A 243,793-nucleotide genomic window follows, 5' to 3' on the forward strand; every position below is an offset into this window, starting at 1 on the left:
AAATATTTAGTCTACGATGTATAGTTAAGCTGGTGCTTCATGCCTTGAGCCAGCACCTGTCCAAGATAAATAGTTACTAGTAACTGTATTAGGTTGAAGGCTATTGTCAAATTTGAATATTTAGTTTGTTAGAATATAAGTAAGAGGGAGGGAAATACAGGTGCAGTGTATCAATTGTAATCCTTTTAGTCCCCAGGATGACATGCAGAAACACATCCAAAAGGATCATGGAGTGGGAAGGTAGTCTTGCTGTTAGGTTCATGTTCAGTTCCTGCAATTTTCCACATATTAAAGAGTGAATTACTGCCATTTTTGGGTTTGTCGTAGGACCCCGATTTGCATATTCAAAGTACCTATTGGCTGAAACAGGCGGACACTCCAGCCACCTAGCCATGGGCCTCTTTCAAGATGGCGGGGGCCAGAGCACTGACGTGAACACGGCGGTAAGTTCTGCACAGCTATTTTAACTCAGTTACTGCCCTATTCACGCTGGATGGCCCAAATTGAAATCTACCCAGTTGTGTGATAATCTACAATGGATTACCAGAAAACCTCTCGCACACTCCACAACCATCTCATACACCAACTCTACAGCAGACGCCGCAACCTCGAAACTAAGATAGAGTCCATACTCTCAACCTGTACTCAGGACACAGCAGACCAGCTACGAGATACCGCCAAACAGACGAGGCAACGAAACTACGCTGCCTACATGAAAACCAAGAGCAGGAAGCTTGAGAAACTCGGCATCACCACCAACATCGACCAAGCTTCCCCTGGTACCACGGTTGCAACCACAGGGAAGTCTATCGTCAATTTGTCCGACCACACCCTTCAACCAGACGAAATCAAAGTTCTCAGCCGAGGGCTCAATTTCTGCCCCACTACCAAAATGGACCTCGTTAGTCTCACGGCGGACACAGAGGAATTCATCAGGAGAATGAGGCTCTGGGAATTCTACCACAAACCCCAAGATTTCAACAGCGAACCCAATGAGACAATCAATGATCCGGAACAGCAGACAGAGGGATCCGCGGTACAGCACCCGAAGAGGAAAGAGTCAAACTGGACTCCTCCGGAGGGTCGCTGCCCTCAGCTTGACATGTATGCCCAAGCTGTCAGGAAATGCGTCAATGCCAGATTCATCAGGCGCACTCAGAAGACAGTCCAGAATGTCACCCGAGCACAACGCAACGCCATTCACGCTCTCAAGACCAACCGCAACATCGTCATCAAACCAGCAGACAAAGGAGGAGCCATCGTCATACAGAACAGAACGGACTATTGCAAAGAAGCATACCGACAACTGGACAACCAGGAACACTACAGACGGTTACCCGCAGATCCGACCAAAGAACACACCCACCAGCTCAACAAACTGATCAAGACCTTCGATCCAGACCTTCAAAGCATCCTACGCACTCTCATCCCACGTACTCCCCGCGTGGGAGACTTCTACTGCCTCCCAAAGATACACAAAGCCAACACACCCGGGCGTCCTATCGTATCAGGCAACGGAACCCTGTGTGAGAACCTCTCTGGATACATCGCGGGCATCCTGAAACCCATCGTACAGAGAACCCCCAGCTTCTGTCGCGACACTACAGACTTCCTACAAAAACTCAGTACCCACGGACCAGTTGAACCAGGAACACTTCTCACCACGATGGACGTCTCGGCACTCTACACCAGTATCCCCCACGATGACGGCATCGCTGCAACAGCATCAATACTCAACACCAACAACAGCCAATCTCCAGACGCCATCCTACAACTCATCCGCTTCATCCTGGATCACAATATCTTCACCTTCGATAACCAGTTCTTTACCCAAACACACGGAACAGCCATGGGGACCAAATTTGCACCCCAATACGCCAACATTTTCATGCACAAGTTCGAGCAGGACTTCTTCACTGCACAGGACCTCCAACCAACACTATACACCAGATACATCGACGACATTTTCTTCCTATGGACCCACGGCGAAGAATCACTAAAGAGACTACACGATAACATCAACAAGTTCCATCCCACCATCAAGCTCACCATGGACTACTCCTCAGAATCAGTTTATTTCTTGGACACACGAATCTCCATCAAAGACGGGCACCTCAGCACCTCACTCTACCGCAAGCCCATGGACAATCTCACGATGCTCCACTTTTCCAGCTTCCACCCTAACCACGTCAAAGAGGCCATCCCCTATGGACAGGCCCTGCGAATACACAGGGTCTGCTCAGACGAGGAGGAACGGGATGGACACCTACAGACTCTGAAAGACGCCCTGGTAAGAACGGGATATGACGCTCGACTCATCGATCGACAGTTCTGACGGGCCACAACGAAAAATCGCATAGACCTCCTCAGGAGACTAACACGGGACGCAACCAACAGAGTACCCTTCGTCGTCCAGTACTTCCCCGGAGCAGAGAAACTACGCCATGTTCTCCGCAGCCTTCAACATGTCATCAATGACGACGAACACCTCGCTTTGGCCTTCCCCACACCTCCACTACTCGCCTTCAAACAGCCACCCAACCTCAAACAGACTATCGTTCGCAGCAAATTACACAGCTTTCAGGAGAACAGCGTCCACGACACCACACAACCCTGCCACGGTAACCGTTGCAAGACATGCCAGATCATCGACACAGATACCACCATCACACGAGAGGACACCACCCACCAGGTGCATGGTTCATACTCCTGTGACTCGGCCAACGTTGTCTACCTCATACGCTGCAGAAAAGGATGTCCCGGAGCATGGTACATTGGCGAGACCATGCAGACACTGCGACAACGGATGAACGGACACCGCGCAACAATCGCCAGACAGGAGGGTTCCCTCCCAGTCGGGGAACACTTCAGCAGTCAAGGACATTCAGCCACCGATCTTCGAGTAAGCGTTCTCCAAGGCGGCCTTCGAGACACACGACAACGCAAAATCGTCGAGCAGAAATTGATAGCCAAGTTCCGCACCCATGAGGACGGCCTCAACCGGGATCTTGGGTTCATGTCATGCTACACGTTACCCCACCAGCGAACAAAAGCTATCTGTTTTTAATATAATGGGTCATTTGCTGGCTTTCTCTGCCTTCCGGATGTTTCTGCCTCTCTCTCTCTGTTTTTTTTCCTGTTTGTTTTTTTGTTGAATGTGTATTCAGGGGTTCTGTAGGTGACACCTCTCTGTCTGAACACGGTGATTGCCTTGGCAACGGGCAGTTGCAGGGGCAGTCTGTAAACACCGTGTATTGTTCTATATGTATAAATGCGTAGGCTTCAAGGAGCTCTTGACATTTACCTGAGGAAGGAGGAAGCCTCCGAAAGCTTGTAGATTTCAAATAAAAATTGTTGGACTATAACTTGGTGTTGTAAAATTGTTTACAATTACCAGAAAACAACATTGTTTGTATATACTGCAATATACTGTATGTATTTACTGTATATTATAGTAGACCTCCATGGTGTTGCTTAGAGGTCATCCGGGATTTCTTTGATTTCTATTATTATAGCTCCGGAAGCCTCACTTCTCCCATTTAACCATCTCCTGTTTTCCAATGAAGCACAAAGGTCATTCTATTTCTTTGTTTGTGTATTTCTTTTCCTTTGCATTCCAATTATTCTCTTCCTTTTTAAATGCTGTTCATCTGTAATATCCTCTCGTCTGAAAAAAGGGTCCACTCCTGCCATGTCCAAATCATCTGTTCTCTCCACAAATGCTACCCAACCTGTTGCATGTTTCCAGCATTTTCTGATCTTGCTGCTTGACCGAGCCTATGCACATGTGTTCGTCGATTTGCTTGCTTGGCCCTCAGGCAACGTGTATTCAAGGAGCAATAGTCACTTGGGTGGATTACAGGTTGGAATACTATTGAATCGCCCCTCACCCCTTAAGTGTTGATTTCTAAAACTGGAAAATAGCCAAAAGGAAAGAAAGGACTGCTGCTAAGTTTGTGTCCTTGCATCAGCATCTCAAATGCTCAGACTTGTTTTAAATAGTTCTGAAAACTTTGTTTACATTTCAAATAGTTTAGGACAGATGCCAGAAAATCAGTTTATTTTTCATCTGATTTATTTTAAACCAACTCAAAAGGAGTTGGAGTTAAGCTGTGAGATTTACAAGCTTATACAACACAACCACACTGCATTAACTGTTGAATAGCTCATTCTGTTCCCATAAACACTATTTGTAACATAATATAAAAACAAACTGCTAGGAATGCTCAGCAGGTCAGGCATCTGTGGGAAAGAAAGAGTTAATGTTTCAGGTCGATGACCTTTCAAAATGTCATTGACCTGAAACATTAACTCAGTTTCCTTCTCCACAGATGCTTGACCTGCTGAGTAGTTCAGCATTTTCTGTTTTTATTTCAGATTTTCAGCAGCTGCGGTATTGTGCTTTTGATTTAGTACAAAATGGATGTACTGGGAGTGCACTCAACAAATAATTATTTCTAAAGTGACGACACTGCTGACATCCTTTTAATACCCTGTCCAAAATGTCCTCTTGCACTGGTGCCCTCTGTCATTCCACTTCATGTATCCACAGTAGACTTAAAAGAAAAACCAGGAACTCCAAAACAACAGCATTTAAAACAAATAAATCACTTCCATTTCTGTTATTTTAAAACCATTATTACTGACAAGCAGAGCAGGTGTTTTAGCCAGAAATACTGAAGTGGCAAAAAAGCATTTGAACAAAAAAAATTGCAGATGGTACATTTGAAACTACTCTACAGGTTCCTTAGGTTAAATAGCATAGTGGTTATGTTACTGGACTAATAATCCAGACTAATAATCCGGAGTCATGAGTTCAGATCCCGCACGGCAACCGGGGAATTGAAATTCAATTAATCAAATAAAATTTGGAATAAAAAAGCCTTGTGTCTGTAATGGTGGCCATGAAACTACCAGATTGTCGTAAAAACCCATCTGGTTCACAAATGTCCTTTAGGGAAGAAAACCTGCCATCCTTACCCGGTCTGGTCTGTCTGTGACTCCAGACCCACAGCAATGTGGTTGATTCTTAATTGCCCTCTGAAATGACCTAGCAAGCCACTCAGTTGTAAAATCTCACTAAAAAAAGTCATAATAAGAATAAAACCGGATGAACCACGAGGCACCAGACACGACAAAGGCAAACCAAGCCCAGTCGACCCTGCAAAGTCCTCCTCACTAACATCTGGGGACTTGTGCCAAAATTGGGAGAGCTGTCCCACAGACTAGTTAACCAACAGCCTGACATAGTCATACTCACAGAATCATACCTTTCAGCCAACGAACAGACTCTTCCATCACCATCCATGGGTATGTCCTGTCCCACCGGCAGGACAGACCCACCAGAGGTGGCGGTTCAGCGATATACAGTCAGGAGGGAGTGGCCCTGGGAGTCCTCAACATTGACTCCCGAACCCATGAAATCTCATGGCATCAGGTCAAACCTCCTGCTGATTACCACCTACCACCCTCCCTCAGCTGATGAATCAGTCCTCCTCCATGTTGAGCAACACTTGGAGGAAGCATTGAGGGTAGCAATGGCACAGAATGTACTCTGGGTGGGGAACTTCAATGTCCATCACTAAGAGTGGCTTGGTAGCACCACTATTGACCGAGCTGGCCGAGTCCTGAAGGATATAGTTACCGGACTGGGCCTGCGGCAGATGGTGAGCGAACCAACATGAGGGAAAAACCTACTTGACCTCGTCCTCACCAATCTACCTGTCGCATCTGTCCATGACAGTATTGGTAGGAGTAACCACCGCACAGTCCTCGTGGAGACGAAGTCCCGTCCTTACACAGAGGACACCATCCAACGTGTTGTGTGGCACTACCACCATGCTAAATGGGATGGATTCAGAACAGATCTAGCAGCTCAAAACTGGGCATCCATGAGTCGCTGTGGGCCATCAGCAGCAGCAGAATTGTATTACACCACAATCTGTAACCTCATGGCCTGGCATATTCCTCACTCTACCATTACCAACAAGCCAGGGGATCAACTCTGGTTCAATGTGGAGTGTAGAAGGGCATGCCAGGAGCAGCACAGGTGTACCTAAAAATGAGGTGTCATCCTGGTGAAGCTACAACACAGGACTTACATGCATGCTAAACAGCGGAAGCAACATGCTATAGACAGAGCTAAGCGATTCGACAACCAATGGATCAGATCAAAGCGCTGCTGTCATAGAGTCATAGAGTTATACAGCACGGAGAGAGGCCCTTCGGCCCATCGTGTCCGCGCCGGCCATCAGCCCTGTCTACTCTAATCCCATATTCCAGCATTTGGTCCGTAGCCTTGTATGCTATGGCATTTCAAGTGCTCATCCAAATGCTTCTTGAATGTTGTGAGGGTTCCTGCCTCCACAACCCTTTCAGGCAGTGAGTTCCAGATGTCCTGCCACATCCAGTCGTGAATGGTGGTGGACAATTAAACAACTAATGGGAGGAGGCGGCTCCGTGAACATCCCCATCCAGAGTCCAGTACGTGAGTGCAAAAGACAAGGCTGAAGCATTTGCAACTATCTTCAGCCCGAAGTGCCGAGTGGATGATCCATCTCAGCCTCCTCCCGACATCCCCACCTTCACAGAAGCCAGTCTTCAGCCAATTTGATTCACTCCAGGTGATATTAAGAAACGGCTGAGTGCACTGGATACAGCAAAGGCTATGGGCCCTGACAACATCCCGGCTGTAGTGCTGAAGTCTTGTGCTCCAGAACAAGCAGCGTCTCTAGCCAAACTTTTCCAGTACAGCTACAACACTGGCATCTATCCGACAATGTGGAAAATTGCCCAGGGTATGTCCTGTCCACAAAAAGCAGGACAAATCCATTCCGGCCAATTACCCCCCCATCAGTCTACTCTCAATCATCAGCAATGTGATGGAAGGTGTCGTCGACAGTGCTACCAAGCGGCACTTACTCACCAATAACCTGCTCACCGATGCTCAGTTTGGTTTCCGCCAGGACCACTCGGCTCCAGACCTCCAGCCTAGGTCCAAACATGGACAAAAGGGCTGAATTCCAGAGGTGAGGTGAGAGTGACTGCCCTTGACATCAAGGCAGCATTTGACCGAGTGTAGCACCAAGGAGCCCTAGTAAAATTGAAGTCCATGGGAATCGGGGAAAACTCTCCAGTTGCTGGAGTCATACCTAGCACAGAGGAAGATAGTAGGGGTTGTTGGAGGCCAGTCATCTCAGCCCCAGGACATTGCTGCAGGAGTTCCTCAGGGCAGTGTCCTAGGCCCAACCATCTTCAACTGCTTCATCAATGACCTTCCCTCCATCATAAGGTCAGAAATGGGGATGTTCGCTGATGATTGCACAATGTTCAGTTCCATTCGCAACCCCTCAGATAATGAAGCAGTCCATGCCCGCATGCAGCAAGACCTGGACAACATCCAGGTTTGGGCTGATAAGTGGCAAGTAACATTTGTGCCAGACAAGTGCCAGGCAATGATAATCTCCAACAAGAGAGAGTCTAACCGCTCCCCTTGACATTCAAGGGCATTACCATCGCCAAATCCCCCACCATCAACATCCTGGGGGTCACCATTGACCAGAAACTTAACTGGACCAGCCACATAAATACTGTGGCTACAAGAGCAGGTCAGAGGCAGGGTATTCTGCAACAAGTGACTCACCTCCTGATTCCCCAAAGCCTTTCCACCATCTACAAGGCATAAGTCAGGAGTGTGATGGAATGCTTTCCACATGCCTGGACGAGTACAGCTCCAACAACACTCAAGAAGCTCGACACCATCCAGGACAAAGCAGCCCGCTTGATTGGCACCCCATCCAGCACCCTAAACATTAACTCCCTTCACCACCGGCGCACTGTGGCTGCAGGGTGTACTATCTACTGGATGCACTGCAGCAACTCGCCAAGGCTTCTTCGATAGCACCTCCCAAACCCGCGACCTCTACCACCTAGAAAGGACAAAGGCAGCAGGCACATGGGAACAACACCACCTGCATGTTTCCCTCTAAGTCACACACCATCCCGACTTGGAAATATATCGCCGTTCCTTCATCGTCGCTGGGTGAAAATCCTGGAACTCCCTACCAGCAGCACTGTGGGAGAACCTTCACTACACAGACTGCAGTGGTTCAAGAAGGCGGCTCACCAACATCTTCTCAAGGGCAATTAGGGATGGGCAATAAATGGTGGCCTTGCCAGCCATGCCCACAAACCATGAACGGATAAAAAAAAAAGTCTTTCAGATGCAGGAACTGTGGCTTCACAATGGTGTAAAAAACCAACAAGCTTTTTCTTGGAGATTATGTATCCTCCTATGAGGGCATGTGCACTCTCTCTTCTCCACTTACACTCCCTGGTGGTCAGGGGTGGGTGGTAAACTATCTCCCAGGCCACTAATATTGCTGTTGATCAGCTGCCATGTGGTGTAAAAGCAGCTTCCCAGGAACAGAAGTAGGCCATTCAGCCCCTCGAGCCTGTTCCACCATTCAACTAGATCATGGCTGATCTGTACCGTAACTCCATATCCCTTGATACCTTCACCTAACAAAAATCTATCAATCTCAGTCTTGAAAGCTCATGATCCTTTAATCTCAGACCTCAGAGAATGAAAGTCTCCTCTTTCTCCTGAGTGTAAGGGTCTGTGTGGCATGAGATTGGAACAGATTTAACCCAACATTTAGCAGGTGCATATTCGCACTACAACACTATGTATAATTCAGTACAAATTGCTAGTCTCAGAGGGGCCATAATAATGGGGGAAAACGGGAGGAACTTTAACTCCACCTGGGAACGGCAGTGGGTGGCCAGGTCCATTTTAATGGCTGGGCCTCATTAACATTCCACCGCCATCTCCCCTCCTCCCCCCCCAAAATGGGCGTCCACACGCAGCTCAGCAGCTCGTGGCCTGTGACAATCAGGTGGCCCAAAGCCCACCCGATCAGTCAGGTAAGTTTGGGAGGGCTTTCCGTGGCAGAAGGGGGAAAAGTCTGGGGTAGTAGCAGCCCTAACTTTCTTTGTGGACCCCAGGGAACACTCCTAGCCACATAGAAATAAGTTTTAAGCTTACCAGACAGGGTCTCTGCTGTGTGTCCGCCTGGTGTTACTGAGCGGAGTCTGCAGCAGATGCTTTGCTCAGTAGGCAGATAAAATTGCACCTGTGGTTCAGTTGCTCCACTGTTGGCAGCCATGCTTTCAGCTACCTAGGCCCGAAGCTGTGGAAATCCCTCCCTAAATCTCTCGGTCTCGCTACTTTTTTTTAAAGACACTCCTTAAAACCTACCTTTATGACCAAGCTTTTGGTCACTTGTCCTAATATCTCCTGTTGTGGCTTGATGTTAAATTTTGTTTGATAACGTTCCTGTGAAGCACCTTGGGACGTTGTAATACATTAAAGGCGCTTGTAACAGGCTGTTCCCGACCCAGGAGTCAATTATACACGTAGACCAGATCTCCATTCAAGTGTGGTTTATTCCCTCACGTTGAGTCTGTACATTATACAATGCAACAGATATTCATAGGAAGGACATTCTGTTCTACCACTTAGCTATTTCTGTTCCTTCTGCTTCACCGTGCAGATTTGTCACCCACATTCAGTCCTTACATTATATAATGCACGAGACAGGGACAGGTGGTGCTTTCCAGCTTACTACTTAGCCCTCAGTTTCTCTGGGCTCTGCATTGGGCCACGTGGCAATGTAGAAGCTATGTAGACTCCTAAGGACCCAAAACGGCGTCCAGAATGTGCGCGCACACTTTTGGTGACCATTTTGGTCAAGGCGTTTGTGCATGCGCAGACAACGAATGCCGGCAGCATGAAAAGTAGGAAGAATATGCGGTAGATCAGTGTGAAACACCCATTTAAAGGGACAGATGCAATTTTGGAACTCAATGCTCCAGCCACCATACTGTCTTCACCTCGCACAGCTGAACAGGTCTTAAACAGCCTGGGGGACCCCCCCACAACGCTTTTTAAAGGGATCATGCAGGAGTTACAGGTTAGTTGCTGGATTATTGCTTCTGGCTGCTGATGCATTTATACCTGTTTTTGGACATTTGCTATACTTGAATACTAGGACTAGGAGAAATAGCCTAAAAATTAGAGCCAGGTCTGGCAGAAGTGAAGTTAGGAAACGCTTCCACATGCACAGGGTGGTAGAAATTTGGAATGCTGTTCCACAAACGGCAGTTTATGCTAGCTCAATTGTTAATTTTAAATCTGAGATTGATAGATTTTTATTAATCAAAGTTATTAAGGGATATGGGGCTAAGGTGGGTATATGAAGTTAGGTCACAGATCAACCATGATCTCAATGAATGGTGGAACAGGCTCGAGGGGCTAAATGGCCTACTCCTGTTGCAATAATAAAGTTTCAATACTCTACAGAGAGTGGGCTGGCTAGCTGACAGGCAACAGCAAGGGCAGTGGCAGAGTGGCAGGGGTGGGACAGAAATGCTGTCATCCTGAGAGAGGACAGCAGGTTCATGTTCCATGGAGCCACTGCCACTTGCTGCCTCCTGCTATGTGCCACATTCTCCTGCAAGAAAGTGAGACGTGTGTCAGTGAGTGTCCTGCAAGGTGTTTTGGTGATGTGGCTGTCATCGTTAACTAGCTGCCAGTGTGTGTGACCTGTGGGTGTTTAGCTTCCAACATTGGTAATAAGTGAGGGAAGAGAAGAAGCATCTGATTGGAAGAGTGGAGTACTGATTGAAAGGGTTTGTTGGTAGGTGGGTGATGGGGTTTGGAGCAGTGGATGCAGCTAGTGGTGCACTTGGTAGGAGATGCACCTGACCTCACTCATCTTGATCACTCGTGTCAAAACATTGAACTTCTCCCTGCACTGCATCCATAATCATAGTGTTATGCGCCTAACATTGACTTTGTCCCCTACTGCCTTGGGAGCAAATGTCTGGAGGGCCTCTTGCCCCGCCCCCGCGGATATAGGATGCTCCTCCTTCTGTCCACCTCTTACACCAAGGCCTCAAGTGCAGAGAATCTTGCTGCATGGTCTCTCGCAGGCCTGCAGATTGGTGGGGTCTGGTGTGCAGATTGGAGGATGTGGGATTTAGTAGTGTACAACCTTTATTCAATGTTTTAAAATAACTCAGTTTGTGAACATAGGGACAGGACCTGCATCTGTTCAGTGGCCGTGTGGACCCGTTTCTTATATTTTGCAAATTTCAGAGTCCCACAAACGTTGAGCTGCCCAGTTGTTGCTCATTAAAAATTCCAGGAGGTCCCATCATCACCATGCTGCATTATATTGCAGCACAGATTCACTTCCCAATTGACTTCCATCACTTCACCTCCGCTTTAAGAGGTACAGGCTGTCAAAGTGGCGCTAGCCACTCGTGATATCTGGGCCCCCTGTTGGTGAACAGCTGCTCAACAGCTCAGGTAACACTGGCTGGACACAGCAATCAGGGAAATCATCAGGCAGCACAAATGTTACGTGCTGCCTGCATCTCAGCGACTGGGCACGGGTTAATTGCACACTGCGACCTCCGTGCCGGATTTCAGGGGTTATCCTATCTCTTCAAACTCTGAGTCCCTTCCTCTCCCCAACTGAAACATTCCCCAGCCTTTAACAACTCCCAGCCTGTGAGTATAAAAGGCAATTAAAAAAAGCAACAAACTCGAGTGGTACCCCTATCTTGGATACAAGTCTCACTCTATTAAATATCCCCCTTGCCAGCGATGTCCAGCGTAAAGTACAACCTTCAAGAGGGCGTCCGCATTCCCATAAATGATTGCGCTCCGCGGTCATCACTGGGGTTTCAGTCAACTGAGACTGGGAAATCATTTCCGTCAACTCTCCACTGTGTACTCTGGGGTTAGAAGTGCAAAAGATTATCTCCTATTCTCTCACGAGGGCTAGATTTCTTTTTTTCCCCCACTGCTTAATCACTGTTGCTATTATATTTTTGGACTTTGCCTCCTTGCATTCTTCCCTCAGTTAATCTGACATAAATATCTGTAGATGTGGAGCTCTGTACTGTCCACACCAGCATTCAATCCTATAACATGGCGAACAAGTTCTGGTGGTGGCCATGGAGCCCATTCCTTGGGTTTTTCCAGAGATTGGAACTGGTTTCTTCTTAACCGCTCCAGCCGTTGCTCCTAGGTCACTCTTTGCGAGAAGAAGACCGGCTGTGGCGCTTTTTCCAATTGCAAGCGTTTAGCTTCATCCTCCACCTTAAAGCAACCATCCCTCATTTCACTTGATTCCTGCAGGTTGGTCCCACTGGCCCTCCTGCAGGTTTTACCTTTTGTTCCTCTTTCCCCCAGAGGAATCCTTCTTTCCCTGGTCCTTTTTTGACCAATGGGGTGCTGATTCTCCTTTGCACCCTTCAAATTGTAGTTTTAGTGGAGGCCCAATCTCCAGGAGACTCCAGCCTGATTACAGGTTTATCAGTCGTCCCATTGGCTAGCTCCATGTCATCCTCATTTGGTGCCTTATTAGTGTTTTTACACTGTTGAAGTACCACCCTATCTGTTTCTTTTCTGAGGTCCATTTGGGTTTCCGCTTTGATTCCTTCATGCTGCACTGATTGTAGGACTTCCGGTTTGTCATCTTAAACAGCCCCAACTAATTCTGTTTCCACCTTCCTTACAACTTCAGTTGAGATGGTTTCTTCCGGTTTGTCATCTTAAACAGCCCCAACTAATTCTGTTTCCACCTTCCTTACAACGTCAGTTGAGATGGTTTCTTCCGGTTTGTCATCTTAAACAGCCCCAACTAATTCTGTTTCCACCTTCCTTACAACTTCAGTTGAGATGGTTTCTTCACATAGTCCCTCAATACTTGGGTCGTGCTCTGTAATTTCCAGATCCCCTATGTCTTTAGGCAAAGACTTACTCTCTTCTACTGTCACCTCCATTGGACTGACTTCAATGGCCTCTTCACGTCCCATCTCCATTTTTTTCCTTTTCAGTTGAATGCATGGTCTCAGACTCAGGTTTTGTCCTCTTTGATAGTCCTCTGCAAGGAAGTGAATTGCTCCTGGAGGGTCTCGTTATTCCGAGAACTTTCAAGACCTGCCACCTTGTTCCTGCACTCTTCAATGTCAATTCCCTTGACCATCGTCACAGTGTCGGAAAGATCCCTATGTATTTTCACACAACTTTCCACCGGTTCATCAATGGATTGCTTCTTCTTCACATCCGCCAAATGAGCCTGCAGAGAGATCTCCATGCGGCGCTCGGTGTCCTCGGTGTTCTGCAGCTCATCCTCCAGCTGGGTCCTCATCTCAGTCCTGTGCTGCTTGTTGAGAAGCTCATGCTTCTTGAGCAGCTCGCGGACCTGTCCAACCATCACCTGCCTCTTCTCTCCATTCGTCAATTGAGCCCACACAGAGAGAACACCTGCGATCCCAGCTTCAGCCTCTTCTCCCAGGTTTTCATATTGGGTTTGGCCTCTTCCTTTTCTCTTAGAGACAATAAACCACTCCTGATACCATATGTAACAGGCTGTTACCTACCCAGGAGTCAATTACACATATAGACTAGATCTCCAATCAAGTGTGGTTTATTCCCCCACATTGAGTCTTTATATTATACAATGCACCAGCTATTCATAGATAGTACATTCCGTTCTACCACTTAGCTTTCTCTGTTCCGTCTGCTTCACCGTGCAGATTAGTCACCGTCATTCAGTCCTTACATCATACAATGCACTAGATAGGGACAGGTAGTGCTTACAACTTAGCCGTCACCATTTCTGTCTGTCCCCAGAGGGAGTCCCTTCCACTCTCCGAGCGAATCATTTCCCCAGCCTTTTATACTCACAGGCTGGGAGTTGTTAAAGGCAATTAAGGCTGACAGTCATTAAAGGTCACTAACCTCTTAAAATGGTACCCTTATCTCAGATACAACTCTCTCACTCTGTTACAGCGCTATATAAATACAAGTTGCTATTATAATGACATCATAGAACCTGATTTACATTTATTCATGAGACATCCACCTGAGCCTCAACAGCCTAAGAAAATAGCGATGTTTTAATGGCTGCAGGGTAGGAAAAGAGTGGTAAGTCTACCACCTGGAATTGAACTCTCGTTCTTTCCAGTTTCTGTCAGGCAGAGGGAGTTAAAATTCCCCCTAAAAATTCAGAAAATGCAGCAGGAAGTGCTCTGCGAGCACATTGCAGAGCACAAGGTTGTAATCTGCATCTGGCCATGAAATATCTCAGCTGTGAGTGCTGAATTCTGACAGTTGACATCCCTCGCCATAAAAATAGAGAAAAATCTAAACTTAAAACTTTATCATCTTAGAAGTTCACCTGTGATAATTAGCCTCCCTCAGGTGACTGTGTAAGCTGGAGGGATTCTATGATACTTTTTGGAGGTTTGTTGGAAGGATTGGCCTCAAAGGATCAACTGACCCTTTCTCATTTCTTATATTATGTTCCCTTGCCCTTCACTGTCTGGCATCTTCACCGTTGAATTGACTGAGGACAAAAAATGTGAGAAAACATGTGAGATAGTATATATTTGTCCCTATTTTCTGATTTACAATTAAATGTTCTTTGTTATCTTTTTACAACTTTTTTACCATGTTTGCAATATACTTTTTCTTTAATAACAAGCGAAGGAAATCTGACTATGGAGGTGTCAGCAGTGATGCTGCGGTAAATTTACCTTAAAGTTAAAAACAATTGAGTGATTCCCAGGGCTGTTAACTTCCCCAGTGGCTGGGCAAGGTCTGCATAGCACAGGTGGAGCGAAATTACGTCACTGACCTGTGCATGTTAAATATAAGGGTTTCAACTGCTCAACCCACCAGCAACCAAATAGCTGCCCTTATATTGCCCTTATATTGCACTAATTTTTACTGGCTAGTGACACTAGGTACCAACATGCAGGGTCTCGCGCAACTGGCTGCAACCTGAACATAAACTTGCCAGGATTCATTAGGACTGGTTTACCTGGTAAAAATATATCTTTCCAACTACCAGACTTGGTGGGGTATAAACGCGTCATGGATGGTAGCACTAAATGGACTTAATGGAAAAGAAAATTCGGCAAGTGTAAAACGGGCTGCCCAAGTGCTGTTGCCCATTTTGCACCATTGTACCACCCAAGGCGCATGTATACCGCAGTGAATTCTAGCAAATTTTTTATTCAGTTGCAGCTGGATGCGCAAGATGTGCCCTTTGGGAGCTGGTGCCACATGTGTAGGTTTTGTGCAATATAAAAGCAGCTAAAATATTTCTTCAGAGATACTACTTTGGATTCAAGTTAGTTGAGTTGCTATTGCTGCTGGAGGTGTTAAGCCAAGACCACGTGTTTTGTTGATGCTTACTTCTTCCCGTAACACAAGTACCATGTTGTTTACTATGTTGAGTTGCCACCAATTTCGTGGGCTGTAGTTGATGGAAACTTGGTAATATAAGTGTAAGAAAAGCTTGAACAGAAACGCAAGAGAGCATTAGCCTCAGGTTTATTTTTCTGCCTGGAACAAGTCAGCGGTAGTATATAAGTGTTGCTACAGACGGTTAACTCATCCGTTTGGCTTTTCTGCTGTAATAATGGAACTGGTTCTAGAATCAGAGGAAACTCAACAGCTACATGCACGTACTCCATTTGTACAAATTTTACAATAATCAGTCATAAGCCAATTGTCAGACAAAATCATTCTGTGTACTGCAGGCACTCCAGGAGTGCTGACCATCCAGATGCAAGGAAGCTGACAACTTTGCAACTCATAAGCATTTTATAAATCAGATTAAGCTGCTTAGATAATGAATATCTACATTACAGCCTGGAAAGTACCCAACTTTGCAGAATTGGATTCATTGATCTGTAGCCAAGATCCTGTTCAAATTGCAATGTATCTAATTGCGATTAACATAAGAACATAAGAAATAGGACCAGGAGTAGGCCAGACGTCCCTTCGAACCTGCTCCGCCATTCAATAATGATCTTTGACCTTAACTCTACTTTCTCGCCCGATTCCCATATCCCTTGATTCTCTTAGAGTCCAAAAATCTATCGATCTCAGCCTTGAATATGCTCAACGACTGAGCATCCACAACACTCTGGGGCAGAGAATTCCAAAGATTCACCATCCTCTGAGTGAAGAAATTCCTCCTCATCTCAGTCCTAACTGGCCGACCCCTTATCCTGAGACTAAATCCCCTAGTTCTAAACACTCCAGCCAGGGGAAACAGCCTCTCAGCATCTACCTTGTCAAGCCCTCGAAGAATTTTATACGTTTCAATGAGATCACTTCTCATCCTTCTAAACTCCAGAGAGGTCACACACACCATTTTTTCACCAATGTGCGTGGTACATTATACGCTCTTGTGTTTTTCTTCCTTAAACTGTTGCAAATATTTAGACACATTTTTTCTCCCATCTCAGCAGCGCTCGCTTCCTCCTTCCGCAGTTTGAGGAGGCTGCCAATGCAGCAGATACCTGTCCTGTCCCAGTTCCCTCCTGGAACTGTCTCTATGACCTTAAGTAACTCCCTTTGGAGAGTTCGGCTTTGATTTAACCTTTCTCATTTCACTACATATGGCAGACTGTTTCAGTACCTCACCACATTTACATCCAGTGTACACTGCCCATAAATTTCTATTAATCTACAGTATGATCAAAGTTTAAAGCACAGAAATACACTTTTTATTGAGGTTTTTAAGTAAATTACAACTTCTCCTTAAATGCTCTCAGTTTTTAGAAAGATTATTCATTTTTTTGTGTAAACTAATAAATTTGGAATATATATAAATCCTCATTAAATCCGAATATCTCCTTGAATTAGACTGCATTGTGATAACCAGTCCTGTTTCTATTCAGTTTGCTTTGTCCTGAACTATTTGTCATTGTTTTCCAACATATATAGTAAACCTCAGCAACCATGCAGAGGAGCCACATAGGACTGAGGTGAACATTGTTAACTCATTGTAGACATAAGGTTGGTAATTTTGACTTTGGATGATAGATTAAAACGAGCGATATCGATTCAGCTGCAAAAATTTGTGCCAGTGGTGAAGCAAGCAATATAAATGTGTTGAAAACACAAATGGATGTTTCTGGAGAGAAGAGGTTGATGATGACGTGTAGATGTATAAGACGTGAAGATAGAGTTGATCTATGAAAAATGGCCTTTTCCTCTTTCTAAAAATTCTTATGTTCTTACATCACTGCAACAAAAATGACTCATTGCTGTTTCCCTAAATATTCCAGAATCCCCCTCTAACTTTATCCTAAATAGAATGTTCCTCCACTAGAGATGTGCTACGCAGAGGTCTACCCTGGCATTTGAAGAAATATTCTAAATTGTTCTTTGTTTTTGTTCTCTGAGCCAGAATAAACAAAGCATTTACTGGGCTTACTGTCTCTCTCCAAAGTTTAACCGCAATACTGGACTGAAACTCAGCCTGAAAACTGAATATTTGTAACTGCCAGAGGCTCAGAAGAATGTCCCTGTGGAATATGAAAAATACTTCAGGATTGTGGGCTAATCCCTTGTCTTCCTCACTCACTCATTTTCCAAAGATTTAACAGATGGGAGATTCTGACTGTCATAAATCTGGTGCACACATTGGATGCTGGCGGGGGAAGGGTGAACTTCCAAGCTCAGGAATTTTATTAACTTCCCTGCCTCTTGTTCCCTTTCTAACTCTGCTCCATTCGTGTCCATCTTTAAACGCGAAATAGTTGACACTCAAGAAATTCATGTTAAATTTCCTCTCGTGCAAACCTGACCTTTTTTATTTTTAATTGCTTTTACTGCTTGTTTTTGATTATTGAGATTTGATTTGGTTCATGTTCTTTCAAATACTGAGCTCCAGATGTGGCTGCAGGCACAAGCTGCTTTTGTTATACTCCCTTAGATTTGATCTGATCCTCTGTGCCTCTGCCATTCCAATTTAACTGGCACAGTACAAACATGCCTCTCTTCTGTTGAACAGCAAATGAGGAGCAATGTACTCAAAGAACATTACCAGCTCCACAAACAGTATTGCAGGGCCTAGCTCAAAGACCAAGACTGATTGCTTCCATAGTTTTCACTTGACCAACTTTCAACAAGTGGGACAGCAGTGTGGAATCTTTGGGGAAAGAAGGCACTGAGCCATAGATTGTATTCTTCCTTCACACTGTCCAAATTCATGTTTTTAACACTGCCACCAAAGGTCAAGCGCTTTCCACAGGGAAAGGTGGGAAGAATCAGAGGCAGAGTCATCCCAAGCAAGCCCAATGCAGCTTCAGAGCAGCACTGGTGGAAGTATGGGAGTGGGTCACCCCCCAGCCCTCTATTCTGTAAATAGTGAGTGGCATGGGGATGGGGAGACAAGAAAGGGGAAGCAGAGAAAAGCCTCCTAAAATACAGCCTCAGGCTGAAAAAAATGGAAGCCATTGGTGTGTACTCCATTCTTTATTTCTGCCTTATTTTTAGTTATTTATTCTTTTCAAGAGAAAGGGGCGGGGAGAGCAGTATTCACTGGCACATGAGAACAATTTATTAGTGCCATTTTTGAACTGGCAGGAGGTATGCAAGAGTTGGCAAACTTGATTTGTCCTCACATTTTCTCTCCTATGAGGAAATGTCAAATCTCTGCTCTGAGCACCTTTCCCCCGCCTGTCCTGATGCCTAAAGCCAAGAGCTCGGCATGTTGGCAGTCGCCACATGAACTGCTTCAAAAGGTTTATTCTCTTTGGAATGTTCCATGGGGCTGCTTTGATACATTTAATGAGGAAAGTTTAATAGTAGGAGGTGCAGCGGAGACTCTTGTGCCTGATGTAATTTAATAGGCCTGTAAAAGAGATGATGTCAATGTTCAAATTTATTGTTTTAACAGTTTGGTGAAACTTTATGACTTTATGTTAAAATATGTGCGTGAGAAGGAAAAACAAAGGGCATGATTTTAGTCTGGAAAAACGGGTGGGTTGGGGGCAGGTGGACAGCAACAATTGCAAAAATCTAAAACCCGCCTCCAACCCATTTCGGGTTTCCACGGGAACGGGACAAGGGGCGGACGACCAACCCGTTCTTAGGAGGCAGGTCGGGCATTAAAAGCTTTTTAGGAGACTGCAGGCATCCATTTTCAAAGCTGACCCCTCCCCCCTCGGAGACTGATCCCCCCAATGACTGACAGCCCCTCCCGGTGACCCACCCGTGACCCCTGCCCCCCCCCCAATCTAACACTTACCCGATCATGTCCTCTTCCTGGCTCCTCTCCCATCCGACTGAGAGCCAGCCTGTCAAACAGGCCGGCCTGTCTGGCGGGAAATAGGCATATTTCCTGTAAATAATTTGTGAGTGGAAGTTGTCTACCTGCACAGTGTTTTTTTTATTATTTTCTGTTAGCTGATTGTTCTTGGTTACAAATTCCTGGGGAGTGGAATATTATAATTCGTAGAATGCATTGAAAATTTTAGCCCCTGTGGGCCGGGATTCCCAGGCCTTCTACTTCACGCCATGTGAGAGGAGGCGAGAAGGCCCGAAACTGCTTCTAAGTGCCTTTATAGCACAGCTTGTGGGCCCGGAGGAGTAGGAGTGCTTCCCTCAGGCCCAACAAGCCTACCTGTAGTGACCCTCCCCCCCCACATTGATCTCCATCTCCCCCCCCCCCCCCACGATCTCCGACCTCCCCGACAATCTCCAACCCCCTCACACGATTTCCAACCCCCCCACGATCTCCGTCCCCACCCCAATCTCCGCCCCTCCACGATCTACAATCCCACTCCGACCCTGCGATGATCCCCTCCCCCTCCCCTGATGACTGACCCCTCCCCAATGACTGAAAGAACCCCAATGACTGACAGCCCCTCCCGGTGACCCACCCATGACCCCTTCCTCCCCCCCCCACTAAATCTAACACTTACCCAATCATGTCCTCTTCCTGGCTCTTCTCCCATCCGACTGAGAGCCAGCCTGTCAATCAGGCCGGCCTGTCCGGCGGGAAATAAGCAAAAAAGAAAAAAAAACGACATCCTTACGTCAAAATCATAAGGACATCCAGGAAACACGTACTTCTGGGTTTCCGATCAGGAACTCCAGCCCTCCCACCACCCCCCCCCCCCCCCCCCCCCGGGCTAAATCATGCCCATAGTTTCAGGCACAAGTGTAGGTGAACTTTGTGGTGACCTCACCCTCAAAGTTTAAAAAAAACAATGCTGGACTCATTTTTTCACCACCATTGTGGCTCTTACTAGCTGGTTTTGATTTGTATGTAAGAATTTCTATTTTGAAAGCAATTTTCTAGAACCAAAAAGCATTTCACAAAATTGAGTACACCAGAGCCTGCTAGAGAAAAAATCTAATAACATTGATTTAATTTTACTTGGAGCATATTTCCTGTAAATAATTTGTGAGTGGAAGTTGTCTACCTGCACAGTAGTTTTTTTTATTATTTCCTGTTAGCTGATTGTTCTTGGTTACAAATTCCTGGGGAGTGGAATATTATTATTCATAGAATGCACTGTTGCTGTGGCTGTAGGTTAGGTTACACGTACTCAGGTTGCACGCCTCATTACATTAGATGTCTCTGGGAGACTTATCTTTGATCTTTTTTCTCATAATGCAGTATTATTTGTTCATGTCCTTGGGAGCCATACAGCAACATTTAGAGAGGTATCAGATGGTTTTTGAGAGGGAGTAGTAAACGATGCACATTAGATCAGAGGTTACAATGTATCTGAGGGTATTACATGTACTAAGCAGATTCCTCATGCAATTTCTCTGCTACATTTGTCATTTGAGGATTTTCCTACCATACCTCTGCTTGTAGTTGAGTCAGATCCCACAATATTGCCACTAATATAAAATAATTTTGACTGTACTGCCTCCGCTGAGGTCTAGCTAACAGTGAGTTAACATTGAGACAGATACAGTTAAACTGCTGGAGCCGATACATACTGAACTCTCGAACCATTTTATTCATCCTTTGTTTGTACCTTTGCAATCTTTTTTGATTGTCAGTTTTGATTAATTCTGAAGGATATTTTTTCATCTTGTTCAACATCCCAAAAAGAGACATATAGCCAGGTTGGTAACTCCATGTTCTTCAGTTTGCCTAATTTGCTGGGCCACTATACCGGTTGGGGCTAATAGAAACTCTTTTCTCACATAAAATATTTAACCACTGACTCATGGTCAAGTTACTGAAGAGAACTACAAGAGAGTTGGCACGTTTTATTGTTTTGGGACAAATGGTGTAAAGTTAGATTAAGGACAGTTTTTTATGTTTATCTGCTGATGTATACTTGCTTTTATATATTACTTAATAAATCTGATTCATAGTTTTTAGCCTAAGCTACACAGTCTGACAGAGTGATGTTTTCTATCAATTTTGAGAGACAGTAGGTAGGCTGTATTATTTCCAGTATATACCCCAATGGATCATTGTTTGTCCTGTGGCAACACTATCCAGATATTTCAGGCATGAGGTCAAGCTTCAGTATCCGACGCTTGCCAGTTGAAGTTGACTTTTGCATTGAGCACAAGTAAAAAGAATTGGGAACAAGCCCGGTTGTAACAGTTGCCTTCAGATTCCATTGACTAATGTTCATCAAAACTTCAGTCCTACTTTTATTCCGTTCCATATTATTTGATGCAGACCAGGATTCACTGAAACCCATATGGATGGACTTGCCCAGCGTTGCCATGAGTCTTCTCAGGTCTGACTTGGGAACACCACCTATCTGTTTCGATTGGCTTTTTACCAACCAGCTACAAATATTTTATGAGCAACTGTAACTCAATTATTAAAATTTGAACATGTAATATTCAATAAAATGTTGCTCAGAGGGAAGCTGTCATAGATGATTGCACATCTTAATGTACTGGACTTATTTTAGCTAAAAGCAGATTAATAATGCTTTGGCTCTGAAATCTTATCAGCAGTATTCTCATATTTAATTTCGGACTTGGAAAAAAATGTTTCTTTGTTTTTGATATTTTTGTCCCAGGGAATTTTTCAAAATTTAGGTTTCAAAAATTCTTAGATTTGTCTCACTTCTTACTCAACTCACAGTGCCACAAGGAAATTGAGAAATAACAAACTGCTGCATAAATGACAACTAGGAGTTTATTCATCTGTTTCTATTTCCAACATTTGTTGCAAGCGATGTGGACTACTGGCCAGTATTTTAGTCCTTAAAATAATAATTTCTGTCTTGTTTCCCTGAACATGTGATTTAAATATTGTGCCCCTAACTAGGCATAGATTGTGGGCGAACTCTTAGCATCTGTAATCGAGATAAAATTAGTAAGCATTTAGAAATGCATGGATTAATCTAGGACACCCAGCACAGATTTTTTTTTAAAAGACAGAGGGAGTAGTTGTGACAGAGATCTTTATATTTTTAAGGGAAAATTGGATAAACATTAGAAGGAGAGAAAGATACAAGGCTGTGGGTAGAGAATGGGACACTGGGATTAATTTTTGATTTCTATAGCAAAGAGTTGGGCCAGGCACGATGGGCCAAATGTCTGTAAACGTCTATGGTTCCAGATTTGAAGGTGCACCATTTGCACAATTTACTGCTATTTTGAAGAGTATTGAGTTGGCGTGAGCTTCCATCCTCATAACCTAATATGTTCTCTGACTGCCGTAATGCAAAAGTTCGTTTTATGTTAATTTCCCAGGAGCTTATATAAAAACACTGGGCAGAGTACGTGACAGTGAAAGTTATACCAGTTGACTTATGGGAAATAACAGTTAGTACTAATATAAATGTTTAATTTTCTAATGCAGTGATGCAGTGGTTTACTTTTGTGCAGCAGAGGGACTGAGTTGCTTATTGATCAATTTCCTGAATTGGGGCATCAGGCTGGTAATTTGCCTTCATATAAAACCCACGTTCAGTCACCATCCATTTCAGAAGATAATCTGTGTTCTGGGAAGCGCTTTCCAGGATATTTAAATGACCCAGTAATGCATTTGAGTGCAAGGATGCCAAGATGTTTGTTCCCCAAACAAATCTGTTTCTTCAATCAGTGATATAAAAATTGGCTTTGTTTCTGATGACAGTTCAGATATCTGAAAGAACACTGTCATTTGTTTATTATTTTAAAATAAACTTTAAAACAATTGTTTTTTGCTTATAACTTGTCATTATGCATTATGTTCATAGCATGCTATTGTCATACATTATATTCATGTAAGGACTTGCACAACACCAGGTTATAGTCCAACAGTTTTATTTTAAATCACAAGCTTTTGGAGTTTAGGTGAGTGAAGGGTTCTAAAAACGCATAGCATATATGGTCAGAGAACAATGCCTGGTGATTACAGATAATCTTTCCAACTGCCCCCTATCACATTTCGGCTGGGAGACGATCACAGCAATGATCGATCACACAGACGATCACACCTACGTGGGACAGTTTACATTGTACTGTGTGATGGTGAGTGACCCTGAGGATCCTAGAGACTGATTCTGGGAATCAGTAACAGTGTTATGTCACCATACTTTGTGAATTCAGTGAGCATCATATAGCTGGATTCACGTCTGTGCTATCCAGATGTAATCAAATTCCTGACAGTGTTCTTTATATTTGCAAATGGTTTGCAGAATTTGATCAGTCTATTTCTTGTGAGCCTAGTTGCTTCTGTCAGTGTTGCATCATCAGACTAATGTTGATCCTACTTGATTTTTTCCTTCCTTCAGCCTGGGTTTCCCATAGCCTTGAGTGGGAGACTGGGAACTCGGTGTGAAGAGGAATGAGCCCATGTTCCACCAAGAGTGCCATGTGCCAGTTCTCTCAAAACTTACACCTATTATACACATTTGTCATTTTGTTGCAATCAATGAATTTTACAGTGACTGTGCACAGAATGGCAATTAATGATTATTCTGTTTCTTTAAAGAAATAAAATTGCCTTGAAGGTTGGATGGTTACATACCCGATGTCTCAATAGCAGCATGTGGGTTGTGGAGACTGAAGGATAAGAAATACCCCAAAAAATAACTAAAATGCAGTAAACAAATATATAGTTAGCATTTGGATTAAGGATAGTTATTGAACAGCCAGTACTTGTGATATTGCTTGATATTATGAACAGCTTATTTAAAGTGACACTTTGGTTAAGTCAGTTGGAGTTTTGTGTACTGCGTGCAGAGTGATACTCACCAAAAGATGAGGATCTCATCTCAGGCACACTATTGGTGCTCATAATTTTAATGTAGACCTTTCAATACTAATCCATGTGTGCTTGAGGTGGAAGATCTGGAGATCGTGATCTCACAGGCCAGGTATCTGCCCAATATGGGAAAGATGGAAAGTTGATAAGTACAGGTTAGCGTGATGCTGCACTAACTGGGAGAACTAGTTCCAAAATGGCAGCCCAGGCAAAGTTAGAGGGAGAGCAGGAAAGGAAAATAAAATAATCTATTTTTAATGTAATAATTTTTTAAACACACAATGTTTGAGCGGGCATAGTCATCAAATAATTCAAGTTTTACTGATTTTAAATCTAGCATAAAGCTTATTTTAATATATTCTGGAGCATCGTTCACTCTGAGAAAAGTGAAAGGCCTCAAATTGAAACATTTACGAAATACAGGAAGAATGAGTTACATTGAGGATTTTTGCGTGTGTGTATATTTTTACCACACATTCACATAAAGTACATTATGGGCAGAGAATTAGGAAACTGTATGTTCTTTCAGATATCAGCGCCGTCTCTGCAGAAAGTCAGCTTGACTTGACCTGCAAACAGAGTTTTATTTCACTTCCAGCCAAGGGGCTGCAACATAAAACTCGGAGGCATCAGAGAACCAGAAGTACTGTAATTCATAAACGGCTTAGAAATCAGTACTGCTTAAAAAAGTGGTTGGTTGGAAGCAATTGGAGGCAGGTGAGCAGGAAACCTAAAAGAGAACAACCTAAATCAATATTTTCTTACTGATCTGTTTTAGGATTTTTTTGAATGAAAAGTATAAGTTGTATTTGCTGCAAACTGCTTGAGTTTTAATCTTTGCATCAAAAAAGACTGCATTTTAAAGCTGGAAACAGGACCTTCCTCATGTTTTTTTGTGGGACAGGTCAATAGAGAAGATTGTGTTGCAGCTGTATATCTTGGAAGTTGAGATTTCTTATATGTCACCTGCAAAGTTTCACTTTCAATTCCTATAGAACATAGATTATCTTAGTGCCATTCCAGGGTCAAACAGTAATTGTGTAGTCCTTTTGCTTCTACAGATATGCTATAGAATGATAAGTCACTATTGATTCTGGACCCTGGTGGTGCAGTATGTTAGTGCTCTGATACACTGTGCGTTAAGATAAATCGAGACCTGCCTTGTGAAAATGTGTTTGGCAAACGTGTTTTGTTATTTATTTGCAAACCCATGATGTTGTGACATAAACTACGAGGACTGATGCTGTGCTGTCTGACTGCTTGTCTAACATCCAAGTCGTAGATGTGCCAGAACATTCTCTGGCTCAGTGTTGGCAAAGGCAGAAATAATCCTTTTTGGCCCCTGGCAGAAACTTCACAGTTTAGCCTCAGATTCCACCCCCATCTTGTCTGCTCGCCGTGGCTGAACCTAAAAATGTGCACGCTCAGAATCCTCTTTAAGCTCAGTTTCAAACCTCGCATCTGGCCCAACACCGAGACTGCCCACTTCCCCTTCTGCAACTTCACCAACCTGAGACCCTGCCTTACTTCCACCAACATCAAAGTTCTCATCCATGCCATTATCACCTTCACGCTCAAATCCTCTATCTCTCTCCTCGCCAGCCTCCCAAGCTCCATCCTGGACCAGCTATTAAACCGAGGAGAAGAAGGGAATCCTCCCAGTGTTTTGGCCAACACAACCATCAACCAACACCACCAATAGCAGACTATCTGCACATCGCTGTTTGTGGGACCTTGCTGTGTGCAAATTGTTTGCTGCGTTTGTCTACAAAGCAACAGTTACTACACTTCAAAGGTAATTCATTGGCTGTGAATCGCCTTGGGACATCCTATGGTCATGAAAGACACTATATAAATGCAGTCCTTTGTTATACAGGCAGCTATAAAACAAGAACAGAGGGTGAAGATGAAGAAAAAAAAGAACTACATTTATATTGCAGCTCATCTCCTGCTGAAACCCTCAGCCATGCCTTTGTTACCTCTAGCCTCAACTATTCCAATGCTCTCGTGGCAGGCCTCCCATCTTGCACCCTCTGTAAACTTGAGCTCATCCAAAACTCTGCTGCCCGTATCCTAACTTGCACCAAGTCCCAGTCACCCATCACCCCTGTGCTCGCTGAACTACATTGGCTCCCGGTCCAGCAACGCATCAATCTTAAAATTGTTTTCAAATCCCTTGATAACCTCGCCCTTATCTCTGTAACCTCCTCCAGCTCTACAACCCTCCAAGATCTCTGCGCTCCTCCAATTCTAGCCTTTTGTGCATCCCTGATTTTCTTCACTCCACCATTGGTAGCCGTGCCATCAGCTGCCTAGGCCCTAAGCTCTGGAAATCCCTCCCTAAACCTCTCCGTCTCTCGACTTCTCTCTCCTCCTTTAAGACCTACCTCTTTGACCAAGCTTTTGGTCACCTGTCCTAATATCTCTTTATGTGGCTCGGTGTCAAATATTGTTTGATAATGCACCTGCGAAGCGTCTTGGGACGTTTTGCTACCTGAAAGGCGCTACATAAATGCAAGTTGTTGTTGTTATCTTATCCCAAAGTGATTCATACCCAATCAATTACTTTTGAAGTGCAATCACTGTTGTTATGTAGACAAACATGGCAGCCAATTTTGTGCACAGCAATGTTCCACAAATAGCAAATGAGATGAATGACTAGTTGATCTGGTTTGTTTTGGTGGTATTGGTTGAGGGATAAACATTGACCAGGACACAGGAGAGCTCCTTGCTCTTCTTCGAATAGTGTTATGGCCACCTGAACAATAGACAAGACCTCAGTTTAACATCTCAAATAAAAGATGGTGGGGTAAAAATTTGTCTTTGAGCCCAGAGTCAGCGCTGCATGAGCAGTGCTTGCCCGAACCAAAGAGACCCAAGGATCGATGGAAGTTGGCCCTCGTGCCTCATCAACATATTCGGGGCAAGCTGCTGGTGCTGGTTGCAGCTCCACAGGCAGCTCACCTGAGGGAAGGCATCAATGTCAGGCTGCCTGCCTCACCAGCAGCAGCTCTGGGAGTGGGGTTTGAGCAGGCTACAGTAGGATGGGAGGAGGGGTGATTATGATGCCTGTAGAGTCTGGGGAGCACTCCTGCTTCTCCTGGCTCCACAGGAAAGATTTTAATTTTTTCTGAAACTTACCTCTCAATGGCCACTGAAGAATCCTGACTAATTTCAGCAAGGGGTCCTTAAACAGGCATTAGGCCCCTAATTAACATTACAGAACCCAGTTCTCAGGTCCATCCACGACACCTAAAAATGATCCCCATGAATTTAGCAGTGGAACCAATGCTTTCAGAGCCCCTGCCCCCAATGCACCCGCTCCGTCACCCGAAAATTGGCTCCAATGTGTCAGCAGAGACAGCTCAAGTGCAGAGGCTATTTGTCCCTGTCAGGCAGGCCCATGGAGCCAACTGCACGTATCCAGCTGACATTCCTATTGGCTCTGGAGCTAAATGGGACCTAGGTCTGCCAACCTGCACACAGGAAGATCCCAAAAGCAGCGAATGAATGACCAGATAAGTAGTACATGAATGCTAAATGTACATTGATATGAAAGTTGTTTTTCCACTATTTCACTTTAAGTTGGTTAACATCTCTAATGTAAAATAGTGGACAAAATAAACTTGGGCAGATTCAACTCAGCTCCTAATGACACAGGGTTACTACACAACACTACCCACAAATTGACACTAAATTAACAACCACATTCAGAGAAGCTACAAGGAGGACTATTATAGAAAGTGGTAAATATCATGCTCATGAATCGGAACTGCTTTTCCAAGGTTGGGGGTTTCGGCACATTTTTGAGCAGTCTGCTCTAGATCTTTCTATGCTGCACCTGAGTTGAAAGTGCTTGATACTAACATTGGATACAAAATAGGAAAACAAATCATTTTCCCATGACTGACATCATTTACCAAGATGAACACACACACACTATAAACAATCTTAATTATGAGGGAGCTGTAATAATATTTTCAAGCTTGACATAGGCCAGTGACTTTCAATGTTCCAATATCTTATAGGACATGAACAATAGCAAACCTCTCAGTATAACGAGGAAAACTGCTTGGTATCTGAGCACTGCTTGATAACAAGATTTGTGTCTATTTCTAATTGGCTCCATATAGAAACTTGAATAATTTATTGCAGTTCTTATCCTATTACCAACCCATTTCTATTCAGCAATCTTCCGAACTCTCCAGTACAAAAAGCTTTAACAGCCTTATAAGTGCCAACATCAGATTTTGAAGCTGAGATTCAGTGGATGAAACAATATTTAACCGTTGTCTTTCAGATTGTTTGATACTCACAACCTCCAATCAGATCAATTGGAAGGTTGGATTGGAGGCTGTCAGAACGAATCAGTGAGGTGTCATTTTATCCCATTGTTGGTTGTGCAAAAACTTGAAGCAGAGATGTTGGAAGATAAAGCTGATGATTTCTGAGAATCAGAGTTACAGCTGTTTTATTCAGTATTTGATCACAAATAAGTTATATTTAACAAACAAGCTGCTAAAATGTAGTTTTTAAAAACACTTTTCGTGTGAAAATTCATTTTCTTCCATACCGGTTGCAGCCACTTTATTGACCGGTGCGAATGAATTATTGGGCTTTTATGATCATTACTAGCACTGCACTTAGAAAATACCCAGGGTTTGCAAATAAAATGAGGAGTGGAGATGAGTTTTACTTCATTTAAAAAAAACTCTTTGATTCCCATGTTTAGAATTTTACTGTAATATATCACTGTGATGGCCTGTTTGTAGTATCTGGTTATGTTCTGTAACGTTGAAAGTTGTTTTCAGTTGTTTACTCACTCATAGCCTGGTTATCAAGGTTTACTCCCCACACTGTTCCTGAATACCACATTTTTTTGAGTTTTAGCTTTTTGTGCAATAATAGTTGAGGAATGCTTATACTTTCGTATGATATTCCTCTGTCAGCTATTTTAATGGAGACATTACCCCATTTATTTTAAACAGCTAATGCCTCTGTTAAAATAGCAGACAGAGGAATGCCATCAATGCATTTAGCATTTGTCTGCTAATGCAGTATCTCAAAAACAGTAATTTCTAGCCTCATATTCTGTTTTCAACACCTTAAAACATATGTTTGAAATGCACATCAGCATGGAAAAAGGGATATTTAATACTTTAATGCAACCTATCATCATAATTCAGTTCTAAGGTTTTGTTTTGATGATGTTGAGTCCTTCTTAGACCTTCTGAAGCTACTTAAAAATAAAAATTGTTTAAAATAGTCAAACCAGGACACTGTCAATTCAAATAACCCCCTGCCTGGCCCTGGGCTGCCATGGGGTCTGGATTGGTACAATAGGTAGCCAGCTTTTTCTTGTCAGTATAGAATGCACTTCCAGCTAGGATTATTGTAGGTGTTATAAAAGATTTCAGTTTACAAATTGGCTTGATGTATCTTTGGTTAGATTGCTGATGATAGGAGCTGAATTCTGTAAAGTTGTATTGATGTCTGCACAACTATTTGATTTACATATTTAAAATATCTACACTTCAGGGTTGAATTATTTTTGTCTGGAAAGGAAAAATTACAATAGGCTCCAAGATGTTGGAAAATGGACCAAAGAAAGTAAAAAAAAACAATTTTTTGGTGGGGGTGGGGGGGGGGAGTGCAGGGGGAAGGTTCCAGACACCCCCTAGAAAATAAATCTCTTGCCTTTAATACTCACATCCCCTTTCATTAATTGCTAAATTCACCATTGCTGCAAACTGTGCTTTTATGTACTTGAGGATTTTCCCCCTGCCGCAAAAGTGACTGAATGTCCGGCTTAAGTTACGACAAGCCCTTGTCCTGTTGCACTTTCAGCCTAATTCTTTTTCACAGGCCCTAAGGTCTATATTCAGGACTACGTTTGAACTGTCAGCTTTTTGGGGGCAATGCCAATCTTTTTGAAGCCGCTGAGAGTTTTTGCTAGTTTTCTCGGTTGTGTGGATGCAACTTTCATTTGCAATTTAGTATTATGACTCCTGTTACTGCATTTTCACATAATCATCTGCAGAATATTTCCTGAAAGACACAGATCAATGATATCACAATCATTAACTCTCCTGAATGGATGCCATCTCACATTACAGGTGCTAGTGGCACTGTGTTCAGTGGTTAGCAGTGTGGATGATGACTGAGTGCCCTCCACAGTTTCATGGTGCTTTTGTGCAATTGCCGCTGGGGTCCCGAAGAGTGAGCCTTCCGCAGCTGGCTGTGAGCCAAAATGTAAATGAGCTGGGACTTGCTAAGACCAGTGGCCATGAAGATATACTTTTTACGAGAGTGAGGCCCAGCAGATTTACATTTGGCTTGAAGCCATCTGCACAAGGCCCACTCTTTGGGTCTTCTGCAATACTAACTCAAAAGCACCATGAATCTGTGGAGGGCACCTGTGGTCGTCATCCACACTGCTATCTGCTGCCAGTACAAAGTCAAACCCAAAACAGAGGTAAACATTCAAAATGCTACCATTTTTTGGGAGCTTTTAATCTCAGGGTTCAATTAAGGCCCAGAAGTCACTCAAGCTTTTTCACTTTATAATGTCATCTGAACTCCTGAACTGGATTACAGCCTTCTAATGGTTCCCAGGTGTATATTATTCAATGTACAAACATACGAACCCCTTGATTAGATTCCAGCCCCATAAGTGCTTCGGGGTGTCCATTATTCTCCATTTAATAATGTGCAGCTACTGCTCTGTCTCCCTACTCCAAGTGGAAAACAGCTCCAAATAAATTCTAGACACGCTCCAGAATCTTCCATGTGACTGTAAATAACAAGAGCAGAATTACACAACAAAACTTGATGCTACCCAGCTGAAAGACAATATACTGCACATTAAAGTGCATAAACTGGCTGAGTAAAGCAAGAAGTAAGAGGAGGAATGTGTGGCTGACTTCATGAATAATAGGCCTTGTGCAGTAGTACCAGTCAGCCTTCCGGAACATTGTGCTAATTCAGATGCAAAGACCCATTTAATAAAAATTACAAGAATTTTTTAAAAATGCATGGCAGGCAAACAATAAAATGCAATTGATTGAATGCAAGTGTATGTTGGAGCAAAGTTCTTTTTCTTAATTCGTTTGCGGGATATGGGGATCGCTGGATTTACTGCCCATACATAGTTAGAACTGAATGGCTTGTAAGGACACTTTAGAGGACAGTTAAGAGTCAACCATTTGATGTGGGACTGGAGTCACATATGGGCCAGTGTGGGTAAGGATGGCATGTTTTCAACCCTAAAGGACATTAGTGAACCTGTTGGGTTTTCATGGCAATCCAACAGCTTCATGGTCACTTTTACTGATACCAGCTTTTTATTTCCAGATTTTTTTAAACTGAATTCAAATTCTCAAACTGCCATAGTGGCATTTGAACTACCAAAATTGAAAAAAGAAGATTGACTGCAGTTTAATTTATTTATGAAGAATTTGGACATATTCTGTTGCCTTTCAAACTTCATCAAGGTGTGTTTCTAGAACTAATACAGGATTCCTTCCTTACTCCATTTGTCAGACAGCCAATATGGTCAATGGCTATTCTGAATAGAAGTAGTGGAGCATCTATGATTCGGTGATTGTCATTTTATCATTAGAATTGAAATGCTTATACAAAAAGGACAATGATACAAAGTTATTGGGCTTTAAGAGATTATACTATGAGTGAATGTAGATGAAGTTAGGGCTGAATTGAAGTCCTAGAGATGAAAGGACAGTGTCCTCAATTACCCTTTTACCTGATTTTGCTGCTCAGGGCACATCCATATCTGATATTATGGTTGGGGGACCTGATCGCATGCCTCCAACATCATTGTTCTGTCTCCAACTCTGAGGAGCAAATGACCTGGGGGTAAATACCCCTAAATATTTTTTCCATTCTCACTTTGTGTGGAAGTGTTCAGCCTCTGCTTGCTCTCTCCACTCAGCAGCATGTTTGAGACGAGCAGCATGTCATGTGACGGAATGGCCACTCCCTGATGCTGTGTGTCAGGGCACTTAACATAATGGGCCAGATTTTGCTGAAAAAATAACGGCGCCTGAACAACGCACGCTGTTATTAATGCACAAATCAACCAGCAACTTGTAGTGAGGAAGAGATACCCTGTGAATTGCGAATTGCCACAAGTTGCTGGCTGATTTGCGCTGCTCCGCCATTAGCTTCACGAAAACGACATCTTGCCCTTAACCTCCTCATGATTTTCATGAAGTGCTGCATTTGCACATTAATTGCCCATTAAACTCATCACAGAGAGTTAAGTCTAGTAATTAACAGCGTAAGTCCCCTTTCAATGATGTGATAATTGTTAATGACTGTCATTCAACCTCTCTTGCCCAGAACGTAAACAATTATAAGTGTGGAGTCTCATTCCTTCAGGTTGTGAATTGTTTTAGGAGATTTTAAAATTGTCAAATTTTATATTTTAAATTTTTTTTCTTACTTTTCCTTTCTGTCTCTTTTTTTCCCTCTCTCTCTTAATCCAATCTTTCTTTCCCTTTCTTTATTTCTCTTTCTCTACCTGATTTGACATTGAATTCACCCACTGTAATTCACCCTCCTTCTCAGTCATTCCTCTGTTTATTCTCAATCCTTAATTGTCATTAGTTAAGGAGATACACTGTTGATTCCATCGTTTACCAAGGTCGCAGATGCCCTGTTTCCCTCACTGCCCCGTTATCAGCTTGCACTTCCAGCAACTTTGTGGGCAAAAAATGTTAAAACCTAAATGTGCACAAACAAATGCAACTAATGGGGCGCGCCACGCTAGCAAAATCTGGGCCGATGTACAATTGTGCCACCATAATTTTTTTTGTGCAGTAACGTATGTTCCTCACAGACTCCAAGAAGTTAAAATTTACATTGCAGAGCCACGAGGCAAACCCCTTTTAGAAACTCTTTCAAAAATCACTGGTGTTGTATCGATCACCGAGGGCTACGGCTATCACCATTGATTTTTTTGTATGCTAACTAATGCTTATTGTGATGGCCACAGTTAAGGCTGTTCTGAGTTCTTCACATTCCTTACTTTACTCCTGACCTTTCTCAGTCAGATGTTGCTGGGGAATTAAATGTATTTTTGGCTTTGGCCCTGATGAGCTAAACAACAACAACAACTTGCATTTATATAAAGCTTAAAACGTCCCAAGGCGCTTCACAGGAGGGTTATCAAACAAAATTTGTCACTGAGCCGTATAAGGAGGTATTAGGACAGGTGACTAAAAGCTTGGTCGAAGAAGTAGGTTTAAAGGAGCGTCTTAGAGGAGAGAGAGGTAGAGAGGAGGAGAGGTTTAGGGAGGGAAATCCAGAGCTTAAGGCCTAAGCAGCTGAAGGCACAGCCTTCAGTGATGGAGTGATTAAAATCGGGGATGCGCAAGAGGCAAGAATTGGAGGAGCGCAGAGATCTAGAAGGGTAGTAGGGCTGGAGGAGATTGCAGAGATAGGAAGGGGCGAGGCCATGGAGGAATTTGAAAACAAGGATGAGAATTTTAAAATCGAGACGTTTCCGGACTGGGAGCCAATGTAAGTCAGTGAGCACAGGGGTGATGGATGAATGGGACTTGGTGCGAGTTAGGATATGGGTAGCAGAGCTTTGGATGAGCTCAAATTCATGGAGGGTGGAAGATGGGGGCTAGCCAGGAGAGCATAGGAATAGTCGAGTCGAGAGGTAACAAAGGCATGGATGAGAGTTTGAGCAGCAGATGAGCTGAGCCAGGGGCGGAAACGGGCGATGTTATGGAGATGGAAGTAGACGGCCTTGGTGGTGGAGCAGATATGTGGCCGGAAAATCAATACACTCTATGAAATAAGATTGTACCAATCTTCATATAAATGGGACTAGAGGAACATTTTAGGCGTAGCAAACATTTGTGGAACTACTTTATTCAATATATATATATATATATATATAAATTTTAAAATGTGCAATCTTCTCCCTGTTTCGGATGTATCCAGTGCCATCTAGTGGTCATTGCTGGAAATCCAGCCCGGCCTCTGACTTTCTCAACACTGAGTCATTCTCCACTGAGGCACCACAAGCAAGTACTGTTGGTTAGATTTGTTGCCTGGATTATGTCAGACAACGCACAGAATTACTTTCTGACAACAGCCTACTACCATCAAAAAGAAGTCTTAAACTTTTCATAATTTATGCTGGTCACAAATTGCACATGGCGATCTGTGGAGCCAGGGGCTGACGTCTGCAGAGCCTCCACCTCCACCCCCCCCCCCCCCCCCACCCTGTGTTGGATCCCACTTTCATCTCTGACTTCTGTGGCACGCATATGTCTTGTCCCTCACCCAGATGGAAGTAGGTGGTCTTGGTGATGGTGGTCGGAAGCTCCTCTCAAGGCCAAATAGTACGCCAAGGTTGCGAACGGTCTGGTTCTGCCTCAGACAGTGGCCGGGGAGAGGGATGAAGTCAGTGGCTAGGGAACGGATTTGTGGTGGGGACCGAAGACAATAGAGTCAGTCTTCCCGATATTTAGTTGGAGGAAATTTATGCTCATCCAATACTGGATATCGGACAAGCAGTGTGGCAAATCAGAGAGAGTGGAGGGATCGAGGGAGATGGTAGTGAGGTAGCAAGGAATCTTCAGGAGCGAAGAAGAGACATTGTTGGGAAAAGAAGCCAAAAAGAAACAAGAAGGAAAAGAATGCACTTTAATTTCAAACCAATGTAATGCTCTTTCTGCCTTGCAGGGAGGTAGTATTTTGAATCTGAATGAACTAAGCCCACTTTTGCGGCATGTCCCCAGCTACCTCTCACCATCCCCCGACACCACACGAAACTGCAATAGACATGATAGGATTATTGAAGTGTTTGTCATTTCAGCTGAAATGGATCAAATTGGATTAGAATGCAGCAGATTCACTCCTTGTTAATTTTTTTAAAATGGCACCTCATACATTGCATTCCCGATTTTAAAAAAAACAGAATTCTGCTCTATGAAATTAAAACAGTAAATGCTGAAAATAGTGCTTCAATTTAGTATCTGGAAGAAAACCAACATGTTAATGTCTCAGATGAGATTCCGATGAAATGTTGCATTTAAACGAATGCTGACCAAGCGACTGTGCATTTCCAGTATTTTATGTTTTTATTTCCGATTGCAGGCATTCAGCGTTTTTCTTTTTATCTGTATCATCCTTGAGTTATTTCAGATTGGCTAACCATTACATTCCTGATGTAGCACTTCATAGGAAGCAAGCTGATAAACCTTGCCTAACCCCACAGACAGAATCAGATAAATGTCCTTTTTGGTATCCGTAACAAAATAACATGTAACTACATAAAAATGTAAGATTATGAAGAGCATTTTAGCTTTGGGAGGGTGGTGGCCTGTGTGTGTATCTCTGTAATTCTGAGTTGATATCAGTCCACAGTACTACACAGAACACAATTCAGCAGTAAGTGACACTTCATGGACAGGTATCAGTCGCAGAACCTAAAAGGATGTTGGACAGAGAGCTGTCATAAAAGAATGTCAAATAAAAAGCATGACCCTTTGGTGATATCATATCATCACCATCTGGTTACTAGTAAATGTTCCACAAACATTGTGACCTTTAAGCTCTCAGCTGTAGAATTTGAATAAAACCATTGTCTGAAAGTTTAGGAGCTTCAATTAGTATTTATTAACAAACAGGGAGACTGTAGATAAATTGTTTGCAAAAATATTTCCATAACTATTTTTAAATTTTGTACACAATTGCTTCTCCTCAGCACCCCCCTCCCCCCCCATTCACTTCTGGAAATATTACAGGTGGTGCCTAGCTTCTGTAGTCGAGGGCAGCCAGTGAACAAACAGTCCTTCAAAGACAGAATTAGCAGAGACACTTCAGTTGAACTGACATTTCATAAGAACATAAGAAATAGGATCAGGAGTAGACCATCTGGCCCCTCGAGCCTCCTCCACCATTCAATAAGATCATGGCTGATCTTCAACCTCAACTCCACTTTCCTGCCTGATCCCCATATCCCTTGATTCCCCTAGAGTTCAAAAATCTATCCATCTCAGCCTTGAATATACTCATGATGTGGAGATGCCGGTGATGGACTGGGGTTGACAATTGTAAACAATTTTACAACACCAAGTTATAGTCCAGCAATTTTATTTTAAATTCACAAGCTTTCGGAGACTTCCTCCTTCCTCAGGTAAATGTTTCAGGAGCTCCTTGAAGCCAACGCATTTATACATATAGAACAATACATGGTGTTTACAGACTGCCCCTGCAACTGCCCGTTGCCAAGGCAATCACCGTGTTCAGACAGAGAGGTGACACCTCTCTGTCTGAACACGGTGATTGCCTTGGCAACGGGCAGTTGCAGGGGCAGTCTGTAAACACCATGTATTGTTCTATATGTATAAATGCGTAGGCTTCAAGGAGCTCCTGAAACATTTACCTGAGGAAGGAGGAGGTCTCCGAAAGCTTGTGAATTTAAAATAAAATTGCTGGACTATAACTTGGTGTTGTAAAATTGTTTACAATTGAATATACTCAACGACTCAGCATCCACAGACCTCTTGGGGTAGAGAATTTCAAAGATTCACAACCCTCTGAGTGAAGAAATTCCTCCTCATCTCAGTCTTAAATGGCCGACCCCTTATCCTGTGACTATGCCCTTTAGTTCTGGACTCTCCAGCCAGGGGAAACAACCTCTCAGCATCTACCCTGTCAAGCCCCCTCAGAATCTTATATGTTTTAATGAGATCACCTCTCATTCTTCTAAGCTCCAGAGGATATAGGCCCATTCTACTCAACAATTTCTCGGAAGGTGGCCTTTTACCCCCTCATGCTTTTTATTTCTGTCAGGAAAATGCACAACGTCGCACTGGTATAGTAAGGGTAGCTCTTTTCAGGTAAGGATGAAGGAAGATGGCAGTCAGAGGTGAATTGCATCTGACACATGTTGTAGCCTGATCTGAGAGAACTCAAAGTAGTCGTCAGGTACAAAATTGAAACTACTTCTGTTCTTGCTTCTGTTCTCGAATAAGTATCCACCCTCACACTAAAAGCTGAAAGTTCACAATGAGAGAAATAAAAATGTGGAACAAATAATATCATGGGAATAATGGATTTATCTGAGTAAGTTATATATTGTAATCTAATTGTAATAATTCAGATAGTTTAATTTAAATATAATAATGGTTATCTGGAAGTGAGTTACATGGATTCAGATTGTTTATATCAGTTTACACCTATCCATATCATGCAAAATTATCCTATTCAGTAACATTTCCTGTAGCACTTTCCTGCCACACATATTTCAGTCACACCTGATTGAGTCCTCCAAGAATGACCACCTCTCCAAGACATGTGGCACAGTGGTTACTTCTGAGACACCCCACTTGGGACTCCACAATAGGTGATGTTCTTCTCCACAGACCCACCCACTTTGAAGGTACTGAAGTCAGATCATAGACCCACTGTTGCTTGCTTCCACTGCATTGCCAGCTCTCACGCCTGTCACCCAACAAGATTTTGACCCTCATCCTCCCTCCACCGAACAAGAATTCAGCCCTGAACCCTCCCCTCCACTCCCCTCCCCGACCAGTGGGCAAGATTTCAACCTTCACCCTGTCCCGATAGAATCATAGAAAGGTTACAGCATGGAAGGAGGCCATTCGGCCCATCGAGTCTCTGCCGGCTCTATGCAAGAGCATTTCAGCAAGTCCTACTCCCCCGCCCTATCCCTGTAGCCCCGCAAGCTTTTTCCTTTCAAGTACTTATCCAGTTCCCTTTTGAAAGCCATGACTGAATCTGACTCCACCACCCCCCTTGGCAGTGCATTCCAGATCATAACCACTCGCTGCGTAAAAAAGCTTTTCCTCATGTCACCTTTGGTTCTTTTGCCAATCATCTTAAATCTAGGTCCTCTGGTTCTTGACCCTTCCGCCATGATTTTAAATACCTCTATCAAATCTCTTCTCATCCTTCTCTGTTCCAAGGAGAACAACCCCAGCTTTCCCATTTTATCCAGGTAACTAAAGTCGCTCATCCCTGGAATCATTCTAGTAAATCTCTTCTGCACCCCTTCTAAGGCCTTCACATCTTTCCTAAAATGCGATACCCAGAACTGGACACAATACTCCAGTTGTGGTCAAACCAGTGTTTTATAAAGGTTCATCATGACTGCCTTGCTTTTGTACTCTATGCCTCTATTTATAAAGCCCAGAATCCCGTATGCTTTTTTAATCGCTTTCTCAACCTGCCCTGTCACTTTCAACGATTTGTGCACATATACCCCCAGATCTCTCTGTTCCTGTACCCCTTTTAGAATTGTGCCCTCTAGTTTATATTGCCTCTCCTCGTTCTTCCTACCGCTATCACTTCGCATTTTTCTGCGTTAAATTTCATCTGCCATGTGTCCGCCCACATCACCAGCCTGTCTATATCCTCTTGAAGTCTATCACTGTCCTCCTCACTGTTCACTGCACTTCCAAGTTTTGTATCATCTGCAAATTTGGAAATTGTGCCCTGTACATCCAAGTCCTAGTCATTAATATATATCAAGAAAAGCAGTGGTCCTAGTACCGGCCCCTGGGGAACACCAATGTGCACCTCCCTCCAGTCCGAAAAACAACCGTTCAGCACTACTCTCTGCTTCCTGTTACTGAGCCAATTTTGTATCCATGCTGCTACTGCCCCCTTTATTCCATGGGCTTCAATCTTAATGACAAGCCTATTATGCGGCACATTATCAAATGCCTTTCGAAAGTCCAGAGACACCACATCAACCACATTGCCCTCTGTTACCTCATCAAAAAACTCTATCAAGTTAGTTGAACACAATTTGCCTTTAACAAATCCGTGCTGGCTTTCCCTAATCAATCCACACTTGTCCAAGTGACTGCTAATTCTGTCCCGGATTATCGTTTCTATAAGTTTCCCCACCACCAAGGTTAAACTGACTGGCCTGTAGTTGCTGGGTTTATCCATACACCCTTTTTTGAACAAGGGTGTAACATTTGCAATTCTCCAGTCCTCTGGCACCACCCCCCATATCTAAGGATGTTTGGAAGATTATGGCCAGTACCTCCGCAATTTCCACTCTTACTTCCATCAGCAACCTAGGATGCATCCCATCCGGACCGGGTGACTTATCTACTTTAAGTACAGCTAGCCTTTCTAGTACCTTCTCTTTATCAATTATTAGCCCATCTAGTATCTCAACTATATCTTCCTTTACTGAGACTGTGGAAGCATCTTCTTCCTTGGTGAAGACAGATGCAAAGTACTTACTTAGTACCTCGGCCATGCCCTCTGCCTCCATGAGTAGATCTCCTTTTTGGTCCCTGATCGGCCCCACCCCTCCTCTTACTACCTGTTTACTGTTTACATGCATATTGAAGACTTTTGGATTCCTTTTCATGTTTGCCACCAGTCTATTCTCATACTCTCTCTTTTCCCCTCTTATTTCCTTTTTCACCTCCCCTCTGAACTTTCTATATTCAGCCTGGTTCTCATTTGTATTATCAACCTGACATCTGTCATTTGCCCCTTTTTTCTGCTTCATCTTACTTTCTATCTCTTTTGTCATCCAGGGAGCTCTGGCGTTAATTGCCCTAGCTTTCTCCCTCCTGGGAATTTACCTAGACAGTACCTGAACCATCACCTCCTTAAATTACAGTTTCTCCTGCCAATCTTTGATTCGAATTTACCTGGGCCAGATCAGTTCTCACCCCACTGAAATTAGGCCTCCTCCAATTGAGTATTTTTACTTGAGAGTGGGCCATGTCCTTTTCCATAGCTATTCTAAACTTTATGATACTATGATCGCTGATCCCTAAATGTTCCCCACTGACACTTGCTTCACTTGGCCCACCTCATTCCCCAGAACCAAATCCAACAATACCTCCTTCCTCGTTGGGCCAGAAACGTACTGGTCAAGAAAGTTCTCCTGAACACACTTCAAAAATTCCTCCCCCTCTTTGCCCCTTATTATTACTATCCCAGTCTATATTGGTATATTTGAAATCCCCCGTTATCACTACTGTATGGTTGTCGCACCTCTCTGTAATTTCCCTGCAAATTTGCTGTAGCAAGATTTCAGCTCCATCACCCATCCACCCCACGAACAAGATTTTGACCCTTCTCCTCACCCACTGGCTGCATTTCCCATTCCAACCCACTACTGGTTTTCAATACCTTCCCGTCAACCCCTCACAGGCTACATTTCCCCTTTTACAGTAATCCTCCCAACTCCATTTCTCATCCACAGTAACCCCCCTTACGTTTTGGAAAGCCCAGCATTAGTAAACTGCAGTATTTCCAACTTCGGAACGCAAGTCCTTTCTTCTTCATGTGTGATTTATTGTTTTATTTTCAGCCAATTAACAAAGTACGGTGCCAGCATATGTCACAGGAATTGTGACACCTAACGTGTCTCAGACAGGAAATACAGGCAGACGTACTGATTTTATACTTACAGATTGATTTGTTTGCCTACATAACTGTCACTTGAAAAGAAATTCACTAGTTGTGGAGCGCTTTGGGATATCCTGAAGATTGAAATGAAAGTCCTTTCTTCTTTCCTCTTTCTTCCTTACATAGAATCATAGAACTTACAGCACAGAAGGAGACAATTTGAGTCATTGTGCCAAGGTTTGTACCGGAGTGGTGACCTTCCAAAGGGATCTCCTGCTCATTCACCATAACTTTGGCGGAAGGGCTGCAGGAACCCTGGAAACTGGAAAAACTCAGTAGCCACTTGAGTTAAATTATTCCATGTTCTGATAATCTTCTGTGTAATTGATGCTTTTCCTTAATGCATGCATATAATATTTTTGAGTTAATGTGGGTTGCCATTTCTGTACAGGTGGGTGGGTTAGTGAGCTGACAAAGTTCCTTGATGTCATCTGACGCTGGCTGTTGCTATGGTGCTTCAGTGGTAGGTGGGCCTAGCAGGTGACCCCTGGGCTTGGTCTCCACTGAAGCCGGCTGCCTCAGGGCAAACCAATCTGGGAGAGGGGTCCTCAAACAGGCTTGGGTTACAGACGCATATTTTTTGTCCCGGCCCTGACCCCCAATGACCCCTGCTCCTGGGCCCGAAAATCGGGCGCTATGCAGACCAATTACTAGACTAGAGAGTCACCTAGAGAGTCACCTAGTCTAGACTGTTTCATTGTTTAAAGATAGTTTGACTAACATAACCTTTTTTCTTATATATGTTCCTTAGGGTGAAAATACTGATACAAGACTGATGTCTTCACTCAATTTCAACCACTATGCCACAATAAAGAGCATGGCAGAGGGCCTGCTGGATGCCGCCTTACTCATGTCTAACGCAACACAGCTGTTCACAGTTATTGAACAAGGGCCGAGATTTAATTACTATATTGCTCTTATTGTCCTGATTAGTCTCTCTCTCACACTTCAGGTTGTCATTTTTGTACTGCTTATTTTTATTGGTAAGTAAATCGATTTCTTCGATTTATTTTCATATATCAACAGTGGATAACTTCATTAGGGAACTGGCTGAGTTTACCAAGCCTGACTTTGCGAGGGTACTGCATTATTATTAGCAGAGATAGAGTTATTAACTTCAGAATGGTTCAGCAATTATGTAATTTAGGATTATAGGCCTAGAAATTGGTCTGGGCCTGTTTTCGGGCAAAGCACAGTATGCTCGCCGGAAGCAGATAGCTCGAGACTCACCCGAAATTGGGCTTTGGGCCTCATTATAATAATTGCGGTGAGTTGCTGGCACCTCCAGAGGCCTGGACTGTCAAGCAACAGCCGTAGGAGCTGGCTGACTTTCCCCCTCCCTAACTGACAAACTCCATTTGGATGCTGGTTTGCGCACGCAGTTTGCCGGATACATGCGAAACGGCTCAGGACTCTCAACATTAACCATGGGCAGGCGGCAGACCCAATCCACCCGCCAACCGCCCATTTTGTGCCAAATGTTAAAATCAGCCCCTTGGTCTTCACCATTTACTGGAATTAATTCCAGATCAATAAAAGTATAGAATAAAAAGAACATCACTCCAGAGATCCTTTATTAATGCGCCCCACAAGCTTTTATCTGTATGATACCCTGCACAGTGGACCCTTTCTATGTTGATATCTTTGGAAGCCAGAAGTCTGTTTATAATGAGGACAAGTGAAGCATTTCATGCAGCTTAATCGGTGATAGAACCATAAAAATGTATGTTACATTAGGGAATGTGTTAACATTACGAGACATCTTAGAGAGGACATTTTTATCCGGTTTGTCTGTTACTGAACAAATATGTTGCAGTGAAGGTTTGGCATATCAGAAAGGGTGTTTTATATTATGATTCTTGAGGGAGTGTTGCACTATCGGAGGGTCAGTACTGAGGGAATGCTGCACTGTCGTAGGGGCCATCTTTCGAATGAGATGTTAAACCGAATCTGCCCTCTCGGGTGGACATAAAGCGTCACACAACGCTATTCGAAGAAGAGCAGGGGAATTCTCCCCTGTGTCCTGGGCCCAATATTTATCCCTCAGTCAACATCACCAAAACAGATCATCTGGTCATTGCTGTTTGTGGGACCTTGCTGTGCGCAAATTGGCTGCTATGTTTCGTACATCACAACAGGAGCTACACTTCAGAAGTATTTCATTGGCTATAAAATGCTTTGGGACTTCCTGAAGTCGTGAAAGGCACTATATAAAGGGAAGGTCATACTTGACCCACCTTATTGAATTCCATGAAGAAGTAACAGAAAGGGTAGACAAGGGTAATTCATTGGATGTGATATATTTGGATTTTCAAAAGGTCAGAGCAAGTGGAGTCAGGAGACAAGTAGCAGAATGGATAGCAAGATGGCTACAAAACAGAAAACAGAGAGCAGGAGTTAAGGGTAGCTACTCAGACTGGCAAAAGGTAAGAAGTGGCGTTCTACAAGGATCGGTGCTGGGACCACTGTTATTGACCATTTATATAAACGATTTGGACTCGGGAATCAGAAGTACAATTTCAAAATTTGTGGACAACGTCAAATTGTGAGGTATAGTTAATACTGAGGAGGACGGCGACAAGATACAGGAAGACATTAATAAACTTGCAGAATGGGCGAGTAATTGACAAATGAATTTCAATATAGATATTTTGGTAGGAATAATAAGGAGGCCACATACTGCTTAGAAAATAAGAATCTAACTGGGGTAGAGGAACAGAGGGATCTGGGGGTACAGATACACAAATCACTAAAAGTAGCAACACAGGTTAATAAGGCCATCAAAAAAGCAAACAAAGCACTGGGGTTCATTTGTAGAGGGATAGAATTGAAAAGCAGGGAAGTTATGTTAAACTTGAATAGAACCTTGGTTAGACCACACCTGGAGTACTGTGAACAGTTCTGGTTTCCATATTATAAAAAGGATATGGAGGCACTGGCAAAGGTACAAAAAAAATTTACTAGGATGATAGCAGAACTGAGAGCTTATACCTATCAGGAAGGATTGAACAGACTGAGGTTCTGTTCTCTAGAAAAGGGAAGACTGAGGGGTGACTGATAGAGGTCTTTAAGATTATGAAAGGGTTTGATAGGGTAGACGAAGAGAAAATGTTTTCACTTGCAGGGAAGATCAGAACTGGGGACCATGAATATAAAATAGTCACTAATAAATCCAATGGGGAATACAGGAGAAACTTCTTTACCCAAAGAGTGGTTAGAATGTGGAACTCGCTACCACAAGGAGTGGTTGAGGTGAATAGCATAGATGCATTTAAGGGGAAACTAGATAAACACATGAGGGAGAAAGTAAAAGAAGGATATGTTGATAGGGTTAGATAAAATAGAGAGGGAGGAGGCTTGTGTGGAGCATAAACATCGAAGTGGACCTGTTGGGCCAAATGGCCAGTTTCTGTGCTGTACATTCTATGCAATTCTATGTAATTCTCACTCAATAAGGCCACTCTATGTCGTATGTGCTACATTATATGTTATGGTATGTAATAGGTGGTCATGCAAGAGTTCGTGTTTTTAACCAAAAATGTGTTTAATGTTTTAATGTTGCTGATTTTTGTACAGCGAAAACCAACGTGAATGAAGTTGACAACCAGAAAAAGTTGAACCTGTTGAACAAAATTGCCACTCTCCTAGTCGGGGCCGCTCTCCTCATGAACGTGTTCATCACTGCACTTGGGGCACAGAAGAGAAATCCTGCAGGAATCACAGCTCCCCCATCATACAAGCAAAACTGAGGTGCAGCATTTTAGAATCTCCAAGATGACAACTACATTCCTACAGCAGTATTCCAGACTTTGTGTTTGTTGTTTTGTTATTTGTTTTTTAATAATACCTTTTTGTATTTTTAATTGTAAGTGTCCCACATGGGACTGGCTTATTAAACTAAGATTAATAGTCACTTTGAAAGGAAGCAGGTCATTGCCTTGTTAAGCAAATACTCATGTTTCCTGGCTTACAACTACAGTGACACTGTATTAATATTTATTCATACCAAAGCTTTCATTGTAATAGGCAGAGGGATACTGGAGGCTCATCACTCAGTTGCTTTGTTTACACTAGTCTTTTGACACCCGGGTGGACCTGTGTTTTTTTTCCACTCAGCTTGCTTACTGTTAACATCTTCATTTACGTTGGTTTTGGGCTATACACTAATTGGGCAAAACTGCAACGCATACCAGCGTTTACAGAGCAATATGGATATAGATGCATTGTTAAAGGACAATATGGATGTTCCACCTCCTACCCAGATGTGCCTAAAATTGATCTGCATGATGAGAAACTAGCATGCTAATATTCATTCAGATTTCACTCTTGAGCCTGGTGTATATCGCACAATATATGTGTATTTATTTGTAGCTAAAATTCTGCCATTTGCTCATTTGTTTTATACCTGTCAACAACTCCACTTGAATCACGGACAAAGGAATTACAGACGAACATATTAAAGCCTGAATTTAACTCGGGACGGAATGTTGTGCGGGCAGAGGAAGAGGCGGGCAGCAAACTGTCCCCACCTTGGCAGTGTGAGTCCCGGGAGAGTTGAACTCCCAGGCCTCATCTGCATAGGCCCAGTCAGGTTCCTGCCCGAAATTAGCTGGAAGTGGCAGCTGGCTGGCAGGCGGAAGTCAAATGTCGCACGGCCGGGGACCATGCCACTCATAAGTCGCCAGGCGGGGTTCGGAAGGCAGGGCAGAGAAGGCCTAAACTCTCCTCCTGTCCCACGAGCAATCAAAAAAAGTTTTTAAAAAAACCTTACCTTTTTGGGCCATTTCTGGCCCCGACTCCTCTTTCCGCTAGGTTGGTCTGGCAGGAAAGCCACAATGGCTTCCAGGCAAAGACCTCTGGTTAAAATAGCAGTCGGGCCCCAATGTTGTCATCTGGATATGTAAAGAAGGATCCCGCCGGTTTCCAGCAGATGTCAATCCACCCTGCTTAAAAGAGCAGGTTTAAATTAGAACCTGCAGGAAGAGAGCGGGTCATTGGCGGGAATGTCCCATGGGTGACGTTAATTGCCCGTTCGCCCAGTTTCCGCCAGACTGGCAAGGCTAAAATCACCCCTGATGCATTTTGATGCTATTATCTTAGTGTAATTTCAAGGCCCAAGTGTTTAACACTTTGGATAGACACATATAGAATAGTGGGTAACTGAGTGATTACAAGGCAGAAATGTGATTGGTTCAAATTCAAAGCAAAGCTTTGCAGGTTCAAAATTATTATCTGAACTCCAAGATTTGACTATGACCTACAAATCACTTTGGCATGCCATTGTTTTCATGTAATATGTATGTCCATTTTTTGAAGTAGTTCTGTTCTTTTAAGTCTGTTCCTCCAGCTGACATGGACTGCCCCTATATTCCATGACATTGATATGTAACCACCTTCGTATTGAATTGTACGTGATCTCGATCTCTGCAAATCTATCTCAAAATAGTTTGCAGCTGATTTGGAGGAGAGGTGAATATTCTGTGGCCAATATATATTCTATTTTGTTTTGTTGTAGTGGTTACATAGCGAAGAATTACATAGGTACCTGCATTTAAAGAGTGCTTCACAGAACCTGTAAAAATAAGATAAGTAGAGGAAGCAGATGCCTGAGTGAATAGCAGTTATTTCACAACAATAACCTTCATTCCAATGTAATACTTGCTTCATTTTCACCCATTTATGTGAAATATAATTAATATACCTTGAGATAAATGGCGATTATAACAGCGACCCGACTGAGAGATTCAAATGCAAAGCACAGCTCCCTCACATTCACAACCACTATCTGAATACCACCCACAAGAAACAACAATACATTACACTCATTGGCTACCAATTTATACTCTCCTTATAATTGGATTGACGACAAGAGATGAGCTTAGGAAACTATGAAGTTATGAAGCTGGGTGGAGTATGTGGTCCAGGAGATTAATGCACAAGCCTCCCATGATTACAGTCTCTCTTCCCCACACACACACACACTCCGAAGCACTCATACAAAGCCTACATTGATTGGATGCAGACATTATAGCTGCACTAGGGTTTGGACACGTGATGACGATGTTTGCATACTATGCCAGTAACTAAATAAGACTGGAACTTCACACCTCCAATGGATGGTGAGGAATCATATTCTTCCATTTTTTTTGTGGGTGCAATGTGGTACAGGTTGGGAACACTACAAGTTCCCAATCTCTGGTACCCCTCCTCTTCTTGCAGCAATTTTTCTTTTCCTCACCCCCAGCTGTGGGGTTTCCAACCTTTGGGAGGTGGGGCCTGGATAGATTTGCAGAGATCGAGATCACGTACAATTCAATACGAAGGTGGTTACATATCAATGTCATGGAATATAGGGGCAGTCCATGTCAGCTGGAGGAACAGACTTAAAAGAACAGAACTACTTCAAAAAATGGACATACATATTACATGAAAACAATGGCATGCCAAAGTGATTTGTAGGTCATAGTCAAATCTGAACTTGGAGCATGCTGACAATTGATGTCTAAAGTGCAAAAGTGTTCGATTCCCCAGCACCAGCATTTCTCACAAAAAATCGGCCAGAATGTAAATCTTTTTTAAAAAGTTAAGAAAAGTGGTTTCATAACAATGAGCAAACTGGTATTTGTTGGTAATGCACGTGGCAGCAGTGAAGGATAGTTTGGTATTTGAAAGTGGGATTAGTTATTTTGGTGATGGAGGATCGGATACTTGAGAGAGTGTTTGGTGAAACAGTATTTGTTTATTGAGAATCTTGCATGATGTAATCTTCCAAACATCAGACCTGCATCGCTGGGACGCACAAATCCACGATATACTCTTGATGTTGCACACCAACATTGTGTCAAAAGACCATTTCATAGGGAAGGGAAAGTCTTGTAACTTATTGTAACTTAAATTGCACAAAATGGTATTCTCGTACAGTAATATCTGACATGATTTCTAAATTCACCGATTAGTATTAATATATTAACTTTTAAGTAACTGGAAATGTATCCTAACAGTTTTTATATTCTCAGTGTGGTGCAGCTTTGTTTATACTAGAATTTTTATCTGTAGCTATTAAACAGGTTGCTTATGTATATCTTTTTAAGAGCTGCATATTATTCTGAATACTTAGACAATTTTAATGTGACCTTTACGAATAAAATAATTAAAGATTAATTGTTGTCATCATTCTGTTTCTCCTTGGATGCTCACAAATCAGACTAAATTTATGGCTTCACAGATCAGCATCATCCCTTCATGAACCTGGATAGACTTTCGGACCTAGGATTAGTGACAGTGTAGGCCAGGAATTTGCAGGAAGTGCGATGGAAACCCCGTTTATGCGCCGCACTTCCAATAACAACAGCTTGCATTTATATAGCACCTTTAACATAGTAAAACATCCCAATGCACTTCACAAGAGCGTTATCAAACAAAAGTTGACATCGAGCCACATAAGGGGCTATCAGGACAGGTGACGAAAAGCTTCGTCAAAGAGGTAGGTTTTAAGGAATGTCTTGAAGAAGGAGAGAGAGGCGGTGAGGCTTAGGGAGGGAATTTCAGAGCTTAGAGCCTCGGCAACTGAAGGCAAGGCCACCAACCGTCGAGCGATTAAAATTGGGAATCATAGAATCATAGAAAGGTTACAGCACAGAAGGAGGCCATGCGGCCTATCGAGTCCGTGCCGGCTCTATGCAAGAGCAATCCAGCTAGTCCCACTCTCCCGCCCTATCCCCATAGCCCTGCAAATTTTTTACTTTCAAGTACTTATCTAGTTCCCTTTTGAAGCCACGATTGAATCTGCCCCCACCACCCCCTCGGGCAGTGCATTCCAGTTCCTAACCACTCGCTGCGTAAAAAAGTTTTTCCTTCTGTAACCTTTGGTTCTTTTGCCAATCACCTTAAATCTATGCTCTCTGGTTCTTGACCTTTGCGCCAATGGGAACAGTTTCTCTCTATCCACTCTGACTAGACCCTTCATGATTTTGAATACCTCTTTCAAATCTCCTCTCAACTTTCTCTGTTCCAAGGAGAACAACCCCAGTTTCTCCAGGCTATCCACTTAACTAAAGTTCCTCATCCTTGGAATCATTCTAGTAAGTCTCTTCTGCACCCTTTCCAAGGCCTTCACATCTTTCCTAAAGTGCTGTGCCCAGAACTGGACACAATACTCCAGTTGTGGCCGACCCAGTGTCTTAAAAATGTTCATCATGACTTCCTTACTTTGTACTCTATGCCTCTATTTATAAAGCCAAGGATCCCGTATACATTTTTAACTGCTTTCTCACCTTTAACAATTTGTGCACATATACCCCCAGATCTCTGTTCCTGTACCCCTTTTAGAATTGTGCCCTCTAGTTTATATTGCCTCTCCGTGTTCTTCCTACCGAAATGTATCACTTTGCATTTTTCTGCATTAAATTTCATCTGCCACGTGTCCGCCCATGCCACCAGCCTATCTATATCCTCTTGAAGTCTATCACTATCCTCCTCAGGCCAGAATTGGAGGAGTGCAGAGATCTCGGAGGGTTGTAGGGCTGGAGGAGGTTTCAGAGATAGGGGAGGGTGAGGCCATGGAGGAATTTGAAAACAAGGATGAGAATTTTAAAATCGAGACGTTGCTGGACAGAGCCATGTACGTTGGCGATCACGGGAGTGATGGGTGAACGGGGCTTGTTGCAAGTTAGGCTACAGGCAGCAGAGTTTTGGATGAGCTCAAGTTTATGGGAGGGAAGAAGATGGGAGGCCAGCCAGGAGAGCATTGGAATAGTCAAGCCTAGAGGTAACAAAGGTATGGATGAGGGTTTCAACAGCAAATGAGCTGAGGCGGGGCGGAGACGGGCGATGTTATGGAGATGGAAGTAGGTAGTCTTGGGGATGGAGCAGATATGGGGTGGGAAGCTCATCTCAGAGTCAAATAGGACGCCAACGTTGTGAACGGTCTTGTTCAGCCTCAGACAATGGCCAGGGAGAGGTATGGAGTTGCTGGCAAGGGAACGGAGTTTGTGGCGGGGACCGAAGACAATGGCTTCAGTTTTCCCAAAATTTAGTTGGAGGAAATTTCTGCTCATCCATGACTGGATGTCGGACAAGCTGCGTGACAAATCAAAGCAGTAGAGGGCTGAGAGATGTGGTGGTGAGGTCGAGCTGGGTGTCGTCAACGTACATGTGGAACCTGATGTGTTTTCGGATGATGTCGCCGAGGGGCAGCATGTAGATGAGAAATAGGAGGGGACCAAGGATAGATCCTTGGGGGAGATGGAACAGAAGCTATTGCAGGTGATTCTCTGGCTATGACTGGATTGATAAGAATGGAACCAGGCGAGCGCAGTCCCTCCCAGCTGGATGACAGAGGAGAGGCGTTGGAGGAGGATGGTGTGGTCAATCATGTCAAAGACTGCAGACAGGTTGAGAAGGTTGAGGAGAGATAGTTTACCACGGTCACAGTCACATAGGATGTCATTTGTAACTTTGATAAGGGCAGTTTCAGTGCTGTGGCAGGGGTGGAAACCTGATTGGAGGGGTTCAAACATGGAATTGCGGGAAAGATGGGCACGAATTTGCAGCAAAGGAAGGTTGGAGATGGGGCGGTAGTTTTCAAGGATAGAGGGGTCAAGGGTGCGTTTTTTGAGGAGGGGACTGTGATGACAGCAGATTTGAAGGGGAAGGGGACAGTATCCGAGGAGAGGGAACCGTTAACAATATCAGCCAACACGGGGTCTGGAAGGGAAGTTGGGTGGTCAGCAGTTGGTGGGAATAGAGTCAAGGGAGCAGGAGGTGGGTATCCTGGACAAGGTGAGCTCGGAGAGGCCATGAAGGGAGATAGGAGAGAAACTAGAAAAAGATACAAGTTCAGGGCTAGGGCAGTGGGAACTTTAGGGGAAATTTGGTTTGGTAGGCTTGGGGAAGGGACGGAAGTGGTAATAGAACTTCCGGCAAAGTTACAGTGGCCTAGCTGGAGCAGCTCCAAGGAAATTCCCAACGATTGTGATTTTCATCTCAGTGACAGCAGCCATTTGTGCTGTTCCAGATAGGTTGGCTGGTCGGGAGAGGAAAGTGTGAGCTGTCTGGATACCTGGAATTGTTCCATAGTTACTGTGGCAAGAACAAATCCAATACCTAAGTCCAGTATCTAAAATTGTCATTTGTGCATTATTGGGTCAGTATTCTAGAAAATGGGTTACTCACCTATGTCCTTTTATATATCCCTGCAGCTCACAAATATTGTGCAGTAACTTCATCCTACCTTGACTCACAACAGGAAACAAGCAGTTTTCTCAAAGGAACCCCCTCCCTAAACCTCACCATCTTGCCACCTTTACAAATCTTCTGAAAACCCAACTCTTTGACCAAGCTTTCAATCATGCCTCTTAATTTCTCCCTTCATGGCGCAGGACACTTTTCCATACATCTATTTGGGAAGTGCCTTGGGACATTTATTTATGCTAAAGGCACTATATAAATGCAAGTTGTTGTTAAATCTGTGGCTAATTATAATTATAAGCTGACCATGGAAAATTGGGTGTAAGTTTTAGGTGAACTTTGCACTTGTTTCTAACCATTCAGGAGTAAACTGCACCCGCATTAGAAAATCGACCCACTCAGCTCCATGTAGTTGCCATAGCGAATAAAGTACCCCTGCCAAAGGGGCAGTTTTCAGGCTAGTATCAATTTCAAAACAATGCAGCACAAACACGACCCCAACAGTTTTTCTTCAACTGGGCTATGATACTATTTTCTGAGCAAGGACTTTGTAATGCAGGCAACAACTGTACGTGTCTGGTCTCACCTTGAGTGAAAGTAGAACAGAGACCAACATTGAAGGTACTACATTCAGAATCTACAATGTTCCAGAGTTAGTCACACAGAATTTCAGAGAACAGACTGGCCACTGGGCTTGGTGTAAATGAGAAGATATTCGATTCCAGAGATTCACAATTTCAATTTCCATTCCATCTCATGACATGAGAGATCAGTAGCTCAGATCGCATTGTTCTTGATGACTGTTTTTTCCCCTGGCCTTATCAGTTATTTGTACCAAACGGAGATAAGAGACTCAACAGAATGTGAACAAAGGATTTCAGTCTTCCAGTGAATTCAATTACAGTTGCTGCAACTAAGAGCAACCAATAACAAGGTACTTGATGACAAACTTGTTATCACATCCCAAATTAAATCTGGAAAAGAAGCATATTGTCTTACGCAGTTAAATCTGACCACCCGATTGCCTCTGACCTTCAGACATCAGAATATATTGACATGGTTGGTAGAGTTGGATGGAGCTCAGAAAGGCATCATTGCTGATGTTTTTTAAAATTTGTTCGTGGGATGTGGGCGTCGCTGGCAAGGCTGGCATTTATTGCACATCCCTAATTGCCCTTGAGAAGGTGGTGGTGAGCCGCCTTCTTGAACCGCTGCAGTCTGTGTGGTGAAGGTTCTCCCACAATGCTGTTAGGTAGGGAGTTCCAGGATTTTGACCCAGCGACGATGAAGGAACCTCGATATATTTCCAAGTCAGGATGGTGTGTGACTTGGAGGGGAACGTGCAGGTGGTGTTGTTCCCATGTGCCTGCTGCTCTTGTCCCTCTAGGTTGTAGAGGTCACGGGTTTGTGAGGTGCTGTAGAAGAAGCGTTAGTGATGGTTAGTGTTCAATGTTAACATGTCCTTAAGCCTAACATTCCATAACGGCTATTCCTGATGGTCTAAATGAGTATATAATTAACAAACTAATATTGGAGTTAGATTAGTAATTGGGGCTAAAGCAATTATGCATGTATTCTTATTTGACTTTTGTGCAGGATCTAGTGGGGAAAATAGCCTTCACGTGGCTGTTGGACACATCCTATATTCAGTCTCAAATAGTCTATGATGTAATGATTGAGCCAGATGAGTGATGAGTGTTCCATCACACTCTTGACTTGAGCTGTGTAGTGGCTTTGAGGGGTCAGGAGGTGTGCCACTCATTGCAGAATACACAGCCTCTATCCTGCTTTTGTAGCCACAGTGTTAATATGGCTGGTCCAGTTCAGCTTCTGCTCAATGCTCCCCCAAGATGTTGATGGTGGGAGAACTCAACCCTGGTGTTGCTGTTGAAAGTCAAGGGAAGATGGCATTTATCGTCATTGCTGGATAAATATCTTGAAATTCCCGACCTAATACCAATGTAGGAACATCACAATTCAGTGCTTCAAGGAGAAGGCCCACCACCGACTTCTCAGGGTGACTAGAAATGGGCAATAAATACAGCCATGCCAGCATTGCCCCTATCTTGAGAATACATTTTAAAAAGGCCAAATTCAAAACGCGCAACTCACTGATGGTCTAGCAATTCATCATATGCTTTGTCCTTTTCTTCCGTGAATATGTTTACAGGATTGAGCAATTCAAAAAATTTAGCACTCAGTTTTCAACAACAACAACTTGCATGAATATAATTCTTTTAACTTAGAAATTGTTCCAAGGCGCTTCATAGAGGTGTAAGAAAATAATGGTTACTGAGCCAAAGAAAGAGAGATTGGGATGGGTAAGCAAAAACTTGGTCAAAGATATGGGTCTTAAGGAAGGTCTTAAAGAAGGGGAGGGAAGTAGAAAGGCAGAAGGGCTAGGAAGGGAATTCCAGACCGTGGGGCCTATGTCGCTGAAGGCATGGCTACCAATGATGGGGCAAAGGAAGAAATATTCAAAAGAAATCAGAGTGAGAGGAATGGTGAGTTTGGGGGAGGAGGGTGTGGAGGGCGGTCTGCAGTCAGAGTGCACCTCCCCTTTAAGAGGGACTGGCTGCCTTTAAGTGGCATCAGAGATGCTCGATATTTAGCCCCACAAACAGGCGTGCAGCCAATGAATAGCGCGGGTAGTGCTGGTTGCACGCGTGAGATATGATAATGAGCAGGCAGCACGAATATTACTTGCTGCCTGGGACAAGACCAACAGGCGCATGTAGTTGTGCCCCCTGCCCCCCTGTGTGCCCGTTTTTGGGCACGATTGAATATTTAGGCCACTGTCTTTCAGATGAGATGTTAAACTGAGGTCTGTCTGGCTTCTCAGGTGGATGTAAAAGATCCCATGGCACTATGTGAAGAAGACCATGGGAGTTCTCCTGGTGCACTGGCCAAGATTTATCTTTCAACCAACATCACTAAAATGGATTAGCTGATCATTGGTATTGGATAAAAAAAGACGCTCAGGAACAAAATGAGTTGTCTAGTCTACTGAGGCTTTGGTTGTTATGGTGCACTATTCTATATCTCCTCTACTAAAAACAGCTGCCATAACAGAATCCTAAGATAAGGGCAATTTAGATTAGGTGGAACTGAACATAGTTGGAGTGTTATGTGAAACCACTATTTAGCCAAGGGCAATAAACATAAACAAAAGCATGTTAAATAGAGCTTTTCTCAAAATTAACCAAAAGAGCAAAGACATAACAAATTCCAATAGAAATAATAGCATAGAAGATAAAAATACAACTCTGCAGCCTAGCAGCACAGGTAGTTCTGGTGCCTATACTCTAAATTTAATGGTTACTGATTTGTTTCTCATCTAGGCTGCTCAATAGACTCTAATAAACATTGGTGCGCTTCTCCATCTCTAAGGGGAAAACTAAACTGATTTCTGCCAACATACTTCCAATAGAAGTACACCTCATATAAGGGGAGATGAGGCACCTTTGGTTTGTGAATTTTGGTCACTAGACATTTAAGGGAGGAGGTGGGACAGAGCAGCATACTTTGAGTAAGGTGCAATCAGAATTGTAACACAGCATTTATGCCTTGTTGTATCTTCAATGCAAGAGTTGATACTAGCCTGTGCTTATGTTGTTAAATTTATTTGATGGTTAAAGATAAAATTCAATTAAATGTTACACAATCTCAATGCAGTATAGGCAACAATTACAGGGAAATCTGCAATTTGGACTGCCTGTCTCTACTGACTGAAGGAGGCGATGTGGTGGCAAATAGACTTGGAAAGCAATAAATAGAGAAACAAGTTTAGATTAAACAGCCAAAAAATGAATAATCAAGAATGATTCCAGGGCTGGAATCACACTGATGGCAAATTGTAGCAATGTAGCTTATATAATGTATGACATTATCAGTCCTCAGTATCCAATTTTTAAATAATATATAATATACAATGGAGTTGGTGGAATATCTTTTGGGGCTGGCAGTGATTGCTCTGGTAGATAGCCATCACGGCAGTCCATCTTGTTCCTGTGTGATGTCCACACTCCAGGTTAATTATTATGACATAATCATGGCAAATTAATAAATCCACAATTATTTTCTGATAAGTAATGCTGTTATTATATAGAGCTGGAATGACAACATTTTGGGATAAACAACTGTCGATTGACTCAATTTAAGGATCTTATAAAGAGTCTCTCAACCTGAAAGTAGACATTAGAGAATACTGAAATTTGTCAGCAGCAAAATACTTCAAGGTGCACAAGGGCTCCAGTCCTGCTGGGACCATGGAAGTGTCATTTGTGGAATGCAACCACTCAGGGCTGAAAACTGTGTGTTAAATGTATGATTTCACAGAGTTTTTGCTCAGTTGTCTTGTGAATTGAGGTTTTAGCTGTGGTTGTCCACTTTCCTCAGGAGATTAAAGAAATTAGGGATAGTCCACAAGAAATATTAATTAAACATCATTCACTGGATGGAGGTTTGACAGGCTGGCATCTTCTCATTTCATTCATCATTACAGAAGATGCAGGTGCAGGGAAATACTGCATTACTGGGTATTATTTCATGGATTCTAAAATCTTTCTCAATGATTATAATAACAACAACTTGCATTTATATAGCATTGTTAAGGTGGAAAACATCGCAAGGTGCTTCACAAAGGTGTGAGAAAAATGAACATGAAGCCAAAGGAGTAACCAAAAGATTGGTCAAAGAGGTAAGTTTTAAGGGGGGTAATTTTCCTTTCCATTCCATTTAAGTGCCCCACCCCCACCCCACCAAGGATAACATTTCCAACTCAGCTCCACTTTGGGGGTAGCCAGAATCCTCGCTGCCCCGACCGGTGAACTGCCTGTGAGTGCTGGAACAGCCAGTCTAATGTAAATGAAGCCCTCAAAATAGTTTGGGCCTCTTGGCAGGGATTTCAGGCAGATTACACGATTGCACCGCCCGCCACAGTAACAAAGTCCACCTAAAGTTAAAATCAACCCTGGAAAGTGCATCTTGCCGTTCAGAGCTACCACCCAACGCGTTTGAATGGATAGTCTGGTTTGAGTGAATTGTCTGGAACTTTCTAAAATGCAAATCTGACAAAAGAATTTTTTGAAAAGATTTTATTTTTTTGTGTATTTTGATAATAGTCATTAAGATTGTCAATGCATTTTCATTATTAGGAAAGAAAACAACAGAACCGGTCTCAAATTGAGTAAAACCTGCGAAAAAAGACACCGGGTTGCCCCAGTGTCTAGAACCCCAAAAGCTTACTAAGATGCCATGAGAAGAATTTTTTTTTGACACACCCAATCATACCAATTAAACCAAAATGGCATTGTCTTGATTGACTATGCACTCCAGTCCCTGCGGTACCCATTGGTCAGAACTGGTCTCAAACTAGGGTTGGCAACTCTGGTTGGACATATTCCGGGAGGCTTCATCACATGCCCTCCCACCTCCAACCGCCCACCCCCACACTCCCACCATTGGTCACCCAACACATCCATCCTTGTGGCACATTGAAAAGGAAACGGACTCTTCGTTATCTGATTGGATGATTCTTAACTGTGGGTCAAACAGCTTTTTTTCTATCTTCAATATTTTTATAACTAATAAATGACAACTTTAAAACAGACCTGAATATGACATGATGAAAAGGAGATAGACTGAAAGTGAAGTGGGACATGGGCTTATCATAGTTTAGCCTGAAGGTATATCCAACATTCCATCACTTTTATTGCAGAGGAAAAAACAGAAGTTCCAAAAGTGAAATTTGTAGACATGGGAGAAATTTTTTTTTACACAGAGGCTATCAGAATTGTTGATTCAAACAGAGGCAATGTATGCAAAGGGATAAGGGAACAAAGCAGGCACCTGGAATTAGGACCACTACTCGTGCGGTGGATAAACCATAAGACCATAAGAGATAGGAGCAGAAGTAGGCCATTTGGCCCCTCGAGCCTACTCCGCCATTCAATGAGATCATGGCTGATCTAATTTTTACCTCAACTCCACTTTCCCGCCTTTTCCCCATATCCTTTGACTCCCTTGCTGATCAAAAATTTGTCTAACTCAGCCTTGAATGTATTCAATGACTCAGCCTTCACAGCTTTTTGGAGTAAAGAATTCCAAAGAATCACGACCCTCTCTGAGAAGAAATTCCTCCTCATTTCCGTCGAAACGGCCTACCCCTTATTCTGAGACTATGCCCCCTAGTTTTAGATTCCCCCATGAGGGGTAACATCCTCTCAGCATATACCCTATCGAGTTCCCTCAGAATCTTGTATGTTTCAATAAGGTCTCCTCTCATTGTACTAAACTCCAATGAGTATAGACCCAACCTGTTCAATCTTTCCTCATAAGACAACCCTTCCATACCCGGAATCAACCTAGTGAACCTTCTCTGAACTGCCTCCAATGCAAGTATGTCCTTCCTTAAACTGTGTGCAGTACTCCAGGTGTGGTCTCACCAGCACCCTGTACAGTTGTAGCATGACTTCCCTGCTTTTATACTCCATCCCCCTAGAAATAAAGGCCAATATTCCGTTTGCCTTCGGATTACCTGCTGCACCTATATGTTGCCTTTTTGTGTTTCATGTACGAGGATACCCAGATCCTTCTGTACCGCAGCATTTTGTAGTATTTCTCCATTCAAATAACATTTTACTTTTTTATTTTTCCTCCCAAAGTGGATGACTTCACATTTTCCCACATTATATTCCATCTGCCAAATTTTTGCCCATTCATTTAACCTGTCAATATCCCTTTGCAGACACTTTGTGTCCTCATCGCAACTTGCTTTTCCACCTATCTTTGTATCATCAGCAAATTTGGCCACAAGACACTCTGTTCCTTCATCCAAGTCATTGATATATATTGTAAATAGTTGAGGCCCCAGCACTGATCCCTGCGGCACCCCACAAGTTACAGATTGCCATTTTGAAAATGACCCTTTTATCTTGACTCTTTGTTTTCTATTAGTTAGCCAATCCTCTATCCATGCCAGTATATTACCCCCAACACCATGAGCTCTTATCTCGTGCAGTAATCTTTTATGTGGCACCTTATCGAATGCCTTTTGGAAATCCAAATATACTGCATCCATTGGTTCCCCTTTATCCACCCTGCCCATTACTTCCTCGAAGAACTCTAATAAATTTGTCAGACACGATTTCCCTTTCATAATACCATGTTGACTCTCCTTGATTGTATTATGAGTCTCCAAATGTCCTACTACTACTTCCTTAATAATGGATCCTAGCATTTTCCCAATGACGGATGTTAGGCTAACTGGTCTATAGTTACCTGCTTTCTGTCTTACTCCCTTCTTGAATAGGGGTGTTATGTTTGCAGTTTTCCAATTCGCTGGGACCTTTCCAGAATCTAGTGAATTCTGGAAGATTACAACCAATGCATCCACTATCTCTGTAGCCACTTCCTTTAAGACCCTCAGATGCAAGCCATCAGGTCCAGGGGACTTGTCAGCCTTTAGACCCATTAGTTTACCTAGTACTTTTTCTCTAGTGATAGTGATAGTTTTTAGTTCCTCCCTCCCCTTTGCCCCTTGATTTTCTACTATTATTGGTATGTTATTAGTGTCTTCTACTGTGAAGACAGATACAAAATATCTGTTCAATTCCTCTGCCATTTCCTTGTTATTTCCCCAGTCTCATCCTCTAAGGGACCAATCTTTACTTTAGCTACCCTCTTCCTTTTTATATACTCGTCGAAGCTTTTACTGTCAGTTTTTATATTTCTTGCTAGTTTACTCTCATAATTTATTTTCTCCCTCTTTATTATTCTTTTAGTCATCTTTTGCTGGTTTTTAAAGTTTTCCCAATCTTCGGGCTTACCAGTAATCTTTGCCACGTTGTACGCTTTTTCTTTTAACCTGATACTATCCTTTACTTCCTTAGTTAGCCATGGTTGGTTCACCCTTTTTGTGGAGTCTTTCCTCCTAACAGGGATATATTTTTGTTGTGAGTCATAAAATATCTTCTTAAATGTTTGCTACTGTTTATCCACCATCATACCATCTAATCTGTTTACCCAGTCCACTTTAGCCAATTCCGCAACAAACATGTTGTAATTTCTATGTACTGAAGGGTGATGTGAATGCTGAAGACATCAGATTTATTTTCTGAGAATATCTGGGTAATGCCCTCTAAAAGTTTTGATCTTTGACACTTTGTTGCATTTTCTAGCATTTTGTAATTATTTCAAGCCAAAGATAATTTCTCCTGATTGGGGTACGCTACTGATATTTTAAATATGAAGATAAGATAAAGTTGCAGCGAAGCTGACACAATCACCACGGTGAAGTTAAAATAAAGGGATTAACTGCGAACTCCAAAAGCTGACCCTTAAGACGTATGATGTATTTTGGATTGGGTGGAATGAGACAGAGGAAAAGAACGATGTAAACGCAGCAACCTCTCTCCATTTCACTGAAGCCTTTTTTTGAAGGTTGCCAGAGAAGCGGCCGTGGCTGCGGCGGAACCTTACTTTTTTGTTCCATTTACTTCGGCGTGTCGAGGAGGAAGCCTTTGGGCGGACAGGTTTTCGGTGAGCACTCGCTGGGTGCGTGTGGTGATTTAACTGAAAAGAATCCAAAAATCATTTGAAAGACACCTCCTCCCCTCGCGTGACGAGTGACGCTCGCTCGCGCTCGGGAAGAAGCAACCGCTGGCGCTCGAGCAAAAACAAGAGGGGAAGAGAAAACAGACCAGCGAGAGGATAACAGCCGGCCGTGTACACAGTGCGGATTCGGCGGTGTCCGTTCATACGGGCTTTATAGCAAATCAGAAATACATATTTAATTTTCCTTTGTTAATTTTGTTTTTGTGCGCAATATATTTGGTAGTTTCTCGTTGAGGGATAGGGGAAGGGAAGGAGATGGTTTTATAATTGTTTACTCAACTTCCTCAACGCGCTCCTCCCGCCTTCCATCTGAGTTTACACAAATAATTCCTGGGGGGGTGGGTAGGAGGAAGGAAACAAATGCAGGTAAGAATCATATGCGTTTGACAAATGCAAAAAACGAGGTTACATTTCTTAAAAATCGGAGGCCTCTTTATCATGTGCTGTAAGAACAGATGGATAATTCTGTTTTGAAATATGCCTTCATGTAATTGTAAACAATTTTTTCTGCAGTAATGTTCAAAATTTGTCATTTTAAATATTTTGAGCTGAATGATATTTTATCGATTCTAAAACTTCAGTTGAGTTTAATGTAGAATGAACTCTTTTTCCAGATTGTTTCCATGTTTTTACTCTTTTTTTTAAGTGGACATAAAAGTCTTTACGATGCATCTGTCCTTAATAGCTGACGTGGGAAAGATATTCCATCCACTGGTACCCTTATTGAATGAAATACTCTTCAGTATTGTCATGAGGGTTACTTAATACATCAGTACTAATACTACCATAGGAAAGACTGCTGAAAACCAATATGCCATAATGTGCAAATATGCTTCTATATGTGATGATAATTCATTATCTAAAATTGGTCTTTCCCTTCCTCCAGCAATGATAATCCTATGGTACTTCACTGTAGCTTAAATGCTCTCTCCAGACACACTCCAAGTTTGTAAGGACAGAATAGGAAATTTTCATACAATGATAATTGTTTAAGTGGTCATTGCATAGAAATTTCATGTACATTATTTTACAGAGAATTTAACAGAAATTTCAGTGAGAACACCCCTCTTCATACTTCTGTGTGTAATAGTGCAAGACAACCAACCTCTTGACATGTGTTTAGGCAACAAACCCCCTAAAATGGTCTGGCTGTAATCAACTGCACGAGCAAAGTTCAAGTAGTTTATGCTGTCTGAAACCCAAAATGTGTGACAGCTTTATAATGGATAGAGGGGTGTTATTCCCTTTTAATGTTTAGCAACAAAAAGCTTGATACTTCTTGATTTTAAATCACATGGCACAATGTCGGTCACCCCCCCCCCCTGCAGCTGAGGTCGTATGTTAGCTGTACTGCTGGAGGAAGGGAGAAAATTCAAAGGTAGAGTTATCCTTGCTTTGCCTATATCTCATGGCAGCCACGGGGGTGACCGACACTGTGCCATGTGATATAGGCTAATAGCTAGCTCGGAGCATTGCTAAGAAGGTCCTGCCTTCTTGGCTGTGGGTACTGCATGACTCAGGACTGGGGAAAAGTGAAACATTCATTAAGTGTTTATCAATAAATATTCAGATGCTTTTTTAAAAAAAAGGGAGCAGATGCAATGCATAAACAAACACATTGTACACCTGGAATTGTAATAATTATAGACTTTTTTTGTTGAATTATGGGACATTTATTGATATTCTTGTAACTTTAGAACCTACTTCTTGTACTTTTGTACCAGTACAGATGTGATCGCTTACTTTAATGCTGGGTAGATATTTGGGATAGCCACGTGACAGGACAGATTTGATGCAGGGAACTAGACACATGATAGAACCTGTGATAGAAACGTACACTGCTGTGTTGAGTGTATAATGACAATGGAGCATAGTTTTCAAGTGATAACATATGACTGTCATCCAATAGGGACAATGGTGATGAGTGATTTCTGGATAACTTCCCAAGTGTCTTGCTGTTTGAAGTAGAACCATGCTAGTAGTTCATAGTTTGCCAAGGGAGAATTCTTCCAGTTGTTTGACCAAACGTTCTCTTTCCCACCGCCCCCCCACCCCCCTCTCCACTTCCCGGAAGAGGTGACCTGATCCTACAGGGAATCCTACAGAGAAAGCAGTGGCCTAAGGGCTCACTGCCCATGTTGTGTGCTCTATGGTAGCACAGTACAGAAGCTTTTTGTACACTTGCAGATTCAAATCTCAGAAGATTTACCCAGAAATACCAAATTGCACTGGGGTCTGTAGATTTGAGAAACATACCTTCTTTTACAGGAATGGATAGCTGGACATGGGAATATTTTGAGCAATGTCAGTATCTCTGATAAGGGACCATCAACTGATATGTTTTGACTGTGGCGAACTCAGCTTTACATTGTGTACCTGCCCATTGCAGTACATATTTCTTCATTCTTCTCCTCCTCCATGCCGAATAGCTCGAGACAAACCATTTCTTCCATTGCTTTTACATCCAGAAGATCATGCTCTGGTCGTTTGCGTAACAAAGTCCCTTTTTACGTGGACAGGCTGTTAACCTGACTCACATCTCCCTACCAGAAGAATCGGCTAGATGCGATGGGGAAGTCGCCGCTGCACTCCCATTGGAGGTGAATACTCCTCTGGACATCAGTCCGCTATTCAGAGGTCAGAGCTCTGGTCGCCTGATCACCGTGGCTACAGTTGGTGGAGGGTGGGGGGGAGGCACTCTGCTCCCATCGGATACGAGTAAACCCACTATTCAGAGACCAAATCTCGTGTCACCGTTCGCCAGGACTGTCTGGAGTGGGGCTTGAACCCATAAATCCGACTCAGCCAAGGCTCACTCCTTTTTTTTTCTCCATTGGGAGGACTTAAATGTAGCCAAGGAATTGGCTGACGGGAAAGAAATGTGCTTTAAAACACTCCTGAGTTTTAAAGTACATGGAGACAGCTGCATTTGAGCAGAAGATGTTCACAAGATTTTGTATGCTGGAAAAAAGGTTTCATTATAAATCTATTGAAGTATTTTTTTGTAACTAATTATGTGTACTAGTGAGTTTTCTAACTAAAAATTTTGCTGACTTGCAGTCCCTAACAGTGTTTGTTTATTTCTGCTCTTGAAATTTTCTTTTGATGGTCTTATCTCTACTCCAGTCACAGTAATCAACTGACCATGTCACAGGGTCAGCAAATAACTGGCTAGTAAATAAGGGTTTACTTAAAGGGCTCTATTATAGAAAACATTTTGATATTTTAGAAAATCCTTATTTTCTTCAATTATTTTAATATACCCTTAATCACCTTGAGAACTTTCTTTTCATTACTTTTGAAGAATTAGGGAGGGAAACATGCATGCCAGCTGCCTTTCCTTCCCTTGGCCAGCTTTTATTCAAAATGGCATCCTGATGTTTTTTATTTGTTCTCAGGATGTTGGCAAGGCAGCATTTATTGCCCATCCCTAGTTGCCCTGAGAAGGTGGGTGGAAGCCAGCTTCTTGAACTGCTGCAGTCCTTGTGGTCATAGTGCTGACATGATGTGTCAGGTAGTGAATTCCAGGATTTTTGATCCAGTAATGATAAAGGAACAGCAATATTATGTTCAAGTCTGGATGGTGTATGACTTGGAAGGCAATTTGGAAATGATTGTGTTCCCATTAAATTGCTGCCCTTGTCCTTCTCTGTTGTGGAGGTTGTAGGGTTTAATGAGTTGCTGCAGTGTATCCTGTAGCTATGCATACTGCCGTCACAGTGTGCCATTGGAGGGGGTGTATATTGAATCGACTGTCGGAGCTGCCAGTCATGCAGACTGTTTTGTTCTGCTAGGTATTGAGCTTCTTGAGTATTGCTGCGGTATCCATTACACTCTCGACTTGAGTTTTGTAGATGGTGACACGGCTTTGAGGAGTCAGGAGGTGAGCTACTTGTCAGAGTACTACTTGTCACAGCCTTAGTGTTGATCTCATAGCCACAGTGTTGATAGAGCTCGTCCACAAGCTTCTGGTCACTGGTGACCCCCACAGGCCCCTAAAATGTTGATAGCGGGGAACTTGGCGATGGTGGTGTCATTAAAGGTCAGGGGGAGTTGATTGGGCATTTTTTGTTGTTGGAGATGGTCTTTGCCTAGCATTTATGTGGTGTCAGTGTTATCTGTCATGTGTCAGCCCAAACCTGGCTGTTGTCCAGGTCTTGCTGTTGGCTCCATGATCTGCTTCATTATCAGAAGAGTTGTCCATGGAGTTGAATGCTGTAGAATTGTCAATGAACAGCTTCACTCCTGATCTTTTTGGCAAAAGGAAGGTCATTGAGGAAGCAGCTGAAGATGCTTGGGCCAAAGGAGTTTCACTGAGGAATCCTGTAGTGACATTCTGGGGCTGCGATGAATAGTGTCTGAGAACCACAATCATCTTCCTGTCTGTTTGATGTGACTCCAGCTGCTGGAGGGTTTTCCCGGTGAGCCCCATTGACTTCAATTTTGCTATGGCTCTTTGGTACCATACTCAGTCCAACACTATCTTGATGTCAAGAGTAGTTACTTTTGTCTCTCCTCTGGCATTCAGCATTTGCATCCTTGTCTGAATGAAGACTGAGCCCAGGTCTGGAGCTGAGTGGTTCTGGTGGAATCTGATCTGACGTCAGTGAACAGGTTATTGGTGAGTAGGTGTTGCTTGATGACACGACTGATGACTCTTTCCATCACTTTGCCAATAATTGGTGATAGGTGATAATTGGCCATGGTGAGATTTATTCTGGTTTTTTTCTGGATAGGACATACCTGGGAAATCTTGCCCACTATCGGATGGATGACAGTGTCACAGCCATATTGGAACAGCTTGGCCGGGGGGTGGCTAGCTCTGGAACACAGATGTTCAGCAATACATCTGGAGTTGTTGTCTGGGCCCATAGCCTTTGTGGTATTCAGTGCACTTAGCTGCTTCTTAATTTTACTTAAACTGAACTGAATTGACAGAGCACTGGCATCTATGATGGTAGGGATAGTGAAAGCATTGAAAGAATGTGAGTGTACATTAAATTATCTTTTGACACTTCCCAAGTTGGGAGGATTGGAATATAGGAGGAGCGATCTGAGATAGATAACTGATGATCAGTAATGTTTATTAAATTTGTATCTAAGCACAAATATTTGAATGACTTTTTCCTCCCAGTATTCCCAAGGAAGACATGAGCAATATGCCCTCTCCTAACAAAGATATTCCAAGTAAAATCAATGACATGATATGGAAATCCTAGACAGGCTAATCAGGGTCAAAATAAATCCCCAGGGATAGATGGTATTTATCCCAGAGGGCCAAAAGGGACAAGGAAAGAAATTTGAAGCATTGATAATCATTATGAGGGAGTCAATGGACACTAGGGAGGCTGATGCAGTATCCATATTCCAAAATGGTGACAACCGACACAGGCAACTACAGACCCAATAGTCTAATTCCATTCTATGTAAAATAGTGAAATCGATTATTAGGAGTAAACTTGAGGGTCTTCTATACAATAGTAACTTAGTTAACAAAGAGGAAGATCCTGCCTAACAACCTCCTCGACTTCTATGAGTAGGTGGACTTATGGTAAGCCCTTTGACGTAATGTACCTCAACTTTCCAAAAGGCGTTTGACAAAGTTCCACCCACAGAGCTGTTAATTAAACTCAAAGCTGTGGGGATTCATTGTAAACCCAGGGAATCGATAAACAACTGGTTAAAGAGTAGGAAACAACGAATACTCATTAGAGGAGTTAAGTCTGAGTGAGGGAGGGGGTGGGGGGAGTACTGAGTGGGACACCTCAAGGCTCATCAGAGCTAAACCACGACTGTTTCTATTTTACATAAATGAGCTGGATTCAGAAACTCAATGCAAAGGTTCAAACTGGAGAGGCATGCTTTTAAAGATAGATATTAGGAAATTCTTCTTCACACAAAGAATGATCAACACATAGAATAAACTTCCTGATAGATTAGTGGTGGCAAATACCCTGGAATCATTTGACAAACAGTTGAATGCTACAGTGGGATGATGTTAGGATCTCTCTGGATAGATGAATCAAGATGGGCCGAATGATTGTCCTCAACCATAATTATCTTGTGACTTTCACATAGGGAGAGAGAAGTGAATAGAGCCAGATGGAGAATCACCGATACAAGGACAAAGTGAGTTTTATGTCTTATTATTAAGAATGGTCTTGTAAAAGTGAGTAGCATGTGAAGGTGGGCTTACAAAATTTTTGACCAATCATTTTGCGCCAGAGCTTCAGGATTTTGCCATGTATGCCCACTCCTGGGTTAAGTCAATGTGGAGATGTGAGTACAGGCAGGACTCTGGGAGCATTACATTGTCCCAGTTGACTAGATGCACCATAATAGCTGGCTGAAAAGGATGGGGGGGGGGGGGAAGAAAGTGACTAAATCTAGCAGAATTTAAACTGAAGTACTGGGAATCCTTAAAAGTCATAAGATATTGATACGTAGAAAAAAAATGAAGTGGGGAAGCTAATGTGCAGATATTCTCATGGATAATATTTGTGCAGCAATAACGAATGCCTGTATGGGCTTTGAAACCTTAACTCCAAAGGAAGCAAGTGTTAGAAAAGATAAATAAACTGGAGGAATTACTGCCTAAAAATGGAATTGTTCGCAGCAGGGATAACAGGAAAATAAAGCAGAGTTGAATGAATTAAATAGATCTACAAGAAGCCAAGATTTCTTCTGTCCTGTTAATTGCTCCGAGGCATATCTCTGTATGTGAGGAATGCTATAGAAATGTAAGGTGCTGTTCAATGGGATTTGCTACTCGCTAGGATGAGTTATTAGCCTTTTACATTCAGCACAAAAAGTACATCTTTCTCTAGTGATGTGTCTTGTTATATTATTAAGCCAAGGAGTATAAAGCCAAGTCAATAGTTTATCAGACGTCTGCTCCCAACGTTGGAACTGTTAAGCTATGTAATGTAAGGGCAGAAATTGCTGGTCCTGTATAAACTCCTAATGCGCTCGTGGAAGAACAGCACTAACTGTAATTTCTACATTATAATGAGTGTTTCCTTTTTTATCCTTGTAGAAACCATAAAAAAACTTGTTTCCTTTATGTATGTTTAAATTTTTATTAACTTCTGTCTATCTGATTGCGATGTTCTCAGTTCTGTTGCCAGTATTGGGTATTATGTCTACGAGATTTCTTTGAGGTACTGTTTGTCTCAGCTATAATTTTAAATGGGTCAATAAGCATTCATTAGAATGTATTATTAAACATAAGACTGATAGTGGATTATCTTGGCATTGATAGTTTTTGTTCACATACCTTTTTTGTTTTTCAGGTACACATGGATTTAGTTAACCCTTCTCAAAGCAGTGAGCACAAGTCCAGGTAAATGACCAACAATGGAAATAAATTTGATAGATGATGTAAGGACTGATAAGTGGCTGATCCAAAAGTGGAGCTTTTTAAAATTGATACACTTGGATGCAGTAGCCAAGGCCTGCAATGCAGGGCATTACTAAGGTTTAAAAGATAAGAAAAGAAAGCAAGGATGTCATAGAATGGAATGATGCAGCACAAAAGGAGGCCGTTCGGCCCATCATACCTATGCTGGCACTTTGAAAGAGCTATCCAATTAGTCCCACTCCCTGCAAATTTTTCTCCAAGTATTTATCCATTTCCCTTTTAAAAGTTACTATTGAATCTGCTTCCACCACCTTTCAGGCAGTGCATTCCATATCATCATAACTAGCTGCGTAAACATTTTTTTCCTCATGTCACCTCTGGTTCTTTTGCCAATTTTGCCGAAGCTCTGGAATTCCCTCCCTAAACCTCTCCATCTCTCTCATCCTTTAAGATGCTCCTTAAAACCTACCTCTTTGACCAAGCTTTTGGTCGCCTGTCCTAATATCTCCTTATGTGGCTCGGTGTCAAATTTTGTTTGATAACGCTCTTTTACAACTTTAAAGACGCTATATAAATGCAAGTTGTTGTTGTTGTAGTAGTAGTAATAAGGAGAATAATCCCAGCTTCTCTAGTGCCTCCACATAACTGAAGTCCCACATCCCCATTCCAGTAAATCTCCTCAGTGGCCAAGGCATAGACATCTTTCCTAAAGTATGGTGCCCAGAATTGGCCACAATATTCCAGCTGGGGCCTAATCAATGTTTTATATAGGGCTAGCATAACTTCCTTGCTTTTATACTCTATGCTTCCTATTTATAAAGGCAAGGATCCCATATGCCTTTTTACAGCCTTCTCAACTTGTCCTGCCACCTTCAAAGTCTTGTGTATGTACACCCCCGGACCTCTGTACCTGCACCCCCTTTAAAATTGTACCATTTTGTTTATATTGCCTGTCCTCATTCTTCTTACCAAAATGAATCACTTCACCCATCTGCTGTGTGTCTGCCCATTACATCAACCTGTCTTATCTCCTGAAGTCTGTTACTATTCTCCTCACTGTTTACTACATTTCCAAAGTCCAGGTCATTAATATATATCAAAAAAAGCAGGGGTCTTAATACTGACCCCTGAGGGACACCACTGTATGCTTCCCTCCAGTCTGAAAAACAACCATTCACTGCTACTCTCTACTTTCTGTCACTTAGCCAATTTCGTATCCATGCAGCCATTGCCCCTTTAATCCCATGGGCTTCAATTTTGCTAATGTTTTTTGTGTGGTACTTTATCAAATGCCTTTTTGAAAGTCCATATGCACAACATCAACCGCACCACCCTCACAGCTCTCTCCATTATTTTATCAAAGAATGTAATGATCAAATGATGCCACAGTTAGATTTTTAAAGACCTGTAGAAGATCAAGGAGTTGCGGAATTTTTAGGTCCTGGGAAATAATGAGGTGGATTAGGAAACAGCAAAGTGAATCTTAATTTCAACAGATTGAGGATGCAGGGAGGAGGAAGAGGACACAGGGCGAGATATTTGCAGTTTGGAAAGAAGATATCAAAAAAAGTCAGGAGTACTGCATGTAGCACTAGGCATAACATAGACAGAGACAAGAATGCATTCTATAACAAAGGTTCCAACAGAGGTTGGAGGCTAAAAATAAAAAAATATCATTAATCGGATTACAGGCTATTGTTGTATCCTGTGCAGGAGTGTGAGAGATGTTGCAAGCGCCTCTCCTGAAATGGGCATAGTATTCAAATCTATAACCTTAGACTTGATAGCGATTTAATTTTTGTGCTAAGTGTTTAGCATGAAAGAGGAAATTGAACTTCTTGGAGGCAGCTTCAGCAGTTTGGAGTTATGGGAGAATTATTGCATTATATTATGTGACCATTTGGGAAGAGTTCCCTTGTTTGCTGTAAATGGTATATAGTGGAAATCTGAAATCTTTGCCCCTTGGTGTATAAGTTTTTACTCATTAAGTCAGAGTTGCATTTTTCTTGACATGCCACAATGTCACCAGGAGAGTGAAACAAATTTTGTGCACATATCAATTGTTGCAGTTGATTCATTCTTGAAAACGACAGTGAGGTGATGTCAAAGATTTTCAAGAACTTTGTCAAATTACTGAGGGAGTTTGGAGCCAAGAGCCTGCATTTCATTCCTGCCTTTTGAGTGTGAGAATGTAGAAAGGAAGATGTGGGTGCACTTTATATGGATAATTTAGATGGGAGCCCTCAGCTAGAAGCCTATTTCGGAAATTTGGGTGTGCATTGTTCACAATTTTTCTGATTCTTCATTTAAATGTTCAGAAAATCATGTGCAGTACATACCAGAATTTCTGATTGAGGCTCCTGATCAGTGGCGTGGCTTTGAAAAATTATCCCTACTCTTCAGTAGTAAATAGGAGAAATTGTTAAAACTGTTACATGAATCCTGATATACTCTGGGCTTTTACATGAAATGCTGCTAAGCAGATGTTTAGTCTGAGGGTTAGTGGGGAGGAGAGCACAACCTTCCATACCTTTTTATTTCTGCCATTAGTTACAGGGTTATTGGAAAGAAATTTTAAACAATGACAAATTGATCATGTTAAGTAGCTTACAAATCTGTTCCTTACTATTTTGAGGCTGCCTTGTTAAAATGTACAAGTCAGTGGAGAATTACCCAATCATTTAAATTAAGCAGCATAAATAACAGCAAAGTGGCAATTTAGTGCTAAAAATGCTAATTATTAGATAATTTGAATTAAGAGGGTCAGATTTTAATCATACCATCCCTTAATAATGATTTGCAGCCCTTTGCCTTCAGAACAACCCTGTCCTGAAGTGATGATCTCTCAACAGAAGTTACATAAAATCCAATAATTGATTATTGGATTTATTTTTTGTAGTTTGGTTTGGAATCAGCCAGGCATGAATCTCACAGGTTGTGAAGCTTGTTTAAATTAACAGCTGTTTGGGTATTGCCAGCTCAGCAGAGGACTGTCTGGATATTGTGTACATTTGCATTGTTCTATGGTACTTGATAGCCAAAAGATAAAAACTGAAATCCTGCTAATTGTGTTAGAAAATACCAGTGTTTAATATATGTACATTATCGTGCATTATAGGTTTCAAACTGGGGTCCCTTAAAAGAAAAAAAAAATTTGTATTTATTTCGTGCCTTTCACGACTTCAGGAGGTCCCAAAGTGCTTTAGAGCCAATTAAGTACTTTTGAAGTATAGTCACTGTTGTAATGTAGGAAACGCGGCTGCCAATTTGATCACAGCAAGGTCCCACAAACAGCAATGTGATGATGACCAGATAATCTGTTTTATTATTGTTGGTTGGGGGATAAATGGTCTTCCTGAATGGATGAATTAAGATGTGTCAAATGGCCCTCCTCATCCATTGTTATCTTGTGATTTGAAGATGAGGATAGAAGTGAGTGGTGAGCAGAACTTAGTGCAGGAATGGATTTGGATGGCTGAATTTGAACAAGGTGGACTTTATGGAGGGTGGACAATGAGAAGATGGCAAGGAAGACATGAGAGACATTGAATCTAGAGGACAAAAGCTTAGAAAAGGATTTCTGCAGCAGTGGCGGTGGGGTAGCGGCAGAGGCAGGCATCATTGGAGAGGTGGAAATAAGTGGACTTGGTGACGGAGTTTGAAGCTCAGCTCCAGGTTGAACAGGATGTCATAGTTTTGCACGGTTTGGGTCAGCCTGAGCAGGTGTCTAGAGAGGGGGGATGGAGTTAGTGTCAAGGGAATGGTGTTTATGGCAGGGCTGAAAATGATGACTTTGCCGGATGGTCTTAGTGGGGGATGAATCAGTGACAAAGAAACAAAGTTTATGATGGGAACTGAAAATGGTTTTGGGTTTTGGTCAGATTGGCAAGCAGCCATGAGAAACATGCATTGCCTGAAGGGCATATGGTCAAAAAGTTAAAATCACATTTTCTGCTTGAGATGCAGGTACCCCACAGCAACACTTGCTGCTCAACATGAATACAGCAAGTGATAGATTCACTTATCTGTCCTCACACCAGTAGGTTTCAGAAAGTATCTGTTTGCAGTGGCAGGTGCAACACTTTTACTTTTGCATACATCTTAATAGTTATCTTATCAGAGCTCCCTCTACGGGCATTCCACAGGCTCAAGTACACTTGGAAGACTGGGTTTCCTGATCAACCCTGATCACAGCGGCAACTGCTGCAGGATACATCCTTGGTGGCAGATTTCAAACAGCTGAGCATAGTCTTCCATTTATGATACTGCTTCCAGGTCATACAATTCAAATGCTTCCATCTCCTTCCAGGAAGCAGGAATTCCACGAGTGTATCCTAGCGCTGATTACTGTAGCAATTTTTGTGGGACAAACTTAAGCCTTTTTTTGACACTGTTAAAACCAAGCCTTTTTGCACATTGATCCCTGAGATACATTTGTCCAAGCAGATTGATCAATGCCATAAGATGATCGTCTTAAGACAAATGTAAAGAAGATACTGTAGCTACAAGGTCACCATTGTCTGTTTCTGCTGATTGCCTCCCTTACAGGATGGCGTCCCTCTGCCATGAATCCATGGCATGTGGACTGAGTCACAAGCTTCTTATAAAACAATCATTTTATGTTCCGAGGAGCTTGGTTAGTCTTGCTGCTGTTTAAAGCTTAGGTAAAAGTTTGAATAGACAATACCATTGTTCCAAGGTATATTGATGAATAACATAGTACCATTCTGAAGTGGTCCATGTTCAGTCTTTACGGTAGAGGACACTAAGAATATCCCAACACTGGACAAACAGGGGGCTCTAGGGGGGGAGGAGCTAAATACGATTAAAATCACTAAGGAATTGGTACTCAGTAAATTAATGGGACTCAAGGTGGATAAATCCCCAGGACCTGATGGCTTACATCCTAGGGTCTTGAGGGAAGTGGCAGTGGGGATTGTGGATGCTTTGGTAATAATTTTCCAAAATTCTCTGGTCTCGGCAAAGGTCCCGGCGGATTGGAAAACTGCTAATGTAACACCCTTATTTAAAAAGGGTAGTAGGCAGAAGGCTGGAAATTATAGACCAGTTAGCCTAACATCTGTGGTGGGTAAAATTTTGGAGTCTATTATTAAGGAGACAGTAGTGGAACATTTGGATAAACATAATTTAATAGGACAAAGTCAGCATGGCTTTACGAAGGGGAAGTCATGTCTGACAAATTTGCTTGAGTTCTTTGAGGACATAACGTACAGGGTGGATAAAGGGGAACCAGTGGACGTAGTGTATTTAGACTTCCAGAAGGCATCGACAAGGTGCCACATAAAAGATTATTGCTCAAGATAAAGAATCACTGGATTGGGGGTAATATTCTGGCATGGGTGGAGGATTAGTTATCTAACAGGAAGCAGAAAGTTGGGATAAATGGTTCATTCTTGGACTGGCAACCAGTAGCCAGTGGTGTTCCGCAGGGGTCGGTGCTGGGTCCCCAACTCTTTACAATCTATATTAACGATTTGGAGGAGGGGACAGAGTGTAACATATCAAAGTTTGCAGATGATACAAAGATGGGAGGGAAAGTGGAGAGTGAGGAGGACATAAAAAACCTACAAGGGGATATAGACAGGCTGGGTGAGTGGGCGGAGATTTGGCAGATGCAATACAATATTGGAAAATTTGAGGTGATGCACTTTGGCAGGAAAAATCAGAGAGCAAGTTATTATCTTAATGGCGTGAAACTGGAAAGTACTGCAGTACAAAGGGATCTGGGGGTCCTAGTGCAAGAAAATCAAAAAGTTAGTATGCAGGTGCAGCAGGTGATCAAGAAGGCCAACGGAATGTTGGCTTTTATTGCTAGGGGGATAGAATATAAAAACAGGGAGGTATTGGTGAGACCGCACCTGGAATACTGCATACAGTTTTGGTCTCCATACTTAAGAAAAGACATACTTGCTCTCGAGGCAGTACAAAGAAGGTTCACTCGGTTAATCCCGGGGATGAGGGGGTGGACGTATGAGGAGAGGTTGAGTAGATTGGGTCTGTGGAATTTGCTGCCCCAGGAAGCTACATCATTAAATAAATTAAAAACAGAAATAGACAGTTTCCTAGAAGTAAAGGGAATTAGGGGTTATGGGGAGCGGGCAGGAAATTGGACATGAATTTAAATTTGAAGTTAGGATCAGATCAGCCATGATCTTATTGAATGGTGGAGCAGGCTCGAGGGGCCGATTGGCCTACTCCTGTTCCTATTTCTTATGTTCTTATGTTCTACGTACACACATCCTTTCCAAAATACTAAAAAAAAGTTCGATATCTTGGTCATTCCATCAGCTGCAGCGTAATTGTGGCCTTGGTGGCATTTTTTTGTAGCCAGGAGCCCATTAACATACTATTTGAATATAGATCATCTGATGCACTGGATGCAAATTAGTCTTGTACCAGTGAAGTCTCCGAGCGAACAGAATTCAAATTATTCCAGCATAGGCAAATATTAAATCAAACTACTGATTTCTTACCACAAACAGGAGAAAATTGTCCCAAGGTGATTCGCAGAGGTGTAATCGGACAAAAATAAACTACAGGTCAGAGAAGGAGCTATTAGGAGCAGTGTTCAAAAGCTTGGTCAAAGAGGTGGGTTTTAAGGAAAGTCTTACAGGAGAAGAGTTCGGCGGAGAGACAGAGGGGTTTAGGGAGGGAATTCCAGAGTATTGCACTTAGACGGCAGAAGGTATGGCTGCCAATGATGGGCAACATGAAAAGTGGCTAGAGTCTGAGAAACAGATTTCTGGGGTGAGGGGCTATAAGGCTGGAGGAGGTTGCAGAGATAGGGGTGAGGCCATGAAAGGAATTAAATACGAAGATGAGAATTTTAAATTGGAGGCGTTGGGAGACCGGGAGCCAATGTAGGTCAACGAGCACAAGGTGATGGGTGAGCAGGATACGGCAGCAGAATTTTGGATGACTAGAAGGTTATGGAGGTTGGAGGAGAAGTAGTTGAGTCTGGAGGTGACAAAGGTATGGACGAGAGTTTCAGCAGCATATGGGCTGGGGCTGGGGCAGGGGCGGCCGATGTTAGAGGTGGAAATAGGCAGTATTTGTAATGAGGATATGGGTCAAAGCTCAGCTCAGGGTTCAATAGGTTACAAACAGTCTGTTTGAACCTGACGTACCTCAGAAAGGGGGATAGAATCAGTGGCAAGGGTACAGTGTTTATGACGGGGTCCAAATGCAATACTTTGGTGTTCCCAATGCAACACTTTGGTGTTCCCAATGTTCAACTGGAGGAAATTGTAGCTCATCCTCAAGTGTTCTCAATGTATCCAATTTAGACTTCTGATCCTTGTGTTTAAATTCTTTCATTTCTTTCATGGCCTTGCCCTCCCTTTTTCTATGACTTCTTCCAGCCCTACCACCCCACCTCCGAACTCTGCGTTCCTCCAACTCTGGCATCTTGTGCATTTCCCCTCCCTTTGCCCCACTATTGGTGGTTGTGCCTTCAGCCACCTGAGCCCTATACTTTGGAATTCCCTTCTTAAACCCCTCCAACTCTCCACTTCCCACTGCTCCTTTAAGACCCTCCTTTGACCAAGGGGTCAATTTTAACTCTTTCGGCAGGAAAGAGGGGGCAGTGAGTTGACTGCCCGTTTTACACACAATCGGGCGGGGTATAAAATGGGCAGCTGACTCGCTGCCATCCCTTTCCCGTCTGGCAGTAACAGTTAAAATTGGCCCCATAGCTTTTAGTCACCTCCTAATGTGTCCTTTGGCATAGGGTCCATTTTTGACTGATTATGCCTCTGCGAAGCATCTTGGGATGTTCTTCTATGTTAAAGGTGCTATATAAATGCAAGTTGTTGTAGTACAGTGTTAGGTCTATACTACTAGCAACAATGGGAAAAAGACACATTTACATCAACAGTAGATACAAAAGTATGTTTTGTTTCAGTGCTAAGACCATGAAATTAGTTACGTTACAGTAAATTCTTGTACTGTTACTCCTGTTATACAAAACTCCACCACTCCTGGGGGTCACCATTGACCAGAAACTTAACTGGACCAGCCACATAAATACTGTGGCTACAAAAGCAGGACAGAGGCTGGGTATTCTGCAGCCAGTGACTCACCTCCTGACTCCCCAAAGCCTTTTCACCATCTACAAGGCACAAGTCAGGAGTGTGATGGAATACTCTCCACTTGCCTGGATGAGTGCAGCTCCAACAACACTCAAGAAGCTCGACACCATCCAGGACAAAGCAGCCTGCTTGATTGGCACCCCATCCACCATCCTAAACATTCACTCCCTTCACCTCCGGCGAACCGTGGCTGCAGTGTGTACCATCTACAGGATGCACTGCAGCAACTCGCCAAGGCTTCTTCGACAGCACCTCCCAAACTCGTGATCTCTACCATTTAGAAGGACAAAGGTAGCAGGCACGTGGGAATAATACCACCTGCACGTTCCCCTCCAAGTCACACACCTTCCCGATTTGGAAATATATCGCCTTTCCTTCATCGTCGCTGGGTCAAAATCCTGGAACTCCTTACCTAACAGCACTGTGGGAGAGCCTTCACGCGGACTGCAGCAGTTCAAGAAGGTGGCTTACCACCACCTTCTCAAGGGCAATTAGGGATGGATAATAAATGCTGGCCTTGCCAGCGACGCCCACATCCCATGAACGAATTAAAAAAAAACTTGTGTTTAATTCCACGTTAATGCCCAGTGCCCTGTGCTTACTGACCTTCACTAGCTCCCTGTCCCGCAATGTATCAAATTGAAAATCTTTATCTTGATCTATAAAATCCCTCCATTGCCATGTTTAATCCAATTCCTGCAAACTCCGACATCCCTCCTGAACTCTTTGCTCCTCTGATTGTGGCCATCTGTTAATTCCCCCCCCCCACACTGTTGGTAGTAGAGCCTTTTGCCTCTCCACCTATATCACCTCAAGGAATATTTTCAAACCTGAGGTTTTCAACAGCTGTCCATTCCATTTCCTTATCTCTTTACTCAGTAATATACCCAGTCGTTATTAGTGAAGCATCTTGGGATGTTTTCAACGTTAAAGGTGCTACCTAATTGTTGCTGTTAATGCAGAGCAGCTGAATTGCTAAAAGCGATATTGGCACTGTGGCAATGTGCTTTTTCACTGGCTTCACTTCAAACCTTGGTGCATCTAAATAGCTTTAACATATACAAAGTGTGGTCGAATGGCAGAAGCATTTTTTTTCATTAAGAAAACTTGTTTTAATTTCACAGTGTAATTATTTTCTGCAACTTTAGACTTTTGAGCTTCCATCGTGGTCCTTCTAAACTTGAAACATCACTTGATATAGAAAGGCTATGATTTTCCCAAAAATGTATGACTCAAAATAATGGGAGAATGCAATTAAGACCTCTGTAAGAAGTGTCAATCATTAAACATCTAGAAATGAGCACAAATGTATGTATCATAACATACTTAAATTATACTCTTGTATTTTAAGGTGGCCTTTAATGTCAAATTAATTAATCTTTCAGCTGCTCTTAAAGAGAGAAGAAAAAATTAATCCCTTTTCTAAAAAATCATACTTGATTATTTATACCAAAGCTATTGATTGAAAATATGTTGTCTAGACTGGGGCTTCCAGCAGGTCTAGAACAAAAGTTTTAGCTTACTGATAGATAAGCGGGGGAGAGTAATGCACAGAGGTCTCTGTTTGAGAACTGCTCCCAAGACTTGAACAGTAGCATAAAAGTGCTTTAATTCTCCATGCTAACAGAAACTGAGGCAGTGGTCGGAATGAGCTTGTTATTTTCAGTAGGTCAAATTCTTAAAGGGATAATGGCTCAAGTGGTTTCTCTCGGTGGGTAGCAGAATATTTATTTCTGTATGTTGAGCTACATTCAGAGAATGAGGAAGACAATGGCCATTGTTTTTAGTCCAATTTTCTTTATTCCCTACACTCTGAAGGAAGTTCTTGAAAAGTCTGACCCGAAAGGAGCCTTGTGAATTGCTGTTGGTGATTGGAACAGGAGTGAGTGCTGCTGTTGCTCCACATATACGTGCACTGTGTTCATGGCGAAGTTGCATCGAAGCAGTAATCAATGCAGCTGAAGATCTGGAGGTGCTTCATCCTTCCGATATCATGGAGTTCCGTCAGAAAGTAAAAGAAGATCGTGATCTTCTTGTGCTTGCCCATGATCTGATCCGGAAAATGTCACCAGTAAGTCATAAGTGTTTTGAGATGTGGAGTAAAACATTCACACATTTCAGAGAAATGCCTGTAAGCACAAATTTTATTCACATACTTGGAGTTTGAGCAAAATAATAAACCCAAGAATTTTAGTTTGAAGTTTAGTTTTAATTATGCTTCAAAAGTTGTAAAAAAAAACAACTTTTTTTCTGGTTTCAAAAGACTGAGGAAAAACTGTATCCTATAATTTTATTATATACATTTAAATTTAAATTCTTCCTTTTTGTGTGCATCAAGGGGTGATGGGGAGTGAAATAGTTCTGACAGTTTTGTTACCCAATGTTAGGATTACGCATTTAGGTATAGCACAGCTTTCACACCTCCCAAACAATGTGCCTTTGTCCGAAACTCAGAACAGCACCCCGTAACCACTCCAACCAACCATACAGCCTTTTTTTTGTGCTTGGTGCTGTTAGATCTTCACCATCAGCAGGCAGGTGAGGCTTTGATCCAATTAGTCTGGCTTGGATTTGAACCTAGGCCTGAGATGCCACACAGTTCTCCAATTGGACTTATTAAATTAAGTTTGTTTTCTTACCAGGTTCAAGGTTATGCATGATGTTATAGATGTGCAGAGAAAGAGCAAAAAGTACTTGGTACTTGAAAATGAAATTGCCATGAAACTACAAAGTTATGCATTTATAATCTCCCATAGTTTTGCTAACAGTTTGTCCTATCCTCACCCGATCTTTGTGCCTGACGCATTCAGTTGCTATGACCTCTTTCTATTTCCTGCTTCTCCCAAACTCTCTGTTTTCTTTCACTGATATGTCTTTGGTGATGCCTCTATTTTTCTGATCTCTTCTACTCTCTCTTTCTCGCGCTCCCTCTCACCCGCTTAATCTGAAATAAATATAGAAAATACTGTAAATACTCAGCAGGTCAGACAGCATCTGTGGAGAGAGAAACAGAGTTAGCATTTCAGGTCGATGATCCAGTTCTGATGAAAGGTCATTGACCTGAAACGTTAACTCTTTTTCTCTCTCCACAGTTGCTGAGTATTTCCATCATTTTCTGCTTTTACTTGGCATTCACTACATGTTTAAGTCCCCTTGATTCAGGCACAGATTTGGTGGACAATGCAAGCTATGGAATGCAACAGAATTCAATCCCTAAGCCCCAGAAAGAGGACCAGGATAATGCAGGGAATCTTCTTTTTCTTTCTTTTTATAGATGATATTTTTATCAGTATAGAGTAGGCTTTGTGGATAAACAAGATGGCTGCTCAAAGCGCTTGGAATGCATTTTTTCAGCCATTTGATTGGCTGGCTTTGTAGTCCTTACTGGCTGTTAATTGATTGCTGTGGAAAAAATTTGAATAATTTGGTTGGCTTTGTGTGGGTTGCTGGTTCCTTACTTAAAGGCAGCTTTTCGTGTCTATATTTGAGCAAATCAGGATGGTTTACGTGACAGATTGTGGTCGCTTGAGCCAATCAGAAAAGTGTGAAAGATGATTTTTGTGTGCTATGGACACACTATATAGGAAAATAGATTTTTGTTTTATCACTAACCTTTGTAAAGAAATTTTAAGTCAAAACTAATGGATACCATGTGTGATATTCTGAGCAACTAGATAAAATGTGAAAGGCTGTAAAGAGTCTGATGAAAGCAGATGATTGGCAGATCCTATTTAATACTGAAAAATGTGTGGTAATGCACATTGGTGCTATAACTATCAATTGGCAATGTGAGTGATACTACATCATGTGGATCAGTGGGGGGGCAGGGGGGGACTTGCATGCAGTAGCTAATCAGAAGTTACCTGGATCATCACTATATGGCACTGAAACTAAACCAAGGGCAAATATCTGGTTAGAAATCTGTAGGTAAGTAAAGCAAAGCACCAATGAAAGTTTGGAAACACTGCACGTGTTATGTTAAGTTTTTGACAACTTTAGATCAGAAAAGCTTTAATGGAAAGAATTCATGAAAGGTAAATAAAGGTGGTTTTTGAGCTCTAAGAGGAAATAAAGTGTTCTAAATCTCATCTCTTTAATAAAAAGAGATTGGATGAGATGTTGGGGATGAGAGTGATTGATTAAGATTTCTAAAATAATTAAAGGAAGTATTTTAACCTGTGCAAGCTGCAAGAAAAACATAATATAGAGTGTAGTTTAAGGTCACTGTGAGGAATGCTGCTACTTGGAATAATGGGATGCATGTGAGTCCCTGTGATTTCTCAATATGGTGAGTTTCTGATTTCGACACTATGGGTTGGTTAATCAAGGACAGCCAGTACAGATTTGTTAGAGGCAAGTCATGTTTGATAAACTTAATATGTTTTTTGAGTGGTGACTTATTGATAAAGGGAACACAGTAGATCTAATGTATATGGATTTTCAGAGGATGTTAGATAAGGTGCCTCCCAAGAAGTTTGTTAGTAAAATTCAAGCGTATAGTATAAGAGGAAATGTGGCTGGAAAGTTAATTGACCGACAGAAAACTGAGTAGGGTGTTTGGATTGGAGAAGGGTTGGAAGTGGTGCACCCCACAGGTCAGTGCAGGGTCCAGTTTTGTTCTTTGTATGTATGTGAACGATTTGGACTTGAGAATAGGGAACACAATCTTGAAATTTGTTTATGACACTAAAGTAGGACATTTGGCAAACAAGCGAGGCAGACTGTAAAAGACATGGGCAGGTTTGCATTTTAATGTGGATAAATGTGGGGTAATACATTTTGGAAAGAATAACAAGGAATGAGAGTATATATTCAATGGAACAATGCTGAAGGGTGTCAATGAACAGAGAAACCTAGAGGTTCAAATACATAATTCCTTGAAAGTGCGTGTACAGTAGAGCAAGCCATAACAATGCCAACAGTGTTTTAAGTTTTTTTTAGAAAGAGTACAAGAGTAAAGAAGTAATGATGATCAAATGTACTAAACATTGGTTAGGCCACCATTAGTGTATTGTATACAGTTTTGGTGTTCGATTTATATAAAAATAAGGAGACAGGTTAGGAGAAATTTCTTTATGCAGTTGGTTGTAGGATCCAGGAATGCTTTGACACAGAGTAGTTAAGGCAGAGACCATTTCACGATTAAGCAAATATTGGATAAATATTTGAAGCAGAAGAAAGCGGTTGGGAGAAGGCAGGATAGTGGGATTAATTTTGGATTGCTTTGGCAAAGAACTGACAGACACACTGGACTAAATGGCCTTGTTCTGTGCTGTGAACTTCTGTGGTTCTATGGGTGATGTCTAAGTGAAAGCACACTTCCCCACACAGAGAAAAACTAGAACCAATAGTTCTATTTTGATACATCCTTCTATTTGTACAGTAGAGGTCAGAATAGCTCTGCATCCTAATAGCATTATGCTGCCCTCTTATTCTGGAGAAGGAGAGGGAACAGTTTTGGGTCTCGGCTTGGCTAACATCCTGTAGTCAGGCAGCTCTTGAACAGAGTCCTTGAGGCATGTGGATCAACAAGCCTGCTGCGGATAACGTGAAAAAGAGGTGGGGTAGGCTGTAAATGTCTCCTCGACGTATTGTACAGTGCCACTAACATAGAGTGCCATTATAATGAATTGGTAGCATTCAAAAGGAAAATGAGTTTACTCTTGGCCCAGTAAGGGAGAGGATGACATTAAGTGTATGGGGAAGATGAAATGTTTGAAGAAGGTTCTGACAGAGGACTTAAATGCTGCAGCAACCTGGATAGGCCAACCTTTTCTTGTTCCCACATATTTGGGATTTCTCAGTGATAAATTATTGACTTGTGAAAAATTTGAAATAATGTTAACTAACTTGCTATATATATTGACTGTTATTTGCAAGACAATTTATTCTGTACTTTAATGTATAAAATTAGATGGCCAAGTTCCAGTGATTTTTAAAAGTAAATACTTGAAGATGACTGTTCGAACTTATTTCTTGCTCTTGTTTGCTCCATGCAAAATAAGTTACTACTTATCATTTGCAAGAGTTGTTAATGTGCATTTTGACTTTGTTTCCTGTAGTATTAATTTTTTAAAATTTTCATTACAGCGCACTGGAGATACAAAACCAAATTTCTTCCAGGATTGTCTGATGGAGGTGTTTGATAACCTTAACTGTCACATTCAGAATCCCATGCTCTTGGATGCTATTCTACAACTTATGGATCAGGGAACAATGGTTCTCACCACAAACTACGATAACTTGCTTGAAATTTTTGGTCAACAACAAGGCAAACCTATGGAATCTGTAGATCTAAAGTGCAAGGACAAGGTTTGTAAAATGAAAATGATGGGATCCTCTTTGCAAGCCACAGAACCATCTTTTTAGCTGCATTTTACAGTGGGAGGTCACCTAAAATGTGGCCTAAGATTCTGAAGAGGCTTTTAAAGATAGGTAGAGATGTAACAATGTGGAAGGTTTTAGGAAGAGAATCCCTGAGTACGGGGCCATGATGGCTGAAGCCTGATCCCCGATTGTAAAGTGGAGGAAGGCTGCATAGTAGGCTAGAGTTAGACAAACGATGTGAGCTAGGACTTGGGGCTGAAGGAATTTGCAGAGGCAGGGTGGGACAAGGCTGTGGTGGGATTTGTAAACGAGGACATTGACTTTAAAATTAATGTATGGGAGGAAGGGGAAACTGGCAAGGTCAGGGGTTATGGTTCATTTGCACTTAATAGAAGTTAGGATGTGGATAGTGGAGTCTTGAATGAGTTAAAGTTTATGTCAAGTGGAGTCCAGTAAGTTGGAGGTGGAGAGGGCAGTGGGGGAGATGGGCTAGGAACTGCTGAGAGATGGGGATTCGGGGCTAGAGTGGTGGGAGACATGAGGCTAGGGGCATGGGGATAAAGAAAGGGGAGAGCATAGTGGAGGCACCTGCATGGATGGTCATGATTTTGATGATGAGAAAGTCCATAAGCTCCTTGTGCTTGATCGTTGAAGGGGTGGGAGAAAGGGATTTAAGGAGGTTGTTAGTTGTAGAAAAAAAGAACCTGAGGTTGTTTGTCCCCTCTATGAAGAACCTGGAGTGCAGGATGGTTTTGGCAGAGGAGAACAAAGCACATTAATGCTTGTTGGTTCAAACCAGATCTAGAGATAGATGCTAAGCCAGTTATACTCCAGATATGCTCAGATTGAAGATGTGGCTTGTGTTAGGAGGAATTATAGGGGTGGGAGACAATGGTGGTTTTGCAAAGAACAGGGACATTGACAACAGAGGTAAAGGAGGGATTAAGCACGTTGACAGTTGCCAAGCTGTCGTTATGAGTGGAGGGCCTGAGGCATGGGATTTGGGAGCTTGACCGTGCGATTGTGACTTAAGAGAAGAGTTCTTTCAAAGGCGATGGTGAAAGTACTGGTACTAAAGGAAGGTGGTGGGTGTGGGTGGTGAGGGAAACAAAGAAATTGTCAGACATAGCTGTATCGGTGATTGAAACCACGGGTGCAGAGAGACCACGAGATGTCATTGGGTAGCTGAGGGTATGTGTAGGGAAGTGTACGTGAAGGGTAAGATTTGGAGAGGAGAGGAGGGTGGTGCATTCTGAGAAGACGGGGTTAGGGAGCTGTAATGAAAATTGAAAGGATGCAGAGTTACTCTGTGCAGAGGCTAAGGGATGGGAGGACATTTTGGCGAGGATGTTAGCATGAGATTTGGTTGTGATGGATGGCAATGATTTTAAATGAGACGTGAGAAGGATAAGTTACTTCAAGGAGGAGAAGTCGTTGGGAAAAGCAGGGAGAGATAGGGCAATTGGGATTGCTGTTTGGAGCGAGGCCCCAATGGGTGCTATGGTGGGCGTAGCATAGGATACTGAGGGAGGCACAGGGCGAAGCAATGAGCCCATTCATGAGGATAGCAGCAGGAAAGAATGTAGATTGTGGAGTAATGGGTCGAAGTAAGGATCAGAGAGGGTTTGAAGTTAGAGAAGGAGAGATGAAAGAAGTAGTAACTGGGTAAGGGGAAGAAGAGGAGCAGGGTCCAGGAAAAAACATAGAAGTAGTGGGCTTGGGTCTGGAGCAGCAGCCAAGGTGTGCAACTGGACATACAGTGGGGAAGAAAGAAGAAAGAACTTGTGTTTATATGGCACATTATGTCCTCAGGATGTTCCAAAGAACTTTACAACTTTTGAAGTGGTCACTGTTATGAAGGCAAATTTAGTCACTGATCCTGCATCTTCAACTCATTGCATTAATTTGACATTAATTTGCAGACTCTTTGTGCATTTGTAGGTGGTTCAGTGGGCAAGAGGTCTACAAAAATACAGTGTCCTTCATATACATGGGCTGTTCACAGATCCCTGTGGCTTGGTGTTGGACCCATCAGGATACAAAGATGTAATGCACGATCAAGATTTGATGGTAGGCATTAATTTAACTTTTTTTAAACTAACATTTAATTTTTATGTTTTCCAAAGGAATACAAAGTCAACAATGTAACAAAAATTCAACAAACTACAGCGTTAACAACTAAGATAACGTCAAAAATAAAAGCAAGCAATAGCTGGACTTGGCTCCAAAGATGGGGAAGGAATACTTGGTGATATTATGGCAAATAGCCTCAGTATTATCACTGTGAACAATACAAATGAGAAGGGTATAGTACCATAGTATGACAGTATGATACAGCACAGAAAGAGGCCATTCGGCCCATTGTGCCTGTGCTGGCTCTTTGGTAGAGCTATCCAATTAGTCCCACTCCCCTGCTCTTTCCCCCTAGCCCTGTAATTTTTTTCCCTGCAAGTATTTATCCAATTCCCCTTAGAAAGTTATTAAATCTGCTTCCACCATCCTTTCAGGCAGTGCATTCCAGATCATAACAACTCGGGTAAAAAAAATGTTTCCTGCACCTCTAGTTCTTTTGTCAATCACCTTAAGTATGGGTCCTCTGGTTACCGGCCCTTCTGCCACTGGAAACAGTTTCTCTTTATTTACTCTATCAAAACCGTTCATGATTTTGAACACCTCTATCAAATCTCCTCTTAACCTCCTTTGCTCTGAGGAGAACAGCCCTAGCTTCTCCCGTCTCTCCACATAACTGAAGTCCCTCATCCCTGGTACCATTCTAGTAAATCTCTTCTGCACTCTCTTAAAGTGTGGTGCCCAGAATTGAACATGATACTCCAGCTGAGGCCGAACCGGTGTTCTATAAAGCTTTAGTATAACTTCCCTGCTTTTTGTACTCTGTGCATTTATTAATGAAGCCCAGGATCCCATATGCTTTTTTAGCAGCTTCCTCAACTTGTCCTGCCACCTTCCAAGATTTGTATACGTACATCCTCTTGCCCCTCTGTTCCTGCACCCCCTTTAAAATTGTACCAATTCGTTTATATTGCCTCTCCTCATTCTTCCTACCAAAATGCATCACTTCACGCTTTTCTGCGTTAAATTTCATCTGCCATATCTCTGCCCATTTCACCAGTCTATTTCCTCTTGCAGTCTCTTACTATCTTCTACACTGTTTACCACATTTCCGAGTTTCGAGTCATCTGCAAACTTTGAAATTATACCCTGCACACCCAAGTCTGGGTGATCAACATATATCAAAAAGAGCAGTGGTCCTAGTACCGACACTTGGGGAAAACCACTGTATACTTCCCTCTAGTCTGAAAAACAACCGTTCACACCACTACTGTCTGCTTTCTGTCCCTTGGCTAATTTTGTATCCACGCGACCACTGTCCCTTTAATCCCATGGGCTTTAATTTTACTTACAACTCTATTATGTGGTACTTTATCAAATGCCTTTTGAAAGTCCATATACGCAACATCATACGCACTATCCTCATCAACCCTCTCCGTTACTTTATCAAAGAACTCAATCAAGTTAGTCAAACACTATTCCTTTTAACAAATCTGTCCTGACTTTCATTTATTACCCCATACTTTTCCAAGTGCCAATTAATTTTGTCCCAGATTATTGTCTCTAAAAGTTTCCCCACCATTGCGTTAGGCTGACTGGCTTGTAATTGCCGGTTTTATCCCTCTTCCCCCTTTTTTGAACAGGAGTGTAACATTTGCAATCCTCCAGTCCTCTGGAACCATCCCCATATCTAAGCAGGATTGGAAGATTGTGGCCAGAGCAGTTTCTACCCTTGCTTCCCTCAGTAAGCTAGGATGCATCCTATCTGGACTGGGTGACTTTTCTGCTTTGAGTATTGCCAACCTTTTAAGTACCTCCTCTTCTATTTTTATCCTATCCAATATCGCTACTACCTCCTCCATTACTGCTACAATGGCAGCATCATCATCTCTCATGAAGACCGATGCAAAGTATTCGTTTAGTACCTCAGCCATACCCTCTGCCTCCACAAGAAGATCTCCTTTTTTGTCCCTAATCGGCCCTACCCTTAACTACCATATTTATATGTTTATAAAAGAGTTTTGGGTTCCCTTTTATGTTAGCTGCTAATCTATTCTCATACTCTCTCTTTGCCCCTCATTCCCTTTTTTAGATCTCCTCTGTACTTTCTGTATTTAGCTTGGTTCTCTACTGTATTATGCATTTTACATTTGTCATAAGTCTCCTTTTTCTATTACATTTTAATCTCTATATCTTTAGTCATACAGGGAGCATTAGCTTTGGATGCCTTTCCTTTTCCCCTCATGAGACTGTGTCTATTTTGTACCCAACCAGTTCCTCCTTGAAGTCCTCCCATTGTTCAATTACTGTTTTGCCTACCATTTTTTGATTCCAATCCACTAGGGCAAGATCCCTTTTTAACTTACTGAAATTAACCCTCCTCTAGTTAAGTATTTTTACACTGATTGTTCTTTGTCCTTTTCCATAACTATTCTAAACCTAATGATATTATGATCACAGGTGCCTCATGAGCAAGTAACTTATAAAATATCAATGAGGTCCTCGTTACAGGTTGGATTTTTTAAAACATATTTTCTGCTAGTAGGTTCCTTAAGCAGTCAGAAGTCTCATACCAAAGGAAACCTAGAGTCTTTTTATTCTCTGCCATATTTGGATTAACATAGTCTAGATCTAATAATGAACCTTAATAGTACTAAATTACTTATAGGAAATGTAGGACACCCAATACATCTTCTGTCAATCTGGAGAACAATGACTGCAACTTTATATAGCATCTTTAACATAGTAAAACGTCCCATGGTGCTTCACAGGAGCGATTTTCAAACAAAATTTTGACACCGAGCCAAATAAGGAGATATTAGGACAGGTTACCAAAAGCTTGGTCAAGGAGGTAGATTTTAAGGAACATCTTAAAGGAGGGGAGAGAGGTGGAAAGGAGGGGCGAGAGGTGGAGAGGCGGTGAGATTTAGGGAGGGAATTCCAGAACTTAGGGCCTAGGCAGCTGAAGGCACGACCACCAATGGTGGAGCGATTAAAATCGGGGATGCGCATTGGATTCAAGTCTGTGGTCCCTTGGACTTAAGGGAGCAGAGATGAGGGCCATACCAGGGGGAGCGATCAGGGTGAGAGAGAGTAATGGTTTTAATGGGGACAAGGGCATTGATGGATGGGGACAATTGATAATTTCACATCTTTAGACCACTTTGTACAGGATAAACTGTTGTTCCAGGTTTACTTACATATAAAATGATTCTCACAATTAAAAAAAAAATGGACAAAATACACCAGCCTTTTTGTAGTTTATTGCAATGTACCAATTCCTTTGGAGGAATCAGTTCAGACTGTCTAGGTGCCTCGTCCGCATTCTACAAGTATATCTTTTGGGATAAGATGTTATACGTTGAGTATGTGAGCTTCCAGTCTTTGACCTCATTCCCATTAAGCAGGTGAGCTGCATGCTAAGTGCTAGGCTTCGTGCATTGTTTAGCATGTGGATAGGGCAGGCCTTGGGTCCCATGCTTCATTTTTGCCTAAGATTGAGTTTTATTTGTCCTGGACAGTTAAAGTGTCTTAAGTTTTATCCTTGACTTCACAGTTTTTGTATGGAAAAGAATCCGCTGCTGGTGTGAACAGGGGATTAATGTAACAATAACAAACTGAAAGAGTTCCATTAGTTCATACAGCTACTTATTGCTTCTTTGGGAAATAAGTTTTGTTAAGGTTTTATCATTTTGCAAAGCCTTGCTACTTGAGTATGAAGTGTATTCCTTGTGTTACTTCCTAACAGGATGAAATCTCCAGATAAAGTTAAAGCAGGGGAATCTTGTGGCAGATGTGTCTTTGTCCTATACTTTTAAATTCCGATGCGAACTGTCCTACTGTGGAAAGGCAGGATACATATGAATGAGTATGGTGTATTTTTGGGGCCATGACTCGGATTGTCTTTTAAGTTTTGCTGGCAATTATTGAAGCTATCCAAGGTATCGAGCATGTGCTCAGGAAAGAGACTTTTCCCTGTAAGAGGCTCTTTAAGGATTAATTGACTTATGTAGTGGCTATTTCCTGAGCTAATATATTTTTGGGGCATCTTTACAAAGCAGTCATCTGGAGGTATTACTGTCTTGATCTAGCCACTCATAATGACTATGTTCCAGGCAGGCCTGTAGGTCCTCAAAGCCCAACTTTAAATTTTGTGTACTACTTCAGTATATTTTCTGGTTTGTAAAGGTTGAATAAATGATGAAGAATGACAGATAACTTATCAATGGGTAGAGTTTTCCTTATTCTTTGATTGAAGTTCACCCTTGGCAAATAACCATCTTGCTCTTTTTCTGAGCTAGCGTGCCTTGAAACTGTTAATATTCACCATATTTAGTAATGGTGCTCACTGCTTTTTCTTCAAAAATTTGTTGATCCTCAGATCTCACTCCTGCCTTCTCTGGGCTGTGAATTGAAGGTTGGCCTCAAAATGAGGCTGGAAATCAGCAGGTGAAAAAATTCATGTGGTACCTCTGCCATCAGGGTTTTATGAAGGGACAGCATCTCCAAAGCAGTCTTTTTGTGACATTTTCCTGTGGGGACAGGCTAGTTGCTAGTTTGTGTGTGGAGGTTCAACTAAACTTAAGAGAACGACTATCGGTGGTAAGCCAATTTAGTCTACTTCTTAAATTTTACTCAAGGCTTTTGGTGTAGTTTTGCATTTTTATTGCTATGAAAAATGTGGCTTTGGCAAATGGATTTTTGCTCGTGTGGCCTGAATTGGATTTTTAACATCTAATAGTTCTGTATTGCTAGGGTCAGCATGCAAAAGGGTTAAATGTCATCCAAAGTTTCTCAGAGGGGTGTCATAGCAGCTTAACCTTAGATATGATGGCAACATCACAGCTTACTTGCACAAGTTACTGTAGCTATGAACAATGGTAAGACCCCAGAGATCAGTTATCTTAAATGGCGGCATTGTTTGAGCATCTTAGGTCATCAATAAAGATGTCTTCATTCTATTTTGGTGAAATAGCCAATTTTGGGTTAATAAAATAATTATAGATACATTGTCTACACAGTTCTAAGGACAGACAGTCTTTCTATCTCTTCTCACTTTCTATTCCCCTCCCCCACCCTGTCCCCACTCAGTCTCAGAATGGCCTGTGATTTAGGCAGAAAGAAGCAAGAAACTGTCTGTATTTTAAAATTCTCAGCTGGCTTAGTTTTTGAGAGATGGTGAGCCTATGTTTAAAGAGAAAGCAAGTTGCATCTTTGTTATTTTCAGAACCAAAGGGAGTGAAGGAAACATATGTTCTTGCTGTGGAAACTTTTTATTGTTCATTTATGTATTATATGTAAATAAACCAGGTGATGGTCTGACGCTGTGTTTCATCTCAGCAAAGTACTATTTCAGTCTGTCTTTTGTAAAGAGGAGAATTCATGTGGTGGCACTTGTGAAATTTCAATAGCTTGTTTATAGATTAAGGGTTTTCTGTTATAACTCCTAGATCATGCAGAAAAGGGTGTATTCCAAATCATAACGGTCGTAAGATCCACTTAGGGGAGTGACCAGTGACATTGCACCTGAGAGAATATCTAATGTAAAAACCTGAATGTAGTGACAGTGGCTAATAATGAACCTAACATTTGTTGCTATTGGGTCCCCTTCTGGAAAATGGTAATGAGTTAGACTCCATTTATTATGCTAAGATTCCAATCCTTGCCTAATAGATATTTGTGAAAATGACATTATAATTTCAGTAGATGTTCTTGATCATAATAAAAGGAGAGAAGGCAAGTTTAGAGAGAGTGCTCTTTATTAAAAGTACTTTCCCATTTTATAGCAAAAATTTATATAGTTTTCAAAATCAGATTTGACTAGCATAGAGAATCTTGAGCCAGACTGGAGATATCACTGACAGGAAGTGTGCCCAGGTGCTCCAGAGCAGGTCCATATCAGACAGCTGCTTGGCCTGAGAGCCACAACATCCTGAGAAGCATAGTTGTCTACGTGGAATTCCCAGGGCTCCAGAGTGACTCTCTGGCGGGTCTGAAATAACTTCCCATTAGTGATGTCACCAGAGTGGCGTAGGAGAGAGGGAGACTGGGTTAGAGAGTCACCATGCTGGCAATAGAATTGAAGTTTGAATAAAAAAAAATGCCAAATCTGATTTTTATAATTTTTTTAATAAAATGGGGTGAATAGTTTGAAAAGTACTACCCCAAAAACCTTTCTTTCCCACCAATTTTATAGTTGTGCTAAAACAGTACTTGGTTTTTGGGTATCCTGCAACATTCAGTTGGCTTGTATTTTAAAATATACTTTTGAGGCAATTTTTTCTGAAGTAAAAGTCACTTCTGCTCCTGTCTGGTTAAAAGCAGGAAATGATAACTGATCATGTTGGTACAGTATCAAGAGAACAATATGACAAGAATAATAATGAAAATGGCGTGCAATACTTGTAATTTTTGTGGATGTTTTAAATGCTGACCTTTATTGAACTTTGATACTATGTTCATGCACAGTGTGAAATAATTGTCATTACAGTTTTGTTGTCGTTCTGAGCAATCTGATCATCTAATGACATCCACTGCAGTAATTTATTATTTAGGATATTTATCCTTTAAATACTTAATGGGAACCATCCTCTTGAGGGGGCCCTGTAGCAACAATGAATCTGTTTGGGATTTTTTTTTCCCTAATAGGAGGAGTTTCAGGACCTGTATCGTACCAAGTCCTTTGTGTTTTTGGGCTGTGGGGAAACTCTGCGGGATCAGATCTTCCAAGCACTGTTTCTGTACTCTGTTCAGGACAAAGTGGATCTGGAACACTTCATGTTGGTGCGAAAGGATAGCCACGACCATTTCTTTAAGTTGCAGGCAGAGATGCTACTGCATGGGATTAAAATAGTATCCTATGGAGACCGGTTTGAATGTATGCCTCAGTATTTCCGTGATTTGGTGGCGCAGATTTGCAGGCAGAGAAGCCCAGGTAAGTCATCTGTTACTGGTGTTGAGTTCCCATACTGTGGTAATTTCTGTTCCACATTGAGTACTGCTTTAAGTTGCAAATCTTTTTTGAGACTGAGGATAGATGCATCAATTTTTATAGAACTTTTTTAAAAAAGTGTGCACATGTCTTGGGCAGTGACACGGGAACAAGAATGAGAGGTTGAGAACAAATTCAACAGCATCTCTCATCCCATAATTGGGCAATTGCTTCCAAAGCAGTCTTGATTGCTCAGTGCTATTCTGAATGAGGACCAGAGCTTCTTTCTTTCATGTAAGCCTGAAAATTAGGTCTTGATGATTTAGCAATGGCAAGCATACTGTAAAATCAGTTTTTTTTTCTTAATCTGATTCATAACCGCAAAAGCCCCAGGCCAAGTCTAATTTTGTAGGCTGGGTGAGAGAGTAGGGAAAACACCTCAAGAACACAGATGGTTGGGTCCTAAAGATTTTAAATCTGATTTCTTGAAGGTTCCTTCAAGAGTTGTCAAATGACAACGCTCAAAAAGAGGCAGATTGCAGACTCAAAACTAACTTGCCAAGACTGCTTTTGCTTGTATCACAATTTTGTTTGAAGGGGGGTAGTATTTTGAAGAAAGAATTTTGTTACCCTTCAAGAAAACCCTGATTACCATTTTCGCTGTCCCCAAATCATCCATAGTTTTATGTGTGAACTATATATATATATAATCTGTAATAAACAATAGCTGATGGTTTCGGCTTCTGCATTTATCAGACTGTGGTTTTACACCCATTGAAGTGAATAGGTGGAAAATCGTAGTCTGTCAAGCAAAGACACAAAAACACATTGGCTTAAACATCTAAAGTGTACTTCTGGCTCTGGTGTCATGTCCACATTGGGCAATTGTCTGTTACACAGCTGATTGATTCATATTCAAATTTGTCCCCCTTCAATTAAAATGTCTTTCACCTTATTGGCTCATGTGCAAATGTATTAATTGAGATTCATATTTATTAATTATAATCAGGTTTATGCAAATTTCTTAACAAGGAAGGGCAAACCAAGTGAAGCAATCATTTTGTCCCTTAAGCTACCGAGTGGCCAAATAAGTTTGGTAACATAAATATTTTTAAATTACATTTTTCAGAATAACATGATGATCTCTGTTATGTTTTGAGTGCCTTCATTAATGTTTTTAATTGAAGGCTTCAGCCAGTTTGAAAAGCCCTGGTTTGGAGTTCATATTTTTTCTCTTTCAATTCAGAATCAGCCAGACACAAAGAGATAGAAAACAAATTAACAGCAGCTGTGCTTTCTTTTGTTTATACCTAGAAATCCAAAACCATGATAATTCATGGAAAATGTATTGGTGGAAATGTCAAGTGTTTCTCTGTTCATTATTTCAACTGTTTTTTTCCCAAATTAATTTGAACTGCTGTCTTAAACGTTACTGACATTTCTTCTGTAACTGCCTTGGTTCTTGATTTAGACATTTTTATCACTGAAAGCAAGATTGGCAATTTATGAAGGCATAACTATTGTAAGGCCCCTCCTCAATGAGTCAAGTGGGAAAAAAAGTAAACTATAAATTTTTTCCCCTAGCTCTTCAAATATTTCTGAAAAACGACCATATATATTTTGTTAGAGATTGAAAGAGAAACATTGTATCATTTGACTAGCTTAAATGATACTATTGCATCTTGGGAAATTGTGCACATTGGACATGCTCGGACTTGAGGATTTGCCTTCAGCTAATTGAGTATTTGCTTTGGGCAAAAATACAAAAAAAGTTTTTTGGAATTTTTATTTAGTTTAAAACTTTATTTTGGACATTAGCAATTTTAGTTACTGAGAAAAATGTACTATTTTTTCAAAAGGCATTTTGAGTGATTTTGCTTGGCTCATTGACAAAATGATGGCATAGTGATGGCAAAGTTGACATGTTGAGATAGGGTTTTGCCAGTATAAATGACTACATGCAGTTTTCCCATTATGAAGGTTGTCATGAGCAGTTTCAGTGTTAAATGCTGACAATAAGTGGGACTCAAAATTATAAAACAGGAACTATAGCCTGTGGACAAGAAATGTGTCACATTTGCTAGATTGTAATATATCTACAACAGATCTCCTGTGGCTTTGCTCACAGTGAGTCAGTGATATACTTGAGTGTAATGGCTAAAGTGTTATGCATACAGAAAGTGTGCGCTATGCACAAGACTTTTAATATATTACTGTCAGATCTCCTGTGGTCTTGTTCTGTGAGTTGGAGGATATACTGTTGTAATGTTAAGGATTATGCCCAGCAGGGCCACTGATTTATGGCACTGAATTAGTCAAGTTCTGTTTTTATTACTTGGTAGTCTGGTGCTTTAGGGATTAAGTTCCACTACTCTGACTATTATTCTGTGAAACTCATTAGCTGGTGTCTTTATATAACTCCTTTACCTGTGTATTCAATTTTTATTCCGTATCATTTTAATGCTAAGGATCGACAGCAAGATGGTATGCAAGACGTGCCAGTTGGTGGTGGGTATCTGGTATTTAGCAGTATTAGGCAGTGGGTGAGTTTAGCTACACTGTGGGCAGACCTGGGATTTGGTGGTAATGGGGTGATTTTTTTTAATATATGTATTTTTTTTCTCTGGATGTGGGCAAGGCCGCGTTTATTGCCCATTCCTAGTTGCTCTGAGAAGGTGGTGGTGGGCCATCTTTAAATGGCATAGACAGCACTGCGTGTGGCTGTCAAGGTCACTGTGGCCCTTAAGTTTTATTCCACAGGTTCCTTTCAGGCTACAGTAGGTGACATTAGCAACTTCTCACAGTTTTCAATACACCATTGTATCACTATCATCGAGACTGTCTTCACTAGGAGGAACAGCTACGTTATTTTCCTCATGGACAGAACAAAGCAGGACAAGAGAGCACTAGACTTCATCCGCATGGCAGGCATCCCCAGGGTGCAAGGTGCCATAGACTGCAGCCACATTGCCTTCCCCATAATCAACCTGGTATCTTTATCAATTGAAAGGAATTCCACTTCCTCAATTTACAGCTAGTTTGTGACCACATTATAAATGAGGCCTGAACAAGGTCTTGTGCAAGAACAAAATGGTATGTTTCGTTTTGTAATGGATAGTCTTGTGAATGCAGCCTGGTATCTTATTTGCTTTAGCTTTGTTTCACGACGTTGGTCGTAAACATCATGTGAGGGGACCAAAAGTGGGCACAGTATTCTAAATGGAGCTTAACCAAGGTTTTGTACAAGGACTAAATGGTATGTTTTGTTTTGAAATGAATAATTCTGTGAATTCAGCCCAGTATCCTATTTGCTTTAGCTATAGCTTTACGGCATTGGTCATGAACCTTAAGAGAATTATGAACTGTGATACCAAAATCTTTTTCTTTCACCACAGGCTTCAGTTCTGTTCCTTGTAAGGAGCAAGTATGCTTGGCATTGGTCTTGCCCTCATGCATAACATTGCACTTCTCTAAGTTAAATGCCATTTGCTAAATACTGGCCCATTCCACCAACACATCGAGATCTGCTTGCATTTGTTTAGTCTCCTCCACAGTCCTAACTCCTGTATAAATCTTGGTATCACCCACAAACTTGAATATCATTCCCCTAACCCCTTCATCTTGGCCATTAATATTGATAGTAAAGAGCAAAGACCCTAACACTGATCCCTGCAGGACATCACTGGTAACCTACTGATAACAACTTTCTGTTTCCGGGCATGCAGCCAATTCTTTATCCATTGTAACAGCTTCCCACTAATTCTGCATGATTTTATCTTGTGGAGTAGCCTGTTGTGAGGTACCTTATCAAATGCTTTCTGAAAATCCATGTCGACAATGTCCACTGGGCTACCCTCATCCACTAACCTGGTGACTTCTTCAAATAATTCAATCAAATTAGTAAGACACAACCTTTCCCAGAAGCCATGTAGGGTGGCCATGATGACTCCTTTCTGTCTAGGTGATCATGTAGAATTACATTCTTTTAATCTATGAGAAAGATGGACAGGTATTAATACTTACCTGCCCCACTCCTCAGTAACCGCTCCCCCAACAGAAACTTCTCCGCAGCACAAAATGAGCAGAATTTCAGTGGGATGGAAATCTTGCCCACTTTCCGTAACTGGTTTAAAGTTGGTTAAATACTATAGCCGGATTTTCTGTAACTGGCTGCCCAATTAACGCTGCTACAATGGGCAGCCTGAATTTGAAAATCAAGGCTATAGTATCTAACCAACTTTAAACCACTTACATCTTTAATGCAACTTAATGGGAATGCCAGCTGTTCCCTGAGTGTATGGCTAGACCTAATACTAATGTTGCCTGAGAATCAGTAAAATCTGCATTTTCCAATAAACAAATGTTTTGCTCACAAGTGCTGTCTACGGGGTCGAATGAACATGAGTAGGTTTATAGTTCTGGCTCTGGCCAAACACAACTTAAATATTGGTGGTTGCATACTTAAGAGAACTGAATCATTATGATTAATGAAAGTGTTTCTATGTAGTTACTATTCAAGAAGACGTGTCTCCCAAGTTGGAAGAAGGGCCTAACCTGAAGCGTTGATCCACCTGATCTCTCTACTGACCTGTATGTTTCCAGGATTTTCTGCTTGTGTTTCAGATTTCAAGCATTTGCAATTTTTTTTTGTTTCTTATTTCTACGTTGGAAGATTAGCTTGTTTACTTACATCGAGTTACATCGAAACTACAGCACAGAAACAGGCCATTTGGCCCAACTAGTCTAGAATCAAAGAATCATAGAAATTTACGGAACAGAAGGAGGTCATTCAGCCCATCGTGTCTGCACCGGCCAAGAAAGAACCATCCAGCCTAATCCCACTTTCCAGTGGGTCCATAGTCCTAATTGGTCCATAGCCCTGTAGGTTACGGCACCTTAAGTGCATATCCAAGTACTTTTTAAATGTGATGAGGATTTCTGCCTCCACCATCCTTTTAAGGCAGTGAGTTCCAGACCCCTACCACCCTCTGGATGAAAAAAATTCTCCTCAACTCCCCTCTAATCCTTCTACCAATTACTTTAAATCTATGCTCCCTGGTTACTGACCTCTCTGCTAAGGGAAATAGGTCCTTCCTATCCACTCTGTCTGGGCTGCTCATAATTTTATGCACCTCAATTAAATCTCCCCTCAGCCTCCTCTGTTGCAAAGAAAACATCCCCACCCTATCCAATCTTTCCTCATAGCTAAAATTCTCCAGTCCTGGCAACATCCTCATAAATCTCCTCTGTACCCTCTCTAGTGCAGTCACGTCTTTCCTGTAATGTGGAGACCAGAACTGGTCGCAGTACTCTAGCTGTGGCCTAACTGGTGTTTTGTACAGTTCTAGCATAACCTCCCTGCTCTTTATATTCTATGCCTCGGTTAATAAAGGAAAGCATCCCATATGCCTTCTTAACCTCCTTATCAACCTGTCCTGTTACCTTCAGCGATCTGTGGACATGCATTCCAAGATCCCTCTGTTCCTCTACACCTTTCGGTATCCTCCCATTTATTGTGTATTCCCTTGCCTTGTTTTCCCTCCCCAAATGCATAACCTCACACTTCTCCGGATTGAATTCCATTTGCCACTTTTCTGCCCACCTGACCAATCCATTGATCTCTTCCTGCAGCCTACAGATTTCCCCCATATGGCCAATTTTTGTATCATCTGCAAACTTCTTAGTCATGTACCCTACGTTTAAGTCTAAATCATTGATATAAACTACAAAAAGCAAGGGACATAATGCTGAGCCCTGCGGAACCCCACTGAAACAGCCTTCCAGTCACAAAACACCCGTCGACCGTTACCCTTTGCATCCTGCCACTGAGCCAATTTTGGATCCAACTTGCAACTTTCCCTTAGATCCCATGGGCTTTTACTTTTCTGACCAGTTCTGCCATGTGGGACCTTGTCAAAAGCCTTGCTAAAATCCATGTAGACTACATCAAACATGCTATCCTCATCAACCTTCCTTGTTACCTCCTCAAAAAATTCAATCAAGTTACTCAGACATGACCTTCCCTTAACAAATCCATGTTGACTGTCCTTGATTAATCTGTGCCTTTCTAAATGATGATTAATACTGTCCCTCAGAAATTTTTCCAATAATTTGCTCACCACCAGGTTAGGCTGACTGGCCTGTAATTACTCAGTCTATCCCTTTCTCCTTTTTTAAACAACGGTACAACATTAGCAGTCCTCTGGCACCATGCTTGTAGCCAGAGAGGACTGGAAAATGATGGTCAGAGCCTCCGCTATTTCCTCCCTTGTTTCTCTTAAAAGCCTGGAATACATTTCATCCGGGCCTGGCGATTTATCTACTATCAAAGATGCTAAACTCCTTAATATTTCCTCTCTCACTATGTTTATCCAATCCAATATTTTACGCTCCTCCTCCTTAACAACAATGTCTGCATTGTCCCCCTCTTTTGTGAAGACAGACGCAAAGTATTCATTAATAACCATACCCACGTCTTCTGCGTCCACACACAGGTTACCTTTTTGGACTCTAATAGGCTCTACTGTTTCCTTAGTTATCCTTTTGCTCTTTATGTATTTATAAAACATCTTTGGGTTTTCCTTGATTTTACTTGCCAATACTTTTTCATGCTCTCTCTTTGCTTTTCTAAGCCAGCGTTTATGCTTCACATGAGCCTCCTCCTTCCCTACTTTATCTAACCCTATCAGCATACCTTCTATTCTTTTCTCCCTCATGTGCTTATCTAGCTTCCCCTTAAATGTATCTAGGCTATTTGTGTCAACTACTCCTTGTGGTAGCGCATTCAACATTCTTACCACTCTGTGGATTTATTAGCGACTATTTTATATTTATAACCTCTAGTTTTGATCTCCCTCACAAGTGGAAGCATTTTCTCTACGTCCAGCCTTTCATTATCTTAAAGCCCTCTATCAGGTCATCCCTCAGCCTTCTCTTTTCTAGAGAAAAGAGCCCCAGCCTATTCAGCTAGTCCTGATAAGTATATCCTCTCATTTCTGGTATCATCCTTGTGAATCTTTTTTGCACTCTCTCCAATGCCTCTATATCCCTTCTATAGTATGGAGACCAGAACTGTGTATAGTTCTTCAAGTGTGGTCTAACCAAGGATCTATACAAGTTTAATATAACTTCTCTGCTTTTTTGTTTTGTCCCTCTAAAAATTAACCCCAGTGCTTGATTTGCCTTTTTTTTATGGCCTTATTAACCTGCGTTGCTATTTTTAGTGATTTGTGTATCTGTACCCCGAGATCTCTTTACTCCTCTATCCCGTTTAGACTCTTCTTATTCAAGCAGTATGTGGCCTCCTTAGTCTTCCTACCAAAATGCACCACCTCACGCTTATCTATCTTGAAATTCGTTTGCCAATTACTTGCCCATTCTGCAAGTTTATTAATGTCCTCTTGCATTTTGACGCATTCCTCCTTTGTACACCCCCAATTTGGTGTCGTCCGCAAATTTTGAAATTTTACTTCCAATTCCCGAATCCAAATTGTTAATGTAAATTGTGAACAACAGTGGTCCCAGCACTGATCCCTGTGGAACACCACTTCCCATCTTTTGCCAGTCTGAATATCTACCCTTAACCCCTACTATCGGTTTTCTGTTTTGTAGGCAACTTGCTATCCATTCTGCTACATGTCCCCTGAATCCACATGCTCTGACCTTAGCCATGAGTCTACAATGCGGTACCTTATCAAAGGCCTTTTGAAAATCCAAGTATATTACATCTGCTGCATTACGCTTGTCTTTCTGTTACTTCTTCAAAGAATTCAATAAGGTTGTTAAAGCATGACTTTCCCTTCTGAAATCCGTGCTGACTATTCTTTATTATGCTTTTGTTTCCTGGATATTTTTCTTTTATATCTTTAAGTAAAGATTCCATTATCTTTCCTACCACCGACGTTAGGCTAACTGGTCTATAATTCCCTGGACTTGTCCTTTCTCTCTTTTTAAATATGGGAATAACATTAGCTGTCCACCAGTCCTCTGGCACTATTCCCTTTTACTAGTGAATTTTTATATATATGTAATAGTGCCTCTGCTATCTCCTCCCTAACTTCTTTTAATATTCGTGGATGCAATCCATCCGGACCAGGGTTTTTATCCTCTCTAAGTTTGATTTTTTTTTGATCAATTATCTCCCCCTTTTCTATCTTTAAATGTTTTTATACCTTTTTTGATCTCTTCTTCTAATGGCATGTCCACCTTGTCAATCTCCCTGGTAAATACTGAGACAATTAACTATTCAATATTTCTGCCATTTCGCTGTTATTACCTGTGAGTTAATCTTGTGCATCCCTTAGTGCCTCTATCCCTATCCTGATTTTTCTTTTGTTATTTATGTGTCTGTGGAATACTTTACTATTTCCTTTTTATATTCCTTGATAATTTAATCTCGTAGTTCCTCTTTGCTTTCCTAATTATTTTTTTTGACTTCTTTCCTAATCTCTTTGTATTCCCTTATGGCAGTTACAGGTACAATACATCCATAAAAAAATACAAGTATTATTTTTTAAGTAGTTTATCTTCAAAACTGCAACCTTTGTTTTGTCCTTCCAGAAATTTCTTAATGACAACTTGTGAAAGGAAAATATGCATTTAACTATTCAGTTTATTCTTGCTTTATGATGTCCTGAGGATTGACCAAAGAGAAACTTGTGACATTAAGAATGATCTTTACCAGTACTAGTTCAAGATCCAGAATTGAGTATTTTCTGATTTCCAACATGTGGCAAAACAATTTTCTAAGTGAATGGTCTGATGCACTGTTCTAGTAGTTTAAAAAAACTCATCACAATTTTCTCCTAGTCTTGCAGTTACTTGAGTGTTGTATAGATTGCTTCATATGCATGCATCAAAAACTGGTTTATTTGTTGATTAACATTGGTTTATTTTTTCAGATGGTTCCTCTGCAGACAGTACAAGCCTATTGCTAGGTAAGATAATGTGTGCAATAACCCCCCCCCCCCACCCCAAAAAAAAATTTTGTAATCCTGAGAAGAACCTGAAAGCATTTTTTGTGTTTTGAAATCAATGGGATGTCTTCATAAACTCCATTGTGATTGAAATAAGACTGGATTTACAAGTCGGATGTGCAATGAAAATGGAACTTGGGAAGTACAAGTCTTTTCAGTGAAATATGAAACTTGGGGTGGAGACGATTATAAATGCAAAAATGTTAATTATTCCAAGTAGAATATAATTTGTATTCATTCTTATTGATTGCACACTGATTGCATGCAGTGAAAGTATAAATCCTTTATCAAAACTGTTATTTGCAATGGAGCGGTTGTTCCCTTCCTGTCAACGTAAAAAAGAAATTTTAACTGAGTGCTGATTTACAATAAAACTATTTCGACCGTTATGGTTTTTTAAAAAATTGTAAATCAAGGGAAAAGGCTAAGACCTACAGCAGAGGACACCACCAAGGTTGAAAAATAGATAAACAGGGAAGTAATGATCAAATGATTTTGTTTTTTATGATTTGTGTTTTAAATTACTGAAGATAGTATAAAGGAGGGGGGGGGGTGTATGGTGTTTTCACAATTTTGAGGTCCTGGTGAAGAATGAGCTTAATAGCAGATTATGAGAGATATTATGATTTCAACACAGTAGGAATGTAGGGAGGAGGGATATATGTAGGATTATATTTGTAGATTAGAATAAACTGGAGAGAAAGTTCAGAGGAGCACTGTCTGTGGCAATAGTGATTAAATAAAGACAAGAAATGTCAAGTTGCATGCAGTGCAAGACTTCGGATTGAAGGTGGAGAATGCAAAAGGTTATGATGGGATTGAAAATGGACAGAATTGAAATTCAGGACATTATCTGAAATGTACATTTGCAGGATGACTCATTTTCCGTATAGCTCTGTTAATTATTTATGGACAAAATCAGGAAATTTCTGTATTTCCAGTCTTGAAACGGCTAGTTAAAATGGAAGCTGGCTTCTCTTAACTGATTTAAAATGAAGCCCTAGAAATGAGTTGCCTCTGGGACCAGTGCAGGGTTGATTGATCTGGAAATTAGTTAGGATATGGGGGGCTTTGTTTTAATTGCTAATTAAATTATACATGATCAAGGTAACAGATATTTCAAAGCCAGTTTTCATGTGATTACCTGTTCACCTGCATTCTATGGAATAGTTCTGCCTTTTATGTGTTTAATCGTGGATAATTGACTACCCCGACTTCAGAAGCTATGGGACTGGACAAGTACTGTGGAATTCTTCTATAGTTCTAGTAGGAAATTTAAACTCTGTGGATAAACTGTGATTCACTTTGTTCACCTAACTTATTGCATTAGCCAAGAAACAAACTTGATTGTTTCATTGAAAAATGTTGTTGTTTATTACACTCTGCAAGAAATATGTTTTAAAAGGGGTAATTTCTTCCTTTTATGGCCTGTTTCCAATTTTATTGTGCTTATTTATGTATTCTGCTGATGCACTATCTTGGCTTCTGTGTATTAATTAATCTGTAAATAAATCTGACAAAATCGTTTTAGACTAAGTGCATTGGTCTGTAGGTGTGGGTGTTCTATGTGATTTCCAGTAAACGATATACTACTCTTAGGGTGATAATTATTATTCACTGGTGCGCTAACCCATGCATATTTTGTTTTCTGCAGTGGTTGCATATCTTGTATTTGACTCTGTAATTTGTTACCAATTCCTGCCTTTGACATCCTCCTCTTATTGGTTGTGCTGATCTTTGAAATATGCAAAGCAATTATTAAGGCAGATTTTGCTGATTTGGAGTTAACAAGTAAAAATGGCGTTGGCTCTTGGAGGACATTTGATCAGACCAATATTGTCAATGTTGCAAAACTGACTGAGGGATCGGAAAAAATACTGCATTCAAAAAGTATCCCTCCTGAGGCTTGTGGCGTTTTCATCTCTAGCCAAAATGTATTTTTCTGCCAGGTATGCCACAAAGGTTGTTTGGGAAAATTTGGCCCAGACTTCGTCAGTGGCAGCAAAATCTGCTATTTGACTATCTTGTGAAAACATTTGTACAACTCAGAGGCAGACAGACATGTTATGAAAAGATACCCGTGCAAGATAAAATCCATGTGGTGCCACATAGAGAGAATTTATAAGGACCTGAAAACAAGTTGCATAAAGAAGTAGGAATTAAGAATACTTACCTTGGGAGAGGGGGAAGAAATTGTCCCTCATAACTTATCTTTTCTTACTTTTTAAATACAGGGCATTTACTTGAATCACTGACTTTTGAGCCTTTTGCCCCTCGATTTCTGCCATAGCCTCGGGATTAACAATGAATGTCCTTGTAATGCCTGGGCTCATGTGAAGAGAGAAGAGAAACTTTAGCTTTACTTTCAAACTTCTAAAATTTCAGCTTAGTCGTCAATGACCTAGAACTTATTTGTCTTGTAACGTTTTCTTAGGGGCAATTATGCAATAGTTCCTTACCATTTATGTCTTGATTTGTTGCAGGAACATCTTGTTCAGATTGTGCAAAGAGGAAACAGGAAGAAAATGGTGATGTATCTCAAAAAAGGACCCGAAAAGCAAATGGTACATTTGGAACAGAATTATTTTAAAACTACTTTGTTATTTGTGCCTCACTCCTCCTGTGGACCCAATTTCTGCAGTCCATATGTGAAATTAGACGCAAAGCAAATTAGCACACACTGCTCAAAGCAAATTAGCACACACTGCTCTAAGCAAGTATTCCAAGAGGCATGGAAGAACAGTATTTGTATAACTTTTCTTCTGATTTTTAATTTCTCATTGTTCACTTCCCTTCTTCCCCCCCGCCCCGGACCACTGACCCATGGAGAGGGTTAGGCTGGAATTAATATCGCAGATGCAACTGAAATGGAGAACTCAGCAGTGTTAAGAATAATGGAAATAAATTTCCCTCTTCTTTTTGTGGTAGAGATATTGTTAATGCTACAATATGTTACTTCACTTAAAAAAAAATAGTTGATGCATCACACATCAAATTGGAACGATTTTTTCATTCCAAATGTTGCTTTTTTTGCTCTTTATTACACAGACTTGTAAAGCCAGAACTTATACAAACATGAACTTCAATGTTTTGTTTACTTCTCTAGCATAACCAGTTTGAAAGAGGAAAATAAGAAAATGCCATGACTAATAGGCACTTTAGAAACCCATTTCGATTATTTGCTTGTCCCTGTTAAGTTTGTACATATTTTTCAATTTTCTCAATTTTTTTTGATCAGAAATTCCAAAGTTAACAATCTCGTGAATGAAGAGAAACTTAATTTCCAACAAAACCTAATATCCAAGGGCAGATTTTGGTTTATTTGCCCAAATACCCAGTGATGATTCAGTGGTTAACATGGTGAAGTCAATACTTGAAGCCTCAATATAACATATAATCTGCTGCAACAAATCCATGTTATGTCCCCCAAAGTTATTGGGAACTTGTTGATGGTGAAAGATTTAGTTGCAGTCTCTTTAGTCACAAGGTTGTTACTCAATTATTCTACTGCTCCTTTTAATTTCACTGATTGAACTTACGCTAACAGGTTCAGTCAGTGACATTAAAGACAATTGTGAAATCAAAAATAATTACAGCAGCAGTTAACTCTGCACTGTATGTGTTGGACAAAGCAGACTTTGCTCACAGGGTACACTTGGTTCACTGTACTACTCAGTACACTTATAGTTACTATCTGTGATAGGCTTGTCCTGTATGCAATTGTGTGTAGGATGTGCCTAGGACTTGGTGTTCCGTTACTATTGATCATTTCAGCCTTGGCTTTCTCATGTGCTAAAATGATTTCTGGCTTGGCAAAATGCATTATGTACACATTTGTGCATATCAGATGCAAATAGTGTTATTAGAATAAAATGTATCTGAAGCTTGCCATGTATGGGTTTGTGGATTTTATTGCTCCTAAATGGCAAACAAGTAGGCAGTGCATTTCTAGAACTGATTACTGGCTGGAATATGCAGGGATGGTTGGATCCAGCATCCTTTAGATTATTTACAAAGAAAAGACATTTTCTTCCCTCTTGTCATATTTACTGTTTCATGCAGGGTTATGTTTATATTTCTTAACATCCATAGCAGATTAAACACAGCTAGATAAGGGCTTTCTGCAAACCTGAATGACTGACTGGTTTCACAAACAAATTGACACATCTTTTTACCCTTCAGGCTGGTTGGGAGATAGTTTTATGATACTTGTGGTGCCAGCCATCTGATGGTTTGTCTGAAAAGTCTCTGTGGCTTTGCTTTTACAGGATTCAGTGTAAACCCTTCAGGTTTCCCAGAAATCCATGGTGTAGTTCAATGTGCATAATACTACAGCTTCCCAGAATTCATTAATATGATTTGGGCAACCACTACACTACACTAATCATCAGGAATATAAATTAAGCATAATTTAAAAAAATGTATGCCCTTCCTAGTTGGGGGCATTGAGGCCAGTTGTAGTGCTCTCAATGTTACCTTGACACCAAGGATCGAATCTGGAGCCTTTTTGGTCTGTACTGCCTATTAGCAAACCAGCTGGTGGATTTACCCACTGAGTTCTTGGGGAAGCATGAAAAAGATGTTGTAACTAAAGGAAATGAACAGTAAAATGGATATAACAAATGAAAGGAAACTGAGCTACAAGAACAATAAAATGCAACAATGAGAGCCATAGGCGAGAATGAAAATAAGATATAATAGAAAAGGAAGACTCGACAAAAGTTTCAGAATGGCAGGAATGAAGGAATAAATGTTCAAAATTAAATCTCATTACAGATGCTGATTTTGGAGGACCATAAATTGTCAAGTAAAGCACCTTCACCAAAGTGCCATAACCTATTCCATGACGTTGGATGCACCGAAAAGTGACTGAAAACCTTTATTCACATCAGCACGAGTTGACTTGGTAACTCTTTCAGTATAATAAGAACAGTACTTTGTAGCTGTTGAGCAGTTGTTACAATCATTAAATGCAAATCAGTGGCTCTCCTGCCTTCGTGGACTTAACTATTTATTATAGTGCCTCGGGGAACAAAGTCTGGACATTGCTGCTACTTTTCCAAGTGGGACCTGGTGGGAAAACATCCAGATATAGTGTACATTTGTTTTGATTTTTATGTTTTTACTAAAATGACTATTTTAGATGTATAAATGTTGGATGATGTATTCTTCACTGAAAATCATCTGTTTAATGTACTAAGAAATAATTGAGGGAAAATTAACATTTCTATACTGGATCTGTGGTTACAATCAATAGGTGGGAGTTTGGCTTGCCCTATTTGATTTGTATATTCTGGCTAATTGCAGAATGGTGTGGATATGATGATGATGTTTGACATACTGTCCCGTCCTTGTAAAATGTGCATAAAAATTTGAAAAATACCAGGCCTTTGGTATGGTCTTGCTTCTTTGAATGTAGTACATTCTTTAAATGTCATCAAATATGTATTTTTTTGGGGGGGAGGAAATCACAGGATACTGCCTTTCTTGCTTCACTATAGCCATGTGATCTTACCTATTCTGAACTAATTGAAAGAAAAAGAAAGAAAGACTTGCATTTATGTAGCGCCTTTTAAGACCTCAGGATGTCCCAAAGCACTTTACAACCAATGAAGTACTTTTGAAGTGTATTCACTGTTGTAATGTAGGAAAGGCCTTGTTCTGGATTCTAACCTAAACTCTGTGACACAGGTGTTAGCAGACGTAATTGTGTTGATATGAGACAAATCTATATTAAATTTAAAACAACAGTGTGCTGAGAGTTCGGTAAGTGTGGGAGTTTGGTGAAGTGGGGGAAGGAGGTGCTGCTTTGCCTTGCTTTTCCTGCAGAGCGGTAGTGGACCTGAGAGTAGAAGACTGAGATTGTGGAATAAAATCAGCAGCAGACCTGCACCAAGAGACCACTACTGTGCGACATCACAGGGACTTAACTCCTGGACCTAAGATAAATAAGAAGCAAAAAGTAATCCAAGTGGGACGTCACCAAGGAAGAGGTAAGTGATTGGCTGGTGAGTATTTTCCTGCTGAATTTGTCTAAGGTTAGAGTTTGTGGATTCTCTGGTCTCTGTTGTGTAGTGGGGGACTGCTGTTCAGCAAGGGCCCTTGAGTATACCTTTTTAATTGAAGTGAAATTGGTGGGATTCATTTAATTTGAATTAATTAGTTAAAGGGTAAGTCATGTCAGGACAGCCCAGCCCCGTGTTATGCTCTTCCTGCTCTATGTGGGAAATCAGGGACCCTTCCGGTGTCCCTGACGACCATGTGTGCGGGAAATGTATCCAGCTGCAGCTACTGACAAACCGCATTGCGGCACTGGAGCTGCGGATGGATTCATTATGGAGCATTCACGATGCTGAGAACGTCGTGGATAGCACGTTTAGTGAGATGGTCACACCGCAGGTAAAGGTTGTACAGGCAGGAAGTAATTGGGTGACCACCAGGCAGAGTAAGAAGAGCAGGCAGGCAGTGCAGGGGTCCCCTGTGGCCGTCCCCCTCTCAAACAAATATACCGCTTTGGATATTGTTGAGGGGGATGACTTATCAGGGGTAGGCAGCAGCAGCCAACTTCCTGGCACCAGGGGTAGCTCTGCTGCACAGGCTGGGAGGAAAAAGAGTGGAAGAGCTATAGTGGTAGGGGATTCTATCGTAAGGGGAACAGACAGGCGTTTCTGTGGCCGTAAACGTGACTCCAGGATGGTTTGTTGCCTCCCTGGTGCCAGGGTCATGGATGTCACTGAGCGGCTACAGGGCATTCTCAAGGGGGAGGGTGAGCAGGCAGAGGTCGTGGTCCACATTGGGACCAACGACATAGGTAGGAAGGGAGATGAGGTCCTGCATCAAGAATTTAGGGAGCTAGGTAGCAGATTAAAGGGCAGGACCTCAAAGATTGTAATCTCTGGATTACTCCCAGTGCCACGGGCTAGTGAGTATAGAAATAGAAGGATAGAACAGATGAATGCGTGGCTAAAGAGTTGGTGCAGGAGGGAGGGTTTCAGTTTCCTGGATCACTGGGCTTGCTTCTGGGGAAGGTGGGACTTGTACAAGTCGGACGGGTTGCACCTGAACCAGAGCGGGACAAATATCCTTGCGGGGAGGTTTGCTAGCACTGTTGTGGGGGGGTTTAAACTAACTTGGCAGGGGGATGGGATACAGAGTGGAGCTACAATAGGGGGTGATGTGCAGCCAAATATAGAGAAAAAAACAAGTCAGCTTGGAAGACAGGGCAAATATGTAAGGGCAAGGCTGGATGGCATCTATTTTAATGCAAGGAGTCTTGTGAATAAGGTGGATGAACTGAAGGTGTTGATAAACACATGGGAGTATGATATTGTTGCTGTCACAGAGACATGATTGAGGGAGGGGCAAGACTGGCAGCTCAATATTCCGGGGTACAGAATCTTCAGGCGAGACAGAGGGGGAGGTATAAGAGGAGGGGGGGTCGCAATATTAATTAAAGAATCGATTACTGCCATAAGGAGGGATGATATATTAGCATGTTCCTCTAATGAGGCCATATGGGTGGAGCTTAAAAACAAAAAGGGGGCAAGCACTTTGATGGGAGTGTACTATAGGCCCCCAAACAGTCAGGGGGAGATCGAGGAACAGATATGTAGGCAAATCTCAGAAAATTGTGCAAATAATAGGGTAATAATCGTGGGGGATTTCAACTTCCCCAATATTAACTGGGATACTCAGAGTGTAAAAGGCTTAGAGGGTACAAAATTCTTAACGTGCATCCAGGAGAGCTTTTTGAGCCAGCATGTAGAAAGTCCTACAAGAGAGGGGGCGGTACTGGACCTAATTCTAGGGAATGTGGCCGGCCAAGTGGAAGAAGTGCTAGTAGGTGAGCACTTTGGTGACAGTGACCATAATTCGGTGAGATTTAAGGTGGTCATGGAAAAGGACAGGGAGGGGCCGGAAATAAAGGTTCTAAATTGGGGGAAGGCCGATTTTAATAGGATAAGGCAGGATCTGGCCAAAATGGACTGGGATCAGCTGCTTGTAGGAAAATCCGCATCGGAGCAATGGGAGTCTTTCAGAAGGGAGATTGAGACCATACAATGGCAACATGTTCCCGTAAAGGTCAAGGGTGGTTCCAAGAACTCCAGGGAACCTTGGATGTCAGGGGATATACGAGAATGGATTAGGAAAAAAAGGAGGGCTTTTGGCAGATACAAAAGGCTAAAGACGGAGGAAGCCCTAGAGGAGTACAAAAAGTGCAGGGGGATACTTAAAAAAGAAATTAGGAGATCAAGGAGGGGCCATGAAATAACACTGGCGAGCAAAATAAAGGAAAATCCTAAGATGTTTTATAAGTATATTAAGGGTAAGAGGATGACTAGGGAAAAAATAGGGCCCATTAGGGACAAAAATGGCAATCTGTGTGTGGAGCCGGCAGATGTAGGAGGGGTTCTAAATTAATTTTTTGCATCTGTTTTCACTATGGAGAAGGACGATGTAGACATAGAAATACGGCAGGGGGACTGTGATATACTCGAACATATTAACATCGAGCGGGAGGAGGTATTGGCGGTTTTAGCAGGCCTAAAAATGGATAAATCCCCAGGCCCGGACGAAATGTATCCCAGGCTACTGTGTGAGGCAAAGGAGGAGATTGCGGGGGCTCTGACACATATATTCAGAACCTCTCTGGCCACAGGGGATGTGCCAGAGGACTGGAGAACCGCTAATGTAATACCATTATTCAAGAAGGGGAGTAGGGAAAAACCGGGGAACTACAGGCCAGTGAGCCTAACATCAGTGGTAGGAAAATTATTGGAAACAATTCTGAAGGACAAAATTAGTCTCCACTTGGAGAAGCAAGGATTAATCAGGGATAGTCAACATGGCTTTGTCAAGGGAAGATCATGTCTGACTAATTTGATTGAATTTTTTGAGGGGGTGACTAGGCGTGTGGATGAGGGTAACGCAGTGGATGTGGTATACATGGATTTCAGTAAGGCCTTCGATAAAGTCCCCCACAGGAGACTGGTCAAGAAGGTACGAGCCCATGGAATCCAGGGTGCCTTGGCACTTTGGATACAAAACTGGCTTAGTGGCAGAAGGCAGAGGGTGATGGTCGAAGGTTGTTTTTGTGACTGGAAGCCTGTGGCCAGTGGGGTACCACAGGGATCGGTGCTGGGTCCCTTGCTGTTTGTGGTCTACATTAATGACTTGGATATGAATGTAAAAGGTATGATCAGTAAGTTCGCTGATGATACAAAGATTGGTAGGGTGGTAAATAGCGAGGAGGATAGCCTCAGTCTGCAGGACGATATAGATGGGTTGGTCAGATGGGCGGAACAGTGGCAAATGGAATTTAACCCGGAAAAGTGCGAGGTGATGCACTTTGGAGGGACTAACAAGGCAAGGGAATACACAATGAATGGGAGGACCCTAGGCAAGACAGAGGGTCAGAGGGATCTTGGTGTGCAAGTTCACAGATCCCTGAAGGCGGCGGAACAGGTAGATAAGGTGGTAAAGAAGGCATATGGGATACTTGCCTTTATTAGCCGAGGCATAGAATATAAGAGCAAGGAGGTTATGATGGAGCTGTATAAAACACTGGTTAGGCCACAGCTGGAGTACTGTGTGCAGTTCTGGTCGCCACACTACAGGAAGGATGTGATCGCTTTGGAGAGGGTGCAGAGGAGATTCACCAGGATGTTACCAGGGCTGGAGCGCTTCAGCTATGAAGAGAGACTGGGAAGATTGGGTTTGTTTTCCTTGGAGCAGAGGAGGCTGAGGGGGGACATGATTGAGGTGTACAAAATTATGAGGGGCACAGATAGGATGGATACTAAGGAGCTTTTTCCCTTCGTTGAGGGTTCTATAACAAGGGGACATAGATTCAAGGTAAAAGGCGGGAGGTTTAGAGGGGATTTGAGAAAGAACTTTTTCACCCAGAGGGTGGTTGGAGTCTGGAACTCACTGCCTGAAAGGGTTGTGGAGGCAGGAACCCTCACAACATTCAAGAAGCATTTGGATGAGCACTTGAAATGCCATAGCATACAAGGCTACGGACCAAATGCTGGAATATGGGATTAGAGTAGACAGGGCTGATGGCCGGCGCGGACGCGATGGGCCGAGGGGCCTCTATCCGTGCTGTATGACTCTATGACACTCAAAAGTCGAAGAAGCAAATGGATAGATTTGGAAAAAGGAGCTTTGAACGTAGAGAAGGCGCTATATCAAAAGCATAAAGAAAATCATAACGGTAGTTAATAGTCTCCCCATTTGTTCATCATTCGTATAGATGCAGAGTTTATGGTCTGCTAACGTGTGAAGAAGTTCAATTTTTAATTCATTTCACATATATTGCTTGGTAAGGTGTATACTTAATTTCCAAATGTAAAGCAAGTGTTTGGAATGGTTGGTTCTGTGAAGACAAGAACCCAAGTTTCCATAAAGGTTAACAAAATAGTACTTGTTTTCCTTAGAGAGGAAATAAGTCATGGCAGGTAAAACCTGTTAAAGGAAGTAGTAGTCTATAGAATTTACTTATTCCCCGCAAATCAGGGGTATGGATTCAAAACCAGAAAAATCCGCAACACAGTTTTTGTATTGCTTGTCCATTCAAAACTGACTGTAGATGTCGTCACTTGAGTTTTTCTGCTCCTTTATTTGTTCTCCGGATGTGGGTGATGCTGGCAAGGGCACATTTTTGACCTATCCCAGGGTTGGACTGAGAATGTGGTGGTGGGCCTTCCCTTGAACCACTGCAGTCCTTGCAGCATGGTGCTCCCACAATAATGCCAGGTAGGAAATTCCAGGATTTTGATCTGCTGCCCTTGTTCTTGGTGGTAGAAGTTGTGGAACTGGGAGATGGCTGATGTAGTAAGCTTGATAAGTTGCTGTAGTGCACCTTGTAGATAGATAGCACATACTACAGTCACATTGCGTCAGTGATAAGGGGTTGGATATTGAGTTCTTGTAGTGTTATAGCAAATAACTTACCAATGTTCATCCCTCCACACTACTGCTATTCTGCAGCTGCTCATCGGGCTTGTGGAAATCAATACTGAGTTTGTAAATAACAGCTGGTGAACTTGAAAAGAGATTCAAAATTGTAGGTGGAGTCAAGATTCTTGCCAGGACTCCAGCATCTGCCAAAATATTCTGTAACTGGAAGTTGCAGTGGGGGAAAAATATTGCTACTTTCAAGAAGGAATTGCCCTTGCAGGGTAGTGTAATACTGATTTGAGTCCAGCTACTTTTAATTGGAAGCAATATTTGAATTTGTCAGAGCAATTTAACAAACAATGGCTCTGCTGTGAGGATTGTTGATATTATTTCAGTTGGTAAACTAACTGCTAATCCTAGTTGATGTCAAAGCAGTTATAGATATTTCACCAGTCTCCCATAGATGCCTGTACCTGGGGATAGAATTGTAATGCATCTGGGATGCTTGACTTCTCGAGAAAGTGAAGGAGAAATTAATCTAGACCTGATCGCACTCCAGCTCCATTTCTACTCACTGGGGTGCAAAATTTCATTATCTTGTGTAGTATGTTAGAATTACAATGTTTCAGATGTTGAATGGTCTCAATGAATTTATGGTCACTTGCCCTTCCTTATGAGATGGGTAATTAATCAAGATCCTTGAAGATGATGTAGGGAGAATGAATCTCCAGTATTTGAAATGAGTATAGCAACTGGGAAAGTACATTCACCTTCAAAACACTTCCCCTATCCAATAATATCATGGTAGGTACAGCACAGGGGGAGATCATTTGGCCCATCATGCCTGTGCCGGCTCTTTGAAAGAGTTATCCAATTAGTCCCATTCCCCTGCTCACTCCCCATAGCCCTGTAAATTTTTTCCCTTCAAGTATTTATCCAATTCCCTTTTGAAAGTTTACTATTGAATCTGCTTCCACGACCCTTTCTAGCAGTGCATTCAGATCATTACAACTCGTTGCATAAAAAAATGTTTCCTCATGTCACCTCTGGCTCTTTTGCTGATCACCTTAAATCTACGTCCTCTGGTTGCTGACCCTTCTACCACTGGAAACAGTTTCTCCTAATTTACTCTATCAAAACACTTCATGATTTTGAACACCTCTATCAAATCTCCCCTTAACTTTCTCTGTTCTAAGGAGAACAACCCCAGCTTCTTCACACAACTGAAGTCCCTCATCCCTGGTATCATTCCAGTAAATCTCTTCTGCACCCTCTTTAAGTAATAGCAGCAATACATTCCATCCGGCCACATTGTCACAAGCTTTATGCAATGTAGGGAGAAAGTTGTCTTAATACAGAGACTGAAAGCCAGTACTAGTACAGTGTAAAGGAAAATAATTTAAAAGTTACCCCAGAAGGTTATGGTATTTAGGATAGCTAGCTTTATACCCTGACAAGTGACCATACCTCTCTTCATGCCGTTACAAATGGATTAGATGCAGGGGGGTCAGAGATGAATATTAGTAAATTATTTGCATAAAATTATACTTGCTGAATCACTTGCCCATCTACAAAACCATGAATATCTTGATCAGCAAAGAGTTCAATACTGAAAGCAAAAGAAGCATTATGAGCAGTTCTAAAACATTAAACCAAAATTATAGTGGATCTAACAGCAAACATCCAGTACTGTGTTAACTTACAAGTTTCTTTTTAAGGTTGAATTAGAGTAGTTGTTCAGCAATTCTGATGGAATGACTACATGAATGGAAATCCCTATGTCCGAAATATAAGATCAGCGAAGTTGTGCTTTCTGCAAAATTATTTCCTTAGTTTGACCTGCTTGCTTGGGAAAATACTTCACAGACCATTTAGTAAGCAGAGTGCTTGTGAAATCAAAGTAGATGAAAATAAGCTGCCACCAGAGAAGTATTTAGTTTAAAACCAAGAGTAGATATGAAAACAAAATTAAGTGAAGTACTTGTGTAGAACTTGGTAATTTTCTGTGAATATCCCTATACCAGTAGGAAAGCACACATAGTTGAGGATCTGCAGCTCATCCTTTGCATGTTCCCGCTTGAATGATGTGCAGCTCCTATCGGGGACTTCTCAGCAAACTTGCTTAGCATTTTTAGGTTCATGAAGTGGTGAATTGCTTCAGCTTTTTTGGATAATGTGGTAAAAATAGAAGCCTTGCAGGCCTGAGACTAATGATATCTGCTATATTGCTTTGGTGGAAAGGGATGATTGTGTACTTAATGCGGATGAAACTGTAGAGGTCCTTTACAATTGAGTAGTTTGCTGATAAGTAACGGCCAAAATTTTGGTGTTAATTTCTACCTTTTGATTTACCAGTCCTATCGAACTGGATGCTGGCACACCATCAGTTTGTTGGTGTGAAATGGTGGTTCTGTCAAGAACCTCTGCCATGGATCTTTTCTCAGGCAGTTTTGTGCCCTGCATCAATATAACGACCTTGAATCCTACTGAATTGGGTTCCTTCCAGCCGTGAAAGGAGTTTTGCGTCTGTTTGTACCCAGCTTGGCCTCTTCCCCTCTCAACTGCATTAACGTGCCCAAAGAGATCAAACTTGCAACATCCCTTCTTATAGTTTTCTTGGTCTATCAAACAGGAACTAAGTTTTGCTGGAACATTGTAGGATTTGTTAGGTTCCTTACCACACGTGCCTAAATAATCATTGTTTTTGTTGCACTACAAAATATCTGGAGTGGGAGCAATTTCTTTTGGAACTTGACTAGACTTCAGTTTTCTGAATTAGTGGTTGGCTTATTGCCCCTATAGTAGTGGAAGCATGCTGTTTTGGTTGGTCACAAAGTAAATAAACAGAATATACAAAGTGTTTTGCCTGTTTGGACTTGGCTGTTAACTATTGATCTCTGCAGCCAAGTAGCATTCCAAGCATTATTGAACCTGTGACTGATTTTAATATAGCCCACGAGTATTATCAGGAGCTAGCTCCCTGAAGAACTTGGGTTGTAGGTGATTTTTAAGATGATCAGCCCAATTCTGTGTAAACAACATCTAATACAGTTTTGGGATGGGACATACTTTAAGCTTAATGGGAGGGGAGGAGTTGGGAGGAGAAAGAGAAGTAATGTAGAATGCTGTTTGCCTGATGTAGATTTTGAGACAAACCTGGGCTGATCTAGCCCTTTAATTGCTCCCACTACAAATGCTTCTTGATTTTTTTTCATCCAAGAATGGCTGAGAGGACAAAGATGTACAATCTTGACCATATCAGATGTTGAAGTTTCAGACATCTTAAAGTTTTGTCAGCTAATATTTATCTTTTCTTGTAAATCTGGCCTACTGTGGAAATGCATTGAAAGCATTGGTGTTGACTTTCCTACAGTAATCTTTAAAGCCAATGCTTGTATCAAATGCAGTGTTGTTTGGTGATTCAGACTCGAGAATCAATTAGGGTAAAAACTTTCAAACTCATTGCCACAAGCTGAGCAGTAAGAACTTGAAACAAATCTGTCTGGGGATAGTGGTACAAACTTGTAACTGTTGCTGATGCGAGAAGTGATCTGAGAGGCTTGTGTGGAAGGTGAAAAAGATGATGAGATATGGGAAGTTGTGAGATGACATAATTACATGGGCAGTATAAGAACTTGGACAGTGACACCAACAGCCTTTTTCCGTGAATGATCATCATCTCCAGGTCGAATATTGTGATCTTTCAACCTGTGATTCTGAAGAAGGACCTCCATAGTGTATGCTGCACCACAGGTATCACGGCCATACTTGGCTCTGAGGTATCAATATTATCTTCACTAGCTTCATGCCTGTTTAGAGCTTCCTGGTTCTTCAGTATGTTCTGAAGGTCAGTTTCCACTCATTGCATGATGCAGTGCCATTTTGGCTACTGTTGTCAAACACAGTATTTCTCTTGTAAGTGCTTTTCTAGCAAAATAATGGCATGGAAGGCCTAACAGCAAAATTTACAGTTGTATTTTTTTTGCCATGTGTTGTGATGTGGCATTGCAGTTTTACTTCTGTACTGAACATGTCGCCACAGAATATACATTTACGGGCTTTTGCTGGATTGCCCAAATGGCTGTGCTTGACATGAAGCTGAAGATCTGCCTCCTTTAGAAAATCTCAATTATAGGCTGTGCAGCGGTACATCATCTTTTCGTTACTGTGTTTCACTGCCAAATACACTTGGATGGAGACCTTGGAATCAAACACTTTTTGGCACAATATGCAGTGATATAGCACAAATGTATGCATATCCAGCAAGTGCTACTGTAGGTTCATCCACTGAAAATTGCTTGTCACAGTTCGTGCAGACATAATGAGTAGAAGCTGTAAGGTGTGTAAAAGGGCCTCCTGGGAATCAAAATCCTCTTTACACCGAGGATAGGACTGCTTCCTTAGAAGAATTTCCAGATGTGACTTCAGATGGCTTCGGAAACTTTCAAAAGAGGAGAACTTGAGATCACATTGATTGCATGGGTATTCACCATTTGATAGTGAAGGTACACTTGCTGACAACCTCTGTCCTTTGGGAGAAGATTCTTCTGCATCAGAAGAAATGGGACAGTACTCTGACTTTGATTTTTGGCTACCTTTTGCTAGTGGAATGTTCCATAAATTTTCAGCTCAAAAGTTGAGGTGACTGTCTGCATGCAAATTACACAACAAAAACCCGTGAGAGAGTTTCTCAATTCTGGATGCATCTGGCAATGCTCAATAAATTCCTCTTAACTTTGCAGTGGCGTTTTGCAGATCCTGCAAGTTCCTGTATTAAGACTTTTGCTACGGGTGACATTATGCTCAGCCTTTCCTCAACACCCCCAATAGTTTCTTGGTCCTTTACCATCACTTGCCACTCTCACCTGTAATTAAGTATAGTATCTTAATTACTTGTCAGTTAATGCACTCTTAAGCTGATTCAATATGATGCCATAGTGTAGTCTTAATTCGTTGTTTGCCAGTGTATTGTATTAGATACACCACAGGGCTGGCTTTATCAATTATGGGGAATGGACCTTTCCATTTTGGTTCGAACACATAGGCCTTTTTCCCATAATTCAGGACCATTACTACATCCCCTACCTGGCACTCAAAGTACCACTTGATTTGTTTTTGACTTTTGCCCAGCTACTGGGCAACATAGCGATTAGTTTCGTGCATCTGGTCAATCGTCTAGTTGACCCACTGATTATTGATAGCCCCCATCACCAGTGGTCCTGCACTGGGCAACAGTAGGTGCCCAGGGGTTCGCATGACCTGTCCCGTCATAGCTTGATATGGTGATACCCCTGTGGTGCTGTTCGGAGTTGACCATGTGGCCATTAAGCACGTTGGTAACTTAGCCGTCCATTGGGGGAGGGTAATCGGCACAGAACTTTTGTAACATTGTTTTTAGGGTTCTGTTCTCTTATTCTGCTATCCCAGATGACTGTGGATGGTGAGATATATATATATATGGTTTCTGGGTGATACCCAGAGCCTTTTGGAGTCTGCTAAAGACTTGGCCCGTAAAATGTGATCCCTGATCACTGTCTAATTTAATGGGCACTCCCCACCTGCAGATCACCTCACTCAAAAGAATTTGGGCGGCCGTGAGGACGATATTAGCTTTGCACGAGAATGCCTCCATCCATCAAGTAAACTTGTCAGTGATAACAAGGCAGCTTAGATGGCCTGCTGGAGTTCGGTGCAAGGATCCTATAAAGTCAATTTGTATGTGGGTCTAAGGCCCTTCTGTGGAGGGGGCTGATTGGTAGTGGTTGTTGCAGGCCAATCATCTCAGCCCCAGGGCATTGCTGCAGGAGTTCCTCAGGGCAGTGTCCTAGGCCCAACCATCTTCAGCTGCTTCATCAATGACCTTCCCTCCATCATAAGGTCAGAAATGGGGATGTTCGCTGATGACTGCACAGTTTTCAGTTCCATTCGCAACCCCTCAGATAATGAAGCAGTCCGAGCCTGCATGCAGCAAGACCTGGACAACATCCAGGCTTGGGCTCATAAGTGGCAAGTAACATTCGCGCCAGATAAGTGCCAGGCAATGACCATCTCCAACAAGAGAGAGTCTAACCACCTCCCCTTGACATTCAACGGCATTACCATCGCCGAATCCCCCACCATCAACATCCTGGGGGTCACCATTGACCAGAAACTTAACTGGACCAGCCATATAAATACTGTGGCTACGAGAGCAGGTCAGAGGCTGGGTATTCTGCGGCGAGTGACTCACCTCCTGACTCCCCAAAGCCTTTCCACCATCTACAAGGCACAAGTCAGGAGTGTGATGGAATACTCTCCACTTGCCTGGATGAGTGCAGCTCCAACAACACTCAAGAAGCTCGACACCATCCAAGATAAAGCAGCCCGCTTGATTGGCACCCCATCCACCACCCTAAACATTCACTCCCTTCACCACCGGCGCACTGTGGCTGCAGTGTGCACCATCCACAGGATGCACTGCAGCAACTCGCCAAGGCTTCTTCGACAGCACCTCCCAAACCCGCGACCTCTACCACCTGGAAGGACAAGAGCAGCAGGCGCATGGGAACAACACCACCTGCACGTTCCCCTCCAAGTCACACACCATCCCGACTTGGAAATATATCGCCGTTCCTTCATTGTCGCTGGGTCAAAATCCTGGAACTCCCTTCCTAACAGCACTGTGGGAGAACCGTCACCACACGGACTGCAGCGGTTCAAGAAGGCGGCTCACCACCACCTTCTCGAGGGCAATTAGGGATGGGCAATAAATGCTGGCCTTGCCAGCGACGCCCACATCCCGTGAACGAATTTTTTAAAAAAAGAACCTTATTGATACTGCTAGAGGGGTTGTGTTCTAAGCACACAAGACATCGTTGCACTCAATCAGAGACATATTGGTGACCGACAGGCCACCATGCAATTCGATCTATTTTATCGTAAGTCTTATCTGCAGAGTAATGACCTCCTATTGGATGTGAATGGAACATGTTGTAAAAATCTTCTGGCACGAAGGGAGGTCCCAGCTCCATTGCAATGACTGCAGATCAAGTTGGTTGGGACTAGTACGTGCGGGTTGGGCCACACTAGCTTATCTCCTTTGTCCATAGATCACCATCAATGGCTGCCTCTTTCGCGGCTTGGTCAGCCAGGGCATTACCATGCGCATGCTGGTCCCTTGACTTGGAATGACCGTTGACTTTTCCAACATAGCCTGGTTGCTCTCGTCCTTCCAAAGCTTCCCATTATAATTTGAAAAGCGTTGTATGTACAAAAGGCTTACTGTCAGAGGAATGGAAGGGGTTCTCCTAATATAATGGAAGGGAGAGTACTATGTTCATTACATAGGCGCTGTCAGGCCAAATGTTGACCTGTGGAGCTGATGTTTGACGAACGGCCGTTAGCAGAGCAGTCAGTTCCGCAAACTGGGCCGAATGTGTGTTATATTGGAATTGCCCAAGTATCTGTTTGTGTGACAATTGCAAAGCCCGTACATGGGTCATCATGGGCATAATAGGACGATCCGTCGATATAGACGTTTGGTGCCAGATCTACTGGGGCAGTCAGGGCGGGATGATGGGGATAGTGTAAAGGGGGAATAGGGCACTGATGTGGAGTCCCATCATACAGCATTCATTGTGGGAGAATAAGAGTTTGCTTTGCGATGATGGTAAGGCGTCTTTCCATCAACAGGAGAGGGTCCAGTGACCTAGGCGGGTGTTTGATACAAGGGTGTCCCCTGGACGGACCAATAGGTTGAGCGGGGTGTGGGAGGATGTAGGATCAGGCTTTGGAGACCGGTGATGTATGTGAAGTGCGTGACTGTCCAATACGTGGCCAACAAGTGTCGTCCACACACGGTGTAGGTTTGTTCCACAATGGTAAGGATTTGTGAGGCAAAAGCGATCGGGACGAGTCTCTGATTGGCATCCCGACACAAAACGGTTGCAAGGCTGATCTCTGTTGCTCCGACCTCCAAATGAAAGGGTTGACTGGGGTTGGGGATAACGAGGCAGCTTGCTTGCATAACTGTGGTTTTTAAGTGAGTTATTGCCTCCGTATGCCCCTCTCGCCATAATGTTTGCACCTGGTCCTCCTCCTCCTTAGGAGTTCATATAAAGGTTTAGCGAGTTCAGCAAAACGAGGAATAAACGAATGCTGCTATCTTACCAACCCCAGAAAGGATCTTTGAGCAGTTCTTGAAACGAGAAGGGGGAGTCTTTGAATGGTCTGGACCTTTTGTTGGTCTGGAGCCATTCCCTTTTCGAAGATGAAAATGCCGAGGAAGGTAATCTTTTTCATTAATTGTGCTTTGGATTTAATTTCATCCCTGCAGTCTGAATAATGGACAAGAGCTTATTCAGAAGCTGCCTATGTTCCTTTGTTGGGGTGGCCAGCAACAGGTCATCCACATACTGCAAAAGGGAGTGAGGCTGTGAATACCCTTTTAGAATTTCTGCAATTCTTTTACGAAAGATGGAGGGGGCAATATGGAAGCCTTGTGGGAGGCATGTTCATGTGTACTGCTGATCCTCAAAAGTAAAGGCAAATTTATACTGGTCAGGTCTTCCCACAGGGATGCTCCAAAAGCCATTGGCCACATCCAGGGTGGAAAACCATTTAGCCCCTTTGGGTATTTGTGATAAGAGAGTGGGAGTTTCTTGCACTACAGGGAAGCAGGCGGGGTCACCGAATTGAGTGTGCGATAGTCAATAATAAGGCTCCAACTGCCATCAGGTTTAGTAACTGGCCAAATCGGAGAATTAGTAGTGAATGAGCCTGGGCAGATAATCCCCTGCTGCAGTAAAGCTGCTGAACATAAGGATAGCTGGCCCTTGGGATGGGATATTGTTTTGCATGTGAGTGGGGTGGTCCATTGACTTGCTCTTCCCCCTGCAGGCACCCACAATCGTGTTTGAGTAGCAAAAATCTGGAGGTGTTTTGAATTTCAGGGTCGTCATGTTCCGGTAAAACATATGGTTCCGATTTCTTTATTGCATACAGGCACTGTGCATCGGAGATAAGGGCAGGGCCATTATCATTCCCAAACCAAAGGCAACTATTTTCAATAACTATGCATTGCCCTTGGAATCCGACCCCAATATTCCTCTTTCATCTACCATCATCATAGTAACCGCTCCCCTAACATAACAGGCAAACTTCCCCAGTGACAATAAAATGGTCCGTAGTTTAATGGCCTGTTGGGGGAACAGTTAAACCCACTTAATGGAATGGCATTTCCTGTTGCTGCTGGAAGACTTTGTTATTAGAATGTATTATGGTGATTGCTGAGCCTGTGTCAAGGAGGAGCGTCTGCTGTTGGCCCCCATTTATAACAGCAGTGACGACAAATCTTTGATGCCCATCCCGGCTGACCCTCAGTGCCATGTTTTGCAGGGGGACTGCCTCCTTTCAGAAGGCGGGAGGTTATTCTTGTTGGCTGGTGACCACTCCCTCCATGTTAGTCTGCACAATGGCCACAGGCGCCGCCTGTTGATTCTTTAGCAGTCGTATTATTTCTGCTAGATGTTCCCATTTCTCTAGGGAGAGGGTGAATAGAGGAACAGCTGTGAATGGGGTTTCCCTTTCCTTTGTCTACAGTCTCTACCGAAATGACCAGTGCATCCGCAATTATAGCAGGTCCAATCCCTCTGCCTCCTTCCATCCCCTTCCCCCTTCCCCCTTCCCACTGACTGTTATGGTCCTTCCACCGCCGACACTGCCCTTCCTTTTGAATGCTGGAAGATGTGATCCTGGCAGTTGTCCTTTGCCAGTATAGCCAGGCAAATGATATCGGCCCGTGGGCTAGTCCGATTTACGGACACCCCTGGAGCTGTGCGACTGAGGAGGAGTTGTTGACTCAGGAACATTCCCTTAAAAACATCCTGATTCTGTAAAGCAGCAATGGCTCCTCCAGCAGGCTGTGTCAGTACATACAAGCTAAAAAGGCAATTTGTGAATGCACAGGGGTATTCCTGTGATCCTTGGATATTCTACCACATTTATGCATCGCATTTCGACCATTAAGCCCCATATGTGAGCATATCTCGCTCAATATGTCCTGCAGCAAAGCTGCAGCCATAAAGTTGGTGGGGGGGTCAACCCCCTCGTACTCTGATGCTTCAGGCATTAAACAACACTCGTTTTTGATCAGCGCCCCCCTCCCCCCCCACAACTCAACTTCAATATGAGCTTTTCCTCCTGTCCTTGTGCCCATACTGTGGCCGCTGTGTATCCACTGTTACCTGCCCCTGCCACCGCTGTCAGTATACCTTTTCCTTTTATTTTGGACCTTTTGGTGAGCAGTGCCTACTTATTACTGGTGAATACTGTGACTCACACTGCTATTATAAAATAATAGTTTTCTTCCTTTAAACAGCGGGTCTACGTTTACCGGCTGGTCCTAAGGGCTTCCTTAATCTGGCTCACAAAATCCACTAATAGTCACTGTCCCTTCATGGTCGCCAATTATAAGAACTTGGACAGCGACACCATAAAATGGTATAATGGATTTTATTCACACAGATTAATAAGCTTTACAGCATTATATAGATATTGAAATAAGCACTAATATTACAGAGAGCAAAACCGTGTTACCCGTCTTCCTCCGGACAGAGTGCGTAGTCTGGCAAACAATTGTGGATTCCTTTTTCAGTTTGTCGTCATCTGGTCTTCTCTCTCCGTGCTACTTAATGGCTCTAAGTCTACTTTTATAGGCTCTTGATCACGTATGCTCGTGGTTAGCAGGACTTGCTCTTTTCGAAACTTAACTTATTGTGTGACAGTTGGACGTCAGTCTGGGAGTCTGCACTTTCCACGCTACATCAGCCTGTACACTCCATCATACCACTGGAACTTGCCCAATCCAGTGTCAGCACATTTTACGCACATCCCTTTTAACTAACACAACATCTGCCTTGCAACGGTTGTTCTTGGTCCAGCAATTTAAACTTTTACCCGTACACTATTGCAGGATGCCCGTAAATTTACACAGTCGGTATCTTAAAAACTTCTTCATGATGTTGGCTTCTGATATATGCCCATGATAAATAGGAAACAGAATACAATCGGAGCTAATTTTTTTTTTTAAAAGCTAGAATCCCAAATGACATCAGAACATAGATGAACTATTGTCTTTTACTGTATCTTAATGAGTTTAATACTGACCAGGCTGTAAAATGCATCTCCAATTGAGGTTGCTTAAAGTAGGCTACATGGTTCCTTTCGCTAAAAGGAAGGAAAATTTGGGTTAAATGTTACATTCTACCTTCTAATTTTCTACTGTCCTTCTTTTGAAGCTTGTCACCTTTATTACTAACTTTTTGTGATTTATAGGGACAGTTAGCCAGTGTGAGGGAGGTAATCAGTTTCCATGATGCAGCTGAAAAATGTCAATCTATGCAAACTGGTTGAGATAATCTTTGAACTTCAATAATGTGTAACTTGGGTTGTCAAAGCAGTCTGTGGTTATAACGCTCAGGTTGTAAAAATGAGCTCTCATAAAATGTATTAATCTCATGGCTGCTTCATGAAACTTATTATTTTAATGGTTGTATTTTAGATGGGGGAGGGCCTTGGCTTTGAATATGATTTTTATTTAGGTATTTTGGTTGACCAAAGTAGCAAAAAAAACCCAATTAGATTAATGAAAGCCTTCGTCCAAGAAAGTCAAAGGAAACTAGGTTCAAGTGCTATATGGCAATCTGTCTATATAAGTTACATTTATGTGCATACTGGAAGCATCTCCTTTTGACTTTCTTAAGCACTCCCATTTTGGGTTTGTCTTGCAGAGGTCTGCTGCTGTATGATGGACCCTGAAGTATCTACTTTGCTCAGATCCTTACATTTCAACCTATGTAGTTATTTGTAGAAGTGATCTGTGTCATACTTGTATTTTGCATACATAGTTAAATTTGTTTAATATCTTCTATTTTATGACCAGTTAGCTTTATGGACTACTTTCAAATTAATCATAATGTTTCATAATCACTAATTAGTAGTGTTTAATTTTGGCTGCTTTAATTGCTTTCATTCCTCAAAAATCTGCTGTTGCCTTTTGAGTGGACCCACATCTTTACTAAAGTGGCTGGAGACATTTTAAAAGAATGTGATATACATATGTTTGATTTAACTATGAAAACATTTCAAATATGGAACATGATTTGCAACAGCACAAATAATTCAGTTGCTTCAAAAACAAAATGCGGATTTCATGTTTTGCTATTCCATTGTTACCTCTGTGTACCTGATTTTTTTTGTAATCTAAATTCCTCTGCTAGATTCACAATTTATGCTAAATCTTATCAATTCCTCTACTATTTCCTATTTAAAACAACTTTAATAAGACATACAGTTTATCTTAACCACACCAGTTGGATGAAAGTTTTTTGCAGCTGTCAAAATCATCCCAGAACTGCACAAGTCATTGGAGGATCAGATGACCATTTTAGAATGACATTTATGGATGAAACTCCAATGTAGTTATTTAAGATTTCAGTAAAGCATAATGTTGGGTATGTATGAAATCTTTGTACTGTGTCCACTTAAACTGTAGCCAGCAGTACAATTGGTTATAGATTTTGTTCATGGTTTGTGTCTTGAGAGTGTATTTTGAACCAAATAACACCACAGTGAAGTTCTAATGGTGATGGCAGTGAGAATAATTTGAAGTGATGAATTAAATGTGCTTTCTTTGTTGTTTTTTCCCAGGATGTATTGGTAGCAGTAGGTTAAATAAATCTTTGCAACAACATTGACCAATTCATAATTATTCCTGAATTTGAATTGAAAGGGGTTTAGTTTTCAAAATCTACTCAATTCAATTACAGCAATGACTGTTCTGAGAAAACATTTCAAACTACCTGCAAAACTGAATCATAAAGGAATCCCAATCTTCGCATTTAAGTTACCCAGACTTGGTTAGAGCTTGATTGCTTTCTTTGGTTTCCCTTTAGGAAGTTGCCCACTGGGAGAAAACCCACTTTTTTTTGGGCTGATTAAACAAGTGACACTGATATTCACCACCCATGTGCCACTGTAAAAGCACTGTATTGCTCATAATATTGAGACTGTTTGCTATAGGTTAATTTTATAGTGCATTTTGCAAGGCTGCTTCAGGAAGAGCTTCCCTCCGTGTTGACTGCATCGCCTGCTGCTGTGGAAACTGTTCATATTGATGCACCGCACTCAGCTCAGTGACCAAAAAATATGCCTCCAACTGTTGACAATGTTGTTTTTACATTGAAGGTGCAGCAACCTATTCGGTGGTATGTGACATGTTGCTGTTGATACAAATTCTTTGTGTCAAGTATAGAACAAAAAAAATCAAAATCCCTACTCGTTCCTGAGTTAATTTGCATGTAATTGTGAATGTACAATTAATTCAGTATTAGAATTCATGATTAAAATAGGGCCAGTGGGATACAAGGATCTTGCTGCATGCCAGCATGCGTGCTTACCAATTTAATCTTCCTCCCCAACCCTTCCACTAGCTGAAAACAGCTAGAGGGTAAATGGATTTTTAAAAAAAATCCTGACCACCTGCAGGAATTCTGGTTACATTAACAAAATTGTGTATTTTTGTGTTCCAGTACTACAATATATCTATTACAAGAAATCATATTTAATGATTTTGTACAGTTATAGATATTTGACCAAGATGATTTTTAAAGGATATTCCACATTTTCACCCTAGATGTGCTGCATTGTGCCTTTTTTTTTAAACACATTTTTTTTCTTATAAAATGGCTTTTGTTTTTGCTTTGTAAAGTTTGCATTATTGTCAAAATTACAAAGTGGGCACTTTGACTGAAGATGAGTGCTTTTCAATAAAACTCTCAATGAAACAGGAGTTTAGACTGCAATAATTTTACCTGAAGTAATGAGTATTGGTTTAATTATACAATGCAAGATTCTCCACAAGAAAAAGGAGTGGGAGAGAACAGATAAATGGATTCTTGTTGGATTTGGGATTATAAGTACTTGGATTAATTTGTCTGATTTTGCTACAGCCTTTAAAATTAACTGTAAGTGCTCTTGCATTTGTTTTAAGTGGGAACCATTGACAGATATTGCCTGATCTGAAGTTTGGGTGAAGGGACGAGGAAGGGTTAGGTTCTTTCTTCTGATCTCATACAATACATTCCTGGAAAGAATTCTGAGATGAATACGGGTAAAATGTGAACTCTCTTGATTTTGGGCCAGAATTCATGGCTTTAAATCTATAAGTAGTTTTGCATCTTTATAACTATGGAAATAATTTAATGGAATGTTTTGTTAATAACTATCTTTTGCATAGCCAGTCATAAAACAGACAGCTTCATGATTCATCAGCTATACTGTAGTGAGATGAGTGTTAGAAAATCCACTGAATATAGATGCTAAAGTTCTCAAAGAAACCCAATCAGCAAATGGTTCAGCAGTAACATTAAATGGAAGCAGTGGAAGACAAAAATGTCATTTACAACACCAAGGCAGCACCAGTTATTTTCACTTTTTCTAGTTGGTATAAATCAAGTGACTAAATAAAGAATGAATTTTTAAACTTTTTTATTGAGAAAACTAAAATATCAAATACAAAATATTAAAATTTAATAGTCTCAACTTTTTATAATCTCAAAACAAACAATATTGCATTAATAAAACCAACTCTGTCCCACAGCTGCTTAACACTACATTTAAACTCCAATGTTAACATTTCTGGCCATGATCTTTTGGTATCAGCATATTTTTTAATGGTTCACACTAATGCCTGCTACTCACTTCTCCAAACACTGATGGTGCTAGTTTTTGCTCCCGTGGTGTGCCCACTTCTCACTTTTGCCTGCTGCTCTGCTCTTTCTATTGTCTCCCTTGCTCTCTGTTTCAACTGGCTTTTCTAGCTCACTCCCTACTATTCCCTGCCTGTCACCCTTTTTGCAGCAACAGCCCCCCCCTCTATCAGCCTCTCAATGTCCTGCTAACCATTCTCTCGTTACTGCCCATGTCACATTGCAACTTCTCACAGCCTCCAAAACCTGTTTCTCTTTTTTTTGTCTCTAGCAGCCTATCACTATCCTACATGCCTGCTGCTTCTCACCTATCCACTTAAATACTCACTGCTGGCCCCCCTCTTGGGCCCCTCCCAATGCTCCCTTCTAAAATCTTTGTCTTCGTGCATACCCTCTTCCCGATTTCGCTCCAATCTTCTGGTCCCTAGTCTACCACTGGTATATTTACTACTATTCTCCCCTCTCTGGCACAACGTGCTAAACAAAGTGAGGCTCCTACTTTTCAGCCAGTTTTCATGTACCTCAACCACAGTTCAAAAATGAAAGAAAAGCAAAAAATTTATCAGCTTTAACAAGTAACAAAAAACCAGCAAGGGAAAAAAATGACCAATAGCTGGACAAAAACGATTAGCATTGTGCAGGTATTTAAAATGCAAGCAAAATAAAAACAAATTTAAATAATTTAATACAGGAACAGAAAAATAACAAGCTTTAAGAAACAAAAAAAAAATTGAACAATTGGAAATCAAGAAAGGCTACAGAAACTGCTTTCTTCATTCAACCGCTTCTGCAAAATTACCATCTATGCAACACCACAGATGACATTAGTGTATAAGACTTATATAGATCTGTAATTTTAGGTCTGCCATTGTACCATGGCATTATTCTGATGACAACTCTCGTTACCTCAGGATTCCATTGGGAATCCTGGATGTTGACTGGACAGTGCCTAATATTGGAAAAATATTAGCAGTTGGATGCTGATGTGTACTTGGCCAGTATTGAATCCTTGTCAACTAAGCAGTTTCCTAGTGCATAGATAAGACACAAATGGCAATCTATCATGGAGAGTGAAAATCAACAGTAAAACTGTGTAGGAATGAGGTTTTTACTTTTTAAGTAAATTGAAACTCTGTCCTCCTTCATGCATCACTTTATCCTCATCTAATTTCCTGATCCTGACGTACTACATTAACTTCCTATTGCAGGAATATATCTTTAAAACCTTTTATATAGCTGCAATTAATTATGTTTTTATTACACTCTACTGCATTACAGACTCAAATTTTCAAAGACGAATGTGATCTCAAGGGATCGAATATACTGCACAATTTTGTAATTTTGCTCACCTCTACAATAGCATAGTGTTACTGAGACAGCCAACAGTGCAATTGGAATGTTATTTGTTCTCAAAGCAATTACAAATTATACCATTTTGTGCAAATAACCTGAGGTGTATCTTAATAATAATTTGAATACAAGTGTGTTCTGAACTTAGCTGATCATTTGCAGTTTCCCTACAGAGTTTTAACATTTTTATATACCCAATTAACCAGTAGAAAAAAAACACTAAACCTCAATAAGCAGCAACTGTGGGCTTGATGAAAAGGTGTAATTGATAAATGGCAGCTTGTTTCTTGTACTGTTCCTACTTAAAATTTGTTATGTTGGACCAACCAAAACATAGTGTGACTATGAATGGGAGTACAACAATTTCTTCAACAGAATGGAAACCATTTTCAGAATGCACGTTAACAGATGTACTAACAATAAAAAGACAACTACAGTGTTTCAAGATAACATAACTGTTTAGCATAACAATTCAGAAAACATCTGAGATACAAAATGTTTACATTGAACCAAAGTGTATGTTCTATCAGTCTTCCTGCCTTGACTGCTGCATCTCTTCCATTCTGGTATTTTCTGGGTAACAGGTAAGGTCGAATGTCAGCAGTTGACTGGACATACATTCACCTTGCTATAACAAAAACTAAAAGTTAAGCAAATGCGAAAGTTGTAACTTCACTGCTTTGCAACATGAGGATAGACTGCAACTGAGGAAAGACTAATTTAAACTTCTGAATGTTTACATTTAAGTTGTATAAGAGTAGTACATCATACTTAAAAGGTATGTGAATGGCAGTTTGTTGCCTCTCCTCCCCCATTGGACCATTTTCCATGCACCATTTTCCATGAACCATTTCATGTTTTCCATGATTTGGCAACTTCAATAGAAAACTGAACCTGATGAGTGGTTGAAATTTTGTTTTGTAATTTCTCCCCCAACAGTTTCATGGAACGTAGATTCAATCATCATTTGTGTAAGATGCAGATTAAGCTGGCTTTTTGTTTTTCACTATTTGCATAGCACATAAATGACAACATACTCTTCCATATGAGTCCTCTGAAATGAGATATGGAACTGAAGATGGAACTATTAGGGTTGGATATTTCAGGCAATGTCTGGACAGTCAAAGCCTGTGAACTCAACCACGTCCTGGTTTGACAAGTAACTTACCTCTCTTCTACAACCTTAAGTTAAGTCAGGTGCAATTCTGGTGTAAATGGCAGAATTTCCAGGACAAAGGTTGAGAAAAAAACCTAGTCATTTGCATACATGCACCATTTGGGGCCCATCTGCCAGAATTCAGTTCCACTGAAATTTGGTGTGTATTTTAGAATGGATCGAGCCGATCTGCCATAGCAAATTCCAACACAAGCACTTTGGGAAAAAAAACTAAGCAGACTCCTTTGTACCAAGCAATTAAAATTAGATATGGGTTGTCTGTGGAATTAAAGGCCTGAATTATCAGGCACCTTTCCTAAATACAGAGAACAGAGAGGGATAAATTGGATAAGGGTCCGTTTCGGTTCGAAGCGAACCGCGAGCCTGATGGACCCTGCGCAAGCAGCACGTGAACTTTGTGCTGTCTTCTACTTACTATGATATCTCCGTGCAGCCAGCAAAACCTGCGCTGCTGAGAGGCTGCACGGAGAATGGGGAAGTTGAAAATGGGGTGTGCACAACGCACGTCATCATCAGCCTACACTTCTTAAAGGTGCAGGCACATTTCAAATGGCAGGTATACCGCTTACTTGCAGGAGGGAAAGATGGCTACGAGAATTGCTGGACCGGCACGAGAGAGGGCTCCACACTTCTCGGATGATGCTCCGGAGGCCCTGGTGGAAGGCGTGGACAAAAGGAGGGCCAGCACGTAACCACAGGGTGGCCGGAGACCCTCCAGACTTCAGCTCCGCAGGCATTGGCAGGCTGTAGCGCAGGAAGTCAACGGCAGGAGCATTGCACCACGCACGTGGGTGTGGTGCCGGAGGAAATTCAATGATTTGGCACGAATGGTCAAGGTGAGTGAATACAAGTGTCAAATCTTACCAACTGCACCGCTGCTCCATGCACGACACCTCCAGTCACACACCCACCAACAAACACTGCCCATCCATACGCAATGCTGCACTCGGCATGCTGCATCTCACCCCCACATAGTACCACACTTGCAGGCCACACAACCACCACTCAAGTCACACAAACTGGCAGCTATTCTACCATGACAGGCACATCACCCACATACCTTGCAGGACACTCACTGACACACTGTCCTCTGTCTTGCAGGAGAAGGAGGCGCATAACAGCCAGCAGCAAGAGGGACCTGAGGGTGGACAGGCACGTTTACACGTCCTCACCCCCCCCCCACCCCAGAGGAGACAGTGCTCAGGATCATTGGGCGGGCCGTTGCTGCAGCCGTTACAATATGCCACGCTAGAGGTCCTGATGAAGGGGGGGGGGTCTCTGCATATCTAATGCTCCTCCTTTTCCACATCTCCCTCCTCCCATAATCTTTTCTGACTCACATGCTGCATATGCTGTCAGCACACACGTCTTACTTGCTCTTCTCCCCTTTCCACAACTCAACCTGTTTCTCTTTGTCATTGCAGATACCCAAGAACACGTAACAGCACTGTCCGAGGAGGAGGAGGATACTGAAGCCACACAGTCACTCGATCTGACACATGCTTCCACCAGTTCAGAGACTTGATGTGGAGATGCCGGTGATGGACTGGGGTGGAAAAATGTAAGGAATCTTACAACACCAGGTTATAGTCCAACAGTTTTATTTGAAAATCACACGCTTTCGGAGCTTAACTCCTTAGTCAGGTGAGTGAGTGAACTATAACCTGGTGTTGTAAGATTCCTCACATTAGTTCAGAGACTGACACTGCGTGTCCTTTAGAAGCTAGGTTAGAGGAGGGATCTTCACGTGGTGAGACACCGAGCACAAGTGCACAGGAGCTGGGGTGGGGGGGAAACGGATACCACAGGTGCCAGCTCGCCGGAGGGTGAGGTCGCTTACTAGTTCTGCTGCAGAGGAGTCAGATGAGGACTTCGATGGGCCAGGCTACAGAAGACGGCTGATGGGCATACACAACCAAATGCTTGGGCACTGGAAAACCTGCCAGAAAGCCTGCGCACAATGAGAAGGGGCATGGAGGAGTCCAGCTCCAACTTGGCACAGGGCTTTGCGCAGAGCTTGGAGCCCATCCTTTCCAACATGGAACAGGTGGTCACCTCCATTAGTGCACCTGTGGAACCCACCATGATGCAGCATCTGATGGCTGATGTCATAGCTTCCATTGCAGCACAAACATCTGCCATCCAAGGTCTGACTGCTGCATTTGCAACTCAGACTGCTGCCATCGTGGCTCTGGGGACCAATGTGGAACGGGACTTCCTGGGCGTCATAGCACTCCAGCTATCCGTTCTCCAGCTGATCACCAGGATTGCTGAGGCACCGCCCCAGGAGAGTGGCAGTGGTGCCATGGCAGTGGGACCTGCTGTCCTCTCTCAGGACGACAGCCTTCCTGCTCCCACCCCTGCCACTCTGCCAGTGCCCCTGTTGTTGCCTCTCAGCCAGCCAGGCCAGACTATTGCAGCCTATGTTGAGATGGTGCAGTCTGAAGCTGAGACCTTCCGGCCCAGAGCTGCTTGAGGTCTTCCTCCAGGGCCATCTGCACGCTCCTCCATTGAAGGCCAGCAGCCTCCCACCACACATGCTCCAGCCACTGGGGAAGCACCTCCTAGGAGCACTAGGATAGGTAAAGGCACACGAACAAAAGCCACTAAGAGAATGCACAAGGGTGAATAGTTCTGTTATGTTTGCATAATTTCATTTATTCATTGATAAATGAGACTTTGCATAAATAAAAACCACGACCAAACGCAAAATCAATGAGCTGAGAGGGACACCAATGTGTAATCAGATGGAGGGCGATTTGATTGTCTGGTGTGAGCGGAAAGGTGGGGAGTTGGGGGATGTAGTTCAAATTATTGATAGCGGGCATGGATCAGACAAGCACTCAGAGCCCTTGCAGACAAGGCGTATGGTTCCTGTTGCACCCTTGCGTCTTCCTCCACTTCCTCTTCCGGCTCCACCCCCTCCTCCTCCTGCTCCTCTGCCGGCTCAGGATCTTCTGCAATCATTGGTGGCAAAGGCTGATCCCTCATGATGGCGAGGTTGTGCAGCATATCCTCACAAATCTGCCCACCCACTCAGGGGAATACTGCAGGGCACCTCCAGACCGGTCCAGGCAGGGGAAGCGTTGTTTGATGAGGCCCATGGAATGCTCCACGATGTTGCGTGTGGCAGCATGGCTCTCATTATAGGCCTGCTGTGCACGTGTGCGTGGGTTCCTGACCAGTGTCATGAGCCACAGCATGAGGGGATAGCCCTTGTTGCCCAATAGCCAGCCTTTGATTTGCCTAGTCGGGTGAAAGATAGCTGGCACGTTGGACTGCAGCATGACTAAGGCGTCGTGACTGCTCCCATGGTAGCGGGCGTCGACCTCCATGATCCGATGCGTGTGATTGCACATCAGCTGCATGTTGAGGGAGTGGAAGCCCTTTCGGTTGACAAAGACGGCTGAGTTGATGTGCGGGGCACGCAGGGCTGAGTGCAGTCAATGGCACCCTGCATCATAGGGAAGCCAGCAATGCGAGTGAAATCCCATGCTCGCTCGTTCTGCTTGTGTCTGTGGAGAGGGAAGGTGATGAACCTGTTCCTCGTGGTACAGTGCGTCTGTGACCTCCCTTATGCAGCAGTGCACTGCATACTGTGAGATGAAAGCACATGTCGCCAGCAGAGACCTGAAATGCTCCTGAACCATAGAAATTCAGTGCCACGGTGACCTTCGCAGCCACAGGCAATGCCGTCCTCGCCCTGCTCTGAGGCTGCAGTTATGGCCGCACCAATTGACAGATCTCGGTGACAGCTTCCTTGGTGAACCTCAGGCGTCGGATGCAATCCTCCTTGGTCACGTTGAGGTAAGAGAATTGATCCCGAAATGCCCTCATTGGGTAGGGCCTCCTGCTCATTGCCCTGCCCTCCTCGTCCTCCGTCTCCTCGCAGCTTGACCTGCTACGCGTGGCCTCTCTGCATGCTCCCAGTCGTACTCAATGCCCAGCGGGAGCCCTGGCAGACCGCCCAGGGTTAGTAGGAATGTTCAACCACGGTTGTAACTTTCTGACCCGGAAGGCAGTATCTGCCATACCAATCTCAAAAGTAGTGTAGGAACTCTCAATAAGAATAGGGAGCTTTAAAAAAACACTTCCTACTCCTTCAGCAGCCAGAAGCAATAATCGAGCAACTAACCTGTAACACCTGCATGGCCCCTTTAAATAGCGCTGGTGAGGGGTCCTCAGGCACAAAAAGACACGTTTAGATAGTCGGGGATAAGACTGTGTGTTGAGTCGAGCGTTAAGGTCGAAAATGGTGTGTATCACTTTAAATCAGCTTTGCACACTGCACGCATTTTCTCCCGACTTTACACGCTTCCAGCATTCGGTATTTGCGTATGCGCTAACTCCTATACCAAAATGGCGTTGGGCGTCAGTCATGCAGTTAATGTGTGTGCGCATCCAAGACGCCATCTATATCGGAGAGGCCGTGCAGCACCTAAATAATGGGTGTTACATGGCCCCATTTAGCACCCAGAGAGTTTTCTCCAATTGATAATCCTGCAAAGATAGATGTACCATTACCATCCATACACAAAAAGTGAGGCTATGTGAGGGCTCCATCCTTTTTTAAAAATTCATTCATAGCATTTATCGCCCATCCCTAACTGCCCTTGAGAAGGTAGTGATGAGCCGCCTTCTTGAACTGCTGCAGTCCGTATGGTGAAGGTTCTCCCACAGTGCTGTTAGCTAGGGAGTTCCAGGATTTTGACCCAGCAACGATGAAGGAATGGTGATATATTTCCAATTTAATACAGGAACAGAAAAATAACAAGCTTTAAGAAACAAAAAAAAAATTGAACAATTGGAAATCAAGAAAGGCTACAGAAACTGCTTTCCCTCCCGTCTCTCTCTCTCTCCCGTCCCTCCCTCTCTCCCGTCCCTCCCGTCTCTCTCTCTCTCTCCCGTCCCTCCCGTCTCCCTCTCCCGTCCCTCCCGTCTCTCTCTCTCCCGTCCCTCCCGTCTCTCTCTCTCCCGTCCCTCCCGTCTCTCGTCTCCCTCTCTCTTCCTCCCGTCCCGCCCGCTCTCTCTCTCCTGCTTCTCCCACCTCTTTTGGGGTTTTCTTTTTCCTCTTTCCTCTGCTTCTGTCCATCTTTAGGTCATAATATATCTTTAGTAATGGAATGAGTGGTGGCACTCTTGGTCCACTGAGCACACGGGGAAGCTTAAGCTAATTTTGGACTTCAAAAAGGTTATAGATGTCTTTTAACCTATGAAATCACATTCCTAGTGGGCAGCCTCACCTGCTGGGAACACATTATTGGGAAATTGCAGGACTTTCTACTGACTATGAACAAAAAATATAGAGTTTTTCTAAACTGCAATCCTGGCAGACAAAGTTCTGCGCCAGAACGTGTATTTGTAAAATTAGCCATCAGGTTTGAAGTGGGATATAACTGCTATCATCCAGCTTGTTCAGCCAGAGGACCTGTGATTCTTTGCGCCTGTGGTAATATTTTTCTTCAAGTTTTCTAAGAATTTTTCCTTCTCCCCAGCTTTGCCCTAATTTCATGCTTTTCCCCACCAAGATCTCTAATTGCTCCTCCATCTTGCTTCCTCTTGTCCAGGCAGCCTTGAATCCGCCACCTCCAGTTTTTTTTTAAAAAGTAACATGCATCAAATAATAAAGTAATGTAATTTACATATCCATGCAAGAGATATTAAAAGGGTTTACCAACTGAAACAGCAGGTGCTCTGGCTACCCCAGCCCTAGGCCCCTTTCAGAATGGCATCGGCTGGATTGGGAACGGGGTGCTAAGTTCCCATGATTTTCGAGGCACTACGGCCCCATATCTGCCTAATCAAAATCTTCCTCTGCAATTGCAACCCGGAATGCAAGTGGATAAATATTTTAAGCTCAAAGTCAGAACACAAAAAAAACATTACAAAGTTATAATTGGAACGTAAAGTTCTGGTTGGTACAGTACCTCTGGATATACTCCAATTAGTGCCTCGGCTTTTGAATAGAATTCCTCTTTCAGTGAGATCACAATCACCTGGAAATTCTTCCTGGATTGATCTCTGATATAATTTGTAACCTGAGCACGAGAACATATGAACATTAAAAAAAGAGAGACAAGACTGTCAGACCCATAAATGATCAGCCAATCCACGACAGTTCAACTTTGTGCACTCCCTGCCCAACTGCTAGTAATGCTAATTCCTTGGAAAGGTCAAAAAGGCCAGTGGCCAATTTTAAGAAAACGTTTGGGAATTTATTCAGGACTCCATAAGACAATCACGCACGTACTAGGCAGCTATGGATGCATCACTAGGCGAACATAGGTAACCAACAACTGCGACCCCCCCCCCCCCAACCCTCTTTCCTTAGCAACTTACCACATCTACTAGGAACCTGTTCTAGAGGGCGACAACTAAGAAAAGATATCTTTGCATCTAATCTGATTTTGCCGATGTATTTTATAGGCATGTGCTGTATTGCTACTTTCGCTATCCATTTCAAATAATCAAATCTGGAACATTTAACCCCTTCATAATTTGAAAAAACCTCAAGCATCTTAATCATAGGAGCCTACATTTCTCCAATGCAATTAATCATAACTCGAAGGATATTTTCATAACTGACAGATTTAAGTTTCAGTATCACCCTTGTTGCTCTCTGCAACTGCTTTCAGATGCACAATATTCATTACGCGGGGACAATTGACTAAGTGCTGGCATACTAAAGTTGTAAATTACGGTGCTCTTAGTTTTCCACTTTATTGGCCTAGAAATACGAGAACCCGATTTGCTTTCTCTCGAGCTACTTTACATTGACTGGTCAATGACCAGCTTCTTTTCTGTACTGTTACTTATAATGGACACCCATGGATGTAGTAGATACACCTCAAGTTGCTTTGCCCCATGTCATAAGACAGCACGTCACATTAAATATCTGCCATTTATGAGCTCGTACACTTAACACATCTAAGTCAACTTGAAATCTAAATCTCATGGTGAACCATTGTACTATATTGTAGTATAATCTACATCAAAGCATACTATTCATGTCCTCAAGATCATTGATGACATTATAAGGGTCATTCTCAGTGTCTGTTCTGGTCACTTATGAAAGTATTACAGTGCTTCTTTGTGCAGACGTTAGTCATCTCACTTGAAGATCTAATGTGCTTTACTCACCATTTAACCAATGGGATATGGTGATGGATGCCCCAAATGTGGTACTATGGCTTTGCACAGCTCGAGAGATCTCAAAAGTAACAAGGGGTGTCAGTCCCAATTGTTGATTCATATCGCTACCTGGAAATTCTAGTGGGTTCCAACTTTAACTCGGACACAACTCTGGGATCATGCTAAGAAGCGGTGATGGACACTTTGGCCTATTTTACCTTTCTTCAGTGACAACAAATCTCAAAGCAGGTTAAACTTGTGGCACATGAGACATGCCCAAATAGATCTCCTTTGTGGTTCAGAAACTCCGGATCTGCAACAGAAGAGCTTCCTTCAGCCTATGTGTGAGATCCAGGATCAACCTGTGATGTGGTTATTTGATAAAAAGGGGAAAAGCTTTCAGGGAGGGAGGGCTCTGGCATACACCAACTTGTCACTGAGCATCCTGGCTGGGGAGTCAGCTTCATAGTGAGCACATTTTTATCAAAGGCTTTCATAAGGGCCTGTATTAAAGTATTTTGGTGGAGTATATGTAGTATGCAGTATTAAACTTGGGACACAATTGTTGAGAGCAGATATCTGTTGTATAGTTGATGACAGACTACGGTTAACAGCTTCTAGAAGGCGTTAAACCTGGAGATCGGAATGAGAATACGTGCTTCTATAACTAGGGTTTGGTATTGATCATTACTGGGTTGCAGAGAGGCAAACAATTATTGCTGGAAGTTAGTACTTCCAAGTGATGGAACCATTTTGTTTGATGTTGAGTGAAAGAAGAAAGTGATCAAAGATTGCCTTGTTTTTGATCGAAACCCCAGGAGCTGCCAAGGCTCTGCCTTATGGTGAAGTTGACGGGGTGACTGGAGGAATTGATGTGCAGGGTGAGTCAGAGAAATTGAGGACAGAGAAAGGCAATGGGAATTTAGGGGAAGGTTGAAATCACATGATGAGTTGCTCTGCTCAGTGCAGCAGTTAAGTGAGGAGAGAAAGGAGATTTAAGCAAGGAAGATGTTGGGGTCTTGGATGGTAGAAAATAAAAACTTTGAGGGAGAGGTATTAGAGGATGAGATATTAAAAGGAGAAGATGCTGTAAAAGTAAGGAGACGGGTGTTGGGATCTAGTAATGAGAACCACACTGTTATCATGATGGTTTGGGTGAGGGACAAGATGGAACGTGCAGCCAAGTGGGACAAGCTCAATGAGAGGGAAGTGAGCCAAGTTTTAGTCGGACCCAGGATAAGACTGTAGATGGTGAGCCCCTTATTTGTGAAAATTTTGAGGGCGCTGTGAAGTGGATGTGTAGGAGGAAACCAACAAAGAGATGGAGGGAGAGACAGAGAGGAGGGTGGTGAGGTTTGTTTCTAAAGTGGGAGGTGAGTAGGAGTTGCACCGATAATGAGGAATGAGGTAATATTGACTGTTGCTTTGGGAGAGTCAACAGCAACAACTTACATTTCTATAATGCTCATTCATACAAAGATGTCTAAGCTCTTTACATTGTGGCGATAGCAAGCAAAGGAAGGAAGAGGAGGGAGGGGACAAAACAGCAGTTAATGAGGGTAAGAAGGTTCTTGAAGGTAGGGAGAGGAAAGGAGGTGGCAAGGCAGAGATACTGAGGGGGGGGTTCTAGAGTAGGAGTAAAGTGGCTGAAGGACCAGCTGCTGATGGTGGCGTGGAGGGAGCAGAGAATGAGAAAGAAACCTGTGTTGGAGGATTGAAAGGTGCTCACAGTGACAGGGGGCTGGAGGAGATCACAGAGGTAAGGAATAGGTGTCAACGGAGGGATTTAAAGGAGGATAAGATCTTAAGTCGCTTGTGTATACTGTTTCTAGTTATTTTTGCCTGCTTTTGTAATTGTCTCTACTGTGCATTTTTTTTTTAAAAGCTTATTTTCTTAAGAACTTCCTCATTCAGCTGCTGCGGCTTCACCTTGGCATCAGCCCTTTATCCTGGAGATATACAATGCTTCTTTCTTCACCAATGTTTAATAATATTCTATTTCTCTTTTTGTATTGTAAGAATTATTGTTCAATACCTTACTTCAATCATAAACAATTTTACAACACCAAGTTATAGTCCAGCAATTTTATTTTAAATTCACAAGCTTTCGGAGGCTTCCTCCTTCCTCAGGTGAACGAAACCTGAGGAAGGAGGAAGCCTCCGAAAGCTTGTGAATTTAAAATAAAATTGCTGGACTATAACTTGGTGTTGTAAAATTGTTTACAATTGTCAACCCCAGTCCATCACCGGCATCTCCACATCATTACTTCAATCAATCCAAGTCTTCATGTCTTAAAATGTTGCTACTAAAATGAGGTACTCGCATCAGGTTATTTTACTAGTTTAAATCTAGTGATAACATTGTACAGATCTTCAGTCACAGTAGGTTCACATATCACCTTGGATTTATTACTGAATATTAAATCCAACAAGAAGTAAATTTATATCCACATACAGTAGTATAAGAAAATGATAAAAGTTTAGAATGAGAAACTGCCATTTAGGCCACTGAGCCCTCACCTTCCACACGCTTCAGTAACAATCTGACTTATAATAAAAACAGAAAATGTTAGAAACACTCAGCAGATTAGTCAGCATCTGTGGATAAGACAGACAAGTTAAAGTTTCAGGTGCAGATCCTTCATCAGAACTGGAAAAAATTAGGTGATCAAGATTTTAAAAGGAACAGAACAAAGGGAAGGATAACAGACGAGAGGGAGGAAGTAATTAAATGGAACACAGGAGATGGTTGTCCTGTTAACATGATAATAGGAAGAAGCATAATGAAAGAAATTTTAAAAAGAGAGAATGTTTGAATAGCTGAGGCAGTGCGAGGGGGGGTGGATGTAAAGCAGGTCTGAATTCTAAACAGAAAAATCTGGCAAAATGTTTCAGAATCCAGCAGCCCAGGAGAGGAAAACGCAGGCTGAGACCAAGGGCAGACTGCCCCACCAGTAGTGTTCCAATGGAGGGTTTCCGCCCCAAGCACTATCCCCACATACACATCGCCAACATCTCCTGCCAAAAACAAAGTGGGAGCTAAAATTAAGGTCTAAAGTTATTAAAGTCAATATTAAGACCTCAAAGCTGCAAACTGCCTAATAGAAGATAAGGTACTGTCCCTTGAACTTGTGTTGAGCTTCATTGGAGCAGTGTAGAAGGCCAAAGACTGATGTCAGAGTGTGAAATAGTAAATGATGGGGAGTTTGAGTTGCACTCACAGATACACTGCGTTTGGTCTCCCCAATGTAGAGAAGGTTGCAGAATAAACAGGGGATGCAGTATACTAGGTTGGATTAAATTCACAAATTGTTGTCTCACACAAATGTTTGGGGCCCTGCACAGTGGTGTGCGAGCAACAGGTGTTGCATTTCCTGTGCTTGCACAGAAAGCTGTCAGGGGAAGAGCAGCATGTGGTGAAGAGAAGAGACCAGTTTCTTCAGAAAGCAAAGAGCAGAGGAAGATGTGCAAGTTGGGCCCCAGCACTCGTGTGAAACAGCATTTTAGGTGCACTTCTTCCTATCTAGCGCACAGTATCTGCTGCTCATGGTGTTGTCTCAGGCTTGTCTGCAAGTGTGACCCTGAGCTCTCTGATGCTTGTCACTTCAATTCCCTATCCAACCCTTGGGGCTTGATTTTACCACCCGCTATCGGGTGCGTTCTCGGCAGGGGGGCGCCGAAAATCGGGGAATCCCGGAGCGGGACCGGAGCCAGCCTCGATCCCGCCCACTTCCGGGTTCCCCACGGACGCGCCGGCGTGCGCGCGCAGCCCCCGCTGGTGGGAATCCCGCAGGCAATTAAAGCCAGCGGAATGCCACGTGACAGTATTTATTTAGCTATTTCAGGTCATTAACTGACCTGATTGAGCTGTTTTATTAGGAAGGGTGGGATTTTACCTTGAACTGAGACTGTTTCCCATACTGGGGGAAACACTCACTCCAAACGGACGTGTTGCAGCCAGCAGCCTGTGGCAGCTGGCAAGGTGCATTCCACAGGTTGGGGGGGGGGGGGGGGGGGGAGACCCTTCACCAACGCAGGAGGACACTCCGTAACATAGGGCAACGCCTGCCCTCCACCACCCTCCTCCAGATTCACCGACGTGGAACCGCAACCCCGGTGCGAGGACACACTTACCTACTGTGCACAACCCCTCAGACCTACACTTGCCAGATGGGGGCCGCCTTGACATCCTCAGAGGACGAACAGCATCACCAGCCCCAGCAGCCTCGCAGTCCACCTCAGAGATGTGGAGCCCCAAAACACGGTGCTGTGGCACATCCACCTGCACAGCAGGAGGGAGGGCAACCGCAGAGAGAGATGCGTCGCAGGAGGCACTACCCTCCGCACAGGGTCTATAGATCGAGGCTCAGCTTCATGGACCTCTCTGAGGAGCAGTGCATACGTAGGCTCAGAGTCACTCGCCAGGTAGTCGCCGACATCTGCAGCCTCCTTAATGACAAGCTGCTCCCGGATGGACCAAGCAGCATCTTCTTACCCGTCGCCGTCAAAGTCACCACTGCCCTCAACTTCTTCGCCTCCGGATCCTTCCAGGGTGCCACGGGGGACATCATCGGGGTCTGTCAGTCGTCTGCACGCAAGTGCATAAGGCAGGTCACCGATGGGTTGTTCCACAGGGCCTCGCACTACATCAACTTCGCCATGGATGAGCGCAGCCAGATGGAGAGGGCGGTTGGATTCCATGCTGTGGCTGGCTTCCCACGGGTGCAGGGTGTAATCGATTGCACCCAAATAGCAATACGGGCACCTCCACATGAGCCAGGGCTGTTCATCAACAGGAAGGGGTATCACTCCATGAACGCCCAGCTCATCTGTGACCACCGCCAGAGATTCCTACACGTGTGCACCAGATACCCTGGCAGCTGCCACGATGCCTTAGTCCACAGGGAGTCCACCGTCCCGCCCCTCTTCCACGCACCCAACACTGGCAACGGCTGGCTCCTTGGCGACAAGGGATATCCCCTGCACACGTGGCTTATGACACCTCTGAGGAACCCCATCACCGAGCCGCAGCGTCGATATAATGACAGCCATATTGCTACCAGGTCTGCAATTGAGCAGGCTATAGGGCTGCTCAAGATGCGCTTCAGGTGCCTTGATCGTTCTGGGGGAGCGCTCCAATATGCGCCATGCAGAGTGGGACGAATTATAGTTGTCTGCTGTGCCCTGCACAACATGGCACAACAGAGAGGGGTGCCGCTGGAGGAGGCCCCATGCACACCCGCCACCCACATTGAGGACGACGATGAGGAGGAGGAGGACGAGCGAGAGGAGGAACGACCCATGGGCCGAACACCGGCTCACCTGCGTGCTCGTCAGGCCAAGTAGGCACTCATATGTCAACGGTTCTCCTAACATCACACTGTCTGAGGCGTTCACATCTCATCACGTGCACAGACGAGGGCCCATACCAGCCCCCTCCACAGAAGAGTGGTGCCAGTACTCCTGCACCCACTGTAGTGTGCCCAATGGGTGGGACCAGGTGATCGTCGTCATGATGAGCCGCACGGAAGGGACCTATTGCACAAGCCGCTGAAGAATGGACAAGGGGTGGCAGCAGTGGTGAGAACAATTGTGTTTATTGTGTATGTGCAGTCAACGACTATAAATAAAAACATAACAAATTGTCATACACCCTGGTGCATTCCCTTTGTGTTCATAACACCTTTGCCGTACGTTTGCGGGAACCCCTACGTGGTGCTACCCCTGTGGCTCCAGCAGAGGTAGTGGCAGGTTGCTCTTGTTCGTGCCCTGACCGGGTAGATGTTTGGGCCGACGCCCCCTGGGTTTCGGTGCCCTTGAGGGCACCTCCACAGACTGCTCCTCCTGCACCTGTGCAGGGGCAGACTCGGCCACCTGGAGAGGAGGCACCATTGCGGGTACTGGTTGAGAGGGGGGCAACGGGTGAGATGTGGGGGCACCTTGAGTAGCGTCCCCACTTCCATGTCCCTGTTCACCATCTTCCCTCTCATGGCCTAGGCCCACATCACCCCTTCCACCCTGCTGGACGGCAGTTTGGATGACCTGTGTGAGACCTTGCAAGGCCACCTCTAATGTATCTGTCAGCCTGTTTATGGCGGCAGAACGTTGCTCACCCTGAATCCGACCAGCCGTTGTCAGGGCCTGCATGGACTCAATGTTGAGCTGTGCGTGATGGTCGAGGGAGGCTAGCCTGTCCTCCACCTACCCGCGACACTATGTCGCCGATACCCTCCTGTACTTGCGCCACCATTGCCCGCATGCAGGAGTTGGACTCCTCCATCACCTGCGCGATTGTGGACAGTGCGCGTGGCACCTCTCCCAGTACCTCGGCAATGTGCTGGTGCCCCTCGACGACTCTCCTTTTGACTGGTGGCCCCCTGGGTTCAGCCTCTGGGTCCGGCTGAGCAGAGCCTGGAGAAGAGTGCTCCCACCGACGCGGACCCTCCGCGGCTGCCCCTACCACCAGGGTCTGCTCATGCTCACATGTGCGCGGTGACTCACCATGTGCAATCCCAACTAATTGAGGAGGGGGACCCACCGAGGTGTGTGTATCTGCGCTGGTGGATGCTTGGCTCATATGTGACGATGGACCCTCAGAGCATGTCCTCTGAGGAATCGCCCTCCAGACACGGCGCTCGCAGACGGCCCTGCAAGAGAACAGAGGGCAATATCAGGCATGTGGACAAATGTTGCGGTGCGGCAGATGCCAGGTGATGCTAAGATCATTTGCGATCATCAGTGCTGAGTGTCAGCTTTCCCTTACCGGACGTTTCTGCAGCCCCAGCCTCGCCATCCACCACGGACAGGCAATGTAGCGTGTGGCTGATCTCCAACGCGTCCACCTCTGCATCCGTCAGAACCACCTCGTGTGTCGGGCCCCCTCCGGTGCGTGTCCTTTCCCGGGCGTTCTTGCATCTCTTCTCCTGTCAAGGCAAAACACAGATGCGTGATTGAGTGATGATTGCATTGTGAGACACTTCAAGCATTGGTGTGGGTGGGTTGAGCGTGTGGCAGATGGATGGGAGGATGCGTGTGCCACATGCCCATCCCATTGTATGGGGATTGGGGTGTGTGGTAGTGTTCGAGTGGGGACAGGGACGGTGGGTACGTGCAGGCACGGTGAGGATGATAGTTGAGTGGCTGTGAGGATTGATGCGGGAGCGCTGTGGTGGCAGTGCAGAAGGGGTTGTGAGGTGTTTGAGGTGATGTGGAAGACGGAGTGTGGGAGAGTACGTTAGTGCACTCACTTTGCCGGACCTAGTGAGGTCATTGAATCTCTTCCGACACTGGATCCATGTTCTGGTGGTGTTGCCCCTGCTGCTAACCTCCGCGGCCACCTCCGCCCATGCCTTCCTGGTGGCGGAGCCAGGGCACTTCCTTCCGTCGCTGGGGAACAACGTCTCCCTCCTCTTCCTTACCCCGTCCAGCAGCAGCTGGAGTGCGTGGTCAGAGAATCATGGGGCAGCCTTACCCCTGGGGTGCTCCATGGTGCGCTACTTCTTGTTTGCAGCTGGAGGGGCATTGGTGGACTGCCCCTTTAAATAGAGCTCCACCATCGCTCAGACGTCACTGCGCATGCGCAGGCCACCGGCGCACAGCTGAGAAGCGGAGAACCCGTAACCACAGCTTAATGACCTCAATTATCCTGTGATCGCGCGGGGGACGCACTCAATTCACCTGCCGCGTTTTCCACGCGCCCGATAGACCACCCGCCGAGAACCCGCAGCCCTGCTAAAATTGGGCCCTTGGTCTCGGCCTGCTTTTTTCCCCCCTCACCTGGGCAGCTGAATTCTACTTTGCTGACTTTTCTTGTTGCCATTTCAGACTTGCCTTACCCCCCCCTACCTCCACTCCACCCACCCCCACCTATTCACATGTTCTGTGTCTCTTTAATTTCTTTCATTATTCATTTCCTAATGTCTTATGTTCAGATCACTTCAGATATCTGTTCTCCATTTAAGCACTTTATTGGGCATTGTATTTCCACTCTCTTATGTACGCGTGTGTGTTTTCCTTCCCCCTTTCCTTTTGTTCTGCTCATTTTTAACCTCTCCAGTACTGGTGAAGGTTCTACAGCTGAAACTTGTCTACAGATGCTGTTTCCAGAATTTTCTGTTTTCAGTTCAGATTTCCAATTGTTTGCTTTTTAATCAACACATGATGTTCTATTACATACACTACCATAATACTGCCGACACCAGATGATATCAGTATTTCCTTAGAGGAGGATAAACAGTGTCACATTACCATGTTTTATCTGCATAGTTACTGGTCAGTGCCACTTACTTTTCTTCTTTGCAGTATTGCTTAGACTAGATTGAACTCCACTGGGGCTGACTGACAAGCAGTCTTTTAAAGGATAAAACAAGTTGGCACTGAAGAATGGAATCTCAACTGGGGCATGATGAGGTACTGAGCTTTTGGACAAGATAAGCCACCGCAAAGGAGATCAATTACAACCAGTACTGTTGTGATGAGGAAACTCGTGGGCTCTGTTTTGTGCTGCAAGACTGCTGGAACACTTTCAAAAAGAGGACATCTTTTATTGCATTTTGGAGCAGTATTAAAATTCAAGACCAAATGTTTAAAAATAAGGCAAAAAAGGGCACAGATCCTGGCGAATGGGAAAGATACAAAGGGTCACAAAACAGATAGTAAGAGCTACAAAAAGAGAGTATGAAAAGAAACTTGCAAGGGATATCAAAACCAATACGAAGAACTTTTATAGTTACATTAGGAAAAAGAGGGTGGTCAGGAGCAGTGTTGGCCCCTTAAAAACTGAAAGTGGGGATATTGTCATTGACAATGGGGAAATGGCAGACATGTTGAACAATTACTTTGCGTCAGTATTTACAGTCGAAAAAGAGGATAGCATGCCGGAAATCCCAAGAAAACTAATATTGAATCGGGGACAGGGACTCGATAAAATTAATATAAGTAAAGCAACAGTAATGAAGAAAATAATAGCTCTAAAGAGTGACAAATCCCCAGGACCAGATGGTTTCCATCCCAAGGTTTTAAAGGAAGTAGGTGAGCACATTGCAGATGCCCTAACTATAATCTTTCAAAGTTCTCTAGATTCAGGAACTGTCCCTCTGGATTGGAAAATTGCACATGTCACTCCGCTTTTTAAGAAAGGAGAGAGAGGGAAACCAGGGAATTATAGACCAGTTAGCTTAACAACTGTTGTGGGGAAAATGCTGGAGTCTATAATTAAGGATAGGGTGACTGAACACCTCGAGAATTTTCAGTTAATCAGAGAGAGCCAGCATGGATGTGTGAAAGATAGGTCGTACCTGACAAACCTGATTGAATTTTTTTTGAAGAGGTGACTAAAGTAGTGGACAGGGGAATGTCAATGGATGTTATTTATATGGACTTCCAGAAGGCATTTGATAAGGTCCCACATAAAAGACTGTTAGCTAGGATAGAAGCCCATGGAATCGAGGGAAAAGTACGGACTTGGTTAGGAAGTTGGCTGAGCGAAAGGCGACAGAGAGCAGGGATAATGGGTAGGTACTCACATTGGCAGGATGTGACTAGTGGAGTCCCGCAGGGATCTGTCTTGGGGCCTCAATTATTCACAATATTTATTAACGACTTAGATGAAGGCATAGAACGTCTCATATCTAAGTTTGCCAATGACACAAAGATTGGTGGCATTGTAGATGAAAACATAAAATTACAAAGCGATATTGATAGATTAGTGAATGGTCAAAACTGTGGCAAATGGAATTCAATGTAGACAAATGTGAGGTCATCCACCTTAGATCAAAAAAAGATAGAACAGGGTGTTTTCTAAATGGTAAAAAGTTAAAAACAGTGGATGTCCAAATGGACTTAGGGGTTCAGGTACATAGATCATTGAAGTGTCATGAACAGGTGCAGAAAATAATCAAGAAGGCTAATGGAATGCTGGCCTTCATATCTAGAGGACTGGAGTATAAGGGGGCAGAAGTTATGCTGCAGCTATACAAAACCCTGGTTAGACCACACCTGGAGTACTGTGAGCAGTTCTGGGCATCGTACCTTCGGAAGGACATATTGGCCTCGGAGGGAGTGCAGCGTTGGTTTATTAGAATGATACCCAGACTTCAAGGGTTAAGTTACGAGGAGAGATTGCACAAATTGGGGTTGTATTCTCTGGAGTTTCGAAGGTTAAGGGGTGATCTGATCGATGTTTATAAGATATTAAGGGGAACAGATAGGGTGGATGGAGAGAAACTATTTCCGCTGGTTGGGGATTCTAGGAGTAGGGGGCACAGTCTTAAAATTAGAGCCAGACCTTTTAGGAGTGAGATTAGAAAACATTTCTACACACAAAGGGTGGTAGAAGTTTGGAACTCTCTTCCGCAAACGGCAATTGATACTAGCTCAATTGTTAAATTTAAATGTGAGATAGATAGCTTTTTGGCAACCAAAGGTATTAAGGGATATGGGCCAAAGGCAGGTATATGGAGTTAGATCACAGATCAGCCATGATCTTATCAAATGGCGGAGCATGCACGAGGGGCTGAATGGCCTATTCCTGTTCCTAACATTGTTCTATACTCCCTTGTCCAGTAACCTATTGAGAATCATTTCATAATTAGTATCTGAATATCTCTTTATATGGTACAAATACTACATTTCTACTTTGCTCAATTGGAAACTTAGAGATTCTTTGGCAAATTAATTTCAGAATTGCTGGGATATGCACCCTCACAACACACAATACTTACTTTTCCAATATTTGTGTTGTCCAAAGCAGCATCAACTTCATCCAGCACAAAGAAAGGGGCAGGTCGGTAGCTGAAACAGACATAAATTATAATTTTTTTAATGCAGTGTTTTCTTAAAAATTACTGGTTCATCTTCTTTGGTGAACATAAAACATATTTCTGTTGTAACATTACAAATTGGTGAAGTAATCTGTGTGCTCCGTTCTCCGAATGGGGTTGTTGTGAAATTAAGTGATGATCGGTTTCTAAATTGACTTTTCAGGATGGAGTGACTGAAAGTACAGGGGATAGAACTTCCTTATACAAGACCTGTTTCATGGAAATAATAAAGAAGAAAATACGTAAACACCAGTTATTTTATAAAGTAATTTTTTCATTAAATTTATTAATGAAAAAAAATGTTTAAACAGATCTGCTACATTAAATATAAAACTGGGAAGGCAGCATCCATTTTTGACAGCTACTGAACCAGAAGTAATGTTTATTTGGGGATAGAGTTGTGGACACAGTAGTTTAACAGTGCAAGGGTTAAGTACTTGTATAATTTTGCATGTGAACCCTGAATGTTGGTAGTGATGCAATATACCCATTGTTCCTTTCGCTTTTATTTTGCAAATACAAAATGATTTCTTGCAGTGATTTTTTCCAATTATTTTTCTTACAATTTCTTAATTGATTACAAGAGGTCGTGTGGTGTCAGCAGCAGCAAACAATTAAACTGAAATATGCATATATTTGCAGAATTTACACTTCAACTGTATATATTTAGTTCAATACAATTCACTTGGAAAGTTTATGCGAGCGATTATTATGCGTCAACTACGCCCACCTAATGATGTCGATGAGAAGCCTCATTTTAATATTCAGGGATAGCTGCCAGTGCTATTTATGCTCCCTATGGATAGCTGCCGCTATTTCAAAGCAACCTTCACCTCTTAAAAGGGACGGTGGACATTTGTATGGTGGACACTGGAGCTGGTATCTAAAATTACACGAAAAAGATGATTACAGCCAGGGGCCCAGGTTTGTGGATGGTGCCATGGAGCAAGTCAACAGCAAGAAGGAGGTCCTCTTCCCAAGTGATGGGCGCCGGTTGCCCAGGCAGATAATGCAGCATCAGTGGAGAGGTGGCTGACCATGTCAATACCAACAGCATTGCTGCCCGGGCCTGACATCTGCTACTACTTAGCCTTGCTACTACAATGCTAATCATTCACATCCTCCCCTCTTTCCATATCCATCAGAAATACCAAGCCAAGCTTCAGTAGACGTTGAGGAGGAGAACCCTCCCAAAATGCACCGTCAGCTATAAACAACATGGTAAACTTTTTAAAAAAAAACTTACCTGAATGTGGAAATGTTCAAAGAACGCAGGTTGCTGCTATCCTGCGCCCCCCCCACCCACCTTCCGACTCCTCACTTATGTGAGGGTTGCTGCAATGCAAGCAGCGGCCAGCTCTTCAATGGCGCCTTGCCTGCGACCTGCCTGTTGCTCTTGGCAGTTCGATGTAAATGAGACCCGAGGCCCAATACTGAGGGGGCCTTGGGCCTCACCATTCAGGCGCAAGGATTGAATCAATCCCCGTGCACCCAAAAATGGGCACTCCCAAATTTCTTGGCCAAAGTAGATTTTTCTCCCCATTTTCTTTAAAAACTTGTTCATTAGTTATAAAAATATTGGAAATATAAAAAATGGCTGCTTGACTGACAGTGAAGAGTCATCGAATCGGGTAATGAAGAGTCCATTTGCTTTCCAATTGATATGGGAAGGCAGCGCACCACAAGGATGGACGTGTTGGGCGACCAATGGCAGGAGTGTGTGGGAGGACAGTTGGAGGTAGGAGGTCATGTGATAAAACCTCCAAGAATATGTCCAAAGTTGGAAACCCTAGACAGCAGGGGAGAAATTTGGAAAAGAAAAAACACCTTGTTATGTATGTATACAAGTCAAACGGTCAACTGCCTGATAATGCAAAGTAATGAAAACAATGCAAATGTTGCTAACTTTTCTTCCTTCTTATTAAAATCATTGACCCAACCACAAATGGATACTAGGTCACATTGCTTTAATTACAAATAAATTGGGAAATTGTCACTCTACCTGTGAATAGCAAAAAGCAACGCCAATGCTGCCACAGACTTTTCTCCTCCTGACAAGTTATCCATAGGCATGAATCGTTTGCCTGGAGCCACACAGTTGTAACCAATACCATCCAAGTAAGGCTCTTCTGCGTTCTCTGGACTGAGGAATGCCTAGGATGTAAAGGATTTTCTTTTTAACAGTTTCCTACAATTAAATGCTTAAAGGAGAATTCTCCTGAATTGAAAGCAAGAACAATGAACATCCAGGTGTCGTTTTATTGAAGTGTCCACAGCCATGTAGGCCACTGATAGCAAAACTCTTGTGATTCACATGACGTGAAACCAGAGCTGAGGACAGATCCTTGGCTTTGAAATTACTCCCATGTACCAATTACTATTTTAAAAAAAATAAAGTCTACTGTAAAGTTCATAGCAATTTTATTCTTCAAGAGGAAAGTGTCATTTTCTGGTGTACATTTGGTATTCAATTAATGGCCTAGGAATTGTTTTTAAAATAACGGTGAGCATAACAGCGCTCACCATTATTAGTGGCGAAATCGAAGAGCAGGTTCCAGTGACCGCACATGCGAAATTAAACGCGGAAATCCAGAACTTGCTCTTCCTGGTTCGCCGGTGATGTGACAGCTTCGCCTTAAAGGGATATTGCCGGCTGCAATCAAGGGAATCATCAGACCAGCACCAACTTGCTCTCCTGCCCAACTGGAAATGAGCTAATCTTGCCACAAAACAGGTACGGTCAGTTTTTTAAGTTTAAACTAAGTTATAATAGCGTGGTAAGTCTTAATGACTGCCAAATAACCTCTCTGGCACAAAAATTAATTCTTAAAAATGTGGAGTCTCATTACTCCTGATTTTAATAGTTTTTGGATGTCTTTTTTAATTAAAATTTAAAAAAAAACTTTTTCCTTCTGTCTCTGATCTCAGTCTTTTAATCTTAACCTCTCTCTTTATTTCGCTTTCTCGATGTCATTTTATAATACCTTATTGGGCACATCCGGGTTTTTAGTTTGCGCGTTTGTGAATGAACTGCACTTCCTGGTTCTCACAGCATGGCTTGCTTCAAGCTGATTGGTTGATGGGCCTTAGAGATTCTTTCACCACTCACACAACCAGGGAAAGAATGATGATTTTTGAAGTTGCAGTTCAAGGAAGTTGCCGCCAAAAAGAACGCAGTAACTTAGTGGGTGAATTTAAATCTAATGAGCAGCGACCACTGCTAGTTCACCACTCGGAGCAATTTACAGGCCATTTTGTTTCAGTAAATGTGGAAAATACAAAGCGTAACTAACATCAGTCTCAATTCTTCTGGCAATATGATTCACTGACTTTTTCCTGGTCTTATTTACCAGTTTTGAAATTTTCCTAGTTTCTTTTGATTATTTCAAATGTTTCATTTTCTTCTCATGTTATATGCTTTCTTTTCTTTTCACTTTTTTCCCACAAGCAGAAAATTCAGCAAAATCAAACAAGGCAATTGTTAGTTGTGATTCTTGCCTGTGGTACTGCATTAGTCAAATATGAACAATGAAGGTTTATGGTTAGATACATATTCTGGATTTTTTCTCAATTACCTTTGTGTCAGGGAGAAACTGCACAGCCTTCCATCTGACAATTAAGTAAGTGAGCAGAGTGCATGAGAGGGCAAATTGAGTGGGTTTGATGGGCTGAATCGCTTTTTTTGTTTTGTGTTCTCTAACCACTCCTTACTTGAATCATAATGTTTTAATCAATTTCAAAATGTAATGGTCTTATATGGAAGTGACTTGCATTTCTACCATTACCATTAAGTGGCTGCAACTAGATAGCATATGTTTTTTTCAAAACAAAGCAGATGATGAAATAGTTCACATTGCAAAGCAGCGCCAACAAAATGCACATGAAATATATGGATTTCTTCCTTTCTAACATGAGCACTATCAGTAGTTCTTTGTGAAAATTAATACAATTCACTGCCCTGGAGATATCTTGAAGTGTCACTTGCTTAAGCAAATGAATACTAATACTCGAGCCAAACATCGAGTAATTTTCCATCTGCTAATGTTAAGTAATGATTGGTATTTGATGTTTAGAAATATGCTCATCCTCAACACCCTGATTTTATTCCATTGTTAACGGCACAAAATTAAAACAAAGTGTTGATCACTGTTTAGATGGAAGCTTCCTGTATTATTTCACAAATATCACGTTGTGTCTCCATATGAATAGCTAGATAATTCTTGGAAAGTGATAGGGAACTAAGGAAACAAGTCAGGTACAATTCTTCTTTTATGCACCAGTTCCCCTGAGGATACCAGTTACACTTTTTTTTTGTTCAAATAGATTTGTATCCTATTTATGTCATCTTTGTGAGCTTCCATCCACCTGGAAGGGCAAGACATTCTCATGATTCTGATTTTAGAGGCAAATGATTTCAACACTGTATTTTCTTTGCTTCATTCCTCCAAAAAGAATATATTATTAAGCAGTTGTCCAGGGACCTGATGTACAGCCCTGATGGGGAGGCAAACACTCTACTTCTTGTGCTAGCAGTTTCAAGCTGCCCCACTTAATACTGTCTTCAAGCTTTTTGTTACAAATGGGTTTTATTTTGTTTACTTGTGGTGAAAATAATTCCGAACCGCCCAAATACAGACTACTTTCATTACAAAATCTACTTTTAAAAAGTCAGAATCCATTTCTGAGATCAAACAGCAGCAGTTATAATTAATATATTTGTTTTGTCATACTCATATGTTTTTCACAAAAATGAAGCTTCTGGCATGACTGCGCCTTTGTCAAAGCTGCTCACAAAAACCTAGATCAGCCACGATCTTTGAATGGCGAAACAGGCTAGAGCAGCTGAATGGCCTACTCCTGTTCCTATTATACAATTGGTGATGAATAAGCCTGAAACATCCTATTGGATTTGAATGTCTAGAACATTAAGGTGGCTAGCACAATGCAAGCTGCTCTATGTAGGTCCTTCCAAAATGCTGACGGCAGATGTCCATCGTACATCCGTCAAAACTCCAAGACATAGGATGACAGTTCTGGAAGGCATTACCTGCTTGTTAGGTATCAGATCACTCATGCACAGGGCTTGGTCCTACCATGACTTAGTTGCAGAAAGGTAAGCAGCCACTGAATGAAGTTTCACGGCTCCAATCACTGTTTAATAGGGTATCATGTGTGTCCATGCTCTGACTCGTTGTGCTGCCCACCATGTTGCTTCTGCAGATCTCCTGGTGGCTGCTAGCCATGTAGCAATGGATCAAATTCACACTCTCCAATTGTACAATGACTATACGGCTTTGGGGTGGAGTGGGAGTAAGCGGGATCTCTCTGGGGTTGAGGCGGCTTCAAGATGACACACCTGCCAATGAATGCTCAGAACCAAATCAACCCTTTGTGGTAAATTCGGTAATCTGATACCTAATCAGGCAGAGCCATAGTACTCCAGGGTACTGTTGATTATTAATCAGCCCACCTGGCTCACTAAGGGAACCGGTAATAGTAGGCCTGCCACTGTGAGCCAGAATCCTGCCCACTCAACTCCAGGTAATCCCATAAGCCAATGCCTTAACAGATATGGTAGTCCAAGGTGGATAAACAGTGGGAAGTTAACCAATGCTGTGTAATGATGAGCTGTGTGGTTTTAGCTGGTTAAGCTCTAGCAGTGCCCCTGAGCAGACCTGGGGGTTTCTAAGCCCTCATTCAGCCAACCTTAACCTAAGCTCTCAGGACTAGGCTAAAAAGGTAATGTTCATACAGGGAGATAATGTACACGTTGTTTTGGGGAAACAAATTCCATGTGACCAGATTTTTCAGTGGGTCTGATGATAGACTTAAACACAATGAAATGTTTAACACATATTTCAGGGACCCAGCTAACCCCTCACCCCAAGATAAAAGAAATCAGCAATAACAGTATACATAGAAAAACCCTCATAAATGAACCAAAGTGAAACAAATAAAAGATTAATTTTTTTTGGATGAATTTGATTTTTCTTTAAAACAAGGATCAGGATACTGAGACTCCATTTCAAGAATACTGCTTACCTGAGCACTGGTATTTTGACACATCATCTTGTAGATCTGATCAATTTTCACTGAGACGTGCTCAAAGCACTGGTTAAACAAATAGTATCTTCTTCTTTTGATGTATTCAAAATCCTGTCTGCAGATTCTAGCTTTCTTTCTGCTTGAATCAAATGCTAGAAAAAGATGATACTCCAGATGAAAAAAAAATCAGACTACAACATATTGGAAAAATTGTGAACTATCTTATGATTTCTGCTACTCTTATTCACAGCTATTTCAATGCTGAAGGAATGCATTATTAAAACTTGTTGACAACGATTGTGCTGCACATGAAACATTGCTAGTTTTGTGAAATTTAACGTGTACGTCGCGGCCTTATTGTACAAACCTGGAAATAGGGCCTTATTGTACAAACCTGGAAATAGGGCCTTATTGTACAAACCTGGAAATAGGGCCTTATTGTACAAACCTGGAAATAGGGCCTTATTGTACAAACCTGGAAATAGGGGTTAAAGGCACTATATAAATTAAAGTTGTCTTAAAGGGGCACTTTCTCTGCCTTGGTTGGGGCTCTGCAATATGCTCAAGTCTGTGTCCACCCCTCATCTCACCGCCCTGCCCCCCCCGCCACAGTGTTTTCAGACCTCAGGATTCCCTTCCCAGCATTACACCTCAGGGCACCATTCCCACTACTATCACATTGCAGGACACCACTCACAGGGGGTTACATTGGATAACCCCCAAAACCGGGCACAGGGGTCACAATGCGTGATTAACCCGCGGCCAGTCGTTGAGATACAGGCAGCATGAAACATTAGTGTTGCCTGGTGATTTACCTGATTGCTGCAGGCAGCCAGGCATACCTACGGTGTTCAGTGGCTGCTCATTAGCACAGCCCTGATATCGCAAGTGGCTAGCACCACTTAACGGCAGTTTGCACCTCTTATTTGCAAAATAAAAGATACAGGTCCGCACGGAGTCTGAACAGAGATCAGACATCGCACATGTAAAACACAGATGCTGGTCCCGTCCCTATGTTTACAAACTGTTGAATTAATTTAAAACATTGAATAAAAGGTTGCCCACTACTAAATCCCACATCCTCCAATCTGCATGCCAGACTTCACCAATCTGCCGATCTGAGTTTGTACCAGGCCTGTGAGACAGCATGCACCAAGGTTCTCTGATGATGCACTAGAGGCCTTGGTGCAAGAGGTGGACAGAAGTAGGGACATCCTATATCCGCAGTCGGGGGGGGCAAGAGGCCCTCTAGACATATGCTCCCAAGGCAGTGGAAGGCAGTAGGGGGTCAAGTCAATGCTAGGCACATAGCACCACAAACATGGATGCAGTGCAGGGAGAAGTTCAATGCTTTGACATGAATGGTCAAGGTGAGTGAGGTCAACTGATGATTTGGATGAGAATTTAGGAGGCATGGTTAGTAAGTTTGCAGATGACACCAAGATTGGTGGCATTGTGGACAGTGAAGAAGGTTATCTAGGATTGCAACGGGATCTTGATAAATTGGGCCAGTGGGCCGATGAATGGCAGATGGAGTTTAATTTAGATAAATGTGAGGTGATGCATTTTGGTAGATCGAATCGGGCCAGGACCTACTCCGTTAATGGTAGGGCGTTGGGGAGAGTTATAGAACAAAGAGATCTAGGAGTACAGATTCATAGCTCCTTGAAAGTGGAGTCACAGGTGGATAGGGTGGTGAAGAAGGCATTCAGCATGCTTGGTTTCATTGGTCAGAACATTGAATGCAGGAGTTGGGATGTCTTGTTGAAGTTGTACAGGGCATTGGTGAGGCCACACTTGGAGTACTGTGTACAGTTCTGGTCACCCTATTATAGAAAGGATATTATTAAACTAGAAAGAGTGCAGAAAAGATTTACTAGGATGCTACCGGGACTTGATGGTTTGACTTACAGGGAGAGGTTAGACAGACTGGGACTTTATTCCCTGGAGAGTAGGAGGTTAAGGGGTGATCTTATAGAAGTCTATAAAATAATGAGGGGCATCGATAAGGTCGATAGTCAAAATCTTTTCCCAAAGGTAGGGGAGTCTATAACGAGGGGGCACAGATTTAAGGTGAGAGGGGAGAGATACAAAAGGATCCAGAGGGGCAATTTTTTCACTCAAAGGGTGGTGAGTGTCTGGAACGAGCTGCCAGAGGCAGTAGTAGAGGCGGGTACAATTTTGTCTTTTAAAAAGCATTTGGACAGTTACATGGGGAAGATGGGTATCGAGGGATATGGGCCAAGTGCAGGCAATTGGGACTAGCTTAGTGGTATAAACTGGGCGACATGGACATGTTGGGCCGAAGGGCCTGTTTCCATGTTGTAACTTCTATGATTCTATGGCATCTCCTACCAAATGCACCACTAGCCGCATCCACTGCTCCACACACTACACCCACCAACCAACAAACTCTTTCAATCAGTACTCAACTCTTCCAATCAGATGATTCCTCTCACCCTCACAAATTACCACTGTTGCAAGCCACACACCCACAACTCACAGGTCACACACACTGGCAGCTATTCAACCATGATAGCCACATCATCCAAACATCTTGCAGGACACTCAATGATACATATCCCGCTTTCTTGCAGAAGGTAGTGCATTAATAGGAGGCAGCAAGTGGCAGTGGCTCCACGGAACATGAACCTGCCGTCCTCTCTCAGGGTGACAGCATTCCTGTCCCACCCCTGCCACTCTGCCAGTGCCTTTGCTGTTGCCTGTCAGCTAGCCAGCCCATTCCCCGTAGAGTGTTGAAACTTTATTATAGGAACACAGGAACAGGAGTAGGCCATTTAGTCCTTCAAGCCTGTTCTGCCATTCAGTGAGATCATGGCTGATCTGTGACCTAACTCCATTTACCCGCTTTAGCCCAATATCCCTTAATTCCTTTGGTTAACAAAAATCTATCAATCTCAGATTTAAAATTAACAATTGAGCTAGCATCAACTGCCGTTTGTGGAAGAGCGTTCCAAACTTCTACCACCCCTTGCGTTTAGAAGCGTTTCCTAACTTCACTCCTGCAAGCCCTGGATCTAATTTTTAGGCTATGTCCTCTAGTCCTAGTATTTAAGTGTAGGAGACCTCCAAAAACATCAGCAGCCAGAAGCAATAATCCAGCAACTAACTTGTAACTCCTGCATGATCCCTTTAAATAGCACTTTTGTTTAGGCAGGGGGGTGGGGACCTCCATGTTGTTTAAGACCTGTTCAGCTATGCGAGGTTAAGATAGTGCGTTGGCTGGAGCATTGAGTTCCAAAATCTCATTTGTCCTTTAAATCAGCATTGCAGACTGATCTACCTTTACCAATATGGTGCCTGGCGCAAGTCATGCTATAAGTGCGCACATGCATTCCGGACGCTATTTTGAGTCCTTTGGAGTCCGCATAGCGCCTACACAACAGGCGCTATGTGGCCCAATTTAGGGCCTCCACTGTTCTCCCACACCTAGAGCTCCTATCCAGTGCTTTGACATCCCAAGAACCCCTTACAATGCTTCTAGATTCCAATTCTACTTAACCAAACCACCTCAACTAAACACCAGGAACTGCCCTTTCACAAATTTACTTTTTTCACAGAAAAATGTGGAATCATGGAATACTGAAAACACCAGGAAAAATCCCAGAACATATGTAATAAAAATGCAATTTCATATATTCAATCACTGTATATCATTGGCCCGGTTATAAAATGTGTCCTCCATGTCCACATGTGAATATGGTAAAATTTAAACTATGTTGAAAAAAAAATTTAACAATCCTATTCTCAACAAAAGTATCAGCTCACTGCACCAGTCTCTGAACTTACCATTCACTGACTCTTGAAACTTATCCCACACATTTTGCAGCTTTTCAACAGCTCTCAAATTTGGTGCAGCTGTTCTGTGTAAACTCTTCTCCTTCTCTTCCAGTAGCATGTTCAGTCTATTTTTCTGTATCTCAATTTCCTTAAGGGATGTGAGGCCCTGGAGAAAAGTCATGAAAATGTATGTAGCATTGCTTAATAGTATAATTCTTGCCATACAGCCGACATCCAATCACAAGGATCATATAGCAATTGGGAGTGTTGAAAAACCTTTAATTAGTATAAGATATTTATCATGAATTGTTGATTCTAAGTATTAGTTCTAATGTTGAGGATACCCTGATAGATTTGGCTTGACTTTCAGGCAGGTGCAGTTCTCCCTGCAGACTGAGAGGGCTGCAGCAAAGATCAAGTTCTTCTGTCCACTTGTGGGTCTCTTCTGAGGATCTATGAATGGCAAGCAATGCAGTGGGTTTGCTAGGTATGTCCTAATCTCCATTCTCACTCATGGACTTTGCTGGATGGCCAGGCCACAGACACTTGGATCTGGGTTCACCAGCAGGAGTGTACGAACTTTGGGAGGCCATGTTCCTACTCTCATTTCGGAAACTGAAAGCACCTGAAGTATACATGAAGCTCTTGTCTGCCCAACAAAACATGGAGATGTGACTTTTCTGGGTCACAGGAATGTTCGGCTAGTACCTTGACAGGCAGCATTTAAAACTGGTGGGAGGAGGTGGGGGAACATATTCATCCTATTGACTTTGCCCACTAGGAGAGACATGGGCAGGTTATTCCATCTAACTAGGTCAAAGCAAACGCAGATTGGGAAGAGAGAAGTGCCTTTTGCACAGGGTGTCGAGTTACAGGCCCGGATATTTACAGGGAGGGAGTGTGGGCTTGTTTGCGGCTGGAAAGCCCGGAAATGCCAGCAATGTGGAGGTCCTGCCGAATTTAATGGCAGAACCTTATTATCGTTATTTTTACATAGTTTCCCAACTGGCAACCAACCAGATTGACAGGCTGGCCGGTGGAAAAGCCTGTGGTATAAGGCTGCAGCTGGGGACCCTTGGGGACGGTCCCCAGCAATCGGAAAAAATCGGGGCATGGTGGAGAAGGGGCTCGGAACGCAGCAGGGAATGAAAGATCGGGGCGTAGGCAGATCACGGGTGGGGAGGGGGTGGTCGGAAGATCATGGTGGGGGGGCAGGGAGAGTCTCATCACAGGGGAGTCAGCTGATTGCGACACATTTGATTGGGGGGCTGGGAGGAAGGAATCCTGCTCCTCCTGGCCCATAAGCAGTCCTGGAAAAGCACTTACTTGCTGGAGCTGGCTGTTCCTGCCTCCTTTTAATTGCTGGGTTTCCCTAGCCCTAGAAAACCTGTCCGCAGCAGTTAAATTCAAATAGCTCCCAAAATCTGAGAAATGCAACTTCATTAACATATTATAATCATGGACTTGCCTCTCCAGAGCAGGTTACCCGGATTCCCCCAGACCCGCCACGGTTAAACCGGAAGTAGGTCCGTTCACAGCGGGTTGGGGTCGGGTTTCACATTACCGATTTAACCCCCCCCCACCCTGGCTGTCATTGGCGGGGGGGGGGGTTTAAAATTACTCCTATGTACACCAATGTTACATCTAAAGTTGAACCTTGACCATGCAAAGGGATGGGATTCCCATATTTGTGTGGGGATGTTCTGTGTAGGGAACATGCCCTTTTTTTAAAAAAAGAGTTGTGTTTGTAACAGGACAGTTACCCAAATTCTCTGATGCTTTGAAAGATGCTGAGGAGCGAAGCGGTTCGGTTGGTTACATATAGAAGTATGCTGTCAGCTTAGTGATATTTTATGTTCCATTCCTCCTGCCCTCACTCTAGAGATATCTGGGTTTGTTCTGATGCATGTCGTCAGGAGTTCTATAGTCAGTTCTATAGTAGGGAAGGGGTGGGGTCTTTGGCTCTCGGCAATTTAAAAGGGGAACTGAGCAATTTAGCAGAGGAACTGAGCCCAGAGAGGAAGGACAGGAAATGTGGATCACCAAGGAAGGCAGGGCTGATGTGCTACTGTCAGGGAATGGCGGTGATCTGCTCGAGTGAGCTTGACAGTAATTGGGACGTAGTTTGAGCTGGCTATTGGCCCTATGTCACACCATGTGACTCAAATTAGGTGGGATTGCTTCAGGATGTAGTCTAGTCTGGAGTATGTCTTGTGTGGGTTCAAGTAGAAGGTGAATTCCTTCTCTGAGGTGTAGGGTCCATCAATAGCCCAGGTCCTTGCACTGCCTGGGATGACATTCTTCCAAACACACCAGAGAACAAATTTTCTGTTCTTTTTCTTCTTCAGGTAATATTTACACTAACACCTCAATCCCTCGCTAGGACTGTCTGCGGGCCAGCCCTTTCCTCGAACAGCGGCCGAACCAACCTCATCAATCACTTCCCACCTCCGCCTGGCTGAATGTATTGTCAAATTGAATAACTTTTCCTTGAATTCCACTCACCATCCAGATACAAGATGTCACTACAGGAACCTGCATTGTTATGCTTGTCTTTTTGTGGGACCTTTTGTTCTAGTCCAACTCAGGTCTTCTTTTTCGCTACATTGATGACTGTGTCAGTGCTGCTTCCAGTGACATCTATTACAAGCCCACCGACTCCCACAACTATCTGGATTATACTTCTCACCCCACCCCCTTTCTCCACCACCGTCGCATCTGCTCTGATGATGCCAACTTCCACAACAGTTTCCAAAATGTTGTCCTTTTTCTTCAGCCAAGGATTCCAGTTCGCAGTGATAGATAGGACCCTCAAACAAGTTTGTCCCATTTCCCATGCTTCTGCCTTGACTCCTCCACTCCCTCAGAGCAGTCATAGGTTCCCCCCTTGTCCTCACTTTCCACCCTACCAGCATCCGTATTCAACAGATCATATTTTGCCATTTCTACCACCTCCACACATGTAAATTGCTTCTCAGTCGGAAGGAGTGTTTGGAAATTGGTGTGGGAGGAGGTGAATAGGCAGGTGTTGCATCTCTTGTGCTTGCATGGGAAGATACCAGGGGAAGGAGAGCACTGGTAAGGATGGTGGTAGAGTGAACCAGGCTGTTAGAGGGAACAGCCCCTTCGGAAAGCAGAGGGGAGGGAAAGATGTAATTGGTGGTGGAGGTGGCAGAAATGGTGAAAGATGATCCGTCGAATGAAGTAAAAATTATATTTGGTTGAACTTGTGTGAAGTCTTGAATCAGCTATATACTCTCCTAGCTCAGGCATAGTAGGTTACCTGCTCCTAAGCTTCCATCAACACTGCTCTGCAACAGTTACTGGACATAATGTGAAAGTGGGATGAAAATGACTTGATCTGAATTTTCTGTGCCTGTGGGAAGAGGCTGGCTTCCATTCAATTTTCCCAAAGCAATGCAACTGAAATCACGAACGCGGGAGATAAGGGAACTATACCCACACCACAACAATCTTTGGCCCCACCTGTAGTTGTCCAAAGTTTTTCCCAAAAATCGGCCAAATCCATTTATGTAATTTCATGAACAGTTCAAAATTTGACCATCTACAATGTGTGATATTTCCAAAACGTCCAAACTAATTTAGTATGACACTGAAGAATACCCTAAAGGAATATTGTCCTTTGTTCCCTTGGTGAGAGTACATCCACCCCTCAATTTGTGACACAGCCATTTTGAATTTTCTTTTCACTCATTAAGGTGAGGCCAATGTCAACATCAAGCACTCCTAGATTAGATATAGCATAACTAGACGTGGAGCAAAACTCCTTCCTACTCACTGTGCTTCAACCTTAACACTTATTTCAGGAAAGCACCCCTACTATCAACGTGGCATATTACTGTTTCTCACACCACTTAGAATCACAGAATGGTTGCAGCACAGAAGGAGGCCATTTGGCCCATTAAGTCTGTGCCAGCTCTTTGTAAGAGCAATCCAGTTAGTTCCATTCCCCTGCTCTTTCCCCATAGCCCTGCAAATTTTTTCCCTTCAAGCATTTATCCAATTCCTTTTTGAAAGACATAATTGAATCAGCTTTCACAACCCTTTCAAGCAGCGCATTCCAAATCATAACTACTCACTGCGTAAAAAAGGTTTTCCTCATGTTGCCTTTGGTTCTTTTGGTTAATTCTGTGTCCTCTGGTTCTTCCACCAATGGGAACAGTTTCTCTTTATTTACTTTATCTCCAACTTTTCCCTCAACTAAATATTGGGAAGACTGAAGCCATTGTCTTTGGTCCCTGCCGCAAACTCTGTTCCCGAGTCACCAACTCCATCCCTCACCCTGGCCACTGTCTGAGGCTGAACCAGGCCGCTTGCAACCTTGGCGTCCTATTTGACCCTGAGATGAGCTTCCGACCACATATCCGCTCCATCGCCAAGACTGCCTACTTCCACCTCCATAACATGCTCATGTCTCAGCTCATCTGCTGCTGAAACCCTCATCCATGCCTTTGTTGTCTCCAGACTGGACTATTCCAATGCTCTCCTGGCTGGCCTCCCATCTTCCACCCTCCATAAACTTGAGCTCATCCAAAACTCTGCTGCCCGTATCCTAACTCACACCAAGTCCCGTTCTCCCATCACCCCTGTGCTCGCTGACCTACATTGGCTCCCGGTCCCGGAACACCTTGATTTTAAAATTCTCATCCTTATTTTCAAATCCCTCCATTGCCTCGCCCCTCCCCATCTCTGACCTCCTCCAGCCCCAGAACCCTCCGAGATCTTTGCGCACCTCCAATTCTTGCCGCTTGCGCATCTCCGATTTTAATCGCTCCACCACTGGCAGCCGTGCCTTCAGCTGCCTAGGCCCTAAGTTCTGGAATTCCCTCCCTAAACCCCTCTCTCCTCCTTTAAGAGGATACTTAAAACCCAGCTCTTTGACCAAGCTTTTGGTCACCTGTCCTAATACCTCCTTATGTGGCTCAGCGTCAAATTTTGTTTGATAACGCACCTGCAAAGCGCCTTGGGATGTATTACCACGTTAAAGGCACAATATAAATGCAAGTTGATGATGTTGTTGTATCCAAATCCTTCATGATTTTGAACACTTCTATCAAATCTCCTCTTAACCTTCTCTGCTCTAAGGAGAACAACCCCAGCTTCTCCAGTCTATCCACGTAACTGAAGTCCCTCATCCCTGGAACCATTCTAGTAAATCTTTTCTGCACACTCTCTAAGGCCTTCACATTCTTCCTAAAATGCGATGCCCAGAATTGGACACAATACTCCTGCTGTGGCCGAACCAGTGTTTTATAAAGGTTCAATGTAACTTCCTTGCTTTTGTATTCTATGCTTCTATTTATAAAGCCTAGGATCTCGTAAGCTTTTTTAAAACCGCTTTTTCAACCTGTCCTGCTACCGTCAAAAGTTTGTGCACATATACCCGCAGGTCTCCCTGTTTCTGCACCCCCTTTAGAATTGTACCATTTAGTTTATATTGCCTCTCCTCATACTGCCAAAATTTATCACTTCGCACTTTGCATTAAATTTCATCTGCCATGTGTCCACCCATTCCACCAACCCGACTATGTCCTCTTGAAGTCTATCACTGACGATCCGGATTCTTTCCCCTCAGTCTGGTTCAGTAATAACTGAAGTCGAATACATTTTAAAGTTCAACACATCTTTAATAGCAGGGTTCTTAGTCTGCAGCATTGATTTGGACTCCTGATAGAGTCCCTCTATGCTGGCAGAGCAAGAACAACAACATACAGAAGTCCACACGTTTTTATACAAATCAATAGGGTTGGAACATACTTAACGAGGGTCAACACCAATCATAAGCCGGGCACAGGTTGCCATGCGAGGTTACATTATTTCCGACCAATCATAAATCGTCCATGTGCTGATCATGCTGCTGTTAGACATCAAAGGGGATAACTTCCTCACTTTCCAACTTAGAATGTTCTTCCCTGTTCCTTCTGTTCCTTATCTCCCAACCTGGAATGTCTTTCAACTTTGGCTAAGCTCATTACCTATATTGATCTGCCATAAACATGGAGACATTCAGACCAGTCCTTGACTCACATCAAAGCCTCTACATTGCTAAGACCATGCAACCCTGCTGACTACGCAAACATATGGCCCAGCAGGAGGGCCAGGCCACTTGTATCAATCTCAGTTACTAACTAATTAACCCTTTCTAACCATTTTGCATTCTGCTTCTTTGCCACGTAGGCATTTTAATATTTTACTAAAAACTGACCACGTAGGGATTCTCATCACTATCCTCCTCACTGTTTACTACACTTCCAAGTTTTGTGTCATCTGCAAATTTGGAAATTGTGCCCTGTCCAAGTCCAAGTCATTAATATATTTAGTCTGTTTGAGTAATGTTGCCAAATTAGGAACAATTTTTGCTCTAAGATCAGGATTGAGTCTGTCCTCCTACAGCTAGCAGACAAAGGAGACTTTAGGTCGTAACTGTCTAGGCTAGATTTGAACCCAGGTTCCAGAAGCAGTTCTCCATTTGAATTTTTAGTTTACTTGAACGGTGGGAAGACAAAAAAGTGTATAAACTGAATGGGCCAATCATATGACCAGCATATTAATATTATAAATAGCTATCCATTGAATTTCTTACAAAAGAATTATCAGTATGGTAACTATGGAACAAAGGGAGCATATCTTATTAGTAGTTCTCAGCTGAATAATGAATGCAGGATTAGTCTACTTTAAATATAAAATGTAGTATAAATGATTACAATTGTCCAGTTGTAAACAATTTTACAACACCAAGTTATAGTCCAACAAATTTATTTTAAATTTCACAAGCTTTCGGAGGCTTCCTCCTTCCTCAGGTGAATGTTGTGGAACATTTTCCACAACATTCACCTGAGGAAGGAGGAAGCCTCCGAAAGCTTGTGAAATTTAAAATAAATTTGTTGGACTATAACTTGGTGTTGTAAAATTGTTTACAATTGTCAACCCCAGTCCATCACCGGCATCTCCACATCATTACAATTGTCCAGGTCAGCCATGTCATAATAAACGTATCCACTCATGCTTGTGATAACTCAGTCATAACTTTGTCCCTTATGAGTTATTCAGTCAGCCTCACTCGTGAAAATATTTTTATCACTCACCTGCTCGGAGTGAAAATTCTGTATAATAAATGCAGGATGTTTATAGGACAAGATTTAAAATAGTTGGATGGTGAAATTCCTTACTTTGAGATCTGTTGGTAAACTGCTGTAGTCTATTTCAAAAGCTGCTTCCAGTTCAAAGACATCTGTTGTGGCTTGCGTGCTTTCAACTTCCGTTCCAACCTGTAATAAAAATTTGATTTACTTCCTAAACATTATTGACGTCTCTGGAAAGAAACAGTTCTCTCAATTTTTTGCCTATCTTGCAGCACTTGTTATTAATAGCATATCAGCAGCTTTTAAAAAAAAATAACCCTGATAAAGAAGCCATTATCAATGTGCGCTGTAAGAAACTACTCAACATTGTTTCTGTGTACTTTCCATAATTGGCCTATATAGAGTATGATGTACATCTTCAAGGGAAAACCTTCCATTGTAGTAAACACAAAATGGGTGTGTCAAATTATGGGATTTTGATCAATTTTTCTTCACTGAAAGGATTTTGGGATGGAGTTATGTTTTGTGCTTTTGAACAAAGTGAATTCACACAGGCTTGTTTTTTTTTAAAACCAGACTGCAGACATTGTACTTTGGGATGTTAGCAGGTTGCAAAAGATGCTAAATAAACACAAGTTCTTTCTTTATGTATGGAAGATGGACAGATCAGTCTGTGGAATCTCACAGGTCAAAGTGTATTCCAAACAAATGTAGTAAGTGTCAATTGTCTCACTCCAGTCTCATTAGCCAGGATGGCTCCAATCATTTTGTAAACAACAGGAGATGTTTTCTTTAAAGTCACACCATGAGATGTAAACAATTTTACAACACCAAGTTATAGTCCAGCAATTTTATTTTAAATTCACAAGCTTTCGGAGGCTTCCTCCTTCGTCAGGTGAACGATGTGAAAAATCTGACGAAGGAGGAAGCCTCCAAAAGCTTGTGAATTTAAAATAAAATTGCTGGACTATAACTTGGTGTTGTAAAATTGTTTACAATTGTCAACCCCAGTCCATCACCGGCATCTCCACATCATGACACCATAAGATGGGGGAGGAGAAGTAGCTGGTTTTATTGATGGGCCTACTATGAAATCACTTTGGCGGGGAAGTCGGTGACACAACCCTCCCTCTGGCTGGGAGCACAGAGAGGACAAAGGGGCAATTGGGTTTTAAACAAGAGACTGTAAGGTGGAGCTTTGGGCCTGGATTTGGAAGCTAAAATGTAGGTCAGTTTCTGCAGTTAGAAATTTTCACGATTATAAGAGAAAAGGACAAAGTTGATCCAGTCATCATGTTCACTATGATGGAGTTTAAATACCAGGGGTCATGAGCTAATAAGATAGTCTGGACTAACAGAGGAAAGCAGCTGGAATTATTTTTCATCCAAATGGCAATAGACTTGTGGAATAAATTACCAAGGAAGGTCATTAAAGCAAAACAGTATAAATACATTCAAGAGACAACTAGGAGCATTCTAGAGCAATAAGGGACTTGGACATGGTCAAAGGGAAGGTAGATGGGATTGATCTATGAAAAAGGCATAGGTTTGTTAAACCTAGTGGTTTTTCTTGTTTCTAAACATTCCTTTGTTCTATCAGATTCATTTAAAAGGTTTCATAAAAAAAATACTGTGTAAATCACAGTGGCCTCACACTTTTGGTAATGGCTAAAGTGGTAATTTCAGCTGCCCATAACATAATGTAGAAACATACAAGGAGGAAGGATCATTCAGTTATAATGGGAAGAATCTCAGCCCCCAGTGACAGGCCTACCCATGTATGTTCCATTAGTGAGCCAAGGTGGCTGGTCAAACATCAAAAATGCATTGGGTACTTAATTTCTAAAATAAGAACAGAAAATGCTGGAAACACTCAGCAGGTCAGGCAGCGTCAGTTGGATAAAGAAACAGAGTTAACGTTTCAGGTCCATGATCTTTCATCAGAACTAGAAGGCTTAATTTGCGAGTGTGCCACAGAAGATTGCCTTGGTTCCAAAACTCTGAAGAGCTCCCATTTGCCCCTTCCAAGGAGGATAATTACTAGTTGGTCATTAGACAATTGACATGTGCAGGGTGTGGTAGCTGAGTGATTATGTGAGGGACCTTGAGTTCAACTACCACCATGGCAAGATATGAAACTAATTCACTAAGAAAGCTGGCCTAGACTCTGTCCAACATTACATAGTTGACTATTAATGCCCTCTGAAGTGGCCTAGGAACTGACTCAGTTATTCATACAATTGCTTCAAAGAGCACCACCTTCTCAAGGCAACAATGGGTAATAATGTGGCTTTACCATCATCACCCACCTCCTAAGTACAAATAAAAAAAGTTTGAGATGTTGCTAAGTGGACACCAGGGTGAACAGTACAAAATACGATAAAATGTTGTGTATTGCCACAATCCTTCTGACCACACCATGGACTCGTACCATATCCCAATGGACAGCTCCATGCGTACAGTTTCAGCAACATCTGCTTGACTCTGCAAACCAATCTGGTTGACATTGAACAGTGGATATATGTGTACGTTTTCTAACACTTAGCTCCAGGTAATGGCTTCCAACAGTTGCTTGTCAGAAGGTTCAGAGTTTCCTCATTAGTTATGCAATGGTCATCTGCCTTCAGCACGCTGGATGGATCCACATGGTAAAACTTGTGACATATCTGCCACTAGGTCTAGCGCTACTCAGCAGGCTTACTAATACCAACTGCTTAATCAAGTTCCTCATGTGATGGGCATTGACAAAGATGTGCCAGCTGTGAGCTTTACTCCCCCTGAAGGTACTCAGTGACAAGTAGGCCAGAGCTCTCACTCCCTGCAACTATTTGGCTCTCCAGCTGGAATTCACATCTAGCCATTCACAGAACATTCTGAAAAGTAAACAGAAAAAAAATCTGCTAATATCTACCTCACTAATTTCTTCCAGTTTGCCTTGGAGAAGTTCAATCTGTATATCTTGGACTTTGCAGGCGATTAGAAGATTGTGTCTCTCCAACCTTTTTTGTTCTATAGAAGTTTCCACAGATATGTATTCCTTTTGTAGCTTTGCTAGCTCCCTAGGGATAAACAGCAAGATGTCATTTTTTTGTTTGTTTTTTGGCTTGCAGTGTTGATTTGGCAATTGTGCGAAAATAAAACAAGAAATATTTACTACTCAAGTGTTGTAGGTCAAAATGAAGGAGTTCACGCTTATCTGAGAGACAATGTGCTAAATCTGCTGTTATTATGGTGGAATATATGACTTCTTAAAGAAGCAAAATCTGAAGTGGGGAGTACTTTTTGTTGAATTATATCTTGAAACAACATACTGCCATAAACAATTATTTGAATCTAGGCCACTCATGTGTCATCACTGACAGGGAAGCAACCTGGAGCTGCTCTAGTGTGAGGTTATTCAGAGCATCCTGCCGCAGGGAACATGCTACCGGTTGGTAAGCTAAACTTTCCAAAAAACATGTTACAAAAAAGCAAATTATCCAGTAAAAGGAGTTACTGTAAATTCGGTGATTAAATGGACTAAGTGAACTTTTTTCCATGAATGAAAACAATGAGAACTATTTGCTGACAATAGCAAAAAAAAAGGTGTAGTTCAGAATAAACTCCCTATTTACAAAAGGGATAGGGAAGACCATTTTCCAGGATGGCTTCTCTGTTGTTTTAAGCATTTGGAACAATAATGTCCCAAGCAATTTTCTGTAATTCAAGGGAGTATTAATTGATACAAAGAAATAGAACAAATGAGTAAGAAATCCCCTTTATTATTTACTTCCAGATAAAAATATGAAAGCTGTCTTGCTGGAGATAGCTGAATACAAGACTTCATAACCAAACGCCAATTCTGCTCTGTATCAAATATTTACATTTTTATGATGAAAGGAGAGAGGGCACTTTTTAGTGCTTGTCTGGCAAGCTCCCCATCACAAAAATATGACAGAAATACTTTGTGACCAAAAAAATCATGTTAAAATATTAAAATGCTGCATGTTAAAATTCATCATTAAATTTTACTTGAAGACAGATTCTTGTATTAATTAATGGAATTGAATGCAGTGGTTTTTACAAGACAATAATTAATCAACCTGATTTAGTTGGGGGAAAACAGACACTGTGGGCCCGATTTTACCAGGGGTGCGGGTTGGCAGCAGGTGGTCAGTCGGGCTCGAGGAAAACGCGCCATGCGAATTGAGTGCGCTGCGCGCGTGATCGCGGGATGATTGATGTAATTAGCCGGCAGTTACGGGTTCCGCGCTTCTCAGCTGCGTGCCGGCGGCCTGCGCATGCGCATTGACGTCTGAGCGATGGTGGAGCTCTATTTAAAGGGGCAGTCCACCAAAGCCCCTCCAGCCACAAACTATACTCCATGAAGGATGGAGGAGTGCAGGGGTAAGGCTGCTCCCCGTTTCACGGACCACGCCCTCCAGGTGCTGCTGGACGAGGTCCGCATGAGGAGGGAGACGCTGTTCCGCACGGATGGAAGGAGGTGCCCTGCCAGCGCTACCAAGAGGGCATGGGAGGAGGTGGCCACTGAGGTCACAAGCAGGGGAAACACCACCCGCACTTGGATGCAGTGCCGCAAGAGATTCAATGACCTCACCAGGTCCGGGAAGGTGAGTACACTAACGCACTCTGCGTCACTCCATCTTCCACATCACCTCAAACACCTCACAACCCCATCTCCACTGACAGCACTGCGCTCCCGCACCAATCCTCACAGCCACCCAACTATCATCCTCACAGTGCCTGCACGTACCCACTGTCCCTGTCCCCACTCGACCACTACTACACACCCCAATGCCCATACAATGGGATGGCCATGTGGCACACGCATCCTCCCATCCATCTGGCACACGCTCAACCCACTCACACCAATGCTTGAAGCGTCTCACATTGTAATCATCACTCAATAACGTTTTTGTGTTTTGCCCTCACAGGAAAAGAGGGCCAGGAACGCACGCAATAGGGCACGCACTGGAGGGGGCCCGCCACACGAGGTGGCTCTGACAGACGCTGAGGTCGAGGCACTGGAGATCAGCCGCACGCTGCATTGCTGGTGGCAGGGTCAGCCGCGGAGGGTCCATGTCGGTGGGAGCACTCTTCTCTAGGCTCTGCTCAGCCGGACCCAGATGCTGAACCCAGGGGGTCACCAGTCAAAAGGAGAGTCGTCAAGGGGCACCAGCACATTGCTGAGGTACTGGGAGAGGTGCCACGCGCACTCTCCACAATCGCACGGAGGATGGAGGAGTCCAACTCCTGCATGAGGGGAATGGTGGCACAGGTGCAGGAGGGTATCGCCGAGATAGTGTCGCAGGGACGTGAAGGCATCTCTGAGATAGTGTCGCGGGTAGGTGTGGGAACGTCTGCGGTGGAGGACAGGCTGGCCTCCCTCGAGCGTCACGCACAGCTCACCAATGAGTCCATCCAGGCCCTCACAACGGCTGTTCGGATTCAGGGTGAGCAACATTCTGCCGCCATCAACAGGTTGACAGATACATTGGAGGTGGCCTTGCAAGGTCTCACCCACGTCATCCAAACTGCCGTCCAGCAGGGTGGAAGGGGTGATGTGGGCCTTGGCCATGAGAGGGAAGATGGTGAACGGGGAAATGGAAGTGTGGACGCTACTCAAGGCGCCCCCACGTCTCACCCGTTGCCCCCCTCTCAACCAGTGCCCGCAATAGTCCATCCTCTCCAGGTGGCCGAGTCTGCCCCTGCACAGGTGCAGGAGGAGCAGTCTGTGGAGGTGCCCTCACGGGCACCGAAACCCAGGGGGCGTCGGCCCAAAGCATCTACTAGGTCAGGGCACGAACAGGAGCAACCTGCCACCACCTCTGCTGGAGCCACAGGGGTAGCACCACGTAGGGGTACCCGGAAACGAAAGCCTAAAGTTCCGTGAGCACACAGGGATTGCACCAGGGTGTTTGTCTATTTGTTTTATTTTTAATTTCCACTCGTTGAATGTCAACACAAAATAAACTCACTTTTTCTCCACCAATGCAGCCACCTCTTGTCCATAATTCTGCGGCTTGTGCAATATGTCCCTTCCGTGCGCCTCATCATGACGACGACCACCCCGTCCCACCCATTGGGCATAATACAGTGGGTGCAGGTGTACAGGCACCACTCTTCTGTGGAGGGAGCCTGTATGGACCTTCGTCTGTGCACGTTATGACATGTGAATGCCTCACACAGTGTGATGTTAGGAGAACCGTTGGCATACGAGTGCCTCCCTGGCCTGACGAGCACGCAGGTGAGCCGGTGTTCGGCCCATGGGTCGTTCCTCCTCCTCTCCCTCTTCCTCCTCCTCATTGTCGTCCTCAATGTGGGTGGCGGGTGTGCATGGGGCCTCCTCCAGCGGCACCCCTCTTTGTAGTGCCATGTTATGCAGGGCACAGCAGACAACTATAATTCGTCCCACTCGGAGTGGCGTGTATTGGAGCGCTCCCCCGGAACGATCAAGGCACCTGAAGCGCATCTTAAGCAGCCCTATAGCCTGCTCAATTGTAGACCTGGTAGCAATGTGGCTGTCATTATACCGACGCTGCGGCTCGGTAATGAGGTTCCTCAGAGGTGTCATAAGCCACGTGTGCAGGGGATATCCCTTGTCGCCGAGGAGCCAGCCGTTGCCGGCGTTGGGTGCGTGGAAGAGGGGCGGGACGGTGGACTCCCTGAGGACGAAGGCATCGTGGCAGCTGCCAGGGTATCTGGCGCACACGTGTAGGAATCTCTGGCGGTGGTCACAAATGAGCTGGGCGTTCATGGAGTGATACCCTTTCCTGTTGATGAACAGCCCTGGCTCATGTGGAGGTGCCCGTATTGCTATTTGGGTGCAATCGATTACACCCTGCACCCGTGGGAAGCCAGCCACAGCATGGAATCCAACCGCCCTCTCCATCTGGCTGCGCTCATCCATGGCGAAGTTGATGTAGTGCGAGGCCCTGTGGAACAACCCATCGGTAACCTGCCTTATGCACTTGCGTGCAGACGACTGACAGACCCCGATGATGTCCCCCGTGGCACCCTGGAAGGATCCGGAGGCGAAGAAGTTGAGGGCAGTGGTGACTTTGACGGCGACGGGCAAGAAGATGCTGCTTGGTCCATCCGGGAGCAGCTCATCATTAAGGAGGCTGCAGATGTCGGCGACTACCTGGCGAGTGACTCTGAGCCTACGTATGCACTGCTGCTCAGAGAGGTCCATGAAGCTGAGCCTCGGTCTGTAGACCCTGTGCGGAGGGTAGTGCCTCCTGCGACGCATCTCTCTCTGCGGATGCCCTCCATCCTGCTGTGCAGGTGGATGTGCCACAGCACCGTGTTGTGGGGATGCACGTCTCTGAGGCGGACGGCGTGGACTGCGAGGCTGGTCATGCTGTTCCGTCCTCCGAGGATGTCAACGCAGCACCCATCTGGCAGGTGTAGGTCTGCGGGGTTGTGCATGCTAGAAAAGTGTGTCCTTGCACAGTGGTTGCACTTCCACGCCGGTGAATCTTCTTGCTTGGAGGAGGGTGGTGGAGGGCAGGCGTTGCCCAATGTTACGGAGTGTCCTCCTGCGTTGGTGAAGGATCTCCCCCCCCAACCTGTGGAATGCACCTTGGCAGCTGCCACAGGCTGCTGGCTGCAACACATCCGTTGGGAGTGTGAGTGTTTCCCCCAGTATGGGAAACAGTCTCATTTCACTGTAAAATCCCACACTTGTTAAACAAACAGCTCAATCAGGTCATTTAATGACCTGAAATACCTAGATAAATACACTCAAGTGGAACCCCGCTGGCTTTAATTGCCTGCGGCATTCCCACCAGCGGGGGCTACGCACGCACCCCCGCACATCAGCGCGGAACCCGGAAGTGGGCGGGATCGAGGCGCGATCCGGTCCTGCTCCACGAAATCGGGATTTTAGAGGCCCCCCCACCGAGAACGCACCCGGGACCGGGTGCTAAAATTGGGCCCTGTAAGTCACAAAATATTCATGATTACTCATTCTGACAAGTAGTCACGATATGCTGTACTTATGATTTATATCAAATGTCCCATCAATAACTTTCAACGTTAAAAAAAATAATTTTAAAGTATTATCAAAGTGAGAAAAACAAGGTGATTGGTTGTACTTAAACTGTAAATTATCTGTTGGGCACTTTTGGAGTAGTTTGGTTATTCATAGCAAAATGTCTGATGGTGCTACGATAATTTGCACAAACCATACCTGCTAATATTTGACAATTTCTTCCTAACTTCATCAAGTTCCTTTTGTGCATCCTTGACTTGTGTCTTTTTAATTAACAGCCTGTTATTGAGATCCCGCTGTACCACCATGGCTTCATCTACGATTCTCATTAACTGTATCTCCTCCTGCAATTTACAATAGAAAAATGTAGTTTGCATGAGCTGAGAAGAATCATAGAAAGGTTACAGCACGGAAGGAGGCCATTCGGCCCATTGAGTCCACGCCAAGAGCAATCCAGCTAGTCCCATTCCCCCGCCCTATCCCTGTAGCCCTGCAAATTTTTTCCTTTCAAGTACTTATCCAATTCCCTTTTGAAAGCCATGATTGAATCTGCCTCCACCACCCCCTCGGGCAGTGCATTCCAGATTCTAGCCACTCACTGTGTTCAAGAGTTTTTCCTCATGTCACCTTTGTTTTTTTTGCCAATCACCTTAAATCTATGTCCTCTGCTTCTTGACCCTTCCGCCAATGGGTACAGTTTCTCCCTATCTACTCGGTCTAGACCCTTCATGATTTTGAATACCTCTATCAAATCTCCTCGTAACCATCTCCATTCCAAGGAGAACAACCCCAGTCTCCAGTCTATCCATGTAACTAAAGTCCCTCATCCCTGGATGAGTTTCCATTCACATTGTACATTAATGAATGGGGGAATGAAGAGATAAATGCAAGTGGCAATCTAGACTACAAAAGGCATCATGAAGATATAGCAAGTCATAGCATCAAAAGCAAAACCAGAATGCTGGAATGCAAGTTTGATCTCACACACCTACGTGTTCTTGATTTCAGCCATGCTGTTGTGGAAAAAGGTGTTAAGCGAAAGCCAGGCACCTCCAGACAGAGAGGGGGAAATCTCATGCAGTCCCATTACCAGGCTGCTTGTGTATGCTTCCCAGTAGTTGGCTGAAGAGTGGTAGTTGTTGTATGCTTGGGAGCAGGTTGCTTCTCCACTTCTTGGTCACAGATGAGTGCAGGAAGGACAAGAAGGTAACTGAAGTTTTAAAAAATATATATTTTGGCCCCACTGGATGGCACTATTTATTATATATTAAAAATAGTAGATGCATCACAACATTCCATTTCAAAAGATTTTGAAAACTTTTACGTTAACTTGGTCCCATGGATAATCCCATTATAAGTGCCCACATTTACCTGCAATATTTATTACACCTGCACCCTCCCCGGGCTGAAGGACTTTTACAATTACCCCTAAGATAGTTTCCCTCACTCCCAACTGACAAACTTTTTCACTTTTGTATCTTGCCGAGGGACCTTTCCAACCACCCCGCGAGATGGCTTCCCCTCTCCACCTGTGGTATGTTTCCTACTCTCCCACCTCCAAGAGTTTGTTTCACTGTCCTCTTCCCTGGCTCCCTTCCGCCATCCTCCTCTCCCACTCTCCTTCCTCCGCCCTTTCCACTCCCGTGGTCCAATTATCCCCATCCTCTAATTCTGCTTGACCTAAAGGCATTAATGGTCTTGACTACGTGTGTGCAACTCCTTGAGAGGTTAACAAGTAACATTTAAATGATATATGATTTTCAAAAGACCAATATGCAAAGCAATACTCAAATATATTACTTCAAAGGAAACAAATTCAAAGGAATAAAGGAAGAGCTTAAATAATTTGACTGCGGAGTTTGGGAGTAGTGCTGAAGAAAATCTCATCATTAAAGACATATTACTTTGCGTAAAGGGGTAAAGGGTAAATACAGATCAAGTAAATACAGACTGAAGAAACGTGACTCTAAATGGATTAATGTTTGCATTTTTAATAGTGATTTTTTTTTATGGGCAAAACCTATTACATAATCTGGCTACCGGGTTCCCACAAATTGCTCAAAATGCTTTCTGAAACTTATTTCATCCACCATAAAATTATCAACAATTTTACAACACCAAGTTATTTTCCACAACATTCACCTGAGGAAGGAGGAAGCCTCCGAAAGCTTGTGAATTTAAAATAAAATTGCTGGACTATAACTTGGTGTTGTAAAATTGTTTACAATTGTCAACCCCAGTCCATCACCGGCATCTCCACATCATAAAATTATCAGTAACTGAAATTTCTAATGCCCAAAAAAAATCTCAAAAGATTACATAATAACATGATTAAATTCATCCACCGAATGATCTTTTGTGGCTTTTAATGCCTTTATTAAAGTTTTTACTTGAAGGCCTCAGCCTCTCCCAAAAGCCTGTGTTTATACTTGATATTTTTATACAGCTATGACTCTATGAGCTAAATTTGAACTGTGCAGTCTGGGCATATAGAGGCTACCTAATTTTTCAGGATGCATAGTAATGTTTAATCAGCTGTACTGGCAGAATTTGGTTTTAGCTTCTAGCACATTTTGCTCAGTAGTTTTTCTTCAAATAATTTCAAAAAGAAGAGGACAAATTCTAAAAGCTCTATGGGGTAACATTTTTAAAACAGAGAAACTGTCTGTGACAGAGAAAAATTACAGTGTTCTAGAGAGAAAAAGATAGAGACAGAGAGGGGGAAACGTGTGTCTTGATTTAATGTTACTATAATTGTCAAAACAAACATCAGCTTAATTTTTCGGCCAACTAGTTAGTTCACCTGTGTTTTATTGACAATTAGAGAAGGTCAATGCACATCGCATACACCTGAGATTCTAATTTCCAACCTATGAGACAGAGAGAGACAGAAAGACATAAAGGCAGACAGGCAGTTTCTTTTCCCAATATAATTTCATTTGTTTTTTTTTAAAAGTTGAATTTTGAAAGGAAACAAAACCTCTAAGACAGAAACATAGGAGGGGAAGGGGAGGAGGGAACCTATTTTGAGGGTGAAAGGGGCTCTGGCCTCTCACCACTTGTCCTTGGAAAGAGCAGATGGAGGATTAAGATTGAGGTTAGTGACAGCGGAGCAAAGGGGAGGGAAGGATACAGAGGTTGAGCGGGTAGTTCAAAGGGAAGAGGAAAAGTTAGTGATGGGAATGTGGTAATGGGCTTGCTATGGAAAGCGATGGAGTGAAGCATTGGGGGAAGCACGAATGGTTTGGGGAAGAGATGGAAAGGGAGCCACCGAGGGCCACATTTACCCCGCAACCTGCAGTCCAAATAGAGCCTGCAGCTATTGGTGGCTCTTTATTTTGCCGCACAACGACATACCACCCACACCTCCCACCCAAAAAGAAAAAGACAAAGAAACAGAACAGGAAAGACAAAGAGAGAAAAAAATAGGAGACAGGTAAGAGTGACCATATCCGCTGACTTACTATGTGCAATGCCACAGTAGATCCACTAGTAATATATTTAAAATTTTACATTTCCATGCATTTCCTGTCAACTCTTTTTCGTTATAAATTCTTCTGTCCACATTTATAATGGAAATTGCCTGTGTAAAAATCTTTCACGAAGTACTCCCTTCCTCCTAGTGGAGGTGTTGCAGCACCAATACTGATGGGGGAAGGGGGTATAATTAGTGTGACAAATTTACATAGGCAGTTTCCATTATAAATGTGATGTGGAGACGCCGGTGATGGACTGGGGTTGACAAATGTAAGGAATCTTACAACACCAGGTTATAGTCCAACTGTTTTATTTAAAAATCACAAGCTTTCGGAGGCTTTCTCCTTCGTCAGGTGATCTTCGCTCACCTGATGAAGGAGAAAGCCTCCGAAAGCTTGTGATTTTTAAATAAAACAGTTGGACTATAACCTGGTGTTGTAAGATTCCTTACAATTATAAATGTGGACATAGGAATTTATAATGTAAATAAAAATAAGTGTAGAATATAGGACTTTAAAATGGGTACTAAATTACATCTGTATGCCCTGGTCAAATTATCCCCGGCCCCTAAGCCTCTAAACCTCCTGTTCAGTAACAGAATAGCTGCTATTTTGCAGTGAAATTATATGGCAAAAAATACTGTTGAGCGTCCTCAAGCAGTTGCAGGCTGCGGCCACTGGGTGTTGCTGTCAGCCGTGGCTCAGTTGGTAGCATTCTCACCTATGAGTCAGAGGTTGTGGATTCAACTCCAAAGGCTTGAGCACAAAATCTGGCTGACGCTCCTGTGCAGTACTGAGGGAGTACTGCACCGACAGAGGTGCTGTCCTTTGGATGAGATGTTAAACCGAGGCCCTGTCTGCCCTCGCAGGTGGACGTAAAAGATCCCATGGCACTATTTAGAAGTCATGATGTGGAGATGCCGGTGATGGACTGGGGTTGACAATTGTAAACAATTTTACAACACCAAGTTATAGTCCAGCAATTTTATTTTAAATTCACAAGCTTTCGGAGATTTTCTCCTTCCTCAGGCAAATGTTTCCTGAGGAAGGAGAAAATCTCCGAAACATTTGCCTGAGGAAGGAGAAAATCTACGAAAGCTTGTGAATTTAAAATAAAATTGCTGGACTATAACTTGGTGTTGTAAAATTGTTTACAACTATTTAGAAGAGCAGGCGAGTTCTCCCCGGTGTCCTGGCCAATATTCATTCGTCAACTAACATCTTCTAAAACAGATTATCTGGTCATTATCTCATTGCTGTTTGTGGGACCTTGCTGTGCGCAAATTGGCTGCCGTGTTACCTACATTACAACAGTGGCTACACTTCAAAAGTACTTCATTGGCTATAAAGTGCTTTGGGACATCTTGAGGCCACGAAAGCGCTGTATAAATGCAAGTCTTTCTTTCTTCTTTCTCTCAGCTCTGACTCTCCACCATGATGCACTGCTGGTTTACAAAGTAAGTGCTTTAGTTTCTTTTAAATTTTAAATTTATGTTCAAACTGTATAAATATTACTAACCTTTCCAATTTTCCCTCCGGGAGATTTGCACTGCCAAAATTTATTTTTGTCTGCTTCTCAGGCCTTGGGCCTCCTACAATGATGACGATCGACCCCTTCATGGCTCCTATCCATTCGATCCACCAATCTCTCCGTTGTGGAGCCCAGGGTCTCTCAGCCATGACAGCCATTTGAGCTTCCACCAAAGCTGCAAAGTGTGCTAACATGGGCTCCTGCTGTGAGGGCATAGATGCAGTGCCCTTGCAGAGTCGTGATGACACCAGAGGCTGGTTGCGGACTCGTCCACACTCTCTCCCACAGTGGTGAAACGCTTTGGCACGCTTTCCTATATATCGTACAGCTGTTCGTGGAAGGCTAGCATTTTTCCTCATGGCTGGGCTCTCAAAGTGCTCATCTGTCGTCCTCAGCAGAGCTGGAAAAGGACCTTGCCTGGACCAACCCTGCCACCAGTAGCTACTGCTGCCCACTGGTGCTGGGCGTTTCACTATGTGCAGACTCCTACAGCTCACTATCTAACCTACATGGAGTACCAACGTCTGAGCTGGTGCCTGGGAGGGGTGGAGTGCTTGATGGTGCATCCTCAGAAGGACTGTTGTGCTCTGAGGTCTGTTCTTCTGCAGGAGCCTCGGTGTTGAGAAGGCCCTAGAAGAGAAAAAGAGTTAGGGTAGGTGAGAGAAGCTGCACATGATCAGGTGACAGTCTTGAGAATGAAGGTTGAAGTTGCTAAGTTTGCTGCAACTGTGCTGAGTTGAATGAAGGGATACAAGTAATATGCAGACACCCTGTTTGGGCCCCACCAGCTTCTCCTTCCCCAGTGCTCTTGACCCTATTTGGACCAGTGATGTCCAGGGCTTCTTGCTCGGACTGTGTGAGGGCGATGATGTTGGGGACTCCTCCACCCGTCTTGGTAGTCTCCCTGGCATTATGCGCGGTATTGTTCTGCAGAGAGGGTGAGAGTTAGTGATTGTGTATTGAGAAGCTGAGTGTAAATGTTTGGGGCTTGTGCATATAGTGGATGTGGTGAGAGGTGTAGAAGCAGCAAGATCGAATGACGATGGGGTGGTGATGAATGTAAAGGGAAGTGTGTGTGATGTGAAGCGAGTAAGGAGCGGTGGGAGTAGTTGGGGGTTAAACATGCGGTAAGACATGAGAAGAGAATGGTGATAGTATGCAATGTGAAGAGAGGAAAGGAAGCGGTGAGTGTGTTTGGAATGAAAGAGAGGTATTTGTTTGTGCCATTGTATGTTGAAGGATGTGATGGAGAGGAGGTAATAGTTGAGAGTGGTGGGGGAGGTGCGAGAGGAGTGTTGTAAGGTATGGGTGAGAGAGGTGGAAAAATGAAGAGGTGTACTCATCCTTGCTGTTCTTGTGAGGTCATATAACCTCTTTCGATAGACCCTATCAGGCACCTCTGTCCAGGCCTGCCTGACAGTAGGTGTTGGGGAAGAGTACCTCCCTCGTGGTCCTCCTTTCCTCCACTAGGACCTCCAGGAAGGCATCAGGAAATTGGGGGACATCTGTGCTGTCACAATCTTTTCCAGCGTTCTTCCAACAAAGATGCAAGGGATGCATCCCCGTCTTAAGTACAGTCGTAAATCGCAAGAGTCACGTGGACGGGCCGTCCGATTTTCCAGGTGATCGGGAGGGTAGCCTGTCCTTCAAATGTTAACGAGGCCCAGGAGTTAAAATGACCCGGACCTCAAGCTGACCGCCCGCCCACCCAATGTTAAAATCGAGACACTCATTTTTAAATTCATCAATAATTTATTTTGTCTCCCAAAAAATTCTCCTGTCTGCCTCCTTCCCTCCATCCCCTTCCACTCTTTCTCTCTCTCCCTCCCTATTTCCTTCTTCACCCTCCAACTCCTGTCCCCTTTCCTCATACCATACTGGTGTTATTGGTTTCAGCAAATTCCTCTATGCTTCAGCCCTGCTCCGACATCGTCTGGTGGCCTTTGATTTCCCCTCTTGGACCTCTATCACGCCTCTTTCTGCTTACTATTCTCCACCTTCCCCCTCCTCCTTGGCTCTTCTCCTACGTTACCTGACCCACACCCTCCCAGGCTTCTAACCCTGCTCTAACTTGCCCCTCCCTCCCAGTCTCTAACCTGCTCTACATTACCCCCTCCACACCCTCTAACCCTGGTCTACATTCTCCCTTGGAGTCAACTTATACCTTCCCTTGTGCCACAATCTCTAACTGTGCTCTATCTTCCCCCACAGCCTCAAACACGGCTCTACAATCCCTCTTCCCCACCTTCCCCCTTTGACCTCAAGAAATTACAGAAGGATTTACCTAGACAAAAAGTGAAAATGGACAAAGTTATAGCAAATTAAATTCAGTGCAAATAAATGCAAGATGTCTTGAATTGGAAGACAAAAATGGGAGCATAATGGGGTAGAAATTAAGATTCAGCGCTGCGCGAACAGAGAGGCCCAAGGCTGTCTCAAAATTGGGCCCGGGGTCTCATCTGCATCTTTGGGGTGAGCTGCCAGCGCCAGTCGTGCTTCCAAAGGCAGCTTACCCCACAGGAAAAATCAATTTCAGGCCACCTGTTAAAATTTTAAAACAAACTTATCCTTTAGTTGGCGGCCACAGGGGCCACTGAAGATTTTGTGGAGGGGTCCTTCTACAGGCGATAAGGCCCCACATTCATATATTTAAGGAGCCTAATGCCTGTTTTAGGCATCCGCCCTAAAAATGGTCCCCACGAATTTAGCAGCAGGCCCAACGCCTATGCAGATTGGGTGCCGGCAGTCCCACTGCTAAATTGGTATGCTTTGCGCCCGATTTACAACAAAATGGGCGCAACGCATAATAATTTCTACCGCAACGAATGGCGATATCCTGGCTGGAGGAGGAAGGTTGGGCCTGAAAGATCAGGGAGCGACAGCAGACTCAACATATAACATGTCCAGTCAACATGCTAAAGTTGTATAGTCCCTGGTCAGGCACACTTTTGAATACCATACTCAGTCAGTTTGATCACCATAAGACATCCAAACTCCAGAATCAGTGCATCTGTACTTTGTGATTTATGCAAGTGGGTCATCCAGAAATCTATCCCAGAGATTTATATGTAAATAAACTGAGGAAGAAGTAAAATTGTGTGTCAGTAACTGGAAAACGGTCAAAATTTCAGCTGATCTACAGACGATATTCTGAGATCACTATCTTTTTTTAAAACTTTGATTGAAAATTCAATGCTTCTGCAGTGTTAATAAAACTCAAACATTAACGTGTTCATTGAACTCATGGGGCTCGAATTTAGCAGGCCTGCGGGTTCCCAGCGGGTGTTCCTCCGGGAGCGTCGAAAACGCGAACGGCGAAATTAGTGGGTTGCCCACGCGATCGTAGCAGGCAATCCACTAATAGGATCCAATTACCTGCTCCTCCGGGGTCCACGGCGCTGGCCTGCGCGTCGGGCGGGCTGCGCATGCGCAGTACGATCTGTCAGCTGGAGGCTCTCTAGTTAAAGGGGCAGTCCTCCACTGACAGATGCTGCAACCAATGGGACAAATTGCAGCATGGAGCAGCCCAGGGGGAAGGCTGCTCCCAGTTTAATGATGCCTCACCCCAGGTATCATCAGATGGGGTGAGGAGGAGGGGGAGGACACAGATCTTCCCCCCGGCGGGCGGGAGGAAGCGGCCTGCCTCTGCCACCAAGGCCTGGCTCGAGGTGGCAGAGGGGGTCACCTGCGCCACCAACATATCGCCCACCTGCATACAGTGCAGGAGGCGCTGCAATGACCGCAGTAGGTCAGCCACAGTGAGAACACGAAGTCTTTCCCCTACACTCCGTCTGCCACAACACTGCCCCCACCCCAAATCTCCTTCGGCACCGCCAACACTATTCTGTCACATCACCCTTCATGCCCACTCACACCCCATCCTCATCTTACCTCCACCTACTCACCTCGCCAGTACTCATCCTGCCACTAACACGCGACCCAATCCTCATACAATCTCATGGCTCCATCCCATACTCACCCTCTCGTGCATCTCCCTCACGGCCAGCCTCACTCAACCTGCCACCACCTGTGCTGCAGCCACAGGGCATGCATCACATATGTGCAGTAGGCAGGGTAAGGCAAACGTCTCGTCAGCATGAAGGGGGTGCACAAGGGTGTCTGAGGGTTTGTCATGGGTGTTACCCATATTGAATTTCAGAGCCACAAACAGCACACATTATATTGACACCACCACTGCCATGTCTCCGCGAATCCTGTCCATTGTGTCCAATAATGCCCGCTCCTGGGTATCACTATGAGGACCCACCACTGATGCCACCCATCGTGTTACTGCAGAGTAGGTGCAGGTGTATTTGCAGGGCTCGTCCGCGCAGACAACTGAGAGACATCGGCGGTGTTGCCGGCTGCACCCTGGAAGGATGCGGAGGAGAAGGTGTGGAGGACAGTGGTGACTTTGCCAGCGACAGGTAAGCAGTTGGTGCTGGGGCCAGCCAGGAGCAGCTCGGCATGAGAGAGGCTGCAGATCTCCACGACTACATGTCGAGCGAATCTGCGCCTCCCTGTGCACTGCTGCTGGGAGAGGTCCGGGGAGCTGCGCCTCGGTCTGTGGACCCTGTGGCGAGGGTAGTGCCCTCTGCGACGCATCTCTCTCTGCGGTAGCCCTCCCTCCTGCTGTGCAGGTGGGCGTGCAACCACACCGTGTTGGGGGGATCCACGTCTCTGCGGCGGACGGCGTGGACTGCGAGGCTGCTGGTGGTGGTCATGCTCTTCGTCCTCCGAGGGTGTCCACACACCACCCAAATGGCAGGTGTTGGTCTGAGGGGTTGTGCAGGGTAGGTGTGTGGGTCCTCGGACTGGGGCTGCGGTTTCGTGTCGGTCTGTCCTCTGGCTTGGCCGGGGGGTGGTGGGGGGCAGGGGTTGCCCTATGTGACGCGGTGGCCTCCTGCGTGGGTGAGGGCGCTCCCCCGTGGAGCGCACCTTGGCACCTGCCACAGGCTGCTGGCTGCAACACGCCTGGTTTGAAGGGTCCTGTTTCCCCCAGTGTGGGAAACTGACTGCTTTGAACGTAAAATCCCACACTTCCTCTTTTGACAGCTGCTTCAGCTCATTAACTGACCACAACGAGCAAGTTAAGTGCTCTCAAGTGGAACCCCGCTGGCTTTAATTGCCTGCGGGATTCCCACCAGCGGGGCTTGCGCGCGCAGCCCCGCACGTCAGCGCGGTACCCGGAAGTGGCCGGGATTTCGTCCGAATCCGGTCACGTGATCGGAGATCGGGATTTTCGGGGCCCCCCCGCTGGAAACCCGCAGGTAACCCGACCCTAAAATCGAGCCCGAAGTGTCAAAAAAGTTAGTCGGAGGAAGTTCATGAATATACTTTCATACTGACTCCTAAACAAATTTAACAGCTCAATACCTTCTTCAACTTCACTATTTCTTCTTCATCTTTTTCAATAGTTTCCTTCCACCTCTGGATCTTTTTCATATCCTCTTTAATTTGGGTATATGAATATTCTAGCTGGATCGCCAGCCGTGTTTTCTGGTTCTCAAACTCTGACCTGCAATGTAGGGAGGGCTACTTTCAACATAGTTGAAAACTAAAACATTAATCCCAACAAAAATCTGTCTTACACAAGACCATTAACTTTCGGAGAAAACTAGTGACTGATCACTAGCATGTAGGTAAATGGTAACAGTAACATAATGGAGTAAATTTTCGTGTTCACTGCCTGGACAGTAATCTGGTGGTGCAGAACGCTCAGCCATTCTAGAACCTGCATGATTTTCATTCCATTAATTCCAGTGGAATGAAGATTCCACTAGAACTATATCTAGGTCTACAACGGGCAGGCGATCCTCTCCGCTAGATTACTGTCCACGTGTGTAGATGAAGATTTATCTAAACATGTCATGGCCAGGAACATAGCAAACATTATTCTGATTCTTTAATTTGATTCTTCATTTTGTTGCCTTAAATCAGACCTCATTCTTTGCGAAAATGCCTGCAATCTTCAGAGTATGCAATTCGGCAGATAGAATTTAAAAACAGCGGCACATTGTATACACTGTAGAAATGTTTATATGCTAATTACATTAAATGCATATTGTTCAGTTGTCTCTGGTGTTCCACAGATTTCCCCTTTCTGGATTATCATATCTATAATTATATTATAGATGCAAATTACTCATAGTAAATGACCTTTTCTTATCTAGTTCTTCTAACTGCTTCACATGCTCATCCTCATATTCACGAATATTTGCTACACCAATCTTGATACAGAAATCTTCAAACACTCTATCTTCAACCTGTTGTAGAACAGAAGAATACTAATTACTTAATCTGAAGTTACTTTTGTTGCACTGTCAGCTCTTCTCCCAGCACCATCCCTTGGATCTGTAAATGTTGTGCACCACTGTAGATAAGACTGTCATCCCAAAGACAAGGGGTTGGAGGGCGGGGGGGGGGAAGGAGGAGGATTTTTCACTTTCGGCATGGGTGGTGAACTGGCGGTTGTGGATTAGCTGCTCATTATGCACCCCGCCAAGTTTCCTTTCCACTGACTTCAATAAAACTGAAAATCAGATGGGGTGTATAACAGGCGGCTGATCCACATCTGCCAGTTTACCACCTGCGCCGCAAGTGAAAATAGAAAACTGACTCAAATTCATTCCATGAACTCGTCCTCCAAACTACTTTTGCCAATTTGGTTTGCCCAGTCTATAAGAAGACTAAAGTCCCCCACGATTATTGCATTACCCTTGTTACATGCTCCTCTAATTTCCTGATTTATACTCTGTCCAACACTATAATTACTGTTAGGAGACCTATAAACTACTCCTACTAGTGTTTTCTGCCCTTGTTATTTCTTAGCTCCACCCATACTGATTCCACATCCTGATTTTCTGAGCTAAGATCCTTTCTCACTACTGCCTTTATCTCATCCTTTATTATCACGGCTACAATCCCCACTTTTCAATTTTGCCTATCTTTTCTAAGTCAAGGACCCTGGAATTTTTACTTCCCAACCTTAGTCACCCTGCAACCACATCTCAGTAATGGCTACTGGGTCAAACCCATTTATCTCTATTTGTGCCATTAAATCATCTATCTTGTTATGAACGCTTCATGCAGTCAGATATAGCGCCTTTAATTTTAACTTTTTACTATTTTTCCCTGATGTGACCTCAGTCACTAATGTGCCTTTGTTAAACTCTCTATCCCTTCCTGACACACTCTGCTTGTTTTTACCCAAATCGCTACTCTGCTCTACAGCCTTGACTTTTCTCTTTAAACGTATACATTTACCCTTACCTGAACCCTCCACCCTCTTATTAGTTTAAAACCCTATCTACCAACCTGGTTATTCAATTCACCAGGACACTGGTCTTAGCCCAGTTTAAGTGGAGTCCATCCAAACGGAACAGCTCCCTCTTTCCCCAGTACTGGTGCCAGTGCCCCATGAATTGAAACCCCTGCTTCTCACATCACTCTTTCAGCCATGCAATTAACCATCTAATCTGTTTGTCCCTTTGCCATTTTGTCCGTGGCTCAGGTAGTAATCCAGAGATTATTACCTTTGAGGTTCTGCTTTATAATTTGGACCCCAGCTCTTCAAATTCCCTGAGAAGAACCTTATTCCTAGTTCTACCTATGACATTGGTTCCTACATGGACCACGACAACTGGATCCTTCCACTCCTGCTTCAAGTTCTTCTCCAGCCGTGAGGAGGTGTCCTTAATCCTGGCACTGGGCAGGCAACACAGCCTTCGGGACTCGCAGTCGCAGCTGCAGAGAACAGTATTGATCCCCCTGACTATACTATCCCCCAACACTACCACATTCCTTTTCGCTGCCCCCACTTGAATGGCCTCCTGTACCACGGTGCCATTTAACAATGGTCAATTTGCCCATCCCCCCTGCAGTATCTGTTCTCATCCATACAGACAGCAAGCACTTCGGACCTGTTGGACAAGGGCAAAGGCTGAGGCTGCTCCACCACTGCATCTGGGGTCTCCTTACTTGCCTGGCTCGCAGTCACATCCTCCTGTCCCTGACCACTAACCAAATCTAAACCACTACCTAGCCTAAGGCGTGTGTCTGCCTCCTGGCTTCAAGTACCCTGGTAACTCTCCCCCGCCCTGATGCATTGCTATGTCTGCACCTCGGACTCTAGCTCAACAACTCATTTTGCTAGATTTCTTTTACAAACACAGGAAGATTGAAATAGAATGACAGAATTTAACCATAAGCATTCAGACCTTCATAAGTCATCTTTGAGACAATGGGCTCGATTTTGCAATGGTGGTGGGTTGGCAGCAGGGGGGAGGGCATGGACAAAACTTACCGTTTCTGAAGCAGTCGCATGTTGATTGATGATAATTAATGTCCTCTCCTGGTTTCGTGCCCGGCGGCCAGCCTGATTGACAGACTGGCTGCTGTCAGGAGCTACAACGTGGGGGGGGGGGGGGGGGGTGGCGGGCGAGGAAGAGAGAGACATCATCCAGCACCGGACTGGAAGACCGGGGTGGGGGGGGAAAGGGAGAAGAGTGGAAGATCCGGCACTGAACTGAAAGACTTGGGGGGGTGGGGGGGGAGTGAGGGTGAAGAGGGGGAGATCGGTGAGGGAGACATTGGAGCAGGGTGCAAAGGTAGGTTCACATTTTGTGTTTTCACTTCAGTCTATGGTTTATTTAATTTATTTAGTTTCACCAGGCGGTGGGCAAGCCGTAAGTTAAAAATCGTTCTAATGACTTAATCTGTCACAGGTGAAGTGCCCTAAATGAGATACATTTGGCTCTTTAACTGTCATCTCGCTGGCTTTAATTGCCAGCAGGACTTCCGTTTTCGGGTCGCCCGGGCGCACACAGGTGGGTCCCTGGGAAACTCGGAAGTCGACAGGTTGGAGCCGGCTTCTGGACCTGAATGGGATTTCCGCGATTTTCGGAGCCCCCGCCCGCCATTGTCTCCTAAAATCACCCCCAATTACTTGATCTTCCCCAAACTCCTTGGAAATAACTGTTAACACTTTTGTTTACATATTGAAGTATATGTTTTTTGTCCTTTTTTGTTTGCATATTGGAGCTCTTTCTATTGGTCACTCACATGAAATGCATTCTAAAATAAATTGGATAATCTAGTATCACAGTTAATGTCCTTACCTCATTCATTTGATGCTGAATCTCTTGCATTTTCACCTCCTTATCTTCAATACTCAAACTCACCATAGCCATTTGAGACTGCAAATTGGCCAGTCCACTTTCTAGTCTTGACCTTTCCTTAAAAAAAATTATATATTGCATATTAGGATATTTAGGATCACAGTGATGTGCACATTTTCACCATACTGCATTAAATAAAGAGGTTATTTTGGCCCATAAATTTGGCCACGCAGTGCCCGTTTTTTTGGATGCTAATAGACTACTAAGCCTTCAATATGGCGTGCAGGAAAATAGGTGTACTTTACCCATGCTTGAAAAAGGCACTAGGCCCCTTATTTGCATATAGGCATTAGTTCCTTTGCATATGCAAATAAGGGGCCCACTGCCTGTTTGAGGCCCCCACTTCAAGAATGGTTTGCCCTGAGGCCAGCTCCACTCAGTAAAACCAGATTTTGGGATTGCCTGTGACCTACAAGTGAGCCTGGAGTATTACATTAAAGTAAATTGTGAGAGTAAAACTAGGGGACACAGGTTCAAACTAGTGAACGGTAATTTTAGGTCCGATATTAGGAAACTCTACTTCACACGAAGAGTGTTCAATGTGTGGAATAGACCTCGATATAGTGGAGGGAAAAACCCTGAAATCATTTAAGAAATAACTGAATGCTACAGTGGAGGACTTTAGGATCTTTCTGTTTGGGTGATTTAAGATGGGATGAATGGCCTTCCTCATTCATAATTATTCTGTAATCTTTTAATCTATCCTTACCATGTGGCAATTTGCCAGATGTTTTTTCCTAGTTTGCTCCAGATCACTCAAGGAATACCTCATCCTGGTCTCCGTGCCCTTGGCTTGAGCCTGCAACTGCCTCAATTCAGCTTCTTTTCTGTTCACTTTCATTAAATCCTGTAAGTTAGAGTTACAATTGTAGAAAACTATAAGCTTTGCCTTACTAAATTGACTTTCTAATACACTTAAACCATAAAGCTGACCATATTAATGTAGAAATACTGAACCTTAAAAGAAGCAAAGCATGATGGAATAAGTTGACCATGTTAGCTGACCAGCTGAATACAATAGAACGCTTATGTTCGGTTCCCAGCAAAGACACACAGAAGAGCTATTGTCTGCTTATGAGATAACTGTCTAACTAGCAGAAATGAATGACCATATAGCCTTGAGACTGAGTACAAAACTGATAATAAAGACACTTTCTGAGGGGAAAGCCACTTTGCCCTAGACATTGTCTCGTGATGTTGAACAGGCATGGGAACCAAAAGGGTGGGATCCCTAATTTTGATTGACGAACCACTTGAACCAATGAGAGTGTACATGTACACCCATATTCTATGATGGACAGATATTACTAATTGAACCGTATAAAAGTTAACCATTTCATCTGCTCAGCGAAGAGGTGGTTCCAACCATTGCTTGGACACAGCTTCCAACTTGTAAAAGTTTCTTAATAAATTCTTACTTGTCTGAATTAAGTGTTTGGAGTTAATGCATTGTGTATAATAGGTAATTAAGTTTTCGACACAATCATTACAACATCAATTCTTTGTACTGCTGACTCTGTCATTAACCTCTCTTACTTTGATCATAAAAATGCATCAAATATACATAAATTTAAAAGCAGCTTTAACAATGTATAGTACTCTAATAACAAATGTCAGTCTAACTCACCCTGAGTTCATTTCTCAGTTTCTCCTTGATTTCTTTCAGTTGATTGATCTCCTTCTCATCCCAGCACCTGGCTTTGAACTTCAGATCACTGGAACCCCCAGAGATGACACCAGACTTTAAGAAGAGTGTTCCATCTAATGCTACTGTCTATGTTGTAAAAAGAATAACTACATATTTTGTGTGAAATGACAGTTAAATTCATTTATATACAAATCTAGTAGGTTCCTTATCAGACGAATCACATCATACACTGTGAGTTTATGTGTTGCCAGCTCTGCTGTATAACTTGGTAGAACTTCTCCACTTGTTTAACCATATCACACTACATAAATCCACATTTTACTCTTTAAAATAAGATGAAAACGCGTAGTACTTTTTAAGATAGGCAATCCTTGCAGAACTGCATAAACAACGTTACTGATGCCAACAGCAAAAGAAAAATAGGATAATTTACTAAGCACTGCAAAAATGGTGTGGATCCATCTCAGAAGGTATTTGAAAGGACAGCTGTTCTTATAATTTTACTTGCTGACCTCCCAGTCTATACAGTGTAGCTAATAAAGTTCAGTATAATTGATCCACTACATATATAATTTAGGAAAAGATAATTTACTTACTTTAAGCCTCTCTGGTCCTTCAAACGCAATCTGTCTGGCTTCTTTCAGGTTTTCACATACTAGTCCATTGCCACAAACAAACTGTACCACTTTCTTCAGCTGAGGTGACACGCATTGAATAACATCGATCATCATTTTGGATCCTTTAATTTCTCGCAGCTGTTCATTGATTGGTTTTATCTATAATCATTTTTTTAAAGTTACATTGCATCATACAATTTCTTTACATTTCTCTACACAGATTTATTTCTGACATATCTAATTTTTTCCACCTAAATCAATGTAACAACCCAGTATGAGTTTAACACACGGAGTGCAATTTCATCACTGTACATTGGACAGGCGGTGGGCGGAGCGATTACAATGCCCACCCGATGCAGTTTGATGATCAGGCCTCATTTGCATTGAACTAGTTACCAGCGTGTTCCAAGTGCTGATATGCAGTCTGTCGTTTAGGAGTGGGGCAGCAGGACATCCAGCAGGCCATCCATAGACTACTGGCCTGCAGCAAGGGATTTAAGGGAAGGGCTGAACTGGGGGAAGGGAGGGGGCTGCAAGGAGGAGCATTATTGACAGTGGAGGAATAGCAGCGAGGCACAGGGAGCTCAAATTATGCTCATTCAGCTGCCCAGAAAGTGACAAATTATTTTTTATTGGTCCCAGAGCTGCTTCCAGCGATCCCTATTAAGGGACACTGGTTCTGGCCGTTTTTTGCTGTATAGTGGGTGGATCCAGCACTTAACTGCACCAAGATGGCATTGAGGTCCTAATGACGTCATCGAACCCTCATCTGCAGCGAATAATGAGGAATAATGTTTCCGGTGGGAGTGACGGCCGCCTAAATCGAAGCAGCAGCTGAGCCTCGGAATGGAAGTTGACAGTAAGTTTATTTTTTGTCATTTTGGTCTCACTACTGCCCCATACCTACTGAAAAACGGGGCAGTAGAGTCCAAAATTGGAGTCACTGTGTTATTCTACAAGTGAAGTTTTTAAACCTACATCAAGGTAATCTAGAGCCAAGAAAGTCTCTGGCTCAGCTCGTTCTTCTTTCAGATATCGAATACAATCTCTGGCCGTTTTCTCAGTAGTAACCACAATGGCATTAATGTATCTGCCAAAGACTTTGGTGACAGCCAGCTGGTACTTCTTGTGGATAGGATGGCAGAGATCCACAAGTCTTCCATACTATGGAAACAGACAGAATCAATAGAAAGTATGGCCATATAGGTAAAATATAATATGAAATTACAGACACAATCTGATCTATTTTGAGTTTATAAATGTACTAAATAAACACGTTTAAATAAGTCATTATGTGCACTGACATAATGCAGCTGATTTTATCCAGGTACAGTACTGTGCAATACATTCAATTCAATCATTTAGATCTTATACAATGCAAGATTGTTACTGTAGCTGTTACATTAAAAAAAGTAACATTTTTTGGGATAGTCTGGAAAACGTAAAGATGTGTACTGTAAAGCCTCCCATATCTGGGCAGTTAAATGCTGACCAACTGGCTGATATCTTTTAGCATAGACCCTCGGTATGCAAACACAAAGTGTCACTACGTGCTGAGATTCTATCTGTCCCCAGTGTTGTGAAAGATGGGCCTGGCTATGCTGCCACGAAACGCTCCATCCAGTTGGACCATTCCGCCCCACCTGTCCTTCGTGGAAAAGTTTGTGCAGAAAAATACCCTTGACCACAAAGCAAGTGGTCCTCACTAGCGTCCTCGAGACCCTGCGGGAAAAGGAGATGGTGGATCCTGTCGGTTCGTACCCTGAGCAGACTGTCAGTCATTTGGCATAACGCCTCATCACCAGAGCTTTCAAACAAGCACCAAGACCGAGCTTGACTGGTGTTGAGAAGGGCCCTTCCCATCGGATCCTTCATGCACTCCCAGAGTCTCAGCGCCACTGCACGCTGTCCCCGAGGAGGCAGCGGTGGGGACGAGATAGTCACCCACCTCCTTCTGGAATTTGCTTTTGCAAAGGTCTGGAGAGAGATGCAGTGGTATCTGTCCAGGTTCGTCCCACGCAGTTCCGTAACACAGGACTCTGTGCTCTACGGGCTGTTCCCAGGGACGCACACCAAGACAGACATCAAGTGCTGCTGGAAGACCATCAACTCTGTGAAAGACGTCCTTTGGTCTGCCCGAAACTTGCTGGTTTTCCAGGGCAAGGTGCTGTCCTCGACCGAGTGTTGCAGACTAGCACATTCCAAAGTCCAGGACTACATACTCAGGGACGCACTGAAGTTGGGTTCAGCCGCCGCAAAGGTTCTGTGGGGAAAGGCAACCGTTTAGAGCCTTCCTGCCATTGTATACCGAAAGGCTGCAATCAGGGAAAAACCCCCTCGGGCAGAATGTAAAATACAAATTTATGTAATGAATCTGTAATCAATAAGCTGCATTGATTATAATGCAATGAGGCACCCTAGAGTGTCATGAACTGTAATTATGAACAATATGTATCTGTATTGTTGGAATTATATTTGAATTGTACATTATGTATCTTGCAAATTGTATACGTTTGAAATGTGATATGACAACTGTATTGTATGTATTGTTGCAAATTTTATGAATAAAGTATATTTTTTGAAAAAAAAATCTGTGCTGTTCGATGCCCCATTTCCTCCATGCTGGTCAAGGCATTTGAGATATCTTAAACATACAGCATGTGACTTTCCGTCAGAGGGGCTGTGGTTGGTCTTCTGCCTAAGATTTGTTGACCTCTCTCCATCAGATTATTATTTGGGACAAAGCTTAGAAATTCTGCCCCATTTTTCTGAATCTATTTATATTCCAGAAACCCTTAGCTTGCCCTCTGAAAATTAAGTTGCTGGCTATCTTTCATTTTCAAGTGTACCTAAATGGTTCTTATGCTCCAAAGCTTCCCTCAATAATGAGTAGAGACGTATCCCTAAATGATAAAATGCAATGATACTACAAGGCAAGTGATAGGAATAACTGGCACATATGTGCTAAGTGGATAGCCTCATTTCAAGGAAACCTACCAGGTAAAGTCAAAGCCACTGGAGCAATATTAGGTTGTGATTCATGTTAAGTGGACTTATCCAAATTGGTGTGAATCATCAAAATCAATATGCCTGTATCTTTTTATCAGGATTTTACCTTTTGCTGCTGTGGTAGATATTCTTTTAATAATGTCCTTTTTTTTACTCTTTGCAGATCAGTTGAAATCCATAGCAATAAGACAATGTTTGGAATCAAGGAATATGGGGATAGGGTGGGTAAGTGGAGTTGAGGTAGAAGATCAGCCATGATCTTACTGAATGGAAGAGCAGGCTCAAGGGGCCGTATGGCCTACTCCTGCTCCTATTTCTTACGTTAGACAACTCAGGGTAGATTTTACAAATTTGTGCTCACTGTGAGGATTTTCACTTATTAGGATTTTGGGCATGGAGGTCAGCAGGCACTGCAGGAACTTCCATCTGTTATGCATGAGAAATTCTGTGGCATCCACTGACCTCTGAGCCCAAATTTCCGACATGCATTCCTGGCACAAAGTTCCATGCCGTGGTTGCAGATTTGTAAAATTTACCCTCGCCAGTTATTTGCAGAATTTTTTTCAACTCTGCTGAAAACACTAGATTGTGAAATGACACCTGTCACTACACAACGGCAGATACAATGAAAGTGGCACTACACCTTTTATTTTACATAAGAACATAAGAAATAGGAGCAGGAGTAGGCCAATCGGCCCCTCGAGCCTGCTCCGCCATTCAATAAGATCATGGCTGATCTGATCCCAACCACAAATCTAAAGAACACAAGAAGTAGGAGCAGGACCCGGCCACTCAGCCCCTGGGCCCTCTCCGCCACCCACAGGGCATTGACCGATCCGAACTCAGCTTCATGTCCAATTTCCTGCCCGCTCCCCATAATCCCTAATTCCCTTTACTTCTAGAAAAGTGTCTATTTCTGTTTTAAATTTATCTAATGATGTAGCTTCCACAGCTTCCTGGGGCAGCAAATTCCACAGACCTACCACCCTCTGAGTGAAGAAATTTCTCCTCATCTCAGTTTTGAAAGAGCAGCCCCTTATTCTAAGATTATGCCCCCTAGTTCTAGTTTCACCCATCTTTGGGAACATCCTTACCGCATCCACCCGATCAAGCCCCTTCACAATCTTATATGTTTCAATAAGATCGCCTCTCATTCTTCTAAACTCCAATGAGTAGAGTCCCAATCTACTCAACCTCTCCTCATATGTCCACCCCCTCATCCCCGGGATTAACCAAGTGAACCTTCTTTGTACTGCCTCGAGAGCAAGTATGTCTTTTCTTAAGTGTGGACACCAAAACTGTATGCAGTATTCCAGGTGCGGTCTCACCAATACCTTATATAACTGCAGCAATACCTCCCTGTTTTTATATCCTATCCCCCTAGCAATAAAAGCCAACATTCCGTTGGCTTTCTTGATCACCTGCTGCACCTGCATACTAACTTTTTGATTTTCTTGCACTAGGACCCCCAGATCCCTTTGTACTGCAGTACTTTCCAGTCTCTTGCCATTAAGAAAATAACTTGCTCTCTGATTTTTCCTGCCAAAGTGCATAACCTCACATTTTCTTCATTTCAGTTAGATGCAGGTGTTCAAGGCGCAATTGGGGTGGATCATTGGTCAAGAAATTGAAAATTAGGCAGAATTGGGTTGCATCTGGCTTCCTGCCCCTTTGTTTTTTTTTTAGCTCCAGACGTTTTCCAGTGAGAGCTGTGAGCAGTTCTTCTGCTTGCCCCCATCTACTCATCACAGGGGAGTTCCCAAGCTACCCTGGGAACTGTATCCTTTGCACCTTTAAAAAGGCCTTTTAATGGAACTCATGCACTCAGAAGATCCAACCGTAACTAGACCAAGATAATTGATCCCCATCTCGTGTCTTGAAGCAAAACGGCTCCTCTGGAATTGAAGACTCGTGAACTTCATTTTTATCTTCAGTCCGGAAGGGTCTTGGGGGGTACCTCAGGCACAGCAGCTGTGGGCCGTTCCACCTTACAACAACAACTACTTGCATTTATATAGCGCCTTTAATGTAGTAAAATGTCCCAAGGCGCTTACATGGCCAGATCAGGAGTGGCACTGCTGAAGTGCCCATGCAGGCGCCAACAAGCCCCCATGGCCATGCAAATGACCCTGTCCACACCATTTGTGATGGGATTAATGGCCAAGCATGTGGGCAGATGAGGGTTTCATTCTGCCACTTTTCCGTCAGCGGAATGACCCCTGCCAAAATTTCAGGCCCAATATAACGAATGACTAATTTAAATTATTTTGCCGCATTTCAGAAGAAGTAATTTTATTGCGATGAAATCCTAATGTCTGGTTTTCAAGACACAGCAATCTGAGCTTCAAACCTAGAATGGTAATAACTGAATGTAAAATTCAAATTATGAACACAAAAGGTTTGTCACAAGTGATCCAGAAATGAAACAAATTTGACCAATTCAGTTTTAGTAAAACAGGGAACAAAACATCTATATTTATGTAACACATTTGAAATTATCTACCTAATGCACTATTCAATCAACAATTTTTTTTAATGTAAATATTTAATTATATATGGTGTATATACAAACTCCTACTTACCACAGAATCTGGGTACAGGCGCTTGAAACTCTCAAGGATCTCAGCTTTCTTCCGCTGCCGGTGCCCTTCGCGGTGATCAATCCCTGCATCCTGCAACTCACCAGCCACCTCATTCAGTTTTTCACTGACTTCACCTATACGTAGCTTAGCACTCTCTATTTCATTAGTCAATTCTTCCTCACGATGTTTCTGCTCAGTCAGAGAAGCCCTAGTTTTGAAAATAGTTACACATGGATGGTGGTGTAAGGACTGGTCCTGATGGAGTGTCAAAAGTGCAAACATATCTCCTCTGATTTTTTTCCTACTCTAGAATTTGCAAAGTGAGGGATACCCATATCTCCTTGCAAATCAGCACACAAACATTGCTTGTTGGATAAACAGGCACGGATGACAGATCCAGCACAACTTTATGAAGCTGCAAGGCAGTGCCAAGAAATTTTACCTACCTTCCTTTGTCCAACAGCAGTTGGATACAGTGAGTGGCAAATTGATGCACCAAAAACAGCAATGTATCTTTAAAAGCAAGGGTCCAAGTGAAGGGGCCAAGGCTCCTTTGCAATATACATTTATATTGGGACTTAGATTGCTGTTAAGCTGCTCCACTCACATTTCGGGGGATCTCTCCTCACCTGTGTGAAAATCAAGGTTTTAATGAGCCTAGTGCCTAACTGGTGTGGAAGGTCCAAATGCCTGAAATGATTTCTGGTTGCATTATCAAGCAAAATGTGCTTCAGGCTCTCTGAAGACCTCAGTGGAGAGCCAATACCCAATGCACAGCTGCATTATGGTGCTGAATGCCATATTATTGGCTCAATATCTCTATCCTTGGGCACACAATAGTGATCATAGTGCTCCATTGAAAAGAGCAGAACTGATAGAGGGCTGGGTAGCAAGTCTTCAGCTCAACTACTGAAATGGGGAACTGTGTTATTCATAGTGGTGTAGAGGTAGAAAACAATACATTTTAAAATAAGGCACGAATAATTATTGCACAGTATTGCAGGGGCAGAATCGATGAAAATAAGTAATCAAACTTCTTGGAGTCTTGTTCTTTATTCGCACCATTAATTTGATGTGAACTGGTTCAATTTAGCACTAAGGTCAACACATTGATTATTTTTTTTCCCCCTCATGGATTGTGTTATGAGATTCATTTGGAGGTATCACTGCTTCCCGTCTTCCTTTCATATACAGTTTACTCCTTTTAATTCAAATTATCTAATAATTCTGATTTTTCTGGCACTAAATTCCCACTTTGCTGTGGTAGTCATGTTGCTTAATTCAAATTATTGAACACCACCACTTATATTGAAAAAGATGACTTTGAAATATCAGGAGTATGCTATAATTTACATAACACAAATCAATCAGTTTTAGAATTTCCAGGTGACATAAGTCTTTGAGCTAATTTGATGAACCGAAGTCTTTTATAAAGGATCTACTGGTCAAGCAAAATTATTTTTGTGTGAGAGCTGTATTCCTTACAGATAAAGACTTACTTGCAGGTATTAATATATTCTTCCAGCTTTTCTGTTCTTTTCATATGATCTTTTATTTCCAGCTCTGTGTGCTTAATTCGAATCTGAAAATAAAGTGAATACACATTAATATTTTCATCACTGATATTTGAATTTATTTTGATGAAGATGGTTAAGTAAAATTAAATTAATCCCAGGGAGTAAATGAAACTTCAGAGACTGGTTGTCAATTTTAATCACCTTTTGCAATTCTACTTTTCAGTCTCCAGATTAAAATCTCAATTTCTCCCTAGCACTAATCTCTAATGGAGCTGACACATTGTAAATATTCAAATCATATTTGCACGCTACACAGTTACTGTGTAGCGATCTTATGTGTTTTGGAGAATGAATGTGCAACTTTCTATTTTTCTGTGAAAATTGTAAATGAGTGACCTTAATTACTCTTGTACTTAGAAATGAATGGTCATTATTAAGAAAGAACTAGCATTTATATAGCACCACTCATAACTTCAGGAAACCTCAAATCGCTTTACAGCCAATGAAGTACTTTTGATGTGTCATGATGTTGTATGGTAGGAAACGCGACAACCAAATTGCGCACAGCAAGGTCCCACAAACAGCAATGAAATAAATGACTGGATCATCTATTTTAGGTGTTGTGCGGGATAAATGTTGGCCAGAACACTGGAAAAGCTCCCCTGATCTTCAAATAGTGCCATGACACCATTTACGCCCAGAGGGGGCAGATGGGACCTCGGTTTAACGTTTCATCCGAAAAACTGCACCCCTGACAATGCAGCACTCCCTCAGTACTGCACTGAAGTGCCAGCCTAGACTATTTGCTCAATTCTGTGGAATGGGGCTTGAACCCACAACCTTCTGACTCAAGAGTACTACCACTGTGCCAAGGCTGACACATTTATATAGAACCATGTAGCTTTGCAGGACAGGAGGCCATTTGACCCATTGTGCCTGTGCCGGTTATTTGCTAGAACAATGCCACACTCTCGCCATAGCTGTGTATTTTTCCTTGCTTCAAATATTTATCCAATTTTCCTGTAAAAGATGCAATGGTCTCTGCTTCAACCGCTCTCTATGGCAAAGTATTCCATGCTCCAACAAACGATGTAAAGAAATTTCTGCTAACCTCTCCTCTTTCGCTTATTGATAATTTTAAACTTATGGCATTGCACATGGGAAGTCAAGACCAGCTGTAGTCTTCAGGTAGGTTTGCCAACTCTAGTTGGAGGCATACATTGATCAAGACATCTGCAAATGTTACTGTATTTACAGTTTAGAGGTTGGGTCCCCGTACTCGAGTATCTTTGCTTGCGGTTTTGTGCCAGCAGTTGTTGTGCGAGAAGCTCCGAGAACCCTAACCCGTGAGCAGGTAAAGGAGGGAAACCTGGGGGTGGGATTCGGAGGGGGGAAATCAGGTGGGAGGAGCATCGATTCCATCAATAACTAATAGTAACTCACTGAAATTGCATCAATAACTAATAGTAATACTTGTAAAACTCAAATTTCCCTCATAGCCAACAGTAATACAATGAATCACTGGTAGTCTACATGTGACTGGTAGTAATAGATTTACTGCCCCAATATTCTACTTGTAGTGAGTAGTAATCCGATAACCCACTGATACCCTGAAACTACAGCCAGAATCACCCTGCACTGCACATCTGGTCAGGCTCCCCAGTCGATGCCACTTTTAATAGGCCCCATCTCTCTCCTATCTCCTTGGACTTGAGTTGTGTATGAAGGTGACAACTCTTAACTGGGAGCCCGAGTCAGAGCCGATCTATATTGAACTTCACACGTCAAAACCGGACGGCACAGGTTGACCTGAACTAAACCGAGAGATCACACAAAGAGCAGTGCGCTTGGTGTTTGGGGCACTTCTCACTGGGCACAATGTCCTAAACTCAGCTAAGGCACAACAGTTTTAGACCACTCCCAAGGTCAGACTCAAGAAATGTTTTCTTGGAATGATACAGTACAGAAGGCCCCCCCCCCCCCACCAGATCCTTTTATATTCCTTCTTTTTAAAACATTTATCCCATTCCCTTCTATATGACAGTCTAGTTTGCCTCGATAGCCACTTGTGATGAAGCATCCCATGGTCTAATAGCCCCGAGTTCAAGAACTTTCCTTCTCCCTTGATTCTTCCAGTGGGATTCCTCGATTTTCGTCCCTATTTATCCACAGTAAGATCCCCAGGTTTCACTCACCCCTTTATTGGCTGCTCTTCTCTCGGTGCCGCTTCCATTCATGTTGGTGCAGTTCTCAGCTCCACAGAAATGATAGATTCCCATGTCCAACCCATTTACCAGTCTCCCTCTCTGCCTCCCGCTTGAGCCTCAATCCCCCCAGCCCCCAATCTCCCACGACCCACCATCCACAGGATGCACTGCAGCAACTCGCCAAGGCTTCTTCGACAGCACCTCCCAAACCCGCGACCTCTACCACCTAGAAGAACAAGAGCAGCAGGTACATGGGAACAACACCACCTGCACGTTCCCCTCCAAGTCACACACCATCCCGACTTGGAAATATATCGCCGTTCCTTCATTGTCGCTGGGTCAAAATCCTGGAACTCCCTTCCTAACAGCACTGTGGGAGAACCGTCACCACACGGACTGCAGCGGTTCAAGAAGGCGGCTCACCACCACCTTCTCAAGGGCAATTAGGGATGGGCAATAAATGCTGGCCTCGCCAGCGACGACCACATCCCGTGAACGAATTTAAAAAAAATCTGCTTCTCTTCCCTTGAGCCCCCATCAGTCTCCCTCTCCCTGACCCCCCCCCCCCCATTCCCAGTCTCCCCAACTACTGAGCTCTCCCGGCTTCCGAGGCCTCCTGATTCCTGACTCCGAGCTCTCCCACGACTTGAGGCCAGATTCCCAACTTGAGCATCCCCCGCCCCCGCCACGATTCCCATGGCTCTCCCGATTCCCAACCCTCGATTGTTCCCGACATACCAGCTGGTCCCGGCTCTCTGCGGCATTGGGCGTGATGTCATCGGGCTGGAGGCAGGAAATTAAAGTCACGACGATCTCCCGGGCTGCGAACAGCAACACTCAGGAGATCCATGCCCCATTCTGGGAGATTCCCGAACATTCCAGGAGCTTTGGCAACCCCATCTTCAGGTGAAGTGAGGTTAGAGGGCAGGGATTAATGAACAAGGGCACAGATGCAATTCAAAGCCCATTTTAAACTCGTACATTCTATCCTTACTTTTATACAATACCATGACGTTATATTATTTATAGCAAAACATGTCAGTTTAGGAAGCAGACAAATTGAGTTGGATGGTGCATAGGGTGAAGTAGAAAAACATCTAGAAAACGAAAATATAATAAAGAACAGTCAGCACGGATTTCAGAAGGGAAAGTCATCCTTGACCAACCTTACTGAATTCTTTGAAAAAGTAACAGAAATAGTAGACAAGGGTAATGTAGTAGATGTAATATATTTGGATTTTGAAAAGGTCTTTCATAAGGTACCACATTGCAGACACACAACTAAGGTCAGAGCATGTGGAGTCAGGGGACATGTAGCAGAATGGATAGCAAGCTGGCCACAAAACAGAAAAGGGGTTAAGGGTAGCTACTCAGATTGGCAAAAGGTGGGAAGTGGTGTTCCACAGGGATCGGTGCTGGGACCATTGTTGTTCACAATTTACATCAATTACATTGGACACAGGAATCAGAAGTACAATTTTAAAATTTGCAGATGACACAAAATTGGGAGGTGTAGTTAATACAAAGGAAGAATGCGTTAAGATGCAAGAAGACATTAATAAACTTGCAGAATGGGCATGTAATCGGCAAATGAATTTCAATACAGGCAAGTGTGAGGTGGTGCATTTTGGTAGAAAGACTGAGGCGGCCACATATTGCTTGGATAATAAGATTCTAAATGGGGTTGAGGAACAAAGGATCCAGGGGTACAGATACACGAATCACTAAAAATAGCAATGGAGGTTAATAAGGCCATAAGAAAGACAAACCAGACACTGGGGTGCATTTCTAAAGGGATAGAATTGAATAGCAGAGAAGTTATGTTAAACTTGTATAGAACCTTAGTCATCCCAAACTTGTATTGTGCACAGTTCTGGTCTTCATATTATAAAAAAGGATATAGAGATATTGGAGAAGGTACAAAAAAGATTCACAAAGATGATAGCAGAACTGAGAAGATATACTTATCAGGTAAGACTAAACAGGCTGGGGCTCTTTTCTCTAGAAAAGAGAAGGCTGAGGGGTGAGCTGATAGAGGTTTTTAAGATAATGAAAGAGTTTGATAGGATAGACGTGGATAAAATGTTTCCACTTGTGGGGGAGTCCAACACTAGGGGTCATCAATATAAGACAGTCACTAATAAATCCAATAGGGAATTCAGAAGAAACTTCTTTACCCAAAGAGTGGTAAGAATGTGGAATGCGCTACCACAAGGAGTAGTTGAGGCAAATAGCAAAAATGCATTTAAGGAGAAGCTTGATAAGCACACAAAGGAGAAAGAGGAGGCCTGTGTGGAACCTGCATAGACCAGTTGGGCCGAATGGCCTGTTTCTAAGCTATAGACTCAATGGGGCAGATTTTAAAATTGAATTGCAGGTGTGTTGGGGGCTGCGAAAATCAGGAATATCCCGAGCAGGTTCGGAAGGTGGCTCCAACCCGCCAACTTCCAGGGTTGCCACAGACGCACCTTCACGATTCTGGATGTTCCACCGGCAATTAAAGCTGGCAGGACGATAGTTAAACCACTTATTGACATCGTTGATCTTGTTTAAGTAGTTAATTTTGTGGAGATTGAGGCAGGGGTGCAATTTTAATTCAACCTCAGCGTGTTTCCCGTGCTGTGGGAAACACTCCATGTTCAAGGAGATGTGTTTCAGGCAGCAGCCAGTTGGACATTTAAATGCCTGTTTGACAGATGGGGATAAAAGGCAAGTTATTGCAGCAGGTGTCTCAGACAAACTTTTGGCTGGGAGATTTTTGTGTTTAGACTGAAAATTCTTGGTTTACACTCAGAATTCTTCGGTTTACACATATTTACCAACTTTTTGGACCCCCTCAAACTGACATCAGGACAGGGGGCACCATGGCTGCATTCACCACTACATCCGAGGACGAGCAACATCACCATCCTCGCCAAGCACGGCGTGCACTTCCACAACACAGTGCTGCGCCACAGGGACCTGCAGAAGAGCAGAGGGCAACAACAGAGTGAGCGCCGTCATAGAAGGCACTACCCTCGCCATAGGGTCTACAGACAGAGGCTCAGCTTCCTGGACCTCTCTGAGGAGCAGTGCATACGGAGGCTCAGAGTGAGTTGCCAGGTGGTCGAAGACATCTGCAGCCTCCTTCATGCCGAGTGGCTCCTTACTGGGCCTGGCGGCATCTCATTATCCGTTGCAGTTAGTCACCACTGCCCTCAACTTCTTCGTCTCCGGATCATTCCAAGATGCCACTGGTGACATTGCCGGGGTGTCTCAGTCGTCTGCACACAAGTGCATAAGGCAGGTCACTGACTGCTTGTTTTGCAGGGCCTCACAATACGTCAACTTCCCCATGGACGACCTCAGCCGGACAGAGGGCAGCGGGATTCCACTCAATGGCTGGCTTCCCATGGGTACAGGGTGCAATTGATTGCACCCATATAGGAACATGAGCACTCCACACGAGCCAACACTGTTCATCAATAGTAAGGGGTATCACTCCATCAATGCTCAGCTCGTTTGTGACCACTGCAAAAGATTCATTCACCTGTGCGCCAGATTCCCTGGCAGCTGCCATGATTCCTTCATTTTGAGGGAATCCAACATCCTGGTGCTCTTCCATGCACCGAACATGCTTAAGGGCTGGCTCCTTGGGGACAAGGGATACCCCCTGCGAACGTGGCTCATGGCACCTCTGAGGAACCCCATCGCCGAGCAACAGCATCGCCACCAGGTCTACAATTGAGCATGCTATAGGATGGCTCAAAATGCCCTGATCGTTCTGGGGGAGTGTTTCAATACGCACCAGACAGAGTGGGACGCATTATAGCAGTGTGTCGTGTCCTGCACAAGAAGACACAACGGAGAGGGATGCCGCTTCAGGAGGCCCCATCCACACTAAGGAGGAGGAGGAACCGATGGCCAGGGCAGCAGCTCACTTGGATGCTCATGAGGCCAGGGAGTCACTACTATTTGAATGGTTCTCCCAACATCAGAAAGTGTGAAGAGTCCAGTGCTCAGACCACCTGGAAAGTGCAGTACCAACACCAGAATCTCCCCCCCCACAACAAAACAATCTTGCAACTACACATACACCCACTGTAAAGTGACCCAATGGGTGGCATCAAGTATCGTCGTTGATGAAACTCATGAAAGGGCGCTATCACAAAAGCCAATCAAGAATGGGCAAGACATGGCACAAGTGGTGAGAATGATAACATTTAATGTGAATATAAAAAAAACAAATAAATGAAAAACACGACATTGTGCAAACCCTTTGTGACCTTAGCCTGTATCTTCCTACTACTTCTACGTGGTGCATCCCCTGTGGCTGCAGCAGTGGTAGTGGTGGCAGGTTGCTCATGTTTATACCCTGACTGCTTTCGGCCTACGTCCTCTGGGTTTTGGAGCCCGTGAGGGCCTCTCCAAAGACTGGTCCACCTGCACAGGGGCTGACTCGGCCACCTGGAGAGGAGGCAGCATTGCGGGTACTGGTTGAGAGGGGGGGCAATGGGTTAGACGTGGGAGTGCTTTGAGCAGCATCCAGACTTCCATGTCCCCTTTCGCCATCATCCCTCTCCTGGGCCAAGCCCACATCACCCCTACCACCCTCCTTGGAAGGCCACTTCTAAAGTATTTGTCAGCCCGTTTAAGACGGCAGAATGTTGTTCACCTCGAGTCCGAAAGGTCGTTGTCAGGACCTGAATGGACTCATTTGAGAGCTGTGCTTGAAGCTCAACGGAGGCTAGTCTTCTCTCCATCACAAACATGCTTACCTGCGACACTGTTTCAGACAGTTGTGCATGTCCCTGTAACACTAACTCAGAGATTCCCTCTCGCACCTGCGCCACCATGCCACTCATCCAGGAGTTGGACTCCACCATCCTCTGGGCTATTGAGGAGAGTGCGCGTGGCACCTGTTCCACTACCTCGCAAATGTGCTGCTATCCCTCAATCATTCTCCTTTTAAAGGATAGCCCCTGGGGTTCAGCATCTGCATCCAGCTGAGCAGAGGAGTGTGCCCACCGACACGGACTCTCCACAGCTGCCCCGGCCACCAGTGTTTGCTTGTGCTCATTTGTATGTGGTGACTCACCAGGTGCCAACCCAACTAACTGACTACTAGGAACCGAGGTGTGAGTATCTGTGCTGGTGGATGGCTCGCTAAGATGTGATGATGCGCCCTCAGAGGCCTGGAGCTCCTCTGAGGAATCGCCTCTGCCTTCACTGCAGTCGTTGAATGGCCTGTAAGAGAACAGAAGTCAATATTAAGCATCATCACAGATGTGTCATGTTGCAATGAGCATACGGAGGTGTTCAACATGCCAATCATTGTTAACATCAATTCATGTTGTGTGTGATGAATGTTGAAGTTGTGTCACCAGACGTTTGTGGGGTACCAGTCCTGGCATCCCCGCCGAACAGGCACTTGAGGGCGTGGCTAATCTGCAGGGCTTCCTCCTCCGCATCTGTGAGGATCACTATTTGCTGTGGCTCCCCTCCAGTCCTCGCCCTCTTGTGTGCATTTTGTGCACTCTTCTCATAGGAGGGGAGAAAGTACGTACGTGTGAGTGAATGATGAAGTGGCCAGCCAATGAATGCATTGCTTTGGGTGAGGCTGAGGCTGACTGTGTAAGGAATGCATCAGAGGGTGAGCACTGGACCCAGGTGTGGAGATGTTGCTGCTGCTGGTGACCGCCTGTCACCTCAAGCCAGGCATTCTTGGTGGCAGAGGCAGTGCACTTCCTTCCGCCCATCCGCAGGATAAAACACTTCCCCTTCCTCCTCCTCCTCGCCAGTAGCTGCTACCTTGAGGCATTATTAAACCTTGGAGCAGCCTTGCCCCTGTGCTGCGCCATTGTGTTTTTTGGTGTTTGCTGCAGCAAAAGCCTTTGGAGCAATGGCCCTTCACATGGAGCCGCTTCAGCCGACAGCCTGTTATGCGGGTGCGCAGTCAAGCCACTGTGCAGCTTTCGGACAGCAAATCCGGAAGCCATGTTAAGGGTCACCAATTAATTTGTGATCGCATGGGAAACGGTAAGATTTTATGAGTCGGGTTAACTGCGCGCACATTGACAACCCCCCACCCCTTCAAAATCGAGCCCTATGTTGGAATTTCTCTGTAGTATAAGCTGAGGAGCTGGCTACATCCCTACCACTGGTAGGAGGGAATGATTACAACATAAGTTTGTACATGCACTTACCATTATAAATATGGACATATGAATTTATAATGGAAAACGTTGATAGTCATGGGTGGGAAGTAGGATCTGACTACGGCTGCAGGCAAGTTTCAGGTTGAGGGAGGGAACCAGACCAGGATACAGGTCAGCAGTGATTTTTGAATTGGGAGATGAAAAATTTTCAGAAAGCATTTTGAGCAATTTGTGGGGTAAAGATAATATAGCACCAAGGTGCCACAGCCTGTCATACATCAGGTTTTTCCATTCTTAATGTGGACATAGGAATTTATAGTGGGGAGGGCGGAGAAGGTTGCCAAAATTACTACAAAAAAAATTACCTAGAAAGTAAGTTTTTTTTTAAAAAGACAATAAATCTGCACAGATCTAAGATTTTTTTTTAAACAAGAAGTTGGGAAGCAGGAGTGAAATACAATTTAGAACGAATAAAATGACTTACAGGTTTAGTCATTTAATATAAGTTTCTGACAAATTTGCACTAATCCCAGTGATTAGCATCAGAACTGTTCATTGTTTTGTAATTAGTTTAGAGCATTGATTACTTTCTGCATTTTAGTGGCAAAACTAGGTGATGTATCTTTAATGTGCAAATTTCATCTGATTACTTCCAAATCTTTATAGTTTCTTTGATCTAGTTCCAGCTTGTCCCGATCAGCCTTTTGTTCCCGTCGCAGCTTCTCCAGCATATGGGCCACTGTGGACACTTGTTTTCTCACCAGTTCCTTCAGTTCTTTATATTGTTGAATCTGTAAAAGCAAATAAAAATCAAGTTTAATAGGCAAACAGAATGATAATTACAGCAATAGATGATCAAAAATTAATGAATAATCTGTTTTCCAACACTCAACAGTATCGGTTCAAGGTTTCTGGGAAGTATTTATCTTTGTTTTCAATATGTTTACAAGATTCCGTCATACAAAATACAACCACGTTACAAGCTAAGAAAATACAAGTAAAACCCAACAAAGAACTAACAGCCATGACTCAATTCACTTGTCTGAAAATAGGCACTGTCTAATGATGCACTCATTATCAAAAAGTATATGCACTTATCAAGAAACAAATTTTCTGGACTTCTACATAAACATAAAAGGTGATGTCTTAGTGACTCTGTATAAGAACAAGCTGAAGGTCTATAATGCAACAATGCTCCCAACTCTTGTATTCTTGAGAAGCATAGCCACGTTACCAGTGCCACGTGTGAGGGCTTTGCAAGTTTACATGTATGTCAACCATCAAGGGATTCAGCTAATATCGTAAACCCGATGGTCACTGTTGAATTGACACGTGGAATATATTAAATTGGGAAACTGTTGCTAGGCTGACTGTTAATGAGAAGATAGGTCATGAGGCCCATTGACTAAACTGATCAAGTGAGATCAGCACACAATTGATAATCATGTTGCAGCCACGATAATTCAGGACATAAATATATGAGGGTAGTGAGAGATCTGGGCAGTGCAGTCAAGAACGAGTCCTTGGTTTGGTCACCAAGTTGAGGCACCCAGGACAAGATAAGCCTGACCAGCACTTGAGTCTGGGTAGCATAAACAGGAACCCTTAAGGTATTTACTCTGTGTATGTTGTGCTAAAATTGTGTTTAGAACCATAGAAAAGATACAGCACAGAAGGGGGCCATTCGGCCCATCGTGTCCACGCTGGCTTGAAGAACAACCAGGTGCCCATTCTAATCCCACCTTCCAGCACCCGGTCCGTAGCCCTGCACCTTACAGCACTTTTAAAAATACCTGGACCTGCACCTAAAGAGTTGAGGGTCCCTGCCTCTACCATCAATTCAGGCAGTGCATTCCATATACCCACCACCCTCTGGGTACTTCCTGTCTACTTTTTCTGGGCCCCTCAAATTTGTACACCTCAATCAAGTCACCCCTCAGCCTCCTCTGCTCCAAGAAAAACAACCCCAGCCTATCCAATCTCTCCTCATAGCTGCAATTTTCAAGACCTAGCAACATTCTTGTACATCTTCTCTGCACTCTCTCCAGAGCAATTATGTCATTCCTGTAATGTGGTGACCACAACTGCACACAATACTCCAGCTGTGGTCTTACCAGCATTTTACACAGTTCCATCATTACATCCCTGCTTTTGTATTCTATACCTCGGCTAATAACGGAGAGCATTCCGTATGCCTTCTTCACAACCTTATCTACCTGTACTGCCACCTTCAGGGACCTGTGCACATGCACTCCAAGGTCTCACTTCCTCTACCCCTCAAAATATTCCCATTTACTGCTTGCCCTCCCTAAGTGCATTACCTCACACTTCTCCGGGTTGAACTCCATTTATCACTTTTCCACCCACTCCACCAACCCATTGATATCTTCTTGGAGTCTACAGCTATCTTCTTCACTATCAACTACACGCCCAATTTTTATGTCGTCTGCAAATTTGCCAATCATGTCCCCTACATTCAAGTCCAAATCATTAATATACACCACAAACAGCAAGGGACCCAACACTGAGCCCTATGGCACACCACTAGAAACGGATTTCCATTCACAAAGACATCCATCGACTTTTACCCTTTGTTTCCTGTTACGGAGCCAATTTTGGATCCAATTCACCACATTTCCCTGTATCCCATGGGCTTTTACCTTCCTCACCAGTCTGCCATGTGGGACCGTGTCCATGCAGAAAATATCCACTGCACTACCCTCATCAATCCTCCTTGTCACTTCCTCAAAGAATTCAATCAGATTTGTAAGGTATGACTGTCCTTGAACAAATCCATGCTGACTATCCCTGATTAAACCATGCCTTTCCAAGTGACAGTTTATCCTATCTCTCAGTATTGATTCTAATAGTTTGCCCACCACCGAGGTAAGACCGACCGGCCTACAATTGTTCGGCCTTTTCCTCGTACCCTTTTTAAACAATGGTACTACGTTTGCTGTCTTCCAGTCCTCCGGTACCTCCCCTGTATCTAGTGAGGATTGGAAAATGATCCTCAGAGCATCCACTGTTTCCTCCCTGGCTTCCTTCAATAGCCTAAGAAACAATCCGCCCGGCCCTGATGACTGATCAACTTTCAAGGATTCCAGTCCCTCTAGTAATTCCTCTCTCATTATGTTTACCATATCCAATATTTCTCACCTCTCCTCTTGAGCTACTATGTCCGGATCATCTCTTTCCTTTGTAAATACAGCGACAAAATATTCATTTAAAACCCTACCCACATCCTCTGCTTCTACATTCAAGTTACCCTGATCATCCCTGATAGGTCCCACCTTTTCCTTAGCTATCCTCTTGTTTTATCAGTACATTAAGAACATCTTTGGGTTTTCTTTAATCTTACTAGCTAATATTTTTTCGTGCCCTCTCTTTGCTTTCCTTATTTCCTTTTTTACATCATCCCTGTACTTTCTGTACTCCTCTAGGCTTTCTGCAGTTTAGTTTTCTGTGACAGTCATAAGCTTTCTTTTTCTGCTTTATCTTGCCCCGTATACTTCTAGACAACCAGGGGGCTCTCAATTTGGCAGTGGCACCCTTTTACTTTGAGGGGACGTGTCTGCATTGTACCCGTAGAATTTCACTTTTTAGTGCCTCCCTCTGATTTCTCAAGTAGTTGTGTCCAGTCCACTTCTGCCAAATCACCTCATCGTTCTGTAAAATGTGCCTTCCCCCAATTTAAAATGTTTACTCCTGATTTAACTCTGTCCTTTTCCATAATAATGCTAAAACTAACTGAATTGTGGTCACGATGCCCAATATGCTCACCCACTGTCACTTCACCCGCTTGCCCATCTTCATTTCCCAGGACTAAATCTAGAATTGCATCCCCTCTTGTTGGGTTTGTCACGTACTGGCTAAAAAAGTTCTCCTGCACACCAATCAAGAATTTTGCACCCTCTGTGCCCCTCACACTGTTTGAATCCCAGTTGATGTTATGGTAGTTGAAGTTCCCTACTTATTGCCCTCTTATTTTTCAACTCAGAACTTTGCCTAAATATTTGTTCTTCTATCTCCCTTTCGTTATTCAGGGGTCTATAGTACACTCCTGGTGGTGTGACTACCCCTTTTTTATTTCTTAGCTCAACCCATATGGCCTCAATTGATGATCCATTTAGCATATCATCCCTTCTCACAACTGTAATTGATTCCTTAACCAATAATGCTGCCCCCCACCCTCCTTTTTTAAAAAAATCACCCACTCTATCCTGCCTGAAAACACTATATCCAGGGATAGAGCTGCCAATTATCCCCCTCTTTAAGCCAGGTTTCCATTATAGCAATGATATCATGCTGCCATGTGTCTATCTGTGCCCTTAGCTCATCTGCTTTGTTTGGAATACTCCTTGCACTGAAGTATATACCCTTTAACCTCATCAAATTCCTGTGCTGAACACTATTTAACCCTGGTTTCTTTTGCTTTTGACTAAATCACTAACTGCTTTCCTACTTCCCATTTCCTGGTCTGAATTTGTCCTATCTTACCTGCCCTTTGGTTCCCATCCCCCTGCCATACTAGTTTAAACCCTCCCCAACAGAACTAGCAAATGCCCCCACGAGGATATTGGTCCCGGTTGTGCTTGGATGCAACCCGTCCAGCTTGTACAGGTCCTGCCTTTCCCAGAATCGGTCCCAATGCCTCAGGAATTTAAACCCCTCCCTCCTACACCATCTCAAGCCACGCATTCATCTGGTATATTCTCTTATTTCTGCTCTCTCTAGCACGTGGCACAGGGAGTAATCTGATTACTCCCTTAGAGGTCCTGCTTTTTAAATTTATTTCCTAACTACCTATATTCTGCTTGCAGGACCTCATCCCTTTTTTTTTTAAAACTGCTATCATTGGTACAGATATGGACCACAATCACTGGCTGTTCACCCACCCCCTTCAGAATGTCCTGCAGCCGCTCAGTGACATCCTTGACCCTAGCACCAGGGAGGCAACATACCATCCTGGAGTCACATCTGCAGCCAGAGAAACACCTATCTGTTCCCCTTACGATGGAATCCCCTATCACTATCGCTCTCCCCTTCTTTATCCTCCCCTCCTGTGCAGCTGAGTCACTCGTGGCGCCACTGTCTAGGCTCTTGCTGCATTGCCCTGATAAGCCATCTCCCCCAACAATATCCAAAGCAGAATATCTGTTTGAGAGGGAGATGGCCCCACAAGATTCCTGCTCTACCTGCCTAGTCCTTTTACTCTGCCTGGCAGTCACCCAGTTCCTTTCTGCTTGCGTAATCTTTACCTGCGGTGTGACCACCTCACTGGACATGCTATCCACAATAATCTCAGCATCGCGGATGCTCCACAGTGAATCCACCCGTACCTCCAGCTCCGAAATGTGGTTAGCCAGTAGCTGCAGCTAGACACACTTCCAGCACACATGGTCACCAGGGACACCGGTAGTGTCCATGACTTCTCACATAGCACAGGAGGAGCATATCACAGGTGCAAGCTCTGCTGCCATGACTTGCCTTAGATTAAGCTCATTAGTTACTCCCTTTAAAAAGGAGTATACTATTTTAAATTACTCTTAATTTAGAGAATGTTAACTACACTAGGGACCTTGAGTCACTAAAAAAATGCTACTTGCTATAACTAAATTAATTTTTAAAAAATAATTTAGTTTTATGCTATGTTACTTAGCCCACAGTCCTAAGAAAGAAGAAAACAGAAGAGATACTCACCACCAACCACCTACCTGCCTGCTTTACCTGTGACATCACACTGCAGTTTTGTTTTGGTGTTGTTGTGGCCCGCTCTCAGTACACTCCACTCTAACCAAATCCCCTCACTCACCAAATTCCCAATTATAGACTCTGTCAAAACCAGACTCCATCAATAGCTGCTACTCTGTGCTCCCTCACTCCATGCATTAGCAAAACCCTTCTGAATTTATGCTAGCTAGAATGCCAATCACCTGAGTCAGCCCCAGCTGACAGTAGATTACCAGTTCTAACCAATCACCTAATTAACTAGGTAACCAACTGCCACTTCAGGCTGCTTGTTTACCACTAACTGAAAACTGCAAGTTAAGATTAAATTTAAGTTAAATGTTCCTATGTTAACAATGTTTAGACAATGTTGAAAGTTTATCTAACTCAAGTTAGACAAATAAAAGTGTTAACGGTTAATCTAACATTGTGTGTACGTCTGTAATTTCCGGAGTCACAAACGTTGTAACGTAAAGGCAAGTTCCTTTTTGCCTAGACGTATTGCGTTACTGATATCCATGCCAACCAGAGTTCTCTGCAATACATATAGATGACAGTCTTGAGAGAAGCTATTTGATTCAAAGCTTCTCCAGCATTTTCTGTTTTTACTTCATATTTTCCAGCATCTGCAGTATTTTGCATTTCATTCAGTAAAGATTAGAAGTGGCATTGTACCACGTCAATTATATAATGTTTCAGGAAATAAATTCCACTCAAAATGGCACCAATGACTGCTACTGGGTTGGCTTTCTTTGTAGTTTAACAGATTAGAATCGTAGTAATGGCATTACCTGTCCCTGCTTTATGAGATGTGACCACAGTGGTTGTTTGAGAGATTAAATTCATGAAATGAAATAAACTCACCAAGGGATGATCACTATCACCAATGTATCCAATATTCCTATTAGGCCCCCCTTTCCCCTCCCTGTAATGTGTATAAACTCTCAGACCCCCCCCCCCCACCTTAGAGTAAGCTCTTTAACAGCTTACATAAATGACACGGGAGCTGGTTCAAATATGGTTGCGGTGTCAATACCACAATGCCAACAATTTCCAGTAATAAGACAAACCAGACGATTGCAGGACATCTTAGGTGCTGGTTTCTCAATTGTGCTGATGAGCAACTGGATAGTTCATCTGACTCTCAAAGGCGACTCCTGCCGTACTTTTGGAGAATCAATTTGTTTTGCTAGAATTAGTGCCAAAGAGGGGCCAAAAAAGCAAAACAAACACACATCGTTAGATATAGATATATATTTATACTAGCAATTGCTCATGGTGAAATGGAGGATTTTAACAGGGATATTACACCAAGTAATATTATCAGGGACACTGATTTAGCAGCATTAGGGGCACCCTGGGGCTGGTACTAATGGGTCGAGCAGTACTTGGAGGAGAAGGGCCTGGAATCTGTAACCGGGAGAGGGTCCTGTGGTTCTAGAAACACAGACAAGTCCTGGGATCTGGGATCACAGAGAGGGGGGTTCTGGTATCCTGGGATCAGGAGCACCGGAATGCACTGAAAGGGGTTCCTGAATCTGGGACTGAAGTGTTGGCATGGTCCTTTTATTTGTTTTTCTTTCTAACGGTCAACAAAGATTGATAATCTAAAAAGGTAGAAAATTTGGTTTAAAAATCTCTCTTCTGTACCATGTTTGAGGGTTAAGGAATTTATTTTCTATATAAACTGGAAAACTGTAAACAATGAATTTTTGAGCATTTTATTAAATAATTTGTTACTTTAAGGAAATTTATGTTTATTAAAGGTTGTAATGGCCAAACGCACTAATTGTCTTAAGGCATAATGTAACTTAGAAAATATCAACGAGATTAGACAAAGTCAACATGGATTTATGAAAGGGAAAATCGTGTTTGACAGACTTACTGGAGTTTTTTGAGGATATAACTGGTAGAATAGATAAGGGAGAGCCAGTGGATGTGGTTTATTTGGATTTTCAGAAGGCCGTTGATAAAGTCCCACATAAGAGGCTAGTGTGCAAAATTAAAGCACATGGGATTGGTGGTAATATACTGGCATGGATTGAAAATTGGTTAACAGACAGGAAACGGAAAGTAGGAATGAATGGGTCTTTTTCGGAGTGGCAGGCAGTGACTAGTTTGGTACCACAGGGATTGGTACTTGGGCCCCAGCTACTCACAACATATATCAATGATTTGGATGAGGGAACCAAATGTAATATTTCCAAGTTTACTGACAACACAAAACTAGGTGGGATCGTGAGTTGTGTGGAGGATGCAAAGAGGCTTCAAGGCGATTTAGACAAGTTGAGTGAGTGGGCAAATACATGGCAGATGCAGTATAACGTGGATAAATGTGAAGTTATCCACTTCGGAAGGAAAAAACAGAAAGGCAAAGTATTATTTAAATGGTGATAGATTGGGAAATATTGATGTACAAAGGGACCTGGGTGCCCATGTACACCAGTCACTGAAAGCAAACATGCAGGTGCAGCAAGCAGTTAGGAAGGCAAATGGTGTGTTGGCCTTCATTGCAAGAGGATTTGAGTACAGGAGCAAGGTTGTCTAATTGCAGTTATACAGGGCCTTAGTGAGACCACACCTGGAGTATTGTGTGCAGTTTTGGTCTCCTTACCCAAAGAAAGGATATACTTGCCATAGAGGGAGTGCAGCGAAGGATCACCAGACTGATTCTTGGGATGGCAGGACTGTCGTATGAGGAGAGATTGGGTCAACTAGGCCTGTATTCACTAGAATTTAGAAGAATGAGAGGGGATTTCACTGAAACATATAAAATTCTGACAGGGCTAGACCGACTGGAAGCAGGGAGGATGTTTCCCCTGGCTGGGGGGGGTCCAGAACAAGGGGTCACAGTCTCAGGATACGGGGTAGGACATTTAGGACTGAGATGAGGAGAAATTTCTTCACTCAGGAGGGTGGTGAACCTGTGGAATTCTCTATCACAGAAGGCTATGGAGGCCAAGTCACTGAATATATTTAAGAAGGAGCTAGATAGATTTCTAGACACAAAAGACATCAAGGTATGGGGAGAGAGCAGGAATATGGTATTGAGATAGAGGATCAGCCATGATCATATTGAATGGCGGAGCAGGCTCGAAGGGTCGAATGGCCTTCTCCTGCTCCTATTTTCTGTGTTTCTATGTAAAGACAGGAACAGGCTGACAAGGAGTAAAGTGGTGATGTGAGTACCTGATGTCACAGACAGGAGGGGGAGGAAGCTGACATAAGATTGTGGTGGTCGGTTGATGTCTGATAGCCACGGGCAATTCGGGTTCTATTTTCCTGCCGCCCGCCCCCCCCCCCCCCCCCCCCGCAACCAATGTATAGCCACGAACCCTCAATTATGCTAGACTCTGCCCCTGCAAAGCTCCCACATCAATCTAGTGAACTTCATCGCACCCCCTCTAAGGCAATATCCTTCCTTAGGTTAAGGAGACCAAAACTGTACACATTACTCCAGGTGTGGTCTCACCAAAGCCCTATATAATTGCAGCAAGACCTCCTTACTCTTATACTCCAATCCCCTTGCAATAAAAGCTAACATACATTTGCTTTCCTAATTGCTTGCTGTACCTGCACATTAACTTTCTGTGATTCACATACAAGGACACCCAAATCCCATAACATCGATCCTGTCAAGCCCTCTAAGAATTTTATATGTTTCAATGAGATCACCTCTCATTCTTCTAAACTCCACAGCATTGGCCCATTCTTCCTAGAGTAGTGATAGTCATGGGATGGAGTTTCAGGGTCTATCAGAACCTGGGCTGCCCTCAAAGCTGATAAATCAGTGTCGCTGATAAACCTACATCGTACAACATCCCTGTTCCAACTCAACATGAGAAATGCTATGGGAGATTTACTAGTGGGCACACACACGGGGACACACACACACAGTACTGAGGATGAGCAAGAATGAGTACCTATTATAGCTTAGCTATAGTAATAGATGGGTATTTTGCCCCACTTAATTATTTGACAGAGGCAGGCGATACAGATCCCTAAAGGCATGTTGTTTGTTCCAAAAAGAAAAATAAACTAGGAGTGGCTGAAGCTAGAGACTTTGGGCCGAAAATCTTTGTCTCTTCTGGCGCACTTCAGCCACATTCTGGTAGGAGTGCAGTTAAAGGGCTGGAAAATAGGTCAGGACCCGGATATGCCAGGTCCTAGCCTACTATTGGGGATTCCACCCACCCCTTACAAAGCCAGCAGCGTCAAAGCCAGGGATCCCCATCGTTAGGGGCTCCCAACCTTTTATTTGGCAAGACCAGGATCAGGATAGTGGCCTGGACTCCAGGAGAAACAGGAATCTCAGTTTGTTCCCCCCCATTTAGTGCCACCCTTTTGCAAAGGGTGTTATTGGGGCATATCTATGTTCATTCCAGGGACCCCCCCCCCAGGACATGGCAGCAGTCACCGGATTTTCCGGCAAGATGCATTGCTGTTGGAGCAGCACCTGCCATCAGTCTGCAGAAGAGGAAACCTCCCCTAGACCTCAAAGTTCACCAGGGCCAGTGGTGGAGGTTCTCGGCAGGTGCAATCCTGGCACTGCAGGCCTGCAGAATGTCATAGCCATTCTGTCTGATGGAAGAAGTTAAGGAGTCAAAGGTACAGATAACGTAAAATGTTTACCTGGCTCTCCTCCAGTTCCATGCTATGACCTCTGCTGCTGAGTTCTTCTTGTACCTTTTCTTCAAACTCTTTCCACACTTTATTCACATCTTTAAGCTCCGACTCCAATTCCTTCACCTCCTGCTGGTGGATGCTGTATTGTTTTTCACTGTTCTTCAGAGATTTCCTAGCTGTCTCGACCTTCTTCATGCGGTGCCTTGTGTTCTCCTTAGCTTTGATGTAGCTGGGTCGCTTCTCATTCAGATTAGATTCATGAGCTCTGGTGATGTGATAATAAAATAAAATAAAATTCACTAATAACTTCATGGCCAATATAAGATGAATTTTAATTGGTGACATGGTGGGCAAGAGTGGGAATGGGCAGGAGTTCCACACCATTGGAACTATGTCCACTTCACACTGTGGAAATCTCAGGGTGTTGGTAACCAGTGCAACTGACCAGGGGATATATACAGTTATGCAGTGCAAGACAGCAGGATTGAGCTATTCTATGCACTACCTTTCCTTTATGGAATATTGCTACTAAGGGAAAAATTGAGGTCAAGTTGGAGAATACCTTAACACTGAGATAACTTTTATTTTTTTTAATCTTCCTTTTTTAATGTGGAATTTAAATATGAAAAGCAGATCTTCCATCTCAGCCATTTTCTTTGTAAAATTCAAGCAGTACCTATGATTGGCAGTTTAATATTCAAAAGTACATTTTGATTGCACTGAGGTACAACAACTTACTTTATTTCTTTTTCTACCTGCTGCAGCTCTCTGTTCAGTTTACCCAACTCTTTTTTCATGGCTCTCATTTCTTCCTCTGTTGTGGCCTGCTTTATTTGCTGACTATTTATAACTTTATTGTTTGCTTGTAGATCATTGCCAAAATTTTCTATAAACATCTCATTATAATACAAAAGGAAGAGTTGCAACTGAATCCTGCTTTCTTTCAGCTCTTCTATCAACATTTGGTAACGATCTGCCTAAGCATTCAATCATAAGAAAAATGTAATATTTAGTGTGAATGAAAGTATTCATCATTAAAATATCAAAAATAAAATACAATGATCACCAAATGTTATCACTCTGTTCTAAACATATATACAAAGTAGTGAAACATCTAGCATATTAAAGCAAAAAATGTTAAGCAAATACATGCTACCACATTGCACAAGAGAGCAAACATTTGCAACAGGGTAGATTTCAACTATCTAGCGGCCAACCAGCACAACGTGCCAGCTGGCTACCCAATAGTGCCGGAGGGAAGCCTGGACAATTTTGAGGGCAGGGCTTCATTAACATATATGCAGCGGACTGCAGCACTAAACAAGCGTGCAGATGTCACTCGCTGGCTCCAGGCCAATGAAATATTGGGTGACCCCAAGGCTGACCTGGCCGGGGAAGGGGGGTGGGTTTACGATTTTGGAGTAGGTGGAGCTCAGGGTGGCAGCAGCCCACATTAATCTTGTGGAGTCTGGATGAACAGTCCTGTTCCTCCTGGCTAAAATAATTTTAGCAAGAACCTTTTTGGGCCTCTTCTGTTCCGCCAGGTTTTACTGAGTGGAGCGTCCACAGCAGTCTGCCGAGTAGGCAATTAAACCCAGGAACTTAATGCCATTATTCAACAGTAGCCGAGGTAGTTTTGCGACTATTAAAACAAATCCTTTAACTTCCAGTATCTTTTTCCAACCACATTTTTAGTCTGTTGTTTCTTATTCTCTGCGCCTTGTACCATCCTCGACTATGATCCCAGACGACATTCTCCCATGCCAAACTGTAAATGTCCACCACGAATATGCACGAGAGCATTTTACACACACAGGGGTGGGCATCTTGCTGTAAATTCAAGAAGTTAAAAATGCAAGAACTTGCACAGAAATCTATAGTTCCCTAAAATTTGAATTGGATCTCCCCAGCTGATCGTGGAAATCTTCTGGGAGTAGGGGCATGGTACTTTTGCATTTCGCTTTCCATCAGGAAAAGTGCAGCACCTCAGTTCATCACCGCATACAGTCTTTACACTGCTGCTTTAATCTGTTTAAATTTCATGGGTTGGAGGCTTGGAAAGGTCTATTTTCAGCGCTGCTCTCTTCAGCAGAGCAGTGCTGAGAACATGTCTTCTCAAAGCGCAGGAGCCCAAAATTCAAACCAGTACTCATCTGAGCAAGAAAAATAAGGAGCCAGCATTCTGAAGTGACAGCAACCAATATTGCAGGAGCTAGTATCATGGAGCTCAGGAAAGCAGGGCTTAAGTACTCAGCCAGCATCATGGGAGAAGAGTGGGTTAGGAACCCAGCAAGGTGAAGCAGAGGAATATGGGTTGGACGCAGCCGGGAGTTCTGTGGAGAGCAAAGCACCTGTGTAAGTAATTGCTCTTTTCAAGCTCAGCATCAAGAGTTGGATTTGTCTTTAAAAGTGAAAGAGGGGTAGAAATTGTACATAGTTGGCCCAATTTCAGGGTCTAACGTCTTGGGTCGGGCCATTTTTCAGGTGCTCCTGGCGGCAGTTTAGAACAGGCATTAGGTCCCTTACATATGTAAATGAGGGTCCTAACACCTGTTTTAGGTCCCCTCACAAAAATTGGTCTGCGATGAGTGGAACAGGTGTTGGGCCTGCCCCGCTCAGGTTTCTTCAGTGGCCACCAATTAAAGATACATTTTTAAAAATATATATATACTTAAAAGACCTTGCTGTGGAGTCAGGAGGAGCAGGCGTGCTCATCCCAGCTGCACAGCATTCATAACAGCCGCTGCCAGCCGCGATCAATTCCTTCCCGCTATCCTCTCTCCTTCCCCACAGCACTTACCTGAGGCCATTGCTGGCAAGGTAGGCGGTCTGAAATTAGTTGCTGCAAAAAGACATTATTTAGATGAGGCCTGAGGCACGATTTTAGGCCAGCCTCGTGTCTCTAATATTCTAGTGCATGTTGTGGCCACATTGCCAACTTGCCCCCGGCACTGGGTGCCAAGGAATTTCTTTCTCAGTTTCTATGATCTTACATAGAATTTTGCGGCACAGAACTAGGCCATTCAGCCCAACAGATCTATGTCAGTGTATATGCTCCACAAGAGCCTCTTCCCACCTTACTTCATCTTACCCTATCAACATATCCTTCTATTCCTTTCTCCCCAGTGTACTTATCTAGCATCGAATTAAATGTATCTATGCTAATTGCTTCAACCACTCCTCGTAGTAGCGAGTTCCACATTCTCACCACTCTCTGTGTAAAGAAGTTTCTCCTGAATTCCTTATTGGATTTATTGGTGACCATCTTATATTTATGGCCCCTAGTTTTGATCTCCCCACAAGTGGAAACATCTTCTGTATGTCTATCCTATCAAACCCTTTCATAATCTATCAGGTTACCCCTCAGCCTTCTATTTTCTAGAGAAAAGTGTCCCAGCCTGTTCAATCTTTCCTGGTAGGTATAACCTCTCAGTTCTGATGGTATCCACGTAAATCTTTTTTGAACCTTCTCCAGTGCCTCTCTATCCTTTTTATAATATGGAGACCAGAACTGTGCACAGTACTCCAAAGTGTGGTCTAACCAAGGTTCTGTATAAGTTTAACATAGCTTCTCTGCTTTTGAATTCTATTCCTCTAGAAATGAACCGCAGTGCTTTGTTTGCACTTTTTATGGCTTCGTTAATCTGTGTTGCTACTTTTACTAATTTGTGATTCTGTACCCCATTTAGATTCTTATTTTACAAAGAGTACTTGACCTCCTTATTCTTCCTACCAAAATGCACCACCTCCCACATCTATACCGAAATTCATTTGCCATTTACATGCCCATTCTGCAAGCTTGTTAATGTCCTCTTGTATTTTGACGCAGTCTTCCTCAGTATTAACTATACCCTCCTAATGTGGTGTCATCTGCAAATTTTGACATTGTACTTTCGATTCTCGAGTGCATATAATTTATGTAGTGAACAACAGTTCTAGAGTAGCCCTCCAGTACTTCATTGAAGTAACCATTTCAGTGCAGTATAGAGGGGGTGCTGAACTGTGGGAGGTGCCATACAAAATCTCATGGCACAATTCAAAGAAGAGCATGGGAGTTCTCCTGGTGTCCTGGACAGCATTTATCCCTCAACCAACTCCACTAAAAAGGATTATCTGGTCATTTATCTCTGTTTATGGGACCTCGCCGTGCGAAAATTGGTTGCCACGCTTGTCTATTACAACAATGACTTAAATAATATTTAATTGACTGTGCAGCATTTTGGGGTGTCCTGAAGATGTGAACAGTGTTATATAAATGCAAGTTCTTTTTTTTTTATTAACATTTGAACCTTGACTTTGATTGTCAAGAGGCTGTCTAATTGTGCATAACATCACAGCTGAATCCTGTCTTCACCTGGTGTACTTTCCAGCTAATCTTCACTTCTCTTACATAGGATACCTCAGTCAACTGTAGTGCCCCTACTATTACCCTGGCTAAGATCAGCTAACTAAGCAGGTTGGGAATTGAACCTGGAGCTACCTGGTTTGTATGCAACATTAACCTCTGAACCACTAGTGGAGCTACTATTTACATATCTGACCATTTCTGCACAAGCCATTTTTTTAAAAAAAACAAAAAACAAAGAATGTAACTTTCAGTTACTTCTTCTTTCTCATGCTTTGCATGTTTGCGCTCAACTGCCACATTTTTCTTTTTGTTGTAGTTGAACCGAGCTTCTTCCTCCGCATTCAACATTTCCTTCTTCTTCTTGTCATATTCATTAGACAGTTCCCCTGAGTTGCTAACTTGTTCAAACAACTGAGTTCTCTCTTTGGGTTTCTTCATTGCTATGCTCTCCACAGCTCCCTACAGTATAAAGAAACTGTGTGTTAAAAATTGACTCTGGATAACTAGTAAATTATATATAAAAAAACACTAGTAAAATAAATGCTTTCAATCACCGTTTTTAGTCAACTATTTTGCAGTTGCGTATCCTCCCAATACCAACACAGAAATCTTATTACATTTTACCACCTGGCTTTGTCTTTATCTCATTATTTCATTCATGTTACATTGATTTTTTTCCCATAAACTGGAGTGCACCGAGCAAGCAACTATGGCCTGATCACCTCAAGGTTTAACACTTTTTCTTTTCCACAGCAGAGAAGCAGGTCATTCGGCCCAGTGTGTCTATACCAGGTCTTTGCCAGAGCAATCCAAAACTAATATAGGAACACAGGAACAGGAGTAGGCCATTCAGCCCCTCGTGCCTGCTCCGCCATTTGATAAGATCATGGCTGATCTGTGATCTAACTCCATATACCCGCCTTTGGCCCATATCCCTTAATACCTTTGGTTGCCAAAAAGCTATCTATCTCAGATTTAAATTTAGCAATTGAGCTAGTATCAATTGCCGTTTGCGGAAGAGAGTTCCAAACTTCTACCACCCTTTGTGTGTAGAAATGTTTTCTAATCTCACTCCTGAAAGGTCTGGCTCTAATTTTAAGACTGTGCCCCCTACTCCTAGAATCCCCAACCAGCGGAAATAGTTTCTCTCTATCCACCCTATCCGATCCCCTTAGTATCTTATAAATTTCGATCAGATCACCCCTTAACCTTCGAAACTCTAGAGAATACAACCCCAATTAATCCCACTACCCTGCTTCCTTCCCATAGCCTTGTATCTTTCTCTGCTTCAAACATTTATCCAATTTTCTCTTAAAAAGATGCAATGGTATCTGCCTCAATTACTTTCTGTGGCAAAATATTTCATGCTCCAATAACTCACTTCACAAAGAAACTTCTTCCAACTGCTCTCCTCACTCTCAGTGCCAATTATAAATTGATAACCCCTCAACCAGAGAAAATAGTCATTTCCTATTAACTCTATCAAAACTCTTCATAATTTTAAAACCTTTATTAAATTTTCTTTTAGTCTCTGCTCCAGTGGAATTTGTCCCAGTATCTCAAACTTTCCCATCCCTGGCATAATCTTGGTAAATTTACATTGTAAGCTCTCTCTGGCTTTAATGTAGTATCTATAGTGAGGCGTCCAAAACTGCACACACTACTCTAACTGTAGCCTAACCAATGTTTTGTAGATGTTTATTATTACTTTTCTCTTGAACTCGATGCCCCTATTGATAAAACTCAAAATGCTTTATTGTCTTTCTTGTGCCTTCATCTACCTGCAATCACACTTTCAGGAAATTATGTATTTGAACCTCTAGATCTTTCTTTCTATCCACACCCTTCAGCATTGACTGTATACTCCTATTTATTGTTTTTCCTTCCAAAATGTAATACCTCCACATTAAATTGCATCTGCTACCTGTCTGAACATTCCACTAACCTGTATGTCTTACTGAAGTTGTTTTTTTACAATCCTTCTTGCTCTTTGAAAATCCTTTGTTTTGTCAGTAAATTTTGAGATGGTGCTCCCTACACCAAATCCTATTCATCGAAATACGATGAGAACAAAAGTGGACCCAACACTAACACCTGGGATACATCACTCAACCATTCTCCGATCCGAGCAACACCCATTTACCATAACTCTTTGTTTTATGTCCATCAGACAACTTTCTATTCATGTAGACCTCCTTTCATGCCATACACCTCCTATGAGCCACCTTATCGACCTTCTGAAAATCACTATGCACTACTTCTAATGCATTTCCTTTATCTATCCAATCAGTCATATCTTCAAAAAACTGTATTAAATATGTTAAACGTGACTTCCCTGTAACAAATCCATGCTAGTCCATAGTTACCCAATTTAACCCTCTCTCCCTTACTGAAAGGTGTTAAATCGGTTACTCTTCAGGCCCACAGTACAACTTGCATATTTAAGGATGATTGAAAAATTGTGGCCAGTACTCTCCTCTGCTCTCCGCCTTCTTTCAACAGCCTAGAATGCATGCCATTAGGGCCCGGTGACTTATCCAACTTGAGTTCTGCTAACTTTTTCAGAACCAATTCTTTCTTTGGTTTTCTCTAACAATTGTTCCATATCTTCTTCTAGTATATCTATACTCTCACTTTCACCATCATTTGCAAAAACTGATGCAAAATATTTATTTACTATCTCTGCCATAACTTCATCCTCCGCAATTAAGTCTCCCCCATCATCCAAGTGGTCAAACCCTCTCTAAATTTTTATATGCTTATAAGGCCCCTTACTTTTTCCTTTTATATTATCTGCTAGCCCTTTTTTTATATTCCCTATTCTTCCTTCTAAACTACTTTTTCACTTCCCCGCTATACTTTCTACTTCCTCGTGATTTTTAGTATTCTTGGCTCCAATTTTATCATATGCCTCCCTTTTAAGTTTGAGTTTATTTTTAATCTATCTCTATCGATGCAGTTTATTTTTGCTGTCTAAGAATACATTAATTTTGTTCTCTCTCTCCATCCCATATTTGAAGATTTCCCACTGCTGTTCTGTTGACTTGTTTACTAATTTTTCTGCCTAGTTAATTTGGGCCCGATCCGTTCTTATCTCAAGTTTTCTTACTACTCTAAGATCTTCCTAGAGAACAAGAACTCCAAACTCCTCAACAAATCATCTCCTTCAACCATCTTCCACTGAACTCTCCACCCTTACCTCACACTAAATGCGAGCAGCTCAGGGACTTTTTTGAATCTAAAATGGAGGACATTCATTTTGCAGGAATGCCACAACAGGAATATTTTTCTGATATTATGATGACAATGCAAAAACTAAAAACATTTTCAATAATAGTACCAGAATTCTTCATTACTCCATTTAGCAGAATTTTCAACTCACATTTTAATATTTTTTTCATCTGAACGCTATCCCACCACAGCCATACTCCTGTTTAAAAGCAAACAGTGGTCCAGCCTCCAGTGATCACCAATAACTTCATCGAGCTACATCGAAAGTACAGCACAAAAACAGGCCATTCGGCGCAACTGGACTATGTCATCGTTTATGTTCCACACAAGCCTCCTCCCTCACTACTTCATCTAACCCTATCAGCATACCCTTCTATTCCTTTCTGCCTCATGTGCTTATCTAGCTTCCCCTTAAATGCATCTATGCTATTTGCCTCAACTACTCCTTGTGGTAGCACATTCGACATTCTTTTTGGGTAAAGAAGTTTCTCCTGAATTCCCTATTGGATTTATTAGCAACTAGTTTATATTTATGATCTCTAGTTTTGGACTCCCCCACAAGTGGAATCATTTTCTCTACGTCAACCCTATTATCTTAAAGGCCTCTATCAGGTCACCCTTCAGCCTTCTCTTTTCTAGAGAAAAGAGCCCCAGCCTGTTCAGCCTTTCCTGATAAGGATATCCTCAGTTCTGGTATCATTCTTGTGAATCTTCTTTGCACCCTCTCCAATGCCCCTATATCCTTTCTATAATATGGAGTCCAGAACTGTGCACAATACTCCAAGTGTGGTCTAATCAAGATTCTATACAAGTTTAACATAACTTCTTTGCTTTTCAATTCTATCCCTCTAGAAATGAACTCTAATGCTTGATTTGCCTTTTGTATGTACTCCTAGATCGCTTTGCTCCTCTATCCCATTTAGACTCTTATCCAAGCAGGAAGTAGTTGGATACTGCTTGGTCAGTCACCAAAACTTGAATATTACAGAAAAAGGAATTCCAGGTGTTTTTCACCCCTCTCTGCCAGGTAGACAGCCCAGATTGGCAACCACGTCACCTTAGACAGAGCTGGAGTGTAAATTTAAGCTTAAATTCCAATCTTGACTGTCTCCCAAGTAAGAATCCAATGATCTTATTTTGCTATCTGTCTGCTTTAAATCCTATAAGCAAACATAAACATGAAAGTAAATAGATTTCTTTTCCTTAATACCTGAAACACGAGACAGTTTCTGCCTTTCAGTAGAATGCCAATTTTCTCAAGTTCACTCGTGTATTCCGCACGACTGATAGCTCTATCATTTAATCGAAACTCCGAAGAATTCCCTGACAAAGACAATATTGAAAAAAAGTTGAGGCTTCCACTTAGTTTTCATAAATACATTTTGCTTATTACATTAGCCTGCTATACAAAATAACCCAAGATAGTTTCTCCATCTGCTTTTCTTCCCTCCTTTCTTGAAGGTGGCGACTCTCATGCTGATGCACAGTTCCAAACTGGGCGCATGGTACCTCATTCAAGTGTCACTCTTCATGTATAAGCATGGACAGTCTGTGTCCGTGGGCTATTTTACCATGGCAGCATAGTACCTGAGCCTGATCCTGTCCTCAGCCAAGTTCAAGCAAGCATTTCCAGCAGAGGTTGTTTTATAGCAACCAGACGCAGGAACCTAGGCCAATCTTTCCCCTCCATAGCCCAGGGATGCTGATGCGAATTGTAGTGGCCCCACTGTTACCCTGGCTGAGGGTAGGTACATTATGTATTATGGCCAAAAAAAATCAGCTGCACCCTTTAAAGTAAGAGAAACAAAAATAAACTAAAGTCCTGTTGTAAGGATAGGGTTAATTAAATTGTCTTGAAGTCTCTTTATATTAACTTTCAGCTTTTGCCTGTTAAGTGAGTTTCAATGTTCAGTTTAGTTAGTTGAAATTAAAAGCTGTACCAAGCAGAGACAGTCTTTAGCTGATAAGAAATTCAGCAGCAGATGAAGAAGCTGTCTTTGTTAGATCCAGCCTCGAAGAGGCATCTACCTGAATAACACTACGGGCACGATTTTAGCCTGAAAAGACGAGTGGGTTGGGGCGGGGGAGCAATAACAACTGCAAAAATCTAAAACCCTCTCCCAACCCGCCCATTTCTGGTTTTCACAGCAGCGGGCAAGCAACCCGCTCTCAGGAGGAGGGTTGGGTATTAAAAGCTTTTATGGAGGCTGTGGGCCTCCATTTTCAAAGCTTTTTTGATTTTAGCTGCTGGGGGCCAGGATTCCAGGGCCTTCTACTTCACGCCACATGAGATGAGACAAGAAGGCCCAAAATTCCAGGTAAGTGCCTTTATAAGCACAGCTTGTGGGCCCAGAGGAGCAGGAGTGCTAACCCCAGGCCCAACAAGCCTAACTGCAATGACCACCCCCACGATGACCCCCCCCCCCCCTCCCCAATCTAACACTTACCTGATCACATCCTCATCCTGGCTCATCTCCCGTCCGACTGAGAGCCAGCCGGTCAATCAGGCCAGCCTTTCCGTCAAAATCGTAAGGACGTCAGGGAAACCTGTACTTCCAGGTTTCCAGTCAGGAATTCCACCCCCCCCCACTGCCCCCTTCCTGGTTCCGGGTTAAAATCATGCCCTATAGATCTGGAAAATTAGGACGGGTAAACAAGCAGGGCAGCATGATCTATGTGCTGCAAGGACAGGACAATCAAATCAGTGTTGAATGATAAATGTGGATTGGGTAATGTAGAAACATGTGAATTCTCACCTAGCAGAGTGAAAAAAAAGGTTTAAGAAGTACATGTTAGAACAGATACTTTGCAATTCATTTAAGGTCTGGCCACCAAGAACCTCCAGGACAAGAAATGTAAAATGTTATGAATTTCCTGTGAACTTGTAAGATGTTGCCGTATGTGTACTGTTAAGTACACATACTGTACTGTTAAGTGTATGTGTACTGTTAAGTGTATGTGTAATTATTGTCAATAATAATTATCACTATGCTTAATTTATATGATTTCAAGAAATGTTTTTGAACCCTATTATTTTGAGCAGCAACATAAACTTATAAGTAAAAACACCCATCCTCTAACACTGTTTTGACATATATTGTTTCTACTTGTACTTTACTTTCTTCCCTTTGTGTTATCTTTCTGGAGCATGTATTTACAAGCCAAAGATGATGACATGGAGGCCTGTCTACAAATTATCACCATAAAGCTGATTACTAGGAGGCAAACGGTGACCCAAAATGGTCCGCTTTCCAAAAAAGTTTTAACTGCAATTGATTCAATGATATTGTCAGGTTTGATTATTGAAGCACAATTCTCAACTAAAAAGTGCATTTGTGATTAAACCATAACAGATACAATGACAATAATAGTCAGTAATGTGAAAACCGTACAATCAGAAACAGCGACCCCCCGCACACATTACCAATAATGGCTCTGGTAAATGTTAACTCTTCTCCATTTTCTTTTTCATACAGCATGGTGACCCTTGCTGTAGTTGACACAGGATGCCCCATATGAGCACCATGAATCAGATCCTTGATGTGCTTCACTCTGAGATTAGCAGTTCTTTCGCCCATCACAAAACTGATAGCATCCATTACATTGGATTTCCCTGTTGGTGAAAGCAAAAAAACCAAATAAAAATATTCACCTTAAAAAAACAGGTATTACAGCACAAAACCAATACTCTATATAGTCATACTCAATATACCATTATTTTTAAATCTTTAAAACACAACCGTGACAGCAAGCAAATCAATTCCCATCAATTATCTTTTTCCACTGCAAAGGTTAATAATAGACATTTGGTTGAAAGAACTTGCATTGATACAGCCTTTCACAATCTCAAGATGTTCCAATTTGATAGGAATGCTAGGGGAGGTTATTTTAAAGATTCTATTTGATGTTCAAGACTCCATTCTATAGTTAAGACAGTTTTTGCAGAATCTGTAGAATATCAACAAATCAGCTCAAATCTGCGAGGCCGTACCGACTGTCGTCATAAAAGATGGCCTTATGTAGTTTTATATAAACAGAATTATGCATTCTATATACATTTTACAACTATGTTTACCTTTTCTGAACATGTCAGGACAGATTTGTAATGAAGAGGTGTGATGTAACAGCCTTTTAGCTGAGGATAAAAAGCAAGACAACTGTATGAAAGTTAGAGAAGATCGGGGGGGGGGGGGGGGGGGTGGCGGCAGAAAAGAGAGGTAATCACCCCGTGACTGAACTCAGCAACTGTAACTAAGACCTCCCGCAGCCTTCGCATCGTTATGTGTGTTGTGGGTATCATTTCTTCTAATAAAATCTGTAAACAAAGCCTGATGCAGAGCAAAGCCCCCTCTACAATGTCCCATCAAACATTCCACATAGTGACAGCCATAGCATAGTGAAATCAAGAGTGTTGTCAGCAGACATATGAAAGCTGACACCATGCTTAAAAATGTCACTGAAGAATATATATGTGAGAAATGGGGAGTCAAGGGTGGAGTAGTGGCACATTAGAGGTAATGGCATAGGAGAAGGCACTGCAAGAAATGTGCTTCTTACAATGGGACAGATAGAAAAGCAACTATGAAAGTCTTAGAGGTGGACCTCCAAGGAAGATGATGATGATGATCAAGGATGCAATTATCAACCAGGGAAGTTGAGGGACCAACATGTCATCATCACAATCGACATGACAGCACTGGCAGCTTTCACGAGGATGATTTTCTTGCTATGGATAAGGCAACAGCAACGTTTGAAGGGATTTGAACAGGCGATGGTGGCCATGGTGATGGGTGCTGATGACATTATAGGATCTTGTTGAAGCAGGGTAGGTGCAAATGGAGAGGGTGGAAGGGTCAAGAGTGGACTTTTTAAAAAAAATTGGTGAATGGCAGCAGTTTTGAGGAGACAGGGTTAAAAGGAGCCATGTGAAAAATACCCACTTCAATATTTCTCCAGACTGCATTTACTGATCCATACTGGTCTTGCACACCCACCTGTCTCGTGTATTGAATTAATGTCACATCCGACGGAGACAGTTGAGAAGATTACTAGATCCACACAAAATGCCCTGAGTTTCAACCACCTTAGTCTAAAATCAATTTATCTTTAGGTACATTCACTCAGCCCAGAGAATCTTCTGAAATGCTATGGACCCCTCAATTCAGGTCTCCAGCTCCAGATAGACCCTACACTGCTGATACCTGGAGAGATTTTATCACTCATTCCCCTCGAGGAGACAGATACAGTTCTGTCTCTCCCTGGGGTGCTAACACGTATTGTACAGTGTCTCAGACAGAAATTAGTCAGATAAAACAGGTAGTGGGTAGAGGCAAGTCTTATCATACAATGATACAACATAGAAGGAGACCATTCGTGCCTCTTTGGTAGAGCTATCCAATTAGTCCCATTCCCTTGCTCGTTCCCCGCAGTCCCACAAACGTTCCCCTTTCGAGTATCTGTCCAATTCCCTTTTGAAAGTTATTATTGCATCTGCTTCCACCACCCTTTCAGGTAGTGCATTCCAGATCATAACAACTCACTGTGTAAAAAAATTCCCCTCATCTCACCGTTAGCTCTTTTGCCAACAACATTAATCTGTGACCTCTGGTTACTATCCTTCCTGCCACTAGAAAGGTTCTCCTTATTTACTCTATCAAAACCCTTCATCATTTTGAAAACTTCTATTAAATCTCCCCTGAATCTTCTCTGCTCTAAGAAGAACAACTCCAATTTCTCTGGATACGAACGAGATTTGTTCCAGGGTCTGCCCTTGGATCTAAGCACGATGTTCCCGGACAGTCGGCCTGGGAAGGCGGGGACGCGCGGTTTATTACCTGATCCATTCGGACCGATGATGCAGTTAAACCGCATGAACGGCCCAATCAACTGCCGGCCACGCCACGACTTGAAGTTTTCTACTTCGATTAACTGTAAAGTGCCCATTCCGAAAGCCTGGCGGTTGAACGCTAAATATTATTGTTTTAAATACTGTTAGAAATTTCTGTCACAAGGCACGAACGTCTCTCCGGCATCGAACACCCTCAATTGGCGCCAAGTTCGCAATGAAAACGCACGAACTCACGAGTATGAGCGCGAGAGTAGATATCGCGAGAACTAGAGATATTCAACGGCAACGTGACCGAAGAAACGATATCGCGAAAATTTCCGAGATGTCGTTTCTGTTCCCCTGTCGCCTAGCAACATTTTTGTTTACATACGCATTGCCCAAGTAAAATATGCCTGCACTTGTGAGCGAGCCTTGGACTTGAAGAGGGGAGGGGGAAGGGTAAAATAGACAAGTATCTCCTTGATCAACATATTGTTGCAGACAATAAGTTACCTGTTACTGATTTGTTTGCTTTTAAAGATCGTTGTTTCTTGTTGAATTGTATAAATTTAAATCTTGGTTTGGTCGTTTTAAGTGTAAGAGAATAATACCCAGACTCTGAAAGATGTACAAACTGGATGGTCCGGTTGATTTGAAAGAGGCTGCCATTATAGCGAGAAGAAGAGACTTGGAATTACAGAGGCAGAACAGGGTTTTTAATGTCAGACTCAGAACAATTGGGGTAAGTGTGGAATGTGTAGAATTTTCCCTTTATATAATGTATAATATAATTTTATCGTGCATTATAATCCGGAGTTTTTACTGATATGTGACTTGTTACAAGAATTCTGGAAGTAAGGCGAATACCTAACTTACTTGGAGATGACCGTTCACCTGAGGAAGGAGGAAGCCTCCGAAAGCTTGTGGAATTTAAAATAAATTTGTTGGACTATAACTTGGTGTTGTAAAATTGTTTACAATTACTTGGAGATGGTGATATAAAGATTAAAGAAAACATAATCTGTTATTTATTTTGTCAGTACCAATTAATGTTAGAATGTAAAAATGTGCTATCTCAAAATATTTGAAACACATTTGTCCTCAGTATCTTTAGAGAAATAGAAATGCCCCTGACTAAAACATGTTTTATACTTGAACATCAAGCATTCTGGAAATAGAAGGACCATTTAATAGAGTATAAAATCAATCCACCTAAAAGTACTTTTGATTATATCATGTTTTAGGTTAAAAAAATCATGCACAGGTTAATAATCCTATTAAAACAGATCACAAAGAAATTTTCTCTTGGCTCCGAGTTGGGTTGTATTTTGAGCTTTGCCACCAGTAAATTGTAAATGCAAACAGTGCCATTGATTGCATATATTTAAATATTACTTTATAGTGAACATTATTCCAGATGTGCAGAGTTTGTGTGGACCATAGCAATAGACAAGCAGACTGCAAGGAATTTGTACAAATATTTTTTAAATGTATACTGAACTTTTTTTTAAAAGATTGATCAACAGGCATTGGATGGCCAAATCAATGATAGGAAAATTCAGGAAGAGACAGAAGCTAGAAAACACACAGCCTTTGGTAAGTTCTAGACTCCTGATGATTTAAGGGAGTGAGTAAGCTGGTGATTAGATGACTAAAATACCACCTCTTCCTCCTCCTGTCCAGTGTCCATTCAGGTACATGCAAATGTCTGGCCATGAGAGAAAATACAGAAATGATCCTCTTTGATAGCTGCCAAGAGCCAAAAGTAAAAACAAAGCATCTTTCAAACCCAGTTCCCAAAGGAAATGAGTCCAGATAAAATTTCCAAAGTATGGTTGGCATCAGTTTATTAGAACATAAGAAAAAATCTTCTTTTAATGTTAGCTTCCAATCTCTCCCCTCCATCCTATTTCTCTGCCACAAACTTTTTTGTTGCTGTCTTAGTTTATCAATACTACTATGGCCATTCCTGCTTTCAGTTTTCCTCTCATGCTCCTTCTAAATTGCAAATATGCTATCCTACATGCTCATCCATCCTGCATCTCCACGCTGTTGAAATCAAGACTCATTGCACTGTCTCCTACTCTAATACATTGTTTCACAGGATCTCAAAACTGTGGAACTCTTTACTTCCCCGGTTTTCCCTTCCTCATGCACTGTATAGGCATTTAAAACCTAAGCTTGGCATTACCTAAATATTACTGCAACTCTACCCTTGAACCTTAGTAGGCTCCTGCACTACTCGTCTTAGCCCTTCACTTAGCTATTTCTATTAAAGTAAAAGTTATTAGAAAGGCCATTCAGGTCATCAAGCTATAAACTATTGCAAGCTATCATTTGGACAACAATTTCACTTACTAAATCTCACGTCCTTACATGCTTTTACCCCACAAAATGCCTCACATAGCATATAATTGTTTGGTGCATGCATCAAGTCATCAAACCCATTATAGTATGACTGCTGACACAGGGTTTTATTACATGTCATGGTAACCAAAGGTAATTCTTTTTGCAATTTTTTCCAGGATAAGACAGCTCATAACATGAGGGAGAGCTGCAACAGGTGACTGTCCCCCAAATCTTGAAACTGTTACTCTGCTGTGAGGAAGAAGCTCTTTAAATTCTGGGGTGGGAGGGCATAGAGTATGTCATAAATGGAGAAGTAGGACCCAGAAGGGCATTTTCAAGCTGCAGGTTCATGTTGAACTTTTGCTTCTCTTCTTTCCCCTCTTGCTTTAACTGTCAGCAGACCGTGGGAGGGTCAAGCTTAAGATGGGTCAAATGGCCTTCCTTATCTGTATTCATCATGTGAACAATATTGTTACACCACATCTAAACTTCATAGTGTCTTGTGCTAAATCTCAATGCAAGGACAACGAAAGATTTACAGAACCCTACCTTTAGCTGCTTCCTTTTGCAGTCATTAGTTCCAATTCAATCATACTTCCTATGAATTCTGATTCATTACAGTTTGTCCCATTGATGAATTTTGAACATTGTGACAGTATAAATAATCATCAAGTCCTGAAATTTCTCAGGGCTGTTTTATGCTGCAGTTGCAATGGAGGGGTGGGGTCAGCTTTTTGGATGAAATGACAAGTCATCAGGCACAATTATTCAATGACTCTCTAATTCTTTCACCTGAATCCTGTGTTTGGAACTCCCTACACAAGCCTTACTCACATCCAACCCTTTAAAGCTCCATACCCTCTTGTGACAGGGTCCTTCCAGCACTTCCTCTCTCTACTACATCAGCTGTTTGCTGCTATCTGGGAGATGTCGTTCACATACTTGCCTTCACCTAATGCTGTTAATCTTGTTGAAGAAACAACCTGCTCACAATGCCTGGAAGAGGCAGTGGAATATCAGACATCAGATATCCAATGCCATACAAAAAGCAGGCAATGGAGCTGCTGGGAGGATACTCCACCTTGGCTGTAGGACATGACTAGGTTGAAGGGCTGGTACCAGCTCCACATGAATGGGTGCAAAGCAGTACCTACATCTGCTTCACTATAAAGAACCCAGCTGGCAGAAAATTCTAGACCTGTCTCTATCTTGTCAGTGTCTCTGGGTGCTCTGCAAACCCATTCTTGGTTCATTTCCTCTACTACAGATCTATCTCAACAACTCGATTGTGGGGGCGGGGGGGGAGAGGGGGAGGGGCAGATGAGGTGGAAACAAATTACCTATTGGTTGATTATGGTGATGAAGAGGAAGATGGTGAAGAACCTGGTCCATCTGCCTCTGGTCATCCCAGATCAATTCGATCCCGTCCTTCACTGTCCCACTCACCAACTCAAAAACTCTCACCTGGGGGGATCAAGATATTGGGATGGGGAATTTACACTGTGTGATTCACAGATCATGAGGAAGCCAGAAAGCTGAGAAGCCAGAGGATTCCAATCTCATGGGACTTGCTATGAAAAATAGGATATTCAAAGACCATCACATCTTTGTTAAGGCACTGAGGTCACTCACCAGGATGTGCAGCAGATAGCAGGGATTATGGTGGGGTTCACTGCACTCATGTGGCAACATCAGGAAAGTATTTTCCTTGTTGCAGACATCAGTGGACCATGTGTCAGCTTCATTTTAGTCTGTGACCCTCGCTCACTCTGCAGCAGTGGTCCAGCACATGTATGTGCCTTGACCTCGTAAGCATAGATTCCAACCCTTGAGACCATGGAGAATAGACTTGAGAGAATCATTTAGTCTGGTCTTCTGACACTTAGCATCGGCTTGCAGGAGAAACTCTTTTTCAGGCTTTGAGGAACTGGTGGGAACCATCAGACCTGCCCGCCCGCTGATTAGTGGCCAACCTGAACCTGGACCCAGTACCTGCAGCATGACTGCAATCGACTGACATGATGCAACTGTGTCTCAAGATAGCAGTGTATGCCAGACCTCTGGCGTAGCCGCTCTGAGGCCTACTCAAAAGCCATGCAAGAAGCAAGGCCATACTGCTCAGGCAGTCGCACAAAAGATGCAGCTAACAGCGATCCTTCCCTGGACTCAGCTGTGATGAGACAAGGGCCACCTTAAGCTCATTCCAATCCAGCAGACAGACATCTCTCGTGACAGTGAACCTCAATTGACACTTAGGAGAAGCATCAAGCATCAACACTGGCATCTACCCAACAATGTGGAAAATTGCCCAGGTATGTCCTGTCCACAAAAAGCAGGACAAATCGAATCCGGCCAATTACCGCCCCATCAGTCTACTATCAATCATCAGCAAAGCGATGGAAGGTGTCATCGACAGTGCTATCAAGCGGCACTTACTCACCAATAACCTGCTCACCGATGCTCAGTTTGGTTTCCTCCAGGACCACTCAGCTCCAGACCTCATTACAGCCTTGGTCCAAACATGGACAAAAGAGCTGAATTCCAAAGGTGAGGTGAGAGTGACTACCCTTGACATCAAGGCAGCATTTGACCAAGTGTGGCACCAAGGAGCCCTAGAAAAATTGAAGTCAATGGGAATCAGGGGGAAAACTCTCCAGTGGCTGGAGTCATACCTAGCACAAAGGAAGATGGTAGTGGTTGTTGGAGGTCAATCTTCTCAGCCCCAGGACATTGCTGCAGGAGTTCCTCAGGGCAGTATCCTGGGCCCAACCATCTTCAGTTGCTTCATCAATAACCTTCCCTCCATCATAAGGTCAGAAATGGGGATGTTTGCTGATGATTGCACAGTGTTCAATTGCATTCGCAACCCCTCAGATAATGAAGCAGTCCGAGCCCGCATGCAGCAAGACCTGGACAACATCCAGGCTTGGGCTGATAACTGGCAAGTAACATTCGCACCAGACAAGTGCCAGGCAATGACCATCTCCAACAAGAGAGAGTCTAACCAACTCCCCTTGACATTCAACGGCATTACCACCACCGAATCCCCCACCATCAACATCCTGGGGTTCACCATTGACCAGAAACTTAACTGGACCAGCCATATAAATACTGTGGCTACAAGAGTAGGTCAGAGGTAGGGTATTCTGCAGCGAGTGACTCCACAAAGCCTTTCCACCATCTACAAGGCACAAGTCAGGAGTGTGATGGAATACTCTCCACTTGCCTGAATGAGTGCAGCTCCAACAACACTCAAGAAGTTCGACACCATCCAGGACAAAGCAGCTCGCTTGATTGGCACCCCATCCACCATCCTAAACATTCACTCCCTTCACCACCGGTGCACTGTGGCTGCAGTGTGTACCATCCACCGGATGCACTGCAGCAACTCGCCAAGGTTTCTTCGACAGCACCTCCCAAACCCGCGACCTCTACCACCTAGAAGGACAAGAGCAGCAGGCACATGGGAACAATACCACCTGCACGTTCCCCTCCAAGTCACACACCATCCTGACTTGGAAATATATCGCTGTTCCTTCATCGTCGCTGGGTCAAAATCCTGGAACTCCCTTCCTAACAGCACTATGGGAGAACCTTCACCACACGGACTGCAGCGGTTCAAGAAGGCGGCTCACCACCACCTTCTCAAGGGCAATTAGGGATGGGTAATAAATGCTGTCCTCGCCAGCGACGCCAACATCCCATGAACGAATAAAAAAAAAGATAGATCATAAGAAAACACATTTAGGCATCCAGGGGAAACAGGATGAGAAGAATAAGGGCCTTATATTGAAGTTGAATTGGGAAAAGCATTGTTTGAATTGGTTCTCTTGTTCTATGAGCTCAGTTTTCACAAGGTCCATTCGGGGTGAAATGGCATGTTTGTGTAGTGAGAAACAAAGACAAATGTTTTGTAATAGAAGGTTTGGAGTAAGCATGAAGATTGGAGAGAAGTGATGATGAACATTTTCACAGAGGACAGCTTTAATCTGAGGAGAATGTATTCCTAGTAATCTGCCTACAAATTTCCCTGGCAATGGAGAAGGTAGCCTCCTCCCTAGCTGATATTACAGAAGTCCCACGTGGCCTGGAATGAGCCGATGGCATAAAAGTTAGGAACTGTACTCACTTTGATAACCACTGGAAAGCTATTTGGGCAGCAGGTCCGTATGCTGAAGCTGGCACAGGTCATCCACTGCTTCCTTTGTAAATCAAAGTCTGAAAGCACAGTTCCTCACTCATTCTCCCATAAGATCTCCTGAGCCTATAGACTCACAGTAGGGTTTAGTAGCAGGTTGGTCTCATCCTTCTGCGATGCTGCCCCACTCTCTTTTGTTCTCTTCTGGTCTCCTCCTCCAAGATTGCATACAGAGGAATTTCCATAGGGACACCCATGTTGCTCTGAAGTATTCCCTACTCTGGGTGGGGTTTGACAATTTGCAGGTGAGTAGAATCCCTCACTGTCAGTTTTAAAGTCCACCTTAGTGACTTCCTATGATAAAAACAATTTGCGAAAAATTCAGGAAAACCTGAGATATGGGTCAAAGTTGTACAGGCACTAGGCAGCTTTAAATGCAGCACCTCCCAGGATCAACCAACCCCAGCAAGCCTCCATGCCTCATTTGTCTGGTCATAAGTTACACTGAGCGCAATGGCGGTTGAAAAGATGGGAATTCAGATGTATGATGTCATCCCATCATTTCCATAACATTTACATGTCTCTGCTGCTGAAGGGCAAGTGGAGAAATCAGTTCCCCACCCCCACCCAAGTCAGAAATTATGTCGGGCGGAAAAGTGGGTGAAGCCCGGTGGGAATGGATCCCAACCCAATTTGTGCACTGGTAATGATTGCCCTCACTGGGATTACCCCGATAATACCGAAAACTCTTGAGAAATGTTTGAGCTAAGAAGTTCACAAAAGTGTATATAAAATAAGTAGAGGGTGAGGAGTAGAGCAATGACATTGAACAATGAGTTTCACTGGCATCAAGAGCCTCACCAAGTAGACACCCTTTACATATGAGTTCAGACAGAAAGTTTCAATGATTAATCAATCTGTGGGTCATCACAGCCAATCTCAATCTGACCTCTGCTGATGTGCATGCTCGAGCAGAGCCCCCGGGCAGTAACCAAGTATGGGATCCCTCATTAGCCATGGGGCGCTGAGGCCAATTGTAGCACCCAACTGTTAACTGTAACACATTTACCTGAGGAAGGAGGAAGCCTCCGAAAGCTTGTAGATTTCAAATAAAAATTGTTGGACTATAACTTGGCGTTGTAAAATTGTTTACAAGTAACTAATTTAGTACAAGCTAGTAATTGAAGTGGTTTCTTGTCCATATGGCTCAGAATACACAAATTGTATTGGCAATATAGGCAAACAGTACAACCGTAACAATGTCAAAAGAAATACACTGAATTAAGAAAAACTAATGGATTGTTTAGATGGTGCAGATATCAAATGACTTTCTTTTAAAATATTTTAATTGTTGAATGTATGCATTTTTAACACATTGGCAAAAGATGCCTTCTGTGAGTTCGCCCCCCCCAACCTCTCCACACACAAAAAAGCGAATAATACGTGTGATGCCACATTGCTTCTCTTATGTTTTGCTGCAGCTAACGATTTGATTCGACATGATGAAACGATGTGCCTCATGGATGAACGGCACAAACGTGACATGATGAACTTAAACAAGGCTGTTTCTGAATTCCGTCTGTGCTACCAGAAGCCTGAAACGCGTCGTGAGTTTGATTTGAATGATCCACAGGCTCTAAGAAAAGATGTCCCTGCCCGAATTTCAGACACTGACCCTCGCTGCACAGTATCCAGTATACAAAAGCTTCCTGGGGAAGACTTACAACAGCAAGCACGGATTAGACGTCAGCAGGAACAGATCAAGGAGTGGTCACTAGCACAGCAGAAAGAGCTGAAGAATGCTTTGGAAGACCAGAAGTTTGCAAGTTAGTAGAATTAGAAAGTAAAACTCAACCCCGTGATATGACTGCCATGTAATGAATGGCCAATTGTAGAAGAGGCTACTTGGACACTTTCTGTGGAGAAGTGCCTCTCGTCTGTTCTGTGGCTCCTTCAGATAGAACTGTACAGATTCAAAGTTATATCCCAGTGTATTGAAGCACTAATTATCACATTGCATTTAATAATTTACTTCCCACTCCTGAACACAGCAGCAAGGTCCCACAATGAGATGAATGACCAGTTAATGTGCTTTTGGTGTTGGTTGAGGGACAGATGTTGGCCAGGACACCAGGAGAACTTCTTGCTCTTCTTCATATAGAGCTGATTTTCTGAATGCACACCACTGGCTGCCTGGTCCGTTGGCTGCACAAATTGGATGAATTCCGCTGGATTTTCTGTCCATTTCTTTCAATGGATGAAAAATTGTAGGAAACGTGTCCATGATTTCCAAATATGTGTGGCCGGCAGGTGAGGTGCCCTGCTTGCTGCATAATTTCCAAAAATTGACTCTGTAGTGCCATGGGATTTTGAACACCTGCCTGAACAGGAAGATGTGGATTTGGTTTATGTCTCATCAAAGAATGGAAATGGATATGAGAAATTAAACACTGTTACACCGCATCAGGGAATGTGCTTGTGATTCATGTAAGCTATATTGTTTGGGCAGTGGAGAGCTTTATTCAGTCTATGCCCTGTAATGTATCTGATCTGCCACTACAGTAGAAAGATTTGCCATTCCTATTCATTGGTTCCTTTGAGGAGAAAAAAACAGTGAAATCTGAAGTAAAAAAGATAATCTTCCTAAGTTTATACCTTGTGTGATTTTTGTTTTGTTTTTCCAGATAGACTGTATGATAAGAATAGGATATCTCTGGATCAAAGAGCTTGTGAACTGCAACAAATGGAAGAAGACACTAGGAGAGCTGTTACTGTAGCAACAAAAGATTTCAATAGGGCACAGGTTTCACTTTTATTCCCATCTTTTTTTGTTTTTGGTTAGTGACTAGATCAACAGCAAGCATTTCATTTGTCTTGCATGACTCACATCTCCATGCTCCTCCTTATTCATAAAAATGCCTCCCTTGTATAAGATGCACTTTCACAAGTTGACAAGATGGGTGCAACTGCTCATCAGTAGTGCTATCAGTCACCAGTTCATTCTTTTTTGTTGAGAAAGCAAGGCCCTGGATATGAATGTAACTTTGGTGAGAGATCATATTATTTTACTTTGTTTGGAAGTACACAGTACCAGACCCTATCAAGGGCTTTGGAGATGTCAAGTCAATGACAGATGATTCATCTATGTGTTCAAAGGCAGAGTTCCATAAGTGCATAATATTGGTAACAAGATCATCAATGTGTGGTCATACTGGCAATCATGGATTAAAGCAGAATTTTCAAGGTCATGGATAATTTGAACATTAGCAACAGGTTTCATTAATTTAAAAGCTACCAATGTAGAGGAAATAGAGTAGTTATTTGAAGGAGAAGAGGGATCACCTTTTTCAGAGTGGGGTGAACATGAACAAAATTAAAAAGGGAAGAAAGATGGACTAGAAGAAATTAGACTGAAGACACAGTATAGGATAGAATTATATTTTGAGGATAATTTGTCGAATACCACCAGAACCAAAGATATAATTGGAGTCCAGAGAGCAGAGAATAAAATAGGCATTGCAGGGCTTTATTTTAAATACATGGGATTGAGGTATCAAATCTGATCATCCATTTTTTTCCTCACACCTCTGAACAGATTCAAGTCTTAACCTGAGGCTGAGGGGTAGGCTTAGGCCAGTACTGAGATATGGAGCTCATATTGTTTAACCGGCATTAGATTTGTTAAATTTATACATTTGAATCTAATATATTTTTTCTGCACTACACAAAGTATTGGATTCCAATCTATGGAAAGGAAAATCGGGAGAGCTGTATAACGGGCTGCTGATCCGATACCACCCTTTTTACACTGTTGCTAAAAATTAAAATCACCCCCCGTGGTTTCTCAGATTTGAATGCCAATTTTGATTGAACTTGATCTTGCTAGGTGCTTCCACAATTGGCAGACAGCCAGACAGTGGACTTCAGGTAGTGGGCTATTGGCCAGGAAACTGGTCTTGCACCGAAAAACCTGCACAAAATGGGCTGCTTGTCTGGTACGCACGCCCGAAAGTGGTGGCTCAAGGCTAGTTTGAAATTGGGCCTACGGCCTCATCTGTACAATACCGGAGGGCTGCAGATGCCAACCAGACGTCCCAAAGCAGCTTGCTGTTTGGGGCCTTCTCAAAATCTGCTCCTCTGCTTTCACGTTAAGGTAAGTTTAAAAAAAAACTTACCTTTAAAGGGACCGCTGGTTAGGCAGCAGTTCATCTGGAAAAAATTAGCAGAGCATCCACAGCATATGCTGTGCCTAGTTTCTGCTGAATTTGGCAGCGAGGTCCTGGAACATGCAGTGGACCCCAGATTAGCATATTGAAGCGGCATAGTGCCTGTTTTAGGCGGACACCCCAGGAACTTTGAAGTCAATTTGGCAGCAAACGCACTTCAGGGGAATCGGGCACTTGAGATTGCGGCCGGAAATTGGTGTCCCCAATGTGAATTTTGCGTTCGAAAAATGGGTGCAACAGGGACCAATTTTCCTCCCATCATGTTTTGAGGTAGTGGCTTGGAGAGCTTGCAGGAGAAAATCTGCCTCACCAGTACGGGACCTATATAGAGGGGGTAATTTGAACTTTGGGTGAAAGTATAAAATGGGTGATATCAAATTGGCCCCCCTGTTTACACCCTGCCCAAATTTTCCCTCCGTTGACTTTAATGGAAGGGAAAATCGGGCGTGGTGTATAATGGCCGACTAATTTGATACCGTCCATTTCACAACATTGCCGAAAGTTAAAATTACTCCCAGTAAGTAGAATGGGGAGACAAGTAAATGCACATTTTGCTTCTTGATTCTACCATATTTCCCAGAGAAGGGGGGAAAAAAAAGCTCTGGAGAGCTAATCAATTATTTTTATTTTGATGTGGTTTAGGCAACTGAATCAGCTACAAAACGTAAGCTTGAAAAACTTCAAGAGCAAGAAGATAATTTAATTGAAATTGAAAACCATCTTCATAGTGACTTACTAACAGAAAACCCAAAACAGGCAATAAGCGCCTTTGGACCAAATCGTGTCATTGTGCATCGCTGGAAAGGAATGACGCAAGATCAAGTGGATGAAGTCATTCGCAAACAGAAGCAACAAGTCCAAGAGAAAAAGGTACAAATATCAGCTGACTCCAATTTTGCCCCTGTTCCCTGCAACTTGCCTAAAAGTGCAGATTTATATTTCATACACTTCCACTGGCATTGGAGCCTTCTGTTGCCTTGACCAAGTGACCATTCTTCATGTGTGAACAAGGATAGTGAGTGGTAACAGGCTAATTGATTATGAACCCAATTATTTTTGCTTTTGTTAATCCTACTTGTTAATAAATTTGATTCATAGTTTTTCACCTGAGCATTAAGGGCCAATTTTACAAGTGAATGCTGCTGGTTGGGAACTTTGCCTGCTGGCCACACGTATTGGGAAATAGCAGGAACACTGCCCACAATTTCCCTGTATGCTTGGCCAACAGGTGAGGCTCCCTGCTGGTAGCAAACATTCATAAAATAGGCCTATGTAATAATGATGTATTTTCTGCCAGTTTTAGAGCGATCTGAATTGTATGGTGATAATTCAGTGCAGATATGAATAGTAAATAGGTTTGTTGTGCACCCACTTCTAAGTTTGTGTATAATAACCTGATACCTACACAAGCACACTTTACAGCAATGGTCACTGGATGGTGATCAGGAGTGGGAACTCTAATTCTTTTTACCACTCTCCCTAGCCTGAGGACACTGAGGCCAATTCTCATGTTTGCGCTGTTGCCCTTGCTGAAATCAGCTAAATCAGATCAGACTAGGGATCAAACAGTGTCCTTTCTGGACTGTATGGAGTAGTGCTGTATTGCATGGAATTTACCCACTGAGCCATTAGAGTCTCTGTGATGTGAAATATCCTGAGACAATATTGGCACGATTTGAGCTCACTCCAGATACTTTGCATGCTGAGGACAAAACTGTTTCCATATACAAGCCCTTGCTCCCTATAATCCAAAATGTGTTATTATACACAAACTTAGAAGTGGGTGCACAACAAACCTATTTACTATTCATATCTGCACTGAATTATCACCATACAATTCAGATCGCTCTAAAACTGGCAGAAAATACATCATTATTACATAGGCCTATTTTATGAATGTTTGCTACCAGCAGGGAGCCTCACCTGTTGGCCAAGCATACAGGGAAATTGTGGGCAGTGTTCCTGCTATTTCCCAATACGTGTGGCCAGCAGGCAAAGTTCCCAACCAGCAGCATTCACTTGTAAAATTGGCCCTTAATGCTCAGGTGAAAAACTATGAATCAAATTTATTAGCAAGTAGGATTAACAAAAGCAAAAATAAAGACATTGGAAAATTGTCTAATTTTACCATACTTTGCTTAAATTACAGTGTCCTTTTCAAAACGAGTCCAAGCTCTAGCAGTTCTCAGTAGTGATAGTTTTAATTTGAAACAGGTATCTATGATTAGGCTGATCTCAGAGTCCTTTGCTAGCTTCCAAGAAGGGAAATTAAAAACAAGTACTACCACCCTGAGTTATAGCTTCCTGTTTCCTTTTGATGTTAAAGTGATGCAAAGGAAGATCAAAAGGCATTCAATGCAATTATATAATACTGTCAATCAAAATAGGGTTCAAAGATATCAGAGTCCTCAAAATCAGACATGCAACTGACACATCTTCAGGACGCAACCAAACTGCGAGAGTCTTTCTTGATGAGCGGCTGTTGGAACAATTGCAAAGGCCATAGACTGATATATAAGTGATTGATTACTCAATGATCAATATCAATTATTTCTCTCACCTGGATGGCTGTTGTGTCCCTCAAAACCTATAAAGCAATCAGCAATCCACATAAATAGAGGCAAGACAAGTACATTTGAAGTGACAGCTTTGTACTCGCCAAGAATGTGGATTTGCTACAAACCCTCAAAGGTAGGCTGCTCTCAGTGAGGTGCCACAAAAAAAACATTTTAGAAAAAAAACATTTTAGGCATCAGACTAGTTAAAAATTAATTTAAACTATGTAATACAGAGATTCTTAAAAAAGGGATTCTTTGATCTTTCATAAACATCAAATTGCATTTTGAAGTCTTTGACCAACATTGTGTCCACAAACATTTATGATTTAGTTTTGTGCCCTCCTTGTACCACAATAATTTGAATTAAATCAGTATGTGAATTTTCATTTTGTGGCGAGGGGAACTTAAAGAAAGAGAAAAAAACTGAGGGCAAAAGAACGGGGAAAAAGAAATTGAATTCTAATGAGAACCTTATGTACACAGTGATTTGATTACCAACTTACTATACTATGAGAAGGGACAAGAATTTTGAATGTGTTGTGTTGTGATGTTAAATTATGGTTTAAAATCTTCTTGATCCAATAAAATGATCTTAACCACAAAATGTTGCATTACATTGAATGGAAATACATGAAGTAATTTCTGTCTTTGGTAAGGTTTGAACTTAAGGAGGGACTTTTAAAAATAGTGTGGTAAAAATAGAGGATGTATAGCTGGGATGATCCAATAGAAAACTAAGAGTACCATAGTGTCATTGTGCAATACCTTGGCCCCATCTAGAATACTGTGCCCAGTCTGATCCCCTCACATGGTGGGAGATATCGTGGCCCTGGGAGAGGTTCAGAGGAGGACCACTAGATTAATACTTATTTTAAATACCTGTACCTATAATGATAGACTTGGGGATCTGGGTCTTTTTACTCTAGAAAAATGCAGAGCAAATTTAATTTAAATATTTTAAATGATGATGGGACTAGACTGTGCACATATGGGCAGATTATTTTAATTTGGTAAGTTAGGGAGAACGAGGGGACACGTGTACAACCTACATGAGTATAGAACTAGGTTAGACATCAAGAGATTTTTCTGTACCTGGAGAATCATTGACCTTTGGAATAGGTTGTCAGCTCATGCAGTGGGTGCATTATTACTGTAAATATTCAAAAGGGAGCTGAACGGGTTTTTGGGAGGAGGCTAATATGGCTGCATACAAAACATGATGGGATGTTGGATATTGTACCTCAAGGTCATTATTGTCTCCTGGGACTTGTTTTGATTGCCTTTTGGGGCTCAGAGAGCAATTTCTGAGAATTAGTTTTTCCTTGAATTGGCCTAGGGATTTTTTTACCTGATTTTTTGCCTTGCCCAGGAGATTGCATGGCTGCTACTGGATGGGAAGTATTGGGGGTTGTGTTGCCTAGTTGCACTATGCCTGAATGGGACAGACTGGTTGGAGCAACTGTTTTTTTCTGTGTGTCTTTTTCGTATGTTCATATGTTAAATCCAGTATGTTAGCCCTTTGAGTGTGTAACTCTGCAGAGACAGAATACAGAAAAGATGCAGGTTCCGATTGTTGGTGACGAGGATTACTCACAGTAACTGTTGTTAGAACAGTAAGAGAAAACAGTCTACAACCCTAAAACTGTAACAGTTGGACTCCATCTTGGGAGCTCTTGTGTGTATGAATATGTATTCAGGGTACTTGTGCTATTAGATATCTGCTGTATAAATAGTGAGATTCAACAGGTCTGAGTTCTCTAAAAGCAGGCAACAATATTCTTGTGACTGTGATGCAATGCCGCCTATCTTAGAATATTAAGACTGACAGTCTGCTTGCTGATAAACACAAAATACAACATGCAGGCCAACTGAGGGAATTCCAATGACAGTATTTTGTTTTGATTAACCATGTTGATGTTCCATGTCAGAAACTGTAGGAGCATTCAAATAACTGTTCTGAGCATGAGAATGAAATACATTACTGAAAGAATGTTGTCTTGTTTATACACAGAGACTACTGGAGGAAGAGCACCAGCGCAATGCAGAATGGGAAAGGCAACAGGTCAATGATGCTCGGGCAGCTATGCTTCTTGAACGTCAGCAGCAGCGAGTGAACCGGCAGCTCCGGAAGACGATGGACTGCCACAACATGCTGCTATGTAAGGATCATAAAGCACGGTGAGTAATTTAAGTCTGCTACTAAGGCTTTGAGAAACCACATATTAACTTAATTTACACCTGACATGTACAAGGAAGTGAATGGAGGTGACATTCCAGTAAGCTGTATAATGTAGCAGGAGTACAAGTATTGATTCCTCCAATCTGATCTAATTCCTTTCACTGTCTTATCGAAAACATACTGTCTTGAGAAAGTTCCATTTGGATGCCAAGGGTTTTCCCACAAAGACCAAGGAAGGACTAATTTTATTGGTGAATACCTGGACGCATCTGCAAACCTCTTGTGTACAAGTAGATTTCCAGCCCAGTTTCTCTGTTGGGGAAGATGCATGGCATGGAAAGATTTTGGTTGGGGAAAAGGGGAAACAAAATAATTTTTAGAAACTCATTTAAAAGTAGATAAATAAAACACACCTGACATGAGCTTCCCCATTGAAAAGCAGTTGGCACCATCTCAAAGTGTGGACTGGTTGTAGCTGTCATGTCTGGATATGGTGACAAAAGGAAAAAATGACACTGCCTGTTTTGCCCCACTATAATCATGCCAACCAATCATAATATGGCTTTGATACCAGTCTTGGCCCAAGCCATCAACTCTCCAGGCTAGAGGAGAGGAGTATGTGTAGTAGACAAGAGACTCTCAAGCACAGAAACGATTAATAATTTTTTTTTACAGGGAGAGATTTCTGAAAAATGAGGTCTACGTGAATGTTCCAACTGTCAAATATTTTGATCAGTTCAACACAACCAGCCGCTGAAATGGATGACAAGGTTATCTTTTGCCACATCCCAATATGTTAAAGGAACTGTTTTGTTTTTTTTCTCATTAAGAATTAGGCTATCTTGTTGAAAGAATCTTCATAAAAAAACTACCATGGTTTTCTACAATAATATTATTATACGTTAAATTTGTTATCATTTGGATTTTGAAATTCTTTTCCACTCGTTCAGAAGTTTGTCATATTAACCAGAGACAATGAAAAGTTTTTGAAGGGAGATATAAGGATACTGTATTTTTTAAAAACTTTCTTGTCCATATAATAAATGCTTGAAAAGAAACTCCTAATACTGCAAAATAAAAATCCACCCATCCATTTACTTCTTTGGAAATCAAACTTTCCATGATATAAGTGTTGTGGATCAGAACTCCTTAAAAAAGAATGCTGATGTGGTCTGCAAGTTGGCAGTGGTTTTAATAAAGTGATTGTATGATACTAAACAGCTGCCTCCATCTAACTGCCTCACAATAAGATCTGCGGTCATCAGGTTAGGATCAAAATGCTTTAATTAGTTTCTAACATGGCTGATTTACCCTGAAGTATGAAAAAAATCAAGAGTCCAGCTGAGACAATCATAACATTTTATTTCTTTTTTATTACACTACTTTTGTGGTTAATTTTTTTTTAAAAAGGAATTTCTTCTTGCAATGTGACCTGTCTTGTAGAATAACAATAATCCAAGGAATCTTGGCATATATAAAGGAGTAATAAAACCCTTGGCATGTGGCCAGTCTGCATATTTTCCACTGAGGGCCTGGCATATACTGAAACTCTTCTGTGGTGGTGTTGCACTGTGGAAAGTTTTAGGAGTGTAAAAGCCCTAGAAGTCAGGAACATCACAGGTATAAGCAACATACCTGCACTTCTGAATAAGAGAAAGACCATCTGTGAAGTACTCAATTGTTCAATATTTTCTTAAAAATTCTGAGGGTTTTCCTTTAATTGCATTCGTAAGATAACACACATTGAGGAACATTCACCCAAACTCCATTAAATGGCAATGCAATGTTTATCTAATAAACTGCGAGAAAAAAATAGTTGATTCTTGTCAGAGCAGACAAATGCCTTCTATCACACAAAATGCGATTCTGCATTTGTCTCCCAACCTGGGATTCACATTCTTTGAGTTCTGGACTTTTGCTCTGTGTATACTTTTCAGTTCAAGTTACAGTACTCCCTTAATCCTAAAGTCAGTCTGAACTCCTCTACAGTGTACTCTTAAGATGATCAATCTAATTCTTTTCATTTTTTTCAAATGCCTACCTCTGTTGTGAATGTAACCCTCTTCCTCTCACCAGGTAATGGTCACAGGCCTCAATTTCTGAAGGTATAACCTCTGCTCTTTTGGTCTTCCTTCAAATCTCTCCTTAGATTTGACCCACTGGTACAGTTCTTGTCATATCTGGTCCCGTTCCATCATTTGAGTTGGGTCACTCTCTCATGCAGCTCTCCAACCATAGGCCAGACATGAAAGTCAACAATATTAGCATCCTGTTTCCAACCGTAAAATTTAAGTGACAAAGTACCAATGGAGGTTTTGTCCTCAAACATATTCAGGCAGTTTGAACATTTTCTCAAAGTTCTCGCACTCCCCCTTAAGACAGAAACTTTACCGTTTGCTTCATCTGATCCTTATGTGATTAATTATCATCTGTTCCTGTCTTGTGAGGAGCTTGTTTGTATCACCAAAAATAATGTAAGTGCAATTTCATACAACCCGGCAACTT

General features: G+C 42.9%; 4 protein-coding genes across 13 annotated transcripts in view; 3 read left to right on the forward strand and 1 right to left on the reverse strand.

The window, feature by feature from the left end:
• The window catches only part of LOC137334768 (ninjurin-2-like), a 294,378-nt gene extending 248,547 nt beyond the window's left edge, over window positions 1-45,831 (forward strand). For 6 of the 7 annotated variants that reach the window (XM_067999721.1, XM_067999722.1, XM_067999723.1 and 3 more), the window contains 2 exons: window positions 41,275-41,506; window positions 44,100-45,831. In XM_067999721.1, the coding sequence (XP_067855822.1) occupies window positions 41,275-41,506; window positions 44,100-44,272 (405 nt within the window). In that variant the 3' untranslated portion in view covers window positions 44,273-45,831. Of the gene's footprint in view, window positions 1-24,722; window positions 24,789-41,274; window positions 41,507-44,099 lie in introns of those variants that run through there. The other variant, XM_067999727.1, reaches the window with a different exon arrangement.
• A 13,493-nt stretch (window positions 45,832-59,324) lies between these two features.
• On the forward strand, window positions 59,325-104,483 carry LOC137334769 (protein FAM118A-like). 4 transcript variants are annotated; one of them, XM_067999731.1, is made up of 11 exons: window positions 59,325-59,693; window positions 63,856-63,948; window positions 65,406-65,456; window positions 66,620-66,669; window positions 76,617-76,869; window positions 80,889-81,110; window positions 83,067-83,195; window positions 89,844-90,129; window positions 99,027-99,062; window positions 101,585-101,665; window positions 103,878-104,483. In XM_067999731.1, the coding sequence occupies exons 3-11, from the start codon at window positions 65,430-65,432 to the stop codon at window positions 103,898-103,900; spliced, it is 1,107 nt and encodes a 368-aa protein (XP_067855832.1). In that variant the 5' UTR covers window positions 59,325-59,693; window positions 63,856-63,948; window positions 65,406-65,429; the 3' UTR covers window positions 103,901-104,483. The 4 variants fall into 4 exon arrangements, with proteins under 4 accessions (XP_067855832.1, XP_067855830.1, XP_067855834.1 ...); XM_067999729.1 differs by lacking the exon at window positions 63,856-63,948; XM_067999732.1 differs by lacking the exons at window positions 59,325-59,693; window positions 63,856-63,948 and adding an exon at window positions 61,767-61,927.
• A 22,143-nt stretch (window positions 104,484-126,626) lies between these two features.
• LOC137334463 (structural maintenance of chromosomes protein 1B-like) lies at window positions 126,627-226,046 on the reverse strand. The gene is made up of 25 exons (XM_067999143.1): window positions 225,846-226,046; window positions 223,436-223,624; window positions 221,222-221,334; window positions 217,036-217,239; window positions 213,171-213,409; window positions 212,439-212,697; window positions 202,727-202,867; window positions 193,715-193,797; window positions 192,216-192,423; window positions 187,603-187,788; window positions 186,604-186,783; window positions 185,987-186,133; window positions 185,069-185,206; window positions 184,300-184,416; window positions 181,340-181,446; window positions 180,557-180,698; window positions 170,372-170,517; window positions 165,089-165,236; window positions 162,265-162,363; window positions 155,084-155,240; window positions 151,271-151,425; window positions 147,231-147,382; window positions 145,130-145,199; window positions 133,205-133,315; window positions 126,627-126,728 (listed from the first exon to the last, which is right to left on the reverse strand). The coding sequence occupies exons 1-25, from the start codon at window positions 225,952-225,954 to the stop codon at window positions 126,627-126,629; spliced, it is 3,702 nt and encodes a 1,233-aa protein (XP_067855244.1). The 5' UTR covers window positions 225,955-226,046.
• A 200-nt stretch (window positions 226,047-226,246) lies between these two features.
• ribc2 (RIB43A domain with coiled-coils 2) lies at window positions 226,247-242,497 on the forward strand. The gene is made up of 7 exons (XM_068000090.1): window positions 226,247-226,580; window positions 227,353-227,434; window positions 233,807-234,151; window positions 235,010-235,128; window positions 237,194-237,421; window positions 241,121-241,287; window positions 241,964-242,497. Exons 1-7 carry the CDS (start codon window positions 226,464-226,466, stop codon window positions 242,043-242,045), a joined length of 1,140 nt encoding a protein of 379 aa, XP_067856191.1. The 5' UTR covers window positions 226,247-226,463; the 3' UTR covers window positions 242,046-242,497.
• The last annotated feature ends 1,296 nt before the right edge of the window (window positions 242,498-243,793 follow it).

The sequence above is a fragment of the Heptranchias perlo genome, chromosome 18, assembly GCF_035084215.1.
Source record: "Heptranchias perlo isolate sHepPer1 chromosome 18, sHepPer1.hap1, whole genome shotgun sequence".
NCBI classification, from domain to species: domain Eukaryota; kingdom Metazoa; phylum Chordata; class Chondrichthyes; order Hexanchiformes; family Hexanchidae; genus Heptranchias; species Heptranchias perlo.

What these genes read in the sequence shown, in the direction of transcription:
- LOC137334769 (XM_067999731.1), top strand. Translation starts at nt 65,430, where the DNA reads ATGGAGAATCACCGATACAAGGACAAA. An exon ending in TGATCCGGAAAATGTCACCA is followed by an intron (nt 76,870 to 80,888) that starts GTAAGTCATAAG and finishes TTTTCATTACAG; the next exon opens with CGCACTGGAGATACAAAACC. An exon ending in ATCTAAAGTGCAAGGACAAG is followed by an intron (nt 81,111 to 83,066) that starts GTTTGTAAAATG and finishes GTGCATTTGTAG; the next exon opens with GTGGTTCAGTGGGCAAGAGG.
- LOC137334463 (XM_067999143.1), bottom strand. Translation starts at nt 225,954, where the DNA reads ATGGGCACTTTACAGTTAATCGAAGTAGAAAACTTCAAGTCGTGGCGT. An exon ending in CAAAGCATGAGAAAGAAGAA is followed by an intron (nt 213,410 to 217,035) that starts GTAACTGAAAGT and finishes TTGAATGCTTAG; the next exon opens with GCAGATCGTTACCAAATGTT. An exon ending in GCCTGTACCCAGATTCTGTG is followed by an intron (nt 187,789 to 192,215) that starts GTAAGTAGGAGT and finishes CTGTTTCCATAG; the next exon opens with TATGGAAGACTTGTGGATCT.
- ribc2 (XM_068000090.1), top strand. Translation starts at nt 226,464, where the DNA reads ATGTACAAACTGGATGGTCCGGTTGATTTGAAAGAGGCTGCCATTATA. An exon ending in AACAAGTCCAAGAGAAAAAG is followed by an intron (nt 237,422 to 241,120) that starts GTACAAATATCA and finishes GTTTATACACAG; the next exon opens with AGACTACTGGAGGAAGAGCA. An exon ending in TGTAAGGATCATAAAGCACG is followed by an intron (nt 241,288 to 241,963) that starts GTGAGTAATTTA and finishes TTTTTTTTACAG; the next exon opens with GGAGAGATTTCTGAAAAATG.